At 34.4% G+C, this 288358-nt stretch overlaps 1 protein-coding gene across 1 annotated transcript; it reads right to left on the bottom strand.

Annotated features, from left to right (window-relative positions):
- Positions 1 to 168514: 168514 nt before the first annotated feature.
- On the bottom strand, positions 168515 to 169066 carry LOC124369714. The gene has a single exon (XM_046827770.1). The coding sequence runs from the start codon at positions 169064 to 169066 to the stop codon at positions 168515 to 168517; it is 552 nt and encodes a 183-aa protein (XP_046683726.1).
- Positions 169067 to 288358: the final 119292 nt, after the last annotated feature.

The following is a 288358-nucleotide window of genomic DNA, read 5'->3' as shown; positions in this document are numbered from 1 at the left end:
TACGGCAACAAAAGTCCTCCGTATTTCACACGTACTTACACATATATACACACCTGCACACACGCACACGCACACACAAGGACACAACACTCGCTATTAAGATACGTAAATCCCCTGTTAGTTATCAAAAGCTTCTGGATAACTGAATGAACATGGCAAAATGAGGGCTCTAACAATAAATTTGCCTTTTCTGGTGTCCTGGTGAAACACTAAGTAAAGGATCAATGAAATAATTCATTTTAACATGAGATCAACTGCTCTTTCTTTATTGGTTATACGCCTTACTACATTACTACCTTTTTTATAGCAGTCTATCCTCCTGCATTATAAGTAACTAAAATTATTTTGTTCTAATTTACTATCATTATATTTGATCAATTTAATTTAACTTGAGTGTAACTTTTCAGATAAAGCTTTGTTTTCCAGGTTCATACCAGTTACTCAGGTTTGAGATTTGGACAGTTATTTTATTTGAATGGTTTTTTTTCATTTATTCAATATTTTTATATCTACATATAAATTCTGGAGTGTAAATATAATTATTCATTTCATGCTTAATTTTTTTCTTTTTTATCATTTTGCTTATCTTTCAGTCAGGCAGCTTTGTTTCTAAGAGCATCAAATTGTGTAACGTTAAGACTAGTCTTTTCTAGTAATTTTCTGTCATATAAATGAAGCATTACTCTACATTCAGAAATTATCTATCAATTTTTTTTTAAACACAGTGTTTGCCTTCATACCGGAGCTTTAAATACACAACATTGAAATTAAATTAAGTTTTGCACTTAAAACAATCAAAACATTTAGGTACAGTTTTATCACAGATTTGCAAGGCAATAATTATTTTGCAACATACTCCTTTAGTACACCTGTTTCTTGAACTGGTAGAATCCTCTGTGTGATGTAACCGTATCACAGAGTATTTAAGTTTTTAACGCACAGGGTGTTCTGCTCGATTTTATTATTAGCAAGCAATAATCCCACGAATGTCTCTCTTGCTACAGATTGTACATTACATGCTGAAGCAGCTCATCCTACTCTCCATCTAGAAGTGTCTATGTTTCCCAATCGATGTACTCCCGATATCTTCATAACCTTCGACGATAATCCTTGTAATCGTCATGAGATTACTGAACTAAGCCAAAGTTGTAGTAACGTATTCTTTTATATAGTGAATAAGCCAACGTTACTTAGAAATAAGCAAGAAATCTACATAACACATGGTCCGATTAAGAAATGTGGCACGTATTCGTGACTCTCCTTGGTTCTCTCGTGAGTTAACGAATAAAGTTTTGCAAATTATATTTGTTTCAAAATAAACTGAATTTTAGTAGAGTTCGTCAGCAACGCTGAATGTTAGATTGCACGCTAATTAGCTGCTGGCCCCATATCTGAGGCTCCGCTTTTATCGTAGAAAGCAATTAAAAACTGTCTCATAAGTAGGAGTTCGTCTCAAAACCATAACTATATAATCTTAGATTTTAATGTCTTGGTTCGAACGCCTTGTAAAATTAACCTTTACCTGTTAATAGTAATGTTTTAAAATCTATATTCAATACCACTAGAGTGTCTTTTGGAAAACAAAAGAAATCATAAATAGTAGTATAAGCAAATAATTGTATTATAATTAAAGAATGTGTTCCTCCAGTAAAACACTTATGATTCTGAGACGACCTCCTATTTTAACGCAGTTATAATCATTAGCCCCATGTTAAACACAATGTCTCAGATAAGCGGTCGACAGCTTAAATTTTGACTGCAATATCAAATATATAATGGTCTCTTAATTGTCCTGTAACTAATGAATATGAAACCTTTATGGAATGCAATCTCTATAATATTAAAACATCTGCTTACTTGACTGGTAAAGTATAAAACTGGGTTTCATTTATTATAAAATAGCTTTATACTCGCGGCTTCGCTCGCATTTAAGCTATTGAATAAGCATCGGAGATCATTACTATAGAAATGAAGTAATATTATAACTACATTTTATTGCTTGGCTAGGATTATCAATTCTCAAAAATTACTACACAGAATGAAGTTTCAAAAACGTAAAATATGCTTTATTAAATCACAGCAACATATGTTAAAATAGATTTCACTGCAAGAAAAATCAATAATTTTTTATAATTCTAACAATTTAAAACATTTAAAGCAGAATATCAATGTAGAATATGGTTTTTTTTTTAGAATCTCTGATATATAACACTTTGTCCCTTACCGAAACCTGTTAAAATAGTAGCCCCAAGTATATTTCTGCCCCAATTTCGTTATCCGAAGGCTAGTTCCATTACATAGCAAAGGAGCATTTAGATTTTCCATAAGCATTACTGGTACTTTTATTTTCACTTGAAGTGTATGTCACGGTACACACCGACAGTTCAAGTGAATTTTAAAAACTCCACAGGATATTAAGTACTAAGTTCCGTATCCATAATTGTATCCTCCTTTCATTTCCACAGCCGATACGCCTTCTCTCAAAACACTTTGTCGCTGTGCTTGCTGTTGTCTTCTCAGCTCTGCGTGAACCGCAGGCAGATTCTTGATTCCGTGCAACTTTTGCTGCACGAGCCCGCGACGAATTTTTGGAGATAGACCAGATTTCCCGCCTCCAAGGCATTTTTAAAAGAAGAACAGAGTAAGAATTGGAATCAGTGAGTAACATCTGAAATAATGAAATGGCATGCAACCACAAAAAATAACACTTAACCTTAAAATTTCCACTAGTTTAAACACTGCATGTAATAATGACAGACGAAAATAACATTAAATATAGAAGAATTCCAAACAGCCCAGAATTTATAATCAATTGGATGGATTGATTGGATTGGATTACATGTAAACGTGACCATCGATAATACAGTGTGACGGTTGTACACTACGCAGGGTTGCAACTTCGTTACTGGAATGCTAGATGACGTAAAGGTAGCTAAAGTTTGAAGATTTGTTAAAAAAAAAAATTTATTATTTAAAAATAATTTTTTATTTATTAATAAAATGTATCCTATGTTACTTCTAATACCTCTAAGAATATGTGTACAAAGTTTCATGATGATCGGTTAAGTAGTTTTCACCTGAAACGGTAACAAACAAACTTACATTCGCATTTATAATATTATTAGGAATTGTTTACTGGAATGAAATAAATATTATTAAAACAAAAATTGCTACGTTAGGCGCAAGGGGCTTAAATTTTGGCTTGGGTCACGCAGTTACTTTTTATTAAAATGAAATCCATATAAACACTGGTAATAAAATTAAATTGCACTAGACCTTAATCCTTTCCTGATAAAAAAAACAAAGTCATCTCATTGACGTGATCATTTCCAGATATACATCACTTACGTAATAGTTATTACGATAAATTCCCATGCACGCGTCCAATCACAACTCGTTGCATTAGCCCTTATCCTTATCCAATACAGCCGTCTAGTCACAAATCCCATGTAGTGACAACTGCCGTGAAGTAAAAACTGGCAAGGATTCACAACTGCCATGTAGTCACAACTGCCACGTAGTCATGTAGTCACAACTGCCATGTAGTCACAACTTCCATGTAGTCACAACTTCCATGTAGTCAAAATTGCCTTGTAGTAGTAACAACTGCCTTGTAGTAACAACTGTCTTGTAATAAAAACTGCCTTGTAGTCACAACTGCCTTGTAGTCACAACTGCCATGTAGTAACAACTGCCAAGGATTCACATACTACCTGGGATGGCCAGTTGAGATTTATCCTCTTGGAAACAAAGTATATAAAAAAAAACTAGTTGGTTTTGTTCTGTAAAACCAAGACGCCAATGGATCCCACAGAATTTAGTATCCAGTACCATATAGACCTGGAATTCAGCGTTCCAGATATCCCGTCCTGGAATTATCCGATGAGATGTTCCCTGAATATTATTCCCTGGAAAAATTGTACTCGATGTAAAAAACATCTGTAGAGACGTGTCGGTAAATATTATACATAGTATTTCGTTGTTCTCTGATGTTCTCATTTAGTAGCATACATTTTCCGATATGCGAAACGCTAAGGTTCTATTGAAGCTTCTAACTTGAACCCTATAAAAGTGTAAGGACAGGAATTTAAAACAGCAAGCAAGCAAAAATTGGCTAACAATGTTCCAGGGCGCGGTTTTTCTAATAATTAGGAAACCTATAGATGTTCATACATTACGTAATACTGCAGAAAACCCATTGACATTTCAGTGAATTTGGATTTTATTACAAGATATCTAAGGCAATTATTGTGTGGCTACGGTTGGGTTTAAAATGTTCTTAATTTAGAGCTCTTTTTAAAATTATATAATCATTTAATTTCCTCACAAAGTTTTCATGGAATGCACATGTATAATTGGTTCCTAGACCTCAAATGCAATCAGTCAATTCACTTGATAATTATAGTAATATATTTATTCCAGTCACTTTTTAGCAATCAGTGTTTCATTTAATTAAAACAAAGAGACAGGTAACGTGCAGGGCATACTAGCTTAGTTAACGTGAATAAACGTCAACATCACGTGACCGCAAGGTTCACAAACGCCCTTTTACTCTCTCTTTCTCTCTCTTTATTACTGAACTGCAATACCGGTTGTAATATAGATATCTATACAGAGTAGCGTAGCACATCTGATCCATTCTGTACAGACATTTTATCGAATACGCAATTTGAATTTCCATGATGGATAATGTACAAATTAATACACTTATACCTAATGTTAACAAATGCTTTGATTCCATTTCTTGTAGTCAGAGAGCTTGATGATAGATATATTAATTATGTTTTTTCAAAACTTAAATGAATGTCTAGCTACTGGTGTATAATTAATAAGTTTTATCTAGTTAATAATGCTGTAGTTTTCGTAGTTAACAGGTCGAGAATGGTTTATTAATCCAGATAAATGCTATTTGAAAACCTAAATAATCATATCCTAATAAATAAAAAACCAGGATATTTAACTACGAGGGTGTTATTAAAAATATAAGGTGAAAATTACAGTTATGTCTTTTCAATAAAATTCTGGCATTTAATTAAATAATCTAGAGCGAAAAATTACAGATTAAAACATTTTTCCTTATCACATTTTTACACATTTAAGATTTGCTCTTTATCTTCCATGTGTGAAATGAGTTATATTATAAATTTTGCTTTGTATTTAAGCGGTATTAAAATTTGTAACCTATCCCTGGAGAAAATTAGGAGATTAGCTATTAGAAATAAGTAATGTTTTATTAATTTTCGACAAATTTATAAACCATTAATTTTGTTGTATTTGATCAAACTATATACAAATTTAAGATTTCTACGAGACATTCTGGTATAGATAAGGAGCGACTGTCCAGGTGGTGTTTCGAGTAAACTGTGCTTCTGTGAACATTATTCCTTTAAGATAACATTTACATAATAGATTTATGATATTGTTTTCTGCAAAACATTTATTCTTTATATACGGCTCAGTTTGAATGTTTAATTATTTAATTAAAAAATTTATTATTATTAATTATAAATAATTATTAATATTATTAATTATTTAAATTAATTATATAGGAAGATAATTTAAATTTTAGTGTTTGTGTAATTTAGGCCTAGTTAGGAATTGTAAACTGAGTCTCTTATCCTGTTTCTGACGCTTTTTCCCCCTTTTACAATATAGATTAACAATTTTATTTATTTTTCACCTTCGAAATTTGTGTGTATATTAATATGTGTGATGTGTATAGTCATCAGTATTAGTATTTTGGTATATAGTAAATACATTTCTTGTAGCATTGTAAATTGTAAGACAAACTTTTTTTGTTTCTTGCATTAATCTAGACAAATTCTAAAGTACTAAACATCGTACGGTTCTGTGAGCTCAGGAAAAATGGCTGTTTTAAAAACTTTCATTACTGGATTACATAAAATTAAAATACAATCTACGGAACATTAAATACTTTATGTAAAACATTGATATAGTATAGAAGAATTTTGAAAACAAGAAAGTGAGATCTAAGTAAAATTAAATACATACAATAAGTGTGGCTTGGGTCATATATTTACGAAACTAGCTAATCTTTTTTGAATCGGAATATCAACTGGCATTTAAAACTAATATATTTCACCTTATGATAAAAACAACATAAAAAAATAATAATCCAAAAACCAAAATATAAAAACCGTCTATCACTGACACTTGTATTGTTATCTCTGAAAACAGGTATGATCTGCCTCATTTAAGGTTATGCTCGTATCAGTAATCGCAAGATCGCATGAGCAGCATAGTTTTCCTGTTCTCTTCCTGCGATAAGCAGCCACTGGCCCATTCCACCTCCACTCCTATTACTGGGAATTAGTTATCTGTCCCATCTGTTCATCTCTCTCTCTCAATCCTCCTGAACCCTAGGTCTGGCAGTTTTCTAAAGTAGCTGAGTACTATTTTCGTGCTTTGAATGCCTTTTTGTTTTTTAGAAATTCACAACAAATATTTTTATACTCAAAAGTAATTGATGAAGGAAACATAATTTTTCCCGGACATTTTTTTTCCATCGTTCAGTGGTAAAAAAAGTCAGTAACAATACGTTTAGAGATCTGTAATCTCATCTCTTGTTGAGGTACAGACATATCTTAGGTTAGTTATACCTGAAAGAAAGAGATCAGTATTAAGATCTCGAAACGTAGTCTTACTGAGTTGGCGTACCACTAAACGATGGTAAGTGTCCGGTAAAATCAAATGTCCTTCAAAATCCTTCAATCGTCAAAACAAACTTAAAACAAAAAATGGGTATTCTTACAAAAGTAGTATGGGGGTCTTTTACAAAAGTAAAAATGTGGTAAACAAAATTTAGTATAAGCGGAATTTAACAGAACATAGTTATTATGCGTAATTTTTTTACTTTTTTATCGGGGACTAAGAGATTAAATACTTTATAAGTATCCAATTTCGTTAAAGAATTTGTATAAATATATGTGAGTTTGTAACACTTGCACGTCCTTTAAATAAAGATAATATCGATTTAGCTACTGAACCGAAAGTCAAGCCCTATGTTGGATTGTATCAACACGATAGTATATTGAGGTATACGATAGTGTATATGACAACAAGATAGCCTTTCATTAAAAATAATTCCAGTAGACAGGGACAGTTATATTTTTATTACGTTTTGACCCGTTTTTTATTACTAATTTGTATTTTTAATACGACAAATTTTAACCCGTTTTCCAAATTAAAAAAGGTAAGGTGGCGTGTATAAAGTTTAAGTGAAGTTAGTAATATTATCATCATTTTCACAAAATACAGAAATTTCACCTTTAATTAAAGTTAATATTACTCATAATTTCTTTATCATACAAGTTGCCATGTTTGCATAACCCAGGGTAATTTCATATAATCACATATTAAAAGCATTATCGAACTGTATCTTGTCTATACACATACAAACTAGGAGAGACGCCACAACCTCGTGTCCTAAAGTACGCTTCGCCGAGATTGCAGTCAAAATTTTAAGTCTATCGCTCATTCCATTCTTGATATACCTTGAGGTCAGGCAAACAGTAATACAGAAACAAACTTAATGTCTCCTCGGTAAACAAACAAGAAATTGTATCAGTGATAGGCTTCAATGACGCTCAATCAAATTCCATGATTGGACATGCACCACCATGAAACTCGATTGTTCCTTGTACAAAAATGAGGTAAATAGCGTTTCGACGACAGACCTCGAGGATAGGCTGTCAACCTCAGGTTAACTTTTCAGTGAATAACTATCTTTTGAGAATTGATCCAGTAAAACATGTTTTTCGATCACTTGACAGGAATTATATATCCTAAAATTGTCAAATTTAGGGCAATTGTGTAACCAGTCTCAAATAAAAACGGCTGAAAATAAACATGTTGCAGTACGAATGTGTGTTCAACACGTTCGAATTGCATTAGTTGCGTAACTAATACAATCACCTTTATAACTTAGGAAAGTGACACTTTGTAATTGTTTTACAACTGGATGAAACCATATTTTTTGCAATCATCAATTTTAGAAAACTACATATTTGTTAACCTTTAAGAAATTAGTTATTTTAAAATAAAACACACGATTCCATTCCTTATCTGAATGTATCTTTTACATGCAACTCGTGAATCTATTCCTTATCTTCAACCGTTTTTCATTATTCTCTTACGTTATAGAAAAAAGATTGCAAAACTTTAAAGTCGCGTAAAGCGCTTTTGTTGCAAGGGCTGGAGTTCATTTAACCGACTGTAACTCGCACATCTAACGATGTTTTTTTATTGGTTTTAGATATTTGATACGTATTAGAGTAACATTATATATGTATATCCTTCATTCAGAATGCAATTAAATAAATGTGGACAACTTAACACAAGCAAGACTCTGTGAGATTATCCTTGTAAAACTATTTCTTTGGTTGTGGTTAACGGAAGAATCAATTGTAGAGAGGAACTAATTTAGGGGCTGGGAGATAAGACGGGGTAAGGAGATTGTCTTTGGTTGCGGAAAGAGCGAGTGCGCTCCTGCTCGTGCATCCGTAGGCCGCGCTGTGTTTTTTAACAACATTTTTTTTTCTTTAAAAAAAGGAGAGGCCGATCCCCCTTTATTGTGTCCGTCCTTATGGGCCACTGGCCTGTGCGAGGGTCTTATCAAACAGATTAAGGGGGAGAGGTCGATACAGTACGAGGTTTGATTGTACTGATAAAAAGTGCAGCGGTCACAGACAGGATTTGAAACTGCGCTATCTCTAACTCAGACACAAAGTCCAACGACTTTAGACCGCTCGGCCATCGACACTCCCAAAAACGACACAGATTCCATACGAATGCGTTTTTTTTACCATCTAAAACTCCAAATTTTAGATATCATTCTACTAGATTGAGTTACATTATTACCAACAAATATAAAATTAATATTTTTGTTCTAACATTTTAAACATAGTAAAAGAATTAACTCATGTTTTTTTTCAAAATTTAAATGAAATTATTTTACATACGTACTTTAAAAATTTGAAATCCTTATCATAAAACGTTATCCATTGGGCATGATTATAAAAAATACGGCAAATGTCTATAATTATACACATATAACGTGACCCAAAGCACTTTTTTTTCTTGAGGATTGTAAACTGTTATATTAAAAAAGGTTTTACTCAAGCCAAAATCGATTGCACCACCTTAAACCATACTCTAAATAAAATGATAGTAGTTTATTTTTTATATTATATCTAGATCACTAGAACATTGTTTATTTATTTATTCTACCAACGGAATTACACCAGTATTACACAAAAATAAATTAAAAAGTGTATAAACGACTAATACACAATTTTTGTTATTAGAACTAACATTAAGTGCATTACATTCAAATAGTTGTGTTTGCAGTTGTTATTTTTTATTTATTGGAGTTTATTGTTTTCGTTGCTTTTTATTTTGTTGATTGAAAATAGTCAAAATGTGTTGTAAACTCAAATTTGTTATAGAATTGTCTTATAGTATTATAGAACTCAAATATATTATTATATACATTAGAAATTAATCTTTATTTCAACATTTGTCCTAGTTTGATGTGTACTACAGTTTACACTATAACAACTCAAAATTTCCCGCCATAGTTACTTGTAACTGTTTTGAAGACGAAATTAAAACACGTCACTGTAATTTTAATGGAGTAAAATTCAAAGAAAATTTTAGTTTAGACTCAAGACATGTTATAGCTATTTTAAATATTGTTACTGTGAAAAGAATATACAGATTTTCAAAAAAATTCTATAATACGAAACAAACATTTAAAGTTTGATTTTCGAAGTACTAAACTACTCTGTAAAATAAAAATAAATTGATCTTTATCAAAGAATACAATTCAGTAATATATACTGTTTATTAGTCTTTAATTTACATTGTAATATAACCTATATTGTTATATTGTAATAACTTTTATAATTCGATAGAAAGTTAATGCAACTTTTAGAATCATAAATATAAAACATTTTAGCTGATTATAAATTTATTAATCTATTATGTATAGTTAAACGAAGTGGCGGGTCCTTACTAATTTAGAATTGAGTTTAAATTATATACGAGGCACTAAATTAAATGTTGGTCAATAGGCCTACTTAACTTATAATTGTTAGCAATTATCTTATGAGTGATTTTTGTCATGTTTGCTACAACAATATTCCTAAGAGTAACTGGTATTAATATTAGGATATATATATACATAAATAGTTCCAACAAACTCAGCAGTAACTGCTATAATATGTTAGCTTTTTGAAAGTAGACAATATCACGAATTTGGCCTACAATATTTACATAGTTATATAGTGATCAATCGGATTTTGCCACATTTTGAAATAGTTGTTGTAGAATTTATTGTTATTATAGTAGAATTATGTTTATATATAAATGACGTATAAAAGTTTTTAAGTTTAACTTTATTTTTATGGAACTAAAACCATAGCTGTCAGTAGCGCATTTTACTCTGACTAATGGTAGGACTTGAAGAGTGTAGCAATAGAAAAGCATTATATTTAATGGAGTCTGTCTGTTACAAATATAACTTGTAACAGAGTTTAGCGTTTACCTAACACACTGTTGATATGGCGAGGTTTATTACTCTTGTGTAGGCAAGCCAGAGTTAGAAAGTAGAATTACATTAATTACAAATGATGAGTTTCTTTGAACTCTCATGCTGAAAACACTCCACTACAAAGTAACCCCTTTGGCTAAGCTTTGTAAAATCAAAACGACTTACAAGTAAATCTCTTGTTACTGCTGTGTAAACTTAAATTACTGCTGTTTATTCATTTCAAATAATATTTCATATTACAAAACAATTATAACCCTCCATCAGGCGCTTAAAATTAGAAACACCATCAGGCGCTCACGGAGGGTTCTTCCAGGTTAGCGAATAATGGATATCATAGTAGTTTAAACTGTTTTTATTTTGTTTAAATATTCATACTGATTTAATTACAATGTAATATATTCATTTTTAGAAAATTAAATAAAAATTACTCTCTTATGTAATGCATTTTCCAAATAAGAAATTCAAAATCTTAAAAAATGTTATTGTATAATAATAACATGATTAATTTTAAGGAATAATGCAATTAATTGTAAAAATGTGTAACCTACTGTAATAATAAATGGAAATTAACGTAGTTTTTAACTTCTTACAAAAACAACTTACTTCAATTTTTGAGATAATAACAATTGTAATGTCAATTATTACTCTGAAATCAAAATTTATTCTTTACTAAAATTGTTTTTACACACTACATAAAGTTTCAAAACATTTTCCTTCTGGTTTCTTATAACGAACAATGTTCACTCCATAAAGAGTACTGAAATTTTTCCTAGCACCCTGGTACTGTACTGAAGTCTCTCGTCTTCATTCTCCATTTCACAAAATTCAAATAAAATATATTGTAAAAATTAAAAAGAAACCATCACAGGTCACACATTTAGGTGCACATGGATTATTACTCCATAAAAACTAAACACAATAAGGCGCTCACGGAGATTTCGTCCAAGCACTACAAACACACCATCGAACGCTCACGGAGGAATCGTCCAGTCTCGCACGGAATTAGATCTCACACTGACAGATTTTGACAAAGATAAGCGGGAGGCTATTGTTTCGATTCCCCGAAAGGTGCTCGTGGAATTACACTGCGGGAAACGACTGCCAACATCAGAAAAGTAGTACTATTTTTAATAATAAAAAATACACGGAGGAAAACTCCGTTTAGCACCCGATGTAGGGTTACCTATAATAACACACGAAACGAATACCAGGACGTGAATCGGCATTCTCACAATCGTATATTGAGCAGATTTAATAAATTAGGACTAAACACAAGGTATTTCTAATGGTCTGTCTTACGCTTAAAACATTAATTACTTTCATCGCAAATATATCAGAGGTTTAATTTATTACTTGACCAATGGCAATAACATTTTATTAACATATGAAAAACAGTGTGAATAGAAATTATATAATGATAGTTCTAATTATAAACCTCAATAAACATACATATAAAAACAATAAAAGTAATAATGAGAACGTAGGACTTGAGTATAAATTTAAATATTAAATACAAAAATAATAAATCTTTAAATGAATTAATAACAGAAATAGATATAATATCAATTTAACAATAACAAAATATGACAGTAATTAAATAACTAGACAAAAACCATAACAGCAAATGAACATAATAATAACAAATAAAAATAAAGTAAACTATGGTAGGCATCTTATGATAATATAGATGGTGATGAAGTCAGGACTTGAGGTCAGGACTTGAGGACTGGTTTGACAAGGAATTCCTAATCCCAGATATTCTAAGTTACTTTGTTTGATCATCTTCCTGAATTTACGTAGGCATTCGTAATGAAAGTCAACAATTCCATAAGTGGCACTCGCAAGGCTCATTAGACGAGGTAGTGGGGGTTTTCCTGTATAATTATAGGGATAAGCTTTTCTTATAAATATTTCAGTAGATCTTGTTGAACCAGTGTAGGTTTAGGACAGGTGGAAATTCCATGAATACATTTAAAGAGATATTAGACATCTGCTACAGCTCTCCGATGTTCTAGAAGTCAAAGCTTGAAGTCCAGTTCCACTTGATCAACAGCCACATTTCAGAATTCGTAGCCAAGCAGGAACCCAATAGTCGAATGAAACGACGTTGGATACCTTGTAGTCTAATTACGAACATATGGATAGCTCGTATATGGCTATCTTGATATTAACTCTACCACAGATATTACCCACGTGTAGTTGACAAGACAAAGTAGAAGTGATATAGATATTAAGATCCCTTATTTCACCACACCTTTCCAGAAAGACTCTGTTGGTTGTGTAGTTGTTAAAAATGTGTGGTTACTTTCTACTGAACGTTATTATTTTACACTTATCAACATTTACAGACATTAGGTTGACTTCACACCAATGTGCAACATGATTAAGAGACCGTTGAAAAAAAACTACATTATGGTGGCGATTTTATTGGGTAGAACAGTATTTTCGCGTTATAGAATCCACAAAGACTAATGTAACTGTTGAAGCCAAGACATTTTCTGCTAATTGCAACGAAAACACAATAAAATATATGTATTTGAATGGTATGTGTCTTTGTGTATTAGTTAAGGTAACCAAACACTATCAGTATCACAATCCTAGCCAACTCCCACGTTATATGGTAAACGTGTCAACAAACAGAGTGCCAACAGGTCAACAGATGACTGCGGGATGTGGCGTATACCATAAACATGTACACAGCAAACCTTACCTTTATAAATCGTGCTTGTGTTGATGTTGTTATTAGGGGAGATTAAGTGGTGTAATAATTTCTATTTTTATTTTTTTGTTTCATTGCTTTTAGTATATATTTGTAGTTTGTAGTCACCTACTTGTGTTACTTTTTTATTTGCTTTTCTGTCTACTGCCTTTAGTACCGCTTTTAATTGAGTGAATAAAATGTTAATCATTTTGAAATTATAATATTATTGAGGTGCTTATGATTATTGCTTTACTGGTCTATCTAACAAAATGTAGGTTTTTGGTTTTAAAGCTGGAAAAGTTGTTATTGCATTTATAGTTTCTAAAATAATTTTTTTTTTATGTTATCAATATAATTCTTATCACTATTAAAGTTTAAATGTCCTTCATCGTTCTTATTTGTACAAATTTTATTGATAGAAGAAGAAGAAAGAAACATGATAAATATACTTAGATCATCAGAATTGTTAGTTTACTTTCCTCGTTTATATTTTTCTTCCCTACAATGATTCGGAAAAACAAATCGTGAGTAAACATTTTTTTAATATTAAAAGCTACATGCACAGACTCAGAGGCCTATAGTTTACAAAAGCTCTCACTGTTTCCAACTAACTAGAGAATGTGGAAAATCAATCGAAACTTCGGCACTTTGCCCTAAAAGCTTTTCTAAGCCTTCTATTTATAAAAACTTGTGACTTTAGCTTCTCTGTTTCTACCTTTTACACGAACTGTAAGAGGTGGCCAGAGAATATTTTTGTAGACATTTCATGATCATCACAACGTAAAATATTTCAACCCCAACTCTTTATTGTCGTGTCTATTTTTGAGAAAGTATGAATTGCGTAGTATATCAGTCTATTTAAATCTACATAATTAGGGTGAAAAAATGTACGGTAAATATGTTCGGAATCCTAAATATGCTAAATTGATAAATTGATAAAAAAATTATGATAAACTAAGATACAAAAATAGTGTGTCGTAAATGAAATCCAAGAAAGTATGTCATACAATTTAAGCAGTTAAGGGAAACGATAACCTCGATTGTAATTTGAGAATATATATTTAATATATGTTTATAATTTTGATTCAAGAGCTTTATGGAAAATAGCCAACTATTTTACAATGTTCCAACTATTTCTACAAAATTAAATTTTTCATCAGTTTTGGTGTAACATCTGTTGACAGAAGACGGCTCTTTACCACGGGGTCGCAATTTTTCAAGAATGTAACTATATAAGCAATATTTCTATGTGGTGTAAATTTAAAAAATGGTCATATCAATCTTTAATCTTGGCCCCATTTACGAGATGAAAGGAGGCTTACAATAAAAATCAATTTAGCTAAGTTGCCTTAATGACGGTCAAGACCATTATAGTGTATTGTCTGTTTTCTGGAACAAAAGACTACCGTGAGGATGTCTGTTAAGTCAAAAGTGTGCAGAGAGTTTTCTTTATTTTGTCAATATAAAGCTTGAATATAGTTTCTGGCAAGTTTTTAGTCTCTCTCCCGAGGGTGTCTCCTGAATATTGATAATCTCCTATTATCGCCTGATTAGAATCGCTCGAGACTCGTTAGAAATACCTGACACAACTTGAAAAACTTGCAGTCCAATAGACCAATAGAAATAATAACTGTCAAAACGTAATCCGTATAATGGGCATGGTTCATTGTAACTATTCAAAAAGAATTTCTTTACGTGAAAACAATATAATGGAATATCGTTATTTTATGTTATTCTACTGGATTGCTGACCTGTACGTTAGTCTAATACTAATAATGTTATTTAAATCTAAATCTACAAAGTTAAATATGCCATCAAACATGTACAGTAGTAATGTTTCAAAGCTTCACAAGAATCTTGCACAGAAATCAATTTCAGTTTAAAAAACACTGTGGTTTTTATTTCATAGATTTACATGACTTTTATCATATCTGATATCTAAGGGTTTCGATTTATACTGCTATGAAACTCGCAACGTTTGTATATGAGTTGTTGAATGCGAAACTCCCCTCATTACACAATATCCGCGGATAGTTGCAGTTGCAGCTAGCAGGACAATCTCCAGGGGTTTAAAGACAACATGTTTGTTTGAAACTCTCAACGTTCAACGTTTGTTTATGAGTTGTAAAATGCGAAACTCCCCTCATTATACAATATCCGCGGATAGTTGCAGTTGCAGCTAGCTGGCCATTATCCAGGGGTCTAAAGACAACATGTTTGTTATCATACATGTACAGTTGTAATGTTCAAAACCTTTTCAAACGCTTTTGAATAAACTTCTTGTCGATTATTTTTAATTCATCAGATCTCCAAAATAGCCTAACTGATATCTAATGTTTTCGGTTTCCACCAAAAATAGACCAAAGGTTAACTATAAAATAGGTCTATATATGTACATTATCTTCGATGTAACATTTATACCAATCTGGTTGCTTGTTCGATAACACATGTGCTCGTGTTTGGATTTTAGACTAAAATGATTTGTTTCTATGTATGTGAAACAATGTTGATACACATATTTTATATCAGTAATTTAATCGTCACACGGCAATAATCGAGCTGTAAATTGTGTTTAATAGTCAAGTTATGCTTATATTTTCATTTACTCTCAATCCTGCAAAGAATAACGGTCAAAATGTAATTCGTATGATGGGCATGGTTCATTGTAACTATTCAAAAAGAATTACTTTACGTGAAAACAATATAATGGAATATCGTTATTTTATGTTATTCTACTGGATTGCTGACCTGTACGTTAGTCTAATACTAATAATGTTATTTAAATCTAAATCTACAAAGTTAAATATGTCATCAAACATGTACAGTAGTAATGTTCAAAGCTTCACAAGAATCTTGCACAGAATCAACTTCAGTTTAAAAACACTGTGGTTTTTTAGTTCATAGATTTACATGACTTTATCGTATCTGATATCTAAGGGTTTCGATTTTATACTGCTATGAAACTCGCAACGTTTGTTTATGAGTTGTAGAATGCGAAACTCCCCTCATTACACAATATCCGCGGATAGTTGCAGTTGCAGCTAGCGGGACAATCTCCAGGGGTCTAAAGACAACTTGTTTGTTTGAAACTCTCAACGTTTGTTTATGAGTTGTAGAATGCGAAACTCCCCTCATTATGCAATATCCGCGGATAGTTGCAGTTGCAGCTAGCTGGCCATTATCCAGGGGTCTAAAGACAACATGTTTGTTTGAAACTCTCAACGTTTGTTTATGAGTTGTAGAATGCGAAACTCCCCTCATTATGCAATATCCGCGGATAGTTGCAGTTGCAGCTAGCAGGACAATCTCCAGGGGTCTAAAGACAACATGTTTGTTTGAAACTCTCAACATTTGCTTATGAGTTGTAGAATGCGAAACTCCCCTCACTATACAATATCCGCGGATAGTTGCAGTTGCAGCTAGCTGGCCATTATCCAGGGGTCTAAAGACAACATGTTTGTTATCATACATGTACAGTTGTAATGTTCAAACCTTTTCAAACGCTTTTGAATAAACTTCTTGTCGATTATTTTTAATTCATCAGATCTCCAAAATAGCCTAACTGATATCTAATGTTTTCGGTTTACAACAAAAATAGACCATAGGTTAACTATAAAATAAGTCTATATATGTACATTATCTTTGATGTAACATTGATACCAATCTGGTTGCTTGTTCGATAACACATGTGCTCGTGTTTGGATTTTAGACTAAATTGATTTGTTTCTATATCTGTAAAACAATTTTTAAGTAAATACACATATTTTATATCAGTAATTTAATCGTCACACGGCAATAATTGAAATTATTTAAAAGTGAAGTTGTGCGGTTATTTATATATTATAACGTTTAAAATCTATAAACTTCGTTGTTTGCCATTTTTAAGAGGTTTTAATAAGTGAGTATTGATTTATAAAAAATATAAAAGCATTTATATACAACCTATATAACCTTATGATTTAGAAGCCAGGCATGGATAGCTCAACGAAATATTTCTTAAATTACACATAAAATACTTCACTCGTATTGGTCAATACATTTCTAGTTGCCTTTAGCCGACTGATGTAGTTCTCACTCCTCTTGAAAGGTGAGTACGATGCCACGCTTGTGTGGTACAAGAGAGAAACACGTACGCTAGATACATACCATATATCGGTTATACCATACGTGCGGGACTCAATACATGTTCTTCACTGCAGAGTTTCAAGTTAGCTTGTTTCGATGATTACAAATGTTCAATTCTAAATATTACCTCTTATTTTAATATTTTGTTATTATAACAACTTCATACGGGTTGATAACATGTGACTTGTCAATATTTGAACCTATATTAATAACCTATTAAGAAACAGTTGAAGTACAATGCTTTGTACAGCCATAGTAAGCTTAGTCTAAAATTTATTTATAATTCATTAATATTAATCATTTAATTTATCTTCAACTAGTTACCACGCATGGATAAATGAGATAGCATTTCAAAGAAGTTTTTAATTTATTTATGGATTTATCACAATTTAGGTTTCGAGGAAATTTAATATAGAGATTAAAAGCTAAATATAAAAATCAAGAGATAATATATCAATAATAAGGACACTGCTTGATAACTTTATTCAATATATAAAGTGCAGGTTGATTACCGGTGTTATATTTATTCTGTACTATTTTTTTACCGTTGTTCTTAACATTATTGTTTCCAGGATATTTGGTGATTGTGGGATTGTTTCTTTTAAAAGTAAACATAATCATAATATGTTCCTTTGAACATTATTGCATTTTAAATACGGAATTTTCTTAAAATACTGCCCCATACTTGAGATAAGAGTGACCATAACTATATTAAGCTGCTTTCACAGTATATGGACAGGCTACATGAGATAGTTTTCAAAGTGACACAGCCTGAATTCAAATTCATTTCTATTAAGGCTATTTATTTTTTTTACCATGCTTAAAAATCTACAATACAATTGAAAAGTGTAAATTTTACTTTAATTTTATTAATTTTCAAATTTGTGTGCATCCTTTGCGATTGGCAAGATAAGAATATTAATAGTTGGATTTTGTCTTCATTCAAAACTGCAGAATTAAAACCACCAAGGGATCCAACGAATAGATATGAAAATGACTCTATTTTTGTTTCGATAACGACATGAAACATTAAAATCTTCTCTCACTTTATAGATTATCTTCTTAGAAATATTTTCAGGAAAAATGGAAATCTCTTGATTGAAAATGGTTGAGGATGAGAATATGGAATTTTTTTCAGATGTTGTTGAATATGACCGAAAGGATGCCACGTTTTCCTAAGTAAAAGTACATTTATAAATGAACACATAGTATATTAAGACATATTTTTCAATTCTTATTTTTATTTATTTAAGGTATAGTTCATTCAAAATAAATTGTTTATCCATAAATCTTGTCTCCCAATATAAGAATACAGGATAATATATTCATACACGATCCCCAAGTACATATGCAGTATACTTTGTTTCTTTACACATACATAATGTAATAAGTTGTAAGTACATTAAACCACTTCACAAAAAAACATATAAGTAGCTATTTTGATACAATGACTCAATTATTTCGAGTAGCTATTAGTTAGCTAATCAATAAAATTACAATAAACCAAATTACAAAGCACACATTTTATTTATAATCAATCACTCTTATTTATTCAAATTACTGTATTGCTTATAAATATCAACCATAAATTTAAAATACTATCTGTGAGTAAAATAAAAGATAGTGTGTGGAATTACGCTTATAGCTAATAAATAAAGTTAGCTAATCGATAAAATTACATTTAACTAAATTACAAATTGTATTATAATCAATTACTAGACATTATTTAAATTATTATATTGCTGCTAAATATCAACCATTAATTTAAATACTGTATGTGAGTAAAGTAAAATATAGTGTGTGGAATTACACTCATAGAATAGGTGGTCTGTTTATTTATTTTGTTTAAGATGTTGGATTGTGACAGGTATTTTTAGGTCTGAATTTCTATGCATATTTGCATTCCAAACCTCTTTAATTATACACTGTTAACTGCAAACTCCGCTTGACAATATATTATACATACAAAGGATGGACAGGAGAATTGCATCTAAGAAACGTATGGCAAAATAGAATCGGATATAAAGTCGCTGATACGTTTGAACATTTGGAGAACAAACTTCTATCTATGACAAATGCTAATTACAGTATTTTATTTTAAAAATTAAATACAATATTTTACTGACATCGTTGAACAGTTAAACTAATTTACTATTTTGTATAATTAACAAAGAAGTACTATTAAAATTGAAAGCACAAATACAGGAATCGCTGACAGAGACACTTAAGTTTTAAAACGTTAGAGATAAAACCTTTACGTATAAACAAAGACTAAAAACAATTAACAACAAAAGCAGTACTACATGTGAATAAATTATATTCAGTTATTTATTTCAAAAGAAAAATAAGATACTTAAATCACAACCAACTCATTAGTATAACACAAAAAAGGAAATGTTATTAATACAATCAATTATTCTCAATACATAATACAAAGCGTGCATTTAATATTATATCACTGGAATACCTAGTTAAATCTTTACTATTACTAGATCACACCACTGCCACTTTAAAACAATTTTACACAATTAAAATAATTAAGATATTTCAATCTCGTCATGTTCAGTTAAAGCATGTTAAAACAAAACTCACATCTGGTTTGGCACAATACTCACATAGCATCGCACTCGGAATGTATGGTGTCCCTATTGAAAAATGAAGATATAGTAAGGGCAGTTATAGAGGCAAGAAGGCACTGGATTTGAACATTTCTGACTCGATGGTGGACGCTTGACACAGAGTGGGAAATAAGCTAAATTGAGGCAATCCATCCGGAACAATAGTACAGTTCGTGAGGCATGCGGCAAAAGAGGAATTTATCCAAAAACTGCTAAGGAACGTACTCCGGGTATGGGCCACATACGAGACAACTCGCTGTCGGAGAATTCTGGCCATGACAAGGGCAGTCTGCAAAGAAAAAAATACAAGTTTCATTAGTCCGGAGTGCACAAATATTCTTTCGGAGAAAATGCAGCCGTATATCTAGTAGGAAACAGGATTTTTCCGGACATTTGCCATCGTTAAGTGAAACAAGAAAACAGTAACACTGTGTTACTGTTTTCTTGTTTCACTTAACGATGGCAAATGTCCGGAAAAATCCTGTTTCCTTCACAATCCTTCCATCGTCAAAAATAACCTTCAAAGTATATCTAGTACATGATCAAGCTGATTTCAGTAAACTTTAAACCCCACAAGGGTAACAATAATCTATGTTTGAATTCACTGTATTGTTTAGATTTTGGTTTTTTTCATGTAAATAGATATAATTAACATGTATATATGTTTAGTTAAAACTAGATTACTTTATCTTTTATTGTGCTTAAACGTTTTACGTGATATAAACAAAAAAACTTAGAAAATAGTAAATAATTAAATAATCATGATATTTCAATATGGTACGTCAAAACATAAGAAGAATAAGAAAAGATTTCCATATTTTTTTAGCTGAAATATTCAAGGCAAATTTAACTCGAGCAATAATAGCTATAAGAGAAATATGGATTATGCAAAATGAAAAATAGTTCTTTTGAATACCGAACTGTTTAAGTTTGATACAGTGTTAATAAGGTTTGGCTGGGGGATCATTTTATAATATGTGAAACCAAATATTACGAAATAAAATCAAATTAGTGGTAGTAAACGGTATCTTTCAATTGCTTAAGTTTTTATTTAATTCGTTTCTAAAACGTATGTAATATTCCTTTGGATATTTTTATTTCGGTAATTAAAATAATTAGAAAATGTTTTTTGTTTTCAATTTTGGAAGAAGTATAATAATTGGCCCACAGATAAATTATCTTCAAACATATATCTTCTACACTAATTACCTTTTTACTTTCTTGTCATAAATTCCATTTGTGATAATGTTAGTAAAATTATTTAAACTAGGAAATTGATTAAAACGCATTCATACCGATTTTGAAATAAGAAACCGAAATTTAAATAAAACATGAACAATTATACAAGCCTTTTCGATTTAAAAAATCCTAATTTAAACAGCCGTACGCACTATTACAATGACTAGTCACCTGGATCGTCATCTTTTGATAGGAAGATCTTTCCCCTCAACCTCACTGGTACCGGTCATCACTGTCACCCTTTAGCTGCCTCCCCGACCCCAAGAGCCGCCTCCTAGCTGGTATTAGGTCCTCGTTCACGTAGATAGAGTTGTAAGCCGCCCTGTTACCCATCCGATGATACGCATCAAACATAGAGTCCACGACGTCCATGTCCAAGGCCTTCCTAACCTCCTTAACTGCACTCAATACGTCCTCCTGAAGTTGCATAGGGACACCATATATTTCCACGAAATTTACTCTCGAGTACTTTCCATTCCCTTTACTCGTTTTTCCAAGAAACCCACCCTATTGCTCAACTTTATATTACGTTTCAGAAGAATATCAGTGTATTCAAAAATCCCATTGAGCGCGTGATTTTCTACTTTGATCAACCTTGTATTGCTATCTAGATTTTCATTTAACAAGTCAATTTTTCTGTTAAAACTTTCTTCCTGCCTTTTCTGATTTGCTTCAATTTTGAATACTTTCTTAGTGATGTCTTCCAGGGAAAGCTTACCTTCCTGGCCATCTACATCGACTCGCCGGCGCTTCCTTTTCTGCTCAGGACAGTTTATACATTTCCAAGTACCAGCCGTTATACGCTCCATTTTGGCTTTGTTTAAATCTAGACAAGTACAATGAAACTCCTTACCGCACTTACAGCATGTCAATGTATTCTTTTGTTTAAGGGGCTTCATACAAATTCCACAACTGGCCATTTTTCTAAAAGGAGATGAAAGTGAAAAGGTTCAAAACGCACCACTTAATATTTCACCTGATCGCAAAAACTAAAGGCTTTATAAGATCAAGACAGGATCACGATATCACGACTATCCTTATCTGAACGCCGCCGACACAGCACTGTAACTACATGCATAACCGATATACGTAATGGAAATTTCATTACAGTTTTACTTCTTCTGCCGATAGTGGAGTATTGTGTTTTACCGACGATGCATGGAATTAATTAACTCACCTCTTGATCGAAGATTTATGTGCCATTCAATGGTGATAACGAACCATATGCTATTGTATCGAGAAGAAACTAAATTTATCTACTTAAAAATGGACGTACATGTTTCAAATAATATTCTACAAAAATGTGCTGATTGTTGCTTTAACAGACATATTGTGCTCAGTTTGGTTATATTAACAATACTAAATAATTATGAATTATTCTTGATCAAAACATAAATGAGAAAATCATGTAAGAAAAATCAAATAGCCATAAGATGTTTTTATAAAATTATTGTACAATGCAACAAAGCAGAGTATTTGATTATGGACTGTTTTACTGGTGCAGAACTAACTAGACTAATATGAATCCAATATTTATTCAAACTAAAGATATTTATGTATAATCTAAAGAGTTTTTCCATAATAGTCATGTATGTTTTATGACCAAGAACATTTATCTGTTTCAAAACTACACCTAACTTTTCATAAAATTTGGTTTTTTTTGTTTTTTTTGGACAAACAAATTATTAATCGGATTCTACCAGATGTAAAATTAAATTTATCTATTTATGAAAAGAATTCACTTTTCGTTTAAAATATTAGTAATACTCATTTTCACATTAATTACAACGCATGGAATCTCTAAATAGGCATTTCTTTTCTAGCTGCCCTTATAATTTTCTAACATTGTCATAATTTAATATAATAGCATTTTATACTTTGTTTGAAGGTTATTTTTGACGATGGAAGGATTGTGAAGGAAACAGGATTTTTTCGGACATTTGCCATCGTTAACTGTTTTCTTGTTTCACTTAACGATGGCAAATGTCCGAAAAAATCCTGTTTCCTTCAGCATTTTATAACTAAAATTATGAGTATCGTCTAGGAAATTACGGTTCCGATATCAAACCTTAATTTTGGTACAAAAGATTTAATACAATTTTTTTATTTCGGGCTTATTGTAGAGGGTCAACTTAAATGAGAGTCAAGACGATAGCCGGTTGAGCCTAAAATGTAAGATTATTCGAATTTCGTTTAATAGTCACGTGACTTTACTAATTACAAAGATTCCTACAAAAAACAAACAATTATGCAAACAAAGTTCAACGATTAAAATCTAATTCATATATTTGGCAGGGTTATTGTATTGCTAAACAACATGCTTCATGAGAAAACAATAATCGAGAATTCCAATTATATGTTGCTCCTCCCGCTTGCAAAACTTTGCTACATTAATCTGGTGATTACAACTATTATTATTTAAGTATTAACCTACATACTTAAGGTGTCGAGCACATGTTTACAATTGTAATTGTACATTTACCTAATCCATAGTTTTCTCAACCCTATTAATTATTACCGTTTAATTTGATTCCATTCTAATTTTATTAACAAAATATAATACAATCTTTCGTTAAGTTTAGATCATAGGTAAAGATATAGTGTGTTGCCCATTATGCTTGATCCCCTCCACACCTCACACACACACGCACGGAAACGCACGCACATACACACAAAAGTGTTTGATGTCGTAATTCTATGGTTACAGAAATTATTTTTAAATCATTCTATTATTACCATGTACGATGTATCCTCTAAAAACACTGATATTCGTGTTTATTAAAGGAATAACATTAATATCTCCACATAACGTAATATTTATATACCTTAAATACACAAAAGAAATATTTAGTTGGGATATTTTTCTTGATGAAAGCAAGCTTCATTACTAAAAGGAAAAATTTTCATTTATAAATATATAGAACTGTTATAATAATTAAATAGATGGAAAACGAAACGATTAATACGACAGTAAACAGCAATAAAATACTTAGTTACATATTTTAAAGCGCAAAACTATATTTATTTCAAAGAATTAATTTTTAGCAATAAAAATAGAACATATTGAAATCATGTAAATAAGTTTCACAAACCTATGATACTAATGCTGCCTTGTCTTTGTGTCTTAAAAATATCATACACCTTAAAGTTAGCCCTGAATACGCTAGACACGTTTGAGAGTGAAGCACCACAAACTAAATTTCAACATATTGTGTTGGCTTCCGTACAAATTGAAATGAAGTCATACATCGGAAACTTCATCTCTTTAAAACGAATATGAACCAATAATAAAGAGACCCATTTCCGTTTCCTTTGTTACCCCCAACTTCTGCCTTGACGGTTGCCGTTTACAATTGACCTCTGGTCAGCTCCCAGTGGTTCAGTCGCAGACCTGTTGTGAGCGATATACTTCAGTTTGATTTTAATATCTTTTTTATTAAGTACATGTTTTATAGATTAGTGTGCTTGGAGTTTACAATTGACCTCTGGTCAGTTCCCAGTGGTTCAGTCGCAGACCTGTTGTGAGCGATATACTTCAGTTTGATATTAATAGCTTTTTTATTATGTACGTGTTTTATAGATTAGTGTGCTTGGAGTTTACAATTGACCTCTGGTCAGTTCCCAGTGGTTCAGTCGCAGACCTGTTGTAAGCGATATAATTCAGTTTGATTTTAATAGCTTTTTTATTAAGTACGTGTTTTATAGATTAGTGTGCTTGGAGTTTACAATTGACCTCTGGTCAGTTCCCAGTGGTTCAGTCGCAGACCTGTTGTGAGCGATATACTTCAGTTTGATATTAATAGCTTTTTTATTAAGTGCGTGTTTTATAGATTAGTGTGCTTGAAGTTTACAATTGACCTCTGGTCAGTTCCAGTGGTTCAGTCGCAGACCTGTTGTGAGCGATATACTTCAGTTTGATATTAATAGCTTTTTTATTAAGTACGTGTTTTATAGATTAGTGTGCTTTGAGTTTACAATTGACCTCTGGTCAGTTCCCAGTGGTTCAGTCGCAGACCTGTTGTAAGCGATATAATTCAGTTTGATTTTAATAGCTTTTTTATTAAGTACGTGTTTTATAGATTAGTGTGCTTGGAGTTTACAATTGACCTCTGGTCAGTTCCCAGTGGTTCAGTCGCAGACCTGTTGTGAGCGATATACTTCAGTTTGATATTAATAGCTTTTTTATTAAGTGCGTGTTTTATAGATTAGTGTGCTTGGAGTTTACAATTGACCTCTGGTCAGTTCCCAGTGGTTCAGTCGCAGACCTGTTGTGAGCGATATACTTCAGTTTGATATTAATAGCTTTTTTATTAAGTACGTGTTTTATAGATTAGTGTGCTTGGAGTTTACAATTGACCTCTGGTCAGTTCCCAGTGGTTCAGTCGCAGACCTGTTGTAAGCGATTATAATTCAGTTTGATTTTAATAGCTTTTTTATTAAGTACGTGTTTTATAGATTAGTGTGCTTGGAGTTTACAATTGACCTCTGGTCAGTTCCCAGTGGTTCAGTCGCAGACCTTTTGTGAGCGATATACTTCAGTTTGATATTAATAGCTTTTTTATTAAGTGCATGTTTTATAGATTAGTGTGCTTGGAGTTTACAATTGACCTCTGGTCATTTCCCAGTGGTTCAGTCGCAGACCTGTGTGAGCGATATACTTCAGTTTGATATTAATAGTTTTTTTTATTAAGTACGTGTTTTATAGATTAGTGTGCTTGGTGTTTACAATTGACCTCTGGTCAGTTCCCAGTGGTTCAGTCACAGACTTGTTGTGAGCGATATAATTCAGTTTGATTTTAATAGCTTTTTTAATAAGTGCGTGTTTTATAGATTAGTGTGCTTGGAGTTTACAACTGACCTCTGGTCAGTTCCCAGTGGTTCAGTCGCAGACCTGTTGTGAGCGATATAATTCAGTTTGATTTTAATAGCTTTTCCAAAAATAAAAAGGAGTCGTACAAAAATATTCTGGCTTATGCCCGTGATATATAACACAATAAACTGTAACACTCTAGAATCACACCTTACTGAAAACGGTTCTGCTGTAGAGGAAGGTCTTAATTTATTTACATACAAGGGAGCACAGAATAATTTAAACTATGCATGGAGACTAGAAGCGTCTCCTCACTTTAACTTACTCAGTACACAACGCCTTGTTTATTGTTTAAATATTCCGCAGTGGAGGGTAAAGTAAACTCACCCGAATCCAGATATGTCACTATCAAAAGTCAATCAGTTGATCTAATCAGTTTAATAATGTAACTCGATTGTGATTCCCTTGTGTTATCTCCTCTAATGTATTTAATCAATATTTTGATTATCATAACTAGATAAACACTCCCTACCAGTTAAATAAAATAATAGTTTGTAGAGTACAACTCGTCATATCCGATCCTAACGGCACCGAGACATGGTCGGGACAAAAAAATGACCCTAAGAGCGAAACCTCATATTTTAAGAAATGGCGTGTATATATTTGACGAAGTCGATGCTTATATTAATGCTCAAAAGTGCATACATTATTGCAGTTCTAGATTGTTTCTGATTTCTTCTGCCTTGGAACATGCCCAGATAATTTTTTTTCGTTCATAATGTCAGAATTTTTACTTATTATCCCTATACAGGTGGAAAATAGGACTCGTCACGCCATTGCAGAATTAATCAATAGTGGAGCGCGGTGTAATTGCATGAACTAAAGAGTACGCGATGGGCTTGGGTGTAAAGAAATTGCCCCGTTATCGTCCTAGACCTAGACAGCACCGTTATCATCCATCAGAAGAAGCCGTTAAGGTTCTGAGCTAAATTTGTCTGAGACTGCCTGTGCTGAAAACTGGAGATTGTCGTTTGTCACTCTCTTGTCTTCTCCTCTCTGATTGAAAAAACTGGAATGTTCATTAATTGTGATGTGAGCAAAGTGAAATATTCTCTTTATTACCACTACCCTATATTAACTGTAAATACATTTCATTTGAAATGTAGAGCAATTTAATTTTAAGGTTTAATATGGGGCTATTATGCTTAAAGCTATATTACTATTAAAGCTACTTATTACCATAAAGCTAGTCATGTTCAAAGATATTTTTAACGATCATTATTAAAAGTGTAATAACCTATCTTATTAACTTTTTTTATGATAATTAATTTGTTAAAACAGAGAATGTTCATAATCTGTTATCATGAAATATGTGGCTCTTTGGGAATTATAAATTAATTTTTAAGCGTTCTGGAGTTTTAATACCCTTATCATCCTCACAGTTACAATTACTGAGTGAGGTAGATGTACCGCTATTGTTGACTCGACCTGATCATACTACGGATGTCTATTAATACAACGCAGCATATTATATAATAAAGATTATTATCTATGACTACAACTTATATGTGAAAACAAACTTGTTCAGGCCTCAAACAGTGTGATAGCATTGTAATTACCGCTGAGAATTTTAGCATTAATAATATGAGATTAGTATTTTTATATCACCTCCATTAATGATAAACTGAACTATAATTTATCTTTTACTCTAATATGTGCAACAGTAGTGCAGCTGGCACGCCATGTCGTTCAACAAAATCCTAATTATAAATTTTATCACTATGCTTTTATATACTATCTCACTTGTTCCCAAACACATAAACTTTCCAAATACGCTCTCATACTTTCTTCGCGAGAACTGTAAGTTTGTAATACACAGTTTGTCTCATAGCCCATTTCACTGATGTGGTCAAAATATGGATCAACTGAGCTATATAACTTGTTATTATTTTGTATTTGAAATTGAACTAATTTTAACTTCTGGAATAACCTAACCCACAACGAGAAAGTGACACAAATTATATTATTAGTCTGCCCTCTTAGCCAATGACTGATTGATTGTTTATTTTTTCCGATGCAAATGAAAATACTCGTAAAAGAGAATTGTTTAATGTCAGTATATAAAACAATATATAAAATTGCCTTGTGGTAGGTACACTTCTCACACAACAGAAAATAAAACCTAGTTTTAGTGAGGCACAGGAATAATAGACATAAATTTATTTAAGCATTGATTGGGCGAATTAAAAAAAAATATAAATTCGTAAACAATGTTTGCAATACTTACTTAAACAAAGGATATTTGGAAAACACACAGATTTAATATTATGTATTTGCAGCTTGAAGCAATCTATTGTATTCTTACCTATGACACGTTTAGCTCGATTACGGCATTGTCAGTATATGCTAACACATAAATAGTTAAAACGTAATAAAATAATTCAAAGTTTCGCCTAGGCTGGTGGTCAAGGTAAAACAAATTGTAAATGTGGTAAAAGACAACCGTAAGGCCGACTTGAGCGCCGTCGTGCACGGTCTGGTCGTTTTGTTCGCGTACATGTCCATGGTCTTACTTAGGTTTTTCAGTTTTTATTCTTGTTACACCTTAATATTTTGATAAAAACATGATTTTCCTTTCATATACTACCATTTTATTCTATTAATTTATTAATTTGTTAACAGAAAAGCCAATTTTCCAAAAAATTTAAATCTTATAACAATCAAAGTGGGTAGACAAAGCAACATTTGCAACAACAAAACAACAACGACGTGCAATACAATATTAAAAAAATGCTTCATATGGCAAGAAAATGTGAAAACAGACTGCGACATAAAGAAATACAAGTGTTCAACAATAAATACAAGTGTTAAACAATGTAAAAAATGTAAGAACATCTTTTGCTACACAAATGAAAAATTTAGACGGAACAATAAAAATTCAAAATTATCTCATGAGCAAATATACAAATGCGCAATCCGAAGTAAAGCTGTCTAAAATGTCTAAACATCCACCAAAAACATGAACAGATGTTCTTAAGTTGCTCTAGGAGCTTTCCAAATTGACCTATAGAGCTTTAATAGGTGTCACTTTGCAGTATTTTCAATGCATTTTTAGTGATGTATAATACAGCATGTGACATAATAAAATATTTATATCCAAGTACAAATACATATTTTGATTTAGTTCTTTTAAGAAAGTACACAATTTGAAAACTTTTCATAAGTACTTAATACGTTTGTAAACAATATTTAAAATATAAATATGGGATGATAATGAGTGAGTGTATGGCTCAAACAATTTTCTGAAACTCGTTTTCCATAAGTAGCTTGTTGTGATTGAATAATAATCCTTATATTCTAATAATTATCTATTTTTCAAAAAGTAAAAATTTAAAGTTGGCCAGCAGTTCAGACTTTAGGAGTACGTTTATTTATAAACATCGGATATCCTCCTGAAAATAAAGGGAGATAAAGATAGCAGCTATGTAACTGAATACTTGTAAGAAAATATTCAGATTGAAAATATACGGTTGAAGTGAATCTAAATTAAGCGGTTTGTTGTAATTTTAATAAATCAGATTGGCACGACGTTCGAAGAACTTTTATTATCGATTGTTTCGAATAATCACATTACAGTTTTGAGAAGGTTTTTTATGAAATATTTCTGTTACTAAAACATTTATTGAACACTTCTTTTGGAGTGTCATTGTTTATGATTTTGTTAGTCTTATTTCTGACACTTCAAAACAGTACGAAGCTTAACGTATCTATGGTAGGAAGGGATGATTCAAATGAATTCAAACGAATCAACAATAAACCTGATGAAACAATTAGACTACCACGTCAGCTATTTACAGGTGTCTCTGATGTCGAAATGATGTGAATGTTTCGTTTTGAGCTTCTTCGTCGTCGACTTTCTTTCGATCCAGATTCCAGGATTCAAGTCCGAGACAGCGTCAGAAAACACACGCTGCAATAAAATGAAGAAGTACTAGAGCTAAATTCAAAAATCAGTACTAAGCTCTTGTCATTGTACAAAACAAATTTATACTATTTGCTTTGAATATGCTTTCTTTCAATTACAAATATACTTTTAAAAATATACAATATGTATTTATCTACATTGTTTCACAGTATGTATAATGATATAGATGTACGATTATAGCAAGTGATAATGATAGAAATCTGAGAATTTAAAGTATGACAATTGTCTTATTTAAAAAAAATTAATCGAACATTTTATAATCAATTAGTGTATTTATCAACACATAAATAAATAATAGATTATTTAAATGGATTATTTGTTAGAGTGCTCAAAAATAATCAAACCAGAAGTTTCGATTGTAAAATCTGCTCAATCATTCCATCCCTATGAGACAAACTGACAAATCTGAATTAGCTATTGACGAGCTTCTTGTTATTTTATCTCCACAATACCTACACTATCACCGGTATATACTAGTAGCATAGTGTAGTTCTAGAGTAACTGAAATCGTTGGTGCGATTCAATCAAGTATCATAGAATACTGCTCAGAAGTCCGAGATACTTTATCTGTGCTTTTAAACACTGTTTCACTCTCAGACCTCAGAGCCCGAAAAACTGCTCTTTAAATTAGTACAAGAAAAAAATCAACACATATATTCGTTAAACATTTTAAATAGTACGCATAATGCTTCTGGTAACAGTAAGTATTAAAAACGAGGATTATCCATCTAGAGTTGTAATAGTTTAAAACTTATGAACAGCACAAAACACAACAAATAAATAAGTAAATAACGTAACACATTTGATAGGCTTAACTCACACGGGTATTTAACATGACACGATATCGCAGCCAGAATAATACAGCAAAGTTTAATTATTCTGGAACGGATCAAGAAATTGGCAAATCCTCCAATAATCATTTATCGCAGGAGTGCTTAGTGTTCTTTTAAAAAATCATTTCCCTGTTATTCAGAATAAAATTGCGTGCACAGCCGCGGGAAGCTGCTAGTATAAAGTGTTGTATACATATACCTGTAGAATGGTATCATAATCTTTTCTTTTCTTTTACCTCTCTGTTAATTTCTGTATCTTGTAAAATGCTAGTCGTCTTACTCCTATACCGCGATTTTTTATGCTTGATGAATTGAATTTCCCACCATTGTTCAAAGCAGTATTGGTCAGTTCCGTGACTGTTGCGTTGGACTTGCCATTCACAAGAATCACAATGTCATCCGTCTACCCTTGTTCAAAGACACGAGCAGATCGTCCGCAACTATGTTCCACAAAGTGTTGTTAGTTTGCATTCATAGTCTTCACAAACACAGGAAGGAAACCTTTCTATAAAGTGGTTTCAAACCAGCTGTAAAGTTGTACATAATGTACAGTAGATTGTAAATTTATACAAAATATAAATGCAGTAAATTTGTAAACGACTTAAATTTGACAATGTTTACAAACCAACAAAACCTTTACTTATTTATTAATGATAATAACATAAACTAAATAAATGCCCAAATTCATGCTGGACAAATAGAAATGTGCATTTTATATTTTTATTATTATCTAATTTATTTTCAAATGTTAATCAATAGTTAAGTATTATTAATAATATCCCATGTATTCTCTTTTTATCGGCTGTCACAACAAGCTTACGTGATATGCAGTTATGGATGGGAAGGGGGGGGGATGTAACACAATTGCCAATTTAAAGAGCCCATAGTAAAAGTTTACATCGGGGCTCGCACTAGCTAAGGCCTGCCCTGAAATCGCCTTAGGAAAAATCGAGTTGACTGATCACCAATTTATAAAGTTGAACCTCGACACCAAAGGCATTTCCAAGAATTTTATTAAGTAACAATAAAAGCCCACTTAAAAATATAACGTGGTCAATTTTAATTTCTGGTAGGATGTTTTATATTATATACTGTACACGATAAATGTGTCCTTTCCTTTTAGTTCCACTGAATAATATTTTCTCACAAATATAATTTCTTAATAAATTAAAGTTAATGAAAGGTTATGTTAGTATAATGCTATGATTATATCTCATGTTGCAAGCTGGTGAACAAGCATTTCTTATCTCTTTAGTGTGTTTTTACCAGAGAACTGGGGTAATTACCGTAGCTAACTTTTATATACGTAATTGTCTTTTAATTTAAAGTTCTGCAAGCTTTTATATTACAAAAATGTATAGTATTATGTTAGGGTACTAGAAATAATAGATACAATAATTTTATTACATATCTAATTAACTATTCCTAAATCTCATATGTTACAGATATAGGTTTAAGTGTATTATTACATTATATATCTAATGGTTTTATTCCACAAGTGTGGTCCATTGAACTTGAAACTAAAATTACAAATATTTAAATACTATATCTAAATACACGGGAGTTAGTTTTTACTATAGTGCAAACCATAGTATTTATACTACTAATGTACCGTATAAAGATTACACCACTGAATGGAACTGTTACCCTGTATCACTTTATAAATGCTTTTATAATATTAACTGTTTATTGTTCACAGTACAAGTATTTAAACTGAATATAATTAAATTATAAAAGCATAAAGTATATTTCTACACATAACTTATATATGGTAGGAAGGGTTCAATCATTTTGAATGTTTAGTTTAACTCCAGTTGATATTCCTATCAGTGCAGCGTCTGAAATGATGCTCCAACATGCTTATAACAGTTGTTTAAATCATCGTATTGCACCAATTGTACACTTGATGAGATATTTTGAATTGCTCTTGACCTAGATTATGCTTTATAGTCTAGGTGTCTCTGATTTCGAAACGATTAAAGAGTTAATTTTAAGCTTCTTCGTCACCAACCCCTTTGTCCCTTCAGATGAAAATGACTAGATTGCAGGAGTGAAGTTTGAATTTTGAAGTTTGAAGTCAAAGTTGAACTGGAGCTAAACTCAACATTTGTATTGAAGTTTAATGTAAATAATAAAGATAATAAACAAGACTGTATTTAATTCAATAAAATTTCTAACTACAACGCCCAGATAAGTGTAGCAGTATGTAATAAGCTGATGGGGATGTAAAGGGACTCGATATACACCAACTCAAAACTCTAGAATGAAGTGCTCAACAATGAAGTAACATTTCATCCCAATGGAACAACACAAAAATGTGAGAAAAATTTGCTCAGTTTCAAAATACCTTCAATTTAAGATATAACACAGCCTGTCTACTCATTTAAAACTTAATTTTAGTTCATCAAAATTTTAAGTTTTCAAATTTAGTGTAGAAGGATTTGCCCAAAGGTTTTAGTAATATGGCCTTCTGTGTTATCGTTTGGAAGGATTTGTATTCATCGTTTAGTCTGGTGTCCATGATCTAGATTCGAATGTACATTAATCCTTCTATACACATAAATTCTATACTTAGTCTCAATGATATAATAGAAAACTTGAAAAATTTACATTTATATACAAAATCCTATTTAGCGTGCTATATAATACTTACGGACTTAAACTAACTAATTACTATAAGTATGGATTTTCAAATATTTACTCTATCAGGTAAAAGATTTATGGAATTAAGATTTCGATTAAGAGGAGATCTTCAAATATGCTTAGGAAACTTTTTGATAAATTTATATAAGGTTGTATCATCTGACAGCAACTACATGAGATCACTTTTGATTGTTACATGAGTAATTAACAGTCTTAAAGTATTCATAACGTTGGGAAGTATTGAAATACATAGTTTACAAACATGTTGAAGCACATAATTAACTTACGTAAGGATAAAAACGAACATGTAATCCTTTGGCAAGTTAGTGCTGGTAATTTTAAATTATTAGGTAGGCGGTTCACTGCCTTGAATTGATCAGAACTTGTCTTGTTCTGCAGTTACGTTAGATCTGAGAAGGCTATTGTTGGAGTTGGATACGGCTGAGCCAATGAGAGAACGCCACGGATGTGTTCATAGCTCATAATTTTCGCCCTTTCTTTTGGTTATTATTGTGAATTAAGTTGATTACAGTGCGCCGTGTTTCTAATTTTTTTCCGCGAGGGATTTTGAAGTAAGCACCAAATTTATTGTACGTTACATTGAAATAGTATCCCAGATCTGATATTAAATTAATTTTGATGTCTTTTTATAGGAAAAATTAATTTATAGAAACTACAATCTGCATAACTGATTCTTGATGAACAATAGAGCACAATAGTATCAAACAAGTTACGTTTGGTTAAAACATGCAATAAAAGTGAATTAAAATTGAATTTTGTTAATAAATGTTATTGAATTCTGGAAATTTAGTAATTTATTAATATTTAATTCGAACTGTTTTGTTGTGGTTTGTTAATTGGAAATTAATTGAACTTAAATAATTTTTGAGAGAGTAGTATCCGAATTGCAAAGACTTTGAAGTTAAGGTCCAACTAATGGATAGAAGTTAGATTTTTTATTTTTGAATTATTAGTGAACTTAGAAGTGAACATTTTAATTTTAGTTATTTCTAAGGGGTATTTGATTATTATTAGAAAACTTTTTTATTTTATTTCAGGAGAGAGCTCTGATTCTTAGTTTTAACCCTGGAACTGGCAAACACCCGATATCGGGCGTTTTAGTCGCATCCTAGATGGCAGCGCCCGATATCGGGCGTTTTTAACATGTCTTTTATTTCTCAATATTACGTACTTAAAACACGATCAAAGAGTATCGGTAATGATACCAATCAAAAGAGGAAGGTTCAATTTATGTAAATAATACACTAATAAATAATTTTATTGTTTCGTTACACGCCCATACGTTTTATAATCTCTGAACTGTTTGTTTACATTTTTCCGCGAACCGCGCTAGTTGCGCGCGCAGCGATGGGTCAACTGGTTCATTCGGCTATTGTTATTTCGTCAGCTGAATGGTGTTCTGTCTCGTTTATTGTTTGTTTGTATTCGTTGTAATGATGGCTGTGTATATGACATAATAATAGTAAGTTTTTTGTGCGTGTTTACGTAATGGATCGTAATTTCCGCGATCGTTCAAGTGACATTCGACATGACTAGTTGAACATGAAATAAGCAATGATGAGGATTTAGACATTCAATCAGAACATATTTAAAAAAAATATATAATTAAAAATATATAATAAAAAATAAAAAAATAGAAAAATAATATGAACTAATAATTACAAGATTGTACAAATCGAAGTGAGCTTTGAAGTTCTTACTTTTGTTGGTAAGTAGCACTTTAGAATTTCTGTGTATGATTTTTGTATTGTTTACCACATGTAAAAATAAATACCTTATAGACTACGTGTTGTTTTATTTTTACTCAAAATTAATTGCACTTTCTTTTTTATATTTTGGATTTTGCATATCAGTAACAACAACAATTTTACATATCAAAAACTTTGAACCAAATTTTTCTTTTTTATAAAAACATGTTTTTTCATGAAGAGGTAGAGTAAGGATATTTTGTTTTGTTTTAATTATGTTATGTGAAAAATGTTCCTTGAACAATGCTGAATAAAAAAATATATAATATGACATAGGTACTTTAAAGTAAACATGTAATAATAAAATAAATATAAGGCAATGTATGAAGTACTAAAAACACTCCGCCACTGAGAGAAATATGACCGCCAGTTCCAGGATTGATATATTTGACTGAAATTTATATTTCTTTTATATTTATATCTTTCTTCTTATATTACTTATATTTATATTTATATTTATAGTAATGCAGTTACGTTAAATGTTATTCTTTTTAGACGTATAATCTAGGCGAGTATTTTTTGGGTGCAAACTCATTAAATACAAAATTCTGTATTGAAATTCGCAGTATAGTTACACTCTTCTTATAATACTGCAATTTTATATTCCTCTTAGACAAACTCAATTCATTTCTTAATTTTCAAAAATAATGAATTGACACTCTTGATTATCTTGTTGCCACTTCCTGAATCTGATTACGTAAAATTGTTCACTTGGCATGAATTTCAGTCGAAATGTTGAGAATATCTTATACAAGCCCATTTCTACAAAGTGAAGTGAAATATTGTGCAAAGTGACGACGAACATTGATCAACAACAGTAAAGTTGACTTAGTTCCCTTTTATTTCATGGAAATTGGAAGCAAAGAAGCAACTCGGGCCTTTGACATTACTAAAGCAAACAGACTGGTTAATCTTATAAGACACTGCCTTTCAGCTTATACAGCTGGGTATAAAAGTACTTTCAGTGCATTAAATGTGAAAAGCATTCTTTTAGTTTAATAAGCTTATCTGTTGAATAATTTATTACTTACTCAGTTGAAAGATCAAAAAATCCTTTTTAAATAACGCGTTTGTTTCAAGAGTAACTGCTAACGCTATAACTGATTTTATATTATATTTTTATATATTTTATGAAGAAAATACATTTATTTCCAGCCATAAAAAAGATACATCAGCACATTAATCTTTACGCCTAGAAAAGGTCCCGTATACGTCATACCTGTGTGCGAGCACCATGTGTGATCAGTCTATGATCAGTTTATTAATGTGTTAATTCATATATTTCTATTAATTAGTAATAATTTTATTAATTCTTTGTTTATAAAACAGGATTTAAAACGATATCCCGGTTTGTATACATATGTATCTGCAGAAAGCAAAAAATATGTAAAATTTCCATCTACACTGCATTGAAAATATAAAAGTTTTGTTTCTAGGAAAAACATTTTAAATTGCGAAAATTTCTCATTTGTAGGACAACCTAATTTACGGTACAAAAGTCCTCCGTATTTCACACGTACTTACACATATATACACACCTGCACACGCACACGCACACACAAGGACACACACTCGCTATTAAGATACGTAAATCCCCTGTTAGTTATCAAAGCTTCTGGATAACTGAATGAACAGGCAAAATGAGGGCTCTAACAATAATTTGCCTTTTCTGGTTTCCTGGTGAAACACTAAGTAAAGGATCAATGAAATAATTCATTAACATGAGATCAACTGCTCTTCCTTCATTGGTTATACACGCCTTACTACATTACTACCTTTTTTATAGCAGTCTATCCTCCTGCATTATAGTAACTAAAATTATTTTGTTCTAATTTACTATCATTAGATTTGATCAATTTAATTTAACTTGAGTGTAACTTTTCAGATAAAGCTTTGTTTTCCAGGTTCATACCAGTTACTCAGGTTGAGATTTGGACAGTTATTTTATTTGAATGGTTTTTTTCATTTATTCAATATTTTTATATCTACATATAAATTCTGGAGTGTAATATAATTATTCATTTCATGCTTATTTTTTTTTTTTATCATTTTGCTTATCTTTCAGTCAGGCAGCTTTGTTTCTAAGAGCATCAAATTGTGTAACGTTAAGACTAGTCTTTTCTAATAATTTTCTTTCATATAAATGAAGCATTACTCTATATTCAGAAATTATCTATTAATTTTTTTTAAACACAGTGTTTGCCTTCATACCGGAGCTTTAAATACACAACATTGAAATTAAATTAAGTTTTGCACTTAAAACAATCAAAACATTTAGGTACAGTTTTATCACAGATTTGCAGGCAATAATTATTTTGCAACATACTCCTGTTGTACACTTATTTCTTGAACTGATAGAATCCTTTGTGTGCTGTACCGTACCTGATAGTCTATACTATCACAGAGTATAGACTAGTTTTTAACGCACAGAGTGTTCTGCTCGATGTTATAATTAGCAAACAATAATCACACGAATGTCTCTCTTGCTACAGATTGTACATTACATGCTGAAGCAGCTCATCCTACTCTCCATCTAGAAGTGTCTATGTTTCCCAATCGATGTACTCCCGATATCTTCATAACTTTCGACGATAATCCTTGTAATCGTCATGAGATTACTGAACTAAGCCAAAGTTGTAGTAACGTATTCTTTTATATAGTGAATAAGCCAACGTTACTTAGAAATAAGCAAGAAATCTACATAACACATGGTCCGATTAAGAAATGTGGCACGTATCGTGACTCTCCTTGGTTCTCTCGTGAGTTAACGAATAAAGTTTTGCAAATTATATATGTTTCAAAATAAAGTGAATTTAGTAGAGTTCGTCAGCAACGCTGAATGTTAAGATTGCACGCTAATTAGCTGCTGACCCCATATCTGAGGCTCCGCTTTTATCGTAGAAAGCAATTAAAAACTGTCTCATAAGTAGGAGTTCGTCTCAAAACCATAACTATATAATCTTAGATTTTAATGTCTTGGTTCGAACGCCTTGTAAAATTAACCTTTACCTGTTAATAGTAATGTTTTAAAATCTATATTCAATACCACTAACAAAAGAAACAAAAGAAATCATAAATAGTAGTATAAGCAAATAATTGTATTATAATTAAAGAATGTGTTCCTCCAGTAAAACACTTATGATTCTGAGACGACCTCCTATTTTAACGCAGTTATAATCATTAGCCCCATGTTAAACACAATGTCTCAGATAAGTGGTCGACAGCTTAAATTTTGACTGCAATATCAAATATATAATGGTCTCTTAGTTAAGTCTGTACTAATGAATATGAAACCTTTATGGAATGCAATCTCTATTAAAACATCTGCTTACTTGACTGGTAAAGTATAAACTGGGTTTCATTTATTGTAAAATAGCTTTTACTCGCGGCTTCGCTCGCATTTAAGCTATTGAATAAGCATCGTAGATCATTACTATAGAAATGAAGTAATATTATAACTACATTTTATTGCTTGGCTAGGATTATCAATTCTCAAAAATTACTACACAGAATGAAGTTTCAAAAACGTAAAATATGCTTTATTAAATCACAGCAACATATGTTAAAATAGATTTCACTGCAAGAAAAATCAATAATTTTTAAATTCTAACAATTTAAAACATTTAAAGCAGAATATCAATGTAGAATATGGTTTTTTTTAGAATCTGATATATAACACTTTGTCCCTTACCGAAACCTGTTAAAATAGTAGCCCCAAGTATATTCTGCCCCAATTTCGTTATCCGAAGGCTAGTTCCATTACATAGCAAAGGAGCATTTAGATTTTCCATAAGCATTACTGGTACTTTTATTTTCACTTGAAGTGTATGTCACGGTACACCGACAGTTCAAGTGAATTTAAAAACTCCACAGGATATGAAGTACAAGTTCCGTATCCATAATTGTATCCTCCTTCACTTCCGCAGCCGAAACGCCTTCTCTCAAAACACTTTGTCGCTGTGCTTGCTGTTGTCTTCTCAGCTCTGCGTGAACCGCAGTCAGATTCTTGATTCCGTGCAACTTTTGCTGCACGAGCCTGCGACGAATTTTTGGATAGACCAGATTTTTGCTTCCGAGGCATTTTTAAAGAAGAACGGAGTAAGAATTGGAATCTGTGAGTAACATTGAAAATAATGAAATGGCATCCAACCATAAAAATGACACTTAACCTCAAAAGTTTAACTAGTTTAACACTGCATGTAATACTGATAGAAGAAAATAACATAAAATACAGAAGAATTCTTAACAGCTGAAATTATAGTCAATTAAATGACAGAAGAAAATAACATTAAATATAGAAGAATTCCAAACAGCGGAATTTATAATCAATTGGATGGATTGATTGGATTGCATTAGATGTTAACGTGACCATCGACAATACAGTGTGACGGTATTACAGTACGCAGGGTTGCAGCTTCGTTACTGGAATGCTAGATGGCGTTGAGGTAGCTAGATTTTGAGATTTGTTGACAATTTTTTATTTTTAATAAAAAGTAAATTTTGTTTATTAATACAAATTATCCTATTTTACTTCTAATACCTCCAAAAATATGTGTACAAATTTTCATGAAGATCGGTTAAGTAGTTTTCACGTGAAAGCGTATCAAACTAACTTACATTCCCATTTATAATATTAGTAGGGATTGTTTACTGGATGAAATAAAAACGTAGTTATCTAAAAAAATAGCTACATTAGACCCAAGGTTACATTTTGTCTTGGGTCACTCAGTTACTGTTTATTGGAAGAAATCCATATAAACACTGGCAATATACATAAATTGCACTAGCCCTTAATTCTCTCCTGATACCATAAAAAACAAAATCATCTCATTGATGTGATCATTCCAGATATATAAAACGTACGTAATATTTATTAGGATAAATTCCCATGCACGCGTAGTATCACAACTCGTTGCATTAGCCCTTAATCTTGTCCTAATCCAATACAGCCGTCTAGTCACACATCCCATGTAGTCACAACTGCCATGGCGTCACAACTGCCTTTTAGTCACAACTGCTTTGTAGTCACAAGTGCCATCTAGTCACAACTGCCATGTAGTTACAACTGCCATGTAGTCACAACTGCCATGTAGTCACAACTGCCATGTAGTCACAACTGCCATGAAGTCACAACTGCCTTGTAGTCACAACTGCCTTGTAGTCACAATTGCCATGTAGTCACAACTGCCATGTAGTCACAACTGCCATATAGTCACAACTGCCGTGTAGTCACAACTGCCTTGGAGTCACTAATGCCTTGTAGTCACAACTGCCTTGTAGTCACAAATGCCATGTAGGCAAAACTGCCTTGTAGTCACAACCGCCGTGAAATCACAACTGCCATGGTCACAAGTGCCATGTAGTCACAACTGCCGTGTACTAGCAACTGCCATGTAGTTACAACTGCCAAGGATTTACATACTACCTGGTTGGCCCGGTGGTATGTATCCTCCCGGAAACAAAGTATATAAAAAACTAGTTGGTTTTGTTCTGTAAACCGAAGACGCCAACGGATCCACAGAATTTAGTATCCTGTACCATATAGACCTAGAACTCAGCGCCCCAGATATCCTGTCCTGGAATTATCCGATGAGATGTTCCCTGAATGTTATTATCTGTCAAAAATTGTACTCGATGTAAACACATCTGTAGAGACGTGTCGGTGAATATTGTACATATCATTTCGTTATTTTCGGTTGTTCACATTTAGTAGCATACATTTTCCGATCTACGAATGCTAAGGTTCTATTAAATCCTCTAACTTGAACCCTACAAATATGTAACACTGGAATATAAACAGCAAGCAAGCAAAAGTTCGCTAACAACATTCCATGGCGCGGCATTCTAATAATTAGGAAACCTATGTATGATCAAACATTATGTAATACTGCAGAAAATCCATTGAAATTACAGTGAATTTGGATTTTATTACAAGATATTTAAGGCAATGATTGTGTGGCTACGGTTGGTTTTAAGCTGTTATTAATTTAGGGCTCTTTTTAAAATTATACAATCATTTAATTTCCTCACACGTTTTTATGGAATGTATGTGTATATTGGTTCCTAGACCTCAAATGCAATCAGTCAATTCCCTTAACAATTGTAGCAATAGCTTTATTCCAGTCACTTTTAGCAATCAGTGTTTCAGTTATTTATAACAAAGAGGCAGGTAACGTGCAGGGCATACTAGCTTAGTTAACGTGAATAAACATCGACATCACGTGACAACAAGGTTCACAACGCCCTTTTACTCTCTATCTCTCTCTTTATTACTGAACTGCAGTACCAGTTGTAATATAGATATCTATACAGAGTACCGTAGCACATCTGATCCATACTGTACAAATATTTTGTAGAATACGCAACTTGAATCTCCATGATGGATAATGTACAAATTAATACACTCATACCTAATGTTAACAAATACTTTGATTCCATTCCTTGTAGGCAGAGAGCTTGATAATAGATTTATTAATTATGTTTTAAACGTAAATGAATGTCAAGTTCCTGGTGTATAATTAATCTAGTTATAATGCTGTAGTTTCGTAGTTAACACGTAGCGAAGTTTATTAATCCAGATAAATGCTATTTGAAAACCTAAATAATCATATCCTAATAAATAACAAGCCAGGATATTTAACTATACGGGGAATTATTAAAACTAATATATTTCACCTTATGATAAAAACAACATAAAAATAATCCAAAATCAATATATAAACCGTCTATCACTGACATTTGTATTGTTATCTCTGAAAACGGATATGATCTGCCTCATTTAAGGTTATGCTCGTGTCAGTATCACAAGATCTTATAAGCAGCATAGTTTCCTGTTCTCTTTCTGCGATAAGCAGCCACTGGCCCATTCCACCTCCACTCCTATTACTGGGAATTAGTTATCTGTCCCATCTGCTCATCTCTCTCTCTCACTCCTCCTGAACCCTAGGTCTGGCAGTTTCTAAAGTAGCTGAGTACATTTTCGTGTTTTGAATGCGTTCTTTTAGAAATTCACAACAAATATTTTTATACTCTAAAGTAATTGATGTAGGAAACAGAATGTTTTCCTGACATTTTTCCATTGTTCAGTGATACAAAAAGTCAGTAACACTACGTTTAGAGGTCTGCAATCTCATCTCTTCTTCAGGTACAGACATATCTAGGGTTAGTTCTTTACCTGAAGGAGAGATCAGACTGAAGATCTCGAAACGTAGTGTTACTGATTTGGGGTATCACTAAACGATGGCCTATGTCCGGTAAAATCAAATTTCCATCACAAACCTTCAATCGTCAAAAAACAAACTAACAAAAAAGATATAATGGGTATTTTTTTAAAAGTCTGAAAATTTAGTATAAGCGGAATTTAACAGACATATTTATTACGCGTAACTTTTTACTTTTTTATCGGGGACTAAGAGATTAAATACATTATAAGTATCCAATTTCGTTAAAGAATTTGTATAAATATATGTGAGTTTGTAACACTTGCAGGTCCTTTAAATAAAGATAATATCGATTTAGCTACTGAACCGAAAGTCAAGCCCTATGTTGGATTGTATCATCACGATAGTATATTGAGGTTTACGATATTGTATATGACAACACGATAGTATATTGAGGTATACGATAGTGTATATGACAACAAGATAGCCTTTCATTAAAAATAATTCTAGTAGACAGGGACAGGTATATTTTTATTACGTTTTGACCCATTTTTTATTACTAATTTGTATTTTTATTACGACAAATTTTAACCCGTTTTCCAAATTAAAAAAGGTAAGGTGGTGTGTATAAAGTTTAAGTTAAGTTATTAATATCATCATTTTCACAAAATACAGATATTTCACCTTTAATTAAAGTTAATATTACTCATAATTTCTTTATCATACAAGTTGCCATGTTTGCATAACCCAGGGTAATTTCATATAATCACATATTAAAAGCATTATCGAACTGTATCTTGTCTATACACATACAAACTAGGAGACGCCACACCACGTGTCCTAAAGTATGCCTTGCCGAGATTGCAGTCAAAATTTTAACTCTATCGCTCATTCCATTCTTGATATACCTTGAGGTCAGGCAGACAGTAATACAGAAACAAACTTAATGTCTCCTCGGTAGACAAACAAGAAATTGTATCAGTGATAGGCTTCAATGACGCTCAATCAAATTCCATGATTGGACATGCACCACCCTGGAACTCGATGTTCCTTTTACAAAAATGAGGTTTATGCAAAACACAATGTGTAAGCGTCAGTTCATTTTTTATATAGCATTCGGACAAGCAGGCAGACCAAAATTAATGACGACAGACCTTGAGGACAGGCCGTCAACCTTAGGTTAATTTTTCAGTGAATAACTCTCTTTGAGAAGTGATCCATTAAAACCAAATTTAATACTAAATTATACTTAAAAAAGCCTAATTTTTGGGGAATTTTGAGGTGCGCTTGTATTTGAATTTCTAATATCTAGTGAATCTCAAACATTTGCTCCTCCACCACGTTTTAAAGTCCGGCACCATCCCGGAAGACCAGAAAGATTTGAACATGGACCATAACAGTCGTAAGAGGAAAGCCTATTGAAAATTGATAATATATTGAAAAGAGCGTTATGAACTTTCACTTCATAGTACTTTGTTATTGATGACTCCTATTAGAAATTACAACGATGGTTAATTATTATTTAAGTAGGCAATTATTGTTCTCATAAAACTTATGTTTATATATATATATTTTTTTTTTTATTATGTGAAGTGAGGTGCCAAAACTTGTATTGTGTTTCTCTTCTGGTTGCAACAGTACCTGATTTTTACTCAGTTTTGAGTGTACCATAGTGTAAAACAAAACATAGACGTTTTACCTTATAACTGTCAATACTTAAGAAAGAAAAAAATATCCAAAGTGTGAAGTAATTGTATATTGTTTATATATATATGTATATATATATATATATATATATATATATATATATATGTATGTATGTATATATATATGAAGAAGTGACTTTTGTATCATATTTTTACAATAGACATAATTTAACATATTATTAGGACATTAAAACGAACCCGTGAATATCATTCAAAAGCACGGTCACCTGAAATACGACGTCTACTTGAAATTTGATAATACTATGAATAACGTGTTCATGACTGAGATAACTATTAAATCAAGGTTGATAAAAAGGTATTATATGAGAAACAATTTCAAGCTGACAAGTCCCGCGGCCGTGTCGCTCCCTGTAATTGCCTGCAATTTACCCTCTCAGCTCTCTACATTGATCAAGATATGGTTTGTGTTTTGGCTCTTTTACCCTCTCAGCTCTCTACATTGATCAAGATATGGTTTGTGTTGTGGCTCTATCACGAACATGATCATTTAAAATTTTAGTATCAACATAATATTGCGTTACAGAGACTGGCAGAGGTATGATGTGTGGTGAGAAACAATTTAGAGTAGACAACTCCCTCGGTGATGATGCCGCCGACTGCCTAGTTTAGTCCTCCTCTGCTCTTGTGCTAATCATGTTTGTAAAATCACTCTTCTCCAAAACACTGCGATGGAAACTATAAACTTCAGTTACTATATTTGCACATTTACATGAGCTTGCACATGTAGTATTTAACTATGAACAAAATCATCAAATAGTTTGAAGGCTGTTTACTCTATATTTCTACATTCTAATTAACTCATCAAATTATAAATACAGTTTATATTTTGAAACCTTTTCTTTACCCAACTTAGATACATATGACGTAGCTATGACGAGAAGAGTTTATTTAATGTGAATATTGAGTTTAGCAAAATTTTCAGTGTAAATTCCAGACGCTGCACTAATGGGTAGGTAAACTTGAGCTAAACTAAACGTTCACCTAACTATGATAATTGACCGCCCGCCGGCTCTAAAACATCTGTAGAGGCGCCACCCCACTCCAACACACCACACAACTACAGCTAGTCTATAGATATAACTGAGTCGTTTACTGATGTATCAGACGTGTGGAGACCAACTAAGCTTACATACTCAGAAATAATGTTGTAGTTTCCCGCATTCAACAGTACCGCAGTTTTAAGCTACACCGGGAGTGCAGCCTAGTTATCCGAGGATTAACTTTATGACTTTGGTAAATAGCAAGGCTTATGGTATTATTGATATTTACTGTTACAAAACCATTATCAAGCATGACTATGATTATGATTTCTACGAATACAAAACGCCTGGTACAACGAGCAGGTAGAAGTTACCATCAACAGATAGATACAACTAAATTTTATATTTATTTATAATTTTGTTCATAGAAATATTGGAATAATTTTGGTAAAATTTTACTGCCCTGCAAAAATGCGTATTAAATTTCACAGATGACTTATATTGTTACAATCGCATTAGCTGAAGAACCAATCACATGCATTTATATTTTATACTTAAAATGGTGGTCTACTGGCTCTTGTTTGTGTCGGTATTAATTCAGTATGTAAAATTATGTTGATCATGAAAGTAGAAAGGTATCCTATTAAACAAAACCTAAAACGTATTTGAAGGCCTGCAAAAATGTATATTTACAAATAAATAAAATGTATTAAATATCTATATGCTCTGCAGACAAATGATACTTCAATTACTCTGCAAACGAATCTAGGGTGACCTTATTAATGAATAATGTATTAATTAATAAGTATAAATGATAATTGATATTAACGAGTTACTCTTTCGGAACTGTCGATACAACTTTAAGTAAACGTATTGTTAGTGTTTAAGTATTAAGTTTTAGTGTCAACACAAAAGTGTGTGCTGCTTGGTTTATTTTGGACATTGGTATCTAAAATAGCATCAAATAATGTAAGAATTTGCATTTAGGATAAAAGGAATACTTTAAAAACAGTTTTACAGGAGTTCAAAGCAGTTGGTTTTTATATGAACATTTAAATTTTTGATGATAAATCCTAATCCTTAGAAGATCAATAAAATGTGTACCTGCTCTCTTCCACATTATGGGATTCGGTGGCGGATGTAAAAAACTGGGACTGTTTGAAGTTTTGCATAGTAAGGCACCTTGTCAATACTCTGACAGAATTCCCTCCATGAATTTCTCTTAGCTCTTCTAAAATTTTTATTGTACTCTGTTAGGGCAGCAGAGTACCTATCACAGTTCCCTTCACGTTTGCATATACTATATGCTCTAAGAAAGTTTTCCTCAAGGTTTCCAGCTCCCGGTTCCATACCATGCTTTTTCCCTTTTTCCCTTCTGTTAAGGGCAGGCTTTGTGGTACGATTGTTTTATGGCGTTTTGCAGAGAGTTTCGTTGATACGCATTTTATCTTACTCGATTGATTTTTAGCTCATCATTACAAGCTACCCAATGATTTCTTTGGATTTGGATGCTTCATCTAGCACAATCCAGTTAAAAGATTTAGTCGCAATATAGTTGCTAGCCAGGGTAAGACCTCTTCTCTTACCACTTTACCTATTCTTTGTACAAAAGTTGGTTTACGGCCTTGATTCATAATAAATTAGTTAGATTGTACTAATAAATCTAAGAGGCACTACCCTTATTGATGATCTTGCTGCTTCCCCAAGCAGTGTGGTCGACAATCGTATCACAGCCGACAATTAGATGCCTCTTCGTAAGGGTTTCGAACTCCACAATCCTTCTCATCTCGGCAGTTGGCGGTGATTCTAGAGAATCTATGGGAGGGAAACCAATGCAAACAGGATTCTGATGTTGCCATCACCTACCTGCAAGTGAACCCCTTTAACGGCTGATTCTCAGGAATAAATTTGTGCATTTCTTGTGATTTGATTTTGTTACTGACATATATACACGCCCTAAGGTTGTTACTGTCAGAATCATATATCAAATTAACTTTAGCGGTGATCATCCCCATCACACGGCTGCCAACGGTCCATAGTTCACGACACCTATGTCGTCATGATGGGCCAAGGACTCTTCATATATAATTCGTAATAATGTTATAGAGAAGAAATGATATTCATCAAATATATAAAAATATTTTATATCACTAGTCATAAATTAGTAAACGGTGATGTGTAAAACGAATATAACGGATCTAATTCATGCTCCAGCTAGTTTTATAACTGTAATATCGAAAAGGTAATACATTGCTTACTTCCGTCGTCTGTATTCCGTTGTCAGTTTTATTCTTCAAATTTTGCGAATAAATTAAAACCAACTGTTTGGACAGACATACGCTTTATTCACATAGTGACAGCGAGCATCTAATACGACCGGATATTGGAAGAAAATAACGATAAAGCTTTTGCAATTTTGAGCTTTCCCAGTTTAATTATAAATCTTTTGAAAAAATCTTTTTTTCGTAAATAATTTGGACATTTATTTCTAAAAAGTATATTAAAAATACGTCGAAATTAATCCAATGGTACGGTTTAATACTTATTTTAAGCATTGATATTACTAAACTACAACAAATAACATTCTACTTTGGTTCAATTTACCTATCTAATAGTAAGTATTATGAACAAATATCACGTCATAATTATCATAGCAATTACTACAACAAAGAATAAAGCGTAAAGTTTAATAGACAATATGATATAGAAATGAATTAAATATGTGATATTTGTTAAAATTAGAACATAATATTTCACAATTCTACACAAATAAATTATAAATAACAACTAAGTGGTATTATACTTTATTAAAAAAGGAAAAAGTTATGGAGAATATAATTTATACACAGATGATGGAAAAACATTGAGGCAGTCCAAAACCCTCTGTGGAAATTGACAAATAGCTTTCTTTGAAATCACAATGAGTAATTTTATTGAGAAGTACTGGATGCCACAACATTAAAATTTCGAAGGAAAGGGAATAGCAATAGGCCAGAAGTGCCATTCTTCAGTAAAATAATGGCAGGCTACACACGGCTGACTACTTGAGGAAAACATTGGTTACCTATTACCCTTCATCTTTTTGGACCCTTCAAAAATCGCTTAGCGGCCAGCGTTTTAAGGTCAACGAAGTCTTGGATGCGTTTGTGCTCTAATGGCAAGAGATCATCGAAGAACTTTTTATTATGTAGAATAAAAAAACTCCAATTCGATAAGGAAAATGTATTTCACGGTAGAAATGATGCAAAAAGGTATTAAATATTATTACTTACGAATAAATAACAAATTTAAAAATAAATCCCCTATAATAAATATTTGATAAATCATAGTATATGTGTGCAAATGATCAAAGATATTATAATGTTAAAGATAGTTAAATCGATATCAATGGTTATACATTTTTTATAGGTTAAAAATGTTTTTACACTATAAATGTTTGTTACTAATTATAATTTGTAATCACCCGTGCATCAAACATATTAAACTTTATTTAGGTTGTCTAAAATTTTTATACATCTCCTATGTGATAAATACTAATAAGAAAGTCCTGGTGACGTGTATCTTGGTACATGGGTATCTCTTGATCAGAAGATGAAACTTTTTGATTTTAGGGTTGAATATTAAAAGATCATTAAGTCCGTCCGTCTGTGTGTGCGTTACCTCTTTGTGACGTTCTGCCGTATCCTTCAATAAAATTATCAGTTTATGCCATTTCATTTCATAAAACCTATTCATACAAATATTTCAACTTCTAAAACCCAAATACCTGCGGCACTGGGTATTTAAAATACTGGAGTAATGAGTGGTAGATTATGTAGAACTGTTACCCAAATGGTCCAACTATCAATTCCGTCCACACTATATAAACTGGCATGTGACATTTGTAACGTTTATAAATCAGTTTCAGTGCTAAGAAAAATTGCCAAACTCTTTATAAAGTGGTGATGAGTGAACAATAAATGCTTCATAGCGCGCATCTAACGGATCAGTGAACCCAATTACATGTGGAAACAGCCACTAATTCTGTCTGAATAGTAATGATCATGTATTGTTGTACATAGAAACCCTGTTATACACGAGTATAGGGAGTCAAAGGGCTGATGTTTCACGTAGCGTGATTGAAAAATGCCATCGCTGTTATCCAGAGCTTTGACTCTTTAAAGGTTGTAACTTTGAAGCAACATTTGTTTCGTTACTATTCATGCCTTTAGAGTAATTATTTTAATAGATTATTAGTAAAAATAAAGCTAGAGAAAATATTCTTGTATTAAAAACAATTCCGAATGGTAGACTGCCATATTGATGGAAATCCTTAGATTATTTTAGTAGTACGGTGAGCAAATCTTGTAGTTTACCTACTTTGATTAAGCTTTGTGAGAAATATCGATTAGGTTATACTCGTATGTGTAATTCATTGATGTTTTATATTTATGTACTAGTGAAGTTTCAAATTTAACATTATTTTGTTACAACGCGCTTGAATAAACGTTTCATTACTAGTTTCGAAAGTGACCTATTGTGCAGCGAAGCCATGCGCGGAGTTATCGAGCCCTGCAACAGAACTGTCTAGACAGTATGACCTTTCATCTGGATGCGAACAAGCACTCATAGTCTTGTGACTATTTCTTCCATAAGGAAACGTGACACTAATTTATAACTATTTTTGGTGTTAAAATCAAACTATTTGAAGATAGTGCTGCCAAATTAAATAAAGGAATCACAATGATGTATTTAAATATAAAAATGAGATATCACATAATAGTTATGAAGAAACTGTAAGTTTGTGGAATAGTGCAGAGTAAAAACCCAAGTAACTGATGGAGAGAGAGAGAGAGAGAGAGAGAGAGAGAGAGAGAGAGAGAGAGAGAGAGAGAGAGAGAGAGAGAGAGAGATTACCATATAGGGATAATAAATGTGTTTGTTAAAAAGAACAGTCGATGAATATATATAAATTCATCGACAATTAAGTCAGCCCTTACCGGAAAATACTAGATTGAGTACTTTTCTATTTAAAGGCTATAAATAGGTTAATTAAAGTTCTTTTTCAGAAATAGTTCGTTTTTGTTGTTTCTACCTTAGAGAAAAAAACAAGCTTTTATAACAATTTGAGAATTACATTTGTAGAGATATGACTAGTAGATATCTAAATCATTCTTAGTTTTTCTTATAAAGGCTATAATATTTTATTCATCATATTATATAGTAAATTTTTAAATTTGTCTTCACAACAACAAATAAAAATTAAGCCGTAACGTGTTTGAATTTAACAATGAGATAAAAAAACAAGAAGGCTGCCAGTAAAGCTGCCTCATAAATCTGGTTTCTCTCGAAATTTCTTTTTCTTTGTGGAAAATGTCCAGGACGCAATCTAGAGGTAAAAACTTACCTAAGTTACTATGAAACGTTTTCATAAAACACACCCCTTTTGAGATGGAATTCTGTACCAAAGTTTATAGTAGTGTATATTGTTATATACGATTCAATCAAGTAATATTTAGTGGGTTATTAGTTGTTAATAGTTTTTTAATGCTCTATATTTTATGAAATAAATGCTTTCATTGTTAGCAGTAGACGACGAGTAAAGAAAGGAAAGAATTTCATTTTTTTTTTTGGTTCCAGACAATGTAGCAGTTTGTATTCAATGTGAGACCATCAACATGTAATGTAAGGCAGGGAACTGACAGTTTAATTGTTCAGTTGGGAGTATAAATGAATGGTAGAGCAGAGCAGTGTGCTTCCGTAGATATCACGTGTGTCTCAGAGATATACAGTATGCAAATGAGGTGACACTGAGGGAATACAGTGTCTACTGTCTGAGACAATAGTCGATATTATAGACTTATTTGGTTTTTTATCTTTAGTGAAGTACAATCCAACAAAAACAATATGTTTGACTTTGAATTACGATTAAATTTTTACTTTGATTTTCGTATTTTTTAACACAGCTTTAATCTCGTAAAGAGAATATTTTTGGCTTAGCTTAAATGCAAACTTTGATCTATGGTACAAGATTATCTCAGATATTAAGATCCAGTAATGAAATATCTCAGCTTACCTACAAGATTGTCCACGGTAAAAATTTTCAAACAGTTTGTGTTAAAATCAATACATATTAAATGATTTTATTATATATAAAATAGACAACAAATCCATTTTGGATTTATATATCCATTCTAGAACTTTACTGAAGTGGAGAGTCTGGATTTCTACTGAAGATAAAAGTTATAAATAAAACACGATTCTTAATAATAAGTACAAGAGTGTTTCTCTAACCCAACTTTTGTCGTCTAGTTCATTTCAGCTCATCAATCAATTCACCTCCGTTGGTTTTGTACATTGACATTAGTTAAAATCTGTTCGCTTGAAAGCAACAAGAACATTTTCCAAGCAGTTTCTTCTATGCCTAACGTCTAGGTATTCCGATTCTTATCTTGAAACATTTAGTTGTGTAAACAATTTTTCTTGAAAATGTAAACGTTAGTATATAAAATTTGCTACTAAAAACCACCAAGAAACTATGATTTCTTTTTATCCTCCAATAGACCGATTTATGTAAGGTATTCAAAGTTATGGTAAGGTAATTCCATTAGTCTTTCTTCCAATAACCACCAGTTTTTAATTCCAATCTTAGTAATTTGATGTTATTTTGTTAATATCAATTATAAATATTTAACACAAGGGTAAAAATCCTAAATTAATACCGAATAATTTGTTCAGATTGTTTTAGTTACTCATTTGAGACAAGAAATGTGCTGAACACTTGTATAGTTGCCCTTTCGTGCTATTTAACACATCAGTTGAAATCATTTTTGGTATCTTCCGATGTGGATCTGCATTTCCCGCAGTGAAACTGTTTTAGGTAGAAATATCTGCCATTCATACAAGTAAAATGTCTATATTCAAACAGAAGTTAAATTACTTTTTAAATTACCCAAAAAATTTAGGTCAGGATGAGCGCTCGACTTTTGCTACTCGGGCACTGAGAGGCGCTATATCTGGCGTAATGGTGATAGTGATCTGTTTTATATTGGTTTCATGAAGAAAGGTTTTTGCAGCACTTTAAAGTATCTCTTAATATACAGGAAAAAGTAGGATTATTTCCATTTTAACACGAATAACAACTATTTATAGAAGTAAATGGAGGTAAAATGTATACACGCTCAATGGTAAAGACAGAAAATTGTGCGTATTATTTACAGATAAATACCATTTGAAGTGCAATTTCAGAATCTAGTTGTTTTTTAACCGATCTGAAAATCTTTTCCTGGTGATTTTCGAATGTTAAAATATAAAAAATGAAAGGTTGAAACTTGTAGAATGACCACAGTACGAATGAGTCTGGGAATATAATTTTTTGACCTGATTGTCTCTTAACTTTTGTGAAAGACTAAGCCGTGATAATATTCTAAAAATCATTAACACAATTATGAAACAGTAAAACTATGGTAAATTTGTAGGTCATATTTTGGAATGTGATTGTCTCTTAGATGACCAGCAAGACGAAACCCGAGCGATCACTGAAAATACAAGGGATTTGGTTGTATTTACAGGTAAACATTTCTTAGGAAGCTATCTTTAGCAGAGTTATCTCTATGTCATTAGAAATATCACCCCTTACAACAATCAAACAATTACTTAGATAATAAATACAGGTAAAAAGATTATTGATTATCATATTTTACTTAGTTGTATTTTAACTGAACAAAAGACCACCTACGTTTATGGTCAAATTTACTTAGTTTTAACTTTTTTATGTTATACGTTATACCAACAACTAAATTTGGTACTTACATATAATGCAGTGAATAATAAATTTGACGTTGAAACGATATCCCTCGTTTAAGGAAACGACTCGATATTATGCCGATAGATAAATAGACTGCACCGTTCATTGCTTTTGGCAATATAGAATAATTTGAACTTTATTCCATCCAAGCAACGGCGATATATCAAGGAGCTCCGATATTGAATATCCTCCCCCACCCAACAAAATATTAGAGGATCGTTGTGAAATCGTACCCGTTTGTTCACAATGGCAGGCGTTGTGAATGCAAAGCGTTTAGTCCTTTGTCCAATAACCAAGGTTTGGAATAAAATTTCTGTAATTAAAATTTGGTTTTATTAAATTATAAAAATGTCATGCAAGTGTAATAATAAAATGTTTTTAAATTACATTGAAGTGTTATTTTTGTACCCCATTATAACCCTACTAACTAATACTATTTTACTTAAAATAATTAATTATTTATACTAAAGAATACTTTCAGCATTAACTTTTGAAATGTTGTGTAATCCACTATTAATGACTTCCTTTGACTTCTAGAACCATTTAATGTTTTTAACGTTTCATAAACTGTATTAATAAAAGTAAAATTAAAACTAGATTATCTTGGAATAACTATTCTTTTTCTTTTTACTCTTTTAAAGTTTACTTGTAATATGAATATGCTTCTGAATACTAACGCTATTTTAGCTAAGTTGGAACTTTATACAAAAGTTCCAACCTAAAGATACAGGAGTTATAAATTTAAGGTTAAAGCCGATATTAAGTTTTAAGACGATTCGGAATGTAAATCATATACAATATAATTATACAAAAATATTGGAGCTATGAGAGTTTAGTCGAGATCCACGAGAAAAGATAACGAATATATGTCAGACAAGTCACTTGAAAGAGTGGGAGGCTAGAGCCTTTTTTAGCCAAATGGGAAAAGGAAAGACATACTCTCTGACTTCTAGGCCCTTAATTGCTATTAAAATTAAGGAATGATCGTCCTCTCCAATTGTCATCCTCCGCTGAAAACTAGACCTTTTTATAGACCAATATATACACATTTGTGCTTATTGATGTGCCTGGAGGTCCACTGGATATCCCAGATTCAGATTTAAGTGAAACATCTGTTTTTTGCAATACCCCGTGTGCAAACCAGCCAAAACTGATCTCTTCTGTGAGGAGGGGGGTGTACCAAGAGGTTAAACACATGTAACCATATAATAACTGAACTATTCGTTTGGTTTATTTCAGGAATTCATAAACGGTCTGTTCAAAGTAGATTGTCTAATTATAATCAAATAACAAAGCTATTGGTCTGACTGAGTTGGAAATGTACAAGAGAAGATAAGTTGACGGTGCCGTTATGGCGGTATGACAACCCACTATCTTAAGCTTCAATGTCTGCGATATGGCGGTATGACAACCCACTATCTTAAGCTTCATTGTCTGCGATATGGCGGTATGACAACCCACTATCTTAAGCTTCAATGTCTGCGATATGGCGGTATGACAACCCACTATCTTAAGCTTCAATGTCTGCGATATGGCGGTATGACAACCCACTATCTTAAGCTTCATTGTCTGCGATATGGCGGTATGACAACCCACTATCTTAAGCTTCAATGTCTGTGATATGGCGGTATGACAACCCACTATCTCAAGCTTCAATGTCTGCTGTGCTTGCTCTCCTTGCTGGCCATGGGAGATCAAGACGGTTTCCAAGGTTTCTTATTAACAAATTAACTTATATTTATAATATTATTACCATGTTATAAGAATCAGTTGGAAATGAATGTGTATGTCTTTGAGCAGAATAATAAAATAATTTTCTTTTTTTAACAATTTAAAAATGTTTTATGCAAAAAATAATATAGTAAGCAATTATTAAAGTTTTTATATGAAGTAAGTGTACAGTTACAGAACAATCACAATAACAATTTATGATAATTTAAATCATTATAATACATTATTACGCCCTTGGAGGAAAAAGTTTGACGTAATGTAAGTTATCCCGTGGGATTTAACTACAATAATTAATCTCGCTTTATATAAAGTGCTGTATGACGTGTTTAGTTTATTAGTTTATCAGTATAATAACGGAAGTGATGCGTTAGTTGATTGCACTTCATAATTTACGTTAATCGATCTTAACAATTTGATCTCATCTCAAATATTATATGGAGTTTCACGCTTTTTATTAGTCCAAGTTGTAATATGTAATGTGTCAAATTATTAGTTGATCAGAACAATTACATAAATTATGTGTTAGGTATTTATCGAACTTGAAAATTAACACCATTTTATAGAAGTTTGACGTGACTAAGTTATTCAATGGAGTTTCACTACTACTGTTATGCTACATCTCCAAATTTAGCCTTATAAATGCAGTTAAACATTTTATACCCTAGTGTGATGGTGTAGTAGTTTTATGACTATAAATGGAATACTTGTCAAAATATTTTTACAAGGCTATCGATGGTTCTGATAAAATATTTAAATGTAAAAAATTAATTTCGTTCTTATTTTTAAATATTGTTGCCATTCGCTTATCACAGCAGTCCCTCTTAATCCAAGACTTTAAACATTCCTTTTGTTTATTTGTGTGAGGCTTTTAACTGATAAAAATTGATACGTTTGTGTTTACTCTTACTACAACAACGAGTAGTTCAATGTATAGTTTAAGTTATTTGTAAATGTAGATAGTTAGTATTGATCACTCACTAGCTGACAGTCTGTAAAGAAGGATTTTTATCAACCAATGTACCTGTTACTATGTAATGATGAGTTATAAATAGATCAGTTGTACGGTTTAGCAAAGAAATATCACTAAGTTGTAAATTAACTAAGACACTAGTCGACACAGACCGAGACTTCTGGTTCGAGGAAGCTAATGCTGCGCTTAAGCGACGCCTGTCGCTGTCAATCGGCGAAAGATGTGGTGCCCCTAGTTGGGGACGGACTGGGTCTGGCTACACTCACGGCAGCGAGGATCTTCAAGGGGCAGCGGCAGGGACAACCGGGGGAGAGTAGCCACCTGGCATGGGAGAAGTTCTCTGCAGTCGCGTTAACAAAGGTATATCATGAAAACTGGTAAAAATTCGTAATTATTTTTAAATTATGCTGGTGAATAAAAGCGGTGAAGTTGTTGAAAACCACTTGGTCCAGAATCTCTTATACTTTTGAATCACTAAAAAGGACTCAATATTGGATTCCCATTATGAACGTTACATTCATCCGATACACGTAATGCGACAGATACCAACAGAGAATATAAATTGGCAATGGCTTGTATACGCTAGGACAAACATAGAGCATTTCTGGAGATACCATTTTTTTTTTTTTTGGGTAGGCAATATTTACTCAATGTTATTTGTGAAGTCTTTTGAAATTATATTTCGATTTGATGCTTGAATTGGAATTGTTTCGTATGACATTTTTGTTATCTGCACGAACTTCATATGTATCGTATCTGCAGGTTATATAATGGAGATGATGTAATGGTATGATAAAAATATCTTTTACCAAATATATAAAGTACTACCATATTAGAAACAATGAACACAGGAATATAGTGCAGTCATTGAAGCGAAAAATACGGTATTACCTCCGAATTTTTTTACTGTGAACCGATTTGCATGAAATTTTGGATATTAGGCTCATCTTACCCTTAACTTCAAAAGTGAAAATGATCTGAACTCCGCCTATTTTTTTTTAAGGGGTGTAAACAACCCCTTAATGGAAAAAATTGACATTGAGCCATTTTATCGCTAGAACACATGTCTAAGAGTAAGTGGTGAAATTGTAAAGTGTTTTCTAACACAAGCTCCTCATATTAAAACCATTTTCAAACCCCTTGAAAATCTTACAACCCTTGCAAACAACCCCTAAATTGAAAAAAAAAAACCACAAAAAAATACTTTGGTATGACATAAAAAGATGTAAGTATAGAGTAAGTAATATTTTATATTCTCTATAATAATTATCAAATTTTTAATCCCCTTTCAACCCTTGAAAACTAACCCTTGATAAAAAATTGCTAACATTTTTTTTATAAAATGAAAAGGATTTAAATATTATTCCACATCTCGAAAATGATTATCATATTCTTAAGCTTTTCTACCCTTAAAACTACCCCTAAATTAAAACAGAAAATATATATGATTACATACTTAAAAAAAATTTAATTTAGAGTAAAAAATTGCCATTTATTAAATAAAAAATTTACAAATTTATATAAAATTCACTCAAATGTGTTATATATACATATAAGAACGTTGGTATGTATTCATGCATACGTTTCCAAAATATATGAGCCATATTATGTATATATATACACATTACAATAGTTTTGGGCCTCTATATGCTGCGTACTTTCACATTGCTCCAAATATTCACACTCCGAAATTTTCAGTTACTAAGTATAAAAATATATGATAAGTTTTTGGACCACAACTCCTTCAATTTTCATGCTATCACAATTTATAAAAAACCATTGTAAAGGGAATTAAGAGAGCTACAACATCCTTCATTGAAATATATATAATAAAAACCTTTTTCTCAAACGGTGGAAGGGTTTTAAAGGGCTCAAGAGAGGCTGTGATTGCGCTGCCACGCGCTCTTTAAACAATCATATCTCCGTCAATTTTTGTGTGTCAGAAAAAACAAAGAAAAACCAAATTGTTTGTCAGAAAAATACCTAAATTTTTCATCCCTACACTTTTATACGTATCTGTAGTCATTTTTGAGATATTATGAAAAAAGGTAGTTCTTTTTTAATTTGAAAATTGTTTTTAATCGTGACTTTTTAGAAAAATATGTGTCCAGAAGCAGCAAAACTGAAAAAATCTATCAAACCCTTCATAATAAAGTTAATTCTAGGCGGAATCCGATTAATTTTAAATTTTGGTGGAAATGGCACTTATGAAAACCCATTGATTTCAAAGAAAAAAACATTAGATGCTCCTCTTATTTTCAATACAGCTCACTTACTTTACGTGCAAAAGACGTTTAATAGTGCTCATTTTAAAGCTTATTTTCAAGCACTACAAAAATTATTTTTTATTAGAATGCCTAAAATGCATCTGCTCGCCGCTAGATGGCATTGACAACATCGATGAAATTTCAGACAAAATATAAAACGGCTTTGATCTTTAATATTCTAGCTTAATATTGCACTTAGAATACTTTATAAAAAACCAAATTGTTCATTTTATTACCTGCTACAATTTTTTTTCTTTATACCAACTTTCGATTAAACGTTTATTTTTGGAGATATTTGCAAAAAACCGATGAAAAACGTGACAAAATTGCGAATTTTCAATTGCCAGTAACTTGAAAAGTATTGGATTTTTCAAAAAACTTTATAGATGATTTTTTGTTTAAATGATTCCTTCTATCGATATCCCAGGTTATTTTGAAACAAAAAAAATTCACTCCCGAGAAGGGGTGGCAACCACCCCCAGGGTGGTTGCGGAGTTCAAATTGTTTTCACTTTTGAAGTTAAGGGTAAGATGAACCTAATTCCAAAATTGTATGCAATTCGGTTCACAGTAAAAAAATTCGGAGCAATAATGCCTTAATGACTGCACTAATATTTGTATGGTTGTTACTTAAGCTAACCGTGTTTTCGTAACGAATACCTCGTAGTACTACAACCGATTGAGATATTATCCTAAATATTTCCTCTAATCTCAATCCTAAAAGTCTCCTTTGCCAACCACTTTAGGGTAGTATTCCTGGAGACCCTCCTAAGGAATTAAAAGCCCTTTCAATAACTCTCCACTTTAATAATTTATAAACAATGTGTCTAAGACGAATATGGCGGGAATTGCGGGCTTGGAGCCCCTTAGTTATCTAACGAGTCCAATGAGTTTTCCAAACTGTGTAGCTTGCTTGTGGGAATTTTTATCTGTGGTATCAGGGCAAGACAATAACTGCCACGCAAACTTTCAATCGTCGAACCCCTGTATTTCTAATCCAAAGTTGTCCAGGATTTGTATAAGCTATTTTATTAGTGAGTGTCCAAGAGCTGTAGGATCAACAGGGTTACTATTTGTTCAGTTAAATATTATAACGTTATTTTGGGAAATGATAGCTATAATGCATTTTTAAGCTTATCTCAGTGAAAAAGTTGTTCCTCTTCAGTTGTTCTGTTGTTTTTTTCTGTTCAACGTCATATATTCTGTGGAATCCTCAGTTGTGTTTATATCCATTCCATTGCTTGGAGTTTGTTTCTGAAGATGGAAGGATTATGAGGAAAACAGAATTACATTTGCCATCGTTCTGTGATACAATACAATAAATAATACTTCGTTTTGAAATCTGCACTCGGATCTCTTCCTCATTTGAATGACTAACCTAATACATAACTACAATCTAGGTTAAAGTAATCAAAACATAACAGATCGTTGTGACACGCATAATTCAAGAACAACATCAGACATTCTGTGTGTCTATACCATGTATACTAACACATACACCCCTAATGTAAGGTTGTTTCGTTTAGATTAAGGTTGTGAAATATATAATGTATTATGACAAAAGGCTATTGTGAGAGGATTTAAATAATAGGTTCGATTGGCAATACAACACCCTCAAATGAACTAACACATATTTTATTTGTAATGGCATCTCATTATATTGATTAAAAATTTAAATAACAATGGATATCATCAACCGACATATTGAACACAAACTTTAATACCAATTATGTTTAATATTAAATTATTCAATACAATTTTAGTTTAATTTCTTTAACTATAACATTTATTAGTAATTTTTGTAGTGTTGCATTAAATATGTGTTTTTAACTAACGCGAGAAAACTTTCTTTTAAAATATCTAAACATTTACTTAAATTTACATGATTAAAACAAATTAGTGACTTTTCCAAATTGAATACATTTAAATGAAATATATGAAATAAGAAAATATTAATTTCAATATTAAACTATTCATTTGTTATCTACACATTATAATCTTTTCTTTTCATTACTTTAGGTACAGGTACCTTGGAATTGTAAATGAGACATATTAAAATGATTAATGAACCCTGATATATAATACTACGTTCCTAAAATTAAATACAAGATTTTCTTAACTTACATTTGTTTGCACTTGACACTTATTACGCCTAAAATATTTTTCCCCACACACAAACACAAGCACTAGCACTCCCGAACGTCGCTTTTCCAATCCAGTCCTCGACTTCCTGCCTCTCCCTCGTTGTTCCTGATTTTTTATGTTCTCCCCCAGCTCTCCTGACCACGCCTATGCCAAATCTCTCCATAGTAATTGGAAAGTACCAATTTTTCATATCAGCATGGCTGTCCCTTACATCGTCGCATTATTTTAGAAACAAACATTTCCGCTGCTTAAACAAGCATTTCCTGTTTGTTCATCATCGGTGTCTGGGCGGATTTGCCTATCCACTTAAATCCGGAGGATGTTTGTATCGAATTGTAATAGAAGACTTCCTTTCCAGCAACTATCTGTACATAGATTCTATGAATTTTGTTATACTAGGATTGATACTCCGTCACTGACATTCTTTATATTGTTTGTAGTAAGTAGGAGGTCTTGATGGTCGGTGTCCACTATATCTATAAGTCCATTCGTGTGCTGTGTAATATCTTTCTCGTTGTATATCAAGTCATGTATTTGGTGTTCTCTCGCAATGTCACAACACCATTCGAAGAAATCTCCGACGAACGTGAGCGATCTTCTGTTTCTATCTGGTTGTTGTCTTTGGGTGAATGGGAGGTATTTTGCTACCATTTGTTGATGTATGAGGGTTTGTAATGTGGAAAGGTTATTCTGTATCTTGCAATAGGTTTGGGAGTTGTTGAGGTTCTTAGGGCAGAAATTTAGAGAGGGTTTGTTTTTAGGTAAATTTTGCTGTGTGTTGAAAGGAATTTTGTATATGATAGGGATGGAACTGATATATGGTAGTGTCTGAGGCATTGGAGTAAAGTACGCTCCTGTGAATATTTATACTGGAGGCTTATTGGGTTCTCCTGTGTTGTGGGTTGATGTGCTGGCAAAGGTGGTCAAAAGAGGCATGGCAAGTGCAGTCAGTAGTAGTAGGAAGTGCTGTAAAGACTTCATCTGTCTCGTGGGTGGTCGGGATCGGTTAGAGTGCTCTAGACTAGTGTCTTGTAGATTGGTGTCTTGTAGATTGGTGTCTTGTAGACTGGTGTCTCAGGTTGTAGTTGGCTTTTTGGTGTTAAAATTCTAAAACTCAATATCTACAGGTTACATATACATTCTAGGTTAATATTTTATAATTAATACATATTTATGGCTAAGGTTTTTATTTACAGCAATCTTTTATTGGCCTCTCGATGGTGTGTCGTATTTCCCAAGCTCTATGTAATAATTTTTACTGAGCATCTTAAAGTCTAGTGTTCTTAAATGAGGTTCTAAATTATGTTAATTTATTATATTACAAAAAGATACTACGCACCTTTGTTTCTGAAGAATATGTAATATCCCTTCTCTGTGCTTATTGTCAATAGTCATCATTATGATCATGATATATGTTGCCAAATCAAGGCTGTATAGTATTTTAATGAGCAATATTGTCGTGATAATACATGCTAAATATACTTGTAGTACTCTAAAATATGCTCTTAACAAATTTAAATACATTTCAAAATGAGAGCAATTCTGAAAACTCAAGTATAAAGAGACAGTTCAGTGGTGAAAAGGCTACAGTCAGACCAATCATGCTGTATAATCATCTGTTGTCATGCACACTATTGTTTTGCGGATTAAGAATTATCATGGTGTTTAATAAACTGTCCATGAACATGTGTAATTAAACTGACTCTTTTTTGTTTCGCTGTCAGAAATCTAATTCTGCCCTGTAGCTCTGAAAAGGATCACAATATGAACGTTCCGTAATATGAATACATTTTCGAGATTATCTTGTTGGAAGATAAATACTATAATGTTATATTATATTTTAATCTGGCTTTAAAATACTATATATAAAAGTAGATCATACATAGAACCTATAATCATGAACATTCAATTAATAATCGTCAGGAACGTTGGATCTAATGTGGAAAATTTTGTTTGTATCTTTAAATGAAAGTACAAATGCCGAGCATTGCCAGCTTATAGGTTGGATAAGTTATTAGGAGTTCAAACTCATATCACTAAAATGTCTGTATTGAACATCTTTATTAGAAGGAATAAAAAAGGATGTATGTAAAATGTACACCAGCACATTGTAAGAAAGTTTTGAATTTACCTCATTTAAGCATTTCAGAATGAATAGAAGCCAATCTTAACCAGTGTTTGTTACGGTACTAGCATGTAAAATGTTCAATATAGCCTGGAACCCTATTGATACATATGATTAAATCGTTGTGTATTTTCCATCCTTTATTAAATTCCGAGAAAAGATACAGAATTACGTACACAAACGTCGAAAAAATCTTGTGTAAGTTATCAAAAATAAATTTAGAAAGAATTCAGAATAACCTGAAATAAATTTTGTGCTTCAATCATGAGAGACAAGTAACACCCGTGACACTCTATATCTAGGTTTAAATACAACCTGGCGTGTTCTGGGTTACTACTTTTCAACAACACCCTCCACCGTCATAACTGAAAGGATCAAACACAACTGTTATGCCGTGTAGTGCTTTGGTTTACTACTTTTCAGATATTCGTAGCGACGTCTTCTCCAACGTTAGTATTTAATGCATTAAACACGAAAAGCTTTCTTCCACATTTACTTTACAATATCAATATTTTTTTATTTTTTATGCTCTATAATTTTTACTGGAAATATATAATTAAGATGGAAGATTGTGAGGGAAAATCAATGAAGACGTCTGGTCCACTTCCCTGAGTATGGACTGGGAAGGAGATTAAACTAAACGCTCTTGACCGCAGATAGCTTTTTAAGGAGCATTCCGTATTTGTTTAAAGTTAAAATGCAACAAAACACTTCATACTCGACTCGGTTGTCTATATACAAGAATGATAATTTTCAAATTCCTGAAGAACCTGTGTAATATTTGTGCGATTGAAAAATAAATATTCCGCACATTTTTAAAGAGTTAGTTTAAATGAAAATATAAAGACTAAGGTATATTGGTTATTTACTAAGCCGGTTTGTGAAGTTAAGAATTTATAAGATGAGTATTGAAGATGCAATCAACAAACACATTATTATGATAAAGAAATGCTTTGAACAGAATTTAAATTATCTAAACTTAACGGGGACATTCTAAGAGTTCAATCATTAAATAAAACTTCATACAAACTATTAACGCAATGCCGTCTAATACATTTCTTGGAAATATGTAAGAATAACATTGAAACTCTGTTTAAAACTATTTTACTCTCAATAAGATACACTTTAACCTTTTCACACCCTCACCCCCACTAAGATCATTTGTTTTTGTAAGTGGTTTGCTCCAAAATAATCTACTTCTTTTTAAACTGTATGCCAGGCAGGTATTTACAGTTTTAAATCTAAGTAAAGGAACTAATTAAATTTCCAGCTCATCAGAGTTTTACGATAACAAAGGGAAATTAATGTTCTCTCTCGAGTTCATTTCATTAAGAAAGGGATGTAAGATTTTTAATAGACAAAATTTATTGATTACTGATATAATTAATCGAGAACTTGTTAACAAAATGTTTAAAGTGCTATTTTATTTTCCATACGAGTGTGTAGAATCTTAGTAATAATATTGAAGTCACGCAATAATTCACTTGGAGGAAGCTGTTTCAAACTGAGACCGTCCAATAGTTGAATATAAGTCTCGTCACTTAATAATATATATTATTATTATTAAAAAAAAATATATATATATATATATATATATACACACACGCACATGAGTCGATTAGCACTAACAACCATTTAGAATTTTTTATAAACAAACTATTATCTCTGGAACTAGTAATTCTTATTACAGTTCTAATGGAAATCGTCAACAAATAAGCGGTTACGTCTTCTTTAAAGGTACGCTTGCACAAGCTGGGATTAGCAAACATGTATAAACAGTTTAAGGCTCTCAATTGACAATATAATGTCTCAATCACCTAATATCCATATAATTGTGATTCAGCTCTCGCAATACTAACATTCAAAAACCAATTTGTAATCCACCTTTGGCAGGTGGTAATGGGCGGTGGAAGACGCCACTGGCTTCCCAAAGTCTCAAGGGACACTGAGGAGCCGAGTCTAGAAGGAAGGCGCCTGGACGGGAGAAACTTGATCGAAGATTGGGTGAGAGACAAGAGACGTCGGGGACTCAAGGCCGAATAAGTCTGGAACAAAAGGCAGAAGGAGCAATTGGGACATGGAAAGAGTGGATAGATTACTTGGTCTGTATCTAGTACATACTTTTTTATCTTTTTTGCTAGTGGATGTATACTTATTTAATTTCATCTGTAAAACCGTGACATAGGGACGTCTGTTTGATCGAGTAAAATACAATAAAATGTATACACTCTCAAATCATTACACATTGATTGTACTAAATGCATATCAGTAGAATGATAATCGCCAGTTAAATATCATTCTCGGAACAATTTGTTATGTTTCCTCATAAATAAATTGGTTAACACCAAATACAAAAAATCATACATACAAGAATCCTATTTTTTGTTATAATGTAAAAAGCACATGAAATGTTTATAAAAAAATTATTACAACTTTATAAAATCAATTTATGAAATTTATAGTATTAATACGAAAATTTATCTCTGAAATAAATTTCTTGAAAACAGTGAACTCAACAAAGGCTAAAGTTTATTACACACAAAGAACTTACAAACGAAATCAAGCGGAGTTTGAGAAAAATGTGAAACACAATTTACTATGGTATTTTATTAAAAACTAATTTTTTTAACCCCTGAAAATATTTCACCATGATATACTAGAATCAATTATAATTATTCTAAACTCCTGGAAGAATTTAATCATCAAAATAAATTTAAAGTATTATATTAAAACTATTTAAAAGGTGGAATATAGCAAGAAAAAAAAGAGTCAGCTTTAATAAATAATGTATGTAAAATATTACGTATTGTAATTTGCCTTGTTATTTTTTGCATAATGAGACCAAATTAATTTTAACTGGACTTTGAGATATGAGAACGTGTGATCAGAATATTATTCATTTAAGTGATATTACATTTATTCTAAAGAAATATGACTTAACGTGCGTGATAAAAAATAACTATACACATTATACTTTTAACCTTAACAGATACATTAATACTTAGAGTTATATACGAAATGAAAAATGTATTCAAAAGTAATGTGAATAATTTGCCGAATATAATCATAATGCTTTTGAGTAGAAATAACCTCTTTTATTCACTTTTTTCATGGAAAATGATGAAGGCCCTTAGATAAGAAGAGGGCTGTAAGTGGTGGGGATCACGCACACCACATTTACCGCACAAATGACTGGTGCAAATGGTGTTGACTGTGCAACAATATGTCATGGTGCACACGACTAAAGCTTTGGACAAATCGAGGAATATATCACCTATAAGTGGTGGGGATCACGCACACTACATTTACCGTACAAATGACTGGTGCAAATGGTCTTGACATGTGGTACCATATTTCATAGTGCACACGACTAAAGCTTTGGACAAATCGAGGAATATATCACCTATAAGTGGTGGGGATCACGCACACTACATTTACCGTACAAATGACTGGTGCAAATGGTGTTGACTGTGCAACAATATGTCATGGTGCACACGACTAAAGCTTTATACAAATCGAGGAATATATCACCTATAAGTGGTGGGGATCATGCACACTACATTTACCGTACAAATGACTGGTGCAAATGGTGTTGACTGTGCAACAATATGTCATGGTGCACACGACTAAAGCTTTATACAAATCGAGGAATATATCACCTATAAGTGGTGGGGATCACGCACACTACATTTACCGTACAAATGACTGGTGCAAATGGTGTTGACTGTGCAACAATATGTCATGGTGCACACGACTAAAGCTTTATACAAATCGAGGAATATATCACCTATAAGTGGTGGGGATCACGCACACCACATTTACCGCACAAATGACTGGTGCTAATGGTGTTGACTGGTGCAACAATATTTCTTGGTGCACACGACTAAAGCTTTGCACAAATGGACGAATTACAAATGTTGTTTTTGAACAATCTAATAAGAAGCTGTGCGCGTCATTCAAAATTGACGACGTAATGACAAGAATGAGTGTGGAAATAAACAAACCGGCGATAATTTAGTCACCATGCACTCGTTCACTGCTACCCAGTTTTAGTAAAACACTGGTAAATAAAAAAAATATAATAAAAGTGTTAATGTACACAAGATTAAGCTGATTTAAAACATATAACATAAGCTGTTTGTTTTAACGGGAGATTCAAGTATTAAAGATATAGGCAGATAAAGGTCAGTGAATCGCGACTGAAATTTGAATCGGTTAAAACAGGATATATCGAACTGATTGCTCCATTGCTAACAAATAGGTTTCTGCTATGTAAAGAGTTTAAGTTATTAAAGTAAAGTATAATGCTTCATTTTATTTATTTATTCAAATTAATAGTTTTTTCTTTGTTATTGTTAGTATAACATCTGCTGATTTACCCATAAAGAAAAAAATGGTACGCTAAAACTTAAAATCTATTTTTGTAAGTTAGATAGATGCTCCAAAAAACTTTTGAAAATCAGTAATAATTAACAAATTGTATTTTCGGAATGGGAATCAAAGGAAGGTTTTCTGAAACAACCATTGCACCCAAAAATAAGTCTAAGATAAAATTATTAACTTGATAGTGGAATCTTAATACCGCAAATGATACAAATAATTTATGTATAAATCATTAACCACAGATAGAAACTATAAATTATTGAACACTGAAATGTTCTGTTTATGGCTTATAGTTATAAACACGTTTCTTATGAGGTATTGGAAGAAAACACAACGATAATTTGTTCTGTATTGTACAGTATAATATTGCGTGAAACCTATTTTATTGTTAATACTAAAATTAGAATAAATACGAAGCAACCTGTATTTGGTACAATACAAGGTACTGAGACACGAGTACTGTAGGGTTTATTAAATTACACATTTTAATTGGTTCCAGAAGAAAAGTTTCTGCGAGTCTTTACCACCTCATTAATTTTTTACCAATTGAGGCAAAATAGTAACGTTCTTGTAATTACGTTATTCCAGGTGAATATGTAAAATCAGTCAAGGTAATTCTTTGTAGTTAATTAACTGATAATTACAGAAGACTGGCTCCCTATATTTTATTAGATATTATGCATTAATATACGCATTTGAGGCCTCAGTTTTAGTAAAAGTGTCCTATAAATGGCGATGTTTAATATATATAAATTTCTCATTAGCATACACGAACAGAACAAACATATATGTAATTTAATAACAGAATTTACCTGTTGATTATTTTAATCACGGTGTAGTATTTTTTCCTATGTGGTAATTGTTATTATTGATCAGATGTAGATCAGAGTCCACGGTGTGATTACCTGCACTCGACCGATTGATAAAAACTATACTATCCTTGTAAAAATACTAGCCTTGACTCAGCGACAAACCCGCCTTCAACACTGACAAGTTTTCAAACTAAACACCAATTAAACTGCACTTCCAACAAACAAATTTTCAGATAACTGTTGAAATGTGGGGTTAAAGCAAGTCAAGACAAATTGAATGTCAAATTGTATTATCTTTTTACTTTTATTTCTAGTTATCTATCAAACTTTGGAAACAGTTAAATTGTCAAACTAACTTTGAGAGAAAGTTTATTATTGATTGATCATGCAATTTATGTCCACTACACAAAGTTTTAGATGAATAAATAAACGAAATTTTTTTAGTAGAACTATTTCAGCTTTCTGTGTTCAGTTTAACTAGAAATACTGTGACGTGCATTTAATATGTCTGCATACGTTATATATTTTTAAAATTATAAATTTTTAATCGCCATAATGCAGATTACTATCGTGATCTAAAAACAGAATATTAATATCAACGTGAATTAATTATGAATTTCAAAAATACATGCATAAAACTAAGATTTGATAATACGTTATGAACAATAATAAATAGTTCCAAAAAGAAAAATGTTTTTCTTAAAAAAAATTCTGTAATGTATAACTAAAAACAACAATTTTATTTTTAAATGATCAAAAATATGTAGGGAAATAACCTTGAAAACTGGACTGAAGTTGTTTGTGCCAAACAAGAACGGTTTTTGTGCCTTTTTAAGTAAACATTGTTCTATAAAAAAGCTCGTTATTTTATTTGTGTGAATAATATTTATAATATCTTAAAAACAAAAACAAGAAGTGGTCTTTAAATTTCAATGTTGCTTTACCATGTTGTTATGTGAATTCGTTTACAATTTTGGTAACATCCGTTGTCTAATTTTGTAAATAAATGGAAATAATAACACCCGATTTCTAAAATAGCAAATAAAATATAATTGCTACCTCTTTATCTAGATTACACTGTATTTTGTACTCTCTGTGGTGGAACGGTGGAAAAAGTTCGTCTTAAGCTTATAGGTCACCGACTTGTTTTGGATCTCTTCGGTTCCAAGAATCAAGACTTTGACAGCGTCAGATTTCAGACGCAGCGCTAAGAGGAAGGTGAAAAGGCGCTGAACTCAACATTCACATTGAATGAACCCTTCTCACCTACGTTATGTGGAAAAAATTATAATCATGCCAACTTCAAACAGAAAAGGATATTTCATCATTACAGAAAAGAGCTTTTACAATTCACAAATACATGATAATTGCTTAAAAACCAACTTTTTAAATTAAAATTAATTAAAATTTCAATGAAGTGAACAAAAGGGAGTAAATAACACTGCTGTGTTGGTAAAGCTTTTCTTATTTTGTCCAGATTTGTTCTCATTCTCACACATGGAGTTCGAGGCCGATCGAGACAGAACGGCTGAGGGCGACCCTTCACTTGCAGAAATGACAAGGACCGCCCTTTCATTACTCATGAACAACCCCAAAGGATTCTTTCAGTTCGTGGAAAGTAAGTAGGACTATTGTACAGAAATATAGTTAATTTACCTGAAACTTTGTTTTAGTTTAGCCTTAAAACTTTTAAAACGCCAATAGCTAGAAATATTCCTGCGGTCAGTAAATTAACGGATTGGCTATAGCAATTATTAATTTTGAGTACTGCATGGTATTTGAAGTTCATTTTGTAAGGTTCCAAAATGTGCATTTCCCCCCATTTAGAGTCTCTAACCTTCGTATCAAGAATAATAAGAAGGCACAATACACGTGTACCCAGGCGTAACAGTTAAATACAACTTGTAAAACCCTTGTTATTAATTAGCCAGCTTGAAAAATATTTAACTTTCTTTAGGCTGAGTGAAAAAGTGCAAAAAACTAACAGAAATATAAACGTCGAAACACTCGAGAATACCCGTATGGTTGAGGCCGTGTTCTCGGGTTTTCTTCGCATTTTGAATATCAGGAAACGCATAAATAGGCCTAAGAGTTGTTCATTTACTACTGAACCGCATACTGAGAATATTGTAACCTTTACTAGAGGCCACAATAAAGAGACAGCTGTTGGAATTTGTGTGAATATTTATAGCTATTTATAAAAAGCGCGCCACCTCATTTGCAGTATGTCTCGTGGTGAGAATGAGGAAATTGTCCCCGCCTGTCTATCGTTACTTTACGGCAGCTTATTGTAGCCTGGGAGGTGTGAGAGGTCTTTCGTACCGGCTCGATTTCTGTTTAAACCGGAATTTCAAAACATGTTTTTTATGTATCTAGAAATGTGAATGTTTAATAAATACAGATACAGATTTTATAAAATAATTTAGACTCACGTGAATTGTAAACTATTTGACTATTTTATAGTTATGAAATAATTAGATTAAATTAAAAATTAAGTTTTGCTGCCAGACGAATAATTATCAATTATATAACTGACCTATACAGATTTAAAATCAATAATATCAATCGAAAGAGGTTTAAAGCCGAGTTAAACTTTTGGCTGCAACTCAAACAATTGTTGCAGCCAAAAGGTAAAAAAACTAGTAGTTGTTTGCTTAGGAAAAATTCCTCAGATTGTAATGAATTGTGATAATTAGTGTTATAAAGATAAAATATCTCAATAAATAGTAACTTTTTTCAGTTTAATATATCTACTAGGTGGCTACCAAAACAGAATACATACTGCATTAAACATTCACTAACAAATAAATTGTATAAATACCTAAACATTCTAATCGTAAGCTGCACAATAAAAGATGCCGTACGGCTGACACTTGTCAGTTCAGTGACAGGTTCACAAACTCCCTCTCAAAACAATTATAAGTTTTAAACGTATACTTGCGATTTGTGAATATTCATTTTATCATAGATAATAATCATAACCATATAATATGCTGCGTTACATTAATAGACTTATCGGTTGTTGTATGATAAGGTCGATACAGCGATAGCGGTACACCTACATCACTCATTAATTGTAACTGTGATGATGATAGCGGTACAATTATAAGGGTACCAAAACTCAAGAACGCTTAAAAACTAACTTATAATTCCTACAGGGCTATATATTTCATGATAACAAATTATGGACATTTGCTTCTTTTAAAAGAATAACTAGCATAATAGCCATATATTGAACCTTAAAATTAAAGGGTTCTACGTTGCAAATTAAATGTATGTACGATTAATATAGGGTAGCGGTAATAAAGAGAATATTCCACTTTGCTCACATCACAATTCATGAATGTCCTAGTTTTTCATTCAGAGAGGAGAAGACAAGAGAGTGACAAACGACAATCTCCAGTTTTCAGCACACGCAATCTCAGACAAGCTTATCACATACCCTTAACGGCTTGTTCTGATAAATGATAACGTCGCCGTCTATGTCTAGTACGATAACGGGGCATTTTATTAATATCCAAGCCCATCGCGTACTCTTTAGTTCACGCAATTACGCCGCGCTCCGCAATAGATTAATTTTGCAATAGCGTGACGAGTCCCATTTTCAACCTGTGTAGGGATGATAAATAAACATTCTGATATTATGAAGGAGACCGAATTATTCGGGCATTTTCCCAGATAGAAGAAATTAGAAACTAGATCTGCAATAATGTATGCACTTTTGTGATTTAATATAAGCATCGTTTTCGTCAAATATATATACGACATTTCTTAAAATAGGAGGATTTTGCAGCAAGGGTTATCCGAATTTTTTTGTTCCGACCTCGGCTCGGTGCCGTCAAGATCAGATATGACAAGTTTTACTCTACAAACTATTGTGTTGTTTAACTGGTAGGGAGTGTTTATCTAGTTATGATAATCAAAAACTTTATTAAATCACAATCGAGTTGCAATATTAATCTGATTAGATCTATTAATTGACTTTTGATAATGAGCTATCCGGTTTAGGGTGAGTTTACTTTGCCCTCCACAGCAGAGTATTTAAACAACAAACAAAGCCTTGTGTACCGAGTACGTTATAGTGAGGAGACGCTTCTAGTCTCCATGCATAGTTTAAATTATTCTGTGCTCCCTTGTATGTAAATAAATGAAGACCTTCCTCTACAGCAGAACCGTTCTCAGTAAGGTGTGATTCTAGAGTGTTACATTTTATTGTGTTATATATCACGGGCATAAGCCAGAATCTCTTTGTACTACTCAATAAAAAATGAGAAAGTTAATGTATTATCTGTAGTGAGCCAAGTGTTTGTCCAGGTTGTAGGATTGATCACGCTCACCATTACAGCAATCCTTACCGAGCCCTGGAGGAGACCTTGGTGCTCGAGGATTCGCTGCTAGAGGTCCTGTCACTCACGGACCAGCTGGAGACTCTTACAGTAGTCACTTCAGACCATTCCCACGTTCTTACGTTCGGTGGGCTGTCCATTCCGCTCGGCAACCCCATACTAGGTACAGGTTGATACTGGCATTGTGATTTTATACTGTGTTGTCTATTTTTAGTGGATTCATTGAATGTTCTGTTGGTTTATCTCAACATTCTCTGGTTAACAACTAGAATGTATTATCTCAAATCTTGTAATATATATCGGAACTAATGATATTTTTAGAAGTTTATTAAGTTATTAAAATGGATATAACACATTTTAAACAGAGATTAAACAGATTTTCAATATCTTGGTTAGCTGAACTTTCCCTAAATTCGAATAATATGCTGAAGTAGGTATATAAAGCTTTCTCAAATAAATCTTTACAACATTCTTGGACTAAATTTTCCAGAAATTTGCAGTAATTTAATGTAATGCTATTTGTTTTATCGTCGCCTAATGTTTTATTTTGTACCAAAACGTATTATTGTGTCTAATGAAAGAGACCTAAATATGAAATGTAAGGAAATAATTCTAGCTTAAAATGTAATTTTTGTGAGGTTAAATGAGAACACGAACCTTGACGTGGACAACTTTATTAATTTAATTTTTTAAATATGAAATATTTTAGGTAATAATAGATTTAATAAGTATTTACATGATCAATTATAAAAATTCATTTCCATAAAACAATCAGATTTTACTAGTAAAAATTATGAACTTTTCATTTCCCTTTAAACATTTTAAAATTGTTGTAGATTATACGTTTTATAAAATTCAGGGATTTTTAAAAACACTATGGATTGATTTATGGTGACACACATTTAGATGCAAAGGTACATTTCCCAGTCTGTTAGTTCCAAAAAGAAAATTAAGGCATTATCTTTACTATTTAGATAGCTATAGCCAAGAACGTTATAAAGTCAAGCGTTTAGTGAAATATGTAACTAAAAATTAAAATTCTGATAAAATATTTCAGGTTCTTTAAGTATTTTTAGGGGTATTCTACGTATGGGCTTTTGCTTGACACTAATTTTTGGGACAACTTACATTATAAACCAATGTATTGATTAAAACATTATGCGCACAATAACACTCGCCGGATATATTTGATAGTAAATATTTATGATTTAGATTATCTGTCTAGTGTATAGGTAGATATAAATCCACCTCGCGCTGAGTCGACAAGCAGCCTGCATATGAGAAATAATGTTTATACTTGCTCCCTCTGTACTCATGTATGACTTTTCTGCAGCACTGTATGATTATACTACAGCAAAGTTAGCAAAACTTATATCTTGAAACTATAAAGACAAGATACGTATTCTTGTGATTTAAAAGAACATTGTCTAGATGTTACAATAACAGAATGTGCATTTTGGTTAATCAAAGAATACTTTTATACAGAAAATCTCTGCAATATGAAACTACTCACTACTGCCTCTGAAGATTAAAGAATACATAAAGTAAGTGTGTGCACCAAGGATAAGCTTAAGTTATTGGGAGATGAAACGTATAATCTATTTTTGAATGCAGAGCACTTAACCAGTGAGTGATCGCACTAAAGATAGGTTTAAGTTTCAGAGAGATTAAATAAATAATCCTTCTGTAGAATTCAGACCTCATACAGTGAGTGTGTGCACCGAGGATAAGTTTGAGGAAGGATAAGCAGAATTATTTTCGTAGTGAAATAAGCTTTATCTCATTATTAAATTCTTAGTATAATTATAATTCTGTTTGTATTTCTAATGGCGAGTGGAGTGATAAACCTTATCTATCCCTGGAAACGATTTTGAACATGGATATCTAATTTTAAACTTGAGTCAAGTTTACATATTTAAACACAGAATTAAGCAAAGTGTTAGTCTTTTGTTAAGGTAAATGTTTTAAAAAAAATTCTTTTAACTGGGTATCAAATTAATTTCATTATGTGTCTTTATCTTAGTATATATTTAATTTTCTTCTCGTCACATTTATGGCCACGCAACTGATTAAGTCATTAAAACTTATTTTAAGGTCAAAATATGATTTATTGATTTCACAAAAATACCGACATACAATGATAGTTGAAACCGCGTGTACTTGAGCATGAATTAAATAATTTGTAATATAAAATACACGGTTTTAAATTAACTTTATCAGTTTTGTCCATGGCGTATGTGCGAGGATCTTGTTAATAAGACATGGGTGAGTGTTGTTACGGTAAGTGGTGGATGGTACAGACAGATAAACGGGTTCTAGTTCTGAGATAATTCTAACTCGGACATAGAGACAGACCGCATATTAACGGCGTTTCCGATCAAATCAGAAATGTAGGTAAAGTCTACGGATTAAAAACACTTCATAATATAACAATAAATAGCACTTTGCCGCAGTAATGGTGTTACTGGGGGTAGCACGATCCAAGTGGTCGTATTACTTTAGGTCTGGTTTAGGGATAATGTCCTCGTAGATTTAAATCCCGTCACCGCGACACTGTAAACCGCGTTCTGTATCGACTCTCACCCCTATTCCGTTTGGTTAAGATCTTTGCACGAGTCAATGGCCCACGTTTGTGGGCTGAATATGAATGTGAAGGATAATGTCCTCGTAGATTTAAATCCTGTCACCGCAAAACTGTAAACCTCGTTATGTATCGCCTCTTACCTCTATTCCGTTTGATAAGATCTTTGCACGAGTCAATGGCCCACTTTTGTGGGCGGAATATGAATGTGAAGGATAACGTCCTCGTAGATTTAAATCCTGTCACCGCAACACTGTAAACCTCGTTTCTCTATCGACCCCTATTCCGTTTCATAAGATCTTTGAACTAGTCAATGGCCCACGTTTGTGGGCTGAATATGAATGTGAAATATAATGTCCTCGTAGATTTAATCCTGTCACCGCGACACTGTAAACCTCGTTCTGTATTGACTCTCACCCCTATTCAGTTTGATAAGATCTTTTCACGAGTCAATGGCCCACGTTTGTGGGCGGAATATGAATGTGATGGAAACCTCATCTACGCGCAGACACGCATGCACACAAGGATAACACCCTTTATCATTGTAATACTGCCAATATTAAATACTCGTGTAACTTTGGCCACAAAACCCATACATATAAGAATAAATAACAATCGGCAAGATGATATTATTTTCCATAACATAAGTTGACTCATCACTTACATCTTAATATTCCTTAACAATGATTTTTAAACAGCAGAAGGTTTCTCCAAAATTTATTTTGACTAATTAAAGCACGCCAGTTGTTAAAACTAAATTAACATTGTAAATGAGGAAAAAAAATTACGCAAATTAAAAAAATACGCACTAATAAAATTATTATATTGTAGTGGAGCGGGCGTAAGTTTTCGTAAGGACTTGAATAGGCAATTGCGACACTCAAGACTCTTGAGACGAAGACTCTATCTACTCTGGTATTCATTCTCGTATTTTCCCTGCTTTACCTATAATTCAATCATTTCCGAGGAACGTCACTATGTCGTCAGAATCCAGAAAACTCCTGTTGTCTTCATTTTTACTTGGCTTAATATTTTCGTGCTTAATTATGTAACCAAGGGTGTGTGTCTGCCTTCAGAATTATAACTAACTACTGTCCCCTGTCAAATACAATTCTATGACATTACATCTTTTCGTATTAATTGCATAACTTTTTCTCTCTTTTTAGGTAACTTTTGTATTAATATGATCGATTTATATAATATGATACCGTATACTATATTAATTGAAATTGTTATTGACAGTTTATTTTTTCCCGCTCTATTAATTACAGAATACATATTTAATTTCGCATTTCGAAAATTCACATTTTTGTGATCTATGATGTATGAATTAAAGCATATTGTTGTAAAATTTTGGAAAAGAGGGTTAAAATATTCAAAGCGGAAAAACAACTGTAGGGTAAGATTGTAGAGGGGATAATGTTTCTCAAATGTATACAAATTTTCATCGATTTTTGAGAGATTATTGACCGACTTTCTTTATTTTTTGTTAAAATTTTCTTCGCTAACTGTAGCAGATTCGTTATTCTTTTACGCTATTATAATTAATATAACGTTGTTGATATTTAAATAGTGTAACCTTTAATTGCTTAAAAAACTGATCTCTTGCGTCTTGAAGTTAAGTTCATAATTCCCTTGAGAAAAATGTAATATCAATGAGTCTTAAAGATGATTTCTAAGGAATTTTAATGATTTTTAAAGTAAGTTTTACCAAACTTTCACGTTTCACATTTCCACACTTTAAAACACATTTCCAAACACCATTTTGACCCATAGTTTTCCAATTATTAGGTACAAATTCTTATAAAAACACCTATTTAAACGATAAAATAACTAGTTGCTTGGCTTAGAAACAAGTAAGATGTGGTCACTCCGCTACTTCTCGAGCAGTTTTCCCAAAAACTAACGTTAAAATATCTTGTTTGAGTTTGTAATATTATTTTGAAAGTGTCTAAAATGATGTTTTAGTACTATACATTTTTCCCTGTTTATCTCAGGCATAATTTGTTTAAAATTGAGTCATTTTTCAAGATAATTTATATTGTTATTTGAGAGTAATTCATAGGAATTTTCAAAATGTATGATCTTTATAGAAATTTTACTGTCCCATTATTAGCACATGGAGACTAAATTTTCTTTTCATATTATGCATTGTGCATTGGACAAGGATTTTACACTGATTAACTGTTTGACTCAAAAAGTGGTTCGGAATCGGCATAATAAATTGGCATATTGAAATATACTTTTTCAACAATTTTCAAATCTTGTATTTTTCATCAATAACGTTTAGAATAATGATTGTTTAAACAGATTTTACTGTCATTTTCATTTGAAGTTTTTCAGGACGACTATTCAATACACTTTTAAAGAAATTATTCAGTTGTTTTAAAACGGATTTTTCATTGATTTGAGGCAAATTTGTAAAATATTTTTCAAAAGATTATTCAGAGTCATTTTTAACATATGTTTTAATTAGTTTTTACATATTACCTTTATTTATCTTTATAGTCCTTTGAAGTGTATTTTTTATTTACTGCCTTCTCCAAAAGTGAGCCATAACCGTCATATTACTGTCTACAAATATATGTATATATATTCATGAAAAGAATGAATTTTGGTTATGAGAACCGTGAGATAATATTTTAAAGGCTCGATTAAGAAGGACCACTTCCCACTAGGTAGTGAAGACGCCGAACACAAACAAGAGTTCACTAGGTTACACATAATGAGTTTATGAACAGTGCATATTCAAATAAAGTGCAGAAAATAAACAATTACCTTTGTTTTTATGAGAGGTACCTAACCGTAGTCTGCTGTTGTTGAGGGCCAGGTTGTGATCAGTAAGTGTGGAAATAGGCTGCTGTCTTGTAGGCAGGCGTGAAGCGGAAGATGTCCTTCACGGGTTTCACTCACGCACAATACGACCGCAAACGAATAGTTCATAACACTGTGGCCAGTCCTGTAGAGCACGGTAGACGCGGGTGTCCGGGAGCAGAGACGTTCTGGTAGAGATTGCCAATCCAGAGCACTGACTTTAATGTTAATTTAAATGTACAACAAATAGAGATAAACTAATACTTAAATAAGAGAGTAACACATGGGGGAGAGAGTAAGTATGGTAAGCAGTGGCTAGAGAGTACATAAGTGACCCAGGCGGGACCGAGAGTATAATGAGCAAGGTAGGCAATTGATAAGTCAACCGTTGTGATTGGTTGGTCAGTGTACAGTAAACAGCTGATTCGGGAAACAATGGTTCATTGGTCTGTCACTGTACGTGAATATATTAATCTAGTAAGGAATGGTATTGTAGGCACTAGGCCGCATAAAGAGATATAGAATTAATGTAGTATATACAGTTTAGTAAATAAAGGCAAATATAGAGTATAAATTGCCCAAAAAATATATACATAATTATTATTCAATAAAAGTAGCTTTTTCATATTAGGCAATAAAAAACAAGTTATTTAACGCAATAAATACTTAACATACCGGCCGCCTTGAATCACCTTGGGATTCAATGAGAGAAAGAGCAACATAGGCTCAAATTACAAAGGTTATAGGCGGTGGTAGAGAGACAGTTAATTAATTGTAGAGGTGAGGAAAGAGAAAACACCTTCACTGCTGGACGAGTGAGAGTTCCACTTGAGGTCTTGAGATGTACCACTCGAACTGTACCATCTTGTCCTGGAGTGACATCAGTGACCCGTGCAAGGGGCCAAGATAGAGCGGAAGTATCCTGATGCACCAGGACGAGGTCTCCAGGTTGGAGGTTGGGGGGAGGAGTGCTCCACTTGAGGCGCTGCTGAAGAGTCTGGAGATATTCTCGCTGCCAACGCTTCCAGATACGTTGGTGCAGCGCTTGAACCAGCTGCCAGTGAGAAAGGCGGTTCGTGGGTACGTCCAGCAAGTTCTCTTCAGGCACGGAAACCAGAGGAGAGCCGATCAAGAAGTGTCCAGGCGTCAGTGGGAGAAGGTCGTTGGGATCACTGGAGAGAGCGGTGAGCGGGCGGGAGTTGAGCATCGCTTCAACCTGACTTGTGAGCGTCATGAATTGAGACAAAGTTAGTATGTGGAGTCCCATGACACGTTTTAAATGGTGTTTAGCACTCTTGATGGCACTTTCCCAAATTCCACCTTGATGGGGAGCAGCAGGAGGGTTGAAGTGGAATCGAATTGAACGGTCAGCAGCAAAGTCTTGGACTTTGCGCTGGTCAGCCGTGAGGATTTTGTGTAGGGCATTTTTAGCACCTACGAAGTTTGTGCCACAGTCACTATAAAGGTCTGTGCATAGGCCACGACGAGAAACGAAGCGAGTGAGAGCACCAAGGAAAGCTTCGGTGGACAGGTCCGTCACCACCTCAATGTGAACGGCCTTCGTAACCATACAAACAAAAATACAAATATAGGCCTTAATAATGCGGACAGAGGGTAAATTATGGACCTTGAGCGAAAAGGGGCCACCATAGTCCATGCCGGTGGAGAGAAACGCTCTGGCTGGAGTAATGCGAGCTTTGGGGAGGTCGCCCATGAGAGGGGTGTTATTTTAGGCCGATTCTTAAAACATGTGAGGCATCTAAAAATGCGAGATCTCACCACGCTGCGTGCAGAGAGGATCTAGACTTGCTGGGAGAGCAGAGAGAGAGAGTAAGCTGCGCGCCAGAGTGAAGATGTTTGACATTGACATGGTCAATGAGGAGGTCCACGACAGGGTGCTTCTTGGGCAGGATGCACGGGTGAGACATGTTCGGCGGGAGGTCGGCGTGGCGCAGTCTGCCGCCGACGCGGAGAAGTCCATCCGGACCCTGGAATGGGGCGAGGCGTTGAAGTCTGGTAGAACACGTCGTTCGGTCCCGCAGTAGAGCCAGATCTTCAGTGAAAGCTTCCTCTTGCACGGTCTTGAAAATTCGCAGCTGGGCGGAGTCCCGTTCTGTCTTGGAGAAAGGTCCGAAGTGGCGGTTTGGAGAACGACAGTTGTGGATAAAACGCAAGACGTAGGCCATCACGTGCAGCAATTTCCTCCAGGAAGAGTACTGGATGAGGAGGTCCCACGTAGGCGGTGCTGTGGCCAAGGCAATGACAGGAGTGGAATGCTTCAGCTCCCCTAGCTCCTCTAGAGAGACCGAGTCCAGGCTGGAATCAGTTTCTGGCCAGGTCGAGGAGGGAAGACGCAACCAGTCGGGTCCATGCCACCAAAGGGGATGATCCACCAATTGAGAGGGAAGGATTCCACGGGAGGCGCAGTCAGCAGGATTGGAAGCACTGGGTATGTAGCGCCAGCACTCCACAGCCACAAGCTCTTGAGTTTGCGCCACACGATTAGCCACATAGGTTTTGAGGCGATAAGAATGTGTTTTGATCCACGCGAGGGTCACAGTAGAGTCGCACCAGCAAACAATAGAACCAAACTTGCGGGTGGGAGCTAATTGAGTAACACAATATTTCACAAGTTGGGCCAGGAGATGAGCTGCGCATAGCTCCAGTCGGGGCAGCGTCACTCTTTTGAGAGGAGCGACGCGAGTTTTAGCCATAACTTGGCTTACGTGCACCGTGTCATTGGAGGTAGAGCGGATGTAGACTACAGCAGCACAGCCTAGTTCTGAGGCGTCAGAGAAACCGTGCAAGTCCCAGTGAGTAGCAGCAGAGTAGGGGATAGCACGAGAAATTGTAATAGTAGCAACGTGCTTAAGTTCAAATAAAAAGGCGTGCCATTTTTGGTATGTTTCTGGAGGGAGCGGATCATCCCAATCTATGCCAGAAATCCATACGAGTTGCATGATATTTTTTGCGAGCATTATACAAGGCGCCAAAAAACCACAGGGGTCATAGACTTGAGAAATGAGACTTAAAACTTTATGCTTAGTGGGGTTTTCACAAGAAAAATTCAAATTAAACGTAAAACGTCAGTCAGAGGGGTCCATTAAGGCCCAAAATAGAGAAATGAGGCTCCTGAGAGGGTTTCAGAAAAACAGGGATTTCCCGATGATCTTCAGGAAGGTGTTGCAGAAGTCTCGGAGAGTTCGAGACCCACTTCCGGAGCTCAAAGCCACCGAGCCGAAGGAGTTTGATGAGTTGATCTTGAAGTTCAGCGGCGAGTTCTTCAGTCTCAGCTCCGCAGATCAGGTCGTTGACGTAGCTCTGGTGCTTGAGAATCTCAGCAGCATGGGGGTAGCGGTGAGCTTCGTCTTCTGCCAATTGATGTAGCGTTTTGATGGCCAAGTAGGGTGAACAGTTCAGGCCGTACGTAACTGTCGTGAGCTTGAACGTGGACATCAAGTCGGTGGGGTGATCACGCCATAAGATCAGTTGGAAATGTTGATCGTCAGGATGCCCTTAATTTGGTGGTACATCTGTATGATGTCACAAGAGAACACTACGTTCTGAAGGCGGAAGCGCGGAAGAATGTCACAAATATTATTTTGCAGTTTATGTCCGGTCAACAGAGTGTCGTTGAGAGAGAGTCCGGAACTGGTTTTGGCACTGGCGTCAAAAACGACGCGTAGTTTGGTGGTGCTATTTTGTGCCTTAAAAACACCGTGGTGTGGCAGAAAGTAGTGGGGAGTGCTTAAGTCAGGAGTAGGGCAGCCCGGCATATGGCCTAGAGAGAGATATTCATGTATAAAATCAGAATATAAATTATAATACTCCACATTAGTGGGAGCGTGGAGCTTGCGCTCGAGTGAATAGAGTCTACTTTCAGCATGAACTTTGGAACTTCCCAGATGAGTACTGGTGTTCTTGAAAGGGAGGCGGACCATATATCGACCCTCACGGTCACTGGAGTGCGTGGTAGAAAAATATTCATCGCACTGAGTTTCCTCTGCAGACCTTTTACTGGGAGCAGGCAGTTCCTCTTGTGTCCAGAAACGCTGCAGAGAGGCGTGGAGGTCCACCTCAGCAGTCGAGAGAAGAGAGACAGCCATAGTAGAGACAGACTGCGTCAGTGGTGTGCAGGGAGCCGTCCCCATCAGCACGAAACCAAAACAGGTGCCCAGGGCGTGAGGTAAATTTAGACTAAGAGAGTAGGTCTCGTGAGTAAGAATATGGGGAAATAGCCCACCACCAATAAGCACATCAATGCCACCAGGGAGGTGGAAGGTTTTGATCAGCCAGTATAATATTTTTAACATTATTCTTGACCTCCTGAGATATTTGCACTCGTGGGAGGTCTACAGTGATTTGTGGCAATATGTGGAACGAGTGCGGGGCATCAACTGGGTGGCCAGCAAGAGTTTCCACGCCCAGAGTTAAAAAATCCGCGTGTGTGAGCAGAGGTTTGAGAAAGGCCGGCGACATTAATAGTGGCCAGATGGCGCAGTTGGGAGGCTTTCTCGCTAGTAAAATTTAGCATGCTTCCTGAATCAATTAAGGCACGAAAGACATAAGCTTGTCCGTTAGAGGCGGTGAGCTTGACAAGAGAAGTACCCAGAAGAACCGTGGTACTAGGGGTGAGGTCTTGATGCAGTGTGCCATGAGCGTGTAGTGTGGTGTGTTCGGCCGGGCTAGGAGGTGAGAGCGCTGTGGTCGCGGGGCGGAGGGCGGACAGCAGGTGTAGGTGTTGCAGGCCGGCAGCCGTCACGGCCGTTCTCCACAACGGGACGAACGCGGTCCGACGTACTAACACTGGACCGTGTTGGCCGATCAGTGAATTGTAGCAAGGTATGATGACGACCATTACATGTTCGACTCGTGAATTTAGACTGACATTCACTTAATCTGTGCGTCCCCAAACAAGAAGAACAGCGGTTGTGCTGTTTAATAATCCCGTGCCGTTCTTGAGGTGCCTTTTGGCCGAAGCTGGGACAGCCATAAATTTTATGACCGCTCTGATGGCAATAAAAACATGATGGGCCTTATTTATAGGCCGAGGAGGATGTAGAGGAAGCCGCTAACAAGCTCACGTTTTTAAGAGACGATTTGGGCTTATCAAGATTGGGTTTTGACCCAAAATAAGAACTTGAAGTGTTCTTGGGGTCCACAATATTGTCATGTAGACTACTGTCCTCAATGTGGCTGCATTCCTGGTTGAGAAACTCAATTATTTGTTCAACCGAGGGCAAAGTATGAAGCTCTTCCTTTTTTCGAAACTGTTCTAGGCGGGTGACCATCCGATTATCAATCTTGCGTAATAACAAGGCTGAGAGAAGTGGGTTGTTACTAGTGATGTCATTGTTTAATGCTTTAAGTGATTGCGTATGTTCGTGAAAAAGATTAAGGAAAGTACGGATATTCTTCACATCTGTGCTGGAGATGACAGGAAGGTCTAGTATTTGATTTAAATGTAGTGTAAGTAGACGCCTAGTATTATGGTAGCGATCCTTCAGCAGCTGATAAGCGATTGCATAATTTTGCTCAGTTATATTTACCGACTTTATCAGAGAGAGTGGTTCGCCTGAAAGCACGCTCAAGAGATATTGAAATTTTCATTACATCGCTTAAGTGCGCATTGTTGTGTACGGCTTGTTCATAAACGTTGATGAACGTACAGAAGTCCAAGGCAGCTCCATCAAAAGTTTTTAATTCCAATTTCGGTAGCCGGACGTTAACTTGAGGGGAGGCATGCGGTGTAGTTTCGCTTTTATTAGCTTTAGCTTGCCTCTTGGTCTCAATCATAAGCACGTTAGCAGAAACGTAATCAACTTACTCGTCCACGCTCGCTAATGCGGAATAGTTAGGTGTATAGTCGGCATCTACTTTTAATTCCAACTCGTGGCACAAGTCTAATATTGCTGAAAATTCCTGTCTAAGACTCTAATTAGATTCAGCTCTAACAAGCAACTGCTGAAGTATATTTGGATCGGAAGTCTTCTTAGTTAAATCATAGATACTTTGTATCTGAGAAAAGAGGTGTTCTCGCTTTGCATTGGCCACTTTAAGAGACATCGCCATGTTGAAAAGTGTTTGTAGAAAATTAATCAATTTGAGTAAAACTTCAAAGGTGAAAAGTAAACAAAATATTGTCCTCTTGAATTGAGACAGTGATAAAAATAGAAACTAAATTATTTTCCTCTGAAGTATTTTCCCCAAGAAATAAGAAGTGTCTAAACAATATAATACAATGAAAAACAATTTAAAAAATATTTATGATACAATATAAATAAACCTTTTAACACTTTTTTGTAAACTTTTATTTTTGTTACTATGTACATTTCGAAATCATTGATTTCATCTTTAGGTACCATTTGTTTAGTTTTTTGAGGTAAAAACTCAATAATAATGCAATAAGTAGAGTAGGCTCGTATAGGCCTATAATATAGTTTTGTTTTGAGAAAATAAAATACACTGTTATTATGGAAAAACGTAAACAAGACAAGTTGTCATTAAATAATAAACAACAATTAAGGTTATTGTTGAGCTAAATTCAGCTATAATGTAGCAGAGGCTCTGGAAACATTATGCGCACGTACTACATGTAAACTGTCAGTGGTAAAGTATGGTAGTGTTGTGACAGTAACCATAAACCATGCATACATATGCGTGAGCAATGTTCAAATAGAAATTATAATAAACAATTGTGAGCAGTAAGTAGCTTTTTTTCTTTTTAAGCTGAGACTAGAATATAGTGTTGACAAAATAAACATTTAATTTTGCAATAAGAGTCCTGCTCAATGTAAAGTGTCAATAACCAAGATTGTTTATATTTAAGAAGCGTAACCTGCTTAGAATAATGCGTATTACAAGTAGGGCTGATAACCAACAAGTATTAAGAAACGGTAACCATTAAACACAGTAATCAGTCCACCTGTGCTGTGACAGTCTGAAAGCTTGTTTGTCAACAAAACAATGCAGTCGACAGAGCACCACAGCTGATATGATCAGACGTCACAGCTGATATGATCAGACGTCACAGCTGATATGAGTGGAGAGGGGACTGGAAAATCGATATGCACGGACTTTGCAATCGTGAAAGAACCTGAAACCACACTTTGAAATATGCACTGTATATAGCTTATAAGAGTTGAGATTGCACTGATATACACCAATGGACTATAGTTCTTATTATCCGGCTCGCTAAGGACCATGAAAATGAATTTTTGGTTATGAGAACCGTGAGCTAATATTTTAGAGGCTCGATTAAGAAGGACCACTTCACACTAGGTAGTGAAGACGCCGAACACACTGATTTTAACAAGAGTTCACTAGGTTACACATAATGAGTTTATGAACAGTGCATATTCAAATAAAGTGCAGAAAATAAACAATTAACTTTGTTTTCATGAGAGGTACCTGACCGTAGTCTGCTGTTGTTGAGGGCGAAACGAATAGTTCATAACACTGTGGCCAGTCCTGTAGAGTACGGTAGACGCGGGTGTCCGGGAGCAGAGACGTTCTGGTAGAGATTGCCAATCCAGAGCACTGACTTTAAATGTTAATGTAAATGTACAACAAATAGAGATAGACTAATATTTTAAGTGAGAGAGTAACACATGGGGGAGAGAGTAAGTATGGTCAGCAGTGGCTAGAGAGTACACAAGTGCCCCAGGCGGGACCGAGAGTATAATGAGCAAGCGTGCCTACGCTTGCAAGGTAGGCAATTGATAAGTCAACCGTTGTGATTGGTTGGTCAGTGTACAGTAAACAGCTGATTCGGGAAACAATGGTTCATTGGTCTGTCACTGTACGTGAATATATTAATCTAGTAAGGAATGGTATTGTAGGCACTAGGCCGCAGAAAGAGATATAGAATTAATGTAGTATATACAGTTTAGTAAATAAAGGCAAATATAGAGTATAAATTGCCCAACAAATATATACATAATTATTATTCAATAAAAGTAGCCTTTTCATATTAGGCAATGAAAAACAAGTTATTTAACGCAATAAATACTTAACAATTCATATATTATATATATATATATATATATATATATATATATATATATATATATATATATATATACATACATATAATTGTAGACAGTAACATGACGGTGATGTCTTAATTTGGGAGAAGGGAGTAAATAAAAAAATGCACTTCCAAGAACTATAAATATAAATAACCGTGTGTATATATATATATATATATATATTTGTGTGTGTGTCATGAAAAACAAATGAAATGGTACAATGTAAAAAAAATCAAAAACCTATGTAAATTTGCTGTTTAAGGATTTACAAAAAAAAAATATTTTCTCTATTTTCATTAAATTAAAAAAGATGCATTACAACATTATAAAACTTAACTATCCAAAATTATAAGTTAAATCCTTTAAATTTAACAAAGTTTTGTCGAAAAGCATACGCATTTTAAAGGTTTATCAACCATATTTGGAAATCAATTATTAAGTTTAAAATTATTTTACTAAATAGTAAAATTAATATAGTAAATAAAAGGTTAAAACCTTTAAACATAGAAAGAAATAGAACGCGAAAATATTAATTGTCCTTACTCCAATAAATTTATGTTTTAAAATACTATCTATTTGTATTTGGTACTTACATTTAGGAAAATGAATAACATTTGGGTGAATAAACAGTTCTGCTTAATACGTTAATAATGATTAACTGTAATTACTTCTTAGATTCAATCTGATTATTATAATTAGAAATCATACTGTGTATACTTAAATGTTAATTTAGATTCATGAATGTTAACATAAATATCATAGTTTGAAGGTATAAAAAAATTCCAATACTTCTGTCAATAACTTAGTTTCGTCCATCCAAAATCTGCTATAAGCAAGAGAACATGTTTATCATTGAATTTCAATTTATCATAAATAGTTATTAACACTACTTAATACGCCGGTATAAAAGTAAAATATGCTGTCGTGATTAATCTGGATTGTCAAATCGCATACTCTGAAACAATGGCTGAAATATAATTAAAGTGTTCAGTTTTAAAATTTATTCCTTAAAATTATATGATTTTATTTGAGAACTATTGCCTTTTTGAAGTACTACCCTAGTTTTGAACAGAAAGAAATGTCAAAATTAATTGATAATAAACATTATAAAAATTGTAAATTTTTATAAATAAAAAGTAAAATATAAGAAAAATCATGTATAAAATAAGATGAATGAGGTAAAAACGAAAATATTGACAATGATATAAACATAATGGCGTGAAGTTTGACGTAACATCGCGGAAAAGCAAAAATACAAAATAACAACTTAAGCTCAAAATGAAGTTTAAAATAGGTTTTATTTATTTCAATAAACATACCTGCTATGACATTTTTTCCTATTGTATATTACGAAAACGATTGAACAATTGTACATTGAGCTTGTTTCATAAAAAACCTAACTTAACTAAATCAAAAATACATATTACGCATGAAAGAGCAAAATTATATTAGTAGAAATATACCCAACGATGGCTTCGTTTAACGGTATTTATTTATTTATAAGCCTCTCAATGTAATCAGTCAGTCTTTTTAACTAGAATTTGAAACCATACTGAATTAGGGACCTAACTTAAGTTAAGTGACATAAATATTGTCAAATTCAATTATTGAACGATCGATGTTATGTGTTACTCGAATAGAAATCAATTTCAATATAAACTTTATATGTAAGCACTTTACTACAACCTTGTGTTTTATAGCGAGCAATTTACAATCAATAATTTTTTATGTACATTGTTTTTAAAGTATTAATATTTAACCTTCTATAAAACACCAGAAATATAAATACATTATAGTTCTATATACTATTTATACATTTTAAGTGTTACTACAATACATGGTTAAAGTAATGTACAGATCTAATCTGGTAGTATTTGTTATACTATTGAACACGTCTTTTGAGTGTATTCATATGAATCTAGTTTTATCAATTTTAATTATTAAAATAAGAAATATAATTTAAGATTTTAAGTTTTTGGCCGAGCGTTTAACTACCGAAAAGATTGAGAATTATGTCATTTCTATGTTATTACACCGCATGATATTTCGAGAACGAACTGACATGTAGGCTTAAAAATTTTGTTCGAAGCTTAATTTTAATACAGGCAGAATTGTGTTCGAAGATGGTTCATGTCATTCTATATGATTTGGCTGAGCGTTAGCGAATACATTTACGTTGGTTTTATGGGTATTTATGGTGGTAATAAAAATAGTATAACTAATAAATTTGTAAACAAATTTAGAACAATCATAGTAAATATTGAGATGGAACCTAGTAATACATATAACTTAACGAAACTGCAAGATATCTCGTAAATTATTTGGCTTGCACAATTTCTGTTCGGCCTGCCAGGAGGGTATAAAAACGTATTTTCTCTATGATCGTTTGTCTGTATGTCTGTCCGCAGGACATCTCAAAAATGAAATGAGCTACAGACTTAAAAATTTTGCACGAAACCTCAGCGAAGCGTTACGCAACACAAGGTGTGGGGATCTGCTACCTTATAATAATCATAGTAAAAATATATCGTTACCTTCAGTTATACTATCACAGTGAGCCACTTATATCACCAAGAACAATCTTTTGCTGGCGAGAGAAGGATATATCAATAGACCTAGGGCTATTATATGCTAAATTATTTTTATTCAAAGCGTTAGCAAAATATGAAGGCTCTCCTTTTTGAAGGTTAAAAAATTGAAATCATCCCAACTATGGGTGTCTCATTTTAGAAGTGATGGTTGAGTAGCAAATAGTCCATTTATACTCCTACTCCCAAAGGAGGAGTATAACTAGTTACAAAGAACTTGCTAAAGAAGTGATGATATACAACACTTAAAAAGTTTTAAAGACGGTATTCAGATCGGGATGAATCCAAAGTTATCTCCACAAAGTATTGGTGAAGTCTAATACTGCACAATAATTCTGGACCGGTATTATGTGTGATTGAACTCTTAGTAACAATGGAACGAAAATAACAGTTTTAGTATCCAGTACAACACAACCTGTAATTTTCAGCTGTGCTGTATGAAAATTTTGATAACAAACAGGAGAAAATGTAATTGTTATAATTTGTGATAATTGGTATTTGGCATATTGTAAATAATATTTTATTCGTTAATTAAACAAAACCACTTCCTCCATAACCATAAAACGGTAGATCTTCCGTCTGACTGTCATCTTGAAGTATCGTATTAAAGATTAATATGTTGCAATCAAAGCATAAGCTTGATTTTTCAATCAATATTTTAGCTATTCTTTCAACTCCTCTGAACACTTTCAGGCAGTAACTTGTTTTTATAACTTTCATTTCAACGTATAATAAAATCTGGTTGTTATACATATTTATATTATGTATGTATTACTAAAACACACACACACACACACACACACAAACAAACAAACAAACACACACAAACAAACAAACACACACACACACACATACACACAGTTTGTTGATTATTCTACTTGAAATGATGTTATAATAAATTTCAAAAACTTCATTATTTTGATACCTAAAAACATATAAATATTTATTTGTAAACTTTGTTTCATGGCACGCACTTACTTAGAAACTGCGATTTTTAAAACAATATTTAATAGTAATTCTCAATCATATCATTTAATTATCAAAAACATGGACGGAAGCTGTACCATAAATTAAGTAATTTTTTGAACTACATATGAGGTAGATAATATAATAATTCTAAAGCAAGGTGTTACCCATCTAATTCAAACTCAAATGACTTTATTTGTATCATATGTACAAAAGGGCGAATTTAGGGCCATAAGGCCCTGTCTTACAATTAACCCTAATATCATAGTATAGTAGCTAAGTTAAATAAAACAACTACATTTAAAATAAAAACCAAAATTATATAATAAAGGTCTCTTTAAGAATTTAGTACAGATACATTTATACAATACATATATACACATTCATTAATACAATATCAGTGCTTCAAGACCTAACCCCAACTAACCCATCGCTTACATCATTTGTAACAATTTAGCTTACAGTAAGGTTGCAAACGGTTATTATTCCAGTACAATTATTATGTTAATAATTCCTTGTCAGAACTTTCAACGGCTGTTATCTTAACAACCTTAAAAGATAAAAAATGCAAAGCTATTTGGAATAAATACGTTAATGGTACTAAAATAAACTCCATTCTTGGTCTGTACAGTTAAGTACTGTAGATAAGGTTTTGTACGAGAGCGAACGACCGACATGTAGATAAACGGTTTGTTGATTGATATGAGTTTTTTGAACTTATACGGAGGAAACTTCGTTCAATTTAAATAATTATGAAATTAAAGTATTAATGTTATTCACAAACACTTTCTAAAAAAACCACCTCTCTTATAAAATAAAAACATTTATCTTGCTACTTTTTTAAAAGCACAACTACGAGGCATATCCAGAAAGTAATTGTACATAGACTCTCACGGCCTGAAGGATTTTTTTACATGTTGGCAACACTGCGATTTAGTCTTCCTGCTCTCCTCAAAGAGACAGTGAGGTCATTACGTTGAGAATTGTCGATGAGACAATATGTTTTGTGAAAAATGTCAGTCCAAACATATTCCAAGTAAAAAATACTCGGCGTCATCCTGAATCTCGTTTGGAAGGGAAATACTCAGCTTTAGGTTTTATAATCAGGTAAATCTGAATATGGTAAAAAGTATGAACTGTACGAGACGTCGAGAGTTTAAAAGGTCGGGGGGAAGAATAGGGGGGAGAATAGTGTCTGAAATTCTGGAAAGAATTTAGAATGCGCTCAGTAAAGATCACATATTGACTGTGGATGAACTTTCTGCAATATTCCCGTATATCTCCAGATCTCTGCTACTCGAAAATATCACAGAAACCATCGTATAGCGGACAATTTCCCCGAGGTGGCTCGAAAAACAGTTGACTGATCTACACAATTTGAATCGAGTGGAGACTGGGGAAGAGTATTTGAGACGCTACAACCTTCATAAATTTATCAGCTCCATCGTTTGTAATTATATAGTTTTTACCTATTAAAAATTACACCCGGAGTGTTTTCCTTACAAACGAGATAACGAATGAAACCAGGTATCTCGCATTTAGCAGGAGAGTGGATTGAAATTATTCACAAAACGTAATTTATTATTGACAGTTCTTAACGTTCTGACCATGAACTGGTTTGGCGGAGAAGATGAATCAAGGCTGACTGCAGTGTAGATAACATGTCAAAAATATTTCCTTCCGACCCTGAGTGCCTAAGGACACGTACTTTCTGGATATGCCTCGTAAATATAATATATACATTGAAAAACATTTAACTTCCCATTCTTAGATATTTTCTTAAAGTTTCTTATATATTTAGTACAAAACCTATTCTATTTACTGATAATATTACAGGGTAATCACATTGAATTATAATTATGACTGCATTATAAAGACCTGTAAACGTACTGATATTCTAATACAACAATACGATTATTTATTATAAATGTTAATAGCTTATTCAATCCCTTACAGACTTTAACAAATACAGTGTCTTTGGTGTCTGTTTACATTGGGCATGTTATTATTTTATTCTGTATGAGTTAAAACCTCCAGTTTCGGTGGTTTAGGATGTTGAAAGTTGAAAACTGTGATCATTATGAGACTGTACTTAGTGTAAAGAGTACTTTACACAATTTTAGATAAGAATACTCACAATAATTCAGTTAACTCTTAATAAGTTTTTATAGACATGACATAATGTGACACCTCGGTGTTAACGCCCCAAAGCTTCAACAAATAAATTAATTTAAACTAATATTAAACTGAGAATTCTGCGAAAATTTACATAACATTAATTTAGTGACTACTTCTAATCACTATTTAGAATGGAAGTCAAGACCTCCACAAGGTGTAATAATGCCACCGTACACATTAAGTGCCATCCGGAATAATATAGCGAAATATAGGCGCTGAGCCGACTTCAGAGGAAGGGGACAGGGAATTTTCCACAGCCTGCAGGTGCATTAAACTAAAGCTAACGACCTGGTGTTGCCGCAGACACGTGTATGGAATCCGCTGACATCAGCGAAGAGCTGTGTTCAACGCAGGCCTCGAGCCGTCCAAAGTACCATGTAGTTTTGTTAAGTACTGGGTGAATCGTTGGCGGCAGCACCTGATGGACAACCACCAGGGAAGAACTGGCGCTCTGATTGGTCGGGGGCCAAGAGAGAAGGGAAGGGGCGTCACTGGAGGCGATCTTAGAGCAGGGAGTCGAAAAATTGGTTCGGGATGCGGTAGATCATAATTCGGCTCCTCTCTCTACAACTCTCTAATTTTATTGTTCTAGAGCCAAATTCTAAATTTTCAATCATGTGTTAATTTTTAATTCAATTAGTTTTAAAATCTTTTGTTATCTTAATCTAAATCTCTAATCACAAACGTTCGAAATTAAACAAGTAAGATTTTATTCCGACTTCGCTGTTTTATTTCTAAAGTTCGACCTTTCCTCGCCGCGAACTCAAGAACGAAGATCCCTTCTTTTGTCTCCCACTGGGCAAACTACAGGTCGGCGGCAGACCACATCTGGTGTCAGGTGTGGGGTTGGTACAGACTGCAAGAACGTCACCAACATGCGAGGTAAGTGATTAAATTAATAAACGCAGCATTAGTCTCTAAACTTTTAAACTTTTTAAACTTCATTTCACTTTAAATAGACTGCAACGTAATTTTACAAACATTTCTTTGTATCCCGTACAGTAAAGATTTAATTTTCAATTTATTAGAGAGTTTTGGAATAATTAGAATAATTGTAATAGAAATTTCTGGCGGCCATTAACCACGTTAGAAGTTCTGACCCCCCCCCCTCTCCGCATTGTTAGAGTAAAGTGCGTGTCATAATGGCGTGATTTGTGAATGAACATTACGGAATAGGTAGTGTAAAATTATTTACTATAAGAGTTTTGTTAGAGAGAGAGAGGAAAAATTATAACGGTATATTAACTTATAATTATTGCTGGAGACCGGGGGAGTATTAATTTGTGAGTTACATTATTTTAATTTCAACTGTAATAGCTAATAACAGAATTAGACTACGCATCGAGATGGCCGTGGTTGTTGAGCGAAAGTGACGCTCGAGGTGGCTGTGTAACTGCGCATGAGATACGTTTCATTGTTGACTCTGTAAAAATACGGTCAGCGTCGGCACTACTTATAGATAGAAGGGGGCTACCGATCTTAAGCTATACATTGTAATTTGATGGTGACCAATAGCGAAACAGTTGTTTGAAAATATAAAATCATTAAGGAATAAGCGTTTATAGAATATATTAATACAATAACCTAATCATTAGAAGCTTCTTTAAAATTAACCTAGTCTTATTTGCATGTGGAATTGACGACATAACTAAATTAAGTAGGAGGCCTATGAGTGAGTTGGATAACGCCTGGGCGTTAGTGGAAGTAAGCCATTGATTGGAATCAATTGAAAAAAAAATAATAACTATAGATTGATTTTATATTGTGAAAACTTGATTAAATTGATTTAAAATTAATGTAATTTAATATTGCAAGTAAATATTGGAAAAAAAAGAAATAGTAAGTAACTAAAAGGTCAGTTTTCACCGGCTTACTTCTGCTATCAGGTCAAAGGGCCCAATTAACTCCGATCTCCTTAGGAATTAAGTACCATAATTAATTAATTGTATCTGGTTTGACTTGAAAACTTTTGTAAGAAGATAAATCCTAGTATAACGACGAAAATTTATTGGACTTAGAATAATTCAACGTAAACGCACCTAGTATGCGGGGAAGAATAGTGCAATTCCAATTTTCGGAAGTAATCGTGTTTTTGGGCTAAGGACTTAGCCGAATTTTCAGAAAAGTGGGAATTTCCTTAAATCTTTAACAGACGGCTTGTGATCTTTTGAGATTTAAATATGTGGATTTAATTAGACTTTTGCCGCGATGGGACTTTGGGAATTCGCTCTGGGAATCTTAACAGCATCCTAGTAAACTTTTAATTGGACTTTAAAATTTTTTTTTTCATTTTTAATTATTTTCTCTTAAAACCCGACAACGTACGGACTTTGTTGTGTGAGCCCCCGAAGGACGCAGTAATAATTAATTGGGATTTATAAAATTCATCTTCTTTATTTTTTTTATTGATGGGGACTTAGGGAATATACCTCGTTTTGTAATTTGAAGGAAATAATTACATTGATTAGCCTGTTCGGTAGATGTTTTGTTCTTTTTCGCTTCGGAATCTAGTATCGGCCATCAACATGAATCCCTAATTTTTGATAAAAGAAGAAAATCAATACGAATTGAAAATCCGCGGTCAACTTACTACCGGTAGTGCAGAGGACTTACGGAAACGGTTGACTAAATGTGTCAAAGCCAACATGCCCGTTGACCCGGCTGTTTTGGCATCTCTGGACGTGGAAGAGGATTTAGAGGCCTGCGAGGCCAAGCTGAATCGATTATCCACCTCCATCGACGAGTACGAGGGAGACTATACTGATACGGAAGGCCCAGCGGCTTCAGGCCCGTTTATGGCATAACTACCTCAGGATTCAACTTATCCCAGTAGCAACCGGCGGATAAGGAACGCCAGCGAAAACTTATTAAACGAGACGAAACGCTTTTGTGATGCCGCTACCGAGCAAAAGGGCGCGGTGGAAGATAGGAGTGAGAAATGATGGGAAATTGATGGTTAGTGAGCCGGCAGTTGACCAAATGCACCCGCCTCGTGTAACCGCGCCCGTGGCGGCGAGTCGAGCCAATGTGGAAAACTCAGCACCAAGCCCGGCTGACCAACACGCACCGCTGGTCAGTTCAAGCGCTATACCACCGACGCCACACGACTCGTATTAACGCACCCGAGCCGTGCCTGTCTATAAATGGGGGTTGATATTTGACGGAAGGTCACAAAGCGTGGGGGCATTCCTACAACGCGTTGAAGAACTCCGAAGAGCTAGGGGCGTGACTCCTACCGAACTTTTAGAGTCCGCTGTGGATTTGTTCTCAGGATCAGCCCTAGTGTGGTATCGATACACAATAGGCCGGATAAATACCTGGGAAGAGTTGTGTCAGGACTTAGAAGTAGTCTTCCAGCCGCCCAACCATGACATCCGGTTGCAGCGGGAGATTTTTAATCGCATGCAAGGGGAGACCGAGTCAATCGATCTCTTCATTGCGGCGATGGAAGGGTTGTACGGGCGACTGGCCACCAATGTGCCCGAAGAAACAAGGCTGCGGCAAATGTATCACAATCTAAATTCCCAACTACAAGATAGGTTAGCCTTGTTTGATGTTACATCAATCGAGCAGCTACGGAAACTAGGTCGAAAGGCAGAAGCGGGGACGTTACCGGTCAGTAGAACAGCGCAATGTGCACAGGGACCACGACGTGATGGAGCCGGACCTAGCTTACACACCTGTAAGGCGTAGGCCAACGAGCGACGCTGCACACCCTCAATCAGATAGGAAAATATTCCAAACAACTCGGGAGGCTGACGTAACTTGTTACAACTGTCACGAAAAAGGGCATATGTCGAGAGAATGCAAAAATAGAAAAAGGCCGCCCCTTGATAGGCTAGCATGCTGGCGCTGTAATAAAGTAGGCCACATACAGCGAGATTGTCATGTTAGGCTGAACGCAAACGGCCCTCGTTCGGGAAACGAGGCCGGGGTAAGTGGGAGCGCCGCCATGACACCCCGCAAGTAAAGGATGCTGTCAACCGACAGCTTCCGAAGGCGAGATTAGTGATCAGGTACAACGCAAAAAAGAATGTTACCGCCCAAAAAGGATATAAGAGTAGTGCTGTAGTTCGTGAACTTGTTGACGAGTTAGTGGCAATTGGTCGGATTGAAAGTGCGGAGGGTAAAGTTTTAATCGATACAGGAGCGCAGGTGTCCTTATTGAAGCGTGGAGCCTCCTCCGCCAACCTTTTAAAAACAGATGTAGTATTAAGAGGAATCTCTGGGAAGGTACTAAAAAACATATGGTCGTCAGCGAGTAGCCTTGAACCTAAAACCGAGAGTTCAAGTACCAGGAGATTTTGTAGTGGGAAATCTGCCAAAAGGCTATTTAGCGGTGCTGGACTGTGATATGTTAGGTCAAGGGAACGGAGAGATTAGTATAGAACGTGGCGTTATCGGGAAAAGACATTTGGCTGAACCGCATAAGAAAAGGGGAAAACCGTTGCCGGACCCCAACCGCAGTGCTTCCGGAAGCGAGCAGCTGAAGCCACAGCGCTATGTGTTTTGTTGCAACGAGGTCAAAATCCCACCACGTTGTGAAAAAGTTTTTCGTGTCAAAAATTAGTCGCCTTACCACCAAACTAAACGAGTTGGAAGGCGCAGAAGTGATGATTGAGCCCGGTGAGTTTATAATGCATGGCGTCTACATAGCCCGGACTTTAACAAAAATAAAACAAAATTGTTGTTGGGTCAAGACCGTGAATGTGAGCGCTGAGGAAGTCACGTTGGTGAAAAATTTAAAACTAGGGACCCTTGTTAGTGATATTGATCCTGTGGAGAATGAACATTCTAATCGGCATAAATTGGTAATTTTAGCCGACAGCCATGGTAGGGGCCTGCAGAGTATTTTATCAGAGAGACTGCCCAGAAACGTTGAAGTAGAAGTTTTTTTTTTGCCTAACGGTAAATTGAAACACCTAACATCAAGATTAGGCAATTTGCTAAACAAATTGACTTCCAATGACTCAGTAGTTGTAATAGGAGGAACAAATGATGTAGATAAATCGATGCCTTATCCGTTGACCTTGCAGCAGGCTTTTGTAACCTTGCCGGCGGGATGGAAAGCCAATGTCATCGTACTCTCCATATTTGATCGCTATGACACGGATCTTAAGGCTGAACTGAGTGACGCGAATGGCCTACCTCAAGGCCATCGTTCAAAATTTAACGAAGCAAAGTAAGGGAAAAATTGATTTCTTGGATTTAAAAGGAAAACTAAACCGACGCTGGTATACGAGGCACGGACTGCATTTGAACGAGGAGGGGAAGTTAAATTTAGCACGACTTATTAAGGATAAGGTCATATTGAAGCATAAAGTAGCGGAGGTAAGAGTCGGAAGAGTTGAACGGTGTGATGAGGCGGAGTTGGAGGCGTGCATAGATGCAAAGCTGGCCCATCTCTCATTAGAAGAACGGGCTCAGTTGAAAGCCACCCTCCTACAGTTCGGCCATGTTTTAGATTGCAGAGACAAACCAACCCCTTGGTTGTACGTCTGCTGTCAAACATATAATCCGAACTGGGGACGTTGCGCCCATCTATAAGAAAGCCTACCGCGTACCACACCATCACAAGGCCACGCTCGACAGTCTCATCCAAGACCAGCTGGATAAGGGCATAATTGTTCCCTAGCCAGAGCCCATGGGCTTCGCCAGTAGTACTAGTGCCTAAAAAGTCCCCGGACGGTACACCCAAGATGAGATTCTGCGTTTGATTACAGGGGTTGAACGCCGTAACTGCCCCCGATGTGTACCCTCTCCCTAATATCACGGAGACCCTAGATTCGTTGTGTGGCTGTCCGGTTTTCACCACTTTAGAACCTTCGGTCAGGGTACCACCAGATCCAAGTCGACGAAGAGAGAGTAGGCCCAAGACCGCCTTCAATGTGCCGGGAGGGCACTATGAGTACCAACGCATGCCGTTTGGGTTAAGCACCGCCCCCGCTACCTGTCAAAGATTAATGGATTCGGTTTTAATGGGGTTGAAGGGTGAAAAATGCCTTGTCTATTTGGATGATATAGTTCTATTCTCCAAAGACCTGCCTTCTCACCTGGAAGCCATAAGAGAGGTATTCTCTAAATTGGAGGGGGTAAATTTGACGGTTCAATTGAGTAAGTGTAATTTTGCGGTTGACGAAGTAAATTATCTTGGCCACGTTATAACGAAGAGAGGGGTAGGACCGGATCCGGGCAAAGTTAATGCTGTGCGCGATTTTCCTGCGCCGAAGACCGTTACAGACGTCAGGTCATTCTTAGGCCTCTCTGGTTACTATCGCCGTTTTATCGACAGCTATGCTACAATCGGTCGGGCCACTTTTTGAATTAACAAAACAGGGCCACGAATTTGTATGGACGCCCGAATGCCAGGAGGCCTTTGATCAGCTGAAACAAAAATTGATCTCAGCACCTGTGCTAGTGTACCCGGACTTTAATAAACCTTTTATATTGGCCACGGATGCGAGTATGTTTGCCTTGGGAGCTGTTCATATCGCAGGAGATGATAGATGGAGAGGAACACCCTGTAGCCTACTGCTCCAGGACGTTGTTTTCCGGCAGAAAAAAGAATTACTCGACCACTGAGCGTGAGCTGCTTAGCTTGGTCTGGAGTACCAAGTATTTCAGGTGCTACCTATTGGGCCGCCCTTTTAAAGTCATTACTGATCATGCTGCTCTAAAGTGGATGTTTTCACTTAAAGACCCTAGCAGTAGACTGAATGAGATGGTCGTTAAGGTTAGCAGAATTCGATTTTACCGTAGAACACAAAGCCGGTAAAAAGCACAGCAACGCAGATGGCCTCAGCCGGACGGTACAAGCGATTAGAAAGGATGTGCTCCCCCATTGTTGACCTTGACGTACTAAGGACGCGACAACGAGAAGATCCAGTAGTGCAGGGTTTGCGCCAGGCTAAGAGCTTTCGCATGAGTCCGGAGAAGATCCTGTACCGTCTGAGTTCGGGTGGAGCAGAAGATCGTAGGTACCGGCATCCCTCCTAGTACCGGAAGTTATTCGGTTGAATCATGACTTGCCTACCGCCGGACCACGCCGGGGGTAGCAAAGACATTGGAAACGGGAAATTTTTGTGGAGAAAGATGGATAAGGACGTACTGGATTACGTTAGGACGTGTCATAGTTGTAGTCAGCGGACAAACTATGGCAAAACCAAAGCACCCTAGGAGAAGTTTTCAATGAACCCCGAGAACCATTTGAAGTAATCGCAGCCGACATAGTGGGACCGTTGCCCCTTAGTGAGTCTCGTAACGTGTATATTTTTAAGCGTAATGGATCATTTCTCGCGATATTGCGAATTTATTCCGTTACCTGATCAAACGGCAGAAAGTGTCACGCGGGCACTCGTACAGCGTGTGATAACCAAGTTTGGCGTACCAAAGATCCTTATTACCGACCAGGGTGCGAACTTTACCTCTGATCTAATCAGTCAGCTCTGTAAGTTCTTACATGTTCGTAAGATACAGACTACAGGATTCCACCCTCAGTCGAACGGCCGTTTAGAAAGAGTGCACTCGACTATTGCGCGTATGTTGAGCCATTTTGTAAATCAGCATCAGACCGATTGGGATGAGTACCTCCCTTACGTCACGATGGCATACAACTCCCAAGGTCATGAGTCGACAGGGTTTTCCCCGTTTGAAATGGTTTTTAGTCGGAAGATGGAAATGCCCATGGAGGCTGACCTGACCATCACTGAAAGCGATGATCTTTACAATGATCATGTGGAAACCCTGCGAAGTAAGCTCAGAGAAAACGTTTGAAATTGCCGAGAAACGGAAAGATCGCAGCTCGCAGCCGTTATGAGAAGCAATACAACAAGAAGGCTCGCGAAGTGAACTACAACGAAGGGCAGATGGTCCTGTTGCACGTGCCTAGTATAGGTAGGCATCGGGTTAAAAAGTTGTCGAAATTATGGAACGGACCGTACAAAATAGTTAAAGTACTGTCCCCGTTGAATGTGGTGTTAAAAATCCGGAAAAGAGAGGTGACAGTCCATGTAAACCGGATCAAGCCCTGCTTGGGAAGAGCTTCCGTGCCTCCCCAACAGGCTGAGTATCTAAGCGACCCTAGGTCTCGAGATGAGGATGACAGGTTAGGTGACGACGATGACGAGGAGGAAGAAGAGATCAATGGTGATCCACCTCCAGATATTGATGACGTAAAAGTTCAAGCAGGTGTGCTCCGAGGGACCCAGCAGCGGTCGCCGGACCTTCTGATGAGTTGCAGCGCCCAAAGAGAAACAAGCGTGTACCTGCGCGGTGGGGAGACTTTGTTAGACTCCTTAATCTATCTTTGGTAGATAAGGGGTAGTTTAGTCGCTACGTAGCCGGGATTAGGCGAGGTGTCAAACTTTAACCTTACTGTACTAAAGATATTATTGCCTCTGTTATAGGCCTGATTGGCATGTTATTTACTCTGGGAGTCGCCTGGGGTTTTCACCGAGGTGTCGTCTTCGAAAAGGAGGGAGATGTGCTTCTCACCGACAGCCATTGGACTATAGTGCTGCAGTACAACTTGACGGAAGTAGAAGAGGAGAACCAGAAACTAAATACATTACTGACCAGGGTAAAGGGTCAGTACGATAAGCTTTTCCAAGACCTCTTATCGCTTAATGTGAGCATGCACTCTCCGGTGCGTGGATTGGAAGCAGGATTCAGGTATGAGTACGTAAGTTTGCAGCAGCTGGTATCAGACTATGTCACCCAAACCAGTGACTTGGTTTTCCCTATTACCCAGTACTCGGCAAAGGCGAGGCCTAATTGATGTGGGGGGCCAGGTACTAAAATTACTGTTTGGAACTGTAACAGATAGCGATTTAGAATTTCACCAATAATAGGATAAATGAAATAGAAAAATTTAAGTGATGACCTTTTCCACGGACACTAAAGACCTAATAACCATTTTAAGCAACATGCAATCAGAAAAATTTCAAAACCATTCTAGGGCAATAAACAAAGTTATCGCTACCCTAAAAGAATAATCACCACGTAAATGCACATAACTATGGCCCGTAATTATATAGGAGAACTTATGCATGCTAACCAGATGAGAACGCTTCTGAAATACTTAAAGTTGAGCACCGCCCTTGAGGAAGTTAAAGATGCAATATAATTTAGCTGTCCAGAAAATGACCCGGCTTCACCTGGCCATTGAGGATTTAAGCGGCCGGAAGAATGACTAGTAACCTGTTGCCTCCCCATCAGTTCTTGAAGGTCCTGACTTTCCGTGGAGAGTGTAATACCACCCCCAGAGAAGTTGTTTTTTAGATGTAAAACTAGAGAATCTCCATAATTTCTACAAAATTGCTAAAATCCAGGCATATGTAACGAAATCTCAATTGAGGGTATTGATTAGGCTACCCCTGAAAAATTGATAATCAGTTTGTTTGATATTTCAATGTGATAGCTTTATCCCGTCTACGACCCCCTCACTCACAAAAGTGGGTGAAATGGGACGTGGCAGATCAAAAACTTGTGATTAGCAAAGACAGCCAGACTTATTCACTCTATTCGCCAGACGTCTTTGCGAGGGAATGTAAATTTGGTAAACTCACGGTGTGCCCGTTGTCAGACGCCTTGTTAAGCGTCTACAAAAACGGCCCAATTGTGTGGTAAATTTATTGATGAAAGAGAACACGTAACATTGTGTAGTAGGAAGTTGATATCTGGTCTACAGTTCCCCGTTCTCATTAGAACACCCACCCGCTGGCTCTACGCCACATCAGAAGAGACAAAGGTTATATTAAATTGTTTTGGGCGCGATGCAAACCCGAATGTAAGTGCTATCACCCTGAAAGGTGAGGGTTGAAATACCGAAGCATGATAGGTGTGATCTGATTGCTGACGGTTTACAGGGTGCCCGCCCGATTTATCGGCAGCTCCACATATTCGAGTGACTTTGGAAAGATTGTTTTTCCGGAAGTAGTTGGGATGTACAGTAGCGAAGAACGCAGCTTACTGGTTACATGATGTTAATGAAACCCTGAAAGTCCTGCAGGGACTGGATGATCAGCTGGGCTCCCTATGTGTTAAGGAATACTCCATAGAAGGGACAATTCAATTACTTAGGACCCACTATCGTAGACGTGTGGTTATCAAGTATGTAACCTTTGTTGGTGCATCTCTTTTAGTCGTACTAATTGTTGTCACTGTGTTGTTAAGATGGAGGGTGCGAGTTGCCGATCTGCTCCGTGCCGCCCTGGGGGTTAACAGACGAAGCTCGCAGGCCGCCCGGACAGAGTCGCATCTCCCGACCCTCAAAGCGACTGTTACGCACTGCGAGCAGACCAGATGCTGAGGATGCTGAGAGGTGGCGCGAGGCAGGACGAGACTGACCAAGACCAGAGTGGGAGCATGTCGACCCCACGCACCAAGACTGACATTAAATTGACCGTACGGTAATCGGACGAGAAATGAAGAGTGGGGCCCTGGACACTTGAAGTAAGTGTGAAACTAGTTAAAAGAATGTAAACTTCAGACTTCAGCGATACATCGTGTGTGCACCGCGATGGGAACAGTAAATCAACCTGTGTCGGAACTGAACGAGTGGTTTTAGACTTTCCGTTGTGGGAACATGGCAGAAGAGTGATTGGGGATCCCCTAATACTTAAAAAAAAAGAAAATGTTTTCTAAGTTCTTGTATTGCTAATTGTACTTTATGTATGGTTGTTGATGCAGACTGGTAATGGCAAGGTTTTCTATAATTATTTGAACAATCTGTTAAAACAAGTAGCATTAGTAACTTAAGAGGAATCTAGAACGCCGAGCCAGACTGGTATCCATGGGAAGGTAATGCCGGCACCCCCAACCCCAAATACCCCTTCCTTTCAACTCCCCAAACTGGGACTGTGGATGCCGGAAACAGCTCGAATAACTTCTAAATTTAAAGTGAAATAACCAGTAAACAACACTATGAAGAGTGTCCTTGCTAAGGGATTTTCCGGACCCCCATTAGCAAGACAGGAAAGGTGCCCATACCAGGTCTGTAGGAATTGCATTTGTTTACGTTTTTTTTACTTCTTTATTCGTTGGGAACGTAACTGTTAGCTAAGGAACTTTTGTGTCGCATGTAAGTTGAAATGGGGTTAGACTTGTTAGAAGCTCTAAGGCACCAGATAGAATGTAAAGGCCAGTAGGAGGAAGGTATCGGTGAGCTTCCCTGCTCCCAGGGGTAAGCGAGGTGAAAACCATGGGTTGCCCCCAGGTCCACAAACGCCCTTAAATACCAAGTGTGGGGGGGCGGAATATTGTAGTTGTAGTTTCTTTTTTTTCTGTGTTGATGTTCTTTTGTGAGTTTGAGGAGGAGTTGAGGAGTGAGGGGACAGTGTCCTCCTGTCGTTGTCTGTTCGGAAAGAACGTCAACGTTATGCCTATAAAACTAAATGATGGTTTGTGAACCGCCTTCCAGAGTCCCCCCACGCATTTACAGTGTAACGGCTATCCAGCCACTAGTTTCTTTTCACAGGGCCCTTAAGGAATAGAGTTCAGTAATTGTTGGTTGGTGCCTTAGCAGCTTGATAGAAATTTTGTGTAAGCCTGTAACGTGATGAATAAATCTGAAAATTACTATGAGAATTAACGAATGCCGTCCCAAATTATATGTAACAAGTTACAAACTTATCGTCAATTTTGTTATTTTAAGATTACTATTATTACGAATTGTTGTCGTAAGATGTAGGAACAGCTTTGGGGTATGCTTTATTGTATTGGGTTCGAACAGTGTAACTGTTTACTTTGAGTATCTTATAGTTTTGTATTCTAATCGACGTACAAGTGAGCTAACTCAGGATAACTCCACTATAATCTATGACAGGGTGTGACAGAGGAAACCGGCCCCGAGTGAAACCCCACGAGGCTTAACCAGGGATTGGGGGAGTAGCGTTCGAAATTTACCACGAATTAGACTACCACCTATAAATTACTTTGAACTTAATTGGACCATGCAGTATGTGGTATGTCGCAAAACAATGACTTTCATTATCAAAATTTTAAATCTAATAAAAAACACAGTTATCCTGGAGTGCTTAATAAATGTATCTTGTCTAAGATGGTGTGATGTACATTGAACTGTGATGTAGTTTCAGGAGCACTAATTAGTTCCCTTTTGTACTGTTCGCTGTAATTGTTACGTTAAATACTTTAATATAATATTGGTTAGCTTGATTATCATGTGGTTATAGAGTAAATATTTAATTGTTGTCTACTGTTTGCTGAATTATTTTATTAGATCAGTGATGCGATGCTAACGCATAAGTGATGATGCTTTGGAATTGTTCATGTTTTTTTTCTTTTTTTTTGCGTAACGGGGTGTGTTTTGATATTGTAACTTGGGTGTATTCTATGTTTAAGCCATACATATGCAGATAGGTAGTTGGATAAGAAATCTTGTAAAGAGAGAGACCGTTGTAATAGTGAGTAAGAGAAAGAGAAAGTTATGTACAAAATTGTTGTAAAGAGAGGAAGCCTAAGCCGCAAGTAAGCGTCCAAACTTTAAATTTCGTGGTAAAATTCTGTCCTTATTATGAACTGTAATGCTGAAGCCTTTCTGAATTTTTACCCTTATCAGTTTCATGCACCTACCTGTGGCATATAAAAAAAAAAGAAAAAAAATGTATACGGAGTGTCGGTTGTACGTTTGGCTGGGATGGAGGCACACCGAGAGCTCCTCGGTACTCTACGAGTTACCCCATGCTGAGGGCAGCATGATCTAAGGGGTGGGGGGAGTGTGACACCTCGGTGTTAACGCCCCAAAGCTTCAACAAATAAATTAATTTAAACTAATATTAAACTGAGAATTCTGCGAAAATTTACATAACATTAATTTAGTGACTACTTCTAATCACCATTTAGAATGGAAGTCAAGACCTCCACAAGGTGTAATAATGCCACCGTACACATTAAGTTGCCATCCGGAATAATATAGCGAAATATAGGCGCTGAGCCGACTTCAGAGGAAGGGGACAAGGAATTTTCCACAGCCTGCAGGTGCATTAAAACTAAAGCTAACGACCTGGTGTTGCCGCAGACACGTGTAAGGAATTCCGCTGACATCAGCGAAGAGCTGTGTTCAACGCAGGCCTCGAGCCGTCCAAAGTACCATGTAGTTTTGTTAATTACTGGGTGAATCGTTGGCGGCGCACCTGATGGACAACCACCAGGGAAGAACTGGCGCTCTGATTGGTCGGGGGCCAAGAGAGAAGGGAAGGGGCATCACTGGAGGCGATCTTAGAGCAGGGAGTCGTAAAAATTGGTTCGGGATGCGGTAGATCATAATTCGGCTCCTCTCTCTACAATTCTCTAATTCTATTGTTCTAGAGCCAAATTCTAAATTTTCAATCATGTGTTAATTTTTAATTCAATTAGTTTTCATCTTTTGTTATCTTAATCTAAATCTCTAATTCACAAACGTTCGAAATTAAACAAGTAAGATTTTATTCCGACTTCGCTGTTTTTATTTCTAAAGTTCGACCTTTCCCTCGCCGCGAACTCAAGAACGAAGATACCTTCTTTTTCTGTCTCCCACTGGGCAAAACTACAGGTCGGCGGCAGATCACACGGGTATATTGCACTAAAAAATAAGTGCATCGGAGAAGCGTTTTGAAAACTATAAACAAGAAATGAGACACCTCATCAGCGGCTTTTACACAAATTTTGGTAGTTTGCAATAATGAAAGACCTTGTATATAGCACTAAAAAAAAAGTGCATTGGAGAAGCGTTTTGGAACTCCTAAACAAGAAATGAGACTCACTGTCATCAGCGGCTTTTAAAAAAATTTTGGTAGTTTTCCAATAATGACAGACCGTGTATATAGCACTAAAAAATAAGTGCATTGGAGAAGCGTTTTGAGACTATAAACAAGAAATGAGACTCACTATGATCAGCGGCTTTTTACAAAAATTTTAGTAGTTTGCCAATAATGACAGATCGGGTATATAGCACTAAACAATAAGTCCATTGGAGGAAGCGTTTTGAGAATATAAACAAGAAATGAGACTCATTATGATCAGCGGCTTTAAAAAATTTTTTGGTAGTTTTCCAATAATGATAGACCGTGTATATAGCACTAAAAAATAAGTGCATTGGAGAAGCGTTTTGAGACTATAAACAAGAAATGAGACTCACTATGATCAGCGGCTTTTATACAAATTTTAGTAGTTTTGCCAATAATGACAGATCGGGTATATAGCACTAAACAATAAGTCCATTGGAGGAGCGTTTTGAGAATATAAACAAGAAATGAGACTTCATTAGGATCAGCGGCTTTTGCGGTTTTGTTTTTTTTATAAACATGAATTCTGTTAAGTACAATTTAAAAAATTACTATTTCTATAATTGTTATGTTTAATTTTTTCACAAATTCAAACTAGCTCCTGAATTTAAATAACTCTTATCCTTTATTAACGATAACGCTATATTAGTAAGTGATATAATTCTGCTTTATTGTTTGATTTATTTATTCATAATTTCCTACAAAGAAGTGGCAAACCCTCTTTAATTGTCGGAAGTAAAGTACTATACAGATGGTTTATAGAGTTGCCAAAGTGTAGGATCAAACTCCACGAAACTGCTCCTTTTGTACCGATCAAATCTCTATTGTCGGCGTGTAAATGCAAGTTTTTGATACATCCCCTTCTGTAAAACCCATACTTGGATAACAGAACATATCTGATGTTTATTCCATTCAAAATATACCGCTTTGATGTAGTAAAAGGGGAAACAACCTTTATTTACTTTTTATAGTGTACTAAATAGTTCACCTTTGAATGTAGGGCTAAGCGTGAGAAAAATAGCAATTTCTGCATTAGATTAATTTTCTTCAATGGAAAACACTTTTACTATACGTACGAGTATATATAAAATAAATAAACAACCCGAAATATTCTTTAAGTATTTTTGAAAAAAATAAATAATATTACATTTAACTGCAACTGGATTTATGGAACATAATTTAAAGAATCAAGAATCAAGAATCTTTTATTTCCAAAGTACATTACAATAATTTTTTCACAACAAACATTACATCAAAATGTATATAAAAGTACAATGGATAGGCACCTCTGAGCTATTAGCTGAGTTGAGGTTGCCATCCACTAATTAATTTAAGGCAGATGGGTCTGGCAGCTCATCTTTCAGAGTAAAATATACATAATTAGAGTAATGAATAAACCATAACCAATATTTAAAACAAAACACACAATTAAGTTGTATTTCATAATGAAATGCAATACATTACATTACCACAACATATAAAAAATAAAATTACTACATGAAATTCACATACACATACATACATATACATAAATCCACACACATACACATACAGATACATATACATTTATACACATTCACACATACATACAAATACACACACATAAAAATAAATTTACAACACATACATTACTGGAAACATATAACACACATACAAACACACTACAAAGATACTTAGACACAATAGATAAAAGATGTAACCATTACACACTCATACAATAAAACAAGTCTTCAACAAAATATCTTATTTATGAGTCGCTCTACATCAACAATTGTAAAAAAGCCAGCATTTCTAAACTTCGTATGAATGTACCCAATGTTTTTCGACGAGGAAACATCGAAAGGTAATCTGTTATAGAGCTTCGGAGCTATGAATGTATAAACACGCTTGTAAACTTCTAATTTAGGAAAAGGAATAGTTACTCGGTTTTAAAATTTGTAACCTAATCGAGTGAACATTTACATTTCCCCAGTGTGTGGCCGCCTCTTGAGAAAAAATATTCTGAGTTACCCTATAAATGTACAAATATCTAAGCGGAAGTATTCCAAGCTGAATATAAAGAGTGAAAAATAAGAATCACGCCGATTAGCCCTGACAATAACCCTAATAATCTTGTTTTGATTTGTAATAATAGGTCGAATAATAGAATAATAGGCTCCTCTCCAACATGAAATACCATATTGCAATTTAGAGTTAATTATAGAAATAGTAAATAGTTTTCAAGGACAGATATTGGACATAAATACTGAAGAAAATAAAACTTCCTCAACGAATTGTTTAAATAGTTTTTTCACATTCAAAATGTGTTTCCCTTCAACTACACCTTTCATCCAGAATAACCCCCAGATACTTTTATTTGTTCCACCCTCTCAATTTTAACGCAAACCCTGACATGGATTTCTCCCGAAAATATTAAGCATTGCTTGCATTTAAAAAAGATATCTTGTTGTGTGTCTTTTCTATTTCTTAGAGAAAAATTCATAAACTTCGTCTTCACGCTCAAGACCATCCTATTTCTAGCAAACCACGTTTTCAATTTGTCAAGGTCTTCTTGCATTACGCTATACACTATTTGACTATTTATAGTGGAATAGCAAAGGGCAGTGTCAATCTGCAAAACAAGTTAGGGAACCCGATAGATTTCCATTACACAAGCTATTAATAGTATTGGACCCAAAACAGACCCTTGTGGTACTCCCAAATTTAATCGGGAGAGTTGAACTGTCGGAGTTCAGAAATCTTACACATTGAGATCGGTTTTTTGTTAGATAGCTCTTAAACCATTCATAAGGAATACCTCTAACTCCAGCTACCCAAAGATAGTTCTAGTAAAATTTTGTGATCCACGGGCATCAAATGCCTTAGTTATATCAATAAATATTCCCACTGAAAATTTTACCACTGTTAATTCCTTCATAAACATCTGAACAGAACTTTAATAGAGCATCTTCAGCAGATTTTTTGCCCATAAACCCAAATTGATTTGCACAAAAAAACTTATTACAATCTAAAAACTGAACCAACCTGACTTTCATTAATCTTTTCCATTATTTTAGAGACAACAGATAAAAGAGAAATCGGTCGATAGTTATTGAGATCTTTTATTGGAACCTTTCTTGTGAAGTGGGACAACTAGTGCAGTTTTTAAATGAGATAGGAAAGATACCAGTTTTGAAACTAAGGTTAATTAGAAAATGCCAACACAGGAGACAAGATATGACCCATTTTTTTTCATTACATGCGCTGAAATACCATCAATACCAGGAGACTTGTTAGACTTTAAACTGTTGATAACAGCTAGAACTTCTTCAGAAACTAGAGGATAGCAAAAAAATGAATTATCCGAATACTTAGCAGGAAAACATTGGGTGTACATATGATAATCAAAGCCATCAAAACTGCCAGATTTCATTCATTAGGTTTACAACTGCATTAACGAAAAAAAAGATTGAACTTATTAGCGGACAGCTTGACAGTCTGAGATAAATTCTTCAGGCCTGGATAGAGATAAAACACCTGAATGTGATGTTTCCTCTTTTGCGAACCAAGCATGTTATTAATTGTTTCCCATGGCTTCCTGATATCATATTTATCTTCCTCAAAAATATTCTGGTAATAATGTATTTTTTGTTCATCAATATCTTTTTTTCAACTTTTTCCTATAATTTTGAAAAAAACTTTGAAATTTTGGATCGTTTTCAATCTTTTTTTGATTTTTTATACAGTAAGTTACATAAACCGGTGACGCTTGCAAAGATCAATAGTCATCAAGGCTTTAACAACTTATATTTAGAGGTGATTTTGACTTTATACATTGAATAGTCCACATCCCGTCTCAATACATCAGCAAACAATGAAAACGATACATTGGCATCGTTTTCTTCACAAATAACTGACCAGTTGTAAGTGCTAAGAAAACTTGTCCTTTTGAACAAAATCGGTTTTATTTTTAAATTCAGGAGACAAAGTATCCTTCTCTTTTGACAAATTTGGAAATAAAATTATTACAAACTACTGCATCATGGTCTTGCCTAAAAGAAGTTAAAACATCAGATTCAAAGCTACATTTATCTCTAGTTAAACAGCTATTTCCTCTAGTGGGTGAGTCAATCAGTTGATCAAGGCCATTACTTGACATAATCGCTAAATACTCGTCGACGAGCAGTGGACCGCTTAAGCAAGCATAAGTTCATATCCCCGGTAACAACTAAATTCCGATCTTTGGATTCAGACAATAAGATATTTAATTCACCAAGAAAGATGCAGTAGAATGTGAATGCAGCCTATAAACCGCCACGATCGCAACAGAAAGCCCAACAGACTCAATGTCAACAGTGACCTTGAGAGCGTCAGCTGATTGCATAGTAGCGCCTGATCGTCTGGCCTCATATCGATCACTCACATAAACAATCACTCCACCTGATCTGTAGCTGTCATTACAGTTTGAATACTGGTTATACCCACTAATTAAATACAAACTTATTTCACAGGCATGTATCCAAACTTCTGTTAGTACAATTACATCTGGCAAAGAAGGCAAAAGTATTAAGATAAATTAAAAAAGAATCAAAGTTTTCTCTTAGAGTAGATATATTCTGATTAAATATAAAAAAAATCTAGTATTGTCTCAAAACAATATTGATTGTTAGTGTTTACGACTTTTTACCAAATAAAAACTTACTTACAGTTTTTCAATTTGCTCCATTGAACTAACAATAATAAAGGGATCACCCTCAGCCTTCCTCAGAAATTATTTTGCCATTTCTTAACCATAAATATGCATAATTCTTTTCCTGTTTCACCGATCGTGCAGCAGCCAGTAGTTTCCTCTTTGGTAGGACTGAGACCTGGGGGGGGGGGGGGTGGGGGGGGGGGGGGGTGGGGGGGGGGGGGGGTGGGGGGGGGGGGGGGTGGGGGGGGGGGGGGGTGGGGGGGGGGGGGGGTGGGGGGATATTAATAATTTAGTTGTGTACAATTGTGGGAACTCTATATTCTAATTGTAAAAAATATCATACATCCATTTCTGTAGTATATTGTCTATCAAACCTTAATGCTGTAAACTTTGTTATAGAAATTTATATAATAAATATGACGTGATATTTGTTCAAGTTCCGTACTGTTGGATAGTTACGTTGAACCAAAGTACGTACAATGTTATTTGTTATATTTTGAGTAATGTTCACATCATGTTGTATCAATGTTTACAATAAGTATTAAACAATACTATTGGATTAATTTAGAGTGATTTGTTACATAATGTGACAGAAATAAATGTCCAAAGTACGAGTGTTTGAGAAGCGATGTATGATTAAACTGGGACAGCTTAAAAGCGTAAAGTTTTTCGTTATTTTCTTCCAATATCCGGTCGTATTGGATGCTCGCTGTCGTTATGTGAATAAAGCGTCTGTCTGTCCAAAACAGTTGGTTTTAATGGATTCGCAAAACTGTGAAGAATGAAACTGACAACTGAATACAGACGACGGAAGTAAGCAATGTGTTACCTTTCCTATATTACAGTTATGAAACTGGCTGGAGCATGACACAAAGGTTTATATTTTTAGTCGTATATTTTACTAAAATCTTTATAGTCGTATGTGCACATCACTGTTTAGTAATCTATTAGTGATCTTATAAAAATGGATATATAATTGATGAAGATCGTGCCTTTTTTATAGAATTATTAGGAATTCTAATAGATGAATCCGTATTAGTCATAGACCATTGACCTTAATTCCCAGCTTATTTATATATATATATATATATCTTTATGTTTCTTAAAGTCTACTATAGATTTGAGTAAGCACGTAAAATTGTTCTCTAACTTATAAGTTAATTTAATATAACCCCTGGTACCGCTAAAATAATTCAAAGGAATATTACCAAATTCCTTAAATACAAACGAGTTACTAATCTAAAGTAACATAATTTTCTTACATTTACATAATATTTTATTCTATAACGATCACTACTACACGCATAATGTCTACTCTAATGTAGTACAGACGATTTTTATTATTACCTTTACTTTATTGATTTTAAATACCTCATATAAAGTATAAGAATTTAATTTTAACAGTTTATAGAAGATTATCCCTTCAAATATCCCCTTCGGAGATTAAATCATAAGTAAAATATTAAAAGTTTATCAAGTATTCCAAGATAGTTTTTTGTGACATCATTCTTTTACAAACGGAAAATTGTTATAATTTTGCATCCTCAAATTGATTTAAGTATTTTATTTCAAAAAGCGTAGCACTTCTGTGCTTAGGCTATACAGCGTATTTATTTATTATTAAGCAGATATTGTCCTAATAATCGATCCATCAATAATCTGGGAACAACCAAAGAATAGTTGCTCATTTCAAACCCGTGTCACCATTTGTTATTATGGAATTTGTAGTGGAAACCTGTTTAATTTCTTTTTTATTTTTTAAGATATAGGAAACTCCATTAAATCAACGCCAAAAGTCTCACTAAGTTTTCTGTGTAAGTTGTACGATACAATGAAGGTTGGCCCACCTCATATTTTTCAAGGGAGAGAACTTAGAATTTGTGAACAAGGTTTTACTATTCCGCTGGTCAAGTATGCAAGTGTTCCATCTACACTTCCCTACAGCTTTCGTACAAACACTGAAACCTACATACCTAACCTCAATTAATTACGTACTGTTATTGTTTTTTGTAATTATAACTTATTGTTATATTTTTATATAACTTAATAAAACCATGTAATAAAAACATAATGTAAAACCTAAAATATTTACACACAGTAAGTTTTATCAGGAATGTTTTTGACAACATCGGAAAGTAAGTCATAACATATTGTATGCATGACACTTTAATAAAAATAATGGTTTTCTTTCCTATGGTTTATATTATAAGAGTTATTTAAAATACTTGAATAATAAATGAATAAAATGGAAGAATTTTAAGGATGTGGAATAAATCTCAGAAATATAGTCTAGAGTGTTATTAGTTTAGATTTCTTTAGTTATTTCTCTTTTACATATGACATGCGCCATTTACATGTAGTTAAGAGCAAATGAGTAATATTAAAGTACAATATACATCATAATACAGAAAACCCTGTGTGAAAATTGTAAATATTGATTGTCAACAAGAGATACTTAGCTAATCACTTTGTGCCAGGATATTATCAACAGGTAAGAGGGTGACATCATCGGAGAAACTTTCATGCAGTTAAAAACAACATAACGCCAAACAGGTGTATATAAAGAGCACCGATGATTAATTTTAATGAGGAAATACTTGTTTTGGAAATAAACTTTCCGTATCGGACGGAGTATAATGAATCCAACTTGAAGTTGGAAATTGCAGATTTGATAAAATGTGAACCCCTATTCCGACAGTTTTTTTTTATTGTTGTGGAATATCACTTTGTGAAATGTGTATTTATAGAATTTAAGTTTAATATCACCAATGTTGGAATATTGACTAATAAAACTTAAATTTAAAATTGAGTCTTATAGTGTACATTGTTGGAATATGTATTTTAAATAAATATATATTGTAATATCCTTGTAAAATTTTAGATTTATTAATTTACATAAGGATATGTAATCTATACATATTTAGTTTTTCTTGGAATTCATTATAATAAAATCGGAATGGAATACATTGTTGGAATAGGTATTTTAAATGAATATATATTATAAGACCCTTGTAAAACTTTACTTTTGTTTGTTTACATAAGGAGAAGTAATTAATTTATACATATGTAGCCTTTAGTGTAATTCAATATTAAAAAACTCAGAATGAAACAATATAAACGCGCAAGTAAAAAAGTAGTAAAACGCGAAAAAGAAATGCATACATTAATGAAATTTAACAAAATCCACACTTAATTCACTTTACATAAATCATTGAAAAATGTCTACATTCCTGTGGTATAATTTAATCATAAATTTCATGTCATATGACTTATTCATTTAGATCTGAGCTTTTTCTGTTTTTTTAGCCTAAAGCAATTTTGCAACATTTAACAATCCGCTCGCACTTTCTCCTACTAGAGGTTATACAGTGCTGCTAACTTTAATTACATTAACAACTCCTGCAAGTTGAGTACGTATAGGTTGATCTGAAACAAATCACTTTGAAGCAATTCTTTCAGCTTTGTGTTGGGAATAAAATAACTGCGCACCGACTGACTTCGCAGTTAGCCTGTATAAACCAGTTTTCTAATTTTTTTTCCTTGATATAACTTATATGAATACCGCTTATTTAACCATTCATTTAAAATTTAAAGTAAACTACTGAAGCCGACTTACTTACACCTCTAACCATTGTTGGAAATGCAAATTAGCTGCATTATAAAAAATCACAAATATAATGTTAAACATATTAATTATTGATGAAGTTTAAAATAAAAAAATAGAATAAGGAACTATTTATTATATAGCAGTTTTCCATACGTCACCAAAACAGTTAAATAATAAATAAATAATAAATTTAAATGAATCGAAAATTAATTAAAGGATAACTATTACTACAGTAACTAAACAATAGATCTTCAATATATACAATTAACTGCTTTGACTGTGACAGCTACTCATATATCGGATACATTGTTTGGTTATTGGATATCCTTTTATTGAAATCTGATATCGCGTCAATAGTCAAGTCATTTTCTTCATATTAAAAACTAAATTAAATCGTTTAATTTTTCACTAATATTTGTTTTAATGATTTATACACGTTTTAGATCTTTTATACAGATTTTGCTTATATGTGATATTCTAATATTAAAATACTACATATCTCTATAGGTTGTAGCCATTTCTCAATCTTGCTGTGTACACTCCTGAACATCTCCTCGTCATCTCAGATAACTGCACAATTACTTCCTTGATATTAGTATCATACGTCATATAACAATCGTAACACACTTTAGGATTAATGCTGTCAAAAAAGTCACATACTTACTTTCACAGTTAAATATTTACCACAGGCACTTCTAGCGAATAAACACAGTGATACTGAGCCTATACATAACATAGGTTGGAAGGGTTGGTTCAACACAAATATTGAGTTAAGCTCTATGTCACCTCCCGCATAGTCCAGTGTCTGAAGTCTGACACTGCTACAGTCGTCGCCGACCTTTTATAGATCTCTTTTCATAGGCTTCGGCTCCAGGTTCCAGGAGTCAATCTGCACCAAGGATCAGATTTTAGACCTTGTACTAACCGGAAGATCAAAATGTAGATAAACTCAATATTTGGATGAACCTGATGGTACTTCAAAAGCATGACCTAAACATGAATAAATCTGAATAAAATTAATGTATTTAATCTAATTTAAATCTAAAGCAAATTAGCCGGTGTGGGTTTACATAATGCACATCTTTTATCTTATTAACGCTTAAATGCTAGACTGGCTATAGAAAGCATTGGTAGAACACTTACGAATATATTCTAGTATTTTATAATGTTATTTGTAAGGAACATGATGCATAGGGGATAATATTATAATACTAGGTGGATAGTACCAGCTGACAAGAAGTAATCGAATTATATTGCAAGTTACTCAATATTAATATATCAAAAAATGTTTAACAAAGGAATTTCAATTTAAAAGTTATATTTATTTTCAATCTCAACAAAATAAAATGAGCTAATATACTAATATAACTAAAAGTGTACAATTTAAAATAGAAGTGTGTTGTATAGAATACATTGTATTATATTAACTATTTAGTTCTGTGCCCTGTCGCTCTAAACAAGTAAGGGTCTCTTTGCTCCTTTGGACCCTGTTGGCATAGTGCCGGGGTCGCTTTGGAGGTCGATATGATTTCTAACGTGAGCGGAGATTCATCGGAGTGAGGGCATTAAATTGTTTGCCCCTTTCACCCCCGTTAGTAATGTGCCGATGTAGTGGTGCGAAACGAAATACTATGAACCAAATGACGTCTACATGAACATCTGTCGACCCCCTAAAGGTCTGGAGGATTCGAGCAGGATATGCTGCCCGTATGCCACGCATTAAGTGAGAACAACGTTAGTGAGTAGGCGTCAATCCTGCTAAACTAAAACCGTCGATAATGTTTTTATTCGCCCCTCCATCCCATATGTTTTAGTTATTTTATCCTCTCTTTATTTAATGTTTAACTCGGAATATCAAAATTCATTCACAGGTCTTCCGACTCCGCATCTCTCTGTTTTTACTTTTAATAATCGCATTGCACATCACTCAGGTATGAGAGAACTAATGTTGACAAAATAATTTATTTGGTTACATATAGAAACTCTCCGAGAGTAGTTTATGCTTTTACCACAAGAGCGCAGCACATGACAGCGCGCGTTGTATGTACGCCAAACCGCATGTCGAGTACGCAGGGCGGCGCGTCCACAGAACGTCAAACCACCTCAAAGGAAGCCTTCGCAGCAATATTTGATCTCACAATATAATATTGTTTCCATTTATGTGTAATTATTGGTTGGCCTTCTAATTTTGTATTTATATTGTTCTGAGCAAATAGCGCATTAAAAATGTGTTGCCTAGTCGCTTGATTTAAACTTAAAAAAGTTAATACATGTATTTATATGTTTGCAGGACCACAGGCAAATGTCCATGAACACTTGTACAATGATTGTGACTGAGAATTAACCTCCCGGCAGAGAGTAACATTCCTACTGTTACAGGGAAATTTAGTGACCAAATTATTTAAGCTATAGAACCAAATTCCTGTTTCGCGTACGTTTATGTGCATTGGAGCATATTGCCTTTGCCATTCGTTCTTTTCTAATAACTTATCTGTTCACAGTTTATATAACATTGGATGTATTTTCTGTATTGGCTACAATTATTATACATACACGCTTGTGTTGTGGTTCAACTTCCCATCTGACTATTTTGGATAAATTCTCATATAATCATAAAGTAAGTACCTTTCAGGACGTGTGAGTTTTTAAATTTCTTATTGCAAGATCCATAAATATAATTATATAAAGAAAAATATACTTCATTGCTATAATAATTATTATGGCACATAAAATGGATTTACACACAGAATCAAGTATATATATATATATATATATATATATATATATGTGTGTGTATATATATATATATATATATATATATATACTGTATGCAGAAAATAAATGCTCAGAGGCTTCTTTAAACAATAGAAGAAAAAGACTTCATATAAATCCTTTAATATTTCGACTTTTATGTCGTTTTCAAAAAGGTACAAAAATTGTATATAATGTAAGAATTAAATCTTAATTCTTACATTATATACACTTTTTGTACCTTTTTGAAAACGACATAAAAGTCAAAATATTAAAGGATTTATATGAAGTCTTTTTCTTATATATATATATATATATATATATATATATATATATATTTATTTATATATATATATATATATATATATATATATATATATATATATATCTCATAGATAGTTTCCTAAGACCTAAACTCAATATATATATATATATATTGAGTTTAGGTCTTAGGAAACTATCTATGACCGAGATGAAACACACTAAGAGAGTTCAAGCCCCTCAGCACTAGAATAAAGACTGCCATTTATAGCAATGGAGATTGCGTGACTGAGAAGGCTTAATATCCCCAACTCCGCCTCTCTCGTTAAGATATTTTTCATTTGGTTTGAATTGCTGCCTGGAACTCAATTTCGAAACAGCACAGATGTTGTGTATTATTTCATTCAACTTCCACGTTAGCCCTAAATACATTACAAAAACGTTAAATGTCAATTTCCTTATTTTGCTTCACTGTCGTACTTCTTCTTCACTACACCACTTTATATCTTTTTAGTGTTTATCGTTGTTTGTATTAGAGATTATTACAACAATTGAATCAGTATTTGGTTTACTTTAACTATGAATATTCTTTAACTTCTAGTTTGACAGAATAAAAGTATTATTCACTACTTACGTGTTCTGTTGAGATGTTTTCCACAATTTTAGACGGAGGGATGTTTAACCATGGATTTAATGCCAATATTTTATTCCTGAGTTCCTTCCTAGGTGTCATTTACAATAACAAAGCAATTATGTGTAAAGAAGTACGTAATATTTGTAAAGGTTTGTAATAGGTAGCTGTTAATAAATTCTAATATGTAAATACTTTATACGAAAGAGTTTTTTTTAATAATTAGATTTTCCCATAGTAATTTATGCTCTTAAATAATATCTTTCTTCCTTACCTTTTTTTAACGTTTTAGAATCAATTTATCCTCAATATGTACATATATTTATTTATTTATGGTCTCATCATTTATACATAAATTGTAATATAAATATAATATAGATTTATATATATATATATATATTAATATATATTTTTATACATTTTGTTATTCTTCAATAACAGAGACTAAAACACACACACACACACACACATTCTTTATGAAAAAACTTTAGATTTTTCTACAACTCTCTGACATCGTATAACGGTAAATAGTTTTACATAAAAATCGTAATATTGGACTACTGACCAATTACCATATTAATTTTACATTTCTGTTTGATTGGATTAATTAAATATTGTGTTTTTTTAATGGCTTAGAGTAAATTCATTGATTTAATTTAGTTTATATTAAATCACAGACTTTACTTCTCAAGAACACTTCATAAAATCATGGATATATATGAGTAAAATGTTAGAACTATATATATATATATTCCAGGTCTTACATCGCGTGTATTATTTAACAAATCCGATCTACTTGAAGCAAATTTAGTTTGTTTTAATTGTACTAGTTTACATGTGCTTTATATGATCAGATTCGGTACATGATTATGAATAACATGGCAAGCAAATGTTTTGTAATTATATAATTATGTATCTGTATTTAAATATGCTAGGTTTTGAGAATTAAAAGGCGTTTTGATAATGAAATGTTAATAATAATTATTTTAAAATATATTTAACAATATCATTTAAACACTTGAAACTAAATTAAACAATATAATTTACAGCAAAACGCGTCGATTTTATATACGACTTAAGCTGTAAATCTTGTAAGATTGTATTAATGAATTTATGTAATATGGGTTTCGTTTTTTATAAAATTTTGAGTATTGCTTGATCTGCTTATGAACAAGCGAAAAACGAATTATTACATAATTTTTAGCTTTTATAATCATTTTTTATTTTAATGTGGTCACGCAATAATTCTGGTTTAACAGTGTCAAACTAAAATTTTTTACTGTCGATACAAAAAAATGCAGCATCTGTAAGATACGAACCTTTAAGGAAACAAGCCTGTTTGCAGTGAAATGTAAGCAGAGTCAACTCTAAGTAGGTTTCGCTACTCAGTAAGAGAAAAGTAGAGTTGTTGAATCGTGAAGTTATCGGAGTTTTGGCTTAAAAATGTATTCTGTTTACGTTGCCTTCGCCTTCATCTTCTTCATACTCTGATCTAGTTAAATAATGCGAATTCTAAAACAGTCAGAGTTTTGACTTACAAATATATTTAATCCACGTAGTCATCAAATCTCTCAAGCTCATACTTAATTATCCCTTCTGGAAACAAACTGGATATTCTGGAACATCTTATCGTTGATTGCAGTATATAGAACATGTTACATGACAGAATCATGTTAGTTACAGAATAATAGATATAAACCCTGAACTGTCTGTAGGTGCCCTCTCAAGCAACCCTTTCTGGAGAGGATTGAACTAATTTTCTAAAGTATGGACAGATTTGGTTGATAGATTTTAATACAAATTGGTATGAATTTTTCTATACAATGAATGTTAACCCATAATAGTTTTCCGATGACATTTGGACCACATAAGTAGAGCTACAGAGCGCAAACCTACTCCAGTAAAAATTAAAGTACACAACTCTTGAATGATTGCTTTGATGACCAAAAGGGTGAGATTTCTATAAAATGAAGTTTCCAGAGGCATGGAGCCTCACAGTCCTAAAGCTACTTGAACCAGGGTGTGTTCTGAGATCTAAAATAGCTAGAGAGTTACAATTTCAGGAACAGGATAATATTTAGAAGCCAGAAGCTCCGAGAAAGCTGTTAGAGTCCAGGAGGTCTCAGAGTTGATAAGTCTGAAAGACCTCAGAGTCCGGCAACGTCTAGTGCTTAATTCCTCTTGGATGTTAGAGGCCATCAAACGTTAAGAACTTTCAGACACCAAGAGTTCCTAGTGGCTGAGATTTCACAGAGGTTGGGAGCTATTAGTAGTCACAAGATTTTGGATCTCTATTCGAACATTATCCACAGTAATTTAAGGGCATTTAAAGGACTCGGACAACACTGGAAAAATTTTAAACTACAGTATCAAATTTACAAACGGAAGTAATATTCCAAATCTCGAATAAGATTTACAGTATTTACTTGGTAATACAACAATATTGTACGTTACCTAATACTGTAGTTTTTGTTAAGCTATGCATAAATAATTATGCTTGAATTTTCACGATGCACTTTAACATAAGAACCTTCAGAAAATTCAATTTTTTATGTATAGTTGTTTAATAGTCTTAACTGTCAAAATAGGAAGAACAGTTATCAAAAAGTTGGTAATACTTAGGTTCCTCCAAATCCTTTTTTTATTCCTACCAATCTTTTGGCTTAGAGATATTTTATATACTAAAATAGTAAACTTAATAAATAAAAATACAGAATGAAGACATGTAATTTGTTCTACAGTAAAACACCACAATCAATGGTGCATTTTTATTATGGGATGGTTCCCATAGTATTATGTTAAAAATCATAGAGCACAGCGTTTCGAGAAATCTGTCCTCTTCGTCAGGTGTTAAAACCAAAACTTAATCTTAAACAGAGTATATTACCTATGATATACTATATAAAAATAATGGAAAATGTTCGAAATTATGTAATACTTTCACATGACTTGTAAGAGAAAAGATATTTTAATATTTTAAACCCTTTATATACCAATTCATATCTAAAAATATCGTTGGGCAACTTGTGAAGACATAATGTCACCATTTCCAAAGTACTGCGTTTAAATTACGCTATTTACATTTTAGCTTTAATATAAAAAGGATAATAAAATGTAAGCCAAAATATTTTGATATACACATTGACAGTGACCTGCGCTAGACACGTAATGCCAGTTATTATTATTTTCAACATTTTGATATGTCAGCCAGACAAATTAACTTAACTTCACGTGTTAGTACTTGACTCTAAAAAGAGATATGATCTGCTTATTTCTTCCGAAAGAAAAAAAAGAGTTGATTTCCTAAAGAGAATAAAAAAGTATTTTTTTTTATTTGGAAATACTAACGGTTTTACATAGTCTATTTTAATTAAATTTAGTTAATTGCCTTCATTAGTAGCCACTTAATGTACATTACTTAAATACTTTGTTATTTTTAATGTGATCACTCAACCTTTTACGAGAGGAATGAGCCTACAACTAGTATTGATTCTGGTTTAACATCGTTAATATTAATTGTTTAGTAACAAAATAACAATGCGGCAGTTTTAATACACGAATCTATAAAGAAGAAAGTTTGTATGCAGTGAAATGTAAGTAGCAACATATCTAAGTAGCTTTCGCTACTCAGACAGAGAAAATTAGAGTTGTTGAATAGTAAAGTTGTCGGAGTTTTAGACTCACACATTTGTTTTATTTGCGTTGTCTTCACAAACCTCTTGCACTAAACTCTATTCTAAGTATTCACTGATGAAACAGCGGAGTTCAGACACAAATATATTTAATTCACGTTGTTTTAGTAAATTATTAGCAATTGCTTATTCTATTCAATGTTAATTAGATTACAATTCTAATCTAAATACAGTGTGGCCAATATTACCACCTAAGACAGATTGTCAAGCACATACAACTACAAGGTTCATAGTTTTGCGTCAACTGAAAATACTACCACTACTCCACTAATACTACTCTACCACTTAATTTAAAATTAGCTAAATTATACGTTTCAGAAGATTTAGTCTTAACACATATAATATATATTTAAACGTAATACTTTCTTCTTTAGCTGCCTATGCAACATGATGCTTCCATTAAAATGAGCGTTATAGATTTTTTATATATTTTATATATGGTCATACATTTTACTACTCAAAAAATCTAGACTTATCTTTTAAACTGAGAATGGTAAACTATTCATTTGAAACCTGTCATTTGATATCCCATTTGAGAGTAAAAAACTATATCAATGTTTCTCCGTGCGAGACCTTTTTGACGTTTAAAAGATCTCATGGTATTCTCAAAAATACCCAGCACTATATACCTGATATATAAATGAAGCGATATACCTGATATCATAACATGTTAAAACAATATCACTTTTAATAACATAATATTCAATAAGAAAATATCTTTAGTTTGAATTTCCCTTACATAATAATTAGTTAATGCCCAAAAGGTTAAATATTTCAAAAAGTTGTTCTGCTTGGTACAGTTAAGATATCCAATAATAGACCATGTTAGGCTTGTTTCAAAGATCTGCTCGGCAGTCAGGATTAGTAAGTTTTATTGTAATAACTTACAAGGTAGGTTAAAAGTTCTGCTCTTATTCTTTTCTTTAAGGCATAAATTATAGTGCCACTTGTTCATTTATCTTCCGCCTACAACTTGCCACCCGGAGTAACAGCTCCATGGAAGAAAGATATCCCTTCCCATCAGCCATTGTGAAATTTTCACAGAAACTGCTAAAATAAAATAAGATAGATTTATGTAACACTCCAAGCCACCTGCTATCACTGCGTAGATTCTGCATAATCACTCATAACTAGACTATAAGCCCAGTGTTCAATCAAAGTACCAAATTTCACACAAAATATTACGTTTCTTATAAAATAAATTTAACCTATTTCATAGCTAAATTTAGGGCCCAAGCCTGATTATCTGCACACATTAAATCTATGAATTGATGATAAAAAGATCGTAGAAATTGTAAAATGCCTCTTTTTCTAAATATCCGTTTCGATAATCAACTTAAAATTACCTAACCTATGAAAAGTTTGAACTTATAGTACGTATGCCCGATTTGAGGTAAGGGATGAACAAAGTTAGTCCATTAGATGAAGACGACAAGACCTCGGAAATTGCAAATGGCCTCCTTTACTCTGCAGTAAGTTAATCAAGATAGACCTGGCTCTATATTACTTTCCGCCTACTGTCTTGTGAGGTATTCATCTTCAACGTGACAAAATAGGAAATTTCATTGGCAAGTTCAATTTGTAATTTGTGACCCAAACCCCTGTAATAGTTAACAATCATTTTTATCTACTTTGAAACTGCTAATGCGCTCTTGAAGTATCAATGTTTTATATTTTCAAAGTAGGTTTTTTTTCTATTTTTTACCTTAACTTAAAAATTAAAAAAGTATTTGTTGAGGTAGCTAGTAAGGTGGTATTGCCAGCAAGTTCCATGTTGCAGCACACAAAGCAAACGTATCGTACAGCTTTAGTCGGTACATATAACATTATATCTGTTATATTATTAAAATATGGATATGCCTATTTTAACCTAACAGTATGGGGATACTAGGTTGAAATAGACAATTATCAATAATTTATTAAATGCACAAAACTACAGACACTCACAATATACTCCAATGCTACTCAAAGCTATACCCGCAGCCCTCACCATTAAGCCCCTGACATACACTCCGGGGCGCGAGATCGTTTATTGACGGCTCTAATGGTTGCTTCAAGAACATTAAGAGCGCGCTACTTGTAGGGACTAGCAGTCTTGTATATTATCAAATTCTAGATCAGTAGGGATAAATATTATCAAATAATTAATCGAAGTAGAGTGCTGCGTGTCACATCACAATGATGTGTGATTGAGAAAGAATGTAACGCAACGTTTGTGCACCGGAGGGATTTTTATTTTGTTTCTTCCATTTTAAGTCACAAAAGTTATCATAGCTTCGAACTTATTGAAATATTTTCACTGTTAATTTAAAAAAAACAACAGGACGTTGGGAAACCACGATACTATTTATTGGATTCTCACGCTCTTCATCTCTCTGGTTATGTAAAATGATTTATTTTCTGCTCATGAGGAATAAGATGGGTCAACAATTATCTCTACAAAAGATTTGTTTTTATGGAGGTCCCCTTTTTTATATAATAGTTTTAGAATTATAACAATGAGTTTTACCACCATGACCGCTTCGGTTTACTAGAAGTGTTTAATCTGTGTTTTTTCTACAGCTTTCCTTGTAAATTCATAGATTAAAAACCGGTTTAACGAACCGATATAATTCAGACTGACGGTTGAATGAAAGAATGTTTTAGAGATAGTGTGATACAAAGAGCATGCAAAGATGTGATGCATAACTCGTTTATAGTGATTCCTACTTAGACATCTCACAATGCTTTGCTATGATTTTTTTATTTGAACTTACACTATAGTTATGTGTTAGATTGATCATCCACCTATGGAAAATCTTCAGATTGCAGATCTCAAGATTTACTGTTATAATTCCTTTTTTCCACTGAAGGATGGCAAGTTTTCAACAAATGCTGTTTCTTTCAGTTAATATATGCATGCAAAAACGATGAAGTAACACGACTATTAGTTTATTGCTTATGTAAGTTTTCATAAAATTTCAATATGAAACACAATTTCATTAATTATCTTATACTCTACGAAAACATGTTAATTGAGCTAAGAATACATAGTAACATAATCATAATAAACTAGACACATATTTTACATATGTGTGTAAATTATGAATGGCTTCAATAAGTTTATGGATGTTAACTATAACAATACATCTATCTTTATATTAAAAACACCCTTATTTTTTTCGTTCATGAATGTTAAATTTTCAACATTTTGGTGCGTTATTAAACTGCTAAATATCAAAATACCAAGTTCATAAACAAGTTTGCCTCATAAAATTGATTCTGCCACTATAGGAGTAAGATTCGAGAACATATATTTTAGAAAATATGTTAACAATATTGCATTTTCAAGCAGTGATGAATACTCAATTGATTGTTCATTTATGTAAACTGGATTGTGATTGATTGGATTTAACATTGCCCCATTGGCTTCCTTATAAATGTTATAACCAAAAAACCTTAATTTATTTAATAGAGGTAAAAAGCATAATTTTCTCAAGAACTCCTGGTCGGTTAAGATGAGCCTAAATCAATATATTAAGGAAACATGCAGTATAATTTACAGTGATTGTATGACTATGAAACTATTGGTAAGTAATAAACTAACTACCTACTCATGTGAATGAGGGCAAGTAAAAAAGTTATGTATATTGATCTTATTTTAATCAATAATATTAAATATCTGTATATTATACTCCTGTAAATCAGTTTTTAAAATATATAATTAATCCTAAATGAAAATCCCTACATTATTTGAGCGTATACTAAGATATCAATTTCCAAAATAAACCAAGTTCAACACTAGTACTAAAATTCTACTTAATAATGTATCAACAAGTTACATGAGTAAACTTTTTAATATTCTTTTTAATTATACTTATTCAATAACTTCCTCACTGTAATTTCCTAAAAAAGACCGTTGTGAAGATTGCCAAAATAACGACTCATGAAGGAGAAGAAAACCTCAACTCGTCCAGGAATATTTCTCACTGAAAGTTTCCATTGTGATGATAATAGCACGCTGCAGGCAGCTCTTGGACCCGGTATTGGGGTTTACCTCCCAGAACTGGCAACATTATACTCGCTTTATAAACCTTTTTCCGTTATAAAATAGAGGGAGATAATCCACACCTCTAACATTATTATAACAACAAACTTCTGCCTGTTCTTAACACCTCGTTGTAATACCTTACTTCTCAAATTCCCTTACTCGTGTTTTTATCAGTATCAAAATGTAAAATACTTATTACATCGTATAGTTCAAACATTTATCTTTTAGAACTATTTTATTGAAATTTCCATAGACTTAAATGATTTAGTAGAGTTAAACTAATATTAGTAACCCATGCTGAAGTAATTTATATTTATGGAAACTTACCTAAAAGTAATTTAATTCATGATTTTTTTTGTAATTTTAAGTAATTATCAGTTTCTACTAATTTTACTATGTTTACTGATTGTAATAATTCATGTCTCATTTGAATAAGAATGTAGATCATCGTAATATACGGAATGCATCTGACACCACGACTAAAACATCTTTAATTTTTTTATTATCTTGAAAGACTGGAAGATATGACAAAATTATAAATACCAGCAATTTCTCTTTTTATTGATCTTCAATTCTATGTGAATGGCATAGATTGCCATTTGAAAATCTTTACTTAATTAGTCCTTTTTTATAATTTGTGTAATGCTTCTAAAAATTGCATTATATTATATTGTTTTAAATATAAATCTATGAAGAAGTTTAGTACAAAATATTTTAAAACTGTGTAATGTATGTAACTCCAATTCAAACCATTTTTACTGAAATAATCAGATGTAACAGGATTTATGTTTTACCTTTGAAACTTTTCAAAAACCGACTCCATACCTCCAATTATACATGTAACACACTTGGAAATAGTAACGTTCTTTGAGATAAAAAATTTGTAATTCAAATTGAAGCAAAGACTTAATGTTCCAGGACAGGTGGTTTTATACATTATACCTGACCATTAGCGCTAATGGGATGTCCTTGTCAAATTTGGTAAAACAAATATACAAAACAAATTAGGCGTGACAATCGTTATATGAATTCTCAGATGTTCTAAGTTCACTAACGAGCCTTATCAGCCAGAAAGCGCCGGCCCTCGCTCGACGTTGTTAGTAATGACGTGACTTATCACCTATTGATCACGTTTACCTGCTGTCACGATCTAGGCTATAAGGTCAGTGGCAAAAACAGATCTTAAGGTTATCCTAGTATCATTTACAAGGGAATTAGTGTAACTTTGGTTGCAAAGCATATTGTTTTAATTTGGAGTTATGCAGGGAACTTTACTGGGTCCAGAATTATTCCAATATTTACGTGAACAAAATATTAAATCATTATAAATGTAAGTTATTTCAATAATGATAATACTGCCGTGGTGCATGCTATCACCAAGTGGGACTATACGTTTTGCCAAGTATCCGTGGACCTTACAATCATAACTATGCTTGATCATAGTGTTCTAACAGTGGATGTCTATAAAATCAAACACCTATAACAAAAATAATAAGTACATATTATGTTGAAGTGTGAACTATGGATATAATCAGAAAATAAAAGATAGTTCTATTAGGAATTCTATTTAACAACGTACTACACTTATTCCTAGAATAACGGTTTTCCCTGCTAGTGTTACTTAAAACTGCGGCACTATTGAACAGGAAACTATACAATTAATTAAATGTACATAGTTTAAACTTACTTTGTCTCCAAACGTCCGATACGATACATCAATAAGCTACTCAGGAGAGTTACCTCAATTATCAAAGTCGGGAACATAAACTGGAACTAGAGTTCAATTTAACATTCACATTGATTCAAATCATCTCATCATAGCGCCACGTGTATCAAAGTTGTAATGAACAAAGATGACAGATATCAACAGTATTTGTAATTTGATCGGTTAATTGGAATGAATAAATAGAGAGTAATCAGCTTTCAAATTCTCAGTTGAACTGTTTCAGATGTTAAATTTCATGTTTTTGGAATGAGTTTATTTGATAGAACATGAGGTTCTGTACAGTCAATTTCATCGGAGAGGTTAGCAGAACAATTAATTTTATTACATTTTCATCATTATTTACAATAAATAATTTTATGTGACAGTTTACTCTCCTATTGCAGTTACTGTAATTTACACTAATTTTTATTATTTTTTCAGTACGTGATGTGCAAAAGGTGCTTACTAAACTTTTTAAATACATTTTAAGGCGAATATATCAAAAATATTTATAAATGTCTTATCAATACTGAGTTTAAAAATACTCCTTCAAACTTATTTTTATAATAAATTGAAAAACAACTTTATTTCATTTACGATTTTGAGAAAAGTTGAATACTAGTAGCTGAAGTTTGAATTTTCCATCGCAATGTTCGTGGAAGAGTGATTTCACAAACCATAACATGATTAGGGCAAGAACACTGAGGAGGACGAAACTAGGCAGTCGGCGGCAACATCTCCATTGAGGGAGTTGTCTACTCAAATTGTTTCTCACCCCACACCATACCTTCTTCAGACTCTAGAATGTAATATTATGGTGGTATTAAAAAAAAATTTCACCCCACTTTCGTGCTAGAGCGTCTGCAAAAACAATAACCTGATCATTGTAGAGCGCTGAGAGATTAAATTGCAGACAATTACTGGCAGCGTCACAGCCGCGGGACTTGTCAGCTCGAAATGTTCTCACATTATACTTTTCTACAAGCCTTGATACCCTAACTTATCTAATTCATGGACACGTGAAACACAATATTATCAAATGTCAAATTTAGTTGACATTTTACAACAATCCTTGCATTTGACTAATATTCAATTGTTTGTTTTTCCTTTTTTTATGTTATAAACTTATGTCCAAATATGGCACAAAGTTTTAGTGTAACTTTAATAAGTTTTAGTGTAAGTTTTAATGCATATATTAATCCGTTCTAGAGATATTAAAATATTGGAATTATTTTAACGTCCGCCATTTTGAAATGGAGAAAGGATTTTGTTAATACTTTCTTCAAGAAAAGGTGTAAAAAATATAAAACAATTTTGAAGTTTCGTAACTTTATCTTAACTGGTTCAATAATCATAATGTTTTTATTAAAAAAAACATATAGACGGAAAACTAAAGGTTTAAGGATATACCGTTATACGATTTTTTTGCTAATTTGTGTGTGTAAAACAAAATCCCAAAATATTGGAACACTTTTACTGTTACTTTTACACTCTGTACATGTTTTACTTTAAGAATAGACGGGAATAAAGTATCAACATTCTAAAAAAGTGCTAAAATGTTATTATAGCTGAAAACAAGACCGTGCATTAATAGAAGTTAAGGGGTTAACGAATAACTGTACTACTGTTGTTCTACAGCAAATAAATAATTAATTATTTGATTAAGTTTTTTGTCGTTTATTGGTTTATTAGTCATGAGTTAAGAAAAAAAAACATCGGGAAAGTAACTTTTTAGAGATATTTAATACTTACAATCCACACCCACAAAACATCGTCATTACATAGCCTTTCCAAACATTAATCAAGATACTTGCAGTCATGGCCTAAAACCAAACTTTTGTCACTAGATTAAAGCATAGGTGTAAACCAGGGCGCTAAGCCGCCCCCCACCATATTTGATTGAAATAGAATTGTTGTTATAAGGAGACGATTTAGACCACGAAAAGTGAAAAATATTCTCACAGAATATTCTTGAGACTTTACAAGCAAAAAAGTATTTTTTACATCATACCTTAATGTGTTGTTGTAGTTGTAATAGTACTGTTAGAATTATTTCTTATTTGAAATAATATGACTATATATTAAATACAGTAGGGACGTAATTACCCAGAATGTGGCTATCTGAAATACATTAACCGAAATACACTTAAAATCAGTTGTGGTGAAACGTATCGATGATTTTTTTTCTCCATAGAAACAACGTTAAACGTTGATAAAATTGTAATGCTATAAATAAAGAACGCTGTAAGAACGTGCGTTGTGCCACTGCTTATATGTTAGCTATGAATAACAACTGGAAGCAAGTTTCATTGGTTGTTCTCCTTATCACAATTTTAATTATCTAAAATAAACTTGGTCACATATACTTCGAATAATAGCGTCCCTAGAGCGTCTTTTTATTAGGTCAAAAACCTTTTGGTATTATGTATAGATATAAACAAATTAAAACATGACAATTAATTTGTATTATTAATGGTCAAATAAAATTTGTTTGGTTTAGTTCTGTTGCAAATGCAAACAAAATAAAAATAGGAGGACTCCATATGAGCATCAAAAGCAACTTTCACTGGTCTTTTATTATACGTTAGTTATTAATGTTAGTCGATTTGAAAGGATACATTGATTTCGGACATTTGCTATCGTTATATGTTACAAAAAGTTTCTAGTATTGAAATATACCCTCTTCTCTAGACGTATAAAACTTTAAGGCATAAGGATTAAAGTATAAAACATTTTAAATATATGGAAATAAACTTACCGAAGCCTAAATTTGACAATGGAATAAGTTGTAGGTTTATTAAACACATAATGATATGTCCTAATTGGTAATAATGAACCCAAACAATGTCACAGAACAGAACCTAAAGCACTCCATATCTACTTCTGACCAGGGTGTTCTACACTGTGAAGGTGAATGTACGTACAATACATCCATGAGTTGAATAAAACAAGATGGAGAGAAATACAAAACCTTTGCAGCAGCTGATATTCCATACAACAATACGATCAATGTGTCCATAAAAGATATCAATGTTCTGCTACCCTCCACTGTTGTTGTTTTCTTCAGGTTTCGTTAAATCTGGTACTACTTCGAAAACATTTCCATTCAGTCCTTAAAATTATAGTAGAACAGTTTCGGAACAAGCAAATCAGTCGAATTTTAGTAATACCACTTTTAGTTTGTACTGAAACTGTTTATTTTATATCCGTTTGATTAATTTATGATAATTTCAACAATAAATTAATATTAACGTAATAAATAATTTATACGAAAACTAATTTTATACTGCTCACCATTAAACAAGAATATAATATGCAATGTTCCCTTCATGATATATTTGAAGTATATTCTTTACCTTAGTTTGAGAGTTGCTTTGGAGAACTGTTATCGCAGCTTGGACTGGATAGACCCGAGACTATTATCGATATTTATCGATATACGGTACGGGTATACTTGAAAACCTCACCTACATTACCAGCCCACCTAATTATTTATCCTTGAATACCCCATAGCTTTTGGTTTATCTTTGAAACGTTCATTACCATAACTTTAGTTATCATATCATTAATATAACGTATATAATTATTTAAATGTATGGAATTAAGACAAAAATGTTTCTGATAGTTAAACATTTTTAATTGTTGAATGTTATGAGTATTTAATATTTTACTTCTGATATAAATAAACACGAGTAAGGGAACTTAAGAAGTGAGATATTAACCCGAGGCGTTAAGAACAGGCAGGACTCTTTGTTAGAAGGTTATTTTTGACGATGGAAGGATTGTGAAGGAAACAGGCAGGAGTTAGTTGTAATAATAATGTTAGACGTGTGGATTATCACCCCTGGTTTACAACGGAGTAAAACGTACAAAGCGAGTATAATGTTGCCAGTTCTGGGAGGTATACCCCAATATCGGGTCGAAGAGCTGCCTGCAGCGTACTATTATCATCACAATGGAAGCTTTCAATTAGAAACATTCCTAGACGAGTTGAGGTTTCTTTCTTACTAGCCGTCGGTATGGAAGTTACTGAATGAGTATAATTATTAGTGATATTAAAGTTTACTCGTTAAAGTGAAACTGTCGGTAAAACGTCAAAATGCAAAGTACTAGAGTAGAACATAATTTATTTTGGGCATTTTAGTCGGTATTTGGTTTTAAAACGGCATTAGTCACTTTTTTCACAATTCCACTTTTTGTGGATTTAGATTCTTTATTTATAGGTCTAAATTCTGTGTTAATAGGGTATCAGTCAGTCAAGTAATAGGCCCACAGCACAAGGTTGAATATTGTGTAATTTGTTAAAAAGGCGTCAGTCTATGATTCATGCCCTTTTAACTAAAAATGTTAGCTGTACTTTTGTTTAACTACAGCTGTTAACATTGAAACAGCTGTCTAGCAGCTTGAATATTGCGAGCAGGTTTTAAGGTTATGGTTGTCAGATTCTTTGGTTAGTTCAACAGAGTATACGAGTTAGAAAAATATGATAGAAAATATGGAAAGTGTTAATCATGATGTTTCTCGTAAAAGGAAGTTTACAGATCCTATTGAGTACAATAGGAATCTTATACGGAAAGCCATTATCAAAGGGGAGAAATATGTGCACTATAAAGGCAATGAAATTCCAGCTAAGAAGCCTTCATTTGCTTGTAGGTAAGTAATAATTTAAATGAGTTTATCAACATAAAATTTCTTTACCAATATAATTGGTGTGTGTCTTTTTAAATATCTTAAATAATAAAATCCTCAGAGTTACTTCAAGTCACAAGTCTGAACCCTAAAGAGGCTATTACTGAAATAATTGGTTTACATTAGCCTAAAACACTCTTTTTGTTACAGATGCAAGAGAAAGTGCTTGGGAGAGTTTCCAGAGGACAACGTGACTGAGAGTTTTGCTAGGTTTCACGAACTCGGTACGAAGAATGAAAAAGACATGTTACTATATGGACTTATTGATGTGGAGGAAGTGGCAATACGTAGACCAAGAAATGTAAATCCAAGAATAAACAGTGCTGGTTTCAAATACCGCCATTTGATTGGAACTTCAAGACATACGGCATGTTTGAATGCTTTTGTCAATGCTTTTGGTATTACAACTAAAAGAGTCCGTAGAATCAGAGAACTCAAAAAGGCCTGCAAAACTTCCAAGGATAAAAAAGGAAAGGTAGTGTCTTTTTCCGTGTCCGATGAAATAACAAACGTGGTTAGACTTAGTTCATTTCCTGTGAAGGAATCCCACTATTTGGGAGGAACCAAATTTTACCTGAATGCGGAATAAATTTTAAAATTATATATAACTTGTTTTGTGGGAAGTACCCTGATAAAAAGGTGGGTTATAGGTTTAACTACATCATTTTTAAATATAATTTTAATCTCAGATTTGGTCGGCCTCAAGTCGACACATGTTGCACATGGGAAGAGCCTAAGCTAAAATTAAAATCTCCGCACTTGAATGCAGCTGTGGCCGAGCTTCTTGTACACAGGCGACGAAGCCAGAAGTGTTATTATATTTTTTAACTTAAGTGAATGTGTTTTGTATAACAGACTTGAAAAGTATAAACAGCAACATCTACCTCTATCATGAAGGAGAAGGTCACAAGAGGCCTAACGAAGTTTGCTTCTTTTTGGAGGATAACATTAAACATGTTCCGGAAAGTGGGACAGAGCTCCATATTTTTTCGGACAGTTGCGTTGGTCAAAATAAGAACCAGACATTGACTAGGTTTTTCTTATTTTTAAAACAGTAAAAGGTTCTTAAAACATCAGCACTTTTATCCTGTCAGAGGTCACAGTTTCCTTCCTTGTGACAGAGAGTTCGGCTTAATCAAAATAATGCTTCATAAGCATGACAGAATATTCAGTTTGTGAAATAATTGAGGTAATAATAAAAAGTGCCAAACCTGGAAAATTTCTTGTGAAGGGGGTGAGAGCTTCAAAGATTTCTAACTTCAAATCTTGGTGAATAAAGTGTTACAAAAATACTCCAGTTTCAGAGGGTAACAAAAAAGAACCCAAGGAAAGAAAAAGACAAATTTGGGATAAGTAAGTTGTTTTACTTTGTATTTGAATATAATTTAAAAGGCTACGTAAAGGCATACACCACCATTAATGGTCTCCATTGCCACACCTTTTTGTGTCTTTAATGAACACAGTGATTACTGGTCCCAGTGAACTTGCTTACCCAGAGGGAAAAATGCCTATAAAAATATCGAAACTCCAAGATTTCAGAAAAGTCATTCAGTATGTACCTCATGAGAACAGAATTTTTTCCATGTGAAATATTGAAAATTTGTTAAAAAGGCATAAGTCACACATTTTTTTTATTCTAAAAATTTGATTTTTTAATAAAAATTTGAAATTTTTATATTGGGATGTTAAAATAAGGCAGAAAATCCAATGCAAATGTATTTAGGAATTTTAAATCCGCTATATTTAAATCAGTTTTATCAAGTTTTCCAAAAGTTTACTTTTCATGACTGATTGCCTTTTAACAAATACCGATTCATTTGTATCTTAAACTAGCCTCATCCGGTGTAAGAAGTTGCATTTATAATTAAATGAATATGTAAATAAGTGTTTAACAGGAGATGGAAACTGTAGGGGTTTATACATTTATTTTAATCTATGAATATTTTTTTATGAATCCACTAAAATCTAAATAATATTATATTAATAAAGCTCAATAATTTGTTTACTTGACCCACTCCTTACAATCAAGTTTAGTATATCACTTTATTAGATATACTGTTATTATGTTAAAGTATTACCTCACTAGATTTATACTAAAAATAACAATAATTAACTTTTTACAACCATTGATTTTTTTATTTATCCTTAATATTCACTGGATTAATGAAAAAAGTCAATTTGAGCTCTTTTATTAAATAAATAGTGATTCACTATTTGTTAAGGTAGTATTGTTCTAAATGGTTATAGATGAACGTTTTAGTATATATAGGAGGACCAATGAAGCAGTGTTATATGCAATCGATCACATCAACTTTATTTATATGAATTATATGATCAATTAAGTTAGAATTCGTCACTGTTTTTTATTTGTATAGTTAAAATGTTTTCTATAATCTATACTCTTGAATATTATTCGTCAATAACTTAATGAACAGCATTTGTTTATAAACTTGTAATTTTGGTTTTTAGTACATTTTGTTAACCTTCATTATTTTTCGACCATTTTGATTAACCCTCCGAGTGGCGGTACTTTTTTCTCCAAGTGGCGGGACATTTTTACTGATTTTGTATGTTCGCAAAAGAAAATTTATATAAAATCCTGTATATTATATAAGTATGACATATCATACATCGATGTAAACTTCATAACACACAGAGTAGAATGGTAATAATATGAAACACTTACCTTGGATTGGTGTAAAAAACCAATGGGTTGAATTCCAAAAATAAAAATTTAAATTTTTTGTTTTATATTAGGCTGAGTAAATGTTCCTAAACTTAATTTTTTAACACATATCCAAAATAGTTATTTTGTTTAAAATTTAATTCTGAACAAAAATATGTATCCGTTATATGTATTATTCCTAAAAACAACGCACTATTTGCTGATCGAAACTTTTATGTACACGTTTTTTACTGCATTTTAGTCAGTATCAGAGCCAACCTCATTCCTCATCATTCTTCCTGGTTTGAGAGGCCTCCAATAATTTTCCAGGTAAGGGAAACACTCCCTATGAACCCCAAAATTACAAGTTGGGCACCAGAAGTCACTTTTACCCCCTTTTTTGGTGTGTACATAAACTGCACAAAGTCTGCTAAATAAGCAATCCCGTGAAGAAGACCTACACTTGGTCCAGGAGGTAGTACAGTAGGTGGATGAACCGTTTGTAAGAGTTCCATTAGTACCAGCATATCTAAATACTATATCAAATTAAAGTTTAGAATCTGGTCTTTCTAACCATACCTAATATATAGCGTTTAAGTCGCGGCATAACATCGGAAATACCGGAACAATAGAGGCTTGTGTTAATAGACGCTAGAGCGTCTTTGCCACTCGCGAACGAGATTTAATAGACGCTGCAGCGTCTTTCACCATTAAATTCCAGAACGATGAAATAAAATTATGATTTTAATACAATAATAAGCATATTATTATGTTGAAAAATTCATAAACTTACTAACACCACTCATAATCACGTATATGTAAACGTTATTCTAATATAGGATTCTATTATTAGGTATTCTTAACTCACTGCGTAAATTTACTAGTGATTTTGAAGGAAACAGTGATTTTTGACATCATTTAGTAACAATAGCTTTTACCGTTCTTTAATCAGTTATTGATCCGTTAATTTATTTAATCAAGTCTATTGCAACCTCTTATCCTCACAATGTTAGGTAAAATTTGGGAATATTGGTATTTTAATAATATAACAGATATAATTTTATATGAACAGACTAAGGCTGTATGGTAACTTTGATACGTGTGCTACTTCGTGGTAATAAACATACCGGCATTTCCTGTAACTGGAAATAATTTGGAACTGACCTTTTGACCAGCTTGGTAAACGAAATACTTTTTTATAATTGTTACTAAATCCCTTAATTTGTGCAATAAATCTTAAAAACGCATAATTCTTTCATTAAAATAAAAACTTTACTTGAAATTGAACATATTTATTGTGAATTCTGAATTTAGCTCTTTGTTAGCTCCGAGCCCCAATGGCGCAGTGTAGTGGGTACGGCGGTTATCGCAAGATAACCAGATCAAGCAACGCCGAGCGTGGCTGCTGCTTGGACAGGTGACCGCTGAGCGATCCTGTCCTTGCAAGCGGCCCGCCTGCCCGGTCATTGGTGGTGGTTCGGAAGTCACCTTTAAGCCGTTGGTCCCCAGGTTAAGTGTTAGAGAGGGCTTCTTAGCCCTAACTTCGCCTGGTAAAATAAGACATTCTTTACTTTACTTTTACTTTAGCCCCAGAGGATTAGGCGACCCTGGCGCCACGACGCGCACATTCACACGCGCAGCCGGGCCTACCTGCCGTCACCGTCACTTTTGATTCCATGATGCACATAATAGTCTACAAAACTGTCAGATATATAATTTTTACTTTATGATATTATTATTTTAATTTTTGGATTCAGCATTTTATTTCATGCCCATAGAGTTAAACAAATGAAATACTGCAAATCTCTAACAAATCTTAAGAAATAAATGGGTTATTAATTAAGTCATATTTGTAATATCAGTAATTGTGTCTTCATTTTAATAGACACTTGTTACTAAAGCAAATGAATGATAATATCATTATATATGTATATATATATATATTTCTTGTGTCCATGTGTATGTGACTGAACTCCTTCTAAACGACTGGACCGATTTCGATGAAATTTTGTGTGTGTGTTTTCAATGTAATTCGAGAATGGTTTAGATTCACAATTTGGTCCACTGGAAAATGTTTTTTTAATGAATTTTTCATTTGTTGTTCATTAATTGTTGATTTTGGAGTGTTTTACATTGGATCCGGCAGACTGCACTACGACATGTAATGTAAGTGAACTGATGTTTAACAGCTGAAGTTCATTAAACAGGCAAAAACAGTTGCTTTCAGTATTGTAATGCAGATTGCATAGAAGAAGTTATTGCCTAATATCAAATTTACATTGCACCAATAATCAATGAACTATCTAATGCAATGAAAATACTATTAAAAGCTGTTATAAAAACCACCTCATAGTACAAAGCCGTGAATGTTTTGCACATAAGGTAATTAAATTGGGTTAAATCGAAGGTAATGAAAAGAGCCGAAAGAAGACGCTTTATGATCGAAATTGGTTTTCGTACATAGATTTTCTTTATCGGAGCACAAAACAAACTCCTCAATAGTAATGGAAATATCTTAGACAGAAAATTAATTTTAACAGAACGAATTTGAATCTTTATAACCTAGTTAGTTTATTGAGACTTATCCATATAAATTAATTTTACTGAATAACTTACCAACACTTAGCAAAAAGAAATATGGTACATACCTTCATAATGCGCCCAAGAGGATCTCGAAGGAACGACTATCAAAATTATCTCAGGAATGTTTAGAATTTGATAGAAAAGAATACGTGAATATAGTGTATTGTTTTTCAACAGGAAATTGCGTGCGAAGCCGCGGCCAACTGCTAGTATATAATATTTATATAATAATATATTTATATGATAATATATATATATATATATATATATATATATATATATATATATATATCATATAGTAGTATAAAACACATAGGTGGGGAATATTCCTTCCACTTTTATTATGTTCAAGTTAAATATGAAACAACTCAAGTACTGGCTAAGTGTTAGTAACCGCCCCATGGTGGATGGTGGATGTTGTTGTTAAGAAAAGGAAAGTATGGCAGTGGGGCAAAATAAGGAAATAGGAATTTGATGTATTTAGGGCCTTCATGTAAGTTGAATTAAATATTGAATATTCTCTGTGCCGCTTCAAAATTTAGTTCCAGGCAGCGATTGATGCGAAATTAAAAAATGACAGAGGCGCAGTTGGGGTTAGTAATTCAGACTTCTCTGCCACAACACCCATTTCTATAAATTACTGTCTTTATTCTAGTGGTGAGTGGCTTTGACATTCTTACTGTGTTTTATCTCTGTGGCAGATAATTTATTAAGTCCTAAAGTAACACTGCTAACCATTTATGTATATCTATGTGTAAGTTACTCTTTCATGAACTCAGTTCTAACTTCAGGCCAATATGACTCCAGATTCCAAGAGTCTGTGACGGTGACATATTTCAGTCCCTGAGTTAAAAGGAAGTTGAAATGAAGCAAACTCAACATTTACATTGAATACAGTTGTAATTCAATTCAAAATGTAATAAAACTTTAAACATTGGAGTTCAGTAATTTCTCATCGTAATATACTTAAAAATATTTGCTAAATTTTTTGTAACCACACATACGGGAAATATACGTAAACAAATATTATTAAATGTTAATAATACTTTTTACATTGCTAGAAGTGTTAAAATGGGATACCAGATCTACTATATGTAACTTCTTTATCTTTCATATCTTACATGTAACTTCTTTATCTTTCAATGATTAACCTACGATTAGTTTTTATTCTCGAAAGTCCAATTGAATTAATTTTGTGTTAGAATAGAACCCGATTTAATTTTTTTTGATTTAATTATTAAAAATAAAATATTTTTACATTACTATTGGTTTATGGCAATCTCAATAAAAATTGAATTTTATGTATAATTTAAATTTCACGCTATTCAATTTCGAGACTGTAGATAAATTATTTGTATTAGAGATATTATTATTTTATTTTATTGTTTAGTTTTTTTGTTTGTTTATAGTTTGTGTACGTATTTTAATTATATTTTTATTTTCAACTCTCCTTTTTAAAAGTTTTACAGGAGCCTTTCCAATTAGTTTTGAATTTCACTAAACAACATGTTTTAATTATTTCTCACGTAGCCAGTCTTAGGTTTAAATAAAATTTTAACGCTTTTTACAGTTACTTAAGTCTGCAGTATAACAATATAATAGTCCATTTTACATAAGTTATAATAATTAAACAATAAGAGAGCAGAGATGTGTGCACTGAGCCGGTTCAATACCTATATCTCCCCGGCTCATGTGTGTTTTATATAGTGTATGTGTGTGTGGTTTATTGGCTGCAGAGGCCACTGACCATTTGAAGGCGTTTGGCCTTTTCCGGTAGAGTGGAAAAGACTCCGAGCCGTGGTGTACAAGTTAGGAGTAGCTCCAAGTTAAAATTTTTGTTTAACTAAGTGTTTTATTTAGTTTTGCTGAGCTGTTCTCCTTCTAACATGTGCGGCTAAGTTTACGGCCCCTCACTGATGAGGTCCAGGAGATGAGTTGATTTTCTGCTGCCATCTCTCCATCATGCGTGGTCGCAGAGTGTAATGTATGCGGGTCGACACTGTACTCTCTATGGGTCGGGAAGAATAATTAAACTACACATTTAGAGTAACATTGCTCTAGGACCGCTCGTAAAGGAACGGACGGGACGCGGAGGTTACATGACGGTGTCTGGTGGTGGACTCTGGGTGGACTGCTGGCTGGCCAGCTTGGACCGTTGGTTGTAGGGTAGTGGCGTGATGTGACGTCACAGGAGAGCAGCCTATGAGCATTCTTTATTCTTTTAGACCACATCGTATGTTACATCGCCTGACAATACATACTGCCAACATCACTGGTGCAGACATTAAATATCACTATGGATACCTACCAACTTAGTACTTCTCACACTAAATACACTACAATCCTCCCCCTTAAATACATAAGTCCCCTACAATTTTAGAAATTTATCAATTACAATTTGTTTTACAATTCTCCAATTTTAAATCAATTACAATGAATAAGAAAATTGACATTATACTCTTTTATTTTTGTAAGTATAGATTATAGAGAACAAAATACAAACTCAATATAATCATTTAACACAAATCACAAACACTTCAATCAAAACCAATAAATCAGAATATAGCAATTAATAACACATTGAATGAACACAATTAACAAATCGATAATAATAATGCTTAAACAATATTAATTATATACAAGTCACAATTGGGTTGTATTTACAAGTCCATTTTGACTAAAGGTTTACGATCCCTTAGTGGGTATCGTCTAACAGGTGTCATTTGTTTGGGTGAAACGCTGGAACTGTTATTGTTTACATTTGTACGTGGGCTGGGGCTTTGCCCCTGAGCGTTTCTGTTATTGTTATGGTTTTGCGGAGAGGGGGGCAAGGTCGTTGCTAAAAGTACTGGCGACCTTGCGCTCGCTCTGTCCCGCGACTGTATATCGATCGTTTCCTGCGTGTGCTCTGTTGCCACGCTTGCGTCTGGGAGTCTAGGCATTGTTGTCAACTCAGACATTTCCGGACTACACTGTAAACCTACCAACTGGTCGATATGTCGTTTCCACCTCATGCCCGTATTCAGTTCAACTAAATACGTGACTGGTCCTAATCGTGAAACTACCACACCTGGTATCCACTTATTTCTACCTCTGTAATCTCTGGCTATGATTGGTTGTCCAATAGCTAACTGTCTAGTTTTACTACCCCTATAGTACAATCGTTGTTTTTCTTGATTATCTGACATTATTGCTTTAACATTTGGGCGAATTAAATCTAACCTAGACTTTAGCGATCTGCCCAACATTAATTGAGCTGGCGATAGATTGGTAGTAGAATGCACTGTATTTCTATAAGTGAACAGGAAGTTACTCAAAGCTAATTCTAAATCCTTGGAATTATGAAGAGCTGTTTTCAATTTATTTTTAATAGTTCTGACTGACCGTTCTGCCAAACCATTGGTTTCTGGGTGGTATGGTGGTGAAAACGTGTGTTTGATACCATTTGACATCAAAAATTCTTTAAACTCTTGACTGGTAAAAGGTGGTCCGTTGTCGGACACTATGTGGTCTACAATACCATACCTACTAAATAATTCCCTTAATTTCACAATCGTGTGAACAGCTGCCGTTGAAGCAACGGGCAACACCTCTGGCCACTTAGAGTACGCATCTTTTACCACCAAAAATAACTTGGACTGAAAAGGTCCAAAAAAAAATCAATATGAATTCGAGACCAAACTCGTTCCGGAACATTCCAATGATGCAGGAAAGCCTTGGGCGGTTTTGCTCGTTCCTCCAAACAGGCTGCACAGCTGTTAGCTAGTTGTTCTATGTCCCGGTCGATATTAGGCCACCATACATATGCACGGGCTAATGCCTTCATGCGAACAATACCTATGTGTGAAGTATGCAATTCGTTCAGAATGTTTATTCTGAACCTTTTAGGTATTACCACCCTGTACCCCCACATTAGGATTCCTTGCTCCAAGGTTAATTCCGACTGTCTAATTTCAAATGGCTTTAGATCTGGTTCAGTTACAATAGGCCAACCTAATTCTACATAGGATATTACCTTTTTGATTTCACTATCTACCATTGATTCTCTTTTTATGTCTACATAGCTTAATGGTATGTCATTTTCAGCTAAACACTGCAAATAGGTACCTATGACATTAATATTAAGGTCATCATCCGAGATTTCATCTTTAATCTCACTATTTACAGGTAATCTAGATAAACCATCGGCATTGCCATGGTTTTGGGACTTAACATACACAATCTCATATTGGAAACCACTTAAAAACAAAGCGTATCGTTGTAACCTACTGGCTGCGAAAGCAGGTAACCCTTTCTTTGGTCCAAAAATAGCCACTAAAGGCTTATGATCAGTCTTTAACAAAAACTGTGTACCATATAAATATTGACTAAATTTCTTAACACCAAATACAATGCTTAATGCTTCCTTATCTATTTGTGAATAGTTTTTCTCAGCGCTATTTAACACTCTACTTGCGAATGATATAGGTCTTTCTGTACCGTCGTATTGAATCTGACTCAAAAACTGATGCAATGCCATATGGACTAGCATCACTGGCTACCACTAGTGGTAATGCAGGATCATAATGCGCTAAAACTTCAGCAGAGATTAACTTTTGCTTAATCTCTTGTAGTGCCTTCTTACATGCTAAATTAAATACAAAATCGGTATCCTTTCTTAACAACTGATACATTGGGGTTAAAATAGTGGATATCCTAGGAATGAAACGTGCATAGTAATTAACAAGACCAAGGAAGGCTTTAAGCTGTGTCACATTTTGAGGTTCAGGTGCCTTGACAATTGCTTCAACCTTACTAGGTGCGGTATGCAACCCTTGTTTACTGATAACAAAACCTAAATATTCTAAACTGTCACAGAAAAATTTACATTTGTTCTTGCTCACTGTGAACCCATTGTCTTCAAGTCTTTGACACACTAGTCTAAGTCTATGCATGTGTTCCTCATTGTTTTTACCTGTTACTAGAATGTCATCTAAAAATACAGTTACCCCCGGGATACCTTGTAATGTTCGTTCTATTATTCTCTGGAATATTCCCGGTGCTGAACTGATACCAAAACATAGGCGATTGTAAGCATACAATCCCTTGTGTGTGCTAATTGTACAATACGTTTGACTATCTACATCTAGTTTAAGCTGCTGATAAGCTGAAGATAAATCTATTTTAGAGAATTTTTCTCCGTTTTGTAGGCTGGCAAATATTTCTTCAATTTTCGGTAACGGGTGTCGGTCTACCTCCAAGAAAGGATTTACAGTTATTTTATAATCCCCACAAATTCTTATTTTCCCATTAGCCTTAATAATTGGTACAATGGGAGTCCCCCATTCACTGGTATCTACTGGTGAAATAACGTTCTCTTGTTCTAGTCTAGTCAGCTCGGCTTCTACTTTTTCTTTAAGTGTAAAAGGTAACGTCCTAGGTTTTAAAGTATTTTGGTACTACATTTTCTTTTAACTTTAATTTAACTGGTGCACCCTTGAAACATCCCAACTTATCCGTAAATACATTTGGAAACTCATTGTACAGTAATTCTACTTGTTTGTTGTTGTTGACAACAGACGGATTGACAGATGTTTGTTTGTTTACCTCTACAGGTGTGTTGTGGCTTCCACTGACAGGCGTGCATGCGTCTGCCGCGCTGCCGCCTGCAGTTGGCACAACCCCCACCATGCTCGTGCGATCAGCTGACTGTACATTGTTTACATTACTAGGCACTCTAACTGTTAAATCTAATGCTTGCATCCAATCACGCCCTAACAAGGGATTAGCCCCATTAGCTACGATGTATAAAGCTAATTGTTTCTCTTTACCTTTATGTTGTACATTGACCATAACCTTACCTAAAGGCCTGATCTTTTTCATGTGTATATGAACTTAATACTAAGCTAGTTGGATACATGTTTATATTTCCTAACTTAGTCTTACAATCTTTTTCTGACATAACTGAAACACAAGCTCCACTATCGACTTCAAATACAATTTCCTTACTTTCCACTAATAACTGTACCGTTATTGGCTCAATTTTATTAATCTTAGTTTCTATTTCTTTAACCGTAAATAGATTGGAAATGTCATACACATCGTCATTGTCTTTATGTTTCCAGTGATTATCTGAACCGGACTCTGCTGATTCTTTACTTTCCTCTACATAGTGCTGCCTACCTTTATAAACATATTGCTTTTTATTGCTGTAAAACTGTTTCCCTTTAGCTGAAGGCTCCTTAGACCTATTTGTAAAAACATTTGGTTTGTTCTCATTAGGTTTGTTAACATAATTTTTCGATCTACAAACTCTTTCAAGGTGTCCCTTCTTTTTACAATGATTACACGTGTACTCACTAAACCGACATTGCGATGCTGTGTGTGATCCTCGCTTGCCGCAACAATAGCAGGTGATGTCTCCCAGCGCCTTCCCGCCGTCCGATGACCGTCTCGCTGCGATGCTCGCCGCCTGTGTCCTTTTCGGTATCGACCCGCTGCTCTGCATCCGGTGAATACGTCCTCCTGCAGTTGTCATCTGGGCCGCCCCTTCTCAGCAAATTCCATTGCAGTAGCTAGTTGCACGGCTTTTTCATAAGTGAGGTTCTCCTCCCCGAGAAGTCTTTTCTGTATCTGTTGGTCTCGCAGACCCGCGACTAATCTGTCCCTTAAGTAGTCTGGCAATTTATCACCAAATTCACAATACTTAGATAACTGTTTTAAATGCACAATATAATCGCTAACCGTTTCATGATCCAATTGATTCCGCCTACTAAATTTAAATCTTTCCGTGATAAAAGAAGGCTTGGGATGCAGATGATTCGCTATAGTGTCCACAATTTCCTTGTACGACTTGTCAGACGGTTTGTCTGGTGTAAAGTCTTTCAGTAACGTATAGGTCCTTACACCCATAACTGTCAACAAAGTGCTTAGTTTCTTTGAATTATCGATATCATTACAATCAATAAAAAACTCAAATCTCTCTATATAAGACTGCCACGATTCTTCCGCACTATCAAAATAACCCATAGACCCGATAGTTGCCATTTTGTTTTCTTGTACACTCCGTAATAACTGTTTAAAATGTCCCCGGTAAAAATAATCGTCTAACGGCATTAATTGCAACGATTAAAATCAGCTTGTGCGCTGCTTACACCAAGAATAGTTTATATCGATCGGCGTACCTTACTACTCCCGACCGTTGGAATGTCCGGAATGTCCTTGCACATTCGCGGTTATTTGCACGTGTTCATTACGATAGTTGCCCTTCCGCACTATATCACTGTAATTCACTGTTTCAATGTCCCGAATGTCCCTGCACATTCGTTGTTATTTGCACGTGTTCATTACGCTTGTTGCCCTTCCGCACTAAATCACTGTAATTCACTGTTGCAGTTGTTTTCCTCGTCGCCACTGTAAGCGACGTTCCACTGTTGCAGTTGTTTTCCTCGTCGCCACTGTAAGCGACGTTCCACTGTTGCAGTTGTTTTCCTCGTCGCCACTGTAATGTATGCGGGTCGACACTGTACTCTCTATGGGTCGGGAAGAATAATTAAACTACACATTTAGAGTAACATTGCTCTAGGACCGCTCGTAAAGGAACGGACGGGACGCGGAGGTTACATGACGGTGTCTGGTGGTGGACTCTGGGTGGACTGCTGGCTGGCCAGCTTGGACCGTTGGTTGTAGGGTAGTGGCGTGATGTGACGTCACAGGAGAGCAGCCTATGAGCATTCTTTATTCTTTTAGACCACATCGTATGTTACATCGCCTGACAATACATACTGCCAACATCACTGGTGCAGACATTAAATATCACTATGGATACCTACCAACTTAGTACTTCTCACACTAAATACACTACACAGAGAACCTTCGCTTTTGCGCTCTGCTGAAGGACGGCCACCATGATGGACATTTCTACTAGTCAACATCTGTGATACCCTGCCCATATTCTTTATTTATTTGTTATTGTTATTGTTGCCATTTATATAGTTTATATTTTGTTATTTAATTTTAAGTTAGTTTTAGATATTATTTAGTTATTTCTTGGATTTCATTAGGAGCCCGCCCTTAGCCGAAGGATACCGGGTGGAATTGGCATTTCTTGTTTCAAATTATGGGGTTTCTAATTTTTGTATGCAGGTGCACCTGACGAGGATTGTTTGAGGTATACTACTGCAGGCACTTTTTATTTTTTTTTATTTATAGTATATATATATATATATATATATATATATATATATATATATATATATATATATATATATATATATTTTTGACTGGATAGGCCTATGCGGTGTCTTAGTAAATGAACCTGAGTATACTGACCATGGTGTTCTTTTTTTTACCTAGTTTGTTTTGATCCGGCATCCCGTTCGCCACCATGGGCGCGCGCTTCCCTGATGGTTTGCTGTGGGTGTGCGAGCGGCGATGTACGGTTTCAATGGTAGCAGAGCGTGGTTAGCTGCTCTCTCAGCTGTCTCTCAGTTCTGGTTTTGTTTGTTGGTGTAGGTTAGTGTTAGGTAGGGGGAGGTTAGAGTACACAATTTTTTTTTCATTAGGAGCTCGCCCTAGCACAGGATACCGGGTGGAATTGGTTTAGTGTCTTGCTTCCTGCAGACTTACCCTTTGCAGGGAGCAAGGGACTCTAAATTGCTTAACCGCTAAATTTATCTAACTGTACTCTACTTCTCCCCTATCAATGTGTTGTTTTGTTATATTTATTGCTTCTGTGTTTGTAGGTTGTGGTTAGTGTATATTTGCAGGGTATCCTTCTATTAGGTAGCGGGTATTACGTTCTTCACTTGGACATCGTCAGTGTAAGCCTTTTGTGAGTTGAGTCCACTTAGGTTACTAAGTAATTGTTGCGTACGCTTTGTTGTTTATTGTGGTATTTATTTGTCTTAATTGTTTGGTATGGCGTTTTCCCTGGTGCCTGAACATCTACGCAAGCCCGAGTTGGTTTTTGAGGTCCTGGCGAGAGGACAGAAGCCCGAGGGAGATGTGAGGGCATTAAGAGCTCAATTACGGGCTTGTATAGCGTTGGACCGCAGCTGGAATGCAGAGTTCCAAATTAACACAGAATTTGAGTTTTGTAAAACCCGCATGGAGGAATTAGAAGACGATATTAATTTTGAGTCACTTCCCATGTCCGGGTCAGCAAAGGCTAGATTGGCATCTCAGCTTTTACATTGGCGTGACAGAATAGTTTTACTTATGTCAGCTCCTAGTTTAGACTCTGATATTAAAAGTTGGGCTTTTTCGGCCAGTAACAAATTAAAACAAGCCTTAGATGGTTTGAGTGAGGTGCGCTCGGTGAAAGACCCCGCACTATTTACCGCCGTCACTCCAACGGAGGTTCCCACTACCATTACTTTTGCTAACCATCCTCCGGCTCTTTCTTTCGAGCCTCCCAGAGTTACTATGTCTCCGATGGGTAGTGGCCCTCCTGAAGCGGCTGGTGAGGCATCATCTATAGTTGTGCCTTCCTTTTCTAGCTTTGGCAAACTGCCCCATCCTTTGGGGAGTGTTTTACAACACTTCCCCAGAGTTGATGGGCTTGACACTAATTTACTTATCCATTTCCTTCTGGAAGTTTTTAAGCTAAGAGAATTTCCTGGTATTACAGATGCCATGCTTATGCAGATTTTAGCGCAGTTTTCCTTAAGGCCGCTTTTTGATCGCCTTCTAGACTGCCTTAAGAGAGGTGCCACCTTTGACCAGTTCCACGCCGAGATCTTGGAGTTCTTTGTACCTGCTCGGGTTAGCGAGCGCTTGCGGGTGGAACGCGTTTATCGTCCTCAGGCACCAGACGAGACGTTGAGCCATTTTGTCGGGGAGATACGGGATGTAGCCCGGGTGTTGCGCTTAAGCTTGAGCGAAACGGAGTTGGTGAGCCTTATTTTGGAGGGCATTAAACCTGAAGAACGCTCCCGTTTGATTTTTTGTAGCCGTCCCGCATCTTTTGCGGATTTGGACCGCCTCTCCATCATCTCTAGAGGGGTTCAGGATGCGGATGATCAAAGGGAGGCCATGTCGAGGCATCTTCCTCACTTGCCTCCGGGGCCGGTCCATGCTCCGGTGCAGTCAGAGCCAGCAGCTGCTCCTTCCCGTAGGCAGCCTCCTACCTGTTATGGCTGCAAGGAAGTGGGACATATTAGACCGTTTTGTCCACTTAATAAAAAAAACTAGTAAGCTTGCGGACGAGTAAGCCCGACTCGTGCCGTAAAGGTAATTTTGAGGGCAAATATGTACCTGATTTTGATGGTAAAGGGGTAGCTAGTTTAATGCAGAACAGAAAGAAAACAGAAAGAAATAGACTTGGGGACAGTTATCATCGTTGGCCGAGAGGGGAGGTTGCTGCTCTGGCTGCGCAGGGAGTAAGGGCTGCCCGCTCAACCTGCCCACAACTGGATGTACTTGTGGGAAATGTGGTGCAGAAGGCCCTGGTTGATTCTGGGTCAGCACGCAGCCTGATTTCTGTGTCGTTTTTTGAAGATCTAAAATCCTCTGGGCTAATACGGCAGGTTGAGCCTAGTTCACTTATCTGCTGGACTGCTTCACGCACACCTTTACCTATTATCTGTAGTGCCCAGATTCACATCAAAATTAATTATTTCTCTTGGGATTGGAGCTTTTTGGTGGCTAAGGACCTGACTTTTCCTTTCATCTTGGGAGCAGATTTTATCGGAAAAAACTGGCATGATTATGGATTTGGCCTCCAGTCATGTTTTCTTTGCTTTCGCCAGGCGGGTGCTCGTTCCCTTTTCAGATGTCGAGTCTCGTGGGACTGCTGCCTTAGAGATGGAAGATAAGAGCTTGACTCCTCCTGACCAACTAGGACATCTTACGCCGAAAGAGGCTGAGGACATAAGGCAGATTTGTTCCAGTTTTCCTGAAGTCTTAACTGACAAACTGGGCACGACCAATCTCTTGGAATACGAGATTCGTCTTACAGACACCCGTCATGTACGTTCCCATCCATATAAGCTTGCTCCGCCCAAGATGGAAATTCTGAGAAATATGATTGATGATTTACTTAAGAGTGGGGTAATCGAGCCGTCTTGCTCAAATTTTTCCAGTCCAGCGTTTCTGGTGCCGAAACCTAATGGGAAGTCCAGATTGGTCCTGGATTATCGAAAGCTCAATGCTCAGATAGAAATTGACTCCGTGCCTCTCCCCGATTTGCATTCTGCTTTCGACTGGTTTGGTAAGGCCAAGTATTTCTCCATTTTTGATCTTAATCAGGCATATCATCAGATTCCTCTAAAACACGAGTCTCGACCTCTCACTGCCTTTTGTGTGCCTTGGAATTTGTACCAGTTCACCCGAGTGCCAATGGGCTTGGCTGTGGGGGCCCAGACACTCACCAGACTCCTGGATTCTATCTTTCATGATGTCAAATTTAAGTTCGTGTTCAACTATCTGGATGACCTGCTTGTGTACAGTGAGAGTTATGAGGAGCACTTGACTCATCTAGAGGAAGTTCTAACTAGGCTGCGAGAGTCTGGCCTTACCGTCAATCCTGAAAAGGTGAGTTTTGCTCAGCCTGAAATATCGTTTCTGGGTCATCTTGTCTCTTCTCGAGGTGTTTGTATTGATCCAGAGAGAACCCAGGCAATCAGGGAGTTTCCTCCTCCTAAGGATGCCAAGGGGATTGCCCGTTTTGTGGGAATGATAAATTTTTATCGTCGTTTCATCCCCAATGTTGCTGAAGTGGCGGCCCCTCTGAACTCTCTTAGGAAAAAGGGTGCCAAGTTTGAGTGGGGTGAAGCGCAACAGACTGCTTTTGAGCAGCTGAAAGAGGCAGTGATGCAGCCTCCAGTCTTGGCTATGCCTGATTTCAGTCGTAAGTTCGTCTTGCAAACTGATGCTTCCTCCTTAGCCGTTGCTGCTGTTTTATCGCAAGAAGTAGATGGTATCCGGCAGCCCATAGCTTATGCTTCACGCACGTTAACCCCTTGTGAGAAGAAGAGTTGTTCTGTTTATGAGCTGGAATGTTTGGCTGTCGTGTTTGGAATTAATAAGTTCAGGCGTTACCTAGAACATAAAGAATTTTTGTTGGAAACCGACAACCAGGCACTTTCTTGGCTCCTTGCCCACCCCCGTCAGCTCGGGAAGATTGGTCGCTGGGTAGTCCAAATTTCTGCCCTTAAGTTCACAGTGCAGCACGTGCGAGGCACCCAAAATATCATAGCGGACACTCTGTCACGCATGTATCACTTACCCAACGACCACCAGAATTTATCAGAGCCGCCATGTTGTGGCGTGCTCCTAGACTTTCCTCTGGCATTTTCGGACATTGTTCCACACCAACTTAAGGATCCCGAGCTGACTGCTATCATCAATGAGCTTAAAAACGGAGGTGCCCACCCTCCTTATTTTCTGTACCGAGGTGCTCTATGCTGCCGTGACAAGCAGCGGAGAAAACCTAAGTTAGTGCTGCCAAGCTTTCTTGTACCGATGGTCTTTCAGTATTTTCATTCTTCTCCTGTGGGAGGACATCTAGGAATTCATAAGACCATCGCGAAGATTAGGGATCAGTTCATTTGGAAAGGTATGGACCGGGATATTGCAGCTCGAGTACGTTCTTGTGAACTGTGCTCGCTAAGCAAACCCGCTCAAAATACCAAGTTGGGTCTTTTGTCATCTGAGGTGGCGGAAAAACCTTTGGAGAAGGTTTTCATTGACTATGTTGGGCCTCTCCCGCGTAGCAAGTCCGGAAATAAGTTCCTACTTGTTTGTGTGGATGCCTTCTACAAGTTTGTTTGGTTGTTCCCATTGCGGAGTGCTACCGCGCAGCTCACGGTGCAAGCACTTCGTAACCATTTTTTTCAACACTTTGGAATCCCCGCCACCTTAGTTTCCGATAATGGTTCACAGTTTGTCTCCAATATCTTTAAAAGAATGTGCTTTGGGCACGGAATCCGCCATGTGACTACTTCCCCTTTCTATCCTCAGCCTTCTCACGCCGAACGGTTTAATCGCAATCTTCGATCTGTTCTCATTGCCTTTCATGCGGAAAATCAGACCACCTGGGATCAACAACTACCTTGGATCCAATTTGCCTTTAATACGGCCCAGCATGAAAGTCACAAGGCGGTACCTTTCGAGTTATTATTTGGCTTTCCGCCAAACAACCCTTTGGCGAACCTTTGGAAAATTAGCGATCTTCTGCCACCTCCTGGTACTCCCAATGTGAAAGCCACTTGGGAGGCAGCCAGGCGGAATCTCATTCGGGCTAGGGAGTTAGTAAGGAGGAAGTACAACCGAGGTCGTATTGCCAATCCCTTCCAGGTGGGGGATCTAGTTTACTGCAAGGCTCACCCAGTCAGTTCGGCTGTGGATAAAAGAGCTGCTAAACTTTGCTACAGGTGGACTGGTCCCCACCGCATCTTGAAGTTTCTGACTCCGGTGACTGCCCGACTGGGAGATCCTCAGTCCGGGAAGATTTTCGGGAAGGCGCACATATCCCATCTGAAGCCTTGCCGGAGTCATCCGTGATTTCTCTTTAGTCTGTGCGGGAGGGTTTTAGGTCCAGAGGCCTGATCACCTCTGCTCCTTCTTCCTGATCAAGGTTCCTGTTTTCTTCTTTGTACCCACGCAACTCTTGGAGGGATTTCTTGCCTCCAACTGGATTTTCTTGGTTTTACCTTCTGCAGACTTCAGGGTTTCCGGTTTATAATTCTTCAACCATTGGGGGGAGAGGCATTTCGTTTGGTTCTTCATTTTGAAGAAATTAACAGAGGGGAGTTCCTCCTTTTGGGGGGGGAGTCTGAGCCGGTTCAATACCTATATCTCCCCGGCTCATGTGTGTTTTATATAGTGTATGTGTGTGTGGTTTATTGGCTGCAGAGGCCACTGACCATTTGAAGGCGTTTGGCCTTTTCCGGTAGAGTGGCAAAGAATCCGAGCCGTGGTGTACAAGTTAGGAGTAGCTCCAAGTTAAAATTTTTGTTTAACTAAGTGTTTTATTTAGTTTTGCTGAGCTGTTCTCCTTCTAACATGTGCGGCTAAGTTTACGGCCCCTCACTGATGAGGTCCAGGAGATGAGTTGATTTTCTGCTGCCATCTCTCCATCATGCGTGGTCGCAGAGAACCTTCGCTTTTGCGCTCTGCTGAAGGACGGCCACCATGATGGACATTTCTACTAGTCAACATCTGTGATACCCTGCCCATATTCTTTATTTATTTGTTATTGTTATTGTTGCCATTTATATAGTTTATATTTTGTTATTTAATTTTAAGTTAGTTTTAGATATTATTTAGTTATTTCTTGGATTTCATTAGGAGCCCGCCCTTAGCCGAAGGATACCGGGTGGAATTGGCATTTCTTGTTTCAAATTATGGCGGTTCTAATTTTTGTATGCAGGTGCACCTGACGAGGATTGTTTGAGGTATACTACTGCAGGCACTTTTTATTTTTTTTTATTTATAGTATATATATATATATATATATATATATATATATATATATATATATATATATATATATATATATATTTATTTATTTTTGACTGGATAGGCCTATGCGGTGTCTTAGTAAATGAACCTGAGTATACTGACCATGGTGTTCTTTTTTTTACCTAGTTTGTTTTGATCCGGCATCCCGTTCGCCACCATGGGCGCGCGCTTCCCTGATGGTTTGCTGTGGGTGTGCGAGCGGCGATGTACGGTTTCAGCACTCTGATCATCTTGATAATGACAAGCCTCGTTTGCCGCCTCGTTGTGACAATAGACCCAGTTAACTCAATACGACAGGAAGTCACGAGTGTAAATAGAAGACATAGTGACATAGAGAGGACATAGAGGCTTACATCATATAATGTATTTCATGATTAATTGTCATGTTTGAATTGTTAACATTTCCATGATAGATAACAAGGTTCTTTAAATGTGTAAAAAGGTATAGATTTACCGCTACCGGATTCTAATAAACAACAAAACAAAATCACAATCTGTTTCTGTATAATAATAACTTGATATAAATAATAGATTGTCCAAGAGAGCCCGCCCAGAACAATTGTAATGTATTACAGCGACATTGCGGGGAAGTTTACTTGCGTATTCGGCGCAGATGTGCCTCAGTAAATAACTGTCACAATTACGAAATGGTTTGGAGCAAAAACACGAATATGTGATTATGTGCATCTTTCCGTCCCTCTTATATAGTTTTTTAGAATACATTTTGTTCCAAATAACATTTTCTTTTTTATGTGTCTTTTCCTTTAGGAAGAGTAAATATTTATGTAAGTAATCACAGTAAAATCATTTACTGAGATAAATGTAAAACTAAACATTTAGTATTATAAACACAGTCTTGTTACAAATATATAAAGTTAACTATAAAATAGTAAATGTTTTTAGTAATACATCAGTGTATTTACATGTGCGCCAATTTGTATCTAAATGAGTGCGTTCATATTATATTTCTTAAAATTATTTTTACCTTGATTGCATATTATTCTAATGGTGAATTGACATGTTTAACGTTAAAAAATATACTCCTCATCGTGTACCAACGTGTAGTAGTCTATAACGACTACTACCACCCGCATTATTCTACTCTAATGTAGTGCAGACGAATTGTATTATTACCTTTTCTTCAATGATTTTAAATACCTCATATAAAGTATGAGAATCAACTTTAACATTTTATAGAAGATAATCCCTTCAAGTATTCGGAGAGTAAATTAGAAGTAAAATATAAAAAAAAATTATCAAGTATTTTAAGTTAGTTTTTTGTGACAACATTCTTTTACAAACTGAAAGTAGTAATAACGTTTCTTTTTCATCATCACAATGCTTTAAGCATTTTATTAAAAAAAACGTAGACTACTCTACTTGGGCACTTCTCTACTTGGGCTATACAACGTATTTATTTATTTTTAAGCAGATGTTGCCTTTATAATCGATCCACTAATAATTTGGGAACTAACAAAGAATAATTGCTCATTTCATCACCTTGACGCCATTTTTTATTATGAAATTTATGGTACAAACCTGTTTAATTTCCTATTGCTTTTTGAAGATATAGGAAACCCCACTAAATCAACACCAAAATTCTCACTAAGTTTACTGTGTAAGTTGTAAGATACCGTTCAATGAAGATTGGCCCACCTCATATTTTTAGAATTTGTGAACAGGGTTTTTACGATTCCGCTGGTCAAGAATCCAAGTGTTCCATCTACACTTCCTACAGCTTTCGTACAAACACTGAAACCTACACACGTAACCTCAATTGCGTACTGTATAGTCAATGTATTATTATATTTTATATAACTTAATAAAAGAATGTAATAAAAACATAATGTAAAACGTAAAATATTTACACGCAGTAAGTTTTATCAGGAATTTTTTGACGACATCGGAAAGTAAGTCATGACACTTTAATAAAAAAGTGGTTTTCATTCCTATAGTTTAGATTATAAGAGGTATTTAACGTACTTGAATGATAAATGAATAAAACGGAAGAAGTTTAAGGTGTTGAATAAATCTAAGAAATATAGTCTATAGTGTTTGTTATTCATTAGGATTTCTTTAGTTATTTCTCTTTTGCATATGATATGTAGTTACGAGCAAATGAGTAATATTAAAGTACAATATACATCATAATACAGAAAACCCTGTGACATTGTAAATACTGATTGCTAACATGAGATATTTAACTAATTACTTTGTGTCTCGATATTATCAACAGGTTAGGGGATGACACGTTTACCATTGGAGAAACTTTCAAGCAATTAAAAACAACATAAAGACAAACAGGTGTATATAAGGGACATCGATAATTAATTTTAATGAGGAGATACTTGGTTTCGTAGAATAATTAATCCAACTTGAAGTTGGAAATTGCAGAATTGATATAATGTAAACAACTTTTCCGACATTTTTTTATTGCTTGCGTGATATCACTTTGTGAAATGTGAATTTATAGAAAATTAAATTTGTATATTATAGAAGTGTACTATCACCAATGTGGGTTATTAAAAAAAATTAAATAAACAAATTGAGTATTATAGTGTAAAATTGTTGCAATAGTTATTTTAAATAAAATATCTATTATAAGACCCTTGTAAAAGTTTACATTTATTAATTTACATAAGGAGATGTTGGTTTTAATCAAATGTAGTTTAGGCTATATTGGAATTAATTATGATAAAATCGGAATGGAATACTTTGTTGGAATAGGTATTTTAAATGAATATATATATATATATATATATATATATATATATATATATATATATATATATATATTATAAGAGGCCTTTTAAAACTTTACTTTTGTTTCTTTACATAACGAGAAGTAATTTATACATATGTAGCTTTTAGTGTAATTCAGTATACAAAAATCAGAATAGAACAATATAAACGCAGGTAAAAAAAGTAGTGAACGCAAAAAAGAAGTTCATACATTATGAAATTTAACAAAACCCACACCTAATTCACTATATACAAATCATTGAAAAAGTTCCACATTTTTGTGTTAAAATTTCATTATAAATTTCATGTCATATGACTTATTCATTTAGATCTGACCTTTTTATAGCCTAATTTAATTTTTAAACAGTTAAAAAATTTGCTCGCGCTCTCTCCTACGAGAGGGTACACAGTTGTACCAACTTTCATTACATTAACAACTACTAAAAGTTGAGTACGTATAAGTTGATCTGAAAAAAATTACTTTTAGCATTTTTTTAAGTTTTGTGTTAGGAATAAAATAACTGTGCACCGACTGAATTGGCAGTTAGCCTGTATAGTTTTTTCATTTTTTTACTTGATATAACTCATATGAATACCACTGATTTAACCATTCATTTAACACTTAAAGGAAACAACTGAAACCGACTTACTCACACCATCAACCCCTAACCATCGTTTTAAATACAAATTAGTTGCATTACAAACAATGTCCAATATAATGTTAAACATATTAATTATTGATGAAGTTTAAAATAAAAAAAATAGAAAAAGGAACTATTTATCATATAGCACTATTCCATAGGTCATCAAACGCGTTAAATAATAAATAAATAATAAATTTAAATTAATCTAAAATTAATAAAGCATAACTATTATTAAAATAACTAAACAATAGGTCTGCAATATATACAATTAACTGTTTTGACTGTGAAAGCTACTCGTATATCGGATACATTATCGGATATCCTTTCATTTAAATCTGATAACGCGTCAACAGTGAAGTAATTTTCGTTGAAGAGTTATTACTAACTAACCTTAATTGCACAAATTAAGTTTTTAAGAAATTATGGACATTCTAGAAGTTTTAAGAAAAGGATAACAACTAGAAACAACAAAAACTACAATTTATAGTAATGTGTCAAGATGTGGTAATCTATATTCCAAATTATCAAAAATTCTGGATTTAAATGTGAAAAACTAAATAAACTAAATTAAATTTTTAATAGAAAACAAAATAAAAACCACAATAATTTTTTCTCTAAAGTACATAGTTTATACACTTCTAAAATGTCTTAAATCTTAAATATTAATTTACTTTGTTCAAGAGATTATGTGGCGCTGTAAAGATAGTATGTTGACAAAAACACATGACGTGTTCGCTTTGGTAATATGTAACCAAAACCAAACCAAATGTAACTGTTTTATTGTTTACCAATATTTGTTTACTGATTGGTACATGTTTGAGTAGTTTCGTACTGATTTTTACTTATCTGTGATATTCTAATATTAAATGCTGAACATCTCTATAGATTCTATCCATTTCTCAATCCTGCTGTGTACACTCCTGAACATCTCCACGTCATCTCAGATAACTGCACAATTACTTCCTTGATATTAGTATCATACGTCATATAACAATCGTAACACACTTTAGGATTAATGCTGTCAAAAAGTCATATAATTACTTTCACATTTAAATATTTACTACAGGCACTTCGATCGAATAAACACCCAATGATACTGAACCTGTACATAACATAGGTGGGAAGGGTGCGTTCAACACATATATTCAGTTAAGCTCCATTTCACCTCCCGCATAGTGAAGTGTCTGAAGTCTGACACTGCTACAGACGTCACCGACCTTTTATAGATCTCTTTTCATAGGCTTCGGCTCCAGGTTCCAGGAGTCAATCTGCACCAAGGATCAGATTTCAGACCTTGTACTAACCGGAAGATCAAAATGTAGATAAACTCAACAGTCGCATGAACCTGATAGTACTTCTATATACATAACTCAATCTGAATTAAATCTAAAGCAAATCAGCCGGTGAGGGTTAACATAATGCACATATTTTATCTTATTAACGCTTAAATGCTAGGCTGGCTATATAAAGCATTAATAAAACACTTACGGATATACTATAGTATTTCATAATGTTGTTGTTAAGGAACATGATACATAGGGGATAATATTATAATAATAGGTGGATAGTGCCAGCTGACAAGAAGGAATCGCATTATGTTACAAGTTAATCAAGAATAATACATAACAATGTTTAACAAAGTAATTTCAATTTTAAAGTTATATTTATTTTCAATCTCAAAAAAACTAAATAATATAATATGCTAATATAACTAAAAATATACAATTGAAAATGCATTGTATTCTATTAAACATTTAGTTCTATGCTCAGTCGCTCTAAACAAGCTTTGTCTCGTTGCTCCTTTGGACCCTATTGGCATAGTGCCGGGGTCGCTTTGGAGGTCGATATGATTTGTAACGTTAGCGGTGATTCATCGGAGTGAGGGCATTAATTTGATTGCCCCTTTTACCCCCGTTAGTAATGTGCCGATGTAGTAACCTGATGTAGTAGTGCGAACGAAATCATATGAACCACGTGTCGTCAACATGGACATCTGTCGACCCCTTAAAGGTCTGGAGGATTCGAGCTGCATATGCCTGATATGCCGCCCGTATGCCAGGGATTAAGTGAGAAGATCGTTGGTAAGTTGGCATCAACCTTGATAAACTAAATACTTCCATAATGTTCTTATTCGCCCCTCCATCCCATATGTTTTAGTTATTTTATCATCTCTTTATTTAATGTTTAATTCGGAATATCACAATTCATTCACAGGTCTTCCGACTCCGAATCTCTCTGTTTTAACTTTCAATAATCGCATAACACATCACTCAGGTATTCTCATTGTCTTTTCAGTTTCGCAATTGAGAACTACTCTTGACAAAAATATCTATTTGGTTACACATAACAAATCTCCGAGGATAGTTTATGGTTTCACCACAAGAGTGCAGCACAGGACAGCGCGCGTTGTATGTACGCCAAACCGCATGTCGAGTACGCGGGGCGGCGCGTCCACAGAACGTCAAACCACCTCAAAGGAAGCCTTCGCAGCAATATTTTATCCCACATTATAATATTGTTTCTAATTATGTTAAATTATTGGTCGACATTCTAATATTGTGTCGATATTCTTCTAAGTAAATAACCCAGTATGAAATGTGTTGCCTGATGAATTTATTTAAACCTACAAAAGTTAATACATGTATTTATTTGTTTGCAAGACCACACGCAAATGTCCATGAACACTTGTACAATGAATGTGACTGAGAATTAACCTCCCGGCAGAGAGTAACATTCCTACTTTTACAGGGAAATTTATGGACCAAATTATTTAAGCTTTAAAACAAAAATTCCCGTTTCGCGTACGTTTATGTGCATTGGAGCATATTGCCTTTGCCATTCGTTCTTTTCTAATAACTTATCTGTTCACAGTTTATATAACATTGGATGTATTTTCTGTATTGGCTACAATTATTGTACATAGACGCTTTTATTGTGGTTAAACTTCCCATCTGACTAAATAGGAATGTTGAACGTGTGACGGCGTACTCTAATTTTCTGTATATAAAATGCGCACTTATCTTTTCAATGAAAAGATTTCCAAATTCTTATTATATTTCAACACCTATTGTCAGCTATAATGTAACATTTCGTGTTTACACAATTTGCATAAATGTGCAGAACCTTAATAAAACCTTTCACCGCAATATCATACCATTTAAATGGACAATCGATCAGAAAATAAATGAACTAATATTACGTACACAGCACCATTTCAAATATACTTTGTGTTACCTCTAGTCCACTTCTGTAATTGTTGATAAATTCTTCTGTAATGTGTTGAGGTAACACATTTCAAATATACTTTGTGTTACCTCTAGTCCACTTCTGTAATTGTTGATAAATTCTTCTGTAATGTGTTGAGGTAACACATTTCAAATATACTTTGTGTTACTTCTAGTCCACTTCTGTAATTGTTGATAAATTCTTCTGTAATGTGTTGAGGTAACACATTTCAAATATACTTTGTGTTACTTCTAGTCCACTTCTGTAATTGTTGATAAATTCTTCTGTAATGTGTTGAGGTAACACATTTCAAATATACTTTGTGTTACCTCTAGTCCACTTATGTAATGGTTGATAAATTCTCATCCAATCATAAAGTAAGTACCTTTCAGGACGTGTAATTTTCTAAATTTTGTATTGCAAGATCCATAAATTTAATTATTTAAAGAAAAATATAATTCTATGCTATAATATTAATTATGGCACATAAAATGTATTACACACAATCAAGTATTTATATGTATATATAATTTTTGAAATTCAATGTTTATTTAAATTATATAAATAGTTTTGCATTAATTTTAGGTCTTAGGAAACTATCTATATTCGAGTTGAAACACACTAAGAGAGAGTCAAAGCCCCTCAGCACTAGAATAAAGACTGCCATAGCGATGGAGATTGCGTGACTGAGAAGGCTTAATACCCCCAACTCCGCCTCTCTCGTTAAGACATTTTTCGTTTGGTTTGAACTTCTGCCTGGAACTCAATTTAGAAACAGCACAGAGTTTGTGTATTATTTCATTCATCTTCCACGTTGGCCCTAAATACACCTCAAAAATGTTAAATGTCCATTTCCTTAATTTGTTTCACTGTCATACTTCTTCTTCACTACACCATTTAATATTTTTTTATTGTAGTGTTTATTGTTGTTTGTATTAGAGATTATTACAACCATTGAATCAGTATTTGATTTACTTTAACTACGAATATTCCTTAACTTCAACTGTGACAGAATAAAAGTATTATTCACCACTTATGTGTTTTTCACAATTTTAGACGGAGGGATGTTTAACCTTGGGTTTAAAGCCAATATTTTATTCCTTAGTTCCTTCCTAGGTGTCATTTGGAGTAGCAAAGCAACTATGCGTAAAACAGTACGTAACAGTTGTAAAGGTTTGTGATAGGAAGCTGTTCATAAAATCCTTGTACGTAAATACTTTTTTTAAAGTGTTTTTTTTATATAATAATAAAATTTTACCATAGTAATTTACGGTCCTTAATAATATCATTCTTCCTAACCTTTTTGTAACGTATTAGAATCAATTTATCCTCATATATATATATATATATATATATATATATATATATATATATATATAAATATATATATATATATATATATGTGTGTGTGTGTGTGTGTGTGTGTGTTTGTGTGTATCATTATTTATTTATGGTCTAGTAATTTATATATATATATATATATATATAAATGATTATAATTTTATTATTCTTCAATAACAGATACTAAAACACACACACATATATCTTCTTTATGAAAACACTTCAGATTTTTCTAGAACTCTTTGACATCGTATAACGGTAAATAGTTTGACATGAAACTTGTACTATTAGACTACTGACCAATTTTACACTTTTAATTATACATTTTAGTTTTATTGAACTAATTAAATATTGTGCTTTTTTAAATGGCTAAGATTAAATTCATTGACTTTATTTAGTTTAATAAGTCACAGACTTTAATTCTTAAGAACACTTCACAAAAGCATAGAAAATATATGATTAAAAAGTTAGAACAATATATATTCCAGTTATTTTTAACATCGCGTGTTTTATTTAAAAAGCCCGATCTGCGGGAAACAAATTTAGTTTGTTTTAATTTTGATAGTTTACATATATGATCAGATACGGTACAAGATGAAGAATAACATGGCAAGCAAATGTTTTGTAATTATCTAATTTTGTATCTCTATTTAAATATGCTAGGTTTTGAGAAGTTAAAGGATGATGAAATTTCAATAATATTTCTTTTAAAATATATTTAACAATATCATTTTAAAGAGGAGAAACTAAATTAAACAATATTATATACAGCAAAACGCGTCAATTTTATACACGACTCAAGTTGTATCTTGTACGATTGTAATAATGAATACATGTAATATGGGTTTCGTTTTTTATAAAATTGTGAGTATTGCTTAATCTGCTGATGAACAAGCAAAAACGAATTATTACATATTTGTAGCTTTTATAATAATTTGTTATTTTAATTTGATCACACAATAACTCTGGTTTAACAGTGTCAAACAAAAATATTTACTATCGATACAAAAAATAATGCAGCATTTGTAAGATAGGAAACTTTAAGGAAACAAGCCTGTTTGCAGTGAAATGTGAGCAGAGTCAACTCTAAGTAGCTTTCGCTACTCAGACACAGGAAAGTAGAGTTGTTGAATCGTTATCGGAGTTTTGACTTACAAATGTATTTTGTTTATGTTGCCTTCGCCTTCCTCTTCTTCATACTCTGATCTATTTAAATAGCCTAATGCAAATTCTAAAACTGTCAGATTTGGGACTTACACATATATGTCATCCACGTTGTTATCAAATCCGCCCAGTTCATACTTAATTTTATCCATTCTAGTAAGAAACTGGATATTCTGGTACGTCTTAACGTTGATTGCAGTATATAGAACATTTTCCATGAAAGAATCGTGTTAGTTATATATTTGAACTTTCTCTGTAATGGATATGAACCCTGTACTGTCTGTAGGTGCCCTATCAAGCAATCCTTTCTGGAGAAGATATAGAGGATTGAACTTATTTAATAAGTATAGACAGATTTGTTTGGATAGATTGTAATACTAATTTGTATGAATTTTCTTTAGAATGAATGTTAACCCGTAATATTTTTCCGACGCCATTTGACCACATGAGTAGAGCTTCAGAGCACAAACCTACTCCAGTAAAAATTAAAGTACACAACACTTGAATGATTGATTTGAAGGCCAAAAGGGTGAAATTTTCATAAAATGAAGTTTCCAGAGGCATGGAGCCTGACAGTCCTAAAGCTACTTGAACCAGGGTGTGTTCTGAGATCTAAAATAGCTAGAGAGTTACAATTTCAGGAACATGATAATATTCAGAAGCCAGCAACTCCTAGAGGGCTCTTGGTGTCCAGCAGGTCTCAGAGTTCGAAGAGGTGATAAGTCGGAAAGACCTCAGAGTCCGGCAATGGGGGGGGGGGTGGGGGGGGGGGGGGGTGGGGGGGGGGGGGGGTGGGGGGGGGGGGGGGTGGGGGGGGGGGGGGGTGGGGGGGGGGGGGGGTGGGGGGGGTTAAAATTAAAATTGAAATAAATATTTAACATTCTTTTAAACTTTAAATAAAATAAAATGTACGTTTCTCTATTATACACGAGGCTAAATAAAACTACACTAAATACTTTCTGAAACATCCTTCGTACCACTTGTGTCACATCCTGGTACTGTTGTTTACTTAAAACTTTATATCTTGATGTAGAAAAATTATTCGGATTGTTAAATACTAATTGTTTACTACAAGTAACCTTTACATAACATTAATATTGAAGACTATACTTTAAACAATACTTACAACAACATTTACTCTATTGAAATCCTGCATTAATCATTACGATAATTCAAATCGTCCTACTTCCCTTTTGTATCAAAATTATACAATACTCAACAATGTCTCACTCGTACTGGTAGGGTACAAAAAAACGCAATTCACTACCAATTGACGGCGAGAAACGCTTTTCGGAAGTTTTTATACCGCACCTTCCACTACCAAGCTAGCTATAAGCGAAGCCTGTGATTGTGCTCTAACTATCCAATCACAAGGTCAGATAGAACAACATTCAACTGTCATTGTCAACGCATTAACGAAGCATACTTCCAGAAAACAACTACCGTTTTATCATCCTACATCCGCCAACATTTTCACGAGACATTAATTAATTAATTTACCTACATTTTGACATCACTAATAAAATTTAAAAATAATGTTGCTTATTATTTTCTCCCATCAATATTTAAGAGATACCTTTTGATCTGTCTCTGTAGCAAATGCTACACAGGTATTGCGTAGGTGTTACAAACATTGCTAATATAAAGTCTATCATGCTTTATCTTAACATGTTTGTTTGTGGTTCTCATGATGACTAGGTATGGAAGTCTCCGCAGGTATGTGATTTAGTGGAAAGTGATAGCTGTAAATGTACTTTTATTAATTTGTGTGGATATTAATTAATCTTGTTTCCCTAATATAAAATAACCTTCAAACAAAGAACAAATTATTTCATTATTTTAAAGGTAACTTTAAATATGTTTAATAAGACTGTGTTTTACAATACTAAATGCATAGTTGTAGATTTATCTAAGTAAATCGCTGTGATTACTTATATAAATGTGTATTCTTGTCAAAGAATCAGACACATGATAAGAACATTTTCTATAGAACTAAATGTGTTCTAAAAAAATAGATATAAGAGTGATTTAAATAGGGACAAAATCACATATTCGTGTTGTTGCTTCAAAACCATTTCGTAATTGTGACAGTTATTTACTGAGACACATCTGCGCCGAATACGCAAGTAAACTTGCCACATCCTCTCTCTAATGTATTACAATTGTTCTGGGTGGGCTCTCTTGGACAACCTATTATTTATATCAAGTTATTATTATACAGAAACAGATTGTGATTTTGTTTTGTTGTTTATTAGAATTCGGTAGTGGTATCTATACTACTTTTTGGCACATATAAAGATCTTTGCCATCTATCATGGAAGTGTTAACAGTGCAAACATGACAATGACTTATAAAAAACATTATATGATACGAGCCACTATATTAATGGTCCTTTTTACAAGAGTGACTTCCTGTCGTATTCAAATAATTGGATATATTGCGCTTTTGTCACAACGAGCAGCAAACGAGGCTTATCATTATCAAGATGATAAGAGTGCACGAAGCTCTACTCTCTTATTGTTTGATTATTTTTAGTATAACTTATGTAAATTAAATTATTTAGTTTTACTCTACAGACTTAATTATCAGTAGGAGGTGGTTAATTTTATTTAAAACAAAGACTGGCTACGTGAGAAATAATTAAAACAAGTTGTTTAGTGAAATTAAAAGTCATTTAATAAAAAGGTCTCTGCTAAACTTTAATAAAGGAGAATTGATAACACAATATAGAATTAAAATAGATATGCAAAACTATAAACAAGTAAAAGCAAAATAAAAATATAAAATAAAATACAAATACGAATAACCTATCACAAGTTTTCAAATTTAATAGCATGAAATTTAAGTTTAGAAATAAAAATGATATTTTTTAGGCTTGATGTAAAAAAAACAAAGATTATCAATCTAAAAATAGCCATATTTTAGTATTAAAACAATAAATTATATTCGGTTCTATTCTAACAAAAAATAGATTTAACTAGATTTAAATTCTAAAATTAAAACTACTTAAAAGATTTAATTGTGTTTTAATGATCCAAGTAATAAACTTTTTTATTAGTTGAAATTAAGACTGTGGTTTACAAAATACTATGCATTTGGATTATACAGACAATATGTTAATTATACCTAAGGTAAACCAAATCCTGCCTTGACAAGTTCCATACTTAGAGAAAATCCGTAAAGGAAAGAAGAATATTTAATCAGAATGTAAACTGTAGTCATAACTTGCGGTATCCCGGAAAATTGGCCCCTTTTATTGTAAGATCGCCAGCTGTGTATAAGTACTGTCGCGTTTATGAATACCCCTTCTTACCGACTCCATTACATTGCGGTGACTGAAACCGTTTGGAAACCGTACTTGATATATTATTATCTCAATATTCACTCGCTATTGTTTATATATTATCAGAAATGTCCATCGATATTCAGCTACATTTGTAATGTTTATTCAACATATCAGCTGTTATTAGTATTTTGATTACGGATGCACGTATATTACAATGTAAGGGTACAGTGTAAAGTGGTGCCAACATTAACTGCAATTAATAACCTATTACGATTATATCATGTTAAAATTTAAAATAAATGTTCAACTCTAGAACTATGCCTTGCTGAGAGGTTAATTGAGCAAACTGTCCATAAATGAAACCATGCATGTATTTATATTGAAATGTTGGATTAATTTTACGCAAAGTCGATATATCTGAAGCGTATTATAAATCAAATCAAATCAAATCAAAAAACATCTTTATTTCCATTATGGTACAAAAATTTAGAAATCATAGGAGCACAATTTTTAAATTTATAATATAAAATTACTTAATGTAATTAACACCAAAAACATAAAACTGCAAACAAATTAAATACTTATACATATATACACATATATATACATATATACACACATACATACAGTATTGTATAGACTGCTCTAATGATTATGGAAATGTTTCCTCACATAGGTGCATAGCACCTGTGCGTGAGAGAATGAGTCCCATTAATTCAAAAATAATTTTCTTAGGGAAATAAGATGTTAAAATAATGTTGTTTAGTAAAAAAATATATAATAGAAAAATAATTCATTTAATAATTATAAATACTGATAACGCTCATAGTGGTAACGAAGAAAAAGCAATATGAGGTTACAGAAGAGACGCAATAGCAAACATACTTATCAGTGAATGTAGGTAATTAAAATAAGGATAAACTACGAAATATTAGTTGATAAGAAATAAACAACCGACAGAAAAACGGACTCCTCAGTCAGGACAATGCTTGAGGCCTCTGCCCCTCCTTTCAATTAGCCTACCCCAAACTAATCTTACCCCGCACCTCAACCTACCACGTTGGCCACCAACACCACACGCTCACACTCACACGCACGAACCCACACAAACCCCCCCCCACACACACACACACACACACACACACACACACACACACACACACACACACACAACTATCACCATGCGATCACAAATATAAAAGCACGCTCCCATCCTGTAATCCAATTTTGGACATTAAATTCTGTAATCAGATGTTATAATCCTTTCCATATAATCACGACCCACACTTTTTAAACCAGTTTTTTACTTTTATTTTATAAGTTGATAATTTATACAAAAACATATCCTTGAGAAATTCTGGTAAATTTCTATAAATAATGTGAGAAACATAAAATGTATTTGTTTTTGAAAAAGTTCTATTTAGCCTGGGTGTAAATATGGAGGATGTAAAATTTCTTATTGCGTAATGGTGATTCGGAAATTCGAATATACTTCTGTAATTTTTGAAAATATATACAACTACTACTCTAACAAACAGCTGTCTTATATCCAAAACATCCATTTCGGTGAACAGCGCCTCCGATGCGTAATGCCTATTTTTTCCAAGTGCTGCTTTAAGTATTGCTTTCTGAGTTACAAACAGTGGATTTAAAATACTTCTATAACTAGCACCCCACATTATGATCCCCCCCTCTAAAAGCGATTGAACATATGCGAAATAAGCTACTCTTATTTCTTCTAAAGTTAAAAAGTCATGCAGTTGACGAAAAGCATAAATGAGTTTTCGAAGTCTACCATTAACATAGTGAACATGTGCAGATGAATTCATTCTGTTGTCCCAATATAACCCCTAAATATTTATAATTATCAACCCTTTCTAAAGATCCGCAATGACAAACCAGACTTGTGGGATTACCACACGTGTGTAGTTTAATTAAATTAATGGGAGTGTCACTGCTGTCTCTCAGGGCAATAGGCATAAATTTAGACTTAGATAAATTTAAGGAAAGCAAATTTTGATCAAACCATTTTTTTATTAGATAAAGGTCACTATGCGCTTTTTGGAAAACTTCTTCCCAATTGGACCCCTCAAAAAAATAGAGCAGTATCGTCTGCAAAAAGTGAAAGCTTACCAGAAATTCTAATTTTATAAATATTATTTATATAGATTAAAAACAGAATAGGTCCTAAAGTGCTACCCTGGATTACTCCATAATTTACAGATGCCAGATTACTATTGATTCCGTTAATTGTGGTTATTTGCCTACGATTTTCGAGATAACTATCAAACCAATTAAATGAATTATTTTTTATACCAACTAATTTTAATTTTTGGAGTAATTTGTATCTATCAACGGAATCAAATGCTTTGGCTAAATCGAGGAATGCCAATAAATATTTTTTGTTAGATGTTATTGCTTCGTTCAGACTCCTAGAGATATTAAAAAAAGCATCTGCGATATTTTTAGATTTTCTAAACCCGAATTGACAGTCACTTAATATATCATTCTCTTCTAAATAAGTGACTAATTGGTCTTTAACTACCTTCTCCAAGACTTTGGAAAATACACTTAACAGGCTAATCGGTCTGTAGTTTGACATCAGGGTAACGTCATCCGCTTTAAATAATGGAATGACTTTGGCGATCTTGAAAACGTCTGGAAATTTGCCTGTACGTATACTTAAATTAACTATGTGAAGAAGCGGAATGCAGAGGAAATGATAATTTTCAATCAAGAGGGACGCAGATATACAATCATACCCCGGAGCTGAGCCACCACGCATGCTAGTAACGTACCGGTGAAGTTCTGTCTCAGTGATAGTGTGAATTGAGAATTCTGTGTTAACCGTATAGTCATTGTCATCAACGACAGGTGGACCGCTCGAGTCAATAGCCCGAGCTAAATTGTAACCTACTTGTGCAAAATAATTATTAAATTCTTCAGCCACCTGTCGACACTGCAGTTTCACGTCAGAGTCCGAGTTCATGGTTTTATCACCTGTAAATTGTGTAATGGGGAAACTGTTTTTTTATTCACCCTCCCAGATAATTCATTTATTATTTGCCAAAAAAGTTTCGGATTATTTTTACTACTGATAATTTTTGATCTGTAATAGTTAAATTTTGCTGATTTAATTTGCGAATTCAATCTGTTTCTCAATTGTATGTAGTATTCTCTTAGATTCAGATTGAACGGCTGTTTTTTGAGGAGTTTGCTTACTTTATCCCTTTTCCTAATGCCCCTTACCAACTCTTCCGAAATCCATGGTTTAATTTTTTTTAGTCTATGCTTCTCATTTGTAAGAATCTTCTTCGATTTTTCAGTAAAACTGTTTAAAATTTGTAAGAATAAGTTTGAACAAACATTGACGTCTGTGATATTTGTGACACAGGTCCAGTCGCAGTTCCCTAAGTAATTACTAAATAACCTTTTGTCAATGATAGTAGTTTCAATAGGAGTCTTATGAATTTGTCTTGGCATTTTAATACTCAGGGCAGTACAATAGTGGTCAGTAATACTAGTCTCGATCACTGCTGTTTGTAAACTGTCAAAAATTATCGTGTTTAATAAAAATATGGTCAAGACAAGTCTGACTGGCCCCCGCCTCTCTAGTTGGATTGTATATGCCACACATAAACCCACATTCATACAGTACGTCTAAGTATCTTTCGGTCTTGTTGTCAGGTGTCAAAATGTTAGCGTTTATGTCACCAATAAGTATATACGTTTTGGTTTTGGTAAGGCGGGAGTAGTGCTCACTGAGCGCAGCAGTAAAGTCGTCAAGATCGTTATCATGAGTTCTGTACACCGCCAGTAGGTTGAATTGTTTATTGTTATAAGTAAAGTCGCACAGTAGGCCATGCACACCGCCCAGCTCCGTCTCTTGCACACTCACACTACAAACACACTCTCTCACATACACTAACACACCATCATTCCGATTGGCACCTCTCGTGGTTTTGTACCACTTATACCCCTCAAGCTCGATCCCCACCCCATTTTCATCAAGCCAAGTTTCACTTAAAACAATGATATCCCAAATAACTTTAATGGCTTCCAAATAAACTAATAAGCTGTCGAAGTTTTTACCATAGCTTCTTATGTTTAAATGCAATATATTAAACCCCCCGATATGAAATTCGTGAAACGATTTATGGCTGAGTATATTATTTATAGAAACACTGCTGATTCTTCTATAACCGTCAATTAGATTATGATCTTCGTTCATGAACGGGAATATCCGAACCCACTCAAGTAAATGAAAGGAAAAAACAAAACAAAACAAAAAATACCAATTTGGTTGAAAAACGCTTGTTTGATCTACCACCCCGCGAAACGATGCCCCTTAAATTAGTATAGTACTCATTCTCACACTCTGATACACAGAATTGATTCTATTATAAACTATTTCGTTATAAATCTCGTTATATTTAGAACATAGGCCCCTACTATATGTCCTTGGTACTAATGGCATGAATAAACTGCGTGCATAATTCGTGCCTAGAGAATGCATACTATTAAAAATTAAACTGCTTCACAATTCATAAAGAGACCTAAGACATCTTGAATTAAAAAAAAACCTACAGATTATAACATAACATTTTTAATAATAATAAAAACAATTATTTCTGGCTTTAATGGAAATTATACATACATAAACATACACACACAAAATGTATCATATCAAGGACTATTTAGATTCTAGGATTAAAAATAGTTCTTATTATGAAATAGACAACAACAAAAAATTAAAAACCCCTTCTATCAATGATATTTATAATACGAGTATATACATTATTTTTTCCAACTTAATAAGATTTCTGCAGAGCACAGTATGTGCATATATTTAGTACGCTTAATGAAATAAATACAACTCGTATATACAGAAGTCAAAACAATAATTAAATCATAATAAATTTAAAACAGAGGAGATCTGTGACTACAAGCTAAAACAAAATTATCTTTGGGTAATGTTTTTGCGCTCTGAAGTTAAAAATACTTAAATACATCAAGTCAGAAAAATATAAGGAAGTCACTTATTTTCTAAATAAAAATTCTCCCATGAATTTGATAAATAAAATATAAAATTAAAAACAATATGGTGCAAGAGAGGAAAATATAATAGAACATTAATTAGTTATCTGTAAAGGATTAATGAAATAAGCCTTTTAGAACGGTAGGAATATAATGTTGGGAATGTTTTAAATTAAATAAAAAATTCGCTCTGTTGTATTATATGATACAAATAAAATAAGACATCTTATCAGGTGTATATAGTAGATACGACTATTGTTGTTTGACCTGTATATACAAATAATATAGTAATATATAACAATAAAATCAATATGTCCATTTAATGAGCTTTATGACAGATGAATACATGAAAAAGTCATTTATGCCAGAAATAAAATTAAAAATTTGTACAATAACTATAATAGATTAGAATGAACAAGCTACATAATTACTAATAATAATGTGAAGTAGTGAGTAATGTTTCGTTTTCTACATAGTCTAAGAAAAATAGTTTGATACTATGCAAGTTTGTATATGATAAGTGCTACGTTTTTATTTTAATTATTATTATTTAAAAGAATTAACTTAATTAGCCATGTAGAACATATTTATAACAACTAAAAACTTAAAACTGACCTAGGCTTATTATTGTGTGATTATAGTCTGCAGACACACAATAAAGGGTAGCTACATACAGTGTCTACTTTCCAGTAGCAGCGTAGGAGCTCTCACTGTCACCTCCCCCGCGGCGACCACGATCCACAACACCCAGGTCCTCGAAGCTCCTCACCCTCCTGGCCCGTTCGTCCGCTGTATTCTTCACAAGTACTCGACCCTCTTTGATCCAGGCAAACGCCAGCTGACGATCCTTGACCATGGTCTTGGCTTGGTTGAGCAGAGCCTTCGTATAGCTGGTTAAGTGTTCATTAATATAGACAGAAGACGGACTGTACGCCGAACTGATGTGAACTGCATCAAGGTTCCTTTTTGACTTGGCGGCCTGAAGCCATTCGGCGCGAACTGTTCGACTCACAAAGCGTACGACTATGTTTGGTGGACGGGCCTGACGACCTCGTGGGGATCCCAAGCGGTGTGCTGCAGATACGTCGTCGCGTCGCCATGGAATATTAATTGCTGCTGCAATAGCTTGCAAAACTGCGAACACATTTTCATTTGGTGACACTGGAACGCCGGATATTTCAAGATTCTGCAACCGACTGTACTGCTGCATGTCCTGAATCTGTTCCTTCATGGTGGAGACTTCCTGCGATAGTGAATTACACTTAGTTCGTAGCTGAGCACATTCGTCCCGCCGCAACTCATTTTCGGCTTTGAGAGAATCGATGGATGACTCGAACGATCCACCTATATTTGCTATTGTTTTTTCTATTTTAGACAGTTTAGAGTTCAAACTTTCATTTATTTTTGTTTCAAAATCGCCGAGTTTTAAATTAAGAGTTGTATTAAAATCGCTTTTGAGGTCTGTTATAGCCCGGAGAATACTAGACTTAAACCCGTCTTCAGAGTCACTACTATTTACCGATGTGGCCCCTTTACACTTTTCACAGCGGAAATTTGTTCGCCTAGTCAGTTTTTTTGAAAGGTCCAAACTAGTACATTTCGCGTGAAACGCACTTGCACATTCAACACATTTAACTGAGTCATCATCTGAAGTTACGTTACTACACTTTGCACAAATACCTGACATAGCGCCTCAACAATGAAGTACGATTGTAAAAGTATATGGTAAACACACCCTACTCACGCCTTCTTAAACCCACAAATAAGAGACAAAGGTCCGTTCCGGCGCGGCAATAAAAAATAGGCTGTAATTTTAAGCGTTCTTTTAAGTGTTTAGAACAATGGCGACACCTTTTAATCCACAAAAGAAAACGAGATATTCAAGTGAAATCAGCAGGTAAACCGTAACGCACACTATACATTAGCGGGACAGGTCGTAAGCGGGAGCGGACACGCACGGTCAGCACCGATAAGAGCGGCGCTCCTTCCTCATCGGCGATTAGATAAGGACTTTTTTTCAGAAAAAAATGGTTATTATTATAAATATTTAGTCATTTTTCCCATAGCCATATTATTAAAAAAAATTGATAATTTTATAACACAACTACAAAGATAACTTAAACCCAATTATAAAGTATTTCATCTATACATTTATAATTTTTTAACTCCAAATATCAGATTTAAATTAATTAATTGATTTAATAAAATATGAATATTATTTACTAAATTGGATTTAAATAAAAATCTTTGATACTAATGAATTAATTAAATTATAACAGATTGTACAAAGATTTTTTAAACATAAATTGTTTATATTTAAATTTACAACACAAGTCAAGATTACCGCCCCAGAATAATAGGATTTACTTGAAACGCGTTCTTCTTCGCACTCTGCACTTATCCGCGACGTGTATTATCCTTTCTGCTGCCAGTCTTCCAACAAATCCCGGGTGTCAGTCCTCCAGAAACCTCCCATATGTCCCCAAGTGCTGACGGCTGCAGCTGCCCACGCCTACCGATATCTTTGATAGGCAAATCACCGGTTTTTAGATACGTGATTGGTTGCTTACTAATTTGAATCGTTCATAGCTTCTTCCAAATCAGCCTCTTGTCTGGTATGGGGTCAAGTACTTTCCAATACCCTCAGCTGACAACATAAAATATTGCTATAATGTTTGACGTTCAATGTATGATTTCCGGCGAAAGTGAATACCAATGTTATGACTCTTTGATGACATGAAGGTATTATGTATATAGGTGCCTTGGATGTGATAATATCTATCTCAGAGTATTTTAACCGTTTCACTTGAGACCTAACAGTTTCACTTGAAACTTAACTTAACAGTTTAACTTGAAACTTAACTTAACAGTTTCACTTGAAACTTAACTTAACCGTTGCACTTGAAACGTAATTTAACCGTTTCACTTGAAACTTTATTTAACAGTTTCACTTGAAACTTAACTTAACAGTTTCACTTGAAACCTAACTTAACTGTTTCACTTGAAACTTAACTTAACCGTGTCACTTGAAACTTAACGGTCTCACTTGAAACTTAACTTAACTGTTTTACGTGATTGACTTAACGATTTCATGAAATCTAGTTAGCATGTTAGTTCAAATACACGACAGTTCAATGAGCTAGTATATTACAAATGCATTTCTACTTAGGACCATGAAGTATTTTAATCTTTCGGAGAGTAGGGGCTTACAAGTTTCAACATAATGGAATGATACATATTTTCCCATATCCTTTTTACTACACAGCTATTATAATGACAGAAAATCAATTATCATAGACGAACAAATCGGTGTGCATACTATGCTTTAATTAATAGAACGTTTTTCAATTAATTTAACTTTAATCTGCAACAATGCTTCTCAAATAAACTGATTCCCTTGCTACGTAATAAACTAATATATTTATGAGTAATAAGCGTGTTTACATTGGAGAAACGATATATATTAAATAATTATATTACATTTAATATTATGAATGTTTTTATATATTTCAGAAATAAAATTATCGACACTACAGTTTACCTAATAGTCGAGTAAGTTTCGTCATCCAACATACGCGTACCTGGAAGATGAACGTCATCCAACAGCCATCAATGCTACTTGGATTGGTCATTATTTTTGTATTTTTGTTGTAATCATATGTAATACTACTATTTTCTGTAAGAAGCTAATGCAGTAATTTAGTTTAAAATAAATGCACTTTCATAAGTATGTATTTTTAGAAACGCTATAGTTATATTTTTAAAACTCAACGTTGAAATATTTTTTAATTTTATGCTGGAGTCATGCAATTATAGGGAATGGAATGCAAAAAATATTATAGTTATTTGGTCGTTTTAAGCATCAAAGTAAGTGCAAATGTATCAAATTTCAATAACATATATATTGTAGTTGGATTCAGTGCTATTAAGATTAAAATATATAATATAAAATTAATTGAACATAAATAGAATTGATGTTAATCAGTAAAAGGGAATAATTAGGGTAATTATAAAATATCGATCTCTTCAACATATTTCTCTAAAATTAAAATTGGACTTTTATGAAGTCTTCATATAAAGTAGAGCAGCAATTTAAAATGTTTAATGATTGAAATTTTTACCCCGCCATTTGCTGCCCAACTGCAAAAGTTACAGTTTGCCCATAAAAGGCAAACAACAATAAATTGGGTCACTAAAGGATTTGGATAGTCAAAGTTTTAAACCCAATTGAAATGAGCTATGGGGTCCATCACGGCTTCTTTCTAAGACCAATCCTTTTCTTAGTCTATGTCAATGACATAGGATCAACACTTCTTCATGGACAACTCGAGGATCATGCTGATGACACCACTGTCTACTACAGTGGAAAGTCGAAGAGGGCCGTGGGACAACAGTTGACCTGAACAACTGTGACCAATAATTTCAAAGCTTCATCTAACAACAAATTCTTCTAAATCAAACTTTTTGAATTTTTCATTGCGATCTGTGGAATCAGAAAACGGCCTGGGCATTATGCTAGCAGATTCCATGCTAGAAGAAGTCTATGCCTCGAAGTTCCTAGGTATATACCTAGATCGAGGGTTGACATGGAATGCGCACATCGATTCGAATTGCGCAAAATTGTCTTCAGGCATTTATATTTGGAGGTTCCTAGCCAAATACTGCCCTAATCAAGTACTGATGACGGCGTATTATGGGCTAATTTATCTACACCTTCCCTACGGATTGTTTTTGTGGAGCACGTGTGCAAACAATCAATTTATAAGAAAGCGCATCGAACAATCGTAAAAATAAGTTTAAGAGAATCCTGCAAAGAAGCTTTCAAACAATTCAACTATATTTTACTCTACCGAGTCTCTAAATTTTAAAGACAGGTCTGTACTGTACGTCAAGATGTGCCCTGATAAGGAGCCGAGACATACAGAGTATGAGGTCAGAGGCAGAGACAACTACCGAACTGAAAGATCAATACCTGGAAACCAATAAGGCCTTCCTTGGACCAAGGATAACCTTTGTACAGAGCTTCAAGTCTCTAGAAAGTTCTAGCAAGACACACCGTGCGGAGAGCAGACCAACAGCCCTTTGGCCTTTTGATTCAGAAATCTGTAAAGTTCCACTTTGGACCAAGGGGAATCTACGTATAGAGCTTCTAAGATTTCTCAATTAAGAGGTGGATGGACAAAGCTTCGATTTCTAAAAGGACATATCGAATCCTTAATTTATAAAAAACTATGTACAACTGTTTAATGTCTATAATTTATATCAATATTGTTTTTCTATTTCTAAACCAGACACAAGTTTTGCTAGTTAAAGTTCATTCAGACTATGTCTCTGTTTCAAGCGCGAGGTTGTAACCATTAGCTGAGTGTTAAAAAATAATCTAAGTGTCTTCCTGAAATGTGGCCTTTTGCTCTAAAGCTATCCATATTTATATTTGCCTTACATCCATTTTTGTTTAATCAGTGCTCATAAAGTTCGAGACAAGAGTGTCAGTATCTTCATGTTATTACATCTAGAGTAAAATATATAAACTATACAGTTTTACTCAGCAAACACTGATTGTAAAGCTTAGTATGTATAGCTTATTGTAAAATAATAAGAAAATGTTGTACAAGTGGGTACCAACATGGTGCTATGCGCTCTAGCTGCCATTAGAAACCTTGCTTTGAGCATAGGAGTAGGTAATTCTCCTAGTGAAGATGATTCTATGTAGTTTTTTTCGGATACAGATAGACAAGATTTCAGCTGCCACGGTGTTACAATGTATTCGGTTGAAGATTGAGAGCCTTGCCAACCCAGCCAGTTACGGAGACTAAACTCTACAACTAAAACTTTCCTCATTAGGACGATCTGACTACAACTCAACTATCTTTTCATTTACCTCACAAGAATAAAAAATGGATTCCATGAAAGGCAATAGACAATAGACAAAACATCTTTATTACATGATCATAGAGAACAGTAATTGATTCATTACATTTTTGTTAACATAACAGGTAAAATTGATAGTAAATAACATATTAAATAAATAGGTCACAGTTTATAAATTCGTCTTCGTTGTAGAAGGGTCTCTCTTGGAGCCATGTATTCAAGGCTTTCTTGAAGTGTTTAGGCTGTTGCTGTTTGAAATTATCTGGAAGATTATTGAAGTATAGGGCTACTTTGTAAGAAGGCTTTTTCCAAAGAGGCTCAGGTAATGTTTTGTTAAGCTGAAGTTGCAGTCATTTCTTGTATTTTAGTTGTGAATATTGTTGTCTCTGTTGTCCTGAGTGAACTGCTTTTAGAATGACGTCTTGAATATAAAGAGATACTATATTGAGAATTTTAAGTTGCTTGAGTGGCTCTCTTCAGCTTTCTCGGAGTTGCAGACCCGCCAGACTCCTGATAGCTCTCTTTTGGTGCTTGAGAACTCGCCCAAGATTAGTTTGCAGTTAGTAAAGGTTTTGGTTATGTCCATGGCAGTGAATTAAATTAAGATTTTCCCAGTATCTTTTATTCTTTTTAGTATCTTAAAGTCTCTGTGCACATTTGTGGACACCAAATCCCCTTGGCTAGATCTCCGAATCCTAACTGTTCACATTTAACTTGAATAATCTCTGGGAGTATATTCAGTGATCTGTCATTCTGAATCTTTTATCGACTTGAGGCTCCAGCATCTCAGACTGATTAGATTCCTATCCCCCTACTAATTAACAATCTGCATAACAGCCTCTATGTTCAATATACCTGTCTCAACCTAACTCTAATAAATCTGATACTAAGTGTATTCTGGGGGGGGGGGGTTTTCAATTATTTTAAATGTTTTTCTTAATAAAGAATTATTTTGTTATAATAATCTATTTACTACAATAGGAGTATTTCATGTGATGAGAGAGATGAGAACAACTGTGCTTCATTCATGGAAGCCTTATTTGTATTTTATGTGTCCACTGCAGCCGTACCAGAGAGAACTATAAGAAAAGTTTTACTGAAGTAAACCGCACATAGTTAGCATTTGTCTACTCAAAATTCTGTTCTTGATATTGTCATTACATTATACACCACTGAGTGATCATTTATAAATTACATACCGATTACTCATTTTCATCATTGCACACTCCATAAAATAGAGGCATAACAGTGGACAGTTTGAATGGATAACTTCAATTCAATGTATGTATTTAGCTCTGTTAAACCTCAAAACTGCAGTAATAGGTTAACCCTTTACATAACACGTACACATTCAGATACATCACCTTGACTGTGTATACTCTCATCCACGTGTATCTCATACTCTATACTGGCTAGCAAAGGGTTAAACTAACTAACACTGTCATTGCTTAAAAGTATAATATGATACATATTTATTACGAAATTAAAATACCTGTGTATGAATCAATCCAAATTGTGTATTCAAATATACATACAAGTGTAAAGAAAGAGCTCAACTCCAATCTTGCACTCTCAACGAATATAAAAATGAGCAGATGGTTATATTCTTAAGGTAAAGATCAATGTTGTACGTACTTTGACAGTTATGAGATAGACAATGTTGCCGGACGAAATGTGGATGTAAAATGTCTGATAAAGCACGGAACAATAGAAAGCGGTTAAACGTCTCATGTGATACGTGTCACGAAATTAAATTACGTGCGTAAGAAGCAGTCTCAGCTGTATCTGATACATTTTATACTGGGAGTGACGTCACCATACTGATGACATCATCCATCACTGTCACCTTCGAATATGACCTGAAGATATGCCATCACATCATTCAATTCTAGAAGGTCTAATCCAAATTGTTTTACTTCACTACGCATTTTATATTTATATGCAATAATTATTTAGTTATAATGTCTCATGTAGTATTAATACTTCACAGTTTCCTCAGAATTTTCTCAATCCCTAAGGACATAAATACATATGAAGTCATTTTAGCAAAACATATATTTAGTGTAGCAAAGGTAAATTATACTCGCTGCAGGGTTTTAAATCCTTGCAAGATTTAAACCTTAATATGTTGGTATAAACCACCTCGCTATGTACCCTTATTTATAGTAAACCCGTAAAGAAATATTAATTAATACATGATGCACTTTTGAATCTCGGGTGTTACTGATTTTAGTATCATTTGGATGATTTCGAGAAAAACTTTGGTTTCGAATCCTTCAATATGGTGAAATAAATAAAAATCATCAAAACTACCAATTTTTATAGGCAATGTGGTTTATTTATACTTAAATTTAATTTAATGTTGCTTCAAAATAAATTATTTTAAAATATTTTATAGTCATTGAATATTTTTGTTCATAAACTATACTGTAACATGTGTCCTTATATTATTAAAGATATAAGTTTAAAATTACTTTCGTTATAAAAAGCCTCAATGGCATTATTCTCAACTCTTTTATATGATATTGTTATATAATATTTGAACAACCTGCAATTTCATTTGGTTTCTTGCAATAAGTAACCCAACTATTCATTTTTGCAGCGAACTCACCGATATAAATGTGTGTTTAATTTTTATATTTATCTTCTACAAGGTTGTTCTATTTCCAAAGGGTACTCTGTGATAGTATCTTCTTAAGTATAATTATTAGACTTTGGTTGTATTCTTTTCTCCGATATAATAAAAAGTAAATAATGATTGTATCAGTAGAATATAAATCATGTTACGAACATGTAAAAATCATAAAACTGTTGCTGAGTTTTGGCCTCATTAATAGTCATTATTCTGAAAGGGACTATTACTCGAACCTCCAGATGGAAAAGGTGAGTATCAGTTTCCTGGAAGTTGCCTAAATATATCTATATAACAATTCTATATGCGGTTGCTTGTAGTACAATTAGTGGTGTTCCACAAGCTCCACAATAATGACACTCTTGTTGAAGATAGCTATGGTGATTATATCAGATAAACTAGTTACAAACCAACCAGGCTGTGCAAGTAATGATGATTATCCTGAACTACCGTTAGAGCTCTCCTTGCAGAGACTGAGATTTCTGCAATTTACTCTCGTTCGTGTCTTGAACTTCTGGCGTGTTTATACCATTTTAACTTGTACATGAAATTGAACTAGGTCATGCTTGCAACTGAAAATGGTAGCATTTAAATAACGTTATTCAGTTTTAAATAGAGCGAGAAAGTGGTCAGTTGTCTCATGTTACAGTTATTCTGTCGTGTTGCAGTAATTTATTTGTTAATTTTTTATACCAATGTTAAGTTTGAAATCTGTCCCATAACTCAAGCGTGCAGAACTGAGTATTCAAATCATCGATCAAAACTTTAAGTTTGTATTTTTCATATCACCCACATTTGTATAGCATAGCGAGAGGACACGATGGTATATGGATATACACTTTTCAGTATTGATTCAAAGTGGCAATCTACACGATATGTAATCTCTTCATTCCTTATATCGCTTACATTTAAAGCATTGACAAACCAACGGGCAAACAACAGTTTCAACAACAATAAGTTATTACCAAACCATTTGTCACAAGTGTACACAAAACTAAATATGCAAATTTGTACACGATATGAGGGAACATCATTAATCAACGATACCTGTAATTCTGTTAATATTATATGGTCTCCGTGTTTGCCGGACTCCCCGTGGCGAGACTGGATACGTTATGCTTGCATTTCAAGCATTGACAAACTAACGGGCAAACAACAGTTTTATCGACTATAAGTTGCTAGCAAATAAATTGACACAAGTATATGTACCGCTAAATCTCCGAACATGTACACGTTATGCGAGAACAATATTAGTTAATGTGGTCATAATATATTGTCTTAATGAAACTGAATGAACCACGCAAAAATTGAAACCATTGGAGAACTAACACACAATCAAAAGTATAATAACTTTTAATACACAATTACGGACCAGAAAATATTTCTAATTTCCAACGAAATTATTCCACTAAAAGGTATCAACTTTAACCACAAAATTTTCTAAATATTTTGATATATTATCCGGACTCTTTGTATTGAGACCGGCTATATACTATTGTAAGAAGCATTGGAAAACCACGGTGCAAAAACAAAAGTTTTGCCTCCAATTGCTATTTCTCTGATTTTTTTTTATTCCAACGGCCTATATATTTCTCTTTAATTGCCCATATTTTTAACTTGAGGCGAGACATGATAAACCATCTATTATTTCCAGCTTTCTCAGCATTGCCTTACTTCTAATTTACTTATTATATTATTTTATATTTGCCTGCTTAACTGTTACGATAACAAATAGACGATACTAAATAAAGACTAACGCGTTTTTTACTAACGCTCAAATAGAATAAATTAAATTACAAATTCCTAAGAAGCTGCCAACCTTGTGTGACATTAAATACATTATCCGCTAACCAACGTACGAATAAGTTTTCTTACCTACAGTCATTAAGAATGAATATTACACGCCCATTTTATTCGATAATTATATATATATATATATATATATATATATATATATATATATATATATATATATATATATATATATATATGTATCTATAGGAAAGTCTCAGTAACTTGTGTACACGATGTTGAACTATATAACTATGCTCATACTTACCTAGGTTTTGAAACTGCAATAGCCTTGCAAGACAATTTCTCTTATATTAAGTGATCTATGTCAAACTTTTTTTTAATACACGTTAATTAATCTGCAATATATCTTCTGCCTCAATTTAGAACACAGTAATAAAAATCTGGTCAAGTTAACCCCTGCTGTACAAATGACTCTTTATCTTTGTTTCTTGATTTACAATTCTTTTCGTAAGTTTTTCTTCAGATCAACTTTATTTTCTTTGTTCATAAAACTAAAACAAACAGGGCAAAATCTTGTCCCTTTATTGCCTTAATCGGTGTTAACCCTTGAAACTAAGTGCCCGCACGATATCTCGAGAACTGATTGACCTGTTGAAATGAAATTTTTGCACGTTATATACTCTCAAGATAATTAAGACATAATCGTATAAAACATAGTTAAGGGAAAAAATTGTGGCAAGATTTTTATTTCTTTTAAAAGGTCGCCCAGATTCCTCATCGAATGCTCGGACTTAACCTGTTCCCGAAATACGTTTATCCTCGAATTTGCTAAGACCCTACTTAGGGGCCTGGGGGCGTAGCCCTGTTCTGTTTGTAATTGCTATTGTTCGATATTGCTGTATAAGTTTCAGGTACACCTAAACAATAAAAAACTGAATATAATTAAATAACAAGCGTATCGTACGCAGTTATTTCTTGAACGGATATGTTTGAATTCACAATAAAGGGGATATCAAAGCTTTTAGATTATTCCAAAAAATTCCAAAAGTGGGTATGATGATGAAAATTTGGCAGAAGAATATTTGTTTCTATATTAATAATTATTTGCACTAAATACAGGATTTTTAGTTTCCACAAATGTGCCTATGAAGTATTAGAATTACGTTCTTTATAGCTAAAAATACAAAATAAAAAATCCCTAAGCTAAAAGAATTGACGTATGAAAACGTCTATATATTTATAATAACATATATTTATAACATGTAAATTATAACATATATTTATAACATATAAATTATAACATATATTTATAATAAATAATGTAGAGGTTTAAACTCCAGATTAAAACACACCTGTGCTAGATACCAGGCCTGATAATAATTATAAAATAATGATAATAATCAAGGTAAACTGTAACAAATCAAAAGTTTAGAACTTTTCTAATTTTAATTCATATGTCTTTCATAGCTTAAAGTGTTAAACGATGATGTCATATTATTGTATGTTGCTTCAACATATAACTTCTGTTCTATGAATTTATATATCTTCAATCTAAATACACATTTATCTTTCATACTGTGATTGATAAATGTCTGGCTAATTTTAAATGAAAATTTAAAGTTTGTAGTTATTTAGTGTTTTAACACTAAATATTGTTATTTACACTGTATTAGTGTATATAACAAGTTTTTTTTTTATTTTTAGTTCTTGTTGTTTAAAGAAACTTAATTTTATATTGCCGTTGGTCTAAAAAACTGCCTAACAATATTTAAATGTGATTTTTAAACGTTGTGTCAATATATCGATTGACTTATTATATAACGTTTTGAATTTTAAGGAATAACTAAACAATGGGCTCCCTATCGTCTTGGCCTGTTTCCTAGAAACTAGTGAAACGTTAGTCCATGTTAGTTGATAGAGACAACGTATCTAGTTATTCTCGATATTTAGTGCTTCCTAAATAGTATTAAACTAAAGGAAATATTAAAGACGCCGTTGGTACGCTACATATATCGTACCGATGTCCTAGGTCCTTCTATTAGATCACCATCTATTAAGTAAACAGGGTGTATTACATTGCCTGGGTCACTCACCAGTATCGACCTAGCCCAAAACCCAGAATCTAGTACAAAGTAGAATACTTGTTTTAATCGTAACCCCCGCGTTTCGTCATCTGGGGAGAACTCAGTAAGAATTATTTCTGTAAGTCTATTACATGCAATTAAATAACACATTTAGGTTTTTGGAGGTCGGTTTTAATAAATTGTTTAGTGTAAACAAAGTCATTATTACGCTGCCCTGATCATTGCAGCTTATATTAAACAAAGAGACGGCCTACCAAAACATGTAAAAAACTGTTTCTAAACTTCTACCAATACGAGTTTTTTGCACATTGTTGTGAAAAGGAATATTTTGCGTATTTTTTTGTTAGGATGACAACCGCGTTTTAATATCAATTAGATATTTTTTCTTTCCATCCAATTTTTAAGCATTAGTGTTGTATAGCATAGGCTCACACACACACGCTCACGTGCACACACTAACATTGTTTGCCAGATCATTAGGCTTCTTCCTCTCTCAATACAGTGTTTCATACTTACCACTATAATTATTCGTTCTGCAGTGATCGTTAGCTTTAACTAAAAGAGTAAAACAACGATATGTACTAGGAAAACTAATTGTAGCTGTTTCTAACTCTACCATTATCTTTAAACCAAGCTGTTATAGAAACAATACTCGGAACTCCTTGCTAGGTTGGAACCTTTCCTTCAATTCTTAAGTCTGGATTCTTGGTCCCTATTTACAAGTCTGGTGACGTGACTGACACTAAGAACTATAGGCCTATAGTCATCCAACCAGCCTTAGCCAAGGTGTTTGAGAGCATAGTGCTAGATAGAATGTCCTTCCTTTTCAAGAATATTGTAATTGCTGAACAGCATGGGTTTAGACATGGAAGATCTACAGTTACAAACCTAACAGTCTTTGTCAACAGGATCCTTTCTGCTTTTAGCAATGGTAATCAAGTTGACTGTCTCTATCTGGACTATGCTAAGGCGTTCGACAGAATCAGTCACCCCCACCTGCTGAAGAAACTGGAAGCTCTTGGTGTTGCTGGATCACTTCTACATTGGTTTGACAGTTACCTCTCGAATCGCACTCTCCGGGTGAGCTATGCATCAGCACTCTCACGGCCTATTCATGCAACATCAGGCGTTCCTCAGGGTTCTCACCTTGGGCCGTTCCTCTTTAGCTTATTTATAAATGATATTGGTGAATACATCAGCGGGGACTTTCTCTTGTTTGCTGATGACGTGAAGATATTTAGAGAAATTTCCTCAGCTCAACAACAAAATGAATTGCAGAGGGATCTTGACGGTGTGGACCAATGGTGTGTTATCAATGAAATGGACTTGAACCCAACCAAGTGTGTTTCCGTCTCCTTTTCCAGAGCCAGACAGACTCTTCTATTTGACTACTACCTCCAGGAAGCTGCCATCAGAAGAGTGGATAGAATTCGCGACCTCGGAGTACTTCTGACATCAAACCTTGACCCCAGTGCCCATATCTCGGACATTTGCAGCAGGGCTAATCGTGTTCTTGGACTTATCAACCGAACCTGCCGCCAGCACTTTGCTATTCCTGCCATAAGAACACTTTACGTCACATTAGTTCGGCCAATACTAGAATACTCCGTTACGGTATGGTCCCCACATCAGGTTGGTCACTGCTCTAGTCTTGATGCTGTACAAAGACGCTTTCTACGGATGGTTGGCGTGAAGATGGGATATCGCTACTTGGAGACAAACTTGGAGGAAATGGGACAACAGCTGCACCTTCCTTCCTTGGCTGCTCGCAGGGCTCTACTGGATCTCATGTTCCTCTACAGACTACTAAATAGCCTTATTGATTGTCCGAATATCCTTCAGATGATAAACTTCCATGTACCTCGTCAGTCTCGTCACCCTCAGCTTTTCTCAAGGAATTTCCATCCGACCAACTACACCTACTACAGTACTCTACCCCGCATAATGAGACTTGGTAATGATGCCTGTGCTGATCTTGACTTCTTTGGCCCTTCTACAGAATCTTTCAAGCGGTGTGCACTCGCTTTCATCCTAAAGTAACTCAACATGTTTTCATACTACTAATTTATTTAACTAAGCTGTAAATAAGCATTATGCATGTTAATTTATTCTATTATCAATCGTCAATTCTTATTTATTAATTGTTACTATCCTTGTTATTATAATTGTTATTTACTATCGTTACTTATTATTGTTATTTATAATTCCATTTATTATTGTTATTTATAATTTGTTATTTATAATTTGTTATTTATTACTGTTATTTATAATCTGTTATTTTTTATTATTATTTACTATTGTTATCTATGATTGTTGTCATAACAGCTGTTATTCATAATTGTATTTATTAGTCCTTGCACATTCTTTTGATTGTTATTAATGTCTTTTCTGTGCAGCAGCCTTCTTCTTTGTTGTTTTCAGTTGTACAATTTCTATGTAAAATGGTGTATTGCCGTAAATAAATAAATAAATAAAATAAATAAATAAAATAAATAAATAAATAAATAAAATAAATATATTGTATTCAGAAAATATATCCAAAATCCCTCTTTGTCATATTTTGTATCATGAAATTTGGCACAATTCATACATGTACAAGTATATATGAGCAGTGTATTTGAATTAGCATGTTACTACTCACATATAAGGAACCTCTTATTAGAGAGTACATAGTCATTATAACATAAACCTAAAGACTTGGTTCCTGAACCCCTTCCTGACCCTTTATCATGGGAAAAAATTTTGATATTTTTGTCTGCCGAATAAATCCAATTAACTCTAAATGGATATAAGGTATAAATTAGAAAGGTAAATTGTTATTACCTACTGCTTCAATAAGGAACCGTAGTGCGTATTGTCCTCCCTCTAAGAAGAAAACAACCAAAAAACTAACTACATAGAACCATAATTTATTACCTGAATAAATCCGATTTCATATCTTAATCCAAATAGCATATATTTGACTTTTGAATGTGGTAAAGTGTGATAAAAAAATTTATACCTTTATTTCTTTTCTGGATACAAAATAACTAAATTTATCATAATCTTCATTGTACAATGGTTAGTCCAATTTACTCATTAAAAGTTTGTTAGTATAATTTAATGAGATAATTGAGGTATTAAGCCTGGTAGAAAGGTATAAAGTGTAGTAAACAATTTCGAGCTGACAAGTCCCGCGGCCGCGTCGCTGTTTTTAATTGCCTACAATTTACCCTCTCACCTCTCTACATTGATCAAGATATGGTTTGTGCACTCGCTCTATCACGAACATTAGCGTGGAATATTTTAACATCAACATTATATTACATTCTAGAGACATTGGCGGAAGTATGGAGTGGGGGTGAGAAACCGTTTCGAGTAGACAATTCCCTCGGTGGTGATGTTGCCGCCGATTGCATAGTTTGTTCCTCCTCAGTGCTCTTGTCCTAATCATGTTATGGTTTGTGAAATCACTCTTCCACGAGCATTGCGATGGAAACTTCAAACTTCAGCTGGCAAATTTGCTAGTTAAATGAAGTTGCACGTAATATCCATTTTTTCTCACAATCATCACAATACCATCACAATAAAAAGTTATTTTTAATTAATTTTGTGTTTTTCAACTTATTAAAAATACACGTTAATATAGATTTCCAAGATAATAGTTTAATAAGTACTTCAGATTAGTTTTCGTTATAATATTATTTCATGTAATACTCTTAATATGCTTCTTTTGCTCATCATTTACTGAACCAAACATATAGTAAGGCTCAAATTAGATTAAAAGAACAAAAGGAGTTAAAAATCTAGTTTTTTGCAAACGTATAATAAAATTGTATATACTAATATTTTTCGTTGTATTTTTGCCAGACTTCAGAACTTTATATAAGGTCATGTTCAATTAAAAGTAAAATATTTAACAAAACATTACTTCTAAAGTTTGAAAAGGTTTATCTGAGAGTTTTCAAGTTGATTAATCTTTATTTTTCCATCCCAATTAACTCGTATAATATCAAATACGGTATATATTTGTGACATTTCCCAAAATTAACTTTGATAATTGACCGTTGAGTCACCGCAGGCTCCAGCAGTACAGGCACCCTCCTCTCACGTCAATATACCACACAACTACAGCAAGTCCATAGATACAACTGAGTCGTTTATTGATGTATCGGACGTGTCGAGACCAAGTAAGCTCACAGTCTATACTCCTTATTAATTTTATTTTTTCCCGCGTTCAATAGTGCCGCGGTTTCAGGCAACATCAGGAGTGCAACCTCAATATTTGAGGATTAAGATAAATAACAAGACATTAGATTTTATCAATATTGATTGTTAGAAAACTATGAGCACGGTTGTAATACTGAACGACTGGTCCCACGTACAGGTCGAAGGCACCATATCAGCATTGTCAGTAGTATATAAAGCTTACTATTTATAGTACTTTTGAACTAAAATAAATAGTAGAATAATATTGCACTAAGTATACTTCCCTGTCGAGCTCCATCTTAGAATTTCCCAGTTAAAGTTCTATTATCACTATTTGATGCCTATCTTCACAGTAGCTGACGAACCAAACGAATGCATTATATTTCACAAATTGCTGGGACTACTAGATTTTGTTAGTTCTAGTATTAATTCAATATTAATTGATTTAATATATCAGAAGTAAAGCAGTTTTATTTTTTGGGGGTAATACCTTAATTTTTATTAAGGACTAACCAGCTACAAGTTATTGGTGTATTTGTGTGGTTTATAAAAAGAAACTTAATCCAAATTAAGATTAGTTACATTAATTATATTAACAGTTAGTTAAGAAATCATCACTGCGTTGACAGTGATGATTGATGACAAAGAATTTATTGTTTTAGAAATTTTCTAAAATCTTTACTCTCGAATCATATTTTTATACCGTCTGAGTCAATAGTTTTATAATCCGCATATTATTAAAAAGTTATAAATTGTTATATTTAATAGAATTATTAAAACCCATGAAAAGTTGAAAATTTCGTTCAAATTCATGAACGAAGAAATATAAGGATGTTTTCTATATAAGGATAGATATAAATACAGGTTACATTAAATTCGTTCCAATCACACATAATTATGGTGTACCACTCTACTTTTATTCACTACTGATCTCAAATTTGATAATATAAAATACTGTCAATACTTACAAGTAGAGTGCCCTTAATGTTCTTGAAGCAAACATTAGAGCCGTCAATAAACGCGCTTGCCCCGGGCTGTAGGTCAGGTGCTTAATGGTGAGGGCTCCGGGGAATAGCTTTGAGCAACATTGCGGCGTGCCACTTGGGCATTGGAATGTGAGTCGGATGCTAGTGAGTGTTCCTAGTTTTACATATTTAATACTTTTACATAAAAGTATATTTCAATCTAGGAAAAGATATATTGTTATGTAAAAAAGACCATATTGTCATCAGACATAAAATTATATGTACCGAATAAGTCTAGTGTGTTGGCTCTGTTTGCAGCAACATCATACTTCCTGGTAATACCAGCTTCGTCCATAAATACTTTTCCGAATTGTAAAGGTATGCTGAAAGTAGGATTATGACAATATTGAGAGCCGTTAAAGAGAAGATAAAAACCTATTTGTTCTGTCAATGAGTTTTCGTCATTAATTACAGAATTAAACTTGGACATTTCCTATTCCTTCACTTTGAAGATGAATATCTTATAAGACAATAGGCCGGAAAGTAAGACAGAACCAGGATTCATCTTCATTAACTTACTGCAGAGTAATGGAGGTCATTTGCAATTTCCGAGGTCTTGTTATCCTCATCTAATGGACTAACTTTGTTCATCTCTTACCTCGCATCAGGCTTGTGTGCTATAAGTTCAAACTTTCTATAGGTTAGGTATTTTGTTAGTTTTGTGGTAGTTTGGTAATAACGTCACATCTCATCTTTCAATATACTACTCATGTTAATTATCCTGTCATTGAAGACTTTACATAAAAAACTTAAGAGGCCAATGAGATAAAAACAAGTGTTCTTGATTATAACATCGGAGATATAGAAACGAAAGCCGTTTGAAATTTCTGTGATCTATTCATATTGAATTAATCATCAGAATTCGTGATTAGTTTAGTTATTAAACCTAAACTTATTTAAAAATAAAAGTAATATTTGGAGTAAAAATTTAAATTAAAGTCAAATTAAGGACTGTGATTAAACTCTCCGTTTACAGTTATGAGCCTGACTGAAATAGCAGCTGATATGGAGGGCACAAGTTTATCTCCTCTTTTTTTAGGTAGCTTCTGTGAAAATATCACTACGGATGACCGGAGGATGAGAAAGGATAATCCTTATTCCATGAAGCTTTTACGCCGTGAGCAAAAGTTGTGTGCGGAAGATAAACGAAGAAGTGGCACTCCAATTTATGCATATAATAAAAGCATAAGAGCAGAACTTTTAACCTACCTTGAAAGATATTTTAAAAAATCTTTCTAATCCTGGTATCCACTAGCTCCACTAGTTTTAAACAAGTCCAGCATGGTCGGTTTTTGCGTAACTGTAAAGTTTGCTGTATCAAGCTGACCAACTTTAAAAAAAATGTTTTTGTAGAACTAAAATGATCTATAAGAATTTCATATTTCATTCTATAAGCGGAGGTATTTTTTTAAAACTTTAGGTTTTATTATACAGTATCCTGAAATATGTAAACATACGAATAGTTTTTAGAATAATTAAAAATTACTTAATAATAGATTGAATCCTTATAATATTTGGTATATCGATCAGTGTAGATATCAGTTATAGATTATCGGCTACTTTTGACTTTCTTGAGAATACCACGAGATCCTTAAACGACCAAAACGCATTACATGGAATAACCTATGATATAAGTGATTAGAAATGTTGTCAAATTATTTGAAAATAATATTTTTTCTTAAATGGAAATAAAATGAAAGACATAACTTAGCTGTCTCAATTCAAAAGTTTTCTCTTGATTTCGGAAGAGCAAAAAGTTTAATCATATAATCAAAACTTTTTTATACCATTTTCATTTAAAGGTTCTTTTTAGACTTTATCATATACAACACATGTATATTTGGTATTTGTGTGTACAAAACGTTTCCTGAAACATATAATTTACAAAAATTCAAAATTTTAAATCGAAGGGCACGTCCATTTTCAGTTGACTTATGCCATGAGACATTTAGTTTTTTGTCCTTGAAAATCTGACTTAGGAGACAATATTGAAAATAATATAATTGGAATAGAATTTTAATTGAATTAATATTGACTATTTTGTCAGATTAGATTTTGTGTAAGTCCATTTGACCTTCAATAATTAATATTACAGCATTAAACTAAAATTTTCTTTAAATCAGTAACCTTATGAATCTCGCAAAGTATGATTTATAAACTACACACCTGTGATGAAAGGTATTATGATTGACTGGGTTCGTATTAAAAATTATAGAAGTGATCTACAGATAGAACAAAGTTTATTTGGAATTGTGCTATTTAATATTTATTAATTTAATTTCCGAGTACAATAAGCAACTGTCGTTTCCATTAGTATGACATTGCGGTGAAAGCTTTTATTAGTGTTTTCACTATCCTGTACATGTATGCAAATTGTATACCTGAAGTGGTACAAAATACATGACGAAAGATTTAGAAATACAATAAGAATTTGAAAATATTTTGATTCAAACGATAAGTGAAAATTTTAAATAAGCGTTTTTTTTTTTTTTTTTTTTTTTTTTTTGGGGGGGGGGAAGGACGCGCGTCATACGATTAACGTTCCTGTTGAGTCAGAATCGATGAGAAGTTAAACAATAACACACGCGTGTATGTACCATAATTGTAGCCAATACAGGTAATAAATGCAAGTTTATATGAATTGTGAACGGATAAATAATTATAAAAGTATGAATGGTAAAGGCAATATGGTCCAATGCATATAAAGGTAAGCTAAACGGGAATTTGATTTGAATTTGAATTATGATTGAATCGATTTCAAAGCATAAATAATTTGGTCAGTAGTTTCCCCTGTAACAGTAGGAATGTTACTCTCTGCTAGAAGGTTAATTTTCAGTTACATTCATTACACATGTGCTTATCTACATTTGCGTGTGTTCCTAAAAACAAATAAATATCGCACATTTATTTACTTTTTTATTGAAATAAATCGTTCATTTTATAGTGCGCTATATAATTCGCAGAATATGAACACAATATAAGAATGTGAATGTCATGTGTTTGGAGTACGCTCGTTATACAATATACGTTCTTGTTCAGTCAGAATCGATGAGAAGTTAAACCAAAACACAAGCGTGTATGTACCATAATTGTAGTCAATACAGGTAATAAATGCAAGTTTATATGAATAGTGAATTATTATAAAAGAATGAATAGTAAAGACAATATGGTCCAATGCATATAAAAGTAGTCTACGCTAAACAGGAATTTGATTTTAAAGCATAAATAATTTGGTCATTAGTTTCTCCTGTAACAGTAGGAATGTTACTCTCTGCAGGAAGGTAAATTTTCAGTTACATTCAATACACATGTGCTTATCTAAATTTGCGTTTGCTCCTGAAAACTAATAAATATCGCACATTTATTGACGTTTTTTTATTGAAATAAATCGTTCATTTTATAGTGCGCTATTTTATGTTTCGAGAATATGAACACAATATAAGAATGTCAACCAATCATATAACATAATTCGAAATAATATTATATTGTGGGATAAAATATTGCTGCGAAGGCTTCCTTTGAGGTGGTTTGACGTTCTGTGGACGCGCCGCCCCGCGTACTCGACATGCGGTTTGGCGTACATACAACGCGCGCTGTCATGTGCTGCACTCTTGTGGTGAAATCATTAACTACTCTCGGAGAGTTGTGATGTGCAACCAATTCATTTATGTTGTCAACAGTTATTCTAAATTGCGCAATAGAATACCTCTTCACCTGATTTCTTTGCACTCGTATTATAAATGCCAAACGAATCTAATCTAAGTAAAGGCAACTAAAACTTACCGTACCTAGACATAACTTTAAATATTTTACAGTACATTTTCACTTAAATTGCACTTTATTATTGAGTATAGGTTTCTCTGATTTCCTTTTAAATGGCAACTGCTTTGTTAACATTGTTAGATATATTATTATTTAGTGAGTTGAAGTATAATTTCAGTACTTATTGCCTGCTGGTATTCAAATCCACATTTTAAACTACACACTTCAAAACTAAATCTCCTAGTGTATATTATCTCCAACGCATCATGTTCCACATAAATAAGATTATAAATTACTAGAATACATGCGTTCAGTTTTCTATATATGTATTCTATAGCTAGCCTATCATTTAACTGTTTGAGGAGATGGAACACATATATTTTAAAAACCCACACCGGCTGATATATTTAAATTTCATTCAGATTCAGACATATTTAGCTCATGCTGTTGAAGTACTATAAGCTTCACGAAAATATTGAGTTTAGCTACATTTGATCTTCTGGTTACTACAGGGTCTAAAATGTGATCCTTGGCCAGATTAACTCCTGGAATATGGATTCCAAGCCAATCATAAGAGATCTGTAACAGGTCGGCGACGTCTTTACCAGTGTCGGATTACAGACGCTACACTATGAGAAAAGAGAAATTGTGCTTATCTCAACATTCGTGTCGAACCAACTCTTCCCACCTATGTTCTGTATAGGTTCAGTATCACTGTTCGGTTAAAGTGTTTGTAGTAAATATTTAACTGTGGAAGTAGTTATATGAAGTATTAGACAGCATTAACACTAAGGTGTGTTATGTATAGGTTCAGTATCACTATTCGGTTAAAGTGTTTGTAGTAAATATTTAACTGTGCAAATAATTATGTGAAGTTTTACACAGCGTTAATCCTGAAGTGTGTTATGATTCCTTTATGACAGATAATATCAAGGAATGTTATCTGAGCCTGGACGTAAAGTTGATCAGGAGTGTACACAGCAAGATTGAGAAATGGCTATAACCTATAGAGATGTTCAGCCTTTAATGCTAGAAAATCACAGAAAAGTCAAAATCAGAATGAAAGTAGTCAAACATTTAATAATGCATTAAAAAATATTAGTAAACAATTACATTTGGTTGTAACATATTACCAAAGCGAAGAAGTCATGAATTCCAATCTACTATCTTTACAGCGTACACAGGATCACTTAAAAATTAATAATTACGCATCAGGACATTTAATAAGAGTATGAAATTTGTACTTCAGAGCCAGTATTATTGTGGTTTTATTCTTGTTTCTATTTAAAGATATTGATTTTTTGATTCAAATACAGAGTTTTTGATAATCTTGACTATAAGTTGGAGCAATGTATAGTTCTTCGCTGTTTCTAGATGATATCCTTCCTTTTCACTTCTAGAATTTGTATTTTTCTTTAAAACTAAATTTGTGCAACTATGGTCAGTTTGTAATAAATATTCAGCAAAAATGACGGCTGCAGAATTATTAATAAATTTCAATGCTAGAATATTCAATGACCAACCAATGTACCTATTATACGATTATCTGAAAAAGCAAAATCAATCAATTCCATATATTATAGGCTTAATTTATAGTTATGGTAGTCATAATTAGGGACTAATTAGTTATATATTAATTTGAATTTATTATTCCGCGTTTAGTAACTTATAGAATACTGCTATATAGTCTATAGTTCCTTATTCTATTTTTATTTGTAACTTGTTTATCATTAAGAAATACATTTAACCAATATTTGTAATAGGTAGTATTGCAACTAATTTTTATTTCCAATTACGGTTAGAAGTTAATTATGTAAGTCAGTTTCAGCTGTTTCCATGATATTTTAAGGGGACTTGGGGCAACTAATATGGATACATATATTTTTTTATTGTTTATTTAGAGACGTTAATAATATATATATTACACTCACAAAAATTTCTTGCTTCAAATAAGTCAAGTCTTGCTCTCAACGCCATTGCGGTATGGTTGGTGCTTTATTTATTTTATTATTATTATTTACTTTACTCTTACTTTTGTTTCTCTATGACAGTGTCAGGATGTCTGCTTGTTTTGTTATTGTAAATTGTTTGTAACCTAGCAACTTTGTTGTTCTGACAATATTTTGTTATTATTGGAAGTTGACTCAGTGTTTATAGACTTTTATTTCAAAGTGATCTTTGATAATATAATGACTAGACCTAAAGGAATCTTTAAAAAACGTACCAATAAAGGTAATAGGTTTTATAAAAGGTTACCTTCAGTTTCATCAGATGAAAACTCAACAGTTAGGCCTGGGCCTCTTACGCCAAAAGTTGTAGTGCCACCCAGTTCTTCTGAGAAGAAATTAGGTAGTAGTGATGACCAAGGAAAGTCGAGTGAAGAAAAGAAGGAGAGCTCTTGGAGAGGAAGAGGAGAATGATGAACATTATGTTCCTGGAGGGTTTTAGAGCTCAAGTATTGTGAAAAACATACTTTTTATCTAAATATATTTTGGTTTTTTGCGTTTTCCCGAAAATTTTGATTTTTCACACAAATGACCCGTTTTCTCTGAAAGTACTAAAGATAACAAGCTGAAATTTTTACAGGATGTTTAGTACTTATCTATGATGCTACTGATCTACAAAGAAACAATTATAACAAGTATTGACTTATTAGGCCTCATTTTACTGAAAAATAGTCTATATTTCAGGGTTATTTTGAACTCGCTAGATAAAAAAAATCATAACTTGGCCAAACAGAGTTATAAGTTCATAAAAATAGATCAGTAGCTTTGTATAGGACCACATAGTAAGTGATAAATATCAGGTTGGTATCTTTATTACTTTCTAAGATAATGGGACACAAAAGTACCTAATTTAACATGGGTTTATATGGAGCGTTCAAGTCCCCTTAAATGAATAGTTATATTAGGATTATAAGTCATTTTAAGTAAAAAACAACTAACATAATGAGTGTTTGTATAACGTAATTGCATAAGTCAGTCGGTATGCAGTTATTTTATTCCCAACACAAAGCAGAAAGAATTGCTCCAATGTGTTTAGTTTCAGATCAACTATTACGTGCACAACCTTCTGGAGTTGTTAATCTAATTAAAGTTGGCACCACTGTATAACCTCTCGTAAGAGAAAGTGCGAGTGGATTGTTAAACTGTTGCAAAATTGCTCTAGGCTAGAAAAACAGAAAAAGCGCATTGCTCTCAGAAACAAACATGTAATATGAAATTTATGATGAAATTAATCCACAAGAGGAGGTGTAGTTTCAATGATTTTTATAAGGTGGATAGGTGGGATTTTGTGCAATATCTTTAATGGATGATTTTTATTTTTTTATTTCATTATTTGTTTACTTATTATTCCATTCCGATTTACTTTTGTAAAAAATAAATAAAAAATATATATGCATAAGTAATTTCTTCTTTTGTAAGTAAATAAAAGTAAAGTTTTGCCAGGCAGACATATTAGCTATTCATTTAAAATACCTATTCCAATAATATACACTATATGATTCAATTTGTTATTTTATTTTACATTAGTCGATAACAGACATTGGAGAAAGTAAACTTGGATTATATAAATAAACTTTTTACAAATATGATAATTATCCTACATCCAATAAAAGACTGAAGGCGAAGGTGTTCACATTGCTATCAACTTTGCAATTCCCAACTTCAAGTTAGATTCCTTCTTCTCCGATACGGAAAGTTTATATCCAAAACAAGTTTCTCTTTAGAAGGGATTAATCATTGGTGATTTATATATATATACCTGTTCAGCATTATGATGTCTTTAAATGGATGAAAGTTTCTCCGATGGTATATGAGTCACTATGTCAAACCCTCTACCTTGTTCAAAATAGTGTGACACAAAGTGATTAGTTTAGTATCTCATGTTAGCAACCAATGTCTACAATGTTTGCACAAGGTTTTCTGTGTTATGATGTAGATTGTTCTATAATATTACTCATATGCTTGTATATATATGGTGCCTGCCGTATTCAATGGAGAAATAACTAAAAGAAAATAAAAATTAACTCTCTATACTATATTTCTGACATTTTTTCAACATGTTTTAAATACTTTCATTTTCTTTATTTACTATTCAATTACTTTAAAGGCTTTTTATAATTTAAACAATTTAAATAAAACTATTAAAATTCTTCATTAAAATATCACGTATATAATATGGCATGAGTTAGCCCATGGTGTCACAAACATTCATAATATTTTTATTACAACATGCTTGTATTATGTAATATGAAAATGTCACAATAAATTAATTATACCGTACGCAATTCAGGATGGGTTTGTAGGTTTCAGTGACTGTACGAATGCCGTAAGAAAGTGTAGAAGGAACATTTGCATACTTGACCAGCGGAATCGTAAAACCTTGTTCACAAATTCAAAGTACTCTCCCTGAAGGCTTGGCCCTAAATAAATATATAAACTAAGAATCTTAACATCTTGTAATATTATTCTAAAACTTTAATTTGAGTTAAAATAATGTATTCCATATTAATAGTTTTGTTTTAAAAATAAAGTAAAGACAAAGTCGTGTATTTACAAAGTTATAAAATAAGCAAAGAAAAAGTATGTATATGTAATTAAAGTTTAAAATATTTATAAATCTGCTGTATATTTAGTTTGAAAGTTCAACGTGTAGAAAAATGTCCTTCATCAACCTACTTAAATTTAAAATAGTTGCCACAAATCTGCTGAATTGAATCTTCTGTGGTACATTAGGGAAGAATAGCTATGGTGCTATAGATCATTATAGACTAAAAGGTTTTATTAAAGAAAGGAAATTATGTTATTTTAGGTTATTAATTTGTTTGTATTTGAGAAATTTCGCAATATTGCTTGATTTACTATGAGCGGTACATTTGTTCATACAAAAGTTTTATAATTAGTCTATTCTACATGGTTACTGAAACCACTATTACACTTTAAGAAACCTATATATGTATAGGTTTCCACTTTAAAAATACAACCAAACTAAACATTAAGGACAAAGGTCTATGATTATCGAAGGATTCTTGTGTTAGGGTTCCTAATAATGCTATAAAGAAGGAATAATTTTCATCATATATCTATAGAGGTTTTATATCGTTAGTCATAGATTATTAAACAGTGATGTGTACTTATGACTATAACGAGCCTAGTAAAATATAAGTCATGAAAGTTTTCCTTCATGCTGCAGCCAGTTTTATAACTGTAATATTGGAAAGGTAACACATTGCTTACTTCCGTCGTCGGTATTCCGTTGTCAGTTTTATTCTTGACAGTTTGCGAATCCATTAAAACCAACAGTTTGGACTGACAGACCCTTTATTCACATAGCGACAGCGAGCATCTATACGACCGGATATTGGAAGAAAATAACGAAAAAGCTTTCCGTTTTTAGGCTATCCCAGTGTAATCATAAATCGCTTTTGAAAAATCGTACTTTGGAATTATGCGATTCTATTTGTTTCTATTAAATTATGCTACAAATCCCCCTACATTGTTTCAATAGTTGGATTTAATATAATTGGTTGTAAACATTTATATTACTAAGCTACAACCAATTACATTATACTTTAGTTTCATCTACCTATTTAATGGTAAGTAACATGAACAATTATCACGCCACATTTATTATATCGATTTCTCTAACGAAAATTACATCATTGTGGATTAATAGACAATATGTTACAGAAATGGATATATTATATTTGATAAAATTAGAATATTATGTTAAATCCGTTTACACAAATAAATTATTAATAACAAACAAGAAGTACTATATTTACTAAAAAAGCTAAAGGTCCTGAAGAAAAATATGTATATACTGATGATGGTTATCAGGACCAATTACAATTTTTGTAGATTCCAATCTTCTTTTGAACTTTAATAATGAACTTTTAAAAACTCTGTTCCTGCAGAGATACCACATTCGATGTTCTGCAATATTCTAGGGTACTCCTAAGGGGGAGGTGTATGGTTTCCCCAAAAACTTTCAAAAACCCAGTTCCCGTGGGTACCCAGGAGTTTATGAATTTGATGAATTCCAAACATTTTATATGACCATTGAGAACTGTAAATACGAAAAGTGTATCTTGTAAAGTTTATCAAAAAAGAATGGAGTCCCACAAGAACAGTAACTTCATTATACAGAATTAAATGGTGCATTACTACAACTCTTAACAATATTTCTTGTATTTTATGCGATTCAGTCATGTATCTTACTTGGTAGGTAATCGATACAACAGAAGCAACCTTAAGTGTTTTCCTGAATAATTCGTAACAGATTATGTTTAACTTGTGGATCTTTGATTCTATAAGTTGCCTAATCGTGAAGTCCATGAGACTGTTGGCACAATTTCAGACATGTTGTATGTGATTGTCTACAAGGATGTTGTCAGTGAGGACTACACCTAAATTCTAATGGAATTGATTCTTTGTATCTAAATGCCTTGAAATCTGATAGCCATTTCATGACTGTCTCAATTTTCTTGTGCAAGATACGATACTAAACTTGATTGTGTTCATGGTCATAAAGTTTAAGCAGATTTATTTTCCCAAATCCAATAATCCAACTGAAGTTCAATATAGTTATTTATCTTTATGACTTTCATAAAGAGCTTCATATCATCTGCAACCATTAAAACTTTTCAGTTTATATTTTATATAATTTGTATTTTATTTTAGCCGCTTCTCTTTAATTCGTTTAGCATAGTGCAGAGGTTTTTTTTATCAAAAGCTTTTGAACACTCAATAGAATAAGTCCATTTGGTTTCCTTTCATAATAGTTGAAAATTTATGTTGACTCTTGATGGCGACTCTCTGGGGTTCGACCTTAAAAAAATTCTAACGGCTTTCTTTTGAGATCTAAAAACTCTTTGAAACATGTTTTTGGAACAACTACCCCAAAATATTAAGCCGTAAGACAGCTATGGATGTATAAGACCAAAGTAGACCAGTTTTAAAACATCCAAGGAACAACAATTTGCAAGGTTGCGCGGGACATAAATGACCTCTAAGAGGCAACCTTAGAGCAAACGCTCTCAACTTGGGTGTTCCATGTCAGCCCTCGGTCAAGGTACATTCCACGGAACTTGGTGGATTCAGCTTCATCCAGAAGAACGTCGTCCACCATCACCGCGGGCCGGAGCTCTTGGTCGTCATGCTGCCGAAGACAGACGTTCATGACGTTTGATTTTAAACTGTTTGTTTTCAAATTGATTCTGTAAAAATACTGAATGAATTTCAATGAAAGACTTTATTTTAAGATCGTGTTTTGGATTTGATCTGATGCAGAGAGTCGTGTCGTCAGCATATTGAATCACTTTTCTATACTGGATTGATGAGTTCAACCTGTTGACATATATCAGGAAAAGGACTGGCCCCAGTCCCCAGTCCATAGTATCCCTGGGGGACACCATAAGGCATTTTTACCTTCTCTGATAGAGCACTCCCAATCTGCACGCACTGCCCCCTATCTTCCAGATAAGACGAGAGCCACTTATGCGGCAGCCTTGGTGAGAAAAAGAATAACAAGAAAGAAAGCTCCTTGGAGAGATTCAAACATAGCATACCTTACAAAAAAGAAGAATAATTGTAAACATACTTATTTGTCTCTGAAAACACAGGTTTCTAGGAATGCATACTGCAGGGCTCGTAACGCACTCAATGTGGCCATACGATCAGCGAAAAGGAAGTATTTTACTGATACTTTGAATACAAAAAACTCTAAAACTTTCTGGGCTACTTTAAGAGATGGTGGTTTGATGAGGTCAGTTGAAGAAAAGGACCATTCTGTTGAACTAGAAGATTTAAATCATTACTTCTCAACTATGGGTTGTAACGGGACAGTGAGCACAGAAAAACTGAAATTCTTTAACAGTAACAAATGTGCAGGGATAGATTCTACTTTCACTTTTTCTCCTGTATCCGATAGTAAGGTAAAGGAGTTGATGAACAGTATCACAAGTACTGCATTTGGTGTGGATGGAATATCCATAAAAATGGTTAGAGGCCTGAGTCCCTTTTGCATTGGAGCAGTTTCTCACCTGGTCAATGTATCATTGAAAACTGGCAACTTCCCTTCTAGTTGGAAGCAGAGCGTGGTGGTTCCTCTGCCAAAGAATCTCAATCCTACCTTAGTTTCAGACTTTCGACCTATCTCAATCCTTCCTGTCATCTCCAAAATACTGGAAAAAGTTGTGGCAGAACAACTAGTCTTATATTTAGAATCTGAAGGATTACTTCCTGAAACACAGTCAGGATTTAGGCAGGGTTTTAGCACTTGCTCAGCACTTCTCAATGTCATTGATGAAATTATTTCAGCTAAAGATAAGGGCCTAGAGAGTGTGATTACTTCCCTTGACTTCTCCCAAGCCTTTGACTCGGTGAATTTTGATTTGTTGCTAGCAAAGCTAAGATTTTACCAGTTTGATGATATCTCAGTTAGATGGTTTTCATCTTATTTGTCTGGGCGTACGCAACGTACAAAGGTAAACGGGAAGTTATCGACAGCACTTCCTAGGTTCGTCGGTGTTCCTTAAGGCAGTTGTTTAGGACCGATTCTCTTTCTTATATACACAGCAGATTTGAAAGATCACTTAAGTCACTGTTCTTTGCATTCCTACGCGGATGATTCACAGCTATTGATTTCTTTTAAACCCTCTGAAACGGCTGAGGCTGTCCGTCATGTCAATACTGATTTAGTGAGTGTAAAGAAATGGTCAGACGATCATGGTTTGCTATTGAATTCTAATAAATGTTCTGTGATGCTTGTAGACCGGTTATCTTCGAGTAGTCAGTCTGTGAATAGCTGCGCTGAACGGTGTATATTTGTGGACGGTAAGCTTTTGATGGCAAGTAATAGTCTAAAGATTCTTGGTGTTACTATTGACCCCCAACTCGATTTTTCCAATCATGTCAAAGCTATATGTAAAACAGTGACAATGAGATTAAAGGCCCTTTAGAGATTAAGCACAATTTTGCCAGAATCTTCCAAGCTGGAAATTGTTCGGTCAACAATATTTCCTGCTATACATTATGCTCTTCCAGCTTTTGCTTGTTGTCTGACTCAGGAAAATTTGATGATACTTACTCGTCTACAGAACAGAGCACTGAGATTCGTTTACAATCTGAAAAAATTCGACCACATCAGCGAGTACAGATTAAATGCTAAGGTGTTGTCTATCATGGATGTCTCCGACTTGCAAACCGTCAATCTGGTCCACAAAATTCTTCAGACGGGAAAACCTGAATACCTCAGGAATAAGCTGGTATTCAGGCAAGAAATTAATGTGCGTAGTACCCGTCAGAACAGCCTATTGCACCTACCAAAGACAAAGCTGGAAACGGGGAAAAAGGGTTTTAGTTACTTTGGACCAAAGAAATACAATGCTTTGCCACCCACTTTAAAAAGTTATAGCTGTAAGAAATTTAAGGGGAGTGTGAAGGTGGTGTTTGCCTGACCCATGCATATGCATCAGGTTAGTTTAGTTTTTATAGTTTAGTGGTTTACGTTTATTTTATGGTTTACGTTATTGTTCTCCATGTATTCTATATGTCTGACAAGAGTTTTCATGAAAAACAGTTTTTGTACTGATGGACGCTTGCTAAATAAAGACCTTATTTATTTATTTACATTATGTGAATCATTGTTGCAAAGTAAAGTAGAGGTAACAAAAAATAAGATATTGGGGGCTAAAAAACCATGCAATAATGGTTTTATTTGCTCAAAAAGTGAGAGAAGAAATCATATTTTTAAAATAGTTAAGAAACACTCACATAATGAAAAACTGATTGGGTATTACTTAAAATATATAAACAAATTGCAGAAAGAAATAAAGGAACGACATGAGAATTTTTTAAGAATAAATTTGATAGCTGTAACGCTAATATTATTCTAAAGCCACATGGAAAGTGTTAAATGAAATAACTGGTCAAACTAGGTATTCTAATCAAGCAGTAACACTAGAATTTAATAACATACCTGTTGTTGATTTCTTATCTGTGGCAAACTGTTTCAATTAATTTTTTTTAAATATAGTCAGTAATCTAGATTTACATAATACTCAACCTCAACAATTTTCTTTAATCCACTAATAAAATTTTTATTATTCCAGTTTTACCTGAAGAATTGGCAAGTGTAATTAAATCTTTAAAAAATAACACATCACTTGGATTGGATGGTCTCAGTTCATTCGTGCTAAAAATAATTTCCTAAAATCATTGATGTCCGGTTATACATAATTAATTTAAGTTTTAGTAGTGGACTCTTTCCAACACAAAATTAAAAAATGCAGTTGTTATATCAGTTTTCAAAAGTAGGTGTGGATTTAAAAGCAGCAATTATCGTCCGATTTTCTTACTTTCATGCCTCTTGAAGATCTTTGAGAAACTAATTAAAAACATAAATTGTTAAATTTTTGGAAATGACAGAGTTTTTTAGTAATAACCAGTTTGGTTTCAGATCTGGAATGATACAGAGAATGCTCTTTAAAATTTTATGGTAAATGTAAATGATGCTTTTAATTAAGGGAAATGTCCTTGATAAAAAGAAACTTTTGATATTGTTGATCACAAAATTTTATTAGAAAAAATTTATCAATGTGGAGTATGAGGTGTTGCCTATAAATGGTTTGAGAGTTATCTGCAAGATAGGAGGCAATGTGTTAGGATAAATTCTGTTTTAAGATATACAGGAACAATAAAGCAAGGTGTACCTCAGGGATCTGTCTTGGGCGCAATATTATTTATCATATATGTAAATGATTTATGTAATGGCAGGTTTCGAGGAAATATAACTTCTTTTGCTAATAACACAGCACTATGTTAGAATACTTCAAATTGGAGTAATATTAATTCAGGTATGGAAAATGGCCTGGAGGCACTTCAGTGGTGGTTTAGTATGATCCAAATGCTGCTAAGTGCAGAAAAAAACCAAATATATCAATTTTAGTCTAAGGAAAGATATCTATTTTGACGCTCAAATATATTATAAATGTTCAGATTGTCTTGGTGTTCAAACAGTGTGGAAGACAAATAAGTGTGCGGTAGTAGAAGGAACCTCATGTATTCAGTATTTAGGAATTCATGTTGACAGGGAGGTAAATTATTTGAAAGTTCATGTCAGTAATCTGAATAATAAAATCAATAATGCCTTAAGATGATTTCTTTTCCTGAACACTTTATTCAATGAAAGGGTTTTGCGTATATTAGGCTATATTTTTCTTTAATACAGAGCCGAATTGAATATGGAATCACCTTTTGGGGCAGCACTTGGGACACTTACTTAAACATAATATATTGTCAACAGAAACATGTAGTCAGATTAATTTTAGATAAAAAAGATTGAACGTTCTCGTCCACTTTTTGTTAAACTAAAAATTTTGCCAGTTAGGTATATTTTTGTTTCCACAGTTTTAAATTTTTAAATATTTTTTTGTAAAAGTGGTAACATGCCACAGAATTCGTTAGATTATAAACAGAAATTAAGATCAGCGAATCACTTTCCAATACCAAAACCAAATAACACTTAATTTACAAAAAACTTTGAATTTTATAGCACCAAGAATATTTAATAGACTACGTAATGATATCAATCTCCTATTAGGAAAAGTGCCTTGGAGGCCCTAAATTTTCTTATTTTGCTCTTATATATAAAAATATAATTGAACAATTTCATTGACTTGTATGTGAGAATATGTGTCAGGGTACATGCATATGCATTTATGTGTATATATATGCCCATACTTTGTTCAACAATAAAAGCATTAATTGTTAAGTAATTTAAGTTTTAGTTTGTATGTATTTCATATTTTGGTTTAAATTTATGGTCAGACTTGGCAAAAAACATATTATTGATCTAAGTGATTTTATGTAAAAGAGTCTTATTTATTTTAAAAACTGTATTGAAGAAATTGTTAAAGTATTTTGCAAATTGAGAGAATAAAGAATTTATTATTTATTAATTTATTATTACTTCTACTGTTAGGGCATATCGATCACGATGTTATTGCTATACACAGTACACGACCTTTAAAAATTTTGGCTAAATTTTGTTAAAACACATTCTAAATTTACAGATATTCTATGCAAATTAAATCATGTCGGGTTTTACGTCATAGTCTTCTAATTAGTTTGAGTAAATTATTACATTTACTACGTTGCGTAGTGGCTGTATAAATTCATGCAGTATGTTAATTAATCCGTATGGGTTTTAAAGGCTCGGTAAATGATTATAAGGGATCCTTCAGCGGAGGAATGCAGCTAACTAATGGCAAAATATGTTTAGCCATTTCAATAAAGTATCATAATATAATTAAAATTACGTAATATGTACTAATACGAAAGCTCTATTAATATTATAAATTAGGTGAAAAGGTAGAAACTGTATTTATTAAGAATAACCTTTCACACTCAATTAAAAAAGAATAACAAGTATGTTGAGGCATGATCAAAATGAAATCGCAAAGGAAGTAAAAGGGGTTAATATTTTCATTCCAGTGAGATGGAGGCAAACGTTTTTTACGTGGTTGCGTTTTGTTAAACTTTAATTTTGACCGGTGTTTTTGCGGTTTCGCCTTAATAATGAAACCACTAGATTAGCTTTTACCTTGAGTTTACGCTCCTTGGTTTTGTATTGTTACATTTTGTTTTCTCTAGAACCACTGACAACAACCGGAAGTGAAAATACTTGTTCAGGCTCACTATTATACTAAAAAAATATAAATCATATTCTGTATATAAATCATTTATATACAGAATTACGACTACTATTTTTTTTATTGTAGATGGAAATATGTGTTGAAATATTTTATACATCAAACATTAATATTTGTAGATTAATTACTTGAGAGGGTATCTTCTCAAAATGTATTAATCTTAACTCAAAATGTTTAGAATATAACCATCTATTTTTGATACACAATAGGCAAGAAAGCAATAGATTTGTGCAGAAATTGAAAGATATTATTTTTGACTGGATTGTAAAATACAAATCATTAAGTATTTTTTACAAGGATCTTATAAACATTGTGTCACTGTTTGCCTGTACATCTGTGCAATAAATCTTGATAGTTTTAATTACAGTAAAGCTAATTTAAATAACAGCTGTTCGAATATCTATCTATAAATTATCATTCCTTGCCCCATTATCATAATTGAAGTGTCTTTGAAGACAAAATATTATTTAAAAACCTTTTTGGTGTCCCATAAAACGTAGTTTATGGTGGTAAAACAGTAGTTTATTAAATTTTTAAAAAAACAGGTATTAAATTGCTGCTATTTTGAAAATATAAAATATATCTATACATATTTTTCCTGACATAATATCTTCTGTAATGAACTCTTTCACCAAGTTTCGTGGCAATCGTAAAGATAAAAACAAAGATAAAGATTTCAATGAAAAAAACAAAAAGGCCTATACTCTTTTTAACTCTTTTTTGAATCTTATCATATTACAAATAGTTCAGTTGACAATAATAAGATTGGTAAGTTGGTTATAAGATTTTGAACAATTTAAATTAGTGTAGAACCCTTATGTTTTTTCTTTCTTTAATGAATAGATATAAATTCTAATAATTCTTTTGCAGACGTCAAGTGATTGTTTGACTATCGCATCTAAATATAATATATAGTTAACTTTTAATTTTTATTCTAATTATTTGGCACGATAAGAGGTGTTTATTGTTTAAAGTTCATTAATGTGGAAAGATTTAACAGGATAACCGGATTTCAGGCATTTCCATCGCTCTTCGTTAAAAAATGAAACGAGACAAAAAACTGGAATTGCTCTCTTTTCAAGTGTCATTACTGTAAAATATATAGCTTTTGGATATATCCCTTTCACCAAACCATCGCTATCGTGTTTGTTTTGTTGTTTCATGCTGACATTTAGTGATATTTATATTTTCTGGGATTTCTTCCGTCTCTCACATTCTCTGGTGCGTACAGCAGTGTCATGCAGTGTGTCTGTATTGTATACTGGATTGTATTTTCCTATCGGTTACTGGCCTTTAATATCCATTATACAGATTATAATGCATGTTGGATAGTACGATAAAAAAATCATCACACTAAACATCTCATATTTATACTCACTTCCGGTATAAGTTTTGTGATATCTGTTAGACAAATTGGTCTGCCTCAGCTATGAAAAAAATCCGCGAGCTGTGTCCTTAAGTAGTTGTATATAGTAAGTATTATTAGGCCGAGAACATATTAAATACTGTAATCAACAATAAATTGACTCAGTTCTTACCTTGTTATCCTTGATGATTGCACGTGACTAGTGAATATGCACGTGACTAACCCTTCTGGTACAGTAGTCTTTATTGTATTAAGTAGTGTCTCGGCTTCAAGCTTGTTAGTTTGCGTTTGTTTTAGGCGGGTTCGTGGTAAAATTTTCATGGTCAACACTTCGTGGTTATCAAGTTTCATAATAGACTCTTCTTCGTGGAAAATACCATTTCGTAGTTATCAGCTTTTATGGACATTACAATCCATGGAGCTAATATTCTTGATCCAGTTAAGTGAAATATATTTATGTGGAAAATTCTTTCAATTTTTTGATAAATAAGGCTGTGTCAGTTAGAATACCAGTCAGGAACAGTAGTCACAAGTGTAATGAGATTCCAGACTAGTAATAAATTATTATTATCAGTAATGAAAGCCCAAGATTTAGTTATTAGTGTATGTCCTCCTGTTCTTTGATATAATATAATTGATTTATTGATGTATAAATTTTTTAGAGAAAGTTTAAATTGAGCTAGTTCAACTTCATATAATTTTTAAAAAGATTCCTGTACATTGTCAGCATTATGACTAACTTAACTTTGACATTGAAAGAAGAAATCATATACCGTTGTTTGAGGGCAGTTTTCTATTATTTTTTATGAATACAGATAGGAAAAGAGACGTGCGAGAATCTCAGTTTTAAACGACGTAATGTTACCTCATTTGACAGCTAACTGATCAGCTGTTTCCTGTAACACTGTCACACTCATGTCCTGTTCGCTATGTGAGGTCTAGGTAGGTATATATAAATATATTGTGTGCACTTAAGTACAAGGCTATAGTTAGATCCTACTTAGATAAAAGTCTAAACCCTATTTCCCCCAGAAAGGAAGCCGAAATAAGACAAGTTTTTCAAAAGACAAATGCAGGGAGATTAGCAGGAAACAGGTACTCTTACTTTAGCCGTCAGCTGGTGAGTGAATCAGCTTTGTTTTAACACTACTGTATTACGCAACTGTACCTTGCATATCATATGATAAAATATGTAAAAGGTAGTGACATAGCTATGGTAAAATAATTTTATTGTACATGCCTTATTAAAATTTCTGTAAATTAAAAATAAAATAATTTTTCTCATCAAATCAACTAATTGATTTGTATTTAACAAATTTATCAAATATATATTGAGAATAATTTAAAAATGTGATTACTACCTGATATATGGTTATTATTTAAGATCCTACTGATCTTGTTGCGCTAATGTATTAAATCAGATTCATGCATACTGGTTTTGCAATGTTTGTCTTAGCATGTGCACAACTTTCTAATAGGTAAGGTAATTCTTGGAACTTAATACCTGTTTCAGGCTATCGCCTGGGAACAATATTGTGAATACTACTGAAACGATTCCAAAGATATAGTGCAACTGTGAACAGTAACAACATTTATAATTCTAAACTTACGAAAGATCTCCAGAAGTAGGTCTATGAGGCTGACTGCACACTAACATGTTAAAGAGCGCAACAGGACCTGCTGCACTTCCCGCTGGTAGGCTTCACGTTAAGGGACAGTTTATGTTTACGAATTTCCGAATAAACAATTAACACATTAAACGGTGTACATGGAATTTGTATATTTTTTGTACTCAATGAGATCGTACTTAACAACTCCATGTATGAGTTGATAGCTAATTCGTGCATATATATTAACGGGTGTGTTTAAAATTCCTGTATAATCTTCCAATTGCAACTATTCTGTAGAAAGGATTAACGAAAAGTTATCGTGGATATGACATATGTGACTGACGCTTTGGAAGTGAAGTATTGCACTTGACATGTCTCTTGCAGTACACTTGACTTTAGGACGTGTAAATTTAACTGAATAATATGTAAATAATAGGTAATTCTATGGCGAATATCTTGGTAACGGAGAGATAATCTAGTAAAGTTAGGTTTGATAAGATATACAGTGTGCGTAGGTAACACTCTCGAAAGAAAAATTTGTATTTAATTCGCATAAGGAAACTGTAATACTTGGAAAGAATGTTTCCGTTTTGAACTAATGTCGAATGGAATGTGTTTCATTACATGTTTTACTAAAAGCTATTTATTTCAAATATTAATTTCAAACATTCCATGAATTACTCACTGTTGTAGTATATTCGTGTTAGTATTTTCGTATTGTGATGCAGTAGTGTTTTACTGCAAAGAAAGTAAATTTATACTATAACATATCAGATGTATGTTATTAAAGTTGTAGAAATGTAGCTGCTACATAAAATTTTATAATATTTTAATGTCATGTATAATAATGGAGTTTGATTAGCATAATAGTGTTCCATAACATTTGATTAAAACACTTAAATAAACACATTTTTATAATATAATTTAATACATCTGAATTTACATATTAGTTTTGCGCGAAGTCCGCTTTCAGAAGTAAATCCTCCCCCATTTTGTTTTCTATAACTTGGCACACTACAAATCTCTCGACAGTACTTCTATTTGTGGGATGTAAAGAATAAGTGGATAATATTTTAGGCAGCATGTGATGAAGCGCAGATTTATCGATGTAATTAAAAATAATAAACTCAATGGTTTATTTCCTTCATATATCTTCCTATTGAATCAACTGCGCAACCCATTCCCTTTCCACATCAAGGTCCTTCCACTTTGAAAGAGGTCAGTTTTTCTGATTTTTCTGATATTTCATTCCTTGTAATAATTAAAAATATAATTTAAATGTGTTTTCATTAGATCAAAATTTACTAACAATTGGTTCTAAGCCTAATATTTACTTTCCTATGTTCTTCAAAATTAACAATTAAAAACTCAAACAACAAAAATATTCTTATATGGTTATTAGTTAATGGTTTTGTATCAGTAGGTTCACAGCGAGTATATGGTGGATTATAATGTCAATATTCCATTCCGTTAAATAGGACTTGTAAAGCTTATCACGTATTCGCCTCATGGGCCCAGGTGGGCAGTTATTCATGGGATATCTGATACTGTTGAATCGTTTGATAGAGAGGCCGATTAAAACCTGTGCACTTCAAACCTCACCAATGTGTATACACCGATATTATCATTGCATTACATTCTAATGTTACAATTAAAAATATTAAATTTTAATTCCGGGTGTAATATTACCATTTATCAAAACTCTGTATTATCACTATTGTATACGTTGTATAAGCACTTTACCGCCCGGTTTGTAAAAATATTTTCCAGTATATTCTTTCGTTTGACTGAAAATCATAACTATAAAATGTATTACAACAACCGATACGTACAACCGAGTATCGAACTACCTGACGCGACGGAACGTAACAAAACGTAACAAGGCTTTTCTTTATGGAGTTACTTGCAACTTTGTGACTCTTCGACCTTCTAACTCCAAAAACAATATGTTTTTCTTTCTACTAAGAGAAACCTAAGTAACAGGTTTCAAGTCACCAGGTCCTTTCTATTTACATTTATCGCACAGATAATGGCAAAATTTAAAGAATGAACTGTCGGGTACATAATATCGACAATAGAATCATACGACTGCCTCTATAATCGTAACGACCATAGAACTCTTAAGATTGCCTCTATAATCATAATGACCATAGAACTCATAGGACTGCCTCTATATTCGGCTGATCATACATCATACAGTATATAAATAAATACAGGAAAACCAAAAAGCTGGATTTTTTTATTGAACCGAACACCACATATCTTCAGTCGTTACCATGTATATTATGAACACTATTTGAAAATACATTTATACCGTAATAAACATGCTCATTTAGACCTCATACTCATAGAATTGTACCTAAATAAGAAAACCAAGGCTCATGGAAATCTGCATACCAGTCTAAACTGATTTAACACCGCAGTTTTAGAGATGAACTTTTACAATGATCTCACTATATTAGTGAAGAAGTTCACTTTTTTATAGGGCCAAAAAAGATATATTAAAATATTATAACTATTGATTACGTTCTCAGTCTAATGAGGAAGATTACAAATTTCGAATCCAATGGAAAGTTAATGCGATGCAACAGATGGGTCGGTACACAAAAGGGTTGTTACGTTTTTATGGAGAGAGGGAAATAACCGCATTGTGTATTTTGCTCATGCGATTTTCACAATCAATTTAGACGAAGCTGAATCAACTATCATATGCAAAACCAAATATGAAACGTAGAATCAAATTTTATAGTTTATTTATTAACTCATCTTATGGTTCTAACATAACAGACTAATATGGAAAGGATTTACTCAATAAGCTCACTTAATATAAAAGTTTCTTAATCCATAGCTTTCGAGTTATTTAATATTTAAAATGTAAATGATAAAAGCTTATATTTTCAACGTATGCAAAGACTTCTTTAACTTTATACTCAGATGGAATTTAATCGAATCTCTAAATTGAGATTCTAAATTGAGAAAAATACCGAACCTTATGACGGACACTATTAGGTTTTTTTTTAAACAAATATACAGTTACTGTGTTGTTTTGTACTTGGCTAAAAAACCTATCAGAAAATACACGAACACTTTTTAGTACATCTAGAAGTAATTTATTATGGTAATATATGTGAAAGTTAATTTACTTGGGTCCTGTACGTTAGATATATTCGTAGTAGAAACTAATATTCGTTTGGTTAGGATATTAGTGTTTATTAATGTTTTTTTTATGAGTTTGGTTATTACTGTTACTATTTGATTGGTCAAATTATCATTACTTAAAAGTGTACGAAAATTATCTCCAAACGGAAATCCTTCTGTAATTTAGTATCGAATGTATTTGTATATTGTAAGAAGTTTTAAGAGAACTATAGCCAGCAATGGTGTGAAAAAACCCGTGTATGTATATTGCAATTGAAGTTTATCAACGATAACATCAACTATCGTGATGTTTGGTACGTTGTGTTATTTATAGAAATGAATTACAATTAATTCATTTAATATCTACTTTACAGGTGGAACCATCACAATACTCGTATAGTTGGACTTATTTGTTTCGTTCAAAACTGACAAAATTATTAGGTCTTTATATTTATCAACAATTCTTTCTACCACGATGACCATTGAATATTATAATATAATTTCCTTTGAAAACTTTATTTCAAAACAAAGAATCTCCTTTTAAAATTGCTGTAAAAAGTATTACTTCTAAAAAAAGTCAAATCTGAAATAAATCAAACGTAAGGTTGTGACCATTAGTTAAATGTTCGGGAAATAATCCAAGTGTCTTCCTGAAGTGTTCTCTGCTTCTCAGAAGCGTCTCACATGTATATTTGTCTCACAAACTGATCTTGTTTGTAATGACATTGACATATTTTATACAATAGGTACAAAGCAATTTGAAAATAAGTGATATGTTTATTTTATAGTCTATAGAATGTAGTCATTTAAATGCACGGTTCAAGTTTTCGTCTATTCTTGGAGATCATTTAATAGCCAATATGTGCACGACAGTTTTAAATACACGTATATTTTATTTAAATAATTAAATATACATTAGTGTTTAGACTGGCCTCATATTGACTTCTTATTAAGTATATTTTAAACTCTGAACATCTCATGATGAAGTAAATACAGCCTCTAACTTGCTATATCACAGCAGGAAAGACACTATTTGTAAACTAATAAGCAAAACTTGTACAAGCGAAACAACACAACGGTTGTCAAGAGCACATAACATAATTCAGTGAATCGTTGTGTCTACACAACACCCAGACAACACGGAACTTTAACGCTTCTACACGGCTTGTGAACGTGAAGAAAACTAATTAGTTTCTTCTTGTTTACATTTTATACATATCTTCATTTAAGAACTTATTTTACATTTTCAGAAGTACTTGCTTCAAAAATTCTCCCTATTTCCTCTATAAGTGAGATTTTTACACGACTTAATAAACAAAACAACACATAGAACATATCATATTTTTTAAATTTAAATGTTACTGCAGATCCTTAGTTTGTTCTTTTAATTCATTATTATTATTATTAAGAAACATTGTTTAATTTTTTTTAGACAAAAGAGTGTACCTCATATATCGTTGGAATTTTATTTACGTTTATTTGTGTACATTATTTCACTCATATCATGTTGTTCGTAAATATTCATAAGAAATTATATATTATTATACGTATATTGAGTTAAATATGTTCTTTATTTTTGTAAAAACTAAATCTAATAACAATCATCATTAAAAATTAAAAATTTGTTACATAGTACCAAACATTTACCAGCAAACACTAGTTCAATATTCAAAACACCTTTGTTAAAGCAGTAATATAAAAATAAAGGTGGTAATTAAGGCAATAAAATCGCCAACTGCGGAGATGAGGCGGATTGTGGAGTCACCTGATTGTCGGTTGTGATGCGAATGCCCACCACACCGCTTGGGAGAGCAGCAACATCAACAATCGGGGTGAGTGCCTCTTGAGTTTTATAGTAGAATCTAACTTAGTTATTATGAATCAAGGCCGTAAACCAACTGTTGTACAAAGAAGAGGTACAGGGGTAAGATAATAGGTCTTAGATATAACTCTGGCTAGCAATTATATTGCAACTAAAGTTTTAAACTGGAGTGTGCTAGATGAAGCATCTGCTTCAGATCATAGGTATATCTCCTTTGACATGAGGTCGTACAAAATAAATGAGACCTATAGAAACCCAAAGAAAACAGATTGGGTAGCTTTCAATGCAGAGCTAAAAAGCAATCTAGTAAGGGAAAATGGGTATCAGGGGCAAGGGGACGAGGACATAGTGAACTCTTTGCAAAACGCCATGAACGAATCGTACCACAAAGCCTGCCCAGTGGTGGAAAAAACCTCAAGGAAAAAAGCATGTTGGTGTAACCAGGGGCTGGACACCTTGAGGAAAAACCTTCGCAGAGCATATAATACATGCAAACGTGCAGGGAACTGGGATAGGTACTCTGCTGCCCTAACAGAGTACAATAAAGAGTGGAGAGAATTCTGTCGGAGTATTGATAAGGTACCTGACAGCAAAACTCCAAAAAGTCCTAGCTCGAAGCCCCATAAATGTGGTGGGTACTATACTTAGGGAAGATGGGACTCACACCAAGGATCCTGGGGAGACTCTTCAGTGTTTACTGAATACACACTTCCAAGGATCTTTTCAAACCAGTGAAACAGTTGTTAGTGAATGGCGGCGAGAACCTAGAGATAGCTCGTCTAAGGAGGACTGGAACTGTGCAAAGACTGTTATCAACTACATAGGCATAAAAAAGGCCCTGGAGTCTTTTAAGCCGTTCAAATCACCAGGTACTGATGGCAATTTTCTTGCTTTACTCCAGGAAAGTGATGACTTGGTGATACCTCTGCTTCTACGACTGTTTAGAACCAGTCTAGCGACAGGAGTCATACCCTCATCCTGGAGGACCTCTAGGGTTTTATCCCGAAGCCAGGTAAACCCTCCTATGAGGGTGCACAGGCTTATAGACCAATAAGCCTAACATCCTTCTTTGTCAAGACCATGGAGAAGGTTCTGGGTAGGCATTTAAGGGACACAGTCCTCATCAACCGTCCGTTACATCCAAATCAACATGCCTATCAGAAAGGCAAATCTTGTGAAACAGCCCTACACTGTCTGGTTTGCAAGATTGAGCAAGCTATTGAACAAAAGGAAATAGCTTTAGCAGTATTCCTGGATATATGAGGAGCTTTTGATAATACGAGTACTCACTCTATAGTGTCTAAGCTTACATCCAGGGGTACGGAGAAAACTGTTGTTAGATGGATAAATAACATGCTTAAGAGCAGAAGAGCACAGGCATCTCTGTGCGGAGTCACAAGAGAGGTCAAAACGCAGCGAGGATGTGCAAAAGAGGTGTATTATCACCAAGCCTGTGGAACATAGTTGTGGATGACTTACTCTGTACCCTGAATGAACAGGGTATGTATGCTCAAGGCTATGCAGATGATGTTGTCATACTCATGAGGCAAGCATATGGTTACGTGTCTGGAAATGATGCAGAGAGCACTGGCCATTGTGGAGCGATGGTGTGACGAAGAAGGACTTGCAGTGAATCCTTCGAAGACCGTCATGATACCATTTACAAGTAGGAGGAAACTGGCCAGTCCTATGTGGGGGCCAGATACAGATAAGCAGGGATATCAAATATCTAGGAGTCAAACTAGATGATAAACTCACTTGAAATAGTCATCTGGAATACATAATCAGCCGATCTCAGACTACATTGATGATGGTGAGACGTGCAGTAGGATGCACATGGGGGCTTAGGCCCGACATGTCACATTGGCTGTACACCACAGTCATCAGACCAGTGATGGTGTATGGCTTAGTAGTATGGTGGCCAAAAGTCCAACAGTTGACTGCCGCAAAATCCTGTCAAAGGTACAGCGGTTGGCATGCTTGGGGACAGTGGGCGCCATGAGAGGAACACCAACCGCTGCTATGGAAGTAGTGCTAAACCTCCCAAACCTAGACATATTCGTCATAGGAGAGGCTAGGATGGCTGCCTACAGACTGAAGTGCAATGGGAACTGGCATCATCACCATGCTAGTAATCACTCCAAGATCGTTGACATTCTCAAACTGGATATTCTAGAAATGATGTCTGACAGAATGGCAAAGGTTACGGACTGGGAAAAACCATTTCAAGTCAACATTGTTGAAAAGAAGGAATGGTCAAAAGGTGAGCCTGACTACATGAAGAAGGCTCTAACCTGGTACACGGACGGGTCAAAGACTCTGAAGGGTACTGGGGCAGGGGTCTGGCGAGCCAGACCTAGGGTTAACTTAAGCTTTAGCCTAGGTAAACTGGCAACTGTCTTTTAGGCTGAAGTTACAGCCCTTGCAGAATGTGCAAGAGCTAATGTGGAAAGGGGCTACAAAGACAAAACCATCTACATTAACTCGGACAGCAGGGCTGTTCTGCAGGCCTTGGCCAACCATGACTGTAATTCGAAGACAGTCTGGGAATGTCATAATGTCATTAATTTGCTGGTGAAAACCAATAAAGTTATTCTAACTTGGGTGCCTGGTCATATAGGAATCACAGGTAATGAAGGGGCAGACAGTTGCGCTAACTTGGGAGCCAACCGTCCTCTTACCGGTCCTGAACCAACGTGTGGAGTCTCATATAACTTAGCACGTAGATCAGTTACCAAGTGGATGGTTAACAAACACCTACATCATTGGAGAAATATTGAGGGGAATGTACAAGAAAAGCGGATGCTCGAGGGACCATCAAGGAACATTGCAGCAGATGGCCTTAGAATGAGTAGAATTATTTATTACAGGTCATTGGATATTCCGAAGCCACCTGAACAGAATAGGTATTCCAGTTCAGGAAACACTGTGCAGGAAATGTGGCGAGGCTGACGAAACAGCCAAGCACGTCATATTTGCATGTCCGGCATTACAGAGCAAACGCTCAAGATCCCTAGGTGTTCTTATGCATGCGGAAGAGGGGTTGGAACAGGAAAGCATTGTTCAGAAGATCTCATGGTTTTGTAAAGGCCTGGGATTTGATACAGCTTAAACCTGGGAGAGGGTGCACAATAAGCCGGATGGCTGAGAGGCAACTGCCAGGCCTAGGAAACCTGGCCCTCTGTTACAAAAAAAGAAAAAAAGGCAATAAAATCCATAAGTATATTCGCTGGTGATTACCCGGAAACATAGTAAATAATCTCTACGCCGATTAATAATATTTTCATGAAATCTCCACTATAATAACAGACTATCCATATAAAGCTTTCATTCACATATTAAGCTATTGCTATTATATATTATTGAGAATTCTTTAGCAATCTGACTAATAATCTTCAAATGTGCTTTTTGCAAAATCAGCGAATTTGAATAGAACATCTCAAAAGTTGACCTCGACTTTTAAATTTTGCGTGAAAGACAGAAAACTGTTAAACAGTTTGTGTTAAGTAAACCTCTCGAACGTCTCCGTCTGTTATTTAGTGAAATAATCTGTGTCACGAAGTTTTAGCAACCTTCATTTTGTGAGACAGAGTGCTTTTGCTTTATTTACGAAAGTTAATGGTATAAGAGTCAGAAGACTCACAATATATGTCTTTGTATAATCTAAAAATATAATTCAATTCACTTACCAAGGTAGTGATGTACTATGGTAGTAAAAAAAACCTGAGCTTATTTGTTGTAATGAAAAAAATTAAAAATTTAATACTAAATTAAAATATTTTTGACCTTACACTACATTACAGGAAATTGAAAACGTGTTCTAGTCATGTGGAGTACTGCGTAAATACTTACTCATTTGAAGATTGAGAGCCTTGACAAGCCAGCTTGTTAAAGAGACAAAATTCTGCTGCTAAAGCTTTCCTGGCTAGGACGATCTAATCTTTTCATGGATTTCACAAAAATAACAAAATACTTTCCAAGAAAGGTTTTGGTCATACCTATAGCAATGAACTAACTTAAGATTTATCCATTTTTTTTTTCTTGCCAGTCTCTTAAAAGTCTTTTGGCACATTAATGGACACCAAATTCCCTTGGCAAGATCTCTGAATTAAACTGATACAATCAACTTGATTCATCTCTGTAAATTTATTAAGTAACTTGATATTCTGAACCTTTTAGTGACTAAAGGCTCCAACATTAATTATAACTGATCGGTCTCCGGTCCTAATACTACTCACGCTCTGCCATAACCCACATCATCTGTCTCCAGTCCTCATATTCCTCGCGCTCTGCCATCACCCCCATCATCTATCTGCAGTCCTCATATTCCTCACGCTTTGCCATAACCCCCATTATCAGTCTCCATCCTCAAACTAATAGCGCTCTGCCATAACCCCCATCACCAGTCCCTACTCCTCAAACTAATAGCAATCTGCCATAACCCAAATCATCTGTCTTCAGTCATTATAGTCCTCACGCTTTGCCATAACAAACATCATCTGTCTCCAGTCCTCATATTCCTCACGCTTTGCCATAACCCACATCAACTATCTCCAGTCCTCATACTCCTCACGCTTTGCCACAACCCCCATTATCTGTCTCCAGTCCTCATACTCCTCGCGCTCTGCCATCATCCCCATCATCTATCTCCAGTCCTCATATTCCTCACGCTTTGCCATAACCCCCATTATCTGTCTCCAGTCCTCATACTCCTCACGCTCTGCCATCACCCTCATCATCTATATCCAGTCCTCATACTCCTCACGCTTTGACATAACCCCCATTATCTATCTCCAGTCCTCATACTCCTCGCGCTCTGCCATCACCCCCATCATCTATCTCCAGTCCTCATATTCCTCACGCTTTGCCATAACCACCATTATCTGTCTCCAGTCCTCATACTCCTCGCGCTCTTCCATCACCCCCACCATCAGTGTATCTGAGACTAAGTTCCTTCTGGGAGTGTCGCTGGAGTGTTTTCGGATACTGGGAGTTGTTGAGTGTAGAAGCTTCGTGTCTTGCTGTATCTTGTTTCTGAGGGTTTTATAGGCCTAATTGACAAAATTAGTAGGTAGTTGACAAAATTGGGTAGGTAATGCTGCAAGATCCCTGTTCATTTTTAGATTCTTTAGCAGTGGAGAAATCTAAAGAAATTGTATCCCACGATAACACAAACAAAATTATTTAAATAAAAAATTATGAAAATCCAAATATTATTCGTAAATATTTAATATTTGTACTACAAAAACACAAATCAGTACAAATTACATAGTATCGTTAAGAACATTGTAACAATACTTTACATGCAACGATTTTAAAATGTTTCACAATCATTACCTTATTAACGTATTATTAAGAACTGCACTTAAGCATAGTATATTGGGTGATATACGAGTTTTTCAACTTTACAAACATTCTGTTTTTATTCTTTAGTCCACTTTTCAGTAATGGATTTTAAAAATTGCTACGTCTATCATCAAGAAAGTAATATTTTTAGTATATTACCCTAAAATAAAATCTCAAAATTTTTAATTATAAACGATTTATTACAATTTACCATGTCCCAAAATATACAAAAAAAGTGAAATGGATTTTAAAACGGTAAATAACATGTCGAGTTTTTAATACCGGATGAAGGCACGATTGCGCTTGGTATCGGGTTCTACCTAGGAAGATGTCATCTACTTGTATTTGTAAAGTTAACAGAGAAATCTGGATAATTGTTATATTTAACAATACACACCCCGGTGCCATAGAGAGTAATTATGATTAACGTAGAGAGTGAAAAGGGTAACACGATTGTAAACAGATGAGATCAAAGTTACCTTGGAATAGTCTAGAAGGTTCTGTCCTGTGATGAAGTGAAGTAAGAAATCGTCTCAAGTGATTTTGCATGAGTTATGTCACACGTTACTAGTACAGAATCACTAGATTATCTTAAAGACAACAATATATTAAACAATTTGGTTGTCATACAATAAAATGTAATGTAATTTATAAACAATTGGTAAATTACAACCACTTTATTTAAATTTGTATTACATTTCAACGTATAGTTTTATCTCAAAGCTAAAATTCTACATTAAATATAACAATATGCTTTAAAGATTCATAACATTGAAAACCGCTTTAATATAAATTCAAAAGTTAAAATCTTTCATTAAAGGATAGAGTAACATTGTAGCCATTGGAGCTATACAATCGTGCTCGAAAGAGATTTTCAGAAAACCTTGGAACCCCCTCACATCACTGTGAATACATATTCTCTTATAATTGTGGACAAGGATTTCAATCCAGATGTGGACATAGTTGATACTTCTAATATTTGTGAGCATAGTGGTAAACGTATCACCGCTCATAAGCTAATATACTGTAACGTGCGATGCAAATAAACACAAATCCAAGGCTAAGTTCCCCTCACCTCGCAATTTTAAAGACTTAGATTGTAATAAGTTTATTGCAATTGCCTCCACTTTACGTTGGGAAGACATAAAAACTCTGAAAGATGTTGATGGGATCACCAGTGAATCAACCTAAAATATTATCCAAGTCTTTGACGCGTGTGCCCTTATGGTGATAAAGAGAACAACCGTAAAAGAAATCCTTGGAGACACCCCAACTTGATTGTCCTTACACAAAACAAGAACAGTCTTAAAGATGCTTTTCTTTCCCTGAAAACACACGAATGGAGATCAGAATACTTTAAGGCTCGTAATGCTATCAATGTCGCAGTATGTTTGGCGAAAAAGTATAAAATATTAAACATAATCACTCTAAGAAGTTTTAGGCTACGTTACGAGCTGGTGGCATTCTGAGCGCAAATGAAGAAAAACTCAACCTATTTTCATCAAAAGAGCTGAATGAGTATTTTTCCACCATGGGCTGTGGAGGAAACATAAGCATGGTTAAACTTAATTTATACAACACAAATAAGCACGCATGTATTAATTCTCCTTTAAATCTGTATCCAAGTGAAAGTAATAGAGTTTATGAATAGCCTTACACCTACTGCTTTTGGAATATCCATTGCTATGGTGAGAGGCTTGAGCTCTTTTTGTGCTGCAGCAATCACTCAACTAATCAATGTGTCTTTGAATACTGTAAGGTTTCCTTCCTTGTGGAAGCAGAGCGTAGTGATTTCTCTTCCAAAGACTAACGATCCTACTTCGATTCGTCAGTTTCGACCAATATCCAACCTTCCGGTCATTTCTTTAATACTAGAGAGGGTTTTGTCAGAACAGATGGTCAGCTACTTGGAATCTGAGGAGTTACTGCCTGAAGCACAATCTGGTTTTAGACGGGGATTTAGCACCTGCTCCACGCTTCTTAATTCTACCGATAATCTGTTTTCTGCAAAGGATAAGGGGTTTCAAATAATATTTCCAATATTATTTCTTGTATACACTGCAGATTAAAAATATCAGTTGGAGTTCTGATCTCTTTTCTCTTAAACAGATTATTCACGACTTTTGTTGTCTTATAACCAAATTGGGAGAGCTGAGGCTGTGCGAAACATCAATTCGGACCTGGAGAGGGTGAAGTCATGGTCGGACGATCATGGGCTTCTGCTTAACTCGAACAAATGTTCTTTTTTGCAGGTGAATGGGTCATCTTTGAATTGTCAATCACATGTTAATTACATTTATCAGTTCGTCACTTTTGATGGCAAACCTCTGTTTATGGACAGTGCTCTAAAGATCCTTGGAGTCACTTTTGATTCCAATCTTGATTTTACGATTCCTGTAAAATCTATATGTAAAAGCGTCGTGATCAAGTTGAAGACGTTATATAGATGTGTAAAAATACTGCCATTTTCTGCTAAGTTTGAAATTGTCCCCTCAACAATTTTTCACACTATGTACTATGCTCTTTCATCTTTCGCTCGTTGCCTTACTCAGAAAATGTAATAGTTTTTATTAGATTGCAAAACAGAGCTTTGATATTGTCTATAGTCTCAAAAGATTTTTTTACATCAGTGAATTTTTGTTAAGCTCTAAGGTGTTGATCAAAGATTGCTGTGATTTGCAAACTATTCAACTTATCTACAAAGTTATTTAGACAGGCAAGTCTGAATATCTCAGGAAAAAGCTTATTTTCAGGCATGAAATAAACACTCGTAGAACTGACAGGATGGCTTACTTCATTTGCCAAAGGTCCGTCTAGAAATCAGCATGAAAGCTTTTACTTTGGACCGGAAATATACAACACTTTGCCCCTGCTTTGAAGAGCCTTAGTTACCGTTCATTTGAAAAGTATGTCGAAAAGATTGTTATGTAATTTTATTAAGCTTTAGAGTTAAATAATTATATAAGTATGCTATGACAAGAGTTGTCTTGTAAATCAGAGTCTGTAACTTTGGAACGATTGTTCAATAAAGAATATATTTATTTATTTTTTTTAAATTAAGATTTATACAGTTTTTAAAGCAATTGTTAGTTTTGATTTTACTTTACGGCTTTTGAAAGGGAGAAATTTTGTTTTGATTTAGGAAGTGCCTGGAAAAATAAAAACGTATTTGTAGAGAATTGAGACTTTAAAAAAATCAACTTTAGTAGTTTTGGAGAATTTTCTTTTTATTAATTAACTAAACTTCAACGCTGAAACAATTGTTTTGTTTTATGCAGTGAATCAATCTTAAAGTGACTTATTTATTTTGCCATAACCAAGAATATACGGGTTAAAGTGTTTTGCTTAAAATTGCGATGAATCTTAGTAACTAAGAAACTCGTAAGTAGTAGAAATATTCCCAAACTATTCATTACGGATAATTTTAAGTTAATTTCAATATTTGTTTAATAAAACATTCTTTTTGTATAACAAATTTAGTTACTGTAAAAGAAGTATTTCATCTGGTCGAAGCGGTGAGAACGACTGTGCTGCATTCACGGAAGCCATATGTGCATTTATGTGTCCACTGCAGGCGTACATGTGAGAATCACAAGACAAGTTTGACTGAAGTAAACCGCACATAGTTAGCATTTGTCTATTCGATATTCTGTTCTCGATATTGTCATTACATTATACAGCACTGAGTAATCATTTATAAATTACATACCGTTTACTCCTTTTCATCATTGCGCACTCCATATATTAGAGACATAACAGGAGATAGTTTAAATAGATAATTTCAATTACTTGTAGAAAGTTCTGAAAAATTCAAATATAAACAAACCATACCAAAGCAGTTCAGTTTTATGATTAGTGTTGTGTATATTTTTTTAATATGTGCACGTTTTCAGAGTTAGGGAATTTGACATACAACATTGTGGTTGTGATTCCTGATTTAGGCGTGCAACAGCACTTTGGTATGATTTGTTTATTTTAACCTAGTTAGTAATTATGTATTAGGTTAGTTATTACCTGAAGAAGAGATTAGATTGCAGATCTCGAAACGTAGTGTTACTAATTTATTGTTTCACTGAACGATGGAAAATGTCCGGAAAAATCCTGTTCCTTCACAATCCTTTAATCGTAAAAAATAACCTTCAAACAAAGAATTATTTTATTAAATTTTTACCTATTTCTTTTTAGGCATATTTATTTTTACACTCAACTATTAAAGTTTGACTGAGATGTTTTTTATATTTACTTTGAATTTCAGGAAACAATATGTGTTTTGCTGTTTCTTACATACTCATTCAGTTTTTTTATTGATTATTCTACAGGTAAAAATAATAACTAAGATGTTAAATTAATCTCAAGTAATAACAATAAGAGGGTAGAAATATGTGCGTACTAGTTCTTAGCATCTTGATATAGGTGAACCACGGTACCTATCTCGTTGTAGAGAAACCGTAGTAGACCCGGATACGCGATACGATAGGAAGTCACGCGTATAAAAAGGAACGTAGGCGTAATATTTCTTAACACAATAGCAATACGTTATCAGTATCCGAAAACTTTATTGTCCACACAATGCTACAGTAATTTGTACGAAATACCCTACAAGAAGCGTTAATCATGACTTATCAGTAATAAACTATGAGCAAATGAATTTGTGTAACCATTAAACAATAATTCATTGTGAATTTGGAACTGTAAAGTTCTTTATGTGTGTTTTACTACTACCAAATTGTAATAAGAATAAATAATTTAAAAACCCACAATATATTTCAGCATACAAATAAGTTAATAATGTTGTTTAGAAAACATTTAGATATAAGTAATAGGTTTCACACAAAAAACCAAGCAGAATAATGTTAATACATTAGAGTGACAATGTTTACTGTTTAGTTATACAAGTTTACTTGCGTATTCATTATAACTAAACCTCTTCTCTGACCCTTTCCAATGGAGAAAATAACCCAAATTTGATATTTCTGCTTTCCCGCTAAATTTTAATAAGTGGTTATAAGGCAAAAAGGAAAATATAAATTATTATACACCTCTACGTCACTATCAAGATATTGGTAACAAAAACTATGATTTATCCTCCCTCTAAAAACCCAAAAAAACTAAATACGTACGTACTTCGTCGAACCGTCAATTATTATCGGATTATTGTTACTGTTTTGCGTTGTGACCAAGTTTTTTTAGGCAACTGAATTTAAATAAACTTCATTGTACTATGATATAAACAAGGTTTTGGTTTTACCTTTCAACTTTATATAATTTAAAATATAGATATAATAAAAATTTGGATATATTTGTATATGATTTACTATAATAATTACACATTAAACTTGAAATATGTGGCATATTTTGAAGAGATACATAAGTTAATTTGGAAATTAATATTTTTAAATCTCAGACTCTAGCACCCATAATTCAAAATTATAATTTGTGCTTATAAATGGGATATTATAACGTATTCCCGTAACTGAGATAATTGAGGTATCCACCTCAGTGTTCTTGCCCTAATCATGTTATGGTTTGTGAAATCATTCTTCCACGAACATTACGGTGGAAACTATAAACTTCTGTTACTACGTTTGTACGGTTAAATGACGTTACATATGTAATTTCCTACTTTTCTCAAAATTATCACAATAACACTATTAATTGAAATTAAATTAGTTTTTTAAGTTATTATAAATAAACGTTGACGGAGTATTACCAAAGTCAGTATTGCTAAGAATATTTTTAACTATTTCTGGTTTGTTTGAATTAAAATTTTATAACAGAATCTAGGTAGGCATTTTTGGAACATCATAAACTGAACATATTATACAATAAGGCTTAAATTACAGTGATATTGCCATGGGAGAGTAAACACTGGCACATAATTATTTTGTCCATAGGTACTATAATGAACATGTAATTTAAGCTAATTTTTCTTATAATATTTTCCGAAGAAAAAATTACGGTACAGGACATCATGTTAATAAACCCATTTCCAAAACACGAACTGTAACATAAGAAGCAGTTAATCTGGGAGTTTTAAAGCCAATTACTCTCTATTTCTCAATTCCAACTAACCGATCAAATTATAAATAAGGTCTATATCTGTAACTGTTAAGCAAAATCATTACAATACCACTGTGTTTTTAATTCAAAGTCAACGTTTTCTATTTATTTCAAATATACGTGACAGATAGTTTCCAAGATAAGACGTTGGTAACTATCTAAGACTTGCTCGCATTAAAATCTTATTTTTTTTAATTTTATTATTAAAAACGTATCAATTCCGGTGAAATTGTAATACAAGTAATTGGTTTTCATCCGCTTACTCTCTCACGTAATGGTTTTTTTGTAAATAAATAATGTAACTTTAAAATAAGAATATTTTTGTCACCATGTTCTCGGCGACAGTGACCTTACATAAAAAAACTCATGTTCAATAAAACGTGAATTATTTTTCAAAACATGATTTTTAACATTTGAAACAGTGTATCTGAGAGTTTATCACCTCCTTAATCTCTATTTTTCCCTTCCAATTAACCCTTCTAATTATAAATAAGGTCTATATCTGTAATCAGAAGACCTTACAAACTTAAACCTGAGTCAACGCCATCGGTTCCAAAACAGAAGTAGAGGCGCCATCCTGTGCCACCAAACGACAAAATAACAGTAAATCTATAGATATACCTGATTCGTTTCCTGATGTATCGGGAGTGTGGAGACCAACTAAGCTTCCAGTCTATACTCCTGAGTAATTGTATTGTTTCCTAAGTAATAGTTTCGCAGTATCAGGTAACTAACACCAGGAGTGCAGCCCCATTATCCGAGGATTACCGTTATCGAGTTAATAAATAGAAAGGTATTCGGTTTTATCAATATTTACTTTTATAAAACTATGATCAATCATAACTGCGATTATATATATCTTTATGAGGTCCAAGGATGTGTTACAGAACGTATTTTCCCATTTGCATGCCGAAGGTCACTTTTTATGTTGACTTTTGAAATTTTATGAAAGGAAATATTAGAATAATCCCGTATAACCAAGCTTACTTCCTAGCACAACTCCATTTAAAATTAACAGATAATCTTCTATTGTCACTATCTGTTGTCTACAATAGCAGTATATGACGAACCAATCATACGCATTATATTTTACACTTATGTTCCAGTAAAAAGTTTTGAAAAAAGTTTCTAAAGCGTAGATTAACATTTTTTAACAGTAATATCTGTATTTTTATTGAGCTTTACCCAGCAACAATTGATTGATCTAATATTGTGGTTAATTAAGGAAATAAAAAAATAAGCTGGGTATAAACTTCAACAGACTCACACAGTTATTAAAAACAAAACCTAATAAGACTTCTAAAAATGTATACACTTTCCAGAAAGAACACTAATATCCATTTAGAGCGATAATGGGATATACTTAGTAATTACATGTTGCCTCAGACCCCTAGGCCAGAAACCTGACAGCAGATAAGCGTGGTCAATAGATAATAAGTCGCGTCGTTAGTGATAACGTCAAGCGAGGGCCTGTGCTTTCTAACTGGTAAGGCTCGTTAGTGAACTTAAGGAATCTGAGAATTCATAAAATTATTGTCATAACTTCATAGCTATGTAGCTTTGGTTAACCAATTCTTAAATAAGAACTATGGTTTTAACCTATACAGTAAAAACTGATTAAACATTTCTAGTAAACCAAAGTGGAGTGGCAGTACGATTTTGAGAATTTCTCATAGAAGAACAAAAAAGTCCCAATAGAAAAGTAAAAATAGTATTGCCAAAGTGCAATAAAAAAGTAAGGTTTTTGAGCGATAGTTGGGGACGCCATCTTATCCCTCACGAGCATAAAATGTATCAGTTTACATAACCAGTGAGCTGAAGAGCGGGAGAATCAACTAAATATAATCATGGTAGCCAAACGTTCGTTTTTTAACAGGGTAGATTTATTTCATAGCATTAATATTTTAAAGACTTTGTGACTATAATTGAAGGAACAAAATAAAAATTCTTCTGGTACTTATAAGTTCCATTTCACTCGTTCTCAATCACACCTCATGATGACGTATCACTGCTCACATAAATCACGTTCTTTATTACTAATATCATATTTGATAATATACAAGACTGCCACTCCCTTTAATTAGTGCGGCCTTAAAGTTCATGAAGCAAACATTAGAGACGTCAATAAACGAGCTCGTCCCGAGCTGTAGGTCAGGGGCTTAATGGTGAGGGCTCCGGGGAATATCTGTGACTAGCATTAGAATATATAGTGAGTGTCTCTAGTTTTGTGCATTTAATAACTTATTATTAATTGTCTATTTCAACCTCGTATCCTCATAATGTTTAGGTTAAAATGGGCATATTGATATTTGTATAATTTAACCGATATAATGTTATATGTACCGACTAAAGCTGTAAGATAAGTTTGCTCTGTATGCTGCAATGTGGTACTTGCTTGCAATACCACGTAACCAGCTACCCCAATAAATACTTTCTTTTTTAATTGTTAAGTTTGTTACCCTAAACCATGGATTTATATTGAGAGTTATGAAAGAAAGGATAAAACATATTTTGAAAAATATGAAAGAGTGGATAATTCAAGAGTGCATTAGTATTGTAAAATTAAATAAAAATGAAGTTTAACTATTAGGAGGGTCTGTCGCATTAATTGCAGAATTAAAATTGGACATTTCCTATTCCTTCACTTTGAAGATTAATATGTCACACGACAATAGGCCGGAAAGTAAGACAGAGTCAGGATTTATCTTGTTTAACTCACTGGAGAGTAATGGAGGCCATTTGCAAATTTTCGAGGTCTTGTCATCCTCATCTAATGGACTAACCTTTTACATCCCTTACCTCACATCGGGTTTGTGTGCTGTAAGTTCAAACTTACCATGGGTTATTTACTTTGTTAGTTCTGTGGTAGTCTGGTAATAGCGAACTACCTAATCTTTCAATACACCATCCATTTTATCTTATTACTGAAGATTTCAAATAAACAACTGAAGAAAAAACAAGAGTTCTTGATTATCACAGCGAAGATATAGAAAACAAAACTGTTTGCAATTTCTGTCATATCATGAGGTTTACGTGATGAATTTAGTTATTAAATAAATTAAACTTATTTAACAAGAAACATATTATTTAGATAAATTAGGTATTTTGAATGAACTCTTCCTTTATAGTTATGAGTCCTTAGGCAGAATGTTACTGTAATAGTAGGGGACTTTGAGAGCTACATAAGTTTACCTCCTCTTCTTAAGACGGCTTCAGTAAAAACATCACAATGGCTGACCGGTCGCTGAGCGGAACTCTTAACCTGCCTTGAAAGGTGATACAACAACTCTTACTAATCCTGGAATCCGAGCAGACCTTGAAAACAAGCTTAGAATGTTCGGTTTTTGGGCATCCTAACTTTAAAATTTGGCGTATCAAGCGGAGCATGTATTCAAAAGTATTTTTCTTATTGTACTATAATAATCTATAGGAATTTTAAAACCAGATGTATTTTCTTATCGAGTATCAACATAAAGTTTAAACATTCAACTTTTATCTATCCTGAAATGTACATATACCAATGCTTTTTAAAATAAAATTAAAAATTACATAATATTATTCTAAAACGCTATACTATCAAGTATATTGATCAGTGTATGTATCGGATAATATATAATCGGGTACTTTTGATTTTTTTGAGAATTCCACTAGACCTTAAAAAACATTGAAGGGATCTTAAAAGGCCTTATTTTTAGTAACCACGGATATATGTAATTAGATAATTTTTCAAATTGTTTGCCATTGATATTTTTCCAAATGGGATATAAAAATAAAAGACATAGCTTATCTTTCTCAATTCAATAAATATCTCTTGATTTTGGAAGACCAAAAAGTGTGATCATATAATCCAATCATTTAACAATAAATAACACTAATTTTAAAGGAAGCTCCCATATTTCAAAGACAGTCAAAGAAGGGATTCTAAGATTTTATTTTATTTACTATTATATATTTTTATATACTTATATTGTATTTCTTCCAAAGCTCATTTTAGACTTGATCGTACATTACACATAATGCATGTGTATTTGGGACTAGAGTGTAGAACACATTTCCTGAAACATATAATTTAATAAATTCTACATTGTAAGTGGTAGACTAGTTAAATTTTCAGTTGACTCATAGCCGTGAAACATGTATTTTTGTGTTTTCAGTTGACTCATAGCCGTGTACACTTGAATATCTTTCATAAGTGTAATAATGACAATACTGTATTTAGATTATAATTTTAATTAAATTAATATTTTTCTATGTGGAATTGCTAATATTTTCATGAGACAACGTAAATTAAATGTATTTGTAAGTCTGAGCTCCGCTGTTTCATCAGTGTTTACCTATAATGTAATTTAGTGCAAGGGCTGTAGGGATGTGAAGACAACGTAAATAAAATCCTTTTTTAAGTCTGAGCTCCGCTGTTTCATCAGTGTGTACCTTGAATGTAATTTAGTGCAAGAGCTGTAGATATGTGAAGACAACGTGAATGAAATACATTTGTAAGTCTGAGGTCCGCTGTTTCATCAGTGTGTACCTAGAATGTAATTTAGTGTAAGAGCTGTAGATATGTGAAGACAACGTGAATGAAATATATTTGTGAGTCTGAGATCCGCTGTTTCATCAGTGTGTACCTTGAATGGAATTTAGTGTAAGAGCTGTAGGGATGTGAAGATAACGTGAATGAAATACAGTTGTGAGTCTAAACTCCTACAACTTTTCGATTCAACAACTCTACCTTTCTCTGTCAGAGAAGAGAAAGCTACTTAAAATTGATGCTACCTATATTTCACTGAGAATAAACTTCTCTCCTTAAAAGAACTGAAATAGAACTGCCGCTTTGTTATTTCGCTATTAAACTATTTATTTAACGCCGTAAACCAGAAATAATACTAGATGTATGCTCATTTCTCTCGTAAGAGTTTGAGTGATCACATTAAAAATAACAAAGTATTATGAAAGATACAAATATAGATAATTAGTTTTGGGTTGTTCATAAGCAAATTAAGTAATATATGAATTTGTTTTTAAATGTATTCATACTGAATAAATTTGGATCATTGATACTTTCATACAAGATTCAAAATCTTATTCCTATACAGAATCAACCAGTATTACTAGACATTACATTCTTTTATTTACTTTAACGCCTTTTCAATAATATTGTAAAAATATTTTGTAAAAGATTATTAATTTATACTCTAAAATTTTCTTACTACTTAAAACATAGCACACTTTAACAGAGATACGTAAATTCAAAAATTTCCAGCAATTATTATCTTACAGTGTTATTCATAATTTTGTACCGTATATAAACAAATAAAGCACATCTAAAAAATTTAAATCAAAATAAACTAAATTCGTTTCCATCAGATTAACTAAATATACAATAACCTTACACAAAATATTAAATAAACCAGTGATATTTTAAATAACTGGAATATATATTGCCCCATCTACTTTTCTAACAAAATATGTGAATGAATTTATAGAGGATTTGTTTTTAAGATTTAAAATTTGTCGCTTAATAAACTAAATAAAACGAGTAATTTAAAAAAAAAGAACTCTTATAACAGTTCTACAAGACAATGCGAATGATTTAAATAAACTTAATTTGGATACTAATACATTTAACTGTGTGATTAGTCAGTGATGTAATAGTACAATTTTAACTTCAAACTTTTCTTTAAAGTGAATTTCCACATCTCTAAAGTAATCCACTGTCACTGAACAGTTACTTATAATTATAAGATGTCTAAACGTTCCGTAACAAACTGAAAAAGTGTTTCCTTGAACCACTATATCGATTTACATGTATTGTAATTAAACAACTTGACATAACCATCAATTAAATTACAATACCTGCAGTCCAGAAGAGGCCCATGGTCACTCAGTGCAAATATTCTATGAACCCTTCCTTAAGGGAGCACTTTTCTAAACAAAATACTGTCTTCTATTTTGTAACGTTTAGATTGTTTTTAATACCTTAGAATTTTCTATTATTGTTGGTATACAACACTGTAACATGTACAATATGTCATCAGGCTATAAATGAGATGAAACTAAATGTTGTCTGATCATTTTATCTGTCAATAATGTAAAAAGATTTTTTAAATGTTTGGGAAAGGAAAAAGGTTGGAATGAAACTGGAAGGTAAGTTTGAAGAGAAAGAAGGGCCGTAACCTGTATGTGCTTTAGTAATATACTGATAGATAATTTACCTAACTTATAAATAAATTTAGGTAACATTATTAGCATTAAGCATTTGTGAAAATTTAACTTTTTACTATACAAATACTTCAAAAACTATTTGAGATATTAATCTGATTTTTTCGTTTTACGTTTAAAACTATGAAAAAAATATATAAAGTGGTATTTAACATAATAAGTGAAAACGAGTGGTATAAATGCCAGTCCATAAACTTTATATTTAGGTCTGGCTACAAAATGACGCAGTCTTCCTTCTTTAATGCACTTCATTCCTACTGAAGTTATCAAAAAGTTTTCCTTGACTACTTCTTGAAGTTAAAAGCTGCTCTATTTGGGTCTGGCTACAAAACGTCTCAATCTTCCTTCTTTAATGCACTTCATTCCTACTGAAGTTATCAAAGTTTTCCTTGACTACTTCTTGAAGTTATAAGCTGTTCTATTTGGGTCTGGCTACAAAACGTCTCAATCTTTCTTCTTTAATGCACTTCATTCCTACAGAAGTTATCAAAGTTTTCCTTGACTACTTCTTGAAGTTATAAGCTGTTCTATTTAAATCTGGCTACAAAACGTCTCAATCTTCTTTCTTTAATGCACTTCATTCCTACTGAAATTATCAAAGTTTTCCTTGACTACTTCTTGAAGTTATAAGCTGTTCTATTTGGGTCTGGCTACAAGACATCTCAATCTTCCTTCTTTAATGCACTTCATTCCTACTGAAGTTATCAAAAAGTTTTCCTTGACTACTTCTTGAAGTTATAAGCTGTTCTATTTGGGTCTGGCTACAAAACGTCTCAATCTTCCTTCTTTAATGCACTTCATTCCTACTGAAGTTATCAAAGTTTTCCTTGACTACTTCTTGAAGTTATAAGCTGTTATATTTGGGTCTGGCTACAAAACGTCTCAATCTTCCTTCTTTAATGCACTTCATTCCTACAGAAGTTATCAAAAAGTTTTCCTTGACTACTTCTTGAAGTTATAAGCTGTTCTATTTGGGTCTGGCTACAAAACGTCTCAATCTTCCTTCTTTAATGCACTTCATTCCTACTGAAGTTATCATAGTTTTCCTTGACTACTTCTTGAAGATATAAGCTGTTATATTTGGGTCTGGCTATAAAACGTCTCAATCTTCCTTCTTTAATGCACTTCATTCCTACAGAAGTTATCAAAAAGTTTTCCTTGACTACTTCTTGAAGTTATAAGCTGTTCTATTTGGGTCTGGCTACAAAACGTCTCAATCTTCCTTCTTTAATGCACTTCATTCCTACTGAAGTTATCAAAGTTTTCCTTGACTACTTCTTGAAGTTATAAGCTGTTCTATTTGGGTCTGGCTACAAAACGTCTCAATCTTCCTTCTTTAATGCACTTCATTCCTACTGAAATTATCAAAGTTTTCCTTGACTACTTCTTGAAGTTATAAGCTGTTCTATTTGGGTCTGGCTACAAGACATCTCAATCTTCCTTCTTTAATGCACTTCATTCCTACTGAAGTTATCAAAAAGTTTTCCTTGACTACTTCTTGAAGTTATAAGCTGTTCTATTTGGGTCTGGCTACAAAACGTCTCAATCTTCCTTCTTTAATGCACTTCATTCCTACTGAAGTTATCAAAGTTTTCCTTGACTACTTCTTGAAGTTATAAGCTGTTATATTTGGGTCTGGCTACAAAACTTCTCAATCTTCCTTCTTTAATGCACTTCATTCCTACAGAAGTTATCAAAAAGTTTTCCTTGACTACTTCTTGAAGTTATAAGCTGTTCTATTTGGGTCTGGCTACAAAACGTCTCAATCTTCCTTCTTTAATGCACTTCATTCCTACTGAAGTTATCATAGTTTTCCTTGACTACTTCTTGAAGATATAAGCTGTTATATTTGGGTCTGGCTATAAAACGTCTCAATCTTCCTTCTTTAATGCACTTCATTCCTACAGAAGTTATCAAAGTTTTCCTTGACTACTTCTTGAAGTTATAAGCTGTTCTATTTGGGTCTGGCTACAAAACGTCTCAATCTTCCTTCTTTAATGCACTTCATTCCTACTGAAGTTATCAAAGTTTTCCTTGACTACTTCTTGAAGTTATAAGCTGTTCTATTTGGGTCTGGCTACAAAACGTCTCAATCTTCCTTCTTTAATGCACTTCATTCCTACTGAAATTATCAAAGTTTTCCCTGACTACTTCTTGAAGTTATAAGCTGTTCTATTTGGGTCTGGCTACAAAACATCTTAATCTTCCTTCTTTAATGCACTTAATTCCTACTGAAGTTATCAAAAAGTTTTCCTTGACTACTTCTTGAAGTTATAAGCTGTTATATTTGGGTCTGGCTACAAAACATCTCAATCTTCCTTCTTTAATGCACTTCATTCCTACTGAAGTTATCAAAAAGTTTTCCTTGACTATTTCTTGAAGTTATAAGCTGTTCTATGTAAATCTGACTACAAATCGTCTCAATCTTCTTTCTTTAATGCCCTTCATTCCTATAGAATGTATCAAACACTTTTACTGTCGCTTAATATTTATTAATCTAGTGTTTTGGTTGTATTCAGTTTCAACATAATTAATTCCTCTTTACTGACTCAAATAATAATTATGACTCAAATTAGCAATTTCCAAAATCAATAATTCTTTACGGTTCTTCAACTTGCTCTGAAAGTTTTGTAAGTGTTCATACATAATTATATAGGTCAGCAAGCAAAGTCCAGCTTTATTATAAGTTTGGAATATTATATAAATTGCATTGCCAAATTTTTAGTAGATGCAATTGATTCCCTTGGAGCTATAAATTTTTAGTATGGAGAGTAAGACCACTTACAACTTCTGACTCCTGAACTTGTAAACCTTTCTATTATAGCATTATATAAAAAAGTGTTGTATCTTAAATTGGTGTCAAAAGTTTTAATCTTTAAATTTAAATAAAAAATGTATTATAAAAAAATAAATAATGTACATTGTCAATAACATGTTCAGTAAAATATATTAGGAACCTTATTCTAAAAAACATTACAGGTTTAAAATACGAAACGAAGGATTAAATTCTTCTCCGGTAGCTTAACAATTCATTTGGATACGTAAACCTAGAAATTTTATTCGATATAAAATTAATTTCACTTCACAACTTACTTGTAATTGAACTTAATGTGTCCTAATGTACTGTAGTAATTGAACTAGTTCAGCCCAACCACTTCCTTTAAATGTTTCAATTACAACCACTGTTTTTATCAAAATTGTTGATAGCAATTGGAAATCACTGTAAACTAATTACTTGTCAAAAATTACACTCTTATTTACTACGAATGTAATGTAACGCAGAGTGTTTTCTTTCTATAGGTTTAATTGCTCATAAATATTATTTACAATAATTATGTTTGAAAGCTGGTTACATTATACATCCTTATGTTTATGTATTACATTACCAAAATGAAAACATGATAAATTCATATAAATTTATTATTTATATCTTGAGTTTTACATATTGTTTATAATTTATATAAAGATATACGCGAAAAATTTACAAATTAATCCCTGCAATTCGGTTTATAAGATAATTAATTCGATTAATTAAAATGTAATCCATTTGTATAGAAGGTCTCACATATTTGAAAGAATAAGAAAATTAATGGGTTTTCACTCATTAATAAATGTTATGAGCATATTATTGATAACTAAAATTAACATCGGTGACACCTGGTATTTATTGCATATGTTTCACAAACATAGAATTATCGCCTGCACAACCCACAGTGAATACTATCAAATGGAAGGAAATGAAAATGTATGACTTAGTAAAACTAAAAAGGACTCAGTGACCAGCGGAAAAAAGTAGTTTTTAGACTTTGTGTTGATTGCGGGTTCTTAGTATTATAAGGCGACTCATTCACACTTATAAGATCATATACATAGTATAAAAGTTTTACTATACAATTAGATTTGATATATTGTTAAGTAGTAATTTATATTCTAAGATGATTGCTACTAAAAAAATAAGAGAATAAAATAAAAAATAACTAAAATTATAATAGTATTTATTACAATATAGCTATTAAAATCATCCTATTTTTGGAGTTTTAGAAATAATTTTTTTCATTTTCACAAATCATGACTTCCTGAACACAGACCAAAATAAAATTACAAAAAAATAAAATTGTACATATATCCAAAAAATGGCTTTTTTATACAATGCCTTATACAAACGAATGTATACTCTAAAAAGTGTTAAGGTTGCACAGCAGAAGTATTTTAAACATGTAAGCACCTTTTTGGTCTTATGTATATTAATTACAATATTTATATACATCTAATCTAATGGTTCAAATCGTTTCGCATGATCAGCAATTATGCTATTCTTTGGTTAAAAAGTGTTTTCCAACAAAGATATCTCTATAGTGTAACGTAGTATTTTTATTGTTAAATTATAACTCTAACTTATGTTTTCAAAATAGTATAACAATAGGTCTACATTTTTTCAATTTGTGAATAACTTTTACGAAACTATTTTATAACCTATACAGAATATAACTCGATTTACATTTTTTAAAGCAAACCCAAAAAAATGTTTACCTTAACTTTATGGAAGTGTTACTAGTTTTTTGTGCAAACACTCATCGCTGCATCTTCATTTTCCTATTTCGATATTCCACCACACATTTCATCTACCTTTCTTCCAACTGCACTGGACGGTATATTTTTTATAAAACTCCTGAATATTTTTAATACAACTTTACTCTGCGTGTTTTATAAAAGCCACATACATTACCAGTTTAAAACAAAGGACGAAGGTCAAAGTCCAGTCAAGTTTCTTCTAATATAGAAACCTTGAAGATGGAATTGGTAAATTTATTGCTGCCAAGGGAAAGACGCAGTCCGTGTAGGGTGGGTCACTGTCAAGCTGTGAATTGTAGAGGGTTTACTAGACTTCCTTTGTGTTTTATTCAACTGTTTGAGCCAATTTCCTCGTATTTCAACCGTAAATATCGGTCGATAGTAGTTGAATCTCTAATTCATAACGACTTCGTTAGTTATAATAGTATAAATTACAATTGTTTATAGTTGTGCTTTATATTTAGTTATAATGTTGAGGTTATTTTTTGCATATAGTAAATTTTTAGGCTGAGTATTTGTAATGAACAGGTTTAATATTCTATCATTGCATTATAAAAAAGTCGTTAAACTTAAGTTAAATACAAAATCAATTCTATATTCAGGAAGATTTTAAAATTGAGGGTTACGTATGTTTAACCTTTTATATAAAGAGAACTTTGTTACATGAGGACTTCATTACGTTATAAATTCAAACATTTAATAGCCGTCCTGCCATTAGCGTTGTACCTTAAACACTAATAATGAAAATGTAATTTGATATACTTACTCGTCAGCCAAACATATGTACTCTTTTTACGTTTATGGGGAAAACGATATTTTTCTTCTGCTATAAATCAATTATACATGTTGCTTGCTGATTTTTATGGTAATATGGTTGCCTTTCTTAACATAGTATCCACGAATTTTGAACTTCTTTTTTGAACCTTAAGAATATTTATTGTTATATAACTATTAACAAGCCCCACAAGTTTACTAAGCAAAGAACCATATGAAAGCTTACGTGGCACTGAAAAAATAAACAAAAAACAAGCATCACCCTAAACTTCATGGTTGTTTCCAGTTCTGAACTTTCAAAACACAAATTCCCTGGACTCAAATTGTATGTAATAGTATTGGAAATTTACTGAGGGAAACCTGCAGATTCTGATCTTTTCACAGATTGGATGAACTGTATAAACTCAGAAAGGTATTACCTTAACTTCACGGGTGATCTCTTTTGAAGATTTCTTCTGAAATTTCAGATCCATAAAATATTTTTATGAGATGAGATCTTTTACAAAAGTAAAATCTGTCTAGAAAAAAATATATTTTGAATTGTTCAATTAACGAATACAATTTTAAAAATTCGTTATATTGCATTAACATGATTTGTTTTGTTTTGTATTATTCAACTGGTAAGAAAGTTTTCAGGTAACCCTATAAAGTAATTTTGTCAGTAAATAAAAACAATAATCTACAATCTAGATTGAGTAATCATGGTTTTGTATAAAATGAATATATAATAACATCTTTCTATCGGGTCGTGACCTTGATTTTCTGGAATGTTGCGTTTATCGTGTATTTAGATTAGCATGACCCTTATTTTAGATTAATTTTTATAACGGGAAATTCGTTACACAATTATTTTTTATTTTATAAATTTTGAACCAATTTCATATTACACAAGCGTTGACTCAGTTACAGAATCAAACCTTACTAAGCATGAAATATTACGCCCTAGGATACCTGAGAGATCTACAACATACACAACGAATAGATGTGATTATCTGAAGTCATAAAGTCAAAGTTGATGGTGATGGATGAAATATCGATGAAGCATGATGGTGTAAAGCTGCATGTGCTATTACGATTTAATATTAACTAAGTTTGTTTCCGTAACGTTTCCGACTTTGAAATTTGACATGACTTCCGTTTTACGTTACATGATTTATCACTCAAACAGAGTCGTCTAATTAGATGATTTCTGCATATATCTGGCTTCTATGTGAGTTGAAATTACTTTAAGTTTATTTTAAAATAGCTACGGGACTTGAAAACGAAATCTAAACGTAAACTAGTCACGCTAAACAATCTAGTTGATTTTTTGCATAGTTAGTTTAAGCTGCAATATAAAAATGATCTGATAATTAATTATGTATTAATATTTATATGTTATTATAAACCTCTATTATTAATGTGTTTTAAACTGTTATAACGCTGTAGCAGACTCAAAGCTATATATATTGATATATTATATTTTTCATTTTAAACTTTATCATTATTTAATATGTTTAACATTATATTTGTCATTAGGTGTAATGTAGTTTATTTCCATTTCCAATTACGCTTGGAAGCAGATGGAGTAAGTAAATAAGTTTCAGTTGTTTCCTACAAATTTCAAATTAATCGTTATATCAACAGTATTCTTATAAGTTATATCAAGCAAAGAACTGTCAAAAAGGTTGTTTATACAAGCTAACTGCCAAGTCAGTCGGTGCGTAGTTCTTTTATTCCCAAGACAAAGCCGAAAGAATTTCTCCAAAGTGATTAGTTTCAGTTCAACTATTACGTACTCAACTTGCAGGAGTTTTTAATGTAAAGAAAGTTGGCACCACTGTATAACCTCTCGTAGGAGAAAGTGCGAGCGGATTGTTAAACTGTTGCAAAATTGATCTAGGCTATAAAAACAGAAAAATCGCATTGCTCACTGAATAAAACATTTTTCATGAAATTATCCACAGGAAGGTGGGCGTTTTTTTAATGATAAAAAAAATGAAGTTGTGGATTTCGTTCAATTTAATTAATGTATGATATTTATGTTTCGAGTTCACTATTCGTTTACTTGTGTTTATTGTATTCCATTCCAATTTTATTTTATTGGATTACACAAAAACTACATACAAATAAATTACTTCTTCTCATTTAAGTAAATAACAGTAAAATTGTACAAGGCTCTTATACTAATTATTAATTTAAAGTACTTTGAATACATTCTACGCTAAATAATTAAATTTTAAATTTTATGTACATTAGTCAGTAACCTACATTGCTAATAGTAAACTTGGTTTCTATAAATACACATTACTCTAAAATTTGAAGTTGAGTAAAAATAATGTATAGTATTTTAATAGTTTTCGGTCAAACAATCTAGACAATGCCGTGTACTTACAAAGTTATAAAATAAGTACCAGAAATGTCTGTCGATTTAATTAGAGTACAGACTACGTATAAATCTTTAGTATGTTTAGTTTGAAAGTTTAACATGTCTGCATAAGTAATCGCAAAATGTCCGTGATCAACCCACTTAATTTTAACATACACAAATCTGCTTATGACGTAAATGTTAGAGGATTATTGGCAAAGGCTGTATTGTGGCCAAAAGTGTATGTGCTATTATGAACCTTTCTCTTCCTCTAAGCATGGTTAGCATGGGTTAGTGAAATGAGCTAATCTTAGTAAGCCAAAGTCTTAACAATAACGTATTGGAGCTTACTGTCGGGAAAGCGACAAGAACAAATCATAACCTTAAAAAAAGGACACTAGAGTTGCAGGGTTTAAAGTAAAACATAAGGCGAGCCAATTGTGTAGAATAATATCATACAACTTATACGGTAAACTCCGAGAAGTCTTTACACATTGACGTCATGGGTTTTCACATATCTTCAAAAAGAAAATGAAAACATGTAATGAAAATTAACTTAGAATAAATGGCAGTACGGAGATAAACGGAAAGTAATTATCACTGTTCGGTTGTTCCCAGATTATCCGTGGGACGAATATTAAGTCAATATCTGCGTAACTTTAAAAAATACGCTGCATAGCCCCAGTACAGAAGTGCATGAATAGTCTACGCTTTCCGAATGAAAATACTCAAATCTGTTTTAGAATGAAAAAGAATCGGTTTGACTACTTTTGGTTCGTAAAACAATGTTGTCGCATACAATTTTGTTTTTATATTTGATACATTTTTTGTATTATTCTATTATTCTTAGTCTCCGAGGACGATGTTTGAAGGGATTATCTGCTACATAAAGTATAACCTAAAATATCTTATAGTTTACAAAAGATGCTCAAAATGAATAAAATATAAGGTAAGAATTTATATCTTCTGTAGTACATTAGGGTAGAATAGCTAGGGAGGTATAGGTCATTATTTTAGGTTAGTAACTCGTTTGTATTAAAGAATTTCGCAATATTACATGGAAAACATTGTGATATTTAATAATATGACCAAACTAAAAATTAAGGACAAGGGTATATGATGATCGTGGATGTCTTCTATTAGGTTTCTTAATAATCTTATAAAGAAGGAATGGTTGTCGTCATAAATCGATAAATGTTTTATATTGTCAGTCATATATTAGTAAACGGTGATGTGCACATATGACTATAACGAGCCTAGTAAAATATTAGACTAAAAATATAAAGTTTTGCTTCATGCTGCAGCCAGTTTTATAACTGTAATATTGGAAAAGTTGCTTACTTCCGTCGTCTGTATTCAGTTGTCAGTTTTATTCTTGACAGTTTGCGAATTCATTAAACCAACTGTTTGGACCGACAGACGCTTTATTCACATAGCGATAGCAAGCATCCAATACGACCGGATATTGGAAGAAAATAACGGCGAAGCTTTACGCTTTTATACTGTCCCAGTGTAATCATAAATCGCTTCTGAAACACTCGTACTTTGGACATAAATTTCTATCACATTATGTAACAAAACATTCTAAATTAATCCAATAGTAGGGTTTATTACTTATTCTAAATATTGATATTACTAAAATACAACAAATAACGTTATACTTTGGTTCAATCTACCTATCCAATAGTAAGTATCATGAACAAATATCACGCCATATTTATCATAATAATGTATCTAACAAACAATACCCTATCTGAGGCGTGAACAAATTTTCTTTCAGTGAAACCTCAGCAGCTTTAAATTTACGTATCTTTTGCGATCCAGACACAAAAAAGCGACGTTGTTTAAAAATACATTTTCTAAATTAAGGTAGATGTAATTTATTTACATTGAATGTAATATTCCTCAGACAATTCACTATTATAACTCTAATCCTCTCGAACTGAACACTGCATATGTTCTCAACATATTAAGGCTCAATTACATGAAGGATGAAGTACAAATTAAAGTCAATTTAGCCTAATAGTTTGGCTCATAGGGTAATAAAGTGTACCTGACTACTGCAGTATAGCAATCTCTGGCTCTTTGACATTGCCACATGAAATTTGCATTATTGACTTGTAACAAAACTGAATATTGGCTTGAAATTTGATATATTGGTTCACCTTGTAGGAAGATGACTATAATCACAACAATACTTTAAAACAGATAACTAAGAAAAATTATAAACTTTGTCGTGTACAGACATTCTTCATTTTAACTGTATGAAAATGTTGAGTTTAGCTCTACTTCACCTTCCGCTGAGTGTAGCGATTGAAATCTGACTGTGTCACAGACTTGAATCCTACAATCTAGAGTCCACATCAGTCTGAAGTGATCCAAAAAGAGTTGGCAAAGAAGACGACGTTCCAAGAGTACTTTTTGCATAGTTTCGATATCAGAGATACGTCAACTACAAAGGAGCTCTGTCTGGTTTACCTATCAGCCATCCAGTGTAATATATATGACGAGGTGTTCTCATTGTCCCGTCAAGTGCACAATTGAGTGCTCTGCCATGTTTTAGACACGATCCTCCAAGCAGGACCAGGCTGAGTAACCGAGATTTCAACACATAATGTAGTTATAGTGGGAAGGGTTCACTTACTGCTAGACCAAGAGATTAAATGGTACCAAACCCAACATTCGCAGAGCGTTGTGACACGCATACGTCACTCAATTACCAGTGGTTGGTCTGTCAGAGAAGATCTACTATATTGTGTATTGTATGGTTCGGTTTCAATAATAACTAAAGCGTTTCGTTTTTATCAGGGGAATGTTTTAGATATAGTGTGCATGAAGTCGACACACAAAATGGTGGTTGTGATTCCTGAGTTTTGTATGTCACACCGCTCTTGTAGTATTGTTCATCTTCAACTTGATTGTAGTTTAGTGTTAGGTTAGTTATCTACCTGAGGAAAAGATCAGCTTACAAATCTCGAAACATATTGTTTCTTACTTCTTGTATCATTAAACGATGACAAATGTCAGGAAAATCCTGTTTCCTTCACAGCTTGACTGTGTATAAGTTCAATTTTTGTTAAAGATAGCGAGGCAAAAATATTTTAAGAACTTAATTGTGTTCCTTGTAATAAACATTTTGCTCATAATTTAGCTTATCGCCTGGACTATGGGTTGAAATTAATATTGTGATTTACAAAATACACTTCCTTTGACTTATACAGACTATAGGTTAATTATAACTAAGGTAAACCAAATCCTGTCTTAGCGAGTTCCATACTTTTTGAAACTCCGTAAAGGAATGAGGAATATTTAATTAGAATGTAAACTGTAGTCATAACTTGGCGGTATACTAGGAAAATGGCCCCTTTTATTAGGAGAACGCCAGCTGTGTATAAGTACTGTCGCGGTAATGAATAACCCTTCTTTCCGAATCCATTACTGCGGTGACTGAAACTGTTCGGAAACCGTACTGTCGTGCCGTACCTGGCACAACTGAGCGTAGGGTAAGAATGTATTACAAAAACATTCAGTTAACACAAAAGTTTATTCAAAGTTTGTCATAGATGGCAAAATACTGATTACAAGCTATAAAAGAGAGCATACAAGTTCAAAACAATAAAATTAAGATTATAAAGTTATACAATTTACAACATACTTAAATAGTTCTACTAAAGAAAAACCTTTAACTCAAAATACTAGATATTTAATAAAAGGTGCGCTTGGAAGTAGGGTCTTTGAGAGAGACTTGAGAATTTAGTTAAGTTATTATTATAATTTAAATGTTTATACTTTAAACAACATGATGTCTTGGCAAAAAGTGAATGACGGCTATTTGTCTAACATCTGGGAGGGTTCACTTACTTGTTCATTACGTGCTGTCTCATCAGGAGCTCGACACCGAATCATATAAAATTATGCTTTTCGGCTGGGCTTGGGATCCTCCCCACTTCTATTACTCTACTTAGAGCTTATTGGTTAGTTCATGTGCGTCATGTATTAAATGCCCATAAATGGAAATGGTCAGAGTTGGACTTCTAGGATTGGTTCGTGGTTGGAGTGGGTTATTGCTCTACTTTTAGCGTTATCATTTACCCGCTTCCGTAAGGAAAGTTACTGAGTTATATTTTCTCATGGGAACAAATATTTTGCTCTAGTTTATAAATTATTGATAAAGAAAATATTAAATTATTTTAGAGACATTTTATAATAATTAATTGGAGTTAAGTTAATTTGGGTACTAGGCAACAGCACTACAGTACTTGATTTATTTGTATCTCAATATTGTTTAGCGATTGATTATATATTATCAAAAATGTCGATCGATATTCAGCTATATTTACAATGTTCTAAATATCATCTGTAAATATTATTTGGTTTAAGGATGCTCTTAAATTGCATTGTACGTAAGGTGTTGCCAAAAACTAACAGCAATAAATGGGTTATTACGATTATGTCATCTTAAAATGTAATATAATGTTTAACTCTAGAACTATGCTTGGCTGAGAGGTAAATTGAACACACTGTTCGTAAATGTAAATATACATTGTAATATTTAAACATCGCATTTCTTTGATGTGAAGTCAAAAAATGAGAATCATATAAAATTCACTAAAATATTAGAGATTATTGGAAACCTTTCGAAATTTTTCCCATTTAAATTTTAATAATAAAAATTAAAAAATGAAAAGTTTATAACACAACTACAAAGACAGCCTTAACCAAATTGTAAAAACATTCATCTATACATTTATAATCTTTTTGACTCCACATATCATACGTAAGTTAAATAATTGATATAATAAAATATAAATACTACTTACCAAATTGAATATAAACAAAACTCTAATGGACACTATGCTCCAGAAAAAATTTATAACTTACACCTGATATTTGATACTAGTAGATAATTAAAAATGTTAAAGATTCTAGGAAGACTTATTACATGTAAATTGTTTCTACATACACTTAGCACAAAGTCTGGAATAACACCCCGGAACAATAGGTTTTACTGGCTCACGATCCTCTTCGCACTCCGCACTTGTCCACGACGTGTATTATCCTTTCTGTTGCCAGTCTTCCACCAAATCCCGGGTGTCTGTCCTCCAGGAACCTCCCATCTGTCTCCAAGTGCTGACAGCTGCAGCTGCCCACGCTCACCGCTATCTTTGGTAGGCAAATCATCTGTTTTAGATACGTAATTCTTAATTTGGGCCTTTTATAGCTTCTTCTAATTCTGCTCTTTGCTTGTTTGGGGTCAAGTACTATTCAATAATTTCAGCTGACAATATAAAATGATGCTGAAATGTTTGAAGTTCAATGTATGATTTCCGGCGGATATAATTACCAAGGTTATGCCACGTTAATGACATGCAGGAACGATGATCTGGATGCCTTGGATCTGTTTCAAATTTATTTAAAATTATGGAAATAATACTTCGGTCGATTGTAATTAGTATACTTTTTTTTGTAAATATCGTTGATAATTGCTTCAGCAAACTCAAATAATTATAATCATTGAAAAAGTTTATAATTTTCAATACAGTTACTAAGTTTTATGGAAATGTAGTAAGCTTTGATGATCAAATACACGACAGTTCAATTAGTTAGTATATTAGAAATGTATTTCCCCTTTAGGATCATAATTATTTACATTTTTCGAAGAGATGATGCTTAAAAATTTCTGCTGATTATCAAATTTGTAAGAAAGATTTTCCCAAATCGGTTTATTCTACAACGTAAAAGGAAAGATTTACGATAGTGGACTGAACCATTCTCTCCCATAACCTTTGTACGTTATTATAAAAATTTCTGCTGATTATCAAATTTGTAAGAAAGATTTTCCCAAATCGGTTTATTCTACAACGTAAAAGGAAAGATTTACGATAGTGGACTGAACCATTCTCTCCCATAACCTCTTTACGTTTTTATAAAGAGTGAAACTTAATTTTTTACCATGAATGATCAAGTCGGAGCTCATGTTATGCTTAAAATTAATTGAATTTTTGCAATTAATTTAACTTAAATCTGCAATAATCCTCCTCAGGTAAACCGATCCCGTTGCTTCGTAATATACTAATATATTTATAAACATATAAGCGTTACTATATTGAAGGAAACTTTATTTGTTAAATGTTTATATTAAATGTAATTTTATGTATTTTTTCTATATTAAAATAAATACAATTATTGTCACTTCAGTTTATCTATTACTAATAGGCGAGTATGTTTCGTCATCCTATATACTTGGAAAAGTTAACAATGCTGCCTGGATTGGTAATTCTTTTTATATTTTTATTATAATCACATGCAATACTATTACTTTCTTTAAGCTGCAAATGCAATAGTTTAATTCAATATAAATGCATTTCTGTTTATAAGTATGTATTTTCAGATTCTCTCTAAATATATATTTCAAAACTCAATTATTCAAAGATGTATTACAAGTACACCGGGGAAATGCAATTCCCATAAAATATTAAATTTATATGAAAGTTTTAAGCAGCCAAGTAAATGCAAATGTATCAAATTTAAACAATAAATATTTTAAACTTGATTCAATAGTATTAAGACCAACATACGCTACCACGCAAGTTTAATTGGACATATATAAAATGATTGTTAATCTAATAAAGGAATAATCAGGGTACTTAGATTTGTATTTCTATGAAATAATATTTTTAATGCCATTTACAGTGTTTACTAAAACGTAAAATTTGTTAAAAAACTAATAATTCACTTAAAATATTCCAAATGTACCTTGACAAATAGGTAATTTACGTTTTTAGTCAGCACACTTTGTTGCAGCTGTAGAGAAAATATAATTTCTCAATGTGAGTAGACGTACGAAAAATGAATCATTGTAACAAAATATATCCATGATTATATGTACAGAACGACTAAAAGCTCGAGCTTCTCCAACTTTTAATAATGACTAAACAAACTATTATAAAAAAGTGGAATTCATGTATATTTGAGTGACAGTTCAAATCACGTTTGGCGTATTCAAAATGTTTTACACGACAAAATTACAGTTATTATATAACGCAGTCATGCAAATGCGTGGTTCAATTTTTCGCTATTCTTAGCCATCAAGTAATAGCCAATATGCGTACGACAGTTTTAAATGTAGGTATAGCTCAGGGAGTTTAGACAGACCTCTTATTGGCTTTTCATTAAGTAGATTTGAAACTCTGAACATGTAATGATGAAGTAAATAAACACCTCTACCTAGCTATGTTACAGGAGGATAAACAATATTTTTAAACTACATAATAAGAAAAAGCAGTACAAGTGAAACAACACAACGGTTTTTGAGAGCACACAACATAATACAATGAATCGTTGTATCTACACACGACCCAGCACACAACATAATACAGTGAATCATCGTTGTATCTACACACGACTCAGCACACAACATAATACTGTAAATCAATGTATCTATACACGACACAACATGATACAGTGAATCATTGTATCAGACACAACATAATACAGTGAATCGTTGTAAAACACGACCCTGCACACAACATAATACAGTGAATCGTTGTATCTACACACGACCCAGCACATAACATAATACAGTGAATCGTTGTATCTACACAAGACCCAACACATAACATAATACAGTGAATCGTTGTATCTACACACCTCCTAGCACACAACATAATAACGTGAATCGTTGTATCTACACACCACCCAGCACACAACATAATACATTGAATCATTGTATCTACACACGACCAGCACACAACATAATACAATGTCTCGTTGTATCTACACACGACCCAGCACTTACCATAATACAGTGAATCGTTGTATCTACATAAGACCCAACACATAGCATAATACAGTGAATCGTTGTATCTACACACCTCCTAGCACACAACATAATAACGTGAATCGTTGTATTTACACACGAACCAGCACATAACATGATACAGTAAATCGTTGTATACACACAACCCAGCACACAACATAATACAGTGAATCATTGTATCTACACACGACCCAGCACTCAACGTAATACAGTGAATCGTTGTATCTACACACGACCCAGCACATGCCATAATACAGTGAATCGTTGTATCTACACACGACCCAGCTCGCAACATAAAACAGAGAATCGTTGTATCTACACACGACCCTCCACACAACATAATACAGTAAATCGTTGTATCTACACAAGACCCAGCACATAACATAATACAGTGAATCGTTGTATCTACACACGACCCAGCACACAACATAATACAGTGAATCGTTGTGTCTACACAAGACCCAACAAATAACATAATACAGTGAATCGTTGTATCTACACACCCCTAGCACACAACATAATAACGTGAATCGTTGTATCTACACACCACCCAGCACACAACATAATACAGTGAATCGTTGTATCTACACACGACCCAGCACACAACATAATACAGTAAATCGTTGTATCTACACACGACCCAGCACTTACCATAATACAGTGAATCGTTGTATCTACACAAAACCCAACACATAACATAATACAGTGAATCGTTGTATCTACACACCCCGCAGCACACAACATAATACAGTGAATCGTTGTATCTACACACGACCCAGCTCGCAACATAAAACAATGACTCGTTGTATCTATTCACGACCCAGCACACAACATAATACAGTGAATCGTTGTATCTACACACGACCCAGCACACAACATAATACAGTGAATCGTTGTATCTACACACGACCCAGCACACAACATAATACAGTGAATCGTTGTATCTACACACGACCCAGCACACAACATAATACAGTAAATCGTTGTATCTACACACCCCGCAGCACACAACATAATACAGTGAATTGTTGTATCTACACACGACCCTACACACAATATAATACAGTAAATCGTTGTATCTACACACAACCCAGCTCGAAACATAAAACAATGACTCGTTGTATCTATTCACGACCCAGCACACAACATAATACAGTGAATCGTTGTATCTACACATGACCCAGCACATAACATAATACAGTGAATTTTATTTACACACGACTCAGGCAACACGGAACTTTTACGTCTCTACACGGCTTGTGAACGTGAGAAAGCTAATTAGATTCTCTTTTTTATATATATCTTCATTCAAGTACTTCTTTTACATTTACAAAATAAACTTGTTTAACATTTCTTCCTACAATTACAGAGAATTGTAATTAAGATTTTCAAGAGAAATAACACTTTAGACGTATTAACAAAAACATAATTAACACAGCTAAACCTAAGACATAATGCTTATATTTATTTGTGTCTTTTTTATCATTTAAATGTTACTGCAGCTCTTTATTACTGGGTTCTAATAATTCATAATATTTATAATGCTAATAGCATTATTAAAAAAATATTGTTTCATTTTTGTTAAGATAAAAGAACGCACATCTGTAACGTTGGAATTTAATGTATGTTTTATTTTTTTAAATTCTTTCAATCATATCGAATTGTTCGTAAAAGATAACTAATGAAAATTTTAATACGTAAATAAAGTATTCTTCAGTAAAAATTAACAATTTGTTAAATAGTATATAACATTAACTAGCAAACATTAGGTTCAATATTTAAAACAACCTGATCTTAGCAATAATATAAAAATAAAGGTGGTAAATTAAGCATCAAAATTAATGAGTAGATTCGCTCGTGACCACCTAAAATCAAAACAATAATCTCCACGCCGATTAGTCACATTATTGCTTTTAATATTTTATAAAATCTCAATCATAATAACAGACTACTCATATAATTCTTTTATTTGTATATTAAACAAATTCTACAATATATTATTGAGAACACTGTATAAAAACTCACTGACAATTGTCAGAAATGACTCTTCAATATTAATGAGTTTGAACATCTCAAAGTTGACCTCTAAAGCTTTTAAATGTTGCGTAAGAGAGAGCGAACTTTTAAACAGTTTGTGTTGAGCAAACTCTTCAAATGTCTCCGTCCTGTAGTTTGTAAACTCAACTGTGCCACGAAATGTGAGAAACATTCTTATAACGTTTTGTAAGATAGAGTGCATTTGCTTTATTTTACAAAGTTGAAAGGGCTATTTAAAGAAACATAACACACACAACATATCTCTTAGTATAATCTAAAAATACAATTCTAATTACTAACGATGGTATTGATAGTAGTACTAAGGAAGTAGAAACACCTGAGCTTGTAAGTTGTAATGGAAACTATCAAAAACTTTTTATCAATTTCTTAACATTACATAAAAATTGAACGCGTGTGTTCCAGTCATGTGATGTCATTCAGTTAAGTAATTCTGTCACAACATTTCACATAGTGTACTTTATAATCTGAGTTGACATATACTCCTCAGATTTAAAACGGAATGCTCCTTTCTAAAGCTGTGCCTTATTATGGCATTTCATCACTTATTATGGCTGATAAAGCATAGTGGGCACCACCACGATGCTATGCGCTCTAACTCTAGCTATCATGGGAAACCTTGCATTGAGCATAGGAGTAGGTACTTCTCCTAGTAAAGATGATTCTACGTTGTTTATTTTTTCGGATACAGATAGACAGCAGATTTCAGCTGTTACTGTGTTACAGCGTATTCGGTTGAAGATTGAGAGCCTTGCCAACCCAGGTAGTTAAGGAGACTAAACTCTACAACTAAAACTTTCCTCATTAGGACGATCTGACTACAATTCGCCTATCTCTTTATGGATCTCACAAGAATTAAAAAATAGATTCCATGAAAGGTTTTGGTCATTCCATGACAGTGAATTAAATTTTCCCATTATCTTTTATTCTTCTTAGTATCTTACAAAGCCTCTGGACACATTCGCAGACACCAACCCCTGGCCAGATTTCAGATAAATATCTGAGAGTTATTCAGTGACCTGTCATTATGAACCTTCTTTTGACTTGAGGATCCAGCATGTCAGACAGATTAGATTCATATACCCCTACTCATTAAACATCTGCATAACAGCCCCTATCTCCAATATGTCTGTCTCGACCTGTCTCTAATATGTCGGAGACTAAGTTTCTTCTGGGGCTGTCAATCTTGGAGGGTCTCTCAATTATTGTCAATGTTTTTCTTAATAAAGCATTATTAAAACAAAACACCAAATAATAATGCATAATAATACAGAACAGAATAATGCATTCTGTATAATGCATTTACTATACAGAAGTGTTTCATGTGAGAGGGGTAAGAACAAGTGTGCTTCATTTATGGAAGCCATATGTGTCTTTATGTGTCCACTGCAGCCGTTCCAGAGAGAACCTCAAGACAAGTTTGACTGAAGTAAACCGCACATAGTTACATTTTTTACTCGATATTCTGTCCTTGACAGTGTCATTTATAAACTACATACCGATTACTCATTTTCATCATTGCGCACTCCATAAAATAGAGGCATAACATTAGACAGTTTGCATGGATAACTTCAATTCGTTGTAAGTACTTAGCTCTGTTAAACCTCAAAACTGTAGAAAAAGGTCAACCCTCTACATAACACGTACACATTCAGATACATCACCCTGACTGTGTATACTCTCATCCATGTGTCTCACATACTATATACTGCCTAGCAAAGGGTTAAACTAAATAACACTGTCATTGCTTAAAAGCATAATATGATACATATTTATTATGAAATTTAAATGCCTGTGTATGAATTAATCCAGTTTGTATATTCAAATATACATACAAGTGTAAAGAAAGAGGTCAACTCCAATCTTGCACTCTCAACGTATATAAAAATGAGCAGATGATCACATGCTTAAAGTAAAGATCAATGCAGTACGTACTTTGACAGTTATGAGATAGACAATGTTGTCGGACGAAATGTGAATTTAAAAGGTCTGATAAAGCACGGAACAATGGAAAGCGGTTAAACGTCTCATGTGATACGTGTCACGAAATTAAATTACGTGCGTAAGAAGTAGTCTCAGCTGTATCTGATACATTTCATACTGTCAGTGACATCGCTTAACTGATGACGTCATCCATCACGTGACCTGTCACCTTCAAATATTACCTCAAGATGTGCCATAGGCGCTCATCTTTCAATTGTTGAAAGACTAATTCAAAATTTTCCACCTCAATAAGGCATTTATATTTCTATCCAATAATGATCTAGGTATAATGTCGCATGTAACATTAAAACTTCACAAGATCTGAGTTTCTTTTGAAATTTTTTATTTTTAACAAACAATGGTTGGTGCAATAAGGGGTGAATTTTTTTCACCGCAGGGTTTGAAACCCTGCAAATATTTAAACTTTAATTTGTTGGTAAGACTATATTGCTACAGACGTTGAAATATATTTAATCCATAAGAAAATGTTCATTAATACTTGATACACTTTGGTATAATCTGGTTGAACTGATTTGCAAATCTAATAGGTGAAAAAAGCCCCGAAAAATCTTGAATCCTTCTTATTGAATTACACAGATTATTCTCTGAACAAAAAAGTTCTTAAGCAATTGTTTTGAGATTCTTTAACGTCAATGAATATTTACGTTTTTAAATTATACCGAAACATCTCATAGACCCTGTTCCAAGTTTTTATATTTTATTATTTAATGGAAAAGAAAATTTATTTGGGTAAAGTTTCCGGTGGCTACGACATAAAAACTACGCAGATTAAACATTTGTTAAGAAATTAGCTATTCATAAACAACATACATAACGAGTGTTAATTTTGTATTCTTGACTGTTATATAATACTTGCACAATCAGCAAGATCAATAACCAATCCACACTACGCGTTGTTATAGCGATAGTATTTTCTTGAGTTAAATTATTAGATTTTATTTTCTTAGAAATCATAGAACTGTCATGTCACTACGAGGTTGAGTTTTAGCCTTCAAGTATTCTGAAATGATTATTACTCGTACCTCCATATGGAAAAACTTGAGTATCAGTTGTATAAGTATATCCAGATAACTTTTCTCGATGCGACTGCTTGTAGTGCAATTAGTGGTGTTCCACAAGCGCCACAATAATGAATCTCCTGTTGCAGAAATCTGCGGAGATTAGTCTATACCAGATAAACCTAGTTACTAACCAACCAGGCTGTGCAAGTAATGATGATTATGCTGTAGTACTGTTAGAGTTCTCCTTGCAGAGACTGAGATTTCTGAAATTTACTCTAATTCGTGTTTTAATTTTCTAACGTGTTTAAACCTTTGTAACTTGTAAATGAACGCGGTCATACCTGCAACTGAAAATGATAGCATTTAAATAAAATTATTCAGTTGTAATAGAGCGAGAAAGTGGTCAGTTGTCTGTTGTTGCAGTTTAGTCAGTCTTGTTATAGTAATTGATTTATTCAGATTTTACATTATATTCCATTTTTACTTTACAGTATACAGATGTTAAGTTTTAAATCCATCCCATTACTCAATCGTACAGAGCAGAGTAATAAAATCATCCATTAAAAACTTAAATATTATATTTTTCATTTCGGTTATCTCTGTACAGGAAAAATTGGCCACAGCGGTGAGACGCGATGGTGAGGTGACACTTTGAAGTATCGATTAACAATAGTATTCTACACGGTACGTACTCTCTTCCTGAACACATCTTCATCCAATTCTGAATTTGAAATTTTAATATTAGGACCCAATGTATTAAGAGACTTTTTGTAGGTCCCATTACAGTTTTCTCTTTATAACTGCTATTCTATATTGCTGTATGGGTTTCAGGTGCACTCAAATATTAGAAAATTGATAAGAAATAATCGAAGCGTTAGGTACGCTGTTCGTTCTTGAACCGATAAACCTTGATTTCACAATTAAGGATATATAACAGCTTTTAGATAAATTATACCTAAAAGTTCCAATATTGGGTATTGTATTGAATAAACAAAATGCAGAAAAATATTTGATTCTATATTCTTAATTATTGGTTTTAAAGACAGGGTGTGTAGTTTATTCAAATTGGCAAAGACTCAGCATTTAAATGACGTTCTCTTTAAAAACAATACAAAAAGAATAAGAACCCTACGTCATGGAAATTAAAGAAAATAAATTGCCATGAAAGCTCTAAATCATTAAATTGTATTGCAATTCAGATATTTCACAGAAACATCATATATAGTGCGTCAATATAAAGGAATTCAAATGAAGTAAGATACTCGTATAATAACATAAAAGATTGTTCTAATAGAGTAAGGTAATACTGTAATTTTAATGGTTTGTTTGCAAATTTAATAGAAAGAGCAGAATCTAGAAGTAAACTTTACGTATAATTAATTTCATTTGTTATTCTGTATCAAAGAACAAACCTTACATAAATATTAAAATCTAGAAGTAAACTTTACGTATAATTAATTTCTCATTTGTTATTCTGTATCAAAGAACAAACCTTACATAAATATTAAAATGTAGAAGTAAACTTTACGTATAATTATTTTCATTTGTTATTCTGTATCAAAGAACAAACCTTACATAAATATTAAAATGTAGAAGTAAACTTTACGTATAATTAATTTCATTTGTCATTCTGTATCAAAGAACAAACCTTACATAAATATTAAAATGTAGAAGTAAACTTTACGTATAATTAATTTCATTTGTTATTCTGTATCAAAGAACAAACCTTACATAAATATTAAAATCTAGAAGTAAACTTTACGTATAATTAATTTCATTTGTTATTCTGTATCAAAGAACAAACCTTACATAAATATTAAAATCTAGAAGTAAACTTTACGTATAATTAATTTCATTTGTTATTCTGTATCAAAGAACAAACCTTACATAAATATTAAAATCTAGAAGTAAACTTTACGTATAATTAATTTCATTTGTTATTCTGTATCAAAGAACAAACCTTACATAAATATTTAAATTGGAATTTGAAAGTTAAATAAAACCTGTATCCTCGTAAATAAAAGAAGATTTTTACAAATTATCTTTAATAGAGAGAGCAGAATCTAGAAGTAAACTTTACGTATAATTAATTTTCATTTGTTATTCTGTATCAAAGAACAAACCTTACATAAATATTAAAATCTAGAAGTAAACTTTACGTATAATTAATTTCATTTGTTATTCTGTATCAAAGAACAAACCTTACATAAATATTAAAATGTAGAAGTAAACTTTACGTATAATTAATTTCATTTGTTATTCTGTATCAAAGAACAAACCTTACATAAATATTAAAATGTAGAAGTAAACTTTACGTATAATTAATTTCATTTGTTATTCTGTATCAAAGAACAAACCTTACATAAATATTAAAATGTAGAAGTAAACTTTACATATAATTAATTTCATTTGTTATTCTGTATCAAAGAACAAACCTTACATAAATATTAAAATGTAGAAGTAAACTTTACGTATAATTAATTTCATTTGTTATTCTGTATCAAAGAACAAACCTTACATAAATATTAAAATCTAGAAGTAAACTTTACGTATAATTAATTTCATTTGTTATTCTGTATCAAAGAACAAACCTTACATAAATATTTAAATTGGAATTTGGAAGTTAAATAAAACCTGTATCCTCGTAAATAAAAGATGATTTTTACAAATTATGCAGAATATCTTATTATTGTACAAAACAGTTCTAAAGATTAAAAAAAATACATTGAGATTACTTTGTAAAACTTTACATTGTACTCAATGATACACTATTCTTGGTACAAGATGGATATTTATATCACAACTTTAATGCAAATTTATAATTTAAATTATTTGAAAGTCACATGGTTATTAAATTTATTATTTATAGAAGTATATTGCAAGCCTTTACTCTGCCTTTTACAACGGGGTGCAAATTTCATTTGCTCAATAATAGAAATTGGAAATAAAAAATGTATTTTAAGTACTTATAGATATTATAATTATAATAAATCATGTATGAGTACCCCAAATGAAAATACCTGTGCTTTACATTAGAGCTTTAACAAGAATGCTATTGATGAAAGTTAACTGTAAACAGTCGTAAGTCAACAGGAATAGATCTGTGTATTTACGTTTATTGAAACGACGGCTTCTGCTGTTGTTTAAAGTGGTCTCGTTTAGCTCTAATTTAATTTGGCTCTTGAAAATCATGAGAGACATAACCTATAAATGTGACGGAAGTACAAGCTGGTTCGTCTAATTGGGATTTTTCAAGTTTGAGGATTATATACTAAAGACCGCTTATCAATTTACAGTTTACATAAGCTTGTTCTAGGAAGCTTGAATGCGGAATCTCATAGTTCTGCTTCAGTTATATTCAGCGTTGTTACTTCATGTGAATTAATAAATAGAAATAAATTACAAATGTATTGCATTCTGAGCATTAGAGTTCAACACTTTCACTGAAGTAATATGGTGACTAACTTTTAATACCTTTTCAATTTAATTTTGTACTAAACATTAAAATGTTTATTTACTTCGTTGTATGTTACCAGACATACGGGAATTGTTTGTAAACAAAATATTATAGTTTTTATTAATATTTGTTTCATTGCTATAAGTGTTGAAAGCTGATTTTAAATGTATTATATGTAAATTTAATTTAAAACTTTTGTTGTATCTTTCATGTAATTTAATAATTTTCTGTCATACTATAATTGATTAAATTCGGCCTAATTTTAGTTTTTAAATGAAAATTTTATTTTATTTATTTAGTGCGAGTATGAAAGTTGGTTTAATATCCATCTCATAATACCTATATATAATTTAAAAATTTTAATTCAGTTAAGTTTAAACTATGAATAGATTATTTTATATTCGTAACATATTTACTTTTCCGTTTATTGGAGTTTTATTTGATATTTTAAGGATAATTATTTACAATTATTTTTATTGTTTACACTCAATTATTAAAATCGAGCTGTTTGTTTAATTCACTTTGAGTTGTAGGAAACAATTTGATTTGGTAATTTCCTACGTACCTATTCAGTTTTGTACTGACAATTCTGCAGGATACAAGTTAATAACTAAGACGTTAAACTAATCTTACCTAATAACAAAAGGAGAAGTAGAGCTACGTGCACATTACTTTTTAGCACCTTGAAAATGATGAACCTCGTTAGCTGCCTCGTTGAAATAAAAGCGTGATAGACCCAGTTAACTCCATACGACAGGAAGTGACGCATATAAAATGAAAGTCGACTTATTATTTCGTAACAATACAGCAATACGGTGTCAATATCCGATTACTTTATTTTCTACTCAATGCTAAGCCAAATTGTACGTGATAACCTACAAGAAGCGATTAAAATAACTTATCAGTATTTAAGTATCAGCTAATTAATTTTTCTAACCATTTGAATTTACAGTCGTGTTGGTATTTTAAAGTTCTTTATATGTAATAAAGAATATTGTTTTACCACTACCGCATTGTAATATAGATAAATAATTTACAAACTCACAATCACTTCCAGCATAATAATAACCTAGTAATGTTACTTAGAAAACATTGCAATGTTCCGAGCAAGCGAAATAGACAGGAGGTCTCGGAAGCGCGCCCCTCCCCAAACTCGGAGCAAAGCATAAAAAAATCACATGCCACTAGTGGGTAGAGAGACAAAGAGAGACAAGACTTCGAGAACATGATTTAATTAGTAGGTGGCAAACATTTCCATGCAAAATACAATTACTTCAGCACCACGGTGCACCGTGTAACTTAAGAACTAAATAACAACAGATAAAATTCCAATATAGACAATAACATAATAAATAGAAATAAATAACATAATAAATAAATAATATAATATAATATAGAAATTTGATATATAAATAACAATTTCAGGTACGGCGGTAGTAAATATAAAATTTTTAACAGGTAAATTTTTTATGAACTGAGGGGAGGAAAAAGGTTGTAGAATTTCTAGGCCCACTATTTTTGAAAAGTAATTTTGTTTCAAGTTTGTAGCCGAAAATTAAAAAATATATATATTTAAAGCCAATTTTCGAAGGAGGCGGGGGCTTAGTTGCCTCCACGAATCCGAATTAAAGATGAAATCCTCCCCTTCAGGTCATGTAACTAACTAAATAAATACTGGCTAGGTACTGGCCCTCCTCCAGATCTAACATCTGGCAGCGCTCCCTGCACCCCCAGTCCTCGCAAGTTCAGTATAAGAAGTAAAAAAACATTTTTGATCCAACCTTGTTCCAGAAGAAATGAATGGGAGCACTACACTCCGGTTGGATGCCGGTCCAATAGCGCTGGCAGGGCGCGGGCATTCAGTTGGCTTCAGTGCTGTGGGCAGACTCGCCGCATCAGTCCCGCTGACGGCACTCACGGGGACCTTATAGAATCCCAACATAACCAGTAGATATTCAGAACAACTTTACTACAACCCGAGAAATAATAAAAACTTAATTATGTTTGCCACAAAGTATAATAAAATATTTAAATTTAACAATTAAAAAAAAATAACAATCTGTAACTAACAGTACCTTTTAAGTATCAGAAGACAATTTCCCAAAAATACCTCAAGACACCAAGTATTATAAAATACACTACTTGGTGACAATATTAAATATTATGTACAAAACAAATTTTCAAATATATAAACATTTACTTATAGGCTAGAACAGCCATACTAAATGATTAAGCGTGATAACAATTACTTGTAACTATAATTCGCTGGATTTTAATCATTCTATTATAATATTATAATAATTTACATTTTGCTATTAAATATTAATTGTAAGGTAGGCCTAATAATAATTATATAAATTACAAATAATAACAATACATTATTTCCCAAATAACAATAATTAAATTCTAATCAGTTCACGATACTATAAAGGCAATAATTAAATAATGAAATTGAAATCATGAGTGTTGCCACCCAATTTTGCACGCAACCCAAAACACGAGGTAACAAAAATTTGCAAAGTCTGTACCGTCTCGCTTACACTAAAAAAAACAAAGTGTGTACACGGAATAAATAATTTCCGTTCGCCGAACGGATCAGTTAGAAAGCACTAGAGCAAAAATAAAAAACTTAACTTATATAGTAAATAAATTAACAAATTTAGAACGTACGAAAGACAGGAAAGAACACTTTGCGACACGAACAACGTACACGAGGAACACAAGTTATAAAATAATATATAAACTACTAATAACTAAGCTACGAAAATATGTGTCTGGGAGGGAGGGAAAAACCGCCAACTAATTGAGTAAAGAGGGTGAAAAAGACAATTACCTGCCGAAAGTAGTCGAGTTAGCCAGCCATGGGGAAACGGGAAGAGCAGAGAACAGCCAGAACACAGTAAGCTTCTCCGAACGTGTCTGACCGCTCCGAACAGTAGCCGGTGCCGGTGCCGGTGCCGGTGAACAGCTGGTCGGTAAACTAGTCAAGTTCAACCAGCTGACCTCGACCAATCAGTCCAACCAGGCAGAAAATCAATACTTGATGGAGTGACTCCCCCACCGACTGATAAGAGTGGCCGAGGTGGGAAAAATAATAGATAAAATTGTCCGAAATGAGCCCCGGCTCAACCTCCCCCACTAAAAAGGGTGCAACCCCAAACAAAACCTCTCCCCCACTGAAAGAAGAACCAACAAGCTCTGGCACAGGAAACGGGAAGTCGCGAACCCTAACAGGAAACGAAGTCCTGAGCAGGAGGCAGACAAAACACGATCCTCCTGAAAATTTTGAGAGGCGCCTCTCTTGGAGAAAGAAGAAAAGAGAAAGAGAGTAAAACGACACTACAGAGAAAACCCAGGGGTGATCAGTCCCCGGACACCCCCGCAGCCGCACCAGTATCCAGAGCAAGAACAGAGGTATCACCACGGAAGGCCTTCAGATGAGAAACGTGGGCCTTCCGCCACAACCTCCCCGATACGGGATTAACCAACTCAGCAGTAACTGGGGAGAGAAAACGAAGAATCCGGTGAGGACCTGTCCACCGATAGCAAAGTTTGGCTGCCCGTTTATCAACGGCCGAACTGACCGGATGGGCCTTACAAAAGACAAGATCCCCAACCTGGAAGGGGTTAGCAATACGTCTCTTATTGAATTTTCTCCTCACCCTTTCCCTAGACTGTAGGAGCTTAACCCTGACTGCCTCCCAAGAGTCACTCACATTGGGAATACCAGGCACTGGTAGAAGACTATCCAGACTCCAGAGATTAGGCAAGGGATCAGAAGGAGGACGACTAAACATGACCTGAAAAGGCGTGGAATCATGACTCTCGTGAAGAGCAGAATTGAAGGCTAACTGAAGCCAGCTCAGGTTTTCCTCCCAGGTAGTTTGTTTCTCAGCGTGATAAGCGATGAGGGCGGCTCTGAGATTACGGTTGAACCGCTCAGCATGAGAAGGCTGGGGGTAGTAAGGAGATGTCGTAACATGTTTGATTCCATGCCCAAAACAGAAGCGATGAAACTCCCTCGACACGAATTGTGTGCCGTTGTCTGAGACAAAGGTGGCGGGCACTCCAAAATTTTGTAGAAGGCGGGACTTGAGTGCCTTGACGGTGAGCGACGCCGTGGCACTCCTAAGAGGAATCAACCAGCAAAACATAGAGAAAGCATCCACAGCTACAAGCAGGGAGGTGTTCCCTGACTTGCTACGGGGAAAGGGTCCCACATAGTCAATGAACACTTTTTCAAGAGGCCGCTCCGCCACCTCGGAGGAAAGAAGTCCTAATTTGGTATTTTGTGCTGGTTTACTGACCGAGCAAAGATGACAAGCTCGTACTCTACCAGCAATGTCTCTGTCCATACTCTTCCAGATGAACTTATCTCTGATTTTAGCGATGGTCTTGTGAATCCCTAAATGACCGCCCACGGGAGAAACATGAAAATAGGAAAAGACCATCGGTATGAGGGCAATCGGCAGAACAATCTTGGGACCACCTCCGCGTCGGGCACGACAGCAGAGGACACCCTTGGACAAGAAGTAAGGAGAGTGGGCTTCTCCCTCCTGGAGCTCACCAATGATGTTTGACAACTCGGGGTCTTGAAGTTGGTGAGAGCCAAAACTATCAAAGGCAGCAGGGAAATCCAACAGCACAGTCCCACACAACGGTGCTTGAGAATCAACAGGATCGCTGGGTAGATGATACATTCTAGAAAGAGCATCGGCGACGACGTGTTGGGTGCCGCGAATGTGCTGCACCCTGAATTTAAAGGCCGCAATTTTGACAACCCAGCCACCAATCTTCCCGAGTTGTCGAGGATGGGCCAATAGCCAGGAAAGAGCCTGATTGTCAGTTTCCAGCAGAAATTCGGAATGCTCTAGGAACCTCCGAAACTTATCCATGCCGAAAACGACCGCCAGACACTCCAGCTCATAAATAGAAGATTTCTTTTCCTGAAGGGTCAAAGTCCTAGATGCAAAAGCTATAGGTTGCCGAGCGCCGTCGAACTCTTGAGAAAGCACAGCTCCTACAGCACAGGATGAGGAGTCAGTCTGCAAGATGAAGGGCCTACTAAAGTCCGGTATTCGCAGCACAGGAGGTTGGATAATTGCCTCCTTAAGCAGTTGAAAAGCTCGTTCCTGATCTTCACCCCAAACGAACTTTGCGTCTTTCCTTCTTAAAGCGTTCAGAGGGGCGGCCACCTCGGCAAAGTCAGGAATAAACCTAAGGTAGAAATTAACCATGCCGATGAATCTGGCAACACCCTTGGCATCCTTCGGAGGAGGAAAATCCCGAATGCCTTGGGTCCTGGCAGGGTCTATAGATACACCCCTAGACGACACGAGGTGACCAAGAAACGATATTTCAGACTTGGCGTAAGACACCTTCTCCGGATTGACTGTAAGGCCAGCCCTACCCAACCTAACCAAGACCTCCTCAAGATGTTTAACGTGTTCCGTGAAAGACTCACTGTAGACCAGAAGGTCATCAAGATAATTAAAGACATACCTGAACTTCAAATCGTGGAAGATGGGGTCAAGCAACCTAGTTAACGTTTGGGCCCCCACAGCTAGCCCCATCGGCACAGATCGGTACTGATACAAATTCCACGGAACACAGAAGGCCGTGAGAGGACGTGATTCCTTCTATAACGGAATCTGATGATAGGCTTGGTTTAAATCAAATATAGTAAAAATTTGGCCTTACCGAACCAATCAAAAGCAGAATGGAGATCGGGGAGAGGCACTGAGTCTATTTCAATCTTGGCATTAAGTTTTCTTAGGTCAACCACCATACGACTTTTTTTTCCGTTCGGCTTTGGAACCAAGAACGCTGGACTGGCATACGATGAGTTTGAGGGCTCAATAACTCCTTGATCCAAGAGATCCTTGATGATACCACGCATAACCTCCATCTTAGGAGGAGCCAACTTGTATGGGTGGGAGCGTACTGGCTGAGTGTCAGTCAGACGAATTTCATATTCAATAAGATGGGTAAAACCGAGCTTGGGTGTGAGGACCTCCGGAAATCTTGAGCAAAGCTCACGGAGAACCCTAGCTTGCTCCTCATCCAAGTGACCGAACGGGTCCCCAGGGGCAGAACCTTCCTCACACTCCACCTCACCAACCTGCGGTGTCGATTTGAAACTATCAGAAAAGGGGACTGACACTCGCCGATTGAATTTGAAATAAGACTGGCCCGCCTGAAGATCCAGCACCAAACCAGTCTTTTCAATAAAATCCGCCCCCAAAATACAATCCATACTCAGGTCCTGGGCCACAAGGAAGCTCCACACCCATGAAAAACACTCAACCTTAAACTTGATTGAAGCCTTCTTCGAAATTGGAAGAGGGGAATTAGAAGCAGTCCAGCAATTTAAAGAAGACTCCTCGGTGTGCTTCACCAAACCTAACCTTGAAATGGCTTCAAAAAGACGGGAAGAGATGAGGCTACAGGCTGACCCGGAATCAACTAGGGCCTTATGCACGGAGTCTCCCACCAAGATATTGATATAAGGGCACACCGAAGATGCTGTCCTAAGCCATAGGTTTCCCTTTTCTGCTAGGCTCATAGTGTCCAAACTATTAATCAAATTTTTCGCACAGGTACTATTTTTTTTGAAATTTTTTCTTAGACCTCGGGGGAACTTCAGATAAAACCCCCCTTTGATCTAGTTTTTTGGACCAGTGCGATATCTCCTAGGACACTCCCGACGAGTATGACCTCGTTCACCACAGGCATAGCAGATGGGTGGATGAAGCCCACCAGAGTGATGTGGCCCAGCCGAGGGAGTCTGTACGGCCGTAACAGCCCTGGAGGGCTGGATGGAACGATGAATGTTCCTCTCCGCCCTCTGCTGGTCAGCAAACTGCACGCTGCGCGAAGCAATGCACAGACGGTCTAGTTCAGAAAAGGTGGAAGGGCGACCAGCAAAAACCAGACGGGACCTCTCTTCAGGATTGAGACCTTCAAGAATGGTGGTGACCACAGTACTTTCGGGGATATCGAGCCTTAACACCCTATCAGTGTCCCTCACCTCGGCCACAAACTTTGCCAAACTCTCTCCGTTGCCCTGAGGCCTAAAGAATTTCTCCACACGGAGACGTTCCCTCAACTGACCAGGAACAAAGAAATCCAATGCCTCCCTATGAAAATCATCCAGGGTGCCACCCCTCTGGAGAACTCGAACCAGACAGTCACCCAAAGGTGGCCTACAAAACGGAGAGATGACATGCAGGAAGCTCGCTCCCTGAAGACCAGGCAAGTCATGCAGTCGCAGGATCTCAGATAGAAACCGCAGCAAAGCTTCAGTATCTAGACCATCCACCGTTGGTAGTCGCTGCAGCAACGGGGTAAGTGGGTTTGGGAGCTTGTGATACTGAACAAAGGATCCCGTCATCACAGCTCCCAGGCCTCCAGATCCAGCAGGCAGGGTCCCGTCCACACCAGACAACCCCGACGCCACGCCCACATCAAAGTCTGCAACAACTGACCCAGGGATCCGGCATTCACCCTTAACAGCCGCAGCAGAGTCAACTGCAGACAAGGTTTTTTCAGGAGCCTTTGCTCCCTCGTCCCTCTCGAGTACAGTCAGCAGGCTGTCCACCAAGGTGATGCGTTCCTCCAACCACTCCCTATCACCAGAACTGGTAAGCTTGGATCTAAGTAGCGACAGCCTCATATGTAAATGGGTAAGCCGGGACAAATACCTAGCCCTCTCTCGGCCAGTAGGCGGCGACTCCAACCAGTCCTCCTGACTATTTTCAAAAGTCTCCAACTTAGCCTCCAAAATAGGCCTCTGCTTCTGGAACGCCAAATCCCTAGGCCAGGTAGTGTCCAGGTCCATGTTATCCCGCAGTTGCTTCCGCATGGACTCGCAGTCGGAACCCGGAGTAAGCCCACGAGCCAACAACTCAAAATGGAGATCCTCCTTCAACAAGTATTCAGGCACCAGAGAGACAGGCATGATAAATAAATAAAGACACAGACTAACAAGCAACACACTGACTCGAAGTCAACGACTAACAAAGCAAAATAATTAAGGTGACAAGAGAACGCAGTGAAACAACACTCTCAGCAGGGTCCCCAGAATTCCTGCCGTCCACGAAACACGGCAGCGAAACCAAAAATACCACAGCAAAACACTACGCCGTACCAGAACAAAAACCAGGAAGAAAAACAACGAAGACAAGATATAACAAAAACACACAAGTAACAATAATCCGAAAATAATAAACAAGTTTACACACTTCCTGTAGATCGGCGATAAATAGCTCAGCGAGACGGCACAGGCGCAGGAAGTCACAAACTAACTTCAACTCATCCCTCTCACCACCAGTGGCAAAACAAAACCCCGGGCCCGCAGAGGGTAAAAACACGTAACCACGCTCTGCTAACATTTTGTTCCGAGCAAGCGAAATAGACAGGAGGTCTCGGAAGCGCGCCCCTCCCCAAACTCGGAGCAAAGCATAAAAAAATCACATGCCACTAGTGGGTAGAGAGACAAAGAGAGACAAGACTTCGAGAACATGATTTAATTAGTAGGTGGCAAACATTTCCATGCAAAATACAATTACTTCAGCACCACGGTGCACCGTGTAACTTAAGAACTAAATAACAACAGATAAAATTCCAATATAGACAATAACATAATAAATAGAAATAAATAACATAATAAATAAATAATATAATATAATGTAAAAATTTGATATATAAATAACAATTTCAGGTACGGCGGTAGTAAATATAAAATTTTTAACAGGTAAATTTTTTATGAACTGAGGGGAGGAAAAAGGTTGTAGAATTTCTAGGCCCACTATTTTTGAAAAGTAATTTTGTTTCAAGTTTGTAGCCGAAAATTAAAAAATATATATATTTAAAGCCAATTTTCGAAGGAGGCGGGGGCTTAGTTGCCTCCACGAATCCGAATTAAAGATGAAATCCTCCCCTTCAGGTCATGTAACTAACTAAATAAATACTGGCTAGGTACTGGCCCTCCTCCAGATCTAACATCTGGCAGCGCTCCCTGCACCCCCAGTCCTCGCAAGTTCAGTATAAGAAGTAAAAAAACATTTTTGATCCAACCTTGTTCCAGAAGAAATGAATGGGAGCACTACACTCCGGTTGGATGCCGGTCCAATAGCGCTGGCAGGGCGCGGGCATTCAGTTGGCTTCAGTGCTGTGGGCAGACTCGCCGCATCAGTCCCGCTGACGGCACTCACGGGGACCTTATAGAATCCCAACATAACCAGTAGATATTCAGAACAACTTTACTACAACCCGAGAAATAATAAAAACTTAATTATGTTTGCCACAAAGTATAATAAAATATTTAAATTTAACAATTAAAAAAAATAACAATCTGTAACTAACAGTACCTTTTAAGTATCAGAAGACAATTTCCCAAAAATACCTCAAGACACCAAGTATTATAAAATACACTACTTGGTGACAATATTAAATATTATGTACAAAACAAATTTTCAAATATATAAACATTTACTTATAGGCTAGAACAGCCATACTAAATGATTAAGCGTGATAACAATTACTTGTAACTATAATTCGCTGGATTTTAATCATTCTATTATAATATTATAATAATTTACATTTTGCTATTAAATATTAATTGTAAGGTAGGCCTAATAATAATTATATAAATTACAAATAATAACAATACATTATTTCCCAAATAACAATAATTAAATTCTAATCAGTTCACGATACTATAAAGGCAATAATTAAATAATAAAATTGAAATCATGAATGTTGCCACCCAATTTTGCACGCAACCCAAAACACGAGGTAACAAAAATTTGCAAAGTCTGTACCGTCTCGCTTACACTAAAAAAAACAAAGTGTGTACACGGAATAAATAATTTCCGTTCGCCGAACGGATCAGTTAGAAAGCACTAGAGCAAAAATAAAAAAAACTTAACTTGTATAGTAAATAAATTAACACATTTAGAACGTACGAAAGACAGGAAAGAACACTTTGCGACACGAACAACGTACACGAGGAACACAAGTTACAAAATAATATATAAACTACTAATAACTAAGCTACGAAAATATGTGTCTGGGAGGGAGGGAAAAACCGCCAACTAATTGAGTAAAGAGGGTGAAAAAGACAATTACCTGCCGAAAGTAGTCGAGTTAGCCAGCCATGGGGAAACGGGAAGAGCAGAGAACAGCCAGAACACAGTAAGCTTCTCCGAACGTGTCTGACCGCTCCGAACAGTAGCCGGTGCCGGTGCCGGTGCCGGTGAACTGCTGGTCGGTAAACTAGTCAAGGTCAACCAGCTGACCTCGACCAATCAGTCCAACCAGGCAGAAAATCAATACTTGATGGAGTGACTCCCCCACCGACTGATAAGAGTGGCCGAGGTGGGAAAAATAATAGACAAAATTGTCCGAACTGAGCCCCGGCTCAGCAATATGAGAAATAGGTTGCACAAGACAGACCACGCAGAACAATTGTAATACATTAGAGTGAGGATGTGGGCAAGTTTACTTGCGTATTCGGCGCAGATGTGCCTCAGTAAATAACTGTCACAATAACGAAATGGTTTGGAGCAACAACACGAATATGTAATTTTTTACTTATTTCTATCACTCTTATACTGTTGTGTAGAATACATTGTGATATATGTAATAGGGTGCACAAGACAGACCACACATAATGAATGTAATACATTAGAGTGAAGATGTGGGCAAGTTTACATGCGTATTCGGCGCAGATGTGCCTCAGTAAATAACTGTAACAATTACGAAATGGTTTGGAGCAACAACACGAATATGTGATTTTGTCCCTGTTTTTGTTTAGAATATTTTGATGTTAATAATACATTTTGGTCCAAGTCACTTTATATAATATGTGTCTGTTTCTAGTGAGAGTGCAGATTCGTTTTAGTAATCACAGTGATTTCAATGAGATAAATTTGAACTAAGCACTTTTTGTTAGAAACACTGCCTTATGACAACATTAAGGTTATTTTAAACACGATAAAATTTTACTAGATTTCCAATAGATGATAAGTCTCGTCGTTAATGACAACGTCAAGCGAGGGCCTGTGCTTTCTGGCTGATAAGGCTCGTTAGTGAACTTAGGGAATCTCAGAACTTATTAAATTATTGTCACGCTTAATCGCTTTACAGCTTTGATTTACTAATTGACAAGAAATTTTCACTAACTTTCATCATCATCAACTGTACCCCATGTTCTTAACCACAAAGAACTTATTTTAAAAGTTACATTGTACAAATAAAACTTTTGGAGGTACAAAGATCAGTGTTGGAAAAGTTTCATATTTAAACATATTTTGTGTTACACATCATTTTAAAGATATTCAAACCCTGATAATTTACAAAAAATATTTGAATAAATATTTAAGTATTTATGTGTAAGTGATATAAACAAATGTAAGGGAACTTAAGAAGCAAGATATTAACACGAGGCGTTAAGAACAGGCAGGAGTTTGTTGTTATAATAATAATAGAGGTGTGGATTATCACCCCCTAGTTCATAACAGAGAAAAGCTTATAAAGCGAGTATAATGTTTCCAGTTCTGCTGGGAGGTAAACCCCAATATCGGGTCCAAGAGCTGCCTACAGCGTACTATTATCATCACAATGGAAGCTTTCAGTGAGAAATATTGCTGGACGAGGTTTCTTTTTCTTGTATTACACTTCACAACGGTCTATTTTACCAAAATACAGTAAAGAAGTTACTAAATAAGTATAATTATAAGTTATATTTAAAGTTTCCTCATTTAAATCTATAGATACAAATTTAAGAAAACATTAAATACTATTTAAGTACTTTTAAATAATAAAGTAGTTGGAATTTGTTTATTTTGGAAATAGGTATTTTGTAACCGCCTCAACTTATACAAGAATGTTTATTTAGGATTAAATCCTTATCCACTTCCAACGAGATAATTTATTACATACAATAGGTTTATTTCATTTATAATGTTATATGTATAATATTATTATAATATACCAATAACCTCCCAAGAATAAAATAACAAAATACAATACCAATAATGCCTATTTAAAATACCTAAAATATTTTCTTTTAATTTCCCTGTTCCATACAAAATAATGGAATAGTTTATTATATACCAGTCGTTTAACAGGCATTTATCCACAGTCAACTAAACTGTGTTCACTACATTAACGAATTAAGTTAATTTACGCTCATTTTAACCAATCGGTAGTTTATAGAATAAATACCCTTCACTATTAAATTGAGGTTGTTTGGTTTTAAAATTTCATAGTCGAATGTCTTAGTACATTTGGGAGGACCAATGGACCTTTTTTAAATCTAATTGTACACAATTAAATTTATTTGAGAAGAATGAAATGAGAATTAATCATTGTTTGAATGTTCAATATTGTTAACATACTTACTAATACGTATGCTCTCGAAACGTAATCCTATAGTTCTCAGTCAATAATTTGACAAGCCACTTCTGTTTACTAACTTGGTATTTAATAGTTATTACATTTGTTACCACGCATAAAGTGTTTAAAATGTTATTAAAATTCATGAATAAAGAACTATGACGGTTTTTAAATATAAAGATTGTTGTGTTATTATAGTAAAACATCCATAAACGTAATCAAGCCACTCACAATTGTGCATGTGTCAATTTTTGTCTAATTTACTACGATTCTATTTTTATATATTATTAACTCAATTTACATGATTGCAGAGATTATCAAGTAACGAATATTATAATAGTGCTTTGTATAAAACTTTATTACAAGTGATTACACAACTAATGAATTAATAGTCATATCGATAACATCGCGTTTGCTTGCATATGAGACTTGAAGGAAAAGGGATTTTTCGAAAATTTTCAATCCTTCAATTGCAAAAAGAAATATAAAGAATAAATTTTGCGATCTGCAGTCTGGTCTTTTCTTCATGTAGATAACCAACCTAACACATAGCTATAGTCTAGGTGTAATATAAACAAATCATACCGGAGCATTATGACACGTCTAAGGCAGGAATCAGGATATACATGTTATGTAGCCTATATACCCAATGCACACTGCACATCTAAAAAATGCACTCATTCAGCTGTCAGTCCTATACAATAAAACTGATGAAAAGGTTTTTGTAAACCAAAGTAGAGTCACAGTACGGTTTTGAGAATTTGACATAAAAGAACAATACAGAGTCCCAATATAATAGTATATGTAGTATTGCAAAAGATTGGATACAAATGATAATGATTGTGTGACTATAGTTAAAGGAACAAAATGAAAACTCGTCCGGTACATATAAGTTCCATTGCACTTGTTCTCAATCACACGCCAAGATTACGTAGCACTGCTAACATAAACCATGTACTTAAGTTTATTACTGAACTCAAATTCTAAAATATACAAGATTGCCACTCCCTGAAAGTAGTGCGTCTTCAATGATCTTGAAGCAATCATTAGAGGCATCAATAAACGCGCTCGCCCCGGAGTGTAGGCCAGGGGCTTAATGGTGAGGGTTCCGGGGAAGAGCTTAGAGCAGCATTGCGGGGTGCCACTTGGGCATTAGAATGTATATTGAGTGGTTTTGTGTATTTAATCAATTATTGATGATTGTCTATTTCAAATTTGTATTCTCATTATGTTAAGTATAAATGTAAATATTAGCATTTTAATATTATACCAGATACAATGTTGTAAGTACCGACTAAAACTGCATGATAGGTTTGCTCCGTATGGTGCAGCATGGTACTTTCTGGTAAAATACCAGATACAATGTTGTAAGTACCGACTAAAACTGCATGATAGGTTTGCTCCGTATGGTGCAGCACGGTACTTTCTGGTAAAACTCCTGGACCAGCTTCGTCAATAAATACTTTTTTAACTGTCGTGGTTGTCACACTGAAGGCAGGAACTTGGCCTATTATATTGAGAGCCATAAAATAGAAAATAAATCCTAATTTGTATGTATATGACGGTGAGAAAATACAAAACATGGGTAATTTATATTTTCAAATTGTATAATATTTTAAGTTTACTATTTGAGAGGGTTCTTAGACAAATTAGAAAATTGAAATTGGAAATTTCTTTTAATTTTACTTTGAAGTTGAATACCTCACAAGACAGTAGGCGTAATGTAAGACAGAACCAGGATTCATCTTGATTAACACTGCAGAGTAAAGGAGGTCATTTACTGTTTCCGAGGACTTGTCATCCTCATCTAATGGACTAACTTTGTTCATCCCTTACCCCGCATCGAGCTTGCGTGCAATAAGTTCAATCTTTCTATGGGTTAAGTACTTCGTTAGTTAATTATTAAAGGGGATATATAGAAAAGGAATCCGTTTGCAATTTATGTGATTTTTTTCATCATCAGTTAGTGGATTTAGCTTGAGGAGGTTTGCGCGCTGATTTTATTTATTAAAAGTGTTAATTTATTTAACAAAACACGTAAAAGTGGAGCTTCACGTCAACGATGGGAAAGGATTGAATTTTCCCAGGAGCTGTTACAGAATTCTAACATTGTATTAGTTATTTATATCTAATAATGAGTACACAATTATCCATTTACAGAGCAGAAGTAGTAAGTTGTGTAATTTGTTCCACATGAATCTGTAGAAAATGCTACGTGCCCCGAGAAATGTATAGCAATTAATACCCTTTTGTAACACATTGTCATTCACTGAAAACGAAGTAATTCATTCAAAATCATTGTAACGAAACAAGTACTACTTTTTATTCACCTCGTTTCTTATAAAATAAAACTTTGTTAAATAACCGAAATCCTGAATCATCCATAGTAAATTACAAAAGTTAAACAAGAAGTATTACATTTAGTAGTAACGAATCTTCAAGAGTGAAAAACTTTTGTAGGTGTTTCGTATAAAAATTTTATTTAGGTATATTACTTACAAATAAATATACAATAATATACAAAATATGTATGTTATTATGGTTATTTTAGTTTCACATAGCAAATGTCCAAGTTGAGATTTTAATAAAGGAATATTCTTTGGAAATATTAGACATACATTTTACAAAACTAGATTAAAAATAATTATACTTTTCATTTTAAACTATATATATCTGTAAGTAATACAGTAACGTTAGAGTTACTTTCATGTTAGAGTTTTTAAGATCATTGTAAAAGTACAGTTTTTCTTAGAGCATTATATTCTCCGAAATGTATTTGAATATATAAATTTGAGAAGACCTATTTAACTATCCAAATTTATGAAATTTACCTTTCTGCAATCTAGAAAACTTTTCCCATGGCCACCAGATGAGACGGTATCCGGAACCTTAACACTACAATAGACATGTTAACTAAATAACTAACGGTGATTGAAAGGGGATCTTCATTCTCTCTACTTCATCTAATTTCAGTTCTTCATGTTGGAATACACTTAGGCAGCAAAGGTCCTTTACCAGGACCATAAAACAAAAGATTTTTATTATTTTTTTATCTGAGATAAGTATTAGTCATTAGGATACAACTCCATCTCTGTACTTTATTTTTCCTCATGAGTACACTATAGATTGCAGTTAGCGTGTATATTGTGGGTCGACCAGAACCATAATTTATGCAGCAAATTATGTTATTTTATAATATTTTCAAGAAGTTATGACCTATGAACCGTACATAAAACAAATAAAAATCAACTTGAAACACGATAAACAATGAGAGATTTCTTGTAACCCTTATAAAATTGACAATCGGTGAAAGAGTTCCCATCTCTTACCTCTATCCTATGTCACTGATCCAGAAAGAAATATACAAATGGTCTCTAAAACTCGGGACACCCGGAACCATCACCTAACAAGCAGCCATAGTTGGTTTTGAAAATAAGAGTATTTTTTGCATATTTAATTTTCTTACTATCTTTATATTATTATAGATCTAAAGATTGGAATAACAGAAAACGGTGTTGGCCACTAAACATTCTAATTTAGAACAGTTTTAACTTTTAATACATATTAATCGTTAAGTAAAAAATTAATATAATTGTAACTGTAAGTATCCCATATATATACAGCCGCATGTGAAACTGACTCACTGACTGATTGATATATAGATACAAATTCTAACATACTTCTAGAAGTGCTGGAAACTTGAAATTTGGCACGCAGGTACATTTTGCCGTATAACCAACAGGAAAAGTCTGAAAACCGGACTTTTTTACTTTTAAACCCCTCAAAAAAATTAAAAACCGGTTGAAACTGGTTAAAATCTGGTGTAGTTTTTTTGCTTTAGAGCCGTCTAGCGAATAAACCGTTGATCGTAGCTCAAATCTAATTTTTGACGGGATTTAGCGAATTGTCTGATCTACAAAATAGACACATTAGATTTTCCCACATCTCTACCGATCAACCCGTAAAATGCTTCCAAAATCGAAAATTTTGTCGAATTTTGGCAATTTTCGCTTGTAGACTTTTGTTTGAGGCTCTGTAGCGCCTAAAGCGTAGGTCGTAGCTCGGATCTGACGAAAAAACGCTAGTGTGGAGTGAAGTGAACTACAAAAAAGGTCCAGTAACTTTTTGCCCTATCTCCATCGGTTTGGCCACAAAACGCGTTTAAATGGGAAAATCTTTGAATTTTGTCGTGAAAATTTAGCTTCCGCGCTCGATAGCGGCCAAACCCTTCGCTTTAGCTCAAAACTAAACAGATATGGGATATAGGCAATGACGTGATCTACAAAATAAGTCCAGTAACTTATAGCCCTATCTCCATCAGATAAGCTGCAAAACGCGATTATGTGCAATGTTTTTGTAATTATCACGTGAAAACTTTGGTTCAGGGGTTGATCCCGGCCAAACCGCTGGTCGTAGCTCAAAACATATTTCATACATTATTTAGAAGATGAAGTGCTCTACAAAAAAGCCCAAGTAACTTTTTGCCCTATCTAAAATTTTTTGGCCGCAAAACGCGTTTAAATGCAAATGTGTTGTGATTTTTACATGAAAATGTTGGTTCTGGGGTTTCTAACGGCCGGATCGTTAATTGTAGCCTTAATATTTAACTTTTATTAAATAGAAAATTATAAGATTCACATATAATGTCAAGTAGCTTTGATCCTATATCCTTCTGTAAGCCCAGAAATCGTTCTCAATAGCAAAATCTTTGTCGTAGTTGGTAATTTTAGGAGTTTTACTACAATCCGTGAAAATCATTCCGGATCCAGATTGAAATTGTAATGCTAGAGTGAATACAACCCCAGATCGTGCACTGGCTGAACATAAGCGAAGCGTCGATAGTAGATAGGGACAGAGTGAATTTTAATTATGCTCACAGACACAACACCCTCTAAAAGAGGCCCCCGTGTGTCTTAACCCCCGGTAACATTAACCCTCCCCCCCGGAATACCCTGGTAGGACAGATAATCTCCTGGGTAAATTAAACCCCCTGAAGATTTAACCCCCGGTAACATTTAACACCCCCCCCCCACCCGAATTTCTTGGCATGACTATATAAACTCCTGAGCAAATAAAACCCACTAAACAACTTAAAAATACTGACTTAGGATCAAGTTTTTGTTATATTTACTCAGAACAATTCACAATAGCTGGCCTATGCAGACTTTTCTTATAAGCTCTGTACCGGCTAAACCAAAGGTCCTACTTCAAATCTGAGGGCAGAATCCTCCTTCAATTTTAAATTTCCGACAAGAAAGGTCCAGTCACTTTTTCTCGTATCTCTAACGGTTAAGCCGTAAAACGCTCTCAAAGTCAAAAGTTTGGGTGAATCCGGAAAATTAAACTATGATATACGCTGACTTTAGTTACCATCAAATTCTTCTTGTCTTCTAATTTCGCGAACACATAACTTAACTGTTCTGCGATGTCTATTGATTGTTATTATACACCACATATCAATTGGCTGAGCGTTAGCGAAGCGATATGACCCGTACGATTCTCGGCATCGGATATCGAGCAGGGAACATGAAACCTCATGTACGAATTTTTACAATCACCAAATCTCTTAACCCCCCTTGGGAAGTTCCTGGTATGACCAGATAACCCCCCGATGTCTTAACCCCTGGTAACATTAAACCCCCCCCCCCAGGGAATTTCCTGGCTTGACCTCATGTCCAAATTTTAACAATCATCAAATCCCTCTTATCTCGAATATGCAAGCTTAAATTTAACCGCTCATCCCCGAATTTGCAAGCGTACATCATGGGGGCCTGGGGCGTAGCCCCCAGCGAGCCGAAGGCGAGTCTAATATACTATACAGCCGCATGTGAAACTGACTGACTGATATATGTATACAAATTCTAACATAGTTCTAGAAGTGCTGGAAACTTGAAATTTGGCACGCAGGTACCTTTCACAATATGACCCGGAGGAAAAGTCTGAAAACCGGACTTTTTTGCTTTTAAACCCCTCAAAAAAATTCCTCAAAAATCGCGCATTCTTTACCCCTGCAGGCATTTCTTGTAAGCCTGATAGCGGGTGAACCGTTTGGAGCTAGCTTCAATCTGACGAAAAATCGTTAGTCAGGAATGAAGTGAACTACAAAAAAGGTCCAGTGATTTTTTGTCCTATCTCGTGTGGTTAAGCGACAAAACGCGGGAATGTTTGACATTCCAGTGATTTTTTTGCTTAAAATAAAGTTTCGAGCCTGATAGTGGCCGAACGGTAGGTCGTAGCTCAAATCTGATTGACCCATCAAATTAGCAAATTGCGCGATCTACAGAAAAGGTCCAGTAACATTTTGCTCTATCTCCAGTGGTTCGGCCGAAAAACGTGATTATGTGCAATTGTTTTGTAATTTTTACGTGAAACTTTTGTTTTCGGGCTGGATAGCGGCGAAACCATTGGACGGAGGTCGAAATAAGAAAGACGTTGGAGTTAGGAAATGAGGTAATCTACAAAAATGTGCCAGTAACTCTTTACTCTATCTCCATTGGTTTGGCCGCAAAACGTGATTAAGTGAAAATATTTGGAAATTTTCGCCTAAAAATTTACCTTTCGGGCTCGATAGCGGCTAAACGGTTGGTCGTAGCTCAAAACAAATTTTTAAAGGGATTAAGGAAATTGCGTGATCTACAAAAAATGTTCAGTAACATTTTGCCCTATCCTCAACGGTTTGGCTGCATAACGCGTTTTAAAGTATTGATTTTTTAAGTTTTACGTGATATTTTTAAACTGCCCAGTGCAGCCTTTTGTCCTAAGCTCTGTACTGCCTAAATTATAGGTCGTAGCTTAAATCTGATGGCATAATCGAAAGAAAAAATCAAATTTTCGACAAGAAAGGTCCATTCACTGTTTCTTGTACCTCTAACGGTTATCTAATATACTATACAGCCGCATGTGAAACTGACTGACTGATATATGTATACAAATTCTAACATAGTTCTAGAAGTGCTGGAAACTTGAAATTTGGCACGCAGGTACCTTTCACAATATGACCCGGAGGAAAAGTCTGAAAACCGGACTTTTTTGCTTTTAAACCCCTCAAAAAAATTCCTCAAAAATCGCGCATTCTTTACCCTGCAGGCATTTCTTGTAAGCCTGATAGCGGGTGAACCGTTGGAGCTAGCTTCAATCTGACGAAAAATCGTCAGTCAGGAATGAAGTGAACTACAAAAAAGGTCCAGTGATTTTTTGTCCTATCTCGTGTGGTTAAGCGACAAAACGCGGGAATGTTTGACATTCCAGTGATTTTTTTGCTTAAAATAAAGTTTCGAGCCTGATAGTGGCCGAACGGTAGGTCGTAGCTCAAATCTGATTGACCCATCAAATTAGCAAATTGCGCGATCTACAGAAAAGGTCCAGTAACTTTTTGCTCTATCTCCAGTGGTTCGGCCGAAAAACGTGATTATGTGCAATTGTTTTGTAATTTTTTACGTGAAACTTTTGTTTTCGGGCTCGATAGCGGCTAAACCATTGGACGGAGGTCGAAATAAGACAGACGTTGGAGTTAGGAAATGAGGTAATCTACAAAATCAAATTTCCGACAAGAAAGGTCCAGTCACTTTTTGTCGTATCTCTAACGGTTAAGCCACAAAATGCCTTTGAAGTCAAAAGTTTGAATTAATCTGGAAAAGTAGATAAAGTTGGTCAATTTTTCACTCCCAACCCAGTAATCTTAAGCTCAGACATAACATTTCCCCGGTAATATTACCCTCTTGGAATTTCCTGGCATGGCTATATTAACTCCTGAGCAATCCTGTAAAATTGGCACACGTGTGTCATTAACCCCGGTAACATTTACCCCCCTCCGGCGACTTCATGGTATGACCAGATAACCTCCTGAATAAATTAAACCTCCTGATGTGTTAACTCCCCCGGTAACATTATACCCTCCCCCAGGCAATTTCCTGGCATGACCTCACGTCCGAATTTTACCAATCACCAAATCTCTTCACCCCCCTTGGGAAGTTCCTGTTATGACCAGATAACCCCCTGATGTCTTAACCCCTGGTAAAGTTACAACCTCCCCTTGGGAATTTCCTGGTATGACATAATGCCTGAATTTTACCTATCACCAAATCATTCTTATCCCCGAATTTGGCTAATACCCGAAAGGGGGCCTGGGGGCGTAGCCCCCAGCGAGCCGAAGGCGAGTCCCATATATATACAGCCGCATATGTAACTGACTGACTCACTCACTGATAGGGTATACAAATTCTAACCCACTTCTAGAAGTGCTGGAAACACCGGATTTTGCACACACCTAGCTGGAATCTCCAAACCACCGGGAAAAGTCTGAAAACCGGAAATTTTTAATTTTGAACCCCTCAAAAAAATTCGTGAAGTGACCCCTTTTTGCCCTTGCAGGCTTTCCTTTGAAGCCCGATAGCGGGCGAACTGTTGGAGCTAGCTTCGATCTGACGAAAAATTCATGGTCAGGAATTAAGTGAACTACAAAAAAGGTCCAGTGACTTTTTGCTATATCTCCATCGGTTTGGCCGCAAAACGAGATTGGATTAAAATATTTAGAAATTTTCGCCCAAAAATTTACCTTTCGGGCTCGATAGCGGCTAAACGGTTGGTCGTAGCTCAAAACAAATTTTCAAAGGGATTTAGCAAATTGCGTGATCTACAAAAAAGGTTAAAAAACATTTTGCCCTATCATCAACGGTTTGGCCGCATTACGCGTTTTAAAGTATCGATTTTTTTAGTTTTACGTGAAATATTGTTTTCTGGGCTCCGCGTTAGCGGAACCTTTAAAGTTAGGGTAGAATAAAAATCGCATTTTAATACAAAACAATGAGGTCTACAAAAAAGGTCAAGTGACTTTTCGCTCTCTCTCCATTGGTTTGGCTGCAAAACGCGTTTGAACAAAATTTTCTTTTCGATTTTTCAACAATATTTTACTCCTGATCCGATCGCGACCGAACGATCATCAATAGTACAAATGTTTTTCCTTTGTCTGTTAGAAAATGAGGAGATCTACAAAAAAGGTCCTTTGCATGTTTCCCGTATCTTTAACGGTTAACCAGAAAATCGGAATAATATAAAATTAATAGATAGGGACGGATTGCAGTTTTTACTGTGCAGACTTTTAGTAAATAATAAATAGCGGCCGAACTAGAGGTTATATCAAAATTCTGAGGGCAGAACACCCAAAACAAATTATATTTCCTACAAGAAATGTCCAGTCACTTTTTATCATATCTTCAACGGTTAAGCGACAATACGTCTTCAAAGTTAAAAGATTGGTTCATGTTGTAAAATTCAGTCTATCCCTAACTACTAATCTTGAAATGCAGGGTTTGGCTAGCTCTGTACGGTACGTAACAGAGTACCTTAGGCCGTGTGAAACAGAGGCTGATCCTTTCGAAAATTCGTAGATAGGGACGGAGGAATTTTCGGATACCAAACATTCTTTGGCTTTGAATTGTTGGAACATCTCTACATTAGTCTTCCAAGTTAAATTTTTTCTTTTAACTCTTGTGATAATTCGCTTGTTCACGGTACTATGTCCTTTTATTGCGTTGCTAAGGGCTCTTTCCATCAGGGTAACGAGCAGCTGTTTCCGAGGAGCAAGAACTCCCAGTGCACTGCGATTTCTGCCTGTGCCCTTGTATGGAAGGCCCTTGGATTGGAATTTTCTACAGCGGCCATCGATACTATTCTCATCACTGGCGATGGTATTTACAATACATTGTGGAATGAGAATCGTATGGGTGGAAACCGGTACTTGTGCCCCGATGAACTTCCCGCTAATTTTGTCATCGAGGGACAGTCCGTTGCCGTTACAGAAAATTTATTTGTTCATGATGCCCTATATCCCCTTTCTCCAGCAGATATGGACGACTGCGTCATGTCTTTGTCCAATGTTTTGCAGTGTTTGATGGCCGAGACCCGTGAAAACAGTGGATTCCTCTTCACTGGACAAACAGTTACAGTGGCTTTTTGGCGTGCCCAGGAGCAGTTGTATCTGTTTGATCCTCATCCAGTGAATGAGGAAAGAAATTATGATCTGGCTAATGAGAACAACAACCTGGCACGGCTCTTCCAGTGCGAGAGTTATCCTGGACTGGCTTCGTTATTGTTGTCTAACACTGCTTTTGACGGGTCGAGGAGACAGTTCAGTATAACCCGAATGAGTTTTTATCGACCACCGACCGACATCGTTGCCCAGTCCGATTCTCTAAACGTCTGACACCCAGACACCACGAATATGCAATACACCAACCAGAACACGTGGAGGAAACGTCTTTGATGATCCCAAACTTAAAAAAAGCCCTAGAGTTATTCTGTCTCCGTTAGAGTGTATAATCAAACATAAAGCCATTGGGAGGCCTAAAAAGATACACCGTGGACGTCCTAAACGACTTACAAGTACGAGAGACGAGCAAGTGAGAGAGGCAAAGAAAAGATATTTTAAAAGGAATTCTAAAACTATTCGTGATAATCTGCGTCAATACATTGAACAGCACCCCGAGATCCACAGAGACGCCGTACGCCGTTACAGCCAAAAACACCCTGAGGTCAACAGAGATGCTGTACGTCGTTACGGCCAACAACACCCTGAGGTCAACAGAGACGCTGTCCGTCGTTACGACCAACTTCATCCTGAGGTCCACAGGGACGCTGTCCGTCGTTACGACGAACAACATCCTGATGTCCACAGGAAGGCAGTTCATCGGTATGAGGAACGACACCTTGACGCATGTCACGACAGAGTTAGATTGTTTTGTCTTAATAATCCAAAACTTACCGAACTTCATTACTTACCTATCTCACTTGCTCGTCTCATCGTTGCCCACGGACCAATGGCATATTGGAGCGGTGTACTACTCTATGACATAAACAAATACAAACTGAAAAAAACAAGTCTTTGGTGTGATGACGTTTTCATTTGTCCTCACTGCCAAGCACCTCTGTTCGAGGAAGAGGAGGGCAGAAAAAAGTGGTGCTGTGGAGTGGGCGCGTATAATGTGACAAAGTTACCGCCCCTTAATGCACCGTTCTATTCTAATCGCCGCTTTCTCGACAGAGCGCGTGCTTACAATGACCTCTTTGCTCTCTGTGCCCTAGAAATTTCAGGCGGATACCGGCACCCAAGTGGCCTCTCCTTCTTCAAAATTGAAGGGAGGATGTACCACCAGGTGTACAGCTTGGACGCCCCCGGCCAAAGGTTCGTTACTGCGGGTGGGGACGTCCAATTCGTAAACCGGTGCCGCCTGTATATTGACGATGGTGAAGAACGCAGGAACATAGCCATGACTAGATCGCTTGATGCCGACATAACTGACGCCATTACCAATTTTTTGTATTCACTAAATCCACATGTTCGTGAATTTCGGCGTTTGAGTAATGAGCCCTCGATCAACGCACACCTGGAATTCCAGTTGACAAGTCGAGCTACTCATGGCAATGTTCTTGGTGACAGGCAAAGAGGTATTGAAGTGCACGCCGTGCTTAGTTGTGATGACGCAGTCATTGAGCCTCGTCGGCTCACCGTCTGGAAAGTGGGGGCTGGAAGACCTTCTACCATCGACCTCTTTAGTCCTCTGATGGAGCCCTTCCAGTACCCACTTCTCTATCCGCAAGGCACTTTGGGTTGGCACATCGGCATGCTGGATAATAACGGGAAAAAGCTTTCTCAATATAACTATTCACGTTGTCTCTTGCTCTCCAATCCTCGTTTTTCTTATCTTGGCCGTCTTTCTCAAGCTTGGCAGGTCGAAATGTTTGCGAGGTTTGAAGAGGAGAGACTTCGTTTCATAAAATATTCCCAGTCAAGGTCTTCAGCCCAAAATGCTATGCGGATAGGACAACTGAACGAGCTTCTTGACGCTCAACGCAGTGGTCTGGCAGGAAGGCAGGTTAGCGACGACATCGCTCAGGATGAAACAGTCCAAGGCGAGGGTGGGGCACAGCCTGGAAAGATTTACCTCCCAAGTACGTTCACTGGTGGGCCCAGGTACATGAAAATTCATTACGAGAACGCGATGGCTCTCGTCACACGCCTGGGTTCACCAACGTACTTCCTTACATTCACGTACAGCGCGACTTGGGAGGAAAACAAGAGAGCGTGTCCTCACGGCAGTGGACGCAGTGACCCTAGCACGGCTTGCAGAGTCTTCCAGATCAAACTCCTCGAGCTTCTTCGAGATCTGCGGAGCGGAGCGATGTTCGGCTGCACGAACTATATCGTCTACGTCATCGAAATGCAAATGAGGGGCCTTCCTCACGCCCACATTGTGTTTAAGATTGACGGAGACGGTCCAGTACAAGCAGACGAAATCGACTCTGCAATCCGCGCGGACATCCCCTCGGAAGCAGAAGCCGGTGGAAGACTCAGGAAGTTGGTGTTGCAGCACATGATCCACGGTCCTTGTGGCACTGATCATCGCACCGACTTCCTATGCTGGGACGCTGTGAAGGGTCACTGCAAAAAGTTCTATCCTAAGCCTTCATGCCAGACAACCCACGTAGATGATAGAGGATTCGTTAAGTACAGGCGGGACTATAGTAATACCGGTAAAATCAAGTCACGCAACAGGTCTGTTACTGTTCACGATGGATGGGTTGTGCCATATAACGCCGCACTACTGCTAAAGTATGAAGCACATATTAACTTGGAGCTTGCTTCTACCCGTCGCGTCATCAAGTATCTATTCAAGTACCTGATGAAGGGTGGATCACTTCAAAATGTCACCGTCACTCCTTTGTGGCAACAAGAGGACGAGGTAGAACACTATGTAACTAAGAGAATGGTTGGTGCAAGCGACGCATGCTGGCGTCTCTTGGATTTCCCAATCTCAAAGTCAGAGCCAACAGTTGAGTGTCTACCCGTCCATCTTGAGGGTAAACAGCACGTCTGTTTTCGTCCCAGTGATCTCACCTCCGCGATAACTAGATCAAGCTCCAAGTTGTTATTGTATTTTAACAGACCTGTTGATAAAACTTTGGACAGTTTAACTTACCTGACATTTTTTGAGAACTACATAATTCATGACAAACGACCAAAAACAGAACCTATATATGAACATCAAGACGGGAAACACTTCGTCACACCTCGCCAGCGTGGAGGGAAGGTATGTAGGGTATTTTGGGTCTCGCCTAATCGTGGAGAACTCTACTACCTTCGGATGCTCCTCTTGTCAACACCTTGTCGCGGCTACTCCGACCTCCTGTCACGCGGTGGTCCTGATTGCCGTACGTTCCAGGAGGTTTGTCGTCAGCTCGGCTTGATTGAGGACGAGGATGAGTACCGCGAAGCGCTGCGAGAGGCTTCTGGGTTCATGGTCGCTTCGAGGCTTCGTTCCTTTTTCGTGCTCCTTTGTAATATGGGTGCTCCTGCAGCAATTCTGTGGGATTCCTTCCGTGACACCCCTTTGCGAGGACCACTTGGAAAGGAGCCCACTTGACCCCGAAAGAGCGTATACACTTTCCTTGATCGATATCGATCGCAGTCTACGTCGGCAGGGATTGTCTTTATTGGATTGTGGTCTCCCCGGCGTGCAGGATGACACGACGGAAGTGGGAAGGGAGCTGTTGGACTATGGCGAGAACCAACAGCGGGCCATTGTCGAGGAATGGGAACAAAAGCTCTCAGAAGACCAGAGACGCGTTCTGCAACACGTGCGTTCCCTTCTTGACAACCCCGGTGACCGCCGATCTTCAAGAGTAATCTTCCTCGATGGTCCCGGGGGATATGGCAAAACGTCACTTCTTCGTGTCATACTGGCACACGTGCGTAGTTGTCGTCAGATTGCACTGGCCGTCGCCAGCTCGGGCATCGCTGCAGGAAAACATGCCTGGTGGTTCAACGGCCCACAGCATGTTCCGGCTTCCGCTCGATCTGGGCGACGGGTCTGGCGTTTGGAACATTACCAACGGGTCCCAGCGCGCAGAACTGATCAGAGCTGCTCAGCTCATCGTCTTCGACGAGGCCCCGATGGCCCATCGCTACATCTTTGAGATCCTCGACCGCTCGCTACGAGATCTCATGAACCGCGATGAGCCATTCGGTGGCAAGATCTTTCTGTGCTCTGGAGATTTCCGGCAGATCGCTCCCGTTGTTGTAAAGGCACGAACGGCAGATGCCGTCGCGTGCGTTTCTCTTCGGGCTTCGCGTCTGTGGCGACTGTTCCGCGTCTTCTCTCTGACGACACCGCACAGGACGAGCAGTTCCGTTGACTACTCTGAATTCCTTCTCGCAGTAGGCAACGGCACTGTTCCGTCCACAACTTTCGGGGAGGGTAGAGAGAGTGACACACTTATTCCCTTGGCCGAGGTGAGGTATGTCACTGCATTACAAGTCCTCATCTCAACTGTCTTTCCTGCCGACGTACTCCGCGATCCCGATCAGTGTGCTCGTCGTGCGATCCTCTCGACTCTGAACGTGAACGTTAGAGAGATCAACGACATAATCTTGAACTCTTTTAGACGGTCGCCTTCATGAGCTGCGAAGCGCCGACACTGTGGATCGTGAAAACGATGACAATCTGGCTGTTGAAGTCCCTCTACTGAACCAGGCTACAGGCAAGGGTGTTCCTGATCACGTGCTGCGACTTAAGATCGGCTCAGTGTGCCTCATCATGAGGAATCTAAATATCGCTGACGGCCTTGTAAACGGCACTAAGGTCATTGTGACGGTTATAACCAATCGGTTGATTACCGTCAGACGCCCTCACGACGCGCAACCTATCGGTATTCCTAGAATAATCTTTAGGTTCGCGATCGTTGAAGGTTCGCCGTTACTTGTCCGTCGACGTCAGTTTCCTCTGATGCTGGCATACGCGATGACCGGCCACAAGAGCCAAGGTCAGACGATAGATCAGGTCGGAGTCGATCTTCGCACTGATTGTTTCACTCATGGACAGCTGTACGTCCTGCTCAGTAGAGTTCGATGTCCGGAAGACATCGTTGTCCTCGTCCGCCCCGAAAGGGTACAAAATGAAGTCGCCTACGCGAAGAACATCGTGTACGGCGAACTTCTTCAGTGAACCGGATTGAGATTGGCAGTAGGCTAGGGGGCCTGCCCAAACAAAACTCCCCGTCGAGATTGACACTAGCAGTAGGCTAGGGGGCCTGCCCAAACAAAACTCCCCGTCGGGATTGACTAGGCAGTAGGCTAGGGGACCTGCCAAAACAAAACTCCCCGTAGTGACTGATTAGGCAATAGGCAATGGGACCTGCCAGAACAAAACTCCCCATTCTGATTGATGCGGCAGTAGGCTAGAGGGCCTGCCAAAACAAAACTCCTCGTCGATGTAAATAGTTTTCTGTATATATGTAAATATATGGTCTCTATGTTTGCCGGCCTCCCCGTGGCGAGACTGGATACGTCATGCTTGCATTTAAAGCATTGACAAACTAACGGGCAAACAACAATTTTAACAATACATACATTATTACCAAATAATTTGACACAAGTACATACACAACTAAATATGCAAAGATGTAAATATATGGTCTCTATGTTTGCCGGCCTCCCCGTGGCGAGACTGGATACGTCATGCTTGCATTTAAAGCATTGACAAACTAACGGGCAAACAACAATTTTAATAATACATACATTATTACCAAATAATTTGACACAAGTACATACACAACTAAATATGCAAAGATGTAAATATATGGTCTCTATGTTTGCCGGCCTCCCCGTGGCGAGACTGGATACGTCATGCTTGCATTTAAAGCATTGACAAACTAACGGGCAAACAACAATTTCAACAATACATTATTACCAAATAATTTGACACAAGGATATACACAACTAAATATTCAAAGATGTACACGACATTGAAGATCAACATTAACCAACGATTGATGTAATTTTGTTAATAATATTTGGTCTCCACGTTTTCCAGCCTCCCCGTGGCGAGACTGGATACGTCAATGATTGCATTTAAAGCATTGACAAACTAACGGGCAAACAACAGTTTCAACAACAATAAGTTATTACCAAATCGTCTGACACATGTTTAAACACAACCAAATATGCAAATTTCCACACGACATCAGAGAATATCATTGACTGTAATTTTGTTAATAATATATGGTTCTCCGTATTTGAGCATTGACAAACTAACGGGCAAAGAACAGTTTTATCAACTTTAAGTTACTAGCAACTAATTTGACACTACGCGAAGAACATCGTGTACGGCGAACTTCTTCAGTGAACCGGATTGAGATTGGCAGTAGGCTAGGGGGCCTGCCCAAACAAAACTCCCCGTCGAGATTGACACTGGCACTTGAGTAAATAAAACCCCCTGATGTCTTAACCCCTGGTAATATTAAAACCCACCCAGGGAATGTCGTGGCATGACCTCATGTCCAAATTTTAACCAATTACCAAATCTCTCTTATCCCCGAATTTGCAAGCGTACATCATGGGGGCCTGGGGGCGTAGCCCCCAGCGAGCCGAAGGCGAGTCCTATAATATATACAGCCGCATGTGTAACTGACTCACTGATGTATAGATACAAATTCTAACATAGTTCTAGAAGTGCTGGAAACTTGAAATTTGGCACGCGGGTACCTTTTGCCGTCTAACCAACAGGAAAAGTCTGAAAACCGGACTTTTTTACTTTTAAACCCCTAAAAAAAATTCCCGAAAAATCGCGCATTCTTTACCCTTGCAGGTCTTTCTTGTAAGCCCGATAGCGGGCGAACCGTTGGAGCTAGCTTCGATCTGACGAAAAATCGTTAGTCAGGAATGAAGTGAACTACAAAAAAGGTCCAGTGACTTTTTGTCCTATCTCGTGTGGTTAAGCGACAAAACGCGGGAATGTTTGACATTCCAGAGATTTTTTTGCTTAAAATAAAGTTTCGAGCCTGATAGTGGCCGAACGGTAGATCGTAGCTCAAATCTGATTGACCCATCAAATTAGCAAATTGCGCGATCTACATAAAAGGTCCAGTGACTTTTTGCTCTATCTCCAGTGGTTCGGCCGAAAAAACGTGATTATGTGCAATTTTTTGTTATTTTTACGTGAAACTTTTGTTTTTGGGCTTGATAGCGGCGAAACCATTGGTCTGAGGTCGAAATAAGACAAACGTTGGAGTTAGGAAATGAGGTGATCTACAAAAATGTGCCAGTAACTTTTTACTCTATATCCATTGGTTAGGCCGCAAAACGCGATTAAATGAAAGTATTTGGAAATTTTCGCCTAAACATTTACCTTTCGGGCTCGATAGCGGCTAAACTGTTGGTCGTAGCTCAAAAAAAATTAATAAAAGGATTTATGAAAATGCGTGATCTACAAAAAATGTTCAGTAACATTTTGCCCTATCCCCAACGGTTTGGCCACATTACGCGTTTTAAGTATTGATTTTTAAGTTTTTACGTGATATTTTTAAACTGCCCAGTGCAGTCTTTTGTCCTAAGCTCTCTACTCTCCTAAATTATAGGTCGTAGCTTTAAATCTGATGGCATAATCGAAAGACAAAATCAAATTTCCGACAAGAAAGGTCCAGTCACTTTTTGTCGTATCTCTAACGGTTTAACCGCAAAATGCCCTCAAAGTCAAAAGTTTTTACGAATCCGGAAAAAAATCTATGAAAAAGGTCAATTTTTAAATCCCTTGTCATTTACTTAATGTCCGGACTTAACCAGTCACCGAATTCCGCTTATCCCCGAATTTGCAAGCGTTTACTTTGGGGGCCTGGGGGCGTAGCCCCCAGCGAGCCGAAGGCGAGTCTAATATACTATACAGCCGCATGTGTAACTCACTCACTGATGGATGTATACAAATTCTAACCTACTTCTAGAAGTGCTAGAAACTTGAAATTTGGCACGCAGGTACCTTTTGCCGTGTAACCAACAGGAAAAGTCTGAAAACCGGGAATTTTTAGTTTTAAGCCCCTCAAAAAAATTCCCCAAAAAACACGCATTTTTTACCCTTGCAGGCTTTTTTTGTAAGCCCGATAGCGGGCGAACCGTTGAAGCTAGCTCGGATCTGACGAAAAATTCATCGTCAGGAATGAAGTGAACTACAAAAAAGGTCCAGTGATTTTTTGCTGTATCTTCCATGGTTAAGCGACAAAACGCTCGAATATTTGACATTCCAGAGATTTTTTCGGTAAAAATAATGTTTCGAGCCTGATAGCGGCCGAACCGTTGGTCGTAGCTCAAATCTGATTGACCCATCAAATTAGCAAATCGCGCGATCTACAGAAAAGGTCATGTGACTTTTTGCCCTATCTCCATTGGTTTGGCCGAGAAACGTGATTATGTACAATTTTTTTTGTAATATTTACGTGAAAAGTTTGTTTTTGAGGTCGATAACGGCGAAACCATTGGTCGGAGGGCAAAATAAATCAAAAGATAGATATAGGAAATGAAGTGATCTACAAAAAACCTTTAGTAATTTTTTACTCTATATCCATTAGTTTGGCCGCAAAATGCGACTAAGTTAAAATATTTTGAAATTTTCGCCTAAAAATTTATCTTTCGGGCTCAATAGCGGCTAAACGGTTGGTCGTTGCTCAAAACAAATTTTCACTAGGATTTAGAAAACAGCGCGGTCTACAAAAAAGGTCCAGTGACATTTTGCCCTATACCCAATGGTTTGGCCGCAACACGTGTTTTACAATATTGATTTTTTAAGTTTTCCCGTGAGATTTTGTTTTCTGGGCTAGGTTGCAGACAGAACCTTTGTTTTAGGCCAAATTCAAAATTTTATTTTAATACTAAATAATGCGGTCTACAAAAAAGGTCCAGTGACGTTTTACTCTATCTTCCATGGTGTAGCCGTAAAACGTGATTATGTTAAAAATTTCACTTAAGAACTTACCTTTCGGGCTCGATAATGGGCGAACCGTTGGCCCTAGCTTAAATATATAATGTTTTTATAATTAGCTATTCATAGGATCTAAAGAAAAGGTTCAGCAGCTTTCTGTCGTTTATCTTTCCGTAAGCCTCATAAATGCTATAAATGGCTAATTCTTTGTCGTCAATTTTTAGGTGTTTTAAATTTTGCAACTATAATTAGTGCGATTCATGCTGGTTCCAGATTGACCTTGTATTACTACGGTAACGAGTGACTATGTCCCCCCCTCCACATCGGAAGTTGGCTGAGCGTTAGTGAAGCTTCAAAAGTAGATAGGGACAGAGTGCTTTTTAATTAATTTAATGAAATAGTGATTCCTTATCAACAATCAGGTATGGAATTATGATTTCCGAAGTAATTTAAACCCCCTGATCAACGTTTTATTTTGATCAAAAATACTGTACACATATCCTCGTGGCCCAGACACACATTTCCAAGAAAAGTACCACGCGTTCTTATAATTGTAACGGGTATAGGCCTAGCCTGTAACCTAAATCAACTTTTACAATTAATAATAAATTCGAGAATAATATAATACAATAAACAATATTTTTCTGTTAATAATAAATCTAAATGAATAGGAATCCAAACCGACAATTTAATTGCTTAGTTAAAGTTATCATTCTCATATTTGAGAATAATCAAATTTCAATTTATTATGAAGGTTAGTTGTGCATGGTGACATAGTCCGTCACTGACAGTTTTGTAACCTCAAACATAAATCTCGAATAGTAAAGCGGTCATATTTAATAAAACTCGATAGTTCCTCATCAACATCAAAGAACAAAGCTAAACACGGCAAAACGCGTGCCACGATTGGCTAACGTAACGATTACTCTCATTGGAGGGTAGCGACCCCGCGGGAACGCAAACTCGTTCTCTGCGCACCGAATTCGAGTGGGTTGTTAGCCAGAAGTAAAAGCGGATCATTTTTCGACCAGAAAAACGGAAAATTTCCGTTTTGAAGGGTATCACTTTTCCCTCTCTGCGCTACTGACTCGGAGTTTGGGAAAGAGAGAGTCTTCTTCCTCGACCTCTTGATGATGTAGTACGTTGTGAAACAGTTTTCAAAATTTTTCAATTATTAATCAGTCTTTTTTCAATGTGATCCAAATTTAAATTTTTCACTTATCTGTGAGGACCGCCGTGTCGCCATCATGGATTTGGTGAATATGTTTTAAGAGTATTTAAACTTTTTCGATCAACATTTTTAACTAATCAGACTCTAAATTTTAACTGCTAGGGAGTAGGGGTATTTTCTAATTAATTATTTCAAGCTAATTGGATTTTGTGTTGTAGGATGTTATTTTAAGCATAGCCATAATTTCATTTCATCAAAATCATGTTTCATTAGTATTAGTTTTTTATTCAATAAATCTAAAATTTGTTTCTATCAAAATTTTATTTTCATTTTACCACACATAGCTGCCCTACGCCGCACCCATTGTAAAACGACCCTGTAAAGACAAAGAGTCTAAAGCTAATATATTTTTCACAAAACCTATCTTGTTACTATTTATTATAATGTAACGTATCCGTTACATAATTCCCGAGAACATTAATCCCTCTCCCGGGAATTTCCTGGTTGATGAACTCCTGATTAAATTAAAACACCCTGTTTAACTTAATAATCTGATAAAGGTAGTTATTAATTTATTTACACTAAATCTGTTTACACCATAGCTGACCAGTGCAGACTTTTATGCCAAGCGTTGTGCCGACTAAACCATAGGTCGTAGATCAAATCTGACGGCACAATCGAAAGACAAAATTAAATTTCCGACAAGAAAGGTTCAGTCACTTTTTGTCGTATCTCTAACGGTTAAGCCACAAAATGGCCTTAGATTCAAAACTTTGATAAAAACTGGAAAATTCAAAAAAATAGGTCTAATACTATTTCGAATTCCGCTTATCCCCGAATTTTACCAACACCCCAAAAGGGGGCTTGGGGTTGTGTCATTAACCCCCGCTAACATTAACCCCCCCCCCGGGATTTCCTAGTATGACCAGATAACCTCCTGAGTACATTAAACCCCCTGTGTTAACCCCCCGGGAATTTCCTGGCATGACTTCATGTCCGAAATTTACCAATAACCAAATCTCTTAACCCCCCCCCCCCTGGGAAGTTCCTGGTAAGACCAGACAACCCCCTGTTGTCTTATCCCCCGGTAACGTTAACCCCCCCTAGGGAATTTCCTGGCATGACCTCATGTCCGAATTTTACCAATAACCAAATCTCTTAACCCCCCCCCCCTGGCAAGTTCCTGGTAAGACCAGACAACCCCCTGTGTCTTATCCCCCGGTAACGTTAACCCCCTCTAGGCAATTTCCTGGCATGACCTCATGTCCGAATTTTACCAATAACCAAATCTCTTAACCCCCCCCCCCTGACAAGTTCCTGGTAAGACCAGACAACCCCCTGGTGTCTTATCCCCGGTAACGTTAACCCCCCCCTAGGGAATTTCCTGGCATGACCTCATGTCCGAATTTTACCAATAACCAAATCAATCTTATCCCCGAATTTAAGGCACTTACTTTGGGGGCCTGGGGGCGTAGCCCCCAGCGAGCCGAAGGCGAGTCCTATATTATATACAGCCGCATGTGAAACCACTCACTCACTCACTCACTCACTGACATATAGATACAAATTCTAACATACTTCTAGAAGTGCTGGAAACTTGAAATTTGGCACGCAGGTACCTTTCACAATATGACCCGGAGGAAAAGTCTCAAAACCGGACTTTTTTACTTCTAAACCCCTCAAAAAATTCCCAAAAATCGCGCATTCTTCACCCCTGCAGGCATTTTTTGTAAGCCCGATAGCGGGCGAACCGTTGGAGCTAGCTCGGATCTGACGGAAAATTCATGGTCAGGAATGAAGTGAACTACAAAAAAGGTCTAATGACTTTTTGCTCTATCTTCCATGGTTAAGCGACAAAACGCTCGAACATTTGAAATTCCAGAGATTTTTTCGATAAAAATAATGTTTCAAGCCCGATAGCGGCCGAACCGTTGGTCGTACCTCAAATCTGATTGACCCATCAAATTAGCAAATTGCGCGATCTACAGAAAAGGTCCGGTAATCTTTTGCCCTATCTCGATTGGTTTGGCCGAAAAACGTGATTATGTACAATTTTGTTGTAACTTTTACGCGAAACTTTTGTTTTTGGGGTCGATAGCGGCGAAACCATTGGTCGGAGGTCAAAATAAGACTAACGTTTTATTTAGGAAATAAGATGACCTACAAAAAAGGTCCAGTGACTTTTTACTATATTTCCCTTAGTTTGACCGCAAAACGCGATTAAGTGAAAATATTGGACATTTTCGCCTAAAAATTTACATTCCGGGCTTGATAGCGGCTAAACGGTTGGTCGTAACTCAAAACAAATTTTAAACGGGATTTAGGAAATCACGTGATCTACAGAAAAGGTTCAGTGACTTCGGGAGTTGGCTGAGCGTTAGCTAAGCGTCAATAGTAGATAGGGACAGAGGAATATTTATTATGTTCACAGACACAATACCCTCTAAAAAAGGCCCAAGTGTGTCATTAACCCCCGGTAATATTAACCCCCCCCCGGGGATTTCCTGGTATGACCTGATAACCTCCTGTACATTCAACCCCCTGATGTGTTAACCCCCCTGGTAACATTAAACCCCCCCAGGGAATTTCCTGCCATGACCTCATGTCCGAATTTTACCAGTCACCAAATCTCTTAACCCCCCCCCCCCTGGGAAGATCCTGGTATGACCAGATAACCCCCTGGAGACTTATCCCCCGGTAACGTTAACCCCCCCTGGGAATTTGTTCATATGACCAGACAATATCCTGACGAAATTAAACCCCCTCTTGTCTTAACCTCCTTAACATTAATCACCCACCCAGGGAATTTCTCGCCTTGACTAGATAGTCTCCTGGTGATATTAAACCCCCTGTTCGACTTAAAATACTGCCTTGAGGTCGGTTTTTATTATGTTTATACTAAACAATTCAAGATAGCTGACCCGTGCAGACTTTTCTCCCGAGCTCATTTCTGGCTAAACCATAGGTCGTAGATCAGATCTGAGGGCACAATCGAAATTAAATTTCCAACAAGAAAGGTCCAGTCACTTTTTGTCGTATCTCTAACGGTTTAACCGCAAAATGCCCTCAAAGTCAAAAGTTTTTACGAATCCGGAAAAAAATCTATGAAAAAGGTAAATTTTTAAATCCCTTGTCATTTACTTAATGTCCGGACTTAACCAGTCACCGAATTCCGCTTATCCCCGAATTTGCAAGCGTTTACTTTGGGGGCCTGGGGGCGTAGCCCCCAGCGAGCCGAAGGCGAGTTTACACTATACAGTCACGAGCATAAGTATCAGTATGAATTTTCCTATGCTCTATTGTTACATAATTTGAAAGCAAAATAAGTGATTTTTATAATTTAAATTATAACTATAGATGAAGTTATCCTATATGCTACATTAGGCATGGCCTCTAACTCGTTTAGTTAATAAAAACAAGAAGCGTATTATTTTAGTCGTGATATTTTTATTCATACATGCCAACACATTTTATGTATGAAAACTTAATCTACAACTTAAAAACCTTTTAAATTATCATGTACTGCTTTACATATTTTTCTTTTGTTATCCAACTTGTCGCTCTCGGAAGGAACGAAGCACTAATAATTACATTTTAACTGATAATATTGCTCAAACGTTCTAAAAACATCTCAAACAGAACACATAGGTAGATAATATTCCTTTACTTTCAATCTGTTCAAACAAAAATAGAAGGAATATTCAAATTCAATGTAAATCAATTAATGAATCAGTGGTTGTTATCATCTCTAATGCAAAACCATAAACACCTGCAATAAAAGTAGTAAATGGTTTGTAGAGATGGAGAAAGTATATCAGTGAAGCAAAGTAAGGAAAAGGTCGTTTCACATATTTGTGATGTGTTTGGGACCAAATAGAAGTGAAATTAAATAATACCCAACCTCGATGTTGTTCAGAAAATGAGCTCGAGACAGCCATTGAAACGAAATGAAAAATGTGTTAACGAGAGAGGCGGAGTTGTGGATATTAAGCCTTCTCTGTCACGCAGAGTCTTTGCTATAAATGGCATTCTTTATTCTACTGGCTTGGACTTTTTAATGTGTTTCAACTCGGTCGTAGCTAAATTTTCAAGACCTAATGTAAGCACGGCAAACCTTTGACCAATCTCAATGTTATTGAAAACTATTGATATTTATTTTTACAATGATTGTCATTCGAGAATTTTGTTCTTGAACACTAAAACGCGAGAGGTTGGCATCAAGAATCTTGGCCATTTGAGGTCAATACGTCCGCAACTTTTAAGAACTGAACATGGAACTTTCGTTTTGGCACATTCTGTACATAAAATGTCACCATTAAGCCGTTGGTCCCCAGTTTAAGTGTTAGAGTGGGCTTCTTAGTCCTAACTTTGCCTGGTAAAATAATAAATCTTTACATTACTTTAAAATTTCACCAGACAATGGAATCGCTGTATGTGATTTAGGGGAGTTATATTTTGTTTTTTTGTTTATAGCACTATTCTGATCTATCCTAACATGCCCTAAGCCTTTATGGGTACATGTAACTTAATGTTATGCTAAGGGGAAGGACTCAACTGGTGGCGCTACGATTCAACACAGAAGGTA

This window comes from Homalodisca vitripennis, chromosome X (assembly GCF_021130785.1).
Source record: "Homalodisca vitripennis isolate AUS2020 chromosome X, UT_GWSS_2.1, whole genome shotgun sequence".
Taxonomy (NCBI): domain Eukaryota; kingdom Metazoa; phylum Arthropoda; class Insecta; order Hemiptera; family Cicadellidae; genus Homalodisca; species Homalodisca vitripennis.
The sequence above is the reverse complement of the archived record's forward strand: the minus strand, read 5'-3'. Positions and strand labels throughout refer to the sequence as shown.

Excerpts from the sequence above, each read along its gene's own strand:
- LOC124369714 (XM_046827770.1), bottom strand. The coding sequence starts at position 169,066 with ATGAAGGAACAGATTCAGGACATGCAGCAGTACAGTCGGTTGCAGAAT.